The following is a 239,061-nucleotide window of genomic DNA, read 5'->3' as shown; positions in this document are numbered from 1 at the left end:
TTTATAAAAAAAAAAGAGGTTGTCTGTAAAGTCGGTTTACTGACGATAGTTTAACGTGATAACGTCATAAGAAAATACTGATTGAATGGTTGCATTTTCAAAAGAAAATTTTAATTTTATTTGTTTGATAGATATTTTGTGTGGATATAGAGAATGAGTTAACATTAACATAACATAATATACTTTAACATAACATAACATAACATAACACAACACAACACAACATAACATAACATAACATAACATAACATAACATAACATAACATAACATAACATAACATAACATAACATAACATAACATAACATAACATAACATAACATAACATAACATAACATAACATAACATAACATAACATAACATAACATAACATAACATAACATAACATAACATAACATAACATAACATAACATAACATAACATAACATAACATAACATAACATAACATAACATAACATAACATAACATAACATAACATAACATAACATAACATAACATAACATGACATAACATAACATAACATAACATAACATAACATAACATAACATAACATAACATAACATAACATAACATAACATAACATAACATAACATTACATTACATTACATAACATAACAAATTACCCCGTATTAAAGCACTTATCAACAGCTTTCATTTGATACCCATATTGTACATACACAACCAAAGGTTACCCGGGTCCACGTTTTGACCTATATCTCGAGACCCCAGTCACGGAGCGGCATGAAAAATACTCTGTACTAAAGCATTCACCAACAGCTTTCATTTGATACCCATATTGTACATACACGTCCGAAGGTTACCCGGGTCCACGTTTTCACCTATATCTTGAGACCCTATCTACCAATAGGTATTCAAACTATACGGAAATCATCTTCAATACCTACTTAACAATGTGTGTAAGTTTGGTTTAATTCGGTTCAAAGACACGGCGGGTCCACGTTTTGGCATATATTTCGAGACCCTAGTCATCAATAGGTATGAAAACTACCCCGTATTAAAGCACTTATCAACAGCTTTCATTTGATACCCATATTGTACATACACAACCAAAGGTTACCCGGGTCCACGTTTTGACCTATATCTCGAGACCCCAGTCACGGAGCGGCATGAAACATACTCTGGACTAAAGCATTCACCAACAGCTTCCATTTGATACCCATATTGTACATACATATCCGAAGGTTACCCGGGTCCACGTTTTGACCTATATCTCGAGCCCTATTTCCAAAGTAAAATATAATCCATGTTACTCGTGGATGATGTAGCTTTCGAATGGTGAAAGAATTTTTAAAATCGGTCCAGTAGTTTTGAGCCTATTCATTACAAACAAACAAAGTTTTCCTCTTTATAATATTAGTATAGACAACATATCTTATAAGGTATATGGTAAATATTACCATACATTTTTTCCTTCATATATAATAAAAAAATTAATAATTATAACATTAAAACAACAGGTATTATTAACAAACTTGGTTTTATTTTAAATTCTTCAAGTGAATCAAATTAATAATAATCAATAAGAAGGCATATGCAAATACAAATACGTGAATTTATATATGTACATTTGCGCATATACATACATACATATATACGCTCACTTAAGTAGGAGAGAGCAAGATATCGAACGTTGCCGTTCGTTTGCTTTGTTTGCTTTGTCGTTCGTTCCGCCCTTTCGCTTGCAGTTCATTCAATGCAATGAGCAAGGTAACGGCAATGAGCAAGGTAACACTAATATGAGCAAGGTAACACTAATGAGCAAGGTAACACTAATATGAGCAAGGTAACGGCAATGAGCAAGGTAACACTAATATGAGCAAGGTAACTACATATGAACAGTAATGAGCAAGGTAACACTAATATGAGCAAGGTAACGGCAATGAGCAAGGTAACTACATATGAACAGTAATGAGCAAGGTAACTACATATGAACAGTAATGAGCAAGGTAACGACACATTTTTTCGTGCGTGCAGCCTGTTAAATCGAATTATAAGACGTTATCACGTCAAAAAAATGAAAAAAATATCTTATATTCGGCACTGTCTCAAAATTGTTTTTCATATATTAACAAAATAGAAGATTAAATAAAAGTGCATGACTATTTTTATGTTAATATTTGGTGTGATCACCTGCAGCATCTATTACCGATTGTACCCCACTGGACATTGATGAAATTGGACAATGTAAAGGGTAGTTAAGTTCCAAGGGCCGGTGTTGATTTTGAATAAAATACAATTTTTTAAGAAATTATTGTCATTTCTCTTTATTATGATAATATTGGTATGGCTCAATTATGTATGGAACAAAATATTGGCCAAATGGCCGCCGCGGCCTCGGCGGCACACCTCCATCCGATGGTCCAAATTTTCGATGACGCTGAGGCATAATTGAGGTTTTATGCCGTTAATGTGCCGAATTATGTCATCCTTTAGCTCTTGAATTGTTGCTGGCTTATCGGCGTACACTTTTTCTTTCAAATAACCCCAAAGAAAGAAGTCGAACGGTGTCAAATCACATGATCTTGGCGGCCAATTGACATCGCCGCGACGTGAGGTTATTCGGCCATCAAATTTTTCGCCAAAAAAGCCATTGTTTCGTTAGCTGTGTGTCAAGTGGCATCATCCTGTTGAAACTACACATCGTCCACATCCATATCTTCCAATTCGGGCCATAAAAAGTTCGTTATCATCTCACGATAGCCAACACTATTCACAGTAACTGCCTGACCGGCCTCGTTTTGGAAAAAATACGGCCCAATGATGCCGCCGGCCCATAACCCGCACTAAACAGTCAGTCTTTGTGGGTGCATTGGTTTTTCGGAAATCACTCTTGGATTATCGTTCGCCCAAATGCGGCAATTCTGCTTATTGACTAATCCACTGAGGTGAAAATGTGCCTCATCACTGAAGATGATTTTCTGCACGAAGTACGCGATATGATTTTTGATTTGAACGCCCGTTTTCATAATAAGCCTGAATAACTTTAAAGCGTTGCTCGATTGTGTATCTTTCCACGGTTCAAATTGAATTAGTCTGAAATTGAAAAATGTCAACTGAAATGCAGAAAAAAGCTTGGCGTTTAGGTGTGGTTCACATTCAACATCGGCCCTTAAAATTTAACCACCCTTTATTAAGTTGTTCTTGTTTGTAGGACACCTTATTACAACTTTCTTTTTCAAATGCGACAATAGACTTTCAATTCAGATGGGCTTTGGGGAGGAGTATCTAAAAATTTTGAGCATCATCTTTTCATGATTTCAATAACAATTTATTTGGATTTTCGACATCAATGAGTCCACATTTTTGCACACTTTGTTTCAAATTGTTACGTAAAATATCTAAATAGATTTCTTTTGTCATGTTGTCTTCAATAATTTTAATTTCACCAACACCTTTCCTATAACTACAACCAACCCCATACCATTACACCTAATTTCCCAAATTTCACTATGGGAATAATGTTCTTCTTTTTTAGGGATTTGGCGGGTCTCTCTATATATCATTATTTTTGTCGCATCACAAAAAAAAACATCCTAATACTCGTATTCCACTGAGTGCGAAAAGTAAGTTAGAGCAAAATAAAGTAGTTTGACAACGTGAGCATGCGATAATAATGCTCTTTTCTTGCACTTCTTGATGAAAATTTAAGTTTTAAGAGAACTCTTCGGACTGTTTTGTGACCTTCTTTCGCACCCTGGCTGTCTTCCAAATCTGTGGCTAACATTCTAAGGCTGTGCTGTGATTTTTCGTCATATGTTGTACTATTGACCTTTCCATCCTTGGTGTGAGCTTTTTTTGCCTGCTACAGGAGTGTTTTAATTCTAAAGGATCTTCGCTTACGGTGCAATTCGTAATGTTGTAAACTGTCCTTGCATTAATAGAAAGGATTTTACCAATTTGATTTGCGGATTTACATTTACTACAATAAACCAAATGTATACTACAATAATTTCACCCGCACGATAACCCGGCATTATTGCAAAAACTTTCTTTATTGAGCTATATGAATCACTCAATCAACTACTTGACCCATCAACTCTAAGTGCAGTAGCTACCAAAAACAGTACAAAAAGAAAAAGAAAACATAGCATAGCGTTAAGCTTCTGGTGTGTTTTATGTTTCTTGGAAATGAGACAACGCAGAATGTGACGCATTTTGGCCTTCGTTGTTGTTTTTGTATATTGTACGTTCAAATAACTATTTTTCTTTACAGGATAACATAAAATAGAAGACTTTAGCAAATTGTTCTGCTACAAAAAAAAAGAAAGAAATTTGAAGTAATAATTGAATCTACTAAGAACGTAATAATACTTCACAATATTTCATTGGGAAAAGGAATATGAGACATGTCCTTTTACGGGGGGCCTCGTAACAGTGACTTCAAAAAAAGGTGTTTTTTTTCAATTTTTTTTCGAGGCGAAAAAAGCGACACACATGAATAATCTTTTGCATTTATTTGAAGGCATCATTGAAGAGTAATAAACAATTTTTTAGCATAAATAAAAAAAACAAAATGGCGGACATATGAGGGATTTCGCACAGCTTCTCGTTGGGCGCTAGTAAAACGGCGTGTAAGATTGCGGTCGTAGTTTTCACCTGAAACACAAAAGAAAAATATTGTCTTATTCAGAAGGCTTTCCCGCATATAATAGACTACTCTTGTATAAAAATATGAAAAAAATGAACACACAATTAATTATTGAAAAAGGTGCTTTTTTCGCTTTTTTTCAAAAAGGTTTTAAATAACATTAAAAAATGATTTTTTTTTGTATTTTGTTAGTTAATTAGTTTCGCATTTTAATTATCTTTATATAGATTATCGGTTTGAAATGATAACTTTCGTCGCTTTTTTTAAATCTTACACGCCATTTTCAAAAACATGATTTTGAGAAAACGTGTTTCAAAGTTTTCGGAAGTAGACAGTATACTCACACAAGGGACGAAATCACTTTGAATTCCGCTATAAAATTTTGAGGGCATATTCTCCTATAATATATCTATCGATTGCAGTAAAAAAAAACTATATTTTAAAGCTGACTGTTAAGAGGCCCCCCTTAAGGAGTTTTTTAAGAGGTCGGTCAAAGCAGTTTGAATGGCTTCAATCGGGCGATCGATATATTCAGCGTTTGTCAGCAATTATACGCATTATGCAGATAGTTATCGAATGACTAAGCATTCCCAAGACGTATAAACATTAGCCTTGGAATATCCTAATTGCAAGCGTCACATTCGCAAAACTTTTACAAAATTAGTTGTTAATGTATGAGTGTACACCTGATGCAATGCAGCAAAATAAAAAGGGAGGTAAAATTAATATCATCCACTTACATTTTACCTATAATTTGATTATTCCTTTGTCACATAATTTTTAATCTAATCTGGGCTGATTGAAAACAGGTGGCATAAATGGTACTTTTCCATAAAAATTATAAAAAAGGAAAAATTTGAAATTTCTCAACTTTCATAACAAAAATAGTCAGAGTATACATTTTAGTAATGAAATTATAAGAATGATTGCTTATCCATACTCGCCATCTATTATTTATCATCCACAATTTTTTAGTACAATTTTTTTATTTATCTTTTTAGAGCCATCCTCACTTGTTAATGCTACAGTGCGGGATAATAACACGACAAGTGATAGTTAATTTTATGAACGTGCGGAGAATAATTAAAAGATTAAAAGACGAACGTGACAAACGGAAAGAGTGAATGGCATAAATCAGAACAGAGAAGCATAAGAGGTATTTACTCCTATGCATTAACGTGCGTAGAGTCTTAATTTTTCTTAAGTGCAAAACACACACACGAAAGTGTAATTAAAACGGTATTACTACTGGCAAAAATAAAATAAAATAAAACAGACTTTTTTGAGAGCGAAAAACTGGTGCAAGTTTAAGGCTAAAATCGGCGTGTGGTTAAACATTCAAATTACACTGCAGGTAGCATAAATGTGATCAGGTCATGAGAGCATACTTTGTGGAAAAGGGTATTAGAATGTCCAGAATGTTGGAATACAATACTGCGAACCACCTCCTACGCACCTCCGAAGTCATCTCCTCCATATGACCGATGAGATCCATACATATATCAGACTATCTTTGGACCGGAAGGGCTACAGATTGGCTTTAAACGACATTCACAGAATCTTTAACCATCTGTACTCCCAAAATGTCGTTATCCGAGTCCAATGTGCATCTATATTAGACAAGAGCTTCAACTGCTTTGTGCGACCCTGGTACAGCTGCTTTCTGTATACTGTTTTAGACTAAACTCTCTCTTGTTCAGAACTGCTTCGCTTTATGCGGACTAATTTTATGCGATTTTGAAGTTGTGCGGTTTGTATTTTATTTAAAAATTTCTCGGACAATCATCGCAAAGTTTAATTACCGGTTACATTGTCAGAAAAGAAAGAGCTACACAGAACGAGAATGAAGTGTGTGAAAAGCCATCGCCTGTAACGCAAATATAAATTATAGAGAGAGTCTCTTCTGACGGTGAAGGTGATTTGGAACCACTTCGCAAAGGATGCAAGCCATTATCAGATAACGGTAATGATTAAAAAATGTAGAGCTACATTACTTTTCAATAAAATAAAACGAATGAAGTTTGAATACAAGTTTAGTTTAAGCTTTTATATGAATTTCTTTCAGACATTCAAAGTAATTTATTAAGCAGCCTGTTTCTTTTCCTTTTTGCAATCTTTTTTATGCGGTTTTATGAAATTTTAGAAAATTACTTTTTCAAGACAAGCAAAGCCTTTTTATGCGAATTTTTATATGCGCTTTTCTGTGGAACGTTTCCACCGCATAAAACAAGATTTTAAAGTATGTAGGGTTTTCCAATAACAGGTATTATTTTGAATGGGATTGCGCTATCGAGAGATTATTAAAGATTTTTATGGCCGGAATTGGATGGTATTGATCTGGACAACATTTATTTTCCATAAGATGGCGCTAAGTGCCACACAAGCAACGAAACCATTGATCTTTTACGGGAAAAGTTTCCGGACCGTGTTATCTCTCGAAGAGGCGATCACAATTGGCCACCGAGATCTTGTGCTTTAACACCTTGTGACTTTTTTCTTTGGGGCCACGTGAAAGAAAAGGTCTACGCAACAGCCCAGGGTCGATTCAAGACCTCAAAGATGGAATTCGTGAGGCTTTCGAGGACATAGGGCAGCCACTTTGCAATTCGGTTATGGAAAATTTCATAAAAAGGATTTTGTCTTGGAAGCGTGGTCGTGGTGGTCATTTGCCTGATGTTATTTTCCACTATTAACGGCATACCTTCCTCTTTATAATCAAATAAACATCCGATCAAATATATTAAAAAATAACAGTTTTCTTTGAATATCAAAATAACACCTCTTATTGGAAAATCCTTTATATTTGACGCTTACATCCTTTTTAAGTGTGCGTCTCCAATAGGGGTGTGCGTCTTGATGTTATTCCACAAATGGAGAGACCTACCATTTTAAGCTGACTCAGAACGACAAATGGTTTTTGTGAGGAGCAGAAATACCCTCGGAGGTTTGCCTGCCGATGAGCGTCCGCTATTAGAATAAAGCTTTTTTGCTACTTTTAGTTCATTTTCCTATTTATTTATGAAAAATATGTATATGTTCTTTTTGTAGTAATATACTAATATAGTTTGAATAAGTACACATTAATTAGGATATTGAAAAAGATATATTGTATGAATTTATGTAATTTATGAATTTATGTATAAGTATGAAAAATATTTGTATAAGCAAATTCCCCCACATTTTACTTTATAAAAAGCTTAACAGTAAAAATATAGAGTTCAAGTAAACCTAGACTCAAATTCCCATAATTCAGAAGCAGTCGCAAGAAAATCATTTTTATAAAACACGCCAATGAGCCGGGAAATTAATTGCGGCACGTCACGTAAAGCGGGAGTGCTTTCGTCCTTGATAATGCCGATAGCCGTAACTATTTGTGGTTTGATATCAGCGAATTTTTTATTAGCCAACAACACAGTTAACTCGTGTAAAGAGAACTCAAATTCGTCACTTGTATATGGACCAGTGGAACTGTAAACAAAATACAGGATGTGGGAATTCAATTTTAGTTAATAAATTAGCAAATTACCTCGTATGCGGAAATAAGGAATACAAGACACACGCCAAAGAACGTGCAAGTGCTTTGCGCCTGCAAAAACAATAACAACATTATTGTTTTGGTTCCAAGTTCCGCAAAAATCAAAATCAAACATACTTATTCGTCACAAAATCATTCTTCAAACCAATTGCGCCAAGCAACGTATCACCCCAACCCTCAGTTTGCGTTGACGTCAGACACATGTAGGAGGCAAACATCATTAACACCTTTCTGGCGGTGGCTGTTTCACAGAGAAGCTGACAGCCGCGCGAAATAACCGCACCCCAGACTAACGCTAAGCGTGGCTCCGTAAATGGACTTAATAGGGAAGATTGAATTTCAAGCAGTATATAAAAACAATGGTAAAATTCAAAGTTGTGGCGTACTCACTCAGTCTTCAAGCCTTCCAGCAGTTGGCATACGTCTTGCAAAAAAATGATTTTATCACCAGAGTTAGTAATCTGGTCAATTTTATAAAGGAAAAAAATATGCAGCGTGAAGAAGAATGGGCCGCGCATGATGGGCATCATATCCATTTTCACAACAGATGTTTGTAGCATCTGCCACAGTGCTTTCCAGGTTGGTGTGTGCCAATCTTTTGATTCTGCTGATGAGCGGAAATAATGCGAGATGGTTGACTCTAAAAGTGGATATACGCCAGTAACAAACGTCTTCATGTGCCCAATAGCGTTAAGAGTGCTGCAGAGCAGGAAATTGCCAGCGCCACACTGCGCCTGCCATTGAATGATTGTGTCCACAAAATTGCTAAAAATAGGAGCAGAACTTTGTTAAAATCAGCTATCCGATTAGTGGGCACCACTTGGGTATTTACTTGGAAACCTCCACGCTCTGCGTTTGCATAGGCACCATTATTTCCACCATCAGATTCAAGGCTTCGCGTTTCTGTTCGTCAATGGACTTTACGCCGCCAGTGGCGCGTATAGACTTGTCCATTGTGTTGAGCAGGTCTGTGAAGGCGCTATTAAAGGCATTTATACCCTCCTTTGTGCCCAATAGCTTGTGGTTCTTCGCCGCGGTGAGACACAACAAACGCACGTAATTGCGTGTGTAGAGTATGCGCTTCGCTGTTGCGTAATGTATGGGCTGCATAATGGCTTGCCAAGACGTGGCTTGCTCGGGCATCATGGCACAGCTGAGACGGAGTAAGCTGAAGTAAAAACAAAAACATGTTAAGCCTTAGTTTGAATTTATCTGTACAAAAATTTACTCCAAGACGGCTCTATCGGCGTAGTTCGTTTCTGTTGGTATTTGTAGTATGATTGGATAATCAACTGCGGTTACAAACCACTTGAAGAGATCTTCCAACTCAGCATAATTCACCATATACCACGGATACTTGACGGCGTCCTCCAATATTTTGCTAGTATTTATGTTTATGTGTATATTCGGTTCGAAAGACATTTTCACAAAAACCGTAAAGAGTCGCGAAATAACTGACGATTGCGTGTTGGCCGGTATTGTTGGAAAAGTCTCCTCAAACCAGCCATTCCAATTGATGCGTATGAAGATGTGTCCCAACATAGCATGAGCGCAGGGTAAGAACTAGAAATGAGCAAAGACTTCACGTGAGAAAATATATACACGCATGTATGTACATATGTATGTATGTATATATATAATAAATATAATTATATGGTATATGTAAGTACCCCATTCAGGTAAGGTAAGATTGTCCCCTGCCACCCCTTCTTTTCGCCAACGTCCTAGACGACATCATGAGCCAATTGACACTGCACAAAAGAGTTCTTTCCCTCTGAACCCAAACTGTCAAAACAGCAAGTTTTCTGGCCCTACCGTTAGATGAGCTAGACGAAGACGACCAGTAACTACATTGCACTGATAGGGTGTAGTAAACTGCTACAACAACGACAACAACGCGTTGCCATTCTATGGCAAATCAAACGCAGAAAGTGGTGATGGAGGCTTAGAAAACCACAGGAAGTATCACGGGAATGGTACTGGACTGGAACCCACAAGGAAGCAGAGGAGCAAAAAAACAAAAAAAAAAAAAACAGTCCAGAACTGTCTACGATTGTCTATGCTCCCGAGTGGAATAAACAAGAAAAAAAATTAAATAAGCGCTATATGAAACAAATTTTCTTGACTGTTGATAATGTGGACAGCAGGGAGTTTATGCTTTTGCATGGTCGAGATATTTAGAAAAATCATATATTAGCTACAAAATATCCATTTATTAAAAGCGGTATGCCATGTATTTCCATGAAGTTTTCGAGAAGTGTTTTTTGTAAAAAAAATGTCGCATAATAAATCATCGGCCGCCGTAGCCGAATGGGTTGGTGCGTTACTACCATTCGGAATTCACAGAGAGAACGTAGGTTCGAATCTCGGTGAAACACCAAAATTAAGAAAAACATTTTTCTAATAGCGGTCGCCCCTCGGCAGGCAATGGCAAGCCTCCGAGTGTATTTCTGCCATGAAAGAGCTCCTCATAAAAAATATCTGCCGTTCGGAGTCGGCTTAAAACTGTAGCTCCCTCCATTTGTGGAACAACATCAAGACGCACATCTCAAATAGGAGGAGGAGCTCGGCCTGACACCGAAAAATGATGTAAGCGCCAATTATAAATATATATAAGATCTATCGAGGCAAGCGATTTTCGTACCTCCAAAACGTACATTTTACCGAGTACGAGTAAAATTGAAGTTTAATGCTACCCGAAACTCCTATGCTATGCATGAAGCCGAATATGTGATTTGAGAGACATGAAGGGGTTATCAATTTTATATTATGGTGCGCAAAATTTAATCAAATTAAGGGAACATGAAATTTCATCTCTTTATGTGTCCTTTCTTATAGGTTCCCTTGATAGAGTTTGACACATTTTCAAAATTTTATATGCACTTATATTAGAATTAAAATATTTTATTGAACCCAATACTTATTTAGATTAGATGCTTTATGAGGCTTGCACTTCGACCTCATGGCCTTTTGTGCCCTCTACTCATCACAGCACCTCACCCAGACCTTATTTCGAAATATAAATTCAAGCTAATTCAGAAAAAAAATTGTTGGCTCCCATTGTTGTTGCTAAAAAACAGGCATTCGCCTGTAACATCTAGTAATTATGTAATTCTTAAAAATATCTTCTAAATGACTGTTACCCATACATACTTTTTGTAAATTCTCACGAAACAAATCTATTTGTGCAGGTTGCGGCTTAAATCGCTCCCAGGGTAATGCACCCATACCCTCGTGAATATTCACATAAACATGAAAATCGATGTTCGGAATAGCGAAGTAATGCACGTACCAACCGAACATGCGCGTAAGGATCACATGCGAAACTGTAAGGTATTAAAAATTAAAAATAAGTTCGGGTAACTGACTGCATCACACAATAACTCTTACTTGGCAGATTCTCCAGCACGAAACTGAAAATGTCTATTAAGGATTTGATCATAACTTTGCTTTTGGGCGCATGCTGTTCACTCCAAGGCGACAATGCTTTATCTTTTACCGTCAGTTGGCGTATCCAGTTTGCTGAGAATTTTTGTAAAGCATCTTCAGAATATGGCACTAGCCAGGGCGAATAAAGTTCAATAATTGATTCGAAAACAACATCGCTTACTGTAAAGAACAATTGATGACAATGAATTACTTTTTTATTTTATTTACTGCTGAATGCTTACTTTGATCCGCCAGCAAATCTTGAAAAGTGCAAATCGCTGTAACAATGACGACATGCCCAATACATGAAAACCACATGGCAAGTGGATTACAGTAATCCTTATGCTTCGGATATAGTCCGTGCAGGCCATGGTGCAATCTCTCTTTCTGGAAGTGACGCGCGAAGAGCAGCACAGTATCTGTCGCACCTTTTAGGTTGAAAAGGTTTTGCCGGCGTGCAAAATCAATTGAAATTTCCACTACCTCAGCGCTTTTGGTATTAGCTGACATGGTTTTACAGTTGAAGCGTGCGAGCAGCGAATTTAGCAAGTCCAGCAGCACAATTGGCATTAATTTCTGCTCTGAAATTCTATCCAAAACCATTTGCAATACTTCGCCGTAGTGTTGTGGGAAATCATAATCGAAGATGCGTACCAAATGGCGTCGAAACTGATCCTGAAGAAGGCTGGAGTCGGGCTGAGACCAACATTCCAAACCTTGCAATACCAGCTGCAACAGCTCGTTAATGTCGCTAAGTTTTGGTTGTGAGTTTTCAAGCCATGTTACCAAGTCAAACTATAGAATGCAGAAAAATATGTAGATAAATGCCGGGTTATTAAATGAAAAGTGCATACAAATAAATGCGCAATAAAAATGATTAGTATTTACTTTCGACAACAACACGAAAAGTATTTTTTTATCACAGCGTTTTAAATACGATTCAACCAGGAATTTGTACATTTTCAGGAATTTTTGCGGTGCCGTTCGGAAGGGAACAAATGCAGCTGCCAGCTGCTTTATTAAATTGGGGTGTTTCAGTGCAAGCTCCAGTATACTGATACCCTCGTTGTCTTGGTTTTCATGCATGAAAATCTGTATGTAAAAAGAAATGCATTGCAACAACAATATATGTTTACGTTCCATGCGAAAACTGCTGCTTACGTTAAGCTCATACAAGAGCTGACTATATAAGTCGTTGGTTGGTTGGAATTTGATTGTAACGTCAGTAAGATTTTCCACAACGGCATAGAAAAAATGTATGCCTGTGTTGGTGACAACAGTGGTATGCTGTACCGAATTGGATGCAATCAAGATGCTGAAAATACAAACTCGTATAGATAAATATTAAGAAGTTAAAGAAGTTCTGTGCATTACCGCATAACGCCGCTCAACTGCTCTACACAACGCGCGAATTCTTCCACATTCAGTTTAAGCATTCCATTTATAATCTTGTCGTGACGTTCTATGTACTTACTTATCTTTCCTGAGACATCGTTATCCATGCGTATTTGTTCAAGTGTTGTAATGATGCGCGCTGGACTGCTGCATTGCCGTTTGAAAAGCAGGGAATTGCAGTTTTTAAATTTCACTTCCTCATAAGGCACCATTTTGTACAAATTCAAAACCATATCTAAGTAGTTTCGGTTTAGCGAATTCAGTTCACTGGTTTCGTAATGAAATTTGCTGAAATAAATAGAAAAGGATTGAACTTGTAATGATTGAATTGACTTTTTTGATTTCAGGAAATTAAAGAAATTCAGGTACTTGGGTTTCTTTAATTGCCACATTCTTACTTTGCCATGCTGTTAAGTGTTTTTAACATCGCTTTGAGTTCTATGAACGTAGACTTTGTTATTTGACTTGGAATGCTAACGACGGGCTTCGTATATTGAGGCGCCAATACCCGCATATCGTACGAAGTTAAGAGTTGTTTGATGCGCTCGGTTGGTTCAACGTGCACCTTCGGTGGCAATGGTGTGCGGAGGTGTTTGATCGACTTGGAGCGATGACATTTTCGTGCCCACTGCTGGGATTGATACTTTTGTTGTTTTCGTATATCGGGCAAATAGAGAAATTCTGTCCAATGTGACTGCGGATAAATTATATAGATTTTGTAGTATTCAAGAATTTTTGGTGGATAAAATACATACCGTATTGCCGTTTAATATTTCCCGCAGCTTTGAGTTGTTATACTGTGGTGGAAAATTGCAATCATCTTTCGTATGGTGATTTATGGCCGTTTCATGCAGCCACAGGTCATATGATTTCATTATCCTAAATTAATAGCGTTAATATACTTTTAAGCTAATGTTTATAAATGTTGACACTTATTTTTTGTTTTGAAACTTACTTCGAGCAATCACTGTAGAATATGCTTAAACTTTCTTCAGCTGCGCGCTTAGTTGCTTCGTTAGTGTAGAAAGCATCAGCTGCCTTCAGATTGGTGCTAACTTTCTTCATTAGAGGTACGTTGAAGTCATAAAATTTGTCTGAAACGCCGTAAACGCCTCCAAAACTGTAAAGAATAAAAAAATATATATAAAATACAATTAATTAAATAAATATAAAATTAAATTAATGTAAAAAAATATAAAATTAAATTAAGTTAAAAAAATATAAAATAAAATTAGTTAAAAATAAAAACAATTAAAAATAATAAAAATAATTAAAAAAAAAATAAATAAATAAATAAAAATAATTAAAAAAAATAAATCCATTATTTTCTCAGTAAATGGCTGTAGTGATCGACATCTCGCAAAGTACCGATCAATAATTTAAAGTTTATGCTCATTTCTAAGGTGACATTTTACACTAAAATAGTTCGTTTGCTATTTTTTGTTTCTTCCATTCAGTTGCGAGTTACAGGGTACTAACAGTGGAGATCAGCAAAGAGAGTCGGTACATTTTAGTTTTTCTTTGATAAAGGCGAAAATGCCAGTCAGGTCGCTGAAGTTGTGAATGGTGGTTATGGTGCCGATACTGTAACAGCTAATTACGTGCAATCTCGGTTTCGTCGATGGCGTTCAGGCATTTTTGATGTTAAAGAAAATGTCAACGAAACAAGAAATAATCGAAGCTGACCGGAAAAATAATGGATTCCTTTTACCCCAAACTAATATAATTAGCGCTCATATCATTTTTGGGTGTTTGGACGAGCTTCTGTTCCTATTTATGGTGCGCGTATGATGTTTTTCCGCAAATGGAGGGACCTGCAGTTTTAATCCGTTTGACACCATTTTTAAAGCCTTCGGTTGGGCACCCGGGCCTGGCTTTTTTCGTCCTGTTCGAGGATCCTTTTTAAAAGGTTATATCCATAAATCGATAGAAAATTACATTTTTGGAGACCACCTGGAAGCTCAAGTCGTTAGCTATAACAGAAATATGTTAAATTCACATCCAAAGTCGAAAAAACCTGGCCAGGCCCGGGTGGCCAATGGAGGGTTAAGTCCATATGCTTTTTTATGAGAGACTTTTTTCATGGCAGAAATACATTCGGAGGTTTGTCATTGTCTGCCACGGAGCGACCACCATTAGAAAAAGTTTTTCTATCATTGGTGTTGCGTGCCCGGGGATTCCCACCTGTGCGCTTTCGAATGTGGGAGTCCCGCATCCATCCATTCAGCTACTGACGCCGCCATAAAATAATAAAAAATAAAATATTATTCACCTGTATTCATCGCACTCCAATGGCACTCTGCTTAAATAGAGTTCAAAAAACTTCTGGCATATAATTGGAAATACAGGGTGACTGATATCCATGCCTGCGATAACATTCGCGTATTTGTATATCACAAGCATTTGCGCCGGAAACGGGTTGGACATTTTCAGCAATGTTGAAGTTTTCTGTTTAAAGAGAGCAAATAAAACTTGGGTTCCAATATAAAAAAAATCACAGTTACCTTCAACGCAGTCTCTAAAGAACCTTTACCATTGATAATGGCTAATTGCCGTAAAAATTCCGGCCAAAAATGCGCTTCCTGTGTTTTGAATTCAATCTCCAGCAGCACCAGCGCTAGCCAGCCATGAAGCGGTGAGACTGTTGGCACGCGTAATTGCACGGAGCCGAAAAGTGTTTTTAGAGTCGACATCTTACTGATGCCCTTCCATTCATCACAGCCCTTTGTGAAATATCCACATCATTAAATATTACTCGCACCATGTAAATGTTGCTTACCTTGAAATAGTTGTGAAAGAAATCCACTGCTTGATAGCGTGCGTCCGAGAACTGGTAAGCAATGCGCAAAATCATGTCGAGTAGGTAGATCACGCTGGTGTTTTGCCAATTGGGCAGAGCGGTAAGCAAATTCAACCAAGCGTTTATCAAATTCATAGGTGTGGACAGACCGTAACTGCGAGGATGGTAGCAAAGAAGTTATACTGCATTTGTAATGTAAGATCTTATTGAACACTCACTCAGTGTAGCTCGTTATTTGATGGTGAATCATGTTGTCGAGCAGCCCTAGCACAGGCCCAATTGAGTTTGGGTAAATTATGTCTTTTGCCATTTTCAAATAAGTGCGATCAGCAGTCAGTAGAGAATTCAATACAGCATGAAAGCTGAAATGTTGCAAATAAATATAAAAACGTGACACGAAAGAAAAATAATTTTTTGCTCCTTTGCTTAACTCACTTTTCACAGTTTGCTAAAGTTTCTGGCGATTCCAAAAAGAGCGGAACTATTAATTCTATGCAACGTATTACTGCTGCATGACGATAATCGTTCAAAAGTGACTTCAACAGCTCTAAACCTTTCTGACAAATCAGAGGTATCGTATGCCCATGCAGGCTAACGAGAATGGCAACATATACAGCAAGTGGCCTATTCTCAGTAACACCTTGATAAATTATATCGATATGTTGCAATTCCGGCACAAACATTAGGGCCTCCATAGGATTGCGGAGCGCGCGCTTTATGGCCTCAGTGCCTTGATCCATCAGATGTAGGCGTAGCAGCGACACCATCGTCCAACACCAGGTTGTGAACTGCTCTTTTGTCGATTGTGAAAAATCAATAAGATTGGAAACTTGCCGTACACTTTCGGATATACCAGATAAGCCAATGATTTCGGGTGCATGTTTGTTCAGTGATTCAGTGATCAGGCACGCCATGCGCACATGTATGTTATGCGGCAGAAAGAGGCGCCCGTCGTAATCGAAACCCCAATTCAAGTGGCTTAAGACTATGCGCGCAAGCATATTTTCTTCCGATGTATAGTCGAAATGAAGTAGCCAATTTGACAGAATTTCAAAGCTATCCATGCCCGGTTTCCAGTTCTCCAAAGGCAGTGACTTGATCAGATATTTACTATTTTCAATTTCATTGAAACGTATTTTCAGTTGCAATAAGAGGCATGTAATTAGATCTTCATAGGAAAGAGTTAGATTGACGAGCATATCGCGCGCCGTTTTATAACAAATTTCGCGAGTGTTGGCGTTTACGAAACCAATCTAAAAATATATTTTTTAATAAATTATATAATGAAAATAAATCAGACTTACATTAAAGATGTGGATACATATGGTTTTTATCAAATCCCAATCCTTGGCTCTATCCCGTTCGTTGGCCATTTCAAAAAAGGCTTGCAGCAGATAATACAAATCTTCAGCGGATGAGTCTGCATTAGCAACACTGAATTTCTTCCAGAAATCCGGCGTGTTTATAAGCTCTCTATAGTCTACAAGTATTGCAACAATTTAACACGGATTAAAAAGCCAAGGAGGTTATGTAGACAAAACAGAATTTTTGTTCGGTAGTATAGTACCTGTTTGATTTGTCGTTAACTCCGTTGAAAAACCGACATTTAGGTAATAAAATATTTGCCAAGCAATTTCTGAATCGAGCGAGTGGAAAGGTAGCGATGAAAAATATTGCCAAGTGGCCAAATTGCGAGCTCGATAAATGTAGCTGCACGCTTTGAAGAGCAGTGTATTCAATTCCACAGAAATGCGTTCGCATGTTCTTACATCCTTTGGGATTTCGTTGTGCCTGCAAGGTTGAAAGTCCTAGCCATCAATGTGATCTTAATTATTATTGGTAGCATAAGTTTCTTACATGAATAGCTCATAATAATCGGTGCTGTATTGAAGTGTATGCCTTATGAGACGTCCCAAACGCTTTGCTAGCTGCTTGTAACGCTCCGTATTATATGTCAACATACCTTCACCGAAAATCTCCACTAGTCTGGAAAAAAATGTTATAACGCGCAGGACGTCATTGGCCAGTATGAGATCCGTGGAAACAATATAGTCATTTAGGAATTTTTCAATTTTCAATGCGGAACTAAAATATGTGTTGAAATTATCTATATTAACAAAAGCTACAAAACTGAATTCTAGGTAGAATTTATACTCACACAAACATTTTCTCAAATGGTATTTGATTTAGCAGTGCGATTAAATCACTCTCTTTTAGGCCCACGCACTCACCATTTGCATTGTGACTATCCTCACCATCTGAGTCTACGAGTATCCAGCGTTCTTCGCGCGCAGGATCCGAAATTTCCTTGTGAGACTTTAAAAATGTTATAAATTGTAATAGGCAACTTTATCTGAAGGTGAAATCTAACCTTTTCGAAGTCTTTTAGATATTCATTTCGTTTTTTTACGGGCAAAAGTAATATTTGCAATGTCGCAATACAGTGATTCATTTCTGGCGAATCGAGATCTAATGGTTTCTCCCTGTCTAGCGAGCCGGTTGCTGTGCTGGCGCCACAAGGAATTTGAAAGAACTTTGTTGCCCAATCGCCCACACCATTTGGACAGCGTAGAATGTTGAAAAGTAAAAACCAGTGATCTTCTTTAGTTGCAATGAGCAGATGTAGAGCCACCAGCTTGTGAAGCCATATTTTTAAATCGGTCGAAAATTCCTAAAGGAGTACACACAGTTTTTCGTTTTTGTTTTTTATTCATTATGCCGTTAACATTAAAACGGAATATAAAAACCTTATTTGGACTCAGTTTGCGCATGAAATTAAACAAAATCGATATAGAGCGTCTTAGGTGTGCCATATAGGGAATTACCGAGGCATCGAACACCTTTTGTAAAGTAATTTTTTCCTTTTGTGCAAGCATCACCAGACAATCGGGTGAAATGATATCGTCAATAATTTGATCAATCTGCAAAAGGGTATACTTTTTTAATGCCCAGAATGTGTAGGTCAATGCACAGCTTTTTATGCTCTCTTGTTATGTAAAATATTTAAATTTGAAACTTTTTTAACACACCTTTACTTTAGTAATTTTTGCTGCTATTAAATTTGTTGTGTATGTGTTGCAGACCAAATCGTAGAGATTATTCAACGCTGCCGAAGTGGTCTCCAAATTTTTGCCATCTACTTGAGCAACTCTGGAAAAAATTAAAATGCATATATTTAAAGTAAGCAACATTGATTTTGCGGAAGCACATGAAAATAATTTTGCAAAGCAACAAGCCTTACAAAGAATTTATTTAGAAATATCATATATCTAAATTTCCAGATTATAACAGTTGTTTATGCGAGTATAATTAACGTAACTCTTCATTTAGAGTACTTAAGTACTTTCATTTGAAACTGATTTGCTTTATAATATTTAGTAGAATTTTCAAAAATATGTAAAAACACACAAATAAAGAGATACACTTAAAACACCAAGGAAACGCGATCGTCTTATCACAAATTCTTCACAACCCAATTATTTAAAGTTTTACCCACATGCACATTTATATCTATTTTTGTGGTAAGAACTCACTTGTATGTAACAGACTCTTTCACTGTAACTTTATCGCCACATGCCGCTGAAAAAGTCTTTGTGATGGGGACCTCAATCCAAATCTGTGACTGTGACTCTGTCACACATTTTCGTGCTTTTTCTACATCATAAAAATTCATTGCGAGTTTACTTTGTAGGTTGTAGTACTCAAGAAGCGCTGCATAAAGTGGATCATTTTCGTAAGTCTCCAGTAGGGAGTTCATGAGAAAATCCAATTCAAACTGTTTAACTAAATCTAATTCAGCACAATAATAGAGTTGTTTTTGTTGTTCCGCTGTAAATGGTAACAATTGACTGTTGGTGAAGTAATATTTTGGTGATGTGGTCCTTTTGGTTTGATAAACCACTTTCGATTTAGTTTCTACCAGTTGCAATGGCATAAGATTTGGATATTGGAGGAGCGGCAGATTTTTTTCTGGCACAACAGGTGCTGTTGCTTTTGTGTTTACATCTGCTGGTGGTGCAGTCGGAGTTTGCGGCACCTCTTCTACAGGTGAAGGTACTGCTGCAGAAATTCCATGGACTGATGCGTTCACTTGGGCAAGCTCTTCCGCCAACGGCACCTCCTCTACAGGAGTAGGCACTGCCGCGGCAATCCCTTGGTCTGATGCGCTTACCTGGGCAAGCTCTTCAGCCAGCGATAGCTGTCCTGGTGACTTCTCGCCTGATATTATAGTATCTTCAGTTGGCTCGACATAATCAGATGCAATGGAGCATTCTTGACATACAATATCGTGTGTGCTTGTAGTTGCAAATTGATCAAAGTCCACATTTGACGTGTTTTCGCTTGCTGCCCTTTCCGTTACTTCCACCCATGCGATGTCGACCTCAGCTTGAGGCCCGGTGTTCGCACTTTTATGTTTTATTTTATATTTCTTTGTTCTCTGTAATTTTTTATACTTTATAGGCGTGTTTAAAATAATATTGTAGAATTTTCAAATTTACCACTTTAGTTTTTTCCAACGTAGCCATCTTAATACAAGTTTCTTTACCTACATGCAGCTTTTGTAATATTTTTCTACGCCTCAATGGAAAAGAAAAAATTCGCTAATAAAGCGAAAATCCCCTAATAATAAATAAAAATATAAAAAACACCAACTTAGATCAGCTGGTTGTCAAAATACATATTGTTACCAGGTTTTTTGAATGGAATTTGAGATAGCAGTAGGGATGTTCATTTATGGAAAGCAGTTCAACATTTGTGTTGAGGGATATTCATTAAGCTAGATATACACAAGGCAACCGTTGAAGCAACGTGTTGTAGCCACGTGTTGCCTTTGTTTAAGAAACACGTTGCGACCGTTGCTTCAATCTCAGTATTGTGTATAACTGTGGTGCAGGAAAGGTACAAGCGGAAGATACGTAAAATTAAATTTTTTAAATGATCGACGAAACACGAAAAATTACTTCTCTTATTATAATTGACGAACTTTTGTACGAAAATGAGGAAGAAGAGATGCAACAAAAGAAGAGAAAGAAAATTTCGTCCCAAAATTGGCTTTTAAAAAAAATCGAATTTTCGAACGAGAGGCTGCTGAAAGAATTGAAGGAAAATCAGCCAGCGGACTATAAAAATTACATGAGGATGGACGAAGCCCTGTTTAAAAAATTGTTGGACTTCGTAAAGACCAAAATAACGAAACAAGATACCATAATGAGAGAGGCAATATCAGCAGAAATTAGACTGGCAATAACTTTGCGGTATCTTGCAACAGGAAACTCTTTTGCGGACTTGAAATTTTCATCAATTTTATTGTATTCATTTTTTAATTGTTCGTATGCTTTTTTTCTAAAATTTTTATTTTTATATTTTTCACTACTTATATCCCACAGCTCTCTCAAATTTTTATATTCGTTAATAAAATAAACATAATTTTCATTATTTTCAATTGCCATTTTTTCCTTTTTCCCTTTATTTTACTCCGCACGAACCTTCTTCTTGTTTTCAACGAACTGAACGAGTAAAAGCAGTAAACAATGATACACACGAAGCAACGGTTGCAGCAACCTATCCCAAAAATCAAATTTATTTGATATTTCAGGCAACGGTTGCAGCAACACGAAAATCAATTGGCAACACAGCTACACACGAGGCAACGGTTGCTTCAACATGGCCGTGTTGCTGCAACGGTTGCCTGGTGTGTATTTAGCTTTAACATGGAGCTCTAGTTAATAGATTGTATAAACTGACGTGAGACCAGTGTTGCCGTTTTGATTAGGTTTAACCAAACATGGTTATTTGTTTTTCTTTATAAGCATTTCGGTGTTTATGTATCAAAAGTGGCTACTTAATGTAGATACTTCGTACAAATGCATAGTTGAAATTCTTTAATTACGTCTTGAAATTGGGCATTTTCATTTCACACTTTTGCACCATAGAAAATTCGTATCAGAAGTGAATGACAATTAATGTATAATATGTATGTATAAAATATTGCTTATGTGTTTGATCAAACTTAATTTTTGTTGTTGAAATTCGCTTCACAATATGCTTAAATAAATATTTATTTGTTGGTAACTTTTGTTCAACTAAGTTTGGTAATTTTTCTTTTGCGTTCGAGTCACCACTGCATGGAATGTTTTTACGTCAATCGACTGCTCGTCCACATAAAAATTACGCGATGCGTTTACATTGCATCATTCGGACATCTCACTTAGAATATAATGACATGAACGGGACTGAAATCAACGGAGTGTGCTTTATCTTATTTATTTGTGTAAAATGAATGGGGATGGTGTGGATGGTAAGGATTTGTTCGCTCTAATTTCATGAGATTATTACGCCACGGACAGTTGTTTGTTGACAAAAATTGGAGGCTCCAAAAGCGAAAGTAAATTTTATATTGAAGAAAAATTTAAAAAACTCACAAAAATTAGCGATTTGGTTGGGCGATTTATTTATGAGATACGCTGACATGATTTTCGGGGTGCTTAAGTCAAAATATTCTTCAAGATTTTTGAATAGAGGCAGTAGTATGGTTCTTATAAAAAACACTGAAGTTTTTGCATTTAATTAGTTGGGTGGGAGCATTAGCCTTAAGCTGTATTGCACTATAAACTTCCCATTCAAATTGTGTATAGAATGGCAGCACTGGTAAAACAGCTGAGAATTGCAGTTCAACTTGACACTTATCAACGTAAACAAAATTGAAGTTGTTTAGTTTTTGGTACCAATTTTCTTTTATTACATTAAATTATGACTATATATCATTTATACATTTTCGATAAATTCGGCACTATGCTGTACTACGCAGAATGGAACCGCACGAAAAAGTCTGGTGTTAGCAGAGAAGAGGTTGCTGCGAAAGCTTTTAAGTAAATTTCTTTTATTGAAATGTTTCTTTTGCAGGAAGCTAAACTCACTTATGGCATGCTTTTCTCAATTAAATCCTTTGTGAGTAAAATATCACCTCATGATCCTCGTGAGGGTTTTCTCTACTACAAAACTAACAGATATGCTCTTCACTATTTGGAGACGCCCTCTGGTCTAAAGTAAGTGAAAATTGATATCACTTGAATTATATACTTATGTATACATATACTATCCCTAAATTTGCTGTTCTTTTTAGATTTGTGTTGTACACCGACACAGCTGCACTGAATGTAAAGGAACTGTTGCAGCAGTTGTACAGCAAAGTGTGGGTAGAGTATGTCGTGCGCGATCCACTGTGGTCACCTGGCACTCCTGTGACATCGGAACTGTTTCAATCAAAGTTAGATGAGTTTATAAAGCAGTCATCCCTCTACGGCATTCGTAATATTTGAAAGGATTTTTCTTATATCCATATTCGTTACAAAGAGTATAGTCGAAGAGTATTTGCTAAATGTGCTGATAAGTTAGATAATTTAGACTGTTATATATTTTTTCATACATTGTTCATATTTGTATGTATAAAGCAGCTTTAATTACCGAGCGAAGAGGTTGCAAGAGATAATTTTGTTTCGATTCGAGTTCTTTCTTTCAGAATAATTACTTATTTCATGAATTAAAAAAATTAATTGATTAAAAAGACCTGTCCAAATTATCATTTAGCAATTAGTTCTTCATGTCGAAAGGCTGGATATCCAGATTTTGTGTTCCCTCAATAATATGCCACAGCCTTTTTGCGAAAAAGGCGATCCTCACATATTTACTTGATTTAAAAATACTAGAATTCATTCTTCGCTCAAATAGTTAAATAAATATTTCTGGAATACTTTGCAAGCCCATTGGAAACCTAAAATAACTTTACGGTATGTTACTTTTAATTTTATTAATGGCGTAAAATGCAGTTTCACTCGAGCATATAAGTTTTACGAATTTTAGCATTTTTCACTAATTTGAGCATTTTTATAATGCAGACTTCAGAACTAAAGCAAGTATTGTTGGGGCAGTTCACCTGCTTGACTTTTTCTTATATATAAGCAGATTACCCCCTCTATAAAGTGTGCAAATTTAGTTGCAAAATACTACCTGTATATTATTTGCTTATAAGTTAATTTGCTTGTGCTTAATGGAAATGGGTTCTTATTTCTTAGTTTAGAATACTTTGTACTGTAAATTAAAGTTAAATGAATAGATAAATGAATAGGTAGAAAAGTTTAGTAACAAACGTTTTTGTTCTCACTTAATGATTTTTTTACAAGAACGAACTAAAAATGATGTAATCCTTAGAACGCTGATGATTGAGCCATGCTTTGTACTGTAGATTTATGTAAAATAAATAAATTAATAAATACAAAAATTTTGTAATAAGTATTTCAGTTTTTATTACTGATTTTCTTTTTTATATAAAACATAACTAAAAAAATAACACTTTCCAATTGGAACGCTCACATTTCAAATCTTCTCTTTTTAATAGTTCGATGACGCCTCGCTTGCTGATGTTAAATAGAAAAATTACAATATGAAAATAAAATAGAAAATCTTACAATGAGCACAATTTCACTCAGGAATCGTCTGAAAATAATTTTTTTTTTTTTTAACTTTATTTTGTATTCTGTCTATACTTACAATTCTTAGAAGACATTTTACAAATATTTGGTTACATTTAAGAGTGGCTTTGATTTTAGTATTAAAGGAATATTTCCAGTGAAATATCCTTTCTAATAAATAATTCAATATTTTATAGATGGCTCTTGGACGAGCTGAATTGGTGTTTTTCTTTTCAACCTTAAAAAGACACATGATGGTGACATGAGGGTAGAGGCCAGTTCATTTGGGTGCGATTGAAGTCGATTTCGGTATTTACTGGTTACATTTTGTATTTCCTCTTTTATTGAAGGGATGTCTAAGTCCCGATGAATTTGGGCATTTGTCACGTACCACGGAGCGTTGACTAGGGTGCGTAGAGTCTTGGACTGGAAACGCTGCAGGATTTCCAAGTTTGAATTTGACGCAGTACCCCACAGTTGGATTCCGTAAGTCCAGACTGGTTTTATCACAGATTTGTAGAGGATAAGTTTGTTGTCCATTGAGAGGGTGGATTTGCGGTTTAGCAGCCAGTACATATTACGAAATATTAAACCTAGAGCTTTCCTTTTTGTAAAGATATGCGTTTTCCACGTAAGCCGTTTATCCAAATGAATGCCTAGATATTTAGCACTATCGCATTGCGGAATTGGAATACGGTTTAAGTTGATTTGTGGGCAAGTGGTTCTTTTTGTGGTAAAGGTTACGTGTTGAGATTTATGTTCGTTTATTTTCAACCGCCAGCTCCGGAGCCATTTGGAGATTTTATTTATGCTTATTTGGAGCATATAAGAGGCTTCTACGGGATCCACTGCTGTCGCCATAATAGCGGTGTCATCGGCAAAAGTGCCAGTTAGTACACCTTTTGTGGTTGGCAGATCGTATGTAAAAATTAAGTACAGGATTGGACCTAATATACTGCCTTGTGGAACCCAGCTTTAATTTGTTGGAAATTGGAAATTTCATTTTCATAATTTACGTAGAACATTCGTTGGTTTAGATATGATTTAAGGAGCACATAGGTATTTAGTGGTAATTTCTTTTTTATTTTAAAGAGTAGGCCTTGGTGCCACACTCGGTCGAAGGCTTGTGATATGTCCAGCAAAACTGCTGAACAGATTTGTTTTCGGTCGAGCGCTGTTTGTATTTTTTCGACAAGTCTATGGACTTGCTCAATTGTCGAATGCTCATTCCTGAAAGCAAACTGATGTTTCGGAATTATTTGTTTGCGTTCGATAAAAACCATTAAACGTTTAAGGAAGATCTTTTCAAAAACTTTTGACAGTATTGGTAGAAGACTGATAGGGCGATAGGATTTCACTTCATCGCCTGGTTTTTCGCCTGTCTTGAGCACCATTTTAATTTATGCTACTTTCCATTGAGCTGGGAAAATGTTTCTGGTTAAGCACGCATTAAACAAATGGGTAATGAAATTATAGGGTTCAGGAGGTAGTTTTTTGAGAATTTCGGCCGTGATGCGATCATATCCTGGTGCCTTGTGATCTTTTAGCTTTTTAATAGTGCTAACTATTTCACTTTTGGTGAACTTCTTCATCGGTAACTCCATTTGGTAGGATTCGTTTAAAAAGGCAGCAGCAGTGCTGTCAAAACAAAGATCACCTTCAGTATCGTTTGCTGTGAAAATATCTTTAAGATATTTAGAAAAAAGCTCAGATTTCTCGGTTGCGGTTTTCGCCCATGAACCATCTTTTTTACGAAGTGGAGGACGGTGCTCTTTTGTGGTACTTACTTTTTTGCTGACTTTCCACAGGGAATAATTGGTGATGTGTGTTGGTTCCAAACCCCATAGAAACTGCCTCATTTCTTTATCGTGTTGCTCTTTCAATAATAATTTTATTTCTTTTGATAATTTGTTAAAACGGCTTTTATATTCAGGAAATCTTGTTTGTTGCCATATTTTTCTTGCCTGGCGTTTCTCTATCAGTTTGTTTCTTAGGAAGATACCGATGCTTGAATTTCTTTGTGGACGAGTATGAGGACTCACATGAGTGGTGGATGACCACGCTGCATCCTGGATGCATTTTGTTAGATATTCGGTAGCCTCGATTATATCTTCCTCGTTTTTTAGAGCAACTTTTATGCCGAGTGTCGACGTCAAAATGGTTTTAAATTGAGTCCAATTTGTACGGCTGTTGGTAAGTTGGCAGTTTTGGGGCCTATTTTCGAGTTTACCATTTATTGTGATTATCACTGGCGAGTGGTCAGAAGAAAGATCCAGGCATGATTTACAGGTTATCTGCAGGTACGATAGACCTTTGATGACACAAAATTCAACTAGGTCGGGAATCTTTTTTGGGTCTGAAGGCCAATAAGTTGGCTCTCCCGTTGAGAAAACTTTCAAGTTCATTGATGTCGTTGCGTTGTGCAATTCGCGTCCCTTTGTTGTCGTGAGCCGAGAACCCCATAGTGTATTTTTTGCATTATAGTCACCTCCTGCTATAAAGCGTGCTCCCAGGGTTTTAAAAAACTTAACATATTATTTATTTTTAATCTATAAAAATTGGGGAATCTGGCGCTAAAGTGTGCACATTTTTTTATACCCGCGCGCATTTGTGCATAAGTTTATTATATATTTTTTTCTATATAACGGTTGTATGTAACGTGATAAAGGAATTGAGATATATCAAGATATATTTACGCATACATACATAAATATGTATACACCAAAAGACTAATAATGCCGAGCCTATTCGATTCAGCTGTCCATCCGTTTGAATTTACGATAACTGGAGAAAAAAATAAAATATATTCAAATGGAACTCATATTACTCTTGAGCAAAAATGGGCAAAATCAATCAATAACCATGCCTATCTCTCATTTTATCAGAAATAAACGAAATATCTTTGTTACTGTCCCGTTCAATTGGTTAGCGGTAATAATTTGTGTGGACGAAAATGGTTATTAAAGCACCGTAGTAATCTAACGTTTGTTGATTCGTTTCCACGACAGTCGGTTCTAGGTTACCGAAACGACCCGGATTTATATCCGGGCAAGGACTGTCACTCCAGCAGCATTCACCGTATATAAGTATGGGGAATGTTTATGCTGCTACAACAACAACAACGTTTTTTGATAATTCAAGTGAAGATTGCACTTTGCTAGAAAATAAAGATGCATCAAAATATTTCATCTAACGGTATTTCGCAGCAGTGAAACTTCCGCAGCTGTAATACCTGCTTTGCTTGATTTATTGGTTCACTTGAATGGAGGCACTAACCAAATCACAAAAAATAATTAAAAAAAAGGCAATTTTTTTTATTTAAAGCTTAATAGTTCGTGCAGCCACCTTTTTTATAAATTACTTCGTAAATACGTTGATGAATGAATTTGTAGTAATTCTCCAGATATATATATACATATATGTATATAATTGGCGCGTACACCCTTTTTGTGTGTTTGACCGAAGCTCCTCCTCCTATTTGTGGTGTGCGTCTTGATGTTGTTCCACAAATGGAGGGACCTACAGTTTCAAGCCCACTCCGAACGGCAGATATTTTTTTTATGAGGATCTTTTTCATGGCAGAGATACACTCGGAGGTTTGCCATTGCCTGCCGAGGGGCGACCGCTATTAGAAAAAACTTTTCCGAGATCCGAGATTTCACCGAGATTCGAACCAACGTTCTCTCTCTGAAATCCGAATTCTCCAGATAGCCCAATGAAATTTCCGACCAGGCAGTTTTAATGATTCGAATTAAAGCAATTTTCTGTTCAAATTATTGCCCATTCTCATAATCCTTACAAGAAAATCATCACCATAGATTTTCAATAATGTTCAGATCTGAGGAATACAGTGGCAATGCTAAGGTTTCAACGTTTTGGGACGCAATCCAAGCTTTGACCACAAGTGAAGTGTGTACAGGTGCACTATCCTGTTGAAAGATTCACTTTATAGGTCTATATGTCCGTATGAGTAAATGTGAATAAACGAATCTCGAGAAAAGCTGATTTCAACACAGCTTTATAACTGTTTTCCGCCATTTTGTAGTCTACAATTTTCAGTTTGAATACGTCAAAGTACGTAGGTAGGTGAAATGGTTGAAGTGCCGGTCTGGCACTCCTGAAGTAGCACTAAAGCGCCGTTTTAATACCATTATGAGACCTCCATCAGACAGATATCTACAGCCAGCCAGAGCTGTTGATACAATGGAGGAGATTGATTGGATTAAGGTTGGCTCACTGCCCAGGTTGTCGAAGAAAGGAACGCCCAGCGACCTTAGTCGTCTAGCTGCCAAACCCGGACATCTACAGAGAAAATGCTCTACAGTCTCTTTTTCTGAAAGGTTGTTGTTGTTGTAGCAGTAACTGTGCCCAGTCAGTGTAGTGTAATCACCGGACGTCTTCGTCTAGCTCATCTAACGGTAGGCCTAGGAAACTAACTGTATCGACAGGTTGGGTCCAGAGGGGAGGGGTGATGGATGACTGGGTTTGATGGGGCATGTGAAAAGGTGGTTAGTGTCGTGCGGGCTGCCTTCACATGCCGGACATATGTTTAGTATGTCGGGGTCGATTCTGGATAAGTAGGAGTTTAACCTGCTACAATATCCAGGACGTAATTGTGCCAATGTTACGCGGGACTCTCGGGGAAATTGGAGCTCTTCGTCTGCGATTGGTGGTGGTTGGACTCCGATAACGGTATTCGGGGGTCGGGAGCTTAAGAAGGTGGTAATGGTCTCCCGATGAATGTCGTTTATGGTCTGTCTGTACACTGTCCGATCCAGTAGCTGTTTGTCTGTTTTGTCTAGGATCTAGTCCGCATAATTGACGAAATGCCTCCTGACGGGCCTGGGAGGTGGCTCAGGCTCAAGCAGGTGTCTGCATGGGTAAGGCCTGCGGTAACACCCTAGAAGAAACTGCTTGCTGAGCAGTTTGTTATGCTCCTTCACAGGCAGCATGTGGGCCTCGTCGGTAAGGTCCCCACAGCTTCTGCAATGGGGGTTAAATGGTAAGCCTAGCTTTTCCGCGTGTGTGCCGATCGTCCAGTGACCGATAAACACAGCTATGAGCTTGGAAATTGAATGGCGAGGAGTCCGAATGACTTTCTGAAACCTTCGTATATCGTATTGGGGTCAAAGGGTTTTCGAAATAGCACATGAAGAAATGGAGCTCCATCTTTTCTGCGTTTTCCTGGGAAAAAGTATGAAAAGTATTGCTCTCCATACCATAACACCAGCTTCACGGCTTTGATATCGAGTCAAGTACCTTTCCTCCTTTCTTACGTCATTGAAAGAGTAATTGTATCCATCCGGCTCATCCAGATTGAACTTCTTTTTGTCACTAAATACTACTTTTTTCAAATTTCTTTAAAGTTGGCTCTTTTTGTTTGCTTCAGCTGTGGCGCTTTTAGAATACCCCTTCGAACGGTGGATTTGCCGGCTATAAAATTTGCCATTTCTTTAATTTTTGCTGTCGAGTGATGTAAATAATACTTCATTCGCACTACTTTCCTTATTTCTTAAATGAATTCCAATTCTTTTTATTTATTCTTCAAATCAGGCTTTGCCTTACAACTTAATTTATGTACTTGAGTATGATTTTTTTTAATACATAAGTTTCATGTACTTATATACCTATATATATGTATTTATATTAATATTTGTCTTTGCAATTCATATATGCGTAAATTTGTATGTGTGCACACGTGTACATATGTACTTAAAGTCCTTCAAAAAATGTACAAATGACTTTTGTTTAAGGATAAAAAAATAATATATATTTTATTTCCGAATTCTTATTTCTAATGCATCAATACATACTTACATCGTATATATGTATAACGGTTTATATAATATTACTAAATAACCATATTCGGATTGCATGTATGTTTGTATGTATGTCTGTATTTACATTACGGCGGGTCAATTTGTAACGAATTATTTTGTTCGACATCGTTCTAAGAAAGAAAGCCCAATAATGCATAGCTCTAAAGCCAATTTCTATCACCACAAATTCAGAGACATGCTACATTTGCGCTCACAAAACTAAGTCACTTAATCTATTTACAATTTTCGCAATAAATTTTTTTTTTTGATTTTTGATACAAATATGGTTTCTTTCAAAAAATCTTATAAATACAAGTTTCAACTTACTGCGAAATTTAGAAATTAAACAAATTTCAAGAAATTGTCATCAAAATTTGTTTTATCTCATACAAACTTTTAGAAAACTTCTTCAATTCTAATACAATAAAGTGAAAATTCAAAGCCGCATAACAATCGCATTGATATTGGATATTTTTTTATACACGATGTTGCGAATTTTCTTCCTTATAAAGCTCGACATCGTGTGCAACAAAAAAAATGTATTTTGGACATATATTTTTCCATTTAAAGAATCGCAAGATCGCGCTACAAAGTAAATTGTATTTTTATATATTTTTTAATCTTATTTTTTATCGAACCATTCTTCATTTTAAATCGACCAAAAGCCTGCATAAAATCACAAGAAAAAAAAAACTTTTAATAGTTAGCGCCATCTTGAGGTTTTTGAAATAAAAATTTTATATACAAAGTAAATTCTTCGTAACAAAAAACTCTTTTTTAATCTAATTTTTTATCGAAGCATTTTTTATTTAATTTAAATCGAACCACGCAAAAAAATCACATGAAAAAAATTTTAATAGTTAGCGGCAAAAATTTATATACAAAGTAAATTCTTCGTAACAAAAAAATCCCAAGTACAAATTTGTATTAAACAAAAAAAATAATTTTCATAGTACTAAAGTAAATATTAGTCTCCATATTAGCTTCCTATTAATTAAATATAAAAATAAAATATATAATTGGCGCTTACACCCTTTTTTGGGTGTTTGGCCGAGCTTCTCCTCCTATTTGTCGCGTGTGTGTTGGTATTGTTCCACAAATGGAGGTACTTACAGTTTTAAGCCGACTTCGAAAGGCAGATATTTTTATGAGGAGCTTTTTTTATGGCAAAATTACAAATGGAGGTGTGCCATTGCCTGCCGATGGGTGACCGCTATTCGAAATTAATTAGATTAAAGATAGCTTCCTTTAAAATTTTCAGGGTTCGAAAGTGGCTTTAGAGCTATGGTCTAGTGGTTTTTTTCTTATTCTATGCAGAATCTGAATTTGCTAGGAATGATGTTAAAAAAATTGATCCGCCCTAATGAATTTACATATGAACATATTAAATTGTTTTTACTCCGATAGTACTTATGAACGTTTAACTACATAATTAAATGTATATGTAGTGAGCATGTACATACATATATATGTATGTATGTAGTTTGAATTGCTCAGTATATGTAGGTAGTCAATTTAATTAATGATCACAGTGTCTTCATCATCGTTTCGCACACTTATCGCCATCCATTTAAAATGACTTAGCTAACTAAGTTTTTAAACATACGTTTGCATTCAAATATTTTATAGTATTTATAGTACAAATGTAGAATTACCACTAACAGTTAGTTTAGAATCTTTTAAGTTATTTGTAACTTTCAGACTTAACCATTACTAACACTAAAGATGGTATATTAGCGAAGGCCAAAATTAATTAAGGTATTAAGTAAATTTGCTTAAGTCACTATGATGTGAATATCAATGGTCACACACTCAGTGCGTTCGTTTTAGTATATCACACCGATTCCTTTTCTTTGAACTGACGGTAGGTGCCATTCTCGCCCCCACTGGGGGGTATATACAATTCGGCCGCCTTTGCCAGGTTGCCGGTGGCTATGCAACGGTCAGCAGTGTTGTCAATTTTTTGGTCACTTTGTCCGTTGGTAAACATAACCTCGATTGGGTTGTGCTTCTGTTTTTCATTGGTGGTGCCTATGATGACGTTGGCGTCATTTTGAACATCAAATCCATGATTTACGTTAGCACCTTTTCCTTTATCCACAGTTGTCAAATCGCTGGTGGCCTCACCTATTATGTACGGTTTATCACCGGGAAAACTTTCGCACCAACGCAATATGACCGGATGCAAGAGTTTGGCGTCGTAAGCATCCTTTGGATCGCGTGTGAGGTAGCTGATTATAATGCCAACACCGACAGTAATTACAGCTCCGAGCAAACTGTAGTACATGTAGCTCACGGAGTAGAAGGTCTCCAATGGGGTGCTGCAGATAATGGAAGAATTAGTAGTTGGAAAAGTATTTATTTATTTATTATAAAGTAATTTAAAACTTAAACTTAAATAAAATGTTTTATGAAAAAGGTTCCTAATATGGTTTCCTATTGAAAATAATGTAATAGAAAATAAGAAGGGAACAAAAAAATTAAGGGTAAATTAGTAACTACACATTTTCCATAATTTCCACAATGGCTTGATGAAAAAAGTTTTCCAATACAGCCTATTTGATTTTTTTCTTATTCGAAATAAGGCCACTAATGTTGGGTTTGGTTGCTGAAAATTGATTTCATCTATATTGTGATTTAAACGGGTTCTTGAAGGGTATATGGAATATATGCATCACGCAATACTTTTTCAGCTTAACACTTGGTTGTATTTATTTTGGTAGGCACACGGAAAGGACACGCTTTTTGAAAAATGGTAATTGGATTTTACTCTTATATTTATATTCAAGGAAATAGGAAACGTTTAATAACTTATTAGGAATTATCTACTTTTTAAATGCCTAACTTTGCCTTCTTGCTTTAACTGAGATGGTTCAAGCGCTTTTGCTTAAAATCGAACATTTCAAAATAAATGTAAAATGAGACTAAAAGCTAAAATTAAACCACTTTTTTCTATTACCGTTCAGGTGCTACGATGGTTTGCTGTAGAGGTGCAGTATCGTTGACAAGCGAATGCGAAAGTAGCCACGCTGCTCCGAGTTCATTAGGTTTTTTGATTGATTGTGAGAAAGTTGTGTTTGTGCAGCCCTAAATTACAGAAAACAGAAAAAATTCAATTATATTAGCATTCACATACATTTATTGTTTCAATCTGCTTTTTGAATTTTACCTCTGTGGATGTTGGCAAGAAAGGATTCTGACCACTCTTGTCGACTGTAGCGCTGCCAGTGATAATCCAAAGCACGAAAGCGCAAGACGTAATCATGCCAGCTGAAGTACCCTATGTTTACAAAGAAAAATGAGAAAAACAAAAAAAAAATATATAAAAATAAAATAAAAATAAAATTTTAATAAAATTGCTGTTACATTGCGCTTTGCACACTTATTAAAATCAATGCTAATGGACGAGTACACATTGCGCGTCAAATCGTTGCCGCCTCCACAACGCACTGGGCACTTTGATTTTTGGATAACAAATTAATTACCTTCCAATTAGCAATCGGCACCAACATAGCCAGCATGAAGCAGCCCAATAATGGACCAGATGTGGCCGAAAATGCCAACAACGATGATTCAATTACTCCCGACAGTAGGCCTACGCCAAAAGCGACGCCCATGATGATTAAGCCACAAATAACGGTTATGACTTTGAGGATGAAAAGCTGTTGCTTGTCGCTGAGCCCCTTGAATTGTGGCAGTTGTGAGATGAAATCCTCCCAGCAAACGGTGGCTAATGAATTTAAATTCGAGACCATCATGCTGTTGGACAGTAGTGCAGTCACAATCGAGCGCGAAGTTGGCCATCAATTAATTGGTGATGAAGTCGTAGTTGGTACAGGCAAATACATATAAACAAAATATAGAGGAAGTAGAGTAAGAAATTAAAGTGAGGTACAATGTGATTAAGTGCTCATAAATTGCCACTAAATGTGGAGTAATCAAAAAACAATTAATGTTAGCAGCCGCGAATCAACAGTCAAATAATAGGCGCGCAGTGAGTGTAGCACTCGAACTGGGACACTTATCTGTATACATAAATATATGGTTGTACTACTTTTGAATGAATATGAATATACGCACCACAAGGCCCCATTGAAGAGCATTGCCATGAAGATGCCCACAAAGCCCGGAATCACCGCTAGTTGATCCTCTACAAAGAAGGGTAAAATCTCATCGGGTTTACGTATATAGCCCTCAGCGTAGGGATCACAGTTAACATAGGTTGCATAGATAACCATGCCCGATATCCAGGAGAGTGAAAAGAATACAAAGACGATGGGTATATTTGTCATCATTACCCTGAGAAGACAAAAAAAATGAGTATTAGTTGTGAGTAGTGAGCAGTGAAAGGAATAGCGCCCAGCCACTGCACTGGCTACTTACCGGCGCACCTGACTCATGGACTTCAGCGAGACGTATCGTTGCATGAAGTTCTGCTGACAGCCAAATTGTGACAAAGACATGAATAATTGACCCAGCCAGGCGGAGAGCGTGTCCACACGCACAGTCATATCGCCAGAGACGCTGAAGAATTTTAAACGACCTGTTGATGGAAAAAAAGGTAATAGTTGTTATCAGATACTTGAAGGAAAACCAAAGATTTGTAGTTAAGAGTAATAAACTGCGAGTAATAAACAAGTTTTCTATAAGAATTCAAGGTTAATTAGAATAATTCTATTATTGAAGGCAACAACCATGGGCACATCGACTCCAAGATTGCTCGTAAAAAGAGCAGCGTTTATTGTTTGGCTACACCACTTAGAATGGCTAATAGAACGTCTCGGGAAAAATGAGTGCGATGTGAAGAAATGCACGCACTATTCACACAGATAGGTGCTCGAGGAGATGAAGATAAAAAAACTATCCTTAATCTACGTTCAAGATATGCCAGATGACGTTGTTCAATACCTGCCGCTCTATCAGAATTGGGAGGTACTTCTGCGAGCCGTTTGATACCAAACAAAGTTTCAGACAGGGTGACTCGCTCTGATGCGACTTCTTTAACCTGATGCTGGAAAAGATCGTGCGAGCCGCGTAACTTAATCGCAGGCACTACTTTTTATAAGAGCGTACAATTGCTGGCATCATCGGTCTTAACAAGCTTAGTTCTGACTTGTCGAAGCGAAAGTGAATGTGTCTGGTGTTGAACGACGACAAAACAAAGCCGGCGTTCTCGCTTATCGGCACCCACGTCACTGTTGACAGTTATGATTTTGAGGTTGTAAGAGACTTCGTTTATTTAGGAACTAGCATTAACATCGATAAAAATGTCAGCCTAAATAAGTGCTACTTTAGACTAAGTAATCAATTTACTAGTAAAGTCCTCTCTCGACGAACAAAAGTAACACTTTATAATACTCTCATTATGGCCGTCCTATCACAGAGAGCAGAAGCTTGTTCGATAATAATATCCAATGAGGCGTCCATTGGAGTGTTTGAGAGAAAGATGACGATGAATATCGGGGGCGATGGAACTATGAGCTGTATGAGCTTTACGACGGGCAGTGCCCAACGAATAAAGATCCAACAGCTTCGTTGGCTGAGATATGTCGTCCAAATGGATACAAACGCTCCGGCTCTGAAAGTATTCGATGCGGTACCACCTTCCTCTGCGTTGGAAAGATCAGAGGCAGAAGGGCTTGGCTTTACTTGGTCTCTTCAACTGGCGCCGGTTAGCACGAGAAAGAAAGGACTGGCGCACATTGTTAAACTCCGTCAGAATCGTTTAAGCGGTTATCGCGCCAATCAAGAAGAAGAAGAATGATTTTGCTTAACGAACAAGATTTAGGCACGAATTGTGTTCCTTAACAGGGGGTGCACTGCATCGGTATTCCAAACTATTTGGCATACATTTCTAATTATAAAATATCTTCAATGCCCCTTACGAGCCAGATTAATATTTTACGTGCCCACAGAACTCTGATTTTTGCACTAATTCCTTGTTTCATGTGATTAAATGACCTTTGTTGTGAATTTTATGCAAAATTTATTTGAAACGTTTAAAAAACTCCCACCTTCCCTCTTTGCAAACTTTGAATGAGCAGACACACTGTATATACATAGATGCTTACGTGTTTTTATTTTACTTTTGTTAATTTTATGTTCTTCTATTTTGCCTACCGAGAAGCTATGTCAGGTTGTTAGTCATTGTGTGATGGACAACCCATACGTGCTACTATTTGAGGCAAGTGTCCAGCATAAACAAATATTCCTGCCACAAGTTGATATCTATTTATTGTGGCACACACATAAAGCTGCAATCAAGCATGGCGTCTAGTTGCCCACATTTGAGTTATTTCACACGAATCGGATATGAGGCGGCATGTGTGTATGTATGTGTGTATCCCTCATTCAACAGATATTAGTTGCGTTCGATAACAAAATCAGCCATCACCAAACATAACCATCTATCGAAATTAGAACGTAAGCAAAAGTGTCTTTGCGAGAGAAGAATAAGCAAAAAAATTAACAAACGTAAAATTGCAAGAAGCTTAAATATCAGCTGAGTTTGTACACAAATTCTAGTTTTTTGTTGTTAAATTCTTAATTTTATCGTTTTTTACTAGGTTAGGTTAGGTTAGGTTCGAATGGTTGCCCATAGAGAGAACACACTTGGACGAGAATCAAAAATCCGTCCTTTGTGATACCATTGGAAAGTAGATAAGAAGGCTGGGAAGAAAGAAAAGAGGAGAGGTGAAGACTGACTACGGTGGTGTTAGTTGCTTCATACCACTGATGAAATTCGCCAGGTGTTTAATATCAATGTCTGCTATATCATCAGGCGTAGCAAAGAGATGAGAGCCAAGATACGAAGATCACAATTCCAGGAGCAGATAGCAGGTAGTCAATGTGATCCCAATCCTCTCGTTTTGCAGAGTAAATACCTGAGAGTTCCCCTGTCTAGCTCATTTGCCTCGCAGTTTTCTGCACTGCCGCTATGACCAGGTACCCAGATGAGCCTTATATCGAAAAATTCGAATGCAATCGAAAGTGAAGTCAGACATTCCTTAACCAGTTTCGAGTGCACCTCCATCGAGTTCTGGGCTCTGATTGCCGCTTGGCTGTCGGAGTAGATATTAACCCCCGTGACAGTTATTACACGAGTGAGCAACCAATCAGCTGCTCCTTTAATTGCCGCTACCGCTGCTTGGAATACTGCAGTGGTCCGGTAACCTGAACTTGAGCCTGGGAACTCCTTGCAAAATACTCCTCTGCCAACCTTTCTCCCCAGTTTTTGACTATAAGTTGCACATTTCAAACCAGGCCAGATTCTACAAAAGTAAACTTGTTTGTTCACCTAAAGTTTATTCAAATGCTTTCAGATATATGTTTTTGCGATGTGTAATTTTTTCTGGCCTTTCCTCTGCCATCGAAATGCCACTTTTTGCCTAATGGATAATTTTTTGCCTTTAACGAAAACTTACGAGCAAAAATATGGAAAAAATATTACAAATTTTTGTTTCTCGAACAGGGCGATTGGTTCAATTTGTTCCCCTCTGTCCCAAGTTTACCACAGAATAGCCCAATCTTTTCGTTCTTACGACTCATCACGTTTGCCCCGACCTGAACTCTGTTTGCTTTACGTATTTACATTCTCACTTTGCCTTTTACCCGATTTTCGTGGTTAAATTATAATAAAATAAGTGCAAAATCGGTTTTGTACATTTTAGTCTCACCGCAAACATTCACTTGTGTGTATGTTTGTTTGTATTTGTTTGCACACGAACCTTACCCATTTGTACTCGTCCGTACACATCGTCTGCCACTTGTATGTATTTAGTGTTGGCCTTTGGACGGATCTACGGTTTGAGTGTTGGATATGAGTGGCACTTTCTGAGACAGCAAAAACAACTGTATCAGCAGCTTAACGATGATAAGGTTTGAATGGATAATAAGGCATAAAATGAATGATTTGTCAGAATGTCTGAGCTTGTTGCTAGCTTTATTGTTGTTGCTGCTTTTGTAGGCCTGCAAAATTGTCTCCCATTTAAATAGTAGGCGGCTAAAAGGCACATATGTATGTACTTCATATCGGTATATATATATATATATATATAAATACATACGCATATATACGAGAATAAACGACAAACTTCGTCACGAGATAAGAAAAATGAATTGGAGTTTATTTGCATAAATAAGTAATTTAAATAAATAAGTGCGTTTTTAAAAACGTAACAAATTAATACCACTCCATAGCTTCCAATGATTTGTGTTTTATTAGGAAGAATTAACCTTTCAATTAACTATTGAATATAATTTAATTCATGACAGTCGGTTCTACGTAACCGGAACGACCAGGATTTATATCTGGCCAAGGACTGTCACTTCAGTAGTATCCCCGTATAGGAGTTATGGCTCTATCGCACGTGTGGCTCGGCCAATATTCATCTTAAAGGTTTGGTTGATTTCTGGTTTATCAATTTAACATTGATCGTTAAAAACACCCTGTCATAATAAGTCTAATCGCAGCTTCAATACCACCGTGGCATCATCCAGATGGTTGAAAACACGATTAGTTGGGTTGGGTTTTGCTAAAGCAACAGTTCGTTCATATCTTAAATTTTTTCCCACAAAAGGAAGATATTTGGAAAATTTGCTTAAGCGATCTATTCGGTACGGCGGACGTATTTAACTGACTTCCAGCCATTTTTTCAAGTGAGAAATAGTTGGTTGTTATTATTATTAATTTAATTAGGCAAAATAGATGCCCTTGTGGGTTTAAGTGTCTGTAGTAGTGTGTTAGTATGTTCTTGTTAGATTTTCGCAGAGAAATGTCTTTTAAATTAGTATAAGTTTCAAAATTTTTGATATTTTAAGTAAATATATTTTTGTTTTTATCTTGCAAAATGTCTGATGGAAGAGCAGGAAATCCTACAAATTTTATTTTTCTTGTAAGTAGTTTCACTTGCACTCTCTGCTCCAAAAACACAACTCCTTAAAAAACATATGGCATTGAGTTTATATTCCGGATGCAAATTTACGAGTTACACAAGTAATTTCAATCGGTTGAACAAACGTTTAGTATCGACGATATCGATGCCTTAGATGTCAAAGAAATCGTCTCCAAAAACTAAGAAAATGGAATTGAGGATTCCACAGAAAACTGTGTATTATATTTCGACTGAGTATTTAATTCTTCGTAAGCCAAGAGTTGTGAATGAATTTTTAAAATTAATTCCTTCACTATTCATCATATTTGTCTGATTTAGTTCCCTGCGGCTATTATCCACTCCTGACATTAATTGAAAGAAGCCGCGGCTTGAATGGCTGTGATCACTCTCCTAAACAGCATTCTTTAGAAGGCTGTAGATAGGTAGATCGTTTGATAGATAGCTCATTTTTTAACTTGGAAAAGCGTGCCGAACTGTGTATCAAAGAAGGTGGCGAATATAGTTTTTCATAAAAAATATTTAGCCCAAAACATACACGAGTTGCTTGTATTTCCTAAAAATACGGTTTTTTTTACATAGAAGTTGTATATTTAAATACATACAAAAAATATTACATACTTCGTAAAAATGCACTTATACGCCGCGTTGTCCATCAAAGCAGATTTCTATCTGCTTTCCAAGCGCAAGCATTTTAATTCTTTTATTTATTGTTCTTTTATAAGTTATTTACCAAAGAATAGGAACTCGTAGTGCCAGTACGTACGTAAGGCAATTACTTGACTCTAAATATTAAATCAAGTGTTTGAGCGTCCTAATCACAAACGACAATCGCTCTAGAGAGCATTCAGGACCGAATAATTGCTGCAAATAAAACGTACTTTGGCCATATGCATCTATTCAAATCGGAGATGCTATCTGGGCTTGCAAACTGGGTATACCTAAAACAATAGTGAGACCGCCTTGAGCTATATGGCTCGGAAGTGTGGTCTGTGACAGCATCCGAAGACGAACCTCTCAGAGTCTTTGAGAGAGTATATGACACCAGGCTAAATGAAAAATGTGATTATATAATACGAACCATTTCAGGGGTTACAGCAATTTATGTTTAGGAAATTGTCAAATTCATCAAAGCGCAAAGGCTAAGTTGGATAGGGCATGTTCAAAGAATAGAAGTCACTCGTGCTCAAAAATTAATAATGCTGCACAAACCTATGATAACGAGAAGTAAAGGTCGTCCGCTCAGGCACTCGGCAGGCAATGGCAAACCTCCGAGAGTATTTCTGCTGAAAAAGCTCCTCATAAAAAAAATATCTGCCGTTCGGAGTCGGCTTGAAACTGTTGTGGAACAACATCAAGACGCACACCACAAATAGGAGGAGGAGCTCGGCCAAACACCCAAAAAGGGAGTACGCGCCAATTATAAAAATAAAAAAAAGTCGTCCGCGTAGGCGACTAATGGATTGCTTAGAAGAGGACCTACGAACGCTCGAAGTAACCAACTGGAACTATCTAGGAAGAGACAGAGAGGCCTGGGGAAATATCGTAGAGAAGGCTAAGACCCATCCCGGGTTATAACGATAAATGGTGATGATGGAATATTAATACACACACATGAGGATGTCCCACAAACAAAATAAATGTTTCTTGATGTTACACACCCTAAATTTTTTCTATGGCCAAAAAAAGAATCACTGGAAAAAGTTCACGTTCCGTATATTTTGTGTGAAACATTTAGAGATCGATATTATTTAACTCTTTTAACTTCCCTTCACAAACGCCGATATATGATACCCTATGTCTTATTAAAGAAATAAAATAAATTTAAATGTTTGTTATGGTGATCCGGAAAATTCATCAAAATTTAAAATTAAAAAAAAATCATATTAGTCTCCTTTTTTATATAATTTTTTTTGGCATTATAATCTTGTGCAATTTCTACATACAAAATAAATATGGGAAAATGCATAGCACCAGTAAAACAAAATTATTAAAAATCAACGTAAAGTTTTCGTTACTGTTCGGTATTAATGTTATATATATATATAATTGGCGCGTACACTCTTTTTAGGTGTTTGGCCAAGCTTCTCCTCCTATTTGTTTCGTGCGTCTTGATGTTGTTCCACAAATGGAGTACAGTTTCAAGCCGACTCCGAACGGGAGATATTTTTATGAGGAGCTTTTTCATGGCAGAAATACACTCGGAGGTTTGCCATTGCCTGCCGAGGGGCGACCGCAATTAGAAAAATGTTTTTCTTAATTTTGGTGTTTCACCGAGATTCGAACCAACGTTCTCTCTGTGAATTCCGAATGGTAATCACGCACCAACCCATTCGGCTACGGCGGCCGCCAAAAAATGCATAGCACCAGCAAAAAACAAAATTATTAAACATTAACGTAAAGTTTTCGTTACTTTTTTGTATGAATGTTACTCTAACAAAAAATGGCAATCTAACAAAAAAATCAAAACTCAAATTAATTGACTTTGAGCGTCAACTGGTGGTGTTCTGGAAACTTTTTGATCAAAGTGGTACTTCAGAGTAAAGCAAGTGGCGCCGGAATCTCTAGCAATTTATCAGTTGATAGTGTAAATTTCTTGCTGCGGCTAGTTAAGCAATTGTTGGCAACACAACCTAAAAATCGAAACCTAGGATTTAATGATGGGTTAAGCCTTTGATGCGTCATACAACTGGTAGGATTCGTAAAGCTTATTATTTATGAACACACAGCGAGTCGTTCAACGCTAATATTTCTGGGTGTGGTTATCACTGCGGTGCACAATGCATTTGGGCAACGGTGGATGATTTCGAGAATTCCACGCGGGCTGGCGAGAGTTTTTTGTTTGCCAATAAATTAAGGTACCATTTTTTTATTTTTCATATTTTTATTTCACTCCGACGACATCGTGCTGCTTTATTGGCACTCACTTATTTCGATCAGTACGCAGCCACATCAGCATGCAGCATCGTGATTGATAGGGCAACGCATTCATCATAATGTATATTCACATTCAATATAAAAAATTGAGTCACTTATTCATAACGCAGTCGTTTTTAGGCCGGTGGCAAGAGGAGATTGAGGATTGAGTTGAAGGCTATGAGCAATGGAACGAAAAAATATATGTAAAAGAGATTATCAGAGCAAACAAAAATTCCATTCAAGCTCTCAATAAACAAAAGGGGCCCTGTGGAAGTTTCGTAGGCGTGAATGAGTTCGTGTGCAATTTCCGCAGAGTTTGTGTATCAACACAGGCTTCACACTCCAATAAATATCTTTTTACTATCGTTTACTGAGTAAACCATTTAATGATATGGGCTTAATGCTAACTTTCGTTTCAAATACAATAAATAGCTCAATATTATAATATAATATGTATGTATGTATATATAATACATATATTTATTATTTATGGGTTGAAGAGTGCCAACAAATAACTAGAAAAAGATAGGAGAATTGACGAGTTATTTCAATCATGAATTATAAAAAAAAGGAAGAAAACTGTAATTCGAAATTTCAGGATAAAGAGTTAAGGAAATCGGCGAAATATATGTAAAATTAAGTATTTTTAATAAATAAACAAATAGTATATTTCTAACAAAAACTAAAATATTTTTAACAGAATATCTCTAATATATTATTAAAATATTAAACACCATTTTAAAAAATTTTAATTAAATAAAATAACTAATGTATTAGATAAAAGAAATAATAAAAACATTAAATTCTTAATAAGATTTAAATTAAAGAAATACTTTTAGTAAATAAATGAAAAGCGTATTTCTAATAAATATGAATATAAAATAAAATAAATAAGAAATAAAAAAGGATATTTAAATTAAAAAAAAAATATTAAGGACATTTTTTGCTAATTGAAGAAAAAAAGCACTAGATTGTTATTAAAAATAAAAAGATTGTGAGAAAAAATATATTTTTAATAAAATAAAAATATTACGAAAAGATATATTTAAAAAAAGTTATATATTTACTAAACAAATATTATTAAAAAATACTAAAAATTTTGGATTTAAAAAATATAATATTTTTAGTAAAAATAAAAATAAAGTTAATATCAAAATACTAAAAAAAATGTTATATTTCAGTACTAATGAAAATGAAAGTAAAATATAAAAGTAATAGATTTTCGAAACAAAAATTAAAATACATATGCAACTATTCAGCTAGGAGAAAGCCCTACAGAAAGCTACCAAAAATTAAATTACCTCAATATTTCCATTGATGTTCGATTAAGTATCAATTTTAAATGGTAAAAAAAATATTTGCATTAATACATATTTTCATAATTAACTCACCATGATCTCGATTCACTTCGTAAACGTGTTGCGCGCCACCACTCGCCATGAGACCTTTCACAATAACTGCTAATGTCACCACAATCACCGTTGCTATTGGTGAAGAACGGAAAAATAGAAATAAAGTGAGAAAAAAATTGATTAGTTAAATTTTATTAGAGTTTATTCGAGTATATTTTGCCATTGCGGCAGGTAAATACTCACCCGTTTGTATGACATCAGCATTGATTGCTGCCTTTAGCCCACCCTGTTGTTATGGGGAGTGTAGAAGAATAGAAGAAAGATAAATTTAAGTGGTGAATAGGATTCTAATAGAAATCATATTTTGTTAGCACATGTATGTATAGTATGTATGCACGCTTAAATATATACAAATTTCGCATTGAATTTATTACATTATTATTTACGTTCACACGCTCGGACACCCATCCAGGAGATGGGCAGAAATGGGGAGAAATGGGCAATCAATTTCATCCTTAACAGCAATGAAAACAAATGAAAGAGCAAAAAAAAAAACAATATTCAACTTCAAATTGATCAGTAGCAAACGGGAGGTGTAAGATGGGATAGGTATTCCTATAGGGAATTTATCTGCATAAAAAGGTAGTCACAGCTGACTATTCTGCATGAAGATTCTAATTTGCTTTATTTCAAACAACATAGGTATTTCAACAAGCAAATATTTCTTAGAAAAATTATTTGAAGTAATTCTGTATTTTGTTGGCTCTTCTAGTCTCCAGACCTGACTGCATTTCATTTTTGGTTTATCGTATTGAAAAATTAGTCATCGAATTTGTTTTTTAATAACTTTTATACCAAATAAAAAAAAGAAGTAGTTTTGAGTATTGCAAATCCAAAGCTAATACTTAGGTATACAACTGCACTTTAGACTGACGGATCCCAGGTGGATTGCGGCGTCGGCGCCGGTGTATATTTGAATGACCTCCAAACTTTTAAGTCTTTTCGCCTTAGCTTTATAGTCACCTACAACCAATTCAAAACAGTCACTCAGTGCAAAGAAGAAATTAATACTTTAGCGCGCCCGACAGACATATCTCTCATCTCTGTACGATAGGAACATAGAAGAAAATGAGAAAGCTGATGAACTGGCAAGACAGGAGGCATCCTTTAATGAATCCGAAGCGGTAGAAATAAGCTGTTCCCAAGGCGTGCGCAAAAGGGAAGTCTTCTCGCTATTCCAGAAGCTGACCGTTGACATGGAGATACCAGAGAGAAGGGTAGGCCATGGGTACAGGCCTAACGCTATATCCTTACCTTTTAACGTAAATTTAATTTTTAAGGGTTCCAAAGGGTAGTTAAATGAAGGTGAAGTCCATGGGTGAATGAGGAGTAAGGGGCAAATACATCTAAATATTATTTTATACTTAGAATAAGTTTTTCAAGGCCGCCAAAGAAATGTGGTTTATTTGAAAGCAGTGGCAGTTGTTCAGGCTGCGCTTCTCCGTTTTCTGGCATTGCTTTACAAGTAAAGGTTAAAAAGCCTTCGAGCGAACATTTTCACGAAACACGAGTTCGGAAGTAACTCCTTTGCTTAACAAACCATTTCAGTATTTTCTATATGCCTGCTCTAGGGATCGATTACCCTATAACGGAAGTGGTGCAAGAACTTTCCTGGCATGGTGAAGTCCTGCAATCGCACTTGGAAGACTGGCTCGAAATACTAGGGGCCTACATTGCAGTGAATGACACCAGCTGTGAGTATTCCAAATAAAAAGAAAATCTGGGACAATAATAAAAAGTTAAAAAATGTTATTTGCTTGTAAAAAATTATTTGTACGCCCATACATTTGTAAAAAATCCGCAATATTTTTACACTAAAACTTTCCTCATATACGACTCTTTATTGCAATGAAAGCAAATTCAAATTGAATATGCCATAACTGCAATGCAATGGGTTAATTACTGCGGGTGCTGGGAGTGAAGCGCTTAATTAAAACAATTTCCGTATGGACACACCAGCGAAATAAGTGTAAATGTATGCGCACATACATACGCGTTGTTTGACAACATTTTATCAATCTATTTGTGGGTGGCGTTAGCGGTGGTCAACCGCTTGAATGCCGCAAATAAAAAAAACCTATAAAAGAAACGCATAATAAAATGTAGAAACACTTTCCAAGTGGATCAAAACGGCAGTAAAAACTGTAAATCGGTTTATTTATGCGCAAAGCGATAAAATAATGGCACACATATTCACACCAACACTCACACACGCATGCTTTTATACGAATATTTGTATTTTTTGTTTGTGGGTTTGTGGGTTTTTGGCTTTTGTTTTTATTTTAAATTTGCCCCTGTTGAACTTACCATGGTGGTGAAAAATATGCAAATCACAGCCATGCCCACAATGGATGCCCAATAGGGAATGCCAATTACGGTCGACAACGCGACGCTGGGAGTGTAAACGGTAATGCCCAGAGAGCATATTTGCCTCACAATGTAGGTAGCGGAAGCCAGGCAGCGCACCAGTCGACTCTTAAATCTAAAAGCAGAAATGAGAAAAAGAGAAAGAATTTTTTTTATTTTAATTCAAAAGTTTATGGAAATTGCAGTGATTGCAATAAATTGTTAATGGTGTTTTTTGCATATAACGCAGCCTTAATTAAATTAAATTCAATGAGTAAATGTATTTGTGGTGGAAAGTCCCAAAGGGCGAGGGTAAGAGCAATAGGTTCAGCCTTGTAAATCTGCAAATTAAAGGCTTAAATAAATTTAAGTTTTTGCATTATTATTTTTTCTTTGTTTTGGTTTTGCGCTACTGTAGCTATATATTTTTTTATTATCCTCAATTTTTTCACGACTTTAAGCTCGTGGCATACCATTGGTTGCTTGAAGTCCGGCATTTCCTCGCTTTTACTGCCGTTCTTGTGATTTTTTCTCCTGTTTTTAGGTTGTTGCACTTTTTTCAATTTATTTTAGTGCTTTCACCTATTTTTCCTGGCCCACGGAACACCTAGCGCGCTTTTTTATGACGGTACATTTTGCTTTTTTACGCACCACTTCACTGCGCTCTTGATTCTATTTATTAAACAACAACAGTTGCAACAAGAGCGACATAATTCTAGAATGGTTTTGCGCACTCAAACTATGCTAAGTGTGTAAAAGTTTTTACGAGCGTATACACGCACATACCTACACACATAATTACTTGCAAGTGTTTCACAGTTGTGAAAATATTCCATAAATGAATAAACATGAACAACTAGTGGAATTCGATATCGAACAAATTTAAATTTAATAACTGAAAAAGGAAGAAAGCGCTGCGGCAAAAGTGAATCTATACATACGGGGAACCGGAATAATATAAAATATATACAAATATTTGAGCGTAGAGCTCTTAACTCTGTTCTTGAGTTGACGAAAATGTGAATGAAGTACAGGGTCTCACAGAGTGTTGATGGAGATACCAGACGAAGTGCAAAATCAGCAGGACGTTATGGCCCACCTACAACCTCAAGCAATCGTCGAAATTGATAAACATGAAACAACGGGACGCCTGTAGACTAACGGCGGTAATAACTGGCTTCTGGTCTATCGGAGAATAATCCGCCAAAATGTGCATCCCTCACAACACATACTGTCATAGCTGTAAACAACCGGAGAAAAAAGAAACAATCTTCCATTTCCTCTGTGAATGCCTTGAACCATGGAAGGACAGAATGTTAACCCTGTTCGAGAGTCTGGAGCAACTGTCTGGCTTAGACTGGCAACCAACAGGGTCTTTCACAAGACGCGTTGTTGTTAAAAACAATTAAAAATTTAGATTCTTTCAGGTTGCACTATTGTTACCCAAAATACGGCTCTTAATAATTATATGTGAAAAATGACATAGTTTAAATGTCCACCTCGAGCGCGTCTACAGGCTGTCATACGAGAATTAAAATTCCCAAGGACTCGCTGAAATATTATCCCATTGCGTTCAGCAATCTCGGTCCGAGGGTTGTGTTTTAGCTCTGTAATTGTTGTTGGCTTATTCATTTTTTAAATTTAAAATTTACTTTACTTTTCAAAAACCCCCGATCGTTGGAGGGACTTCAACCCGCTCTTTACGATTTTAATGCAAATATTTTTTTTTTATTTTAAAAATGTATATACGCATATAATAACATACGAGTATGTGGGTCTCACAATGGTTTGCGCAAAACAAAGTCTTAAATTATTACAGATATTGCTACTTTCGTTTCTTTACAGCCCTAAATTTCCATACTACAGTCTGAAAAACATACCTTTTTTTCAAAAGTCCGTCATTTTGTTATTTTTCAATAAAATTTTCCCATTATAGCACCTGCCAGAATGACAAGCCTACAAAATAATAATCAGTTTAACTTTTTCGTTTCAGATGTCCTGAAGAGCCAAAATCCTGTTGACAAGCCACCTATATTTTATTATCGCTTATTTTGGTGCCACACTACTACAAAAAAATATGTCGAAAAAAAAATTGTGTTTGTATACTATTTGATGCCAATAATAACATAGTATAAAATCAAAACGATCGCAATTTATTTTCTTAAAAAAAATTCCTAAAAAATATCTATGAAAAATGAGTATTTGACCAGACCTTAACCTATTCGGGTGCGAATTTACCCGAAAGTAATATCGCGTGTTAAAGAATGTTTGTACGATGAACCGTAATGGTAATGAAAGGCAATCAATTAGTAATTAATTTTAGAATTATATAACAAAGTTATTTTAATAGGCTAAAAAAAAAAAAAAAATTGCTAACCAAATTTTTCCCAGAATTCAGCAAAACGTTTTTGAAAATGTATTTTTTCAATAATTATAAGAATAAAGCTGTGTACTTGAAATACTTTTGGCAAATACTAAATTACGTATTCAATAAAAAAACAAATTGATTGTTTCAAAAAAATTTTTTACAAACACATTTTTAAAGCGCCCACACGGATGGATGTGGCGTATCGGAAATACACTACAAGGCACTTTTAAAATAAATATGAAACAATTAGATAATTTTTGTACTAATATATTTATTCATTTACATAGTAAATCTAGAAATACGCGATTTCTTACAGACTACATAAAACTAACAGTTTTTGTAAAATATCCATGATTGTTGTTCCTATTTCGCAACTATTTAAAAAACTTAATGAGTGATGATTTAAAACTATATTTAGGTAGCGATAAATCTAAAGCCAAAGAACTTGTAAGCCCAGTTATTCTCTGCTTGGCAACTTTCGCTAATCTGTTAATTTTTGAGCATACGAAAGATTGATTTTAACACCCCAGTTGGTATTTTTATACTTTGGGTGGATCTACACATAAGTTGAAGCCATGTCAGCTGCCGTAGCCGAATGGATTTGTGCATGACTTCCTTAGGTCTGATCCTTCGTGCGCATGAAACACCTAATTATAAGAAAGATTTGTTTTTAATAGCGGCTGCGCATAAGAAGACGCAACCACAAATTGCAAGTGTTGAGCCTTTTTCCCCTGAATGTTGGATAGCCTTTTGTGATCGACTCATAAGAATTGGATACCAAACTTGCTAGCTTATCGCTTTACAGCTGTACAAAGTCTATGGTTCTGGAATTCAAAGCTTTGTTCATCCTCTGCATCAAGTAATCTAGATTTTTTGCTTATATCAAAAATTTATAAAAAAAAACATAAGTTGAATAGAGCAACAGCGCTTTTACGTAATCAACTCGAAGGAGAGGATGGAGAGTGGTGTGAATATTTGCGTTTTGCTTAGCCCCACCAACACATTTGTACAAACACAGATTTCTGAAAATGCCAAAATAATATTTGTTGTCATGTTAAATAGTTGCGAACCAATGCTGGGATTTATGTAGCTTGGCATAATTTAGCATTAGTGCTTGATAGTTACTCACGCATACTGCCATCGGTAACTTTGTATGCACATACATACATATGCAGAGGGATAACAGTCGCATATGCGTAGATGCAACGCAGCTTGCGATTTCGTGGAAAATTAAACGCCTGCAAAGCGCTGTGCATAGTAAAGTGGTAGCGCCCACAAAAGTACGCGATGCATGCAACCGGCCAAACCATAACCGAACTGCGTTTGTGGTACGCGGTGACAATGTAGAGCAATGGCTGCGGATACGCGCCGAACATTCGGGGTTTTTCGGTAAACTTACCGCGGCACCCATAACCGAAAACATAGCAGTGCTGCAGCATATAAACCCTTGAGTGCTTTGGCGCGCTCACGCTTCAGAAAACGCCATTAAATGTGCAAATACATGCCACTTTACAGTTTGCTCTGTGCGTTGCATTCGAATAGGGGCACTACTAGCCGCAAATACACGCAATAATCTGCTTTTATATCTTCACGTGCTCGACATTTCAGTGTAGGTGCACTAAAATTCTTACTTTTTTGTTGGCTCGATTCACTTGCGAGTAATTTATTCGCTTCTTTGACAATTAAACACTTCATGCGCTGCGTGGAAACTTGCATACCCACTGCGGGTTTGCGAATAAATTTTACTTTTCTCTGTGCAATGACTACTGGTTTACTTCTACCAAATATATATAAGTATAATAAACTCCATTAATATGCAAATGTGTGCATGTATGTGTGCAAGAGAGTAATAAACCAAATATGCACCTGCACTTATATGTATGCATGCATGTTAATATATTTTATATAAGAAATAAGCAATAAATTGTCCGGGTCTGCTTGTCTTTTGCCATTTAATCAAATATCCGTTTGCTGTCAATGCGTGAATGCACATAAAATGCAACGAAATGAAACTGCATCCTCCTCGTCGCATCTGCGTCGATGCTCTGCTGCTGGTGTGTGAGTGCCCACGTTCTTTTCTACAGCTGTGCTGGTGTAGTTTAATTTATGATATCACTTTAATATACCCACATGCTGATGCATAAGTAAGCGCACCTGTATGGGCATTAAAGTTTTTCTGAGTATTAAAATGAGTAGAAACGCTTTTGATTGGATAGACTAAAATATCACTTTCGAACACCAAAATGAATAACATTTTGTGAAGTCTTTAAATTAAGAATATTGCAATAAATCTGTTGATGCTTTTTGGGCGGCTTCAAGCTTAACGTTAAGGTAGATAGTGAAATTCAGGGAAATAAATGTTAGTAAATCTAAACCCACAAGTACGAAGTATATTCCTACCTACAAAATACTCAGAAGTGACATTATGGCCTTCAAAGTACTCTTCTACAACTGCAACGCACTTGAGCCAATGTTTCTCCCGAAACATTTCTGGAACTCTATTTTCGCTATAGCTATCAGAGCCGTTTCCGACTTTACCCTTACTTCCTTTCGGTTGTTAAAATTGGTGTAGTGTCTCGATCAAACAGAAAAAAATCGCAGAGAGCCATATCAGGTGAATTCGATGGTTGTTGGGTGGTATTCGTTCCGTTCTTGCTCCAAAAGTAACGGATCCTGATGACACTGTGTGATCGTGCGTTGTCATGGTGCAAAATCCACGAGTTGCGTCTAATAACGCCCAAATAATCATAATAATCATCATAGCATCATACTCGGGCTGAACTATGGGTTCCGTTACACTTCGCATCCGCCTCTACGTCACTCGGTAATTAGCTTTTCATTTGATATCAGATATGCCCATAGCTTCTAAGTCGCCCTCTCGCATCTCTCCATCATTTAATCGGCTGGTCTTTTCATCAGCCACCCAAATAATAATCCTTTTTATCAGTTAGACTTTCTTACAAAAATTCGTGGTGTACAATACCGTTATAATCCATAAAAAGAATGTGCCCGCTCTCGTTTTTGACCGAAAATGACGTGGTTTTTTGGTCTTTATTCTTTCGGACTTCTCCATTCACTCACCTGATGTCTGGATTACGTGTCGTACTCATAAACTCCTGTCTCGTGTCCAACAATGATGCGTTTGATGAAAGTTGGGTCGGATTCAGCGTAGGAAATCACGTATTTGGAGATATCAATACGGCCCCTCTTTTGCATGAAATTTAGTTCCTTTTGGTTTCAGGTTCAACACGGCAACCCCAAATATTTAACTATAATGTCCTGAACGGATCCATAAGCAATGTTTAAGTTCTCTGGTTCTGATTAATTTGCGGTTTTTGACCAACTATTTCTAACTGATGTGTCCATCAATTTTCGATGGCGACGGCCTGCCCTACGGTCGCCATCCTCGATGGACTCACGATCCTTTCTGAAGGGTTCATGCCACTCATAGACGGCTGTTTGCCTTAGAGTGTCATTACCGAAACAGTTTCCTAACATTTCTAAAGTTATCGCGCGTTTAAATCCATTAAAAAAAATTTAATACAAATTCCTTGTTGCAATATTAAATTCATTTTTAAAACTGTAAAAAATCGGCATAACTTGTAATGGCGATACAACTTTGGTAAGAATATTAATCACAGATGTGGCAATTTAACAAAAACAAAAAAGAACTAAAACCAGTTGACTTAGATCGTCCCCTGACGGCTGTTCCGGGAACTTTTCGATCAAGCCTGCCTTATGGATGCAGCGGCTTTCAGGCTGAATTGATAGTAGTAAGAGGACCACTAGTTGTCTAAAAATCTACAATTTACACTGACAGTAAAGTCGCCATTACATTTTTACAAAAAAACACCTATGTAGCTGGTCTAACAGCTACCTATAAAATATAGAATTTATTTACTAGAAAGGATATTTCTCAGAAAAAATACTTTTAATATTAAAACTTAAGTCAAATTTAAATATTTGTAACATATCTTCTTTGAATTATGCGTATACACAGAATACAAAATAGAGTTTAACAAAAAACAAAAAAAAAATTACTCATCGAAGATGGTTTTTGCATAAGAAAAGTCTCTGAATCAGTTCGCCATAGTGACAACCAAACTGCGCTTCAGTTGTGCACATAATGAAATATACAAAATTATTCCTCGGAATTTTTGTATCAAAATTAGTTAATTTCAATATTTTCATGCAAATAAGACCAAATCTGGAGTAACTAGATTTTGATCACAAAGCTCTAAGAAAAAACTTACATCGCTAAATCGAACTGAGTTTCTTTCCCTTCGCTCAGTAAAATAAATATAAATAAATTGGCGTATGCAATTCGGTTAAGTGCTTGGCCTAGACGTGGATTTTGATATTGTTTCACAAAATGCCAAATCCGAAGGTCAAATGGATTTTTATGAGGATCTTTTTCATGGCACAAATACACTTGGCGGTTTGCCTGCAAAGGGCTGACCGCTTTTAAAAAAACATTTTCTATTATTTGTTGTTTCATGCATGGAGATTCGAGCTTATTTACTCCCGAATGGTAGCCCCGTATCAACCCATTCGGCTACGGCGGCCACCTTCCCTTCGCTCAAAAGCCGTTATAAAAAGAGGAAGCTGTCTGCCTGTTGAATATTGCCTCTGGACCTTCGACGCCTCGCCTTAGCTTCTATGGAAATACTTCATTGCTTGACTAGCGGACCTAAAGTCGTCGTCGTTTTTTGAAATAAGATTTCGGCTAAAAGTGTGTTATCAATATCCATATCCATGTGTTTAGACAAGCTCAATAATGGTTTACTTATTTGATGATTCGCCCAATTCGGCATTTCATTTAGTGAGTGAAACGTACGCACGTTCGAGTAAATTTAATGAGCATGTCAGCCGCAATAATCAATCATTCAGAAGACACAAATTCGTCAAGTGAGTCCCAACTTATGCTGCACGAATATCTGAAAGCTAGTTATCACACAACCACACACACGCGCAGCAACCAGTCTATTAAATTATTGGTGTTCATAAATACTTGTGCGGCTGCTTGCATTTGCATGGTGTGTGGGGATGTACGTAGATGTGTGTAAAACAGCACTTATTCGTATTTTTCCACCAACCGACCGCAATTGACAAACTGTTAACGAACGCCTTCGCGCCACACCGTCCCTTTTCGGTCAGGATTTTTATAAACAAATACATCTGCATACTGGTACGTACATACAAATGTTTGCGGTGGTGAGCGTTGAGTGGCTGTCGGCGGCTTGTTTTCATTTAAATTTTTCCTTCTGCATTTCGTAATTTGTTGTTGTCATAAATGGTGTAAATGTAGGAAAGTGTGCATGTGTGCGGCTGTAAAAATGCAGTTACACTTGTTCTGCGTACTTTACGCTTTACTGGCGCTGATGGGCGTCACAACTGACAAGTGGCGGGTTTTTGGCGGATATGTTTACAGAAATACGCTGAGGAGAGTGTAAATGTATGTTAGTATGTGAACATGTAAATGAGCAAGCAAGTACTCACACACACACGCAAACACTCAAACACGCAAACATGCACAGATTTGCCTACGCAAATCGATGAGGTGATCATAAATTGCAGACATTGTCTCCGGCATTTTGCAATTCGTTGTGGTAAATTTCTTCGCTTTTTTATTACAATATTATTTTCCAATTTCGCCGCATCCATCAGATACACATTTAATATTGGCATATTTGTTGGCATGCCACTTTCGCACTCACCATCATTAATAAATGCTATCAATTTGTACACTCACGCCCCTGCGTGTTCGTATGTTTGAGGATGTTAAGAAATGTTTGGCCGCGAACGCAGCGTGTAATAATTTGTTTACGACCACAGACAGTTCACCGCAAAATGCGCAACGCAGAGCGCTTCGCACACACATGCAAGCAGCACTTCTACCAGTTGAGAGCAGACGCACTTGAGACCAGAATACTCACGCGCGCATTTAGCCATTTCGTATGTGAAAAAGCAAATAAGCATTAAACGCATAGCATCGCATATGTTGCCGTTAAATGCCGTAATGATAAATTTTAATCTACATTAAGCCACGTTTTAAATTTTAATTTCATACGCTCATGCCCAAGTGTAGCGATCAAGAGCAGGAAGTAAGTGCTGAAAAGCGCATCATTGTATTGGGCAGCGCATGTGTGTCATAGAGACGCCAATCTTTCCGGAAATTTTGGATCCTGGGGTTTCGGGATATTTTTACAGTAATTTCGAAATCCCGAGATTCGTCCAACGACTCTACTTGAAACATAATTTTTTAATATGAGTAAAACTTCAATAATTGAAAGCATTTAAAAATACCATGAAATAAAATCATTTGAAATAGAAAATAAACTGATATTAAAAACCACATTTTTATTAAGACTGTATGACCATTGATTGAGTTGACGTATTTGTAAATTTATTTATTTCTTTAATTTATTTGTAAATACTAAAGGTGCTGTTTTCAATTCAAATTACATTACAATTCATTCAAATTGCATTACAATTCAAATTACAATTCAATTTACACTAAGAATTAAAAAGCTTTTTTTTTAATTAAAGTTCGTAATAAATCAGTTTACATTTTTTCAAATCGTTACTTAATATTATTTTGATATAATTTGAAACCTTGCGATTAGTATAAATCAGCTAAGCTATATAAGATTACACGCTTACTATAATCAAAAACACCAGTATTCCGGAATTCACGTCCCTAGTATTAAGAGTCATATGGACAAGCAGAGCCACAGACATTCATGTCGATGTTCGCATTTTTTTCATAATGTTTGTGGAAGATAATTAAAGTTTTGTTGGTGGTTCGCTAAATAATTATATGCAAATATGTTAGGTACACATATGCAATTTTTTACTATTATATAATATATCGAACAACATGTCGTATGAGTTACGTTAATTGATAATATTCAGTGAGAAATGAGTTAAAGGGTCTTTCAAAAGTGGCGGTACCTTTTGTTATGCCATCTTTGACATTTGTCAAGTAGACAGATGTGCCATTTTACACGATAGAGCAACGCGTTAAAACTATTGAAACTTATAATAGTATGAAAATGGGCGATCTTTAAGAATAACATAACGGAAAATTAGCGATGTTTTGGAAAGAAATAATCGTGCGAATGAACCGAAAACTGAAAGATGGGTGAAACAATTTTAAGAAACTGGTGCTGTCGAGAATAGCAAAAGGACAGGACAATCTTTTGCGAATATTGCTGTTGTAGCGCAAAGTGTGGTTGAACAACCTTCAACTTCAATATCTCGACATTTTCAACAATTAAGCAGGCATGAATCGGATTTTACTTGCAAACTTGCACGTGGTGTAATTTTTAAGAGCATTATTTTGAATGAAAATAGTGAAACCTGAATTATCTAAATTTGTATATGTTTTATTTTAAAACGACATCTAGGAACGTCTGTTGAAGTACCCTTTGTTTCTTTATTGTCTTTATTTATTTCTTTATTTAAGGCAATAGTGACAACCTTACTGACTTACATGGTTGCATAACAAAAACTTAAGAAAATAAATTAAATAGATAGTTTATTTGACAAATAATAAAACTCAACTGGTGCCTTAAACAGAGAACTTGGCATCACAAAATCAAGATCAAGTCTTCTAGAAAGCCGATAAAACTCTTTGAGTGCTCCAGTAAGAAGGGCGAAACTAAGATTAATTAGATCTGAGAATTTCAATGAGGATTATAAGAGCGAAACTGTTTGATATAAACATTGAAGCTTATTTGGCCGAGTAGATCAGAGCAGGTTGCGGATATTATATCGCATATAAGCATTAAGATTTGAACAAATCGTCGGATCTTAGGTGATAAAAGATTGGTAAGCATATACCTAGCACTGTAGGATGGCTAGGGACTAACAAAGTGTAAAGGTTGAAGAGCAAAACGTACAAACTTGCTTTGAGGTCCTTCAATTCTATGCCTTCGGAATAATGAATGTGAAAGACGAATCAAAAATAACACCAAGATCACGAAGTTTATTTACTGAGACCACAGTTACATTTAAAACATAATAAGTTGGACAATGTCATGTGATAATACCTACTAGTATTTGTATTGTAAAGCCCAATAATTCAGAGCACTCAAGTCTTTCCGTAATAACAATGTATCCGATAGAGATTCGATTCTGCGAAAAAATTTCAATTCCTCTGCGTAGAGTAAATATGTAGAATACTTTGAGCAACGGCCAACGTCAATAATGAAAAGTATAAACAAGATGGGACCAATTGGTACTCCAGACGCAGACACAAATATATCGGATTTAGTATTCCCAATTTCAAAAAATTATATTGTATTTAATATTGAGTATCGCTGTTTGGGAAAATTTGCTGTCACTTAGTTCGGCTTTTGAGTTTAGCGGTTGATTTTCAATGGAACTCATAGAGTATTCAGGGCAGAATATAGAGCATTTTTCAAAAATAATAAAAATAATAATAATTCATTTCCAATCTAACAAAATCCTATTATTCGGTATAGATTAGGATTTTCGACAGAATTTTGTGCAGTCGCCCTCGCTTCAGATGCTTGGTTCGAGGCGGCCTACATACTCGGGGATAAAACTAAAAAAACATTTCCAGTCGTTGAGAAAATGAAGCTTTATTATCTATAAAAATATTAAACTTACTTATACATAAACAATAAATTTGGTTTTTTTTCTATTTTCTCTTCGCTATGAAGACACAGTCACTTCTTATGGAGCCATGGAAATATCTTTACGTATTTCTTTAAATAAAATGAAACTATTGGCTATGAACAATTTGCAAAAATTTGACTTACAGTCATAAAAAGCTATTCAGATCTTAAAAATTAATACATAGGAATGAAACTCAAGCAAACGAGGCAATTATCTGTATCAATGACTTCACTATGGTTTCCACGCAAATTCGTCTACAATCTACATACTTAGATATGTACACATATACAAATAAGATGAAGAAGCGCTACACAAGTACCCACTTGGCCCTTAAGAGTGTGCTTAAGAAAAGGGAAGGTGCGTAGATAACAACAGCGAGCTAAAATAAAATTAGGGGTTGATCAAAGGTCGTACCCGCAACACCCGCAACATGGAGAAAGCGTCTGTGCAAGGCATTGTGTGTGCGAATGCTACGAGGTTGAAGTTCGAGGTACTTCAGAACGCTTTTATCGCACTTGCAAGAGTTCGCCATCACCTACACAACGCACAAACACACGCCGTATATAAATGGCGCACACTTCCGTCACCAGGTGTTTGGCCGACCTGCTTCTTCATTTAGTGGTGTGCGTCTTGATGTTTCCTTGCAAAGAGGGGACTCAGAATGGCAATGACTTCAAATGGCAATGTCTCTAAATGGCAAATTAGTTCTATGAAAAGATTTTTCATTGCTAAATACGCTCGGAAACTTGCCATTGCGCAGTGGGTATCGAACCCAGTATTAACTGAATGGTTGTCCCGACGAATACAATTTGGCTGTGACAGCCACACACACACACACCCATACATACACATACAAACGGTGTATGCATGCAAGAAGACATATGTACGTTCGTATTTTAGCAAACACTTTGAAATGATAGTATTCCTAACCGTTGAGGGGAACTAACCATTGTACGTGTCTGAAACTTTATTTGCGTGTTTAAGGTGCTTTGCGGCACTGTCGCGAAAATGAATTACAGCTCTAAAAGCGCTTATTGCGAATTTAACCTCAAGGACCAATGAGCGTTTCTATGGTTATGGCTCCTTGAGGGCCGATTAAAGTGTAGTTTGTATGAAATCCCGACTCGATAAGCAGATTTCTTTCCAGTTCACGCAAAGGGAGAGTTATTTCGTGTGCATATTATCTATGTGAGTGCTGCCAATGAGTAGACCATTGCCATGCAAATGTCGTTGGAAACTATTGCACTTTGTGGTTGCTAACTGAAACCGCTTCCCAATTTACTGAGTATTTAGCTGTGTTTGTAGAAAAACTACAGAGATATCACTTAAAGTGCGTTCTGTATTTGCCCGAACGTCTTTGCATCAAATAAAGTATTCTGCAGCTTGCCTGACAATGAGGTGTTGTTTAAATGGAAATGCTTGGTTCTCGATAATTTATTAAATCAAATAATTATATCAGGAATGCATCGTTATTGTATTGTTAAATGGAATTTATTCTATTAAAGCATCTTTTATAGTACATTCTTTGATGGGACTAGTGTAAATGAGTACATGACGAAAGCAGTAATAAAAGCCGTGAAAAGAAAAGCTCATGAAAATAATAATGGAATGGGCTCGTAAACAATTCTAGGAAATTATGCATAATAATTAATTATATGAATGACTCGTTAGGTCATCCCAAAATTAAAACCTTGTGGTGTGCCGGCTTGTCTTAAATTGCCTGATAAAAGAGTAATAAAAATAATAATTTGGCTTTATTGCCCTTCAAAGCACATTCTCTTTCATGATCAATACGCGTTTTAATGAATTCAAATCATTTGGCATCATTTTTCCATTCTGACTCAAAAGTTACCGGCTTCTTCTGCCCCTGCTCGTGACAGAAATGGGGATGCTGAGGGAGGCCTGCGGCGAACACGAAATAGAACAACTTTATTCTTGGTTGCAGCAAAGTCGCTTCAATTAGCGTAAAACTTAAAGAAACTCGCTTTCGCAAGTACGGTCATGTTAGAGAAGACCACAGGACCACGCAGTGCGGCAAGTGTCGCAGGGAAAAAATGTGTAAAATTTCCAAAATCGAAGACTGGAATACAATAATATGATTGGGCATCTATGCGTACACGGTCATCTCGTATATAAAGCACAACGCCAAGGCAATACAAAAATGTGGTTTCAATAAACTTTGGCCAGACTGATTTCGGCAGTTTATGAGCTTCATTCCCATTGAACAGTCATGTGGTGGACCAAAGGGAGCTTAAAGCAGCCAGTGGGAATGTTTGCTGCACTCTCAATGAACTATGATAATAAATGAAAGCAAAATTCATGAAATTGCTGCATACCAAAACTTGATCCCTATGTATCATCATGAAAAAATGTAAGGTTAGAAGCGAGAGGTAACAGAAATGGTCGAATATTTTGAGCAATTGTATATTTTTAATATTAAGGGGGGAAGCTGGTCTAGAATTTTGAAAAAATCGAAAAATTTTTTTTTGTCTTAAAAGGTGCTTTAGGGTCTTAGAAATAATATACCAAATGAGGGATGCCAGCAAAAATGTCTAAATGCCCAAATTTTTCATTCGACGGCAGTGCCTCGCAGGTATGCCCCGAACGCTACTTACAACTTTAAACGCGTTTTTCTCGAAATCACTTTTTTTAAACTGGCCGAAGACATAACTCGAACAAATCTTTACCGATTCTTACGAAATTTTGACAATACATTCGAAATACCTTTCTCCGGAGACGTACGTAGGATTTTTTATTTATATTACATAGTTTTTTTTTTAAACAACAATTTTATGTCGTTCTTTATAGTGAAAATTGTAACTTTTTGTTCAAACGTGCACCATTTCGCGAAAAAACAAAATATCGAAAAAATCCTACGTACGTCTCTTTCTGTTGTTATATAGAAACTAAAAAAATTTTATTTTTGGATCCAGGACAAAAATTAAGGAGTTTACGTCTTCGGCAATGGACCCACTAGAAAAAAAGGCGTCTTAGGAGAACTGCTGGACAGCGGCCATTTTGAAATTAATTCAGACGAAAAATTTTGTATTTGTACCATGAAAGCTATATTATTAAACCTATTTCACAGATTTTCGATTGATTCCTTTGTTGAGTCAAAATAAATTCATAAAATATGCCCATTTTTTGCGCTCTAGACCAGCTTAGATCTTCAGTAGATCTTCATATATATCCAGGCGCACGTAACTAAGAGTCTTTGTGTAGAACGTGAAGTTTGTCATTCTATATGTATGCGAAACATAGCACACTCATTCCTTGAGTGCTGGGAGCGTTTTCTCGATATTCGTCGACGAAAATGGAAATGGAAATGGATTGGGCATACATTTTGATAGCCTCAAGGTGATATTGCAAAAGCAGCCTTAGACTGGCACCACGAAGGAAGTCGCAGGTGCGGGAGACAATCCATTACGTGGAGGCAATTAATTGAAGCAGAAACGCTACAAGCAGGCCGCCCATGGAGGTAAATACACTGTCTTGCGTTAAATAAACCTAACTTTAACCTGTTTCTTGAGGCCCTTTGTTCCTCCCAGAAATCATGAGAAGTATATATAATACACTTCACATTGTTATGAAAGGCTTTTCAAATGCCGCGCCTGGATGTTGCATTAAAATAAAAAAATTTAAATTTTTTAGATTTAGCTTTAACTATTTTTATTCAAAAAATTCTCGTACTAATTATATGCGAAGAATTACAACATTTAAATCCCAATCACGAGCGCGTCTTCAGGTATCACCCGATTCATGGATTCCTAATTGTTGAGGTCGTCGATATATCGATATTGAAGGTTCAGCAACACTTTGCGCTACAGCATTGGAAAAGTTTGCATACTTTCTACCACTAAAATATTATAAGAAAAAATTGGTCACTCAATTCACCCAGCATTGGAAACACTCAAAAAAGAGATAAAAGTCGTCATTGGCTGAGAGTGCATATATAAGTGTGTGCTATTGAGACTGGAAGCCATTTATAAGAACGGAAGCAAGTGTCAAAAATATTCAGGTTGGCTCTCGCCGCTTTTACTTTATGCTATTTTGCCGTCATAGTTTCGAGAATTTTCTATTTGCCATTAACAATTATTGTTTTACGAGCACACGGTGTCAAACCAGCTAACCTTTGCCATGTTAATGCCATGAACATTCACCCATTAGTTTTTTTTCCTTTTGTTATCAAAACTGTGAAATATGCTGAATATTTTAGTTTAGCTGACTGCTTATGCAAATGACATGACTGCTAGAGCGCGTCATAACTTTTCACAAATTCTAAAGTTCAAAAAATGTGTCAAAAAATGGAAAATGTATAAAAAGCGAAGCTTTACCTAGCCACTCAGTATTCATAATTTATTTATATGTATACGAAAGTATATCAAACGGAGCTGCCACCAAAAACTGTGACATTAATCTAAAAATTAAAATTAAAAAAAGAATATAAATGACAGAAACGATTGCGTTCAGCACGGCAATCAAAGCGAATAGTGCGCGCACCTAATGAAATTATAGGCACGCAAATTCCTTACCTTAAGTGGCGCCATGAATGGCTCGGAGAGGAAGCTTCGTTAAGCAGTTATGCGTTGTGTGAAAAAAATTTATTCGCGCAGTTAGATTTTTGCGGAAATAGCACGCACCTACGAGTCAGAAAGTCATCAGCGTGCCAGATGTACGGCTCACATATACCCACACACATAGCGAGATGAGATGCCGAGTGCGTTAATGCCACATGCCAAAGGACAATCAAAGTTGCGTGAGCTTACACACATACATACATGTATTATTCTATATATGTGCTACGTAATGGTTGTTTTTTTATGAGCATAGAACTTATTTTCAAAAACAAAAAAATGTACAAAAAACTAACGAGCAGCTTACATCGCGCCAGTGGTCTCCTTGCCTGCCACATCTGAAGCCCATCCAGTAGGTCCACTAATACTCTATCTTTCCCAAAAGAATCGGCATTATATCGCTTATACTACGCAGAATGTTTGCTTCTTAGTCCTCAGTCTAAGCAGTGGCTAGGCACATTTCCACCAATTATTCCAAAAGAGTCATACCAAATGACTTAGAAGCCCATTGAGAAACTAATTTCTTGAAATATTGTAATCACTGTAAGGCATATGACACGAAGTTGCTGGAATCGCTTAGTATTTAGACGATTGGTATGGATGTTGATTTAAATTTCAGTTCTGAAAAATTATGGGCCAATGATGTCTCCGGCATGTGAACTACACCAATTATTAAATTTTTTCGAGTAAATATCATTTATCGTTTAATTTTTAGCCTGTTTTAGCGAACGCACGTCACAAATGGGTACAGTAGTTTCAACCAAGAACTTCCCCCAAAGCCTTTAACATTGTAGACAGGTAAACGGAACTGTAGAGAATGCCATGCAATCCACAAATTTTTATCCCCGATTACGTTGACCTTTCATAAAGGGAGAAAAAGGTTCAAGATTATTATCGAAAAAGAAGGATGGCGTGAGGGCTTTAGCTCCAGACGCAGTTTACTTAACCTTGGGACGAATAGTTCTAAAATGACTAGTGGAGCCGGCGCTAGGATATGTTGGGGAGAGTTAGAACTAAACAAGCCGTATGAGCTTCCACATCGCTGCAGTGTATTGCAGGCTGAGTTTTTCGCATTTGGAAAGGCAGCAGACCTGGCTTGGGATATTACTGGGATCAACTCCAAGGCTAACTTTTACAAAGAAAACAGACAGCCATTAAAGCAACTACACCGTCCAAGATCGTTAGTCAAAGCAGGGAGGCAGTCGAAAGGTTAGCAACGAATTGTAAGCAACATTTCTATTAGGTTCGAGGCTATAAGGGCATTGAAGATGGTATAGCGAAAAATAGGGTCTCTCTATCTTCGGACTTTGCTAAGAAAACACCAAAGCCAATACGAATATTGTGCAAGGAACTAGACGAAAACATGATGAGAAAATTTAGGACAAGATGGGAGAGCGTGTCTAGTTGCAGCAATGCTAAGATCGTGTGTCAGCAATACGATCACAGTTTTACTTGATTTATACTATCACTAACACGAAGAGGTTGCAGAACTATGATAGACCTGCCGACGGGACGTAGCCGGTAGCCAGTAGCAGCGTATGCTTATAAGTTAAGAGCATCTCCTTTGCGGATGTTCGGCGCTAATCAAAATACTCTGAATATATCTGGGAGCCCTACAGTTTGATGTATTGGAAGACATCTCAACAGTGGGTTTGAAATGCTTCCTTAAATTAGCAATAGAAATAGGCACCAAGCGGGTGGATTACTTCAAAACACAAAACACATAACTAATGATCTCCACCTAGTATCGCTTTGGACCAAACGGGTATATGAGTGATTACAAGTAAACCAGTTGCATCTAATCTAACCCACCTACCTAAAATGGTAGAAGGCGCAGAAAATTGGCAACTTATCGACACATAGCAAAAAAATTGAAATGTACAGAGATGATTAACCGAGAGACTAACTTTAATCTTCTCATCTAATTAGAAGATGAGCCGATTGCACCATGCTGGCTCCAAAACTGGTGACCCTGAACGCAGCGAGAGTAGAAAATATAGTTTTTATCAGAACGTCTACTTGGATCTTCTCTGTCTTCGATGAAATGCTACTGTAGTTCCGTAGCAGAGGAAGCACTCAGGAGAAGAAGAGGAGGTATTGTTTTAGGGACCCACCACTCGACGCAGCAGACGACGGTCGCTGTAAGTGCAAAGGTATTTTAAACTCTACCTCACCGCCACAAAAAAACAAAAGAAAAAACCTAGTTTAACGTTGATCTCTTCGTTGGGTGCAGTATGAACCTGTTTTGAAGGAATATTATCCACAAGAGTACATGAATGTAAATTCATCTGCAGTGTTGCGTATGAACTACTGAGATGAACTTTTATGCGTGCATATCTGAAATTTTGAAATTGAGCAGATATTTCCAAAATACGCATTTGCTTTGACAATTGATTGCCACATACCCTTTATCAAAGTGTAAAAGAGAACACCCGTTATAAGCACATGTAATTTTGTATATCTCTCAGAAAGCTGCGCGTTCGTCACTCACAAGTACACCGTTTGGCAGTTGTTATTCAATGGGCGTGGTAATGCTCATATGGCGTGCAGCGAATCATCAGCTCATCACCTCATCAGCCCGACGAGCAAATAAGTCAACACAATTGAATTGTGAGGAACTGTGGCGCACTGTACAACTACAAGATGACAAATCTGCTGGTCAGTCATACACATGTACATATATACATATATATACACTATTGTATGTGTATGATAACAGATAAGTTGTGGTAATAAATCATAAGAAATCGTGTTGAAAATTTCTTTCATTGAAAGCTTGTAAATTGACGGAATACTAAGAAGAGTTTGCCACGAAGCATCAAAAAAAAAATAATAATAAAAATAAAAATAAAACACGAATATACTCATACATATGTAGAAATTCTATGTCATCTGGTGAAAATCTTCTCCAATTACGCTAAGTAGAATATTTCATTGCTCTGCTTTCAGCTTTGTTTTTTGTTATTGTTGACCTCACCCCTACAACGAGAATGAGTAATACCAGAAGATGTAGTAGGAGACACAATAGTTGTGCTGCTCTTCATTGTTCAAATAATTTCAGTGCCAGCATTTTAGCTTTTGAGGGATAAGATGCGTAAAGGTGATTTACTTCTGAAATTGTAGTTTACTCGAAATTGTTTTTCGTTTTGATTTTGCGCTTTTTTAATTTTATGTCTTGAGTTTTCGTATGCTGGGGTGTGATTGATATGCACGCTGGGTTTTCTGGGTATTTTCTAACTGAAGAATTACAATTGGGAAGTAAGTTGACCTTTTGGAGGTTTCCAGATTAAAAATTCATATGAATTTGTCATCAAAATTGCTTTGCGTTTTGTTAGCAATTGATATTTCAATTATTTTATTATTAAAAAAATAGTTATGGAAAATTTTTTATTTCCTAGTGAATAAAAATAACCTAGCCCCAATTACGGAAGTCCAAAAACCAAAAAGAAAAAATAAATAAATTTGAGCGGTTTTTATATTTACTAAAAATTCTCAGAAAGAAAATTTAATAAAACTCAGTTTTATCTGTATGTGCGTCTGTGCTTGTAATTTTCCACTTCGTAAATGGTTTCATCAATTTTAGTTAATTTTGTTTTTGTACCTAGCTGGACCAGCTACAAAACGAAAATATTTTATGAATCTTAGGTTAGGTTAGGTTGAAGCGGCTGTCCAGTATGGGACACACCCAGGCTCGTAGCCCATTGTGATGCCACGTGGGGCACTTGTCCTTTTCTCTTCTAAAAACAGTGTATCCTTTCCAAAAATTTTGAATATCCCTGATTTCCACAGTACTGATATCTTCCAACTCATTAAAAAATTGTTCACCCAAATGGTCTTCCTCGGCTCTTTTTCTTCCTTCTCTAGACAGCTTCTGAAGAAGTGATGTGTTTGCACGCCTATCCTCTGGGCATGTCTGCCGATGAGGCAGTGCCCATTATAACGGAAATCATTGTGCTAAGGCTGTACTTATTTTGGCTTAGCAGAGATGCTGTGCGTTTAGCATTGAGATTCGGCCAAAAGTGTCGAGCGATTCTTTTTTGCGCCATCTTTCGGTTCCACAAAATAAGTAACTCTTAAATCTGTAAAGTTGTCTGTGCTGTGTACTCATCAGTCAATTTGGTACCTGAATTTTGCTACTACACTGGCGCTACAGTTAGCTTCATTGTCGCAATGGCCAGAAACCTATGCTACCTTTAGATGAAATGACTCAGCTAACTCACTAAGAAATGTGTGTTATTTTGAAGGTACCTTGGAGGTTTTCGACTGCTTTGTGTGGAATTTTATCGCTACCTGGCTATCAGTTATAATTTAGATATCTTCATCAGGAATCGCGTCACTCTGTACTTTAATCGTGGTTCACACAGTTTTGCACTGCCTTCGAAGACGAGATGGTTTTTTTTATGAGGAGCTTGACATGGACAGAAATATACTCAGAGGTTTGCCATTGCCTGACCGAAGGGCGACAGCTATTGGAAAAGATTCGACTATCATTTGGTATTCCATGCACGGGATTTCGAACCCGTGTACTTTCGAATGGTAGTCACGCATCAACCCATTCTGCCATGGTGGCTGCAAAGTTCGGATTCTCTCATTTCGTTGCCATACAAATTTTTGTAAATATCAATGCCAAATATGTATGCGCATATATTTGTGTATGTATGTATTTGTGTATAAACTTAAGGTAAATACCTATACTATCTTACTGCTTCTATGCTTTTACTTCGTTAATTGTCAACTTATTCCACCGCCTTTGTGAACGTTCCTGCCCATGACAGCGATGAGCAAAGCCAGTCGCCTGAGAGCTTCACAAGTAAATGCCCTGCATTGCTTATTGCAAATATGTCAAATCATATGGCAAAGCACAAAGGAATACAAAACTAATATGCAAACACACACTCACACACCCACACAAACTTGTCAAACAACCAAAGCTTTACAGATTAATAATACGAAGTCGCCCGCATCCAAACGCCAACGAATAGGAATCAAAGTGACATGCCTTGATATTTGCATAGATATGTTACACATAGACACACAGAGACACACAATTTTGGCCAGATAATGAACATTTCGATATTTTCGCAAAATAAAGTAATAATAGAAAATAGTAGCGAAATGATAAGTCAACGCCAAATGGCAACATGTCAAGATTTACAAAACTGGAAAGTGGGAGACGTGTGGCGGTCGAAGGAGGCATCAATGTCTTCAAATGCATACGTGGGTGGGCTGACAGAGGAAAAAGAGCAAATCTGTTTGTATGAATGTCTGTGCGTTATTTGACAGACACGGGGTGTTTATTTGTTTTGGTCTTAATAAGGTTTGCGTACATCCATCCCTGTGCGTGTGCAGTTGAATTGCTGACATTAACAAGATGTTATAATAGAATTTCGGTTTAAGGCAGCGCCATTTATCATTACATACATTTAGCAGGGCGACTGTCTTTGCCACCCGAGATCGACTCTTCGATTTTTTTCAATTTCATTAGCAGATTATGAAAATGTACGTGGTGGATTATCTTGCTATAATAGCAAAGCTTCCTTGAGTTTTATATTTTCTTTGTTATTAAAACGAAAAAAAAACTAGAATGGATTTCTGTTGTGTGGGTTTTTAGAGCATTAGGAGAGATGTTGTGACTTGTTTATTAATGTTATTCTGTAAAAAAAAATAACATTTTATAATAATATAACATTTCTTAATAATAAATAAAGCTTCAAAACCATTCTTTCTGCTCTTTTTTAAACTTCTTATTGATTGCTTAAATTTTTAAGCCTAATATATGAACAGCAAACAAATTGCGCCAGTTTTAGTGTATATGCGCCTCATTTAAAAAATAAAAAGTTTCACTTTTTGTTTAACAACAATGAAGAAAAACATTTCCAGCACCAAAAAATAAACATTTTTCGGCTTTGAATAATACAAATTTTAGGTTTATTTGACCGTTTTCGCTGTTTTAAAAGTGACTTGTGAATTATTTTTATATTTCTCTGTATATGGAGCATATTTGAAAATGTCTGAAGAGAAACTAGGCGGATAAGATTCTGAATGTGAATGGAGTCCTACAGGAGAGAATTTTCGAAATCACTGCACTTACCACGAATGCGAGCGTCGAAGGCAAGCAGTTTATGTGGGCGGTGTCTCTTATCAGTGTATACTGAATGATTATTTTCTACCAGTAAAGAGAGAATATCCTTACATGCTTTCGGTAGGATGGCTCCACGTCCCATGCGGTCAGAGCGATGATGACGATACTAAGTAACGTAACTACGTTTTCTTAAAAAACTGGTAAGCCTTTTCCAAGATTGCATCCCACGTAACGGTCAACATTTAGGGAAATATATATAATAAAATAAAGTCCGCACTTGTCTTCTTAGTGTAGTTGTAGTTTTTAAAATAAATTTTTATTATTAATAATTATTTTTTAATTTAGTTATTAATTCCTAATTCTGCCACCGGACGCCCTAAATATAATTGACACTTACTCCCGTTTGTGGGTGAGTTTTCCCAACTTCTGGTGTGCGTCTTGATGTTGCTGCGAAAACGGAGGGATCTGCAGTTTTGTGGCGTCTCCGAAGGGCAGATGGTTTTTTATGGGGAGCAGAAATGCACTCGCAAGTTTGCCATTGCCTGACGAGGAGCGACCGCTTTTTCTATTATTTCATGCTCGAATCTTTGAACCTGTGCACTACTGAACGATAGTCACTCACATTTCCATTCGCCGCCCCACAGCGGCCATCAAAACTATGTTTAACATAAGAAAAAAACTGATTCCCAACACCATCGACCAACATTCCAATGGTAAACCGAAAGTAGCGGTACACCAACACAACATTTGAATTCTAGCATTTAGTTTACTGCCCATTTCGCTACTATAATTTCGAGGCCACTTAAAAATTAAAAAAAAAAAAACCTGTTACCTTGCATTTGTTCACCGTTGCGTATAAGCAACATTTCAGCACATGAAAATGCCTAAATAACTCATACGCCCCATGGTGGCACGCCCGAAGCGCATTGTTTTATCAATTATTTTTGCAAACCAAATCAACACAATAATAAATCTCGCAAAATTAATGTATGTTATCGTGTGCGCCATCCACCAATCTCTAGTGGGCAATAAAGTTAAAGCAGATTTGGCAATTTTTCGCTTTAGGTTTACTTTCAGCTGTGTTTGTGTTGCTGTTGTACTTATCAGCGGACACTGTGGTAGAGCCAGCAGCTTAACTGCCCCTCTCATTTGTCGGCCATTTGCGGCATTTGTTACCATCATCTTTTATCAATGGAAATACAAAACAAATTTGATTCTATGATGCCCCAAGTGTGGCAATTTTCCACAGCACATTTTTTTCACACATTTTCTTTGAAATATAATGCAGAGGGAAGATAAGTTGAAAAGCCTGCATAAGCGGGTGTAATGTATTACACCTTTTGTGCATGCAGGCAGAGAAGGGGCGAATGCTCTGGGCATTTCAGGCTAAAAGCAGCAATTTTGCTTAAGCGGCTGTTGCTGCGATTATTTACCAAGGGCTGTGAATTGATTCATACAATAGACATCTGTAATACAATAATATCTTTAGTTTTAAGGCGAGCATTATTTTGAGCCGCATACAATTTATAATATCTCCTTTGCTTTTCTATTTTCTCGGACTTTCGGCATGCTAAAGCAGCTTCTGAAGTGAAGGCGGGAACAGAGCAACTTTGTCAGAGAAGACTTTAAACATTTGAAGTATAAAGTTTCAAAGTGCTTTTTCAATCAAAATAGTACCCAATGATTACAGCGCATTTATAAATACTTTGGAGTCATAGTTACAAGTTTTGTTGGCATTTGCCCATTGAACTTTAGTGATTTGTTAATGTTTTCCTCAACTCCCTCAGGTGTTGAAACAAGACACCAAATATTTTATTTCTAAATCATCGTTTTTTCTTTCGCTGCGCCTACCGCCGCCCCTTTCTATGCAATATTATACAACCCTGGGTTGGTGTCTACATATATGAGTATGCCAACTTATGCATGTGTGTGTGTGTGTGTTTCTGCGCTCTTGCCTTTTTGCTAAAGTTTTGCAGCTTTTGTGGGAATTGACGCAATGTCTTTCCTTGTGGGAGAATGGGAATTGGTTGGATTAAAAAACTACTTGCGCTTATCCATAAAATATATACATAGACACAATTTATATACGTACAGATGTATGTTCTATATGCACTTATAAAAATTGTTTATGATCCACTTGAACGCGCCACCTGTATTTTCAGTTTGTCTCTTAAATAATTTAAAATAAATTTCCTTTCCTTCTTTGCTTGTTGCTTGATTTCTTGGATTTTTAATGCCCATACTGTACAGCAATGTTTGCTATTGCGGAAGATTTGTACCTCCTAAAAGTATGTTGCATAAACGTGAATTGCTCTCGCATCAACACGCCGGAATATCTACGCGCATCTTTTTAATTTATATTTCCACAGATTCAAATTTTCGCTTGATGATCAACAGCGAGAAGGACTTGAATGCCTTAAAAAATATTTAAATGCAAGTAATACCATTTACAATGTCTTCATAATCAAATTACAGTTTTTCCAAGGCGTTTTTCAGGGCTATCACAAAAATAAATTCATATACTAATTTTCTATTTCGAATGGGTTTAGTACAAACTGACACCAACTATTCAATAAAAGCGCAATAAGAATAATTAATTTGGGCTTACAAACTTAAATCTGATTATAGGAAAAATGCGAAGAATATTATTTACGAGGGGACTAACAAAAGTTCGGTAAGTTGATGGTATTTTTTATTTATTTTAAAAATTTAACAGTCTTACAATACTTCATTTAAAATTTCACAAAATCAATTAGAATGGAGACGAGAAAACGTTAAAATAGTTGAGCAATGCCAGTAGAAATTCCGCCGGAGACGCAGAATACTCAATACAGGTACTATGTGGCTTTAGACGTCAACTCAATCATATGGAAATTTTTAACGAGTTCAAAATTGCATATAAAACTGACACTTCATCTCTTAGGACTATTTGTAATTGATATCACAGACTCCAGACTACAAATTTTTATGAAGGGGATGAGCCTCGAGAAGGACGCCCAAAATCTCCGACTGACGAGTTAAATGTGGTCTTGGTGAAGTGAAAAATTGACGGAGACCAACGGATGACACAGGAAATGATATAGGTATAGTGAATTGGGTTTGAATGCTATGAGAGTCAAAAAGAAGTTGGAGTAAATTTTGCTTAATATTTTTAAGAAAACTTGAATATGAAGAGACTAGCAACTTTAGTATGATTGGAGCAGGTGACGAAGCGTGGCGTTTTAAGTATGGCTTGGACACCAAACAGCTATCTAAGGTATGGAGCCAGAAAGTAGCAAATCCACCTGTGAAAGTCTTCACTAGAGCAAAAAATCCGTTAGATTCTTCTTAGATAGTAATTGCCAAATGATATAGTGAAAACTGCTTACCGAAATTGTTCAACAATTTCACACTGCTGAAATAATGAGTAACTTCATTACGATTTCTGGCTTTGTAGGAATTAGCCCACCGCCATATTATCTGGTTATTTTCAAACATGAAAAAAATATTGAGAAAAAGTTTTTGATAGTAATGAAGAGATAGTAAATGCGGTTAGATTAGATTTGTGGGGGTTGGGCAAGTCCAAGAACTCAGTCAGGAAGACCATTGTACTACACCCGGATAGATTATTGTGAAAGAAATGGAGGGACAGGATAGATACAGTATGGGTGGTAAGATCACAGGCGTTGTGCCTTGTGATTAATCCCGTCAGTACTTTCTACTGCGTTTTAGGAAAAGGTCGCTAATTTCCGTTTTGGTTCTTTTACAAAGCACTTCGCTACTCTGCAGGAGTCCAATCAGGCCAAAGTCTTCTATGGGTACACCTCATGAAGTCGTCAATCCTTTTTTGAATCGATGCAGAATTGACACAAGAAAGTATTCAGGGCCTAGTGGTATGTTTACAGAGGCTTCATTGATCTCTATCTGAGTTTAAAACATCCTCCTAACGAAGCAAACATAAGGCACCCGATAGTCAGCCGGTATCGAGAACAGTGAGTACTGCTCCGACAACTGGTGGCTTATCTGACAGTGACGAGTGTTCTCTTCGTTTCCCCAGACTTCATTTAACTTGAGTCTGTACGCCGCCTTCATCACTTTCTTTCCAATTTGAAAGCGGCTGATGCTGAATTTAAGTCGCGATTTTGAAGATTGTCTCCCATCGTGGATTTACAGATTAAAGAACGCATTGAAATGAATGGTGATTAAATGGAGACGATAAAAATAATGAAAATTAAAAATTAAACACAAACAATGTATCCTTTCTTCAACCCAATTTACGGAACTTTTGTTGTACCCTCGTATATATACAAAATTCATTTACGCAATAATGCAGAGGTCTAATAATATTTAAGCTTCAAATGAATTAATTAAAATTTTCCAAAAATCTAAATATCTGGATTGAATACAAATGATGCATGCTTAATGTGTGTGTAGGGGCGGCGGATATGGAGGAAGGATTAAATATATAAATATATTTCAATAATAACTAATGCCATTATGAATATTACACTTTTATTAGAGGTATTTGCAGTCATTTTGTTGCAATAAATATGTATGTCACGCATCGAATAAAAATTGTGTTTTTTTATATTAGTGGACATACAAATGCCCGAACACTTAATCAGATATAATGTATGTATGTATGTTGGCATTTAAAGGCTTACGGCAATTAATACATACATAAGTACATACGAGAAGATAAGCGTCATCGGCATATAGAGATATATGAATATATTTGCCTTAAACAAACGAATAAACAAAAGTGCAACCAAACCGAAATCACCCCAAGCACTCGGGTACAAACGCATACCAGTGTGAGGACACCCACATAGGCTTTTGTTGTGTTTACTTGTATATGTGGGCGTGCGTATGCATTCTATGCGTCGCTCCTACTGAACGGAAAGCCATGAAGGTCTATGGAGGCCTATGGAGCGGAAGTGAAGCGCGAAACGAGTGCGGAAATTGACGCTTTAAGCCATTAATGTCAATTTAAGCGCATATAATTGAATATTTTCGCAGCTAGCAGAGAGATATTAATAATAACACAGTGAGCGTGTGAATGCGAGTTAAGTGAAGTAAATGAGTGCGGAGTGTTTAGCTGCCAAATAGCGATGATGTTGATGTGCTCCAGTTGATTGATTGCACACCCTGAGATGTGGGTGTTTCGCACACGATTTCGCCACGCGCATTGCAATACTCGTATACGGTGTGATTTTTTCTTTACTGTTTAGTCCCTTTTTGTTTATAAAAAAACACTGCAAAGTGTATATCAATACATATTTATGTATGCATGCACTAATATTGATGAGGTGCACTTAATCAGCTACAAGTATTGTGTTCGGCATGCCTCACGTGGTGCAAAAGAAACATGCCGCTCAAAGTGGTATTTAAATTAGCGTTCAGCTGTATCATTTGTGGTGTACCACGCAGCATATAATTTATTTAGATTGCTTTATGTATGTTAAATATACCAGCGTATGTATGTACGTACTAAGTCTTTGTTGCTTCTTGCGGCATACATTTAAATTTCGACGTCTCTCGCTGGAGTACTTAAGAAAGGAGAATGTTTTATGATATCCACAAAATCCATTTTTTTTTTACTTCAATCGATTCCTTATTTGAAAAAAATATAAATAAAGTTACATAGTCTGATTCTCAATGTCTCCGCGGATGAAAGTTAAAAAGAGCCAAGTAGGCTTCATTGATGCTCATTTTCTCGTTTGCTCGAATTTTCCAATTTATTTTTTCTTTGAATCTGCTAATTTTAGAATAAGTATTTCTCCAGTGCAAAAATATCTTCCATTTCGACTATATATTTTTGTTAACGATTCTTATTCAATTTAACTTGTTTTCGAGAAACTTCAGCAAACTGGATGCTGCCCTGTGGACACGATCCTTTTGTCGTTGCTTGTGAGTTATGGAAAATTGTTTCTTTACCTTAGCCGGAGTTGGTAGGCCAAGATCTTGACGACGGTCGCTATTCCTTATGTGGTATGGCGCATTTACTGTGCACCGCAGGATTACGTTTTGCAGGCGTTGGATAGAGGTGAGGCACTTTTGGCTAGCGCATCCTCAGATTTGTATATGTTTATGTATGTCAAGGGGTTAACCTACATTGTCGGACATAGCCCGCGTACGATGCTTGGAGCAAAAGTGAATGTTATACGCGGCATAGTTTGGGTTAAAACTGATTTAAAAAAATTCCGCGAGCTTTATACAATTTCGACGCAATAACTTCGAATCTATATCGTAGGTTAAGGGGTTAAGTCTAAACTGGTCTTAGTGTTTGTTTGTAAAAAAGTAATTTGTTGGGGATTGATAAGTTTGAGCGCCTACCAATGAGGTAATACAGCTTATTTAATTTCAAGTAAAGTTCTCCTTTTTTTTCCAGCGCAGTTTGGCATGAAGATGCCAAGATATATGGCATTTGGTCTTTTGACTTATTGACTCAGACATCCTCCCATCTGAGTCTAATAACTTAATAAAGTGATATTGAATGAATTGATATGCAAATATTTCTTTAAAACTACAAGGTGGTCCTTGCTATTGCCTGCCGTTTGCATATTGCAGCTGTGTAGTTTACACGTGTCAAATACGAATGATGTACAACGCCATTTGCAAAAATTATAAAACTTCTGATAGGGTGATTAATTTTGCGCCACCTTGACTAAAGAATATTGAAAATTGATCAACAAAAAAAATCACGGTTTGTAGAATTTCTTATTTAAATATTTATATTTTAGAATGTGAAACAATGATTCCAGAACTCATTTCCAATTTCATATCATTGAGATTTCCTGCGTCAACAAATGCCACCATTTGGTGCGAATTGACGTCACACGAGCACCCAATTCAACAAAACCCTTGCATTATCAACCCAGATGGAATATGGGCAAAACGAGTGCTGAGAAAGCGGACTGCTTTGCTAAACATCTCTCTCAAGTTATTGTGCCCAACTCAGACGAAGCACCACACATATTCAACTCTAAGTTTCTTCACTCTTACATGAAACTCACCAAATGGATTTGCCAATAAGGAAGTGGTCTGCCTGCCTCATAAATGGCATCAATATCCCACAATCTAAGCAAAACTCAGCAAAAATAAGTATTTAGGCATCCATATGTACTTAAAACTCAATTGAAAAACTCATATCCTCGCCAAAAGAAAAGCTTTGGGTTTTAAAGTTACTCTACTGTTTACTAATCAAGAAATCCCAATTATCGCTGCATAACAAAATTCTCTCGTATAAGGCCTTTCGCAAACTCATTTGAACATACGATATACAGCTACAGGATATTGCAGCCAACTAATATATCGAAATACTATCGAGATTTCAGTTCTCATGATGATAATAAATTGCTCGGGGTATGTTTCCAATGCCCACATCCACAGGAATATCAAAATAACGACGGTTAAAGAGGAAATAAAAAACACAGCAACCCGCTATAAAAAGAGATTATTCTTGCACCCAAATACTTTTGAATTAAGGCTAATGAAAGACGACAGTCGTTGCAAGAGCCTTAAAAGGAAAACCTCGCTCGAATTATTTTAAAAAGCTTATATTTTTGTTGGCGACCGAAGTTAGTCATAGGAAATTTAGTTGTTTGTACATATTTTTTTTTTTTTATTTTACGATTGGGTTATTATAATTTTAATTTAAATTTTCAAGTATTGTAGATGTTAATAAACAGAAGCGATAAATAATGGAGTCAATCAAAAAAAAATATCGACAGAAGGCTGCGACTTTTCATTTATGGGTAGTGAAGAATCTGAGTTAACTAGACGAATGTGAAACGCACTAACCAAATGACTCTCATACAGATCAGGAAGGAATATTTGACCTTGTATGTACGTATGAAATACATGTTGCGATCCGTAAAAACTTCAAGTTGGTTCAGAATGAAGTTTGAATAATATTTCCTTTTCGCCACATTGCGCTGAAGCTGTGAATACAGCCAATCTACTACTTTCAGCTAGTCTAGGCGATGTATCGAGAAACCGCCGACATCCGCAAACACTCTACACTGTTCACCGTTCACCGTTAACCGTTCAGCAGCAGATGTGTATAGTAAAACTGTATGAAACAGAATCCATTCGTAAAATGTGCCTTCACTTCGGAACATGGCTACCATCAATTTTATCTGGCCATTTAATTTCAATTCCAAATGGTAATGCGAACGACGAATGCGATTTGTACTGCGTCAGAGTGACGATGACGAGTAGACAATTAATTAAATGTACACTAAACACGCAAACATTTGATAACAAATTTGTTAACTAATTTTCAATGCGAAAGCAATTCAGTGACAATTTTATGTATTTCACTCTACACAAATTAACAAACTCATCCACTCAGATAAAGAACAACATGCGCCGATAGAAAGGACCTGCGCCAGTTTGCCACTGGTCGGAACTGGTGTTGGTACCGAAGACGGAGAGTGGAGAGTGCTTGTTGCCTGCTCACTTAATGATATTTAAATGTACGCACAAAATAATTTAAAATTTGTCAAATGTTTGTGTGTTTGTTTTGCTGTTTACTTGGGTTGCACAAACAGCGCTCCTCTGGTACTCCTGCGTGCACTGGCTGTTAGTGTCCGTGCTTTTCTTGCGCTTAATTAAAAGTTGTCGCCAGCACATTTGAAGGTTTTGTTAGCGCGTTGAATGCTAGTTGCTTGGAAAGAACGCAGTGTATTAACCAGAAGCTGTGCACAAAAACAAAAACACACACACACAAACACAAATAAGTAGTATAGCGTGACTGTGCCAGCCGACATTTAAAACTTGGACTATGAAAAATTTAAGAATATTTAGAAAAACCTCTACCGGTAACAAAACTCGAGTAAAACTGCAACAAGAATGGCTATGGTGTGATTGCCTATAATCATCTGGGCCACGTTTTCGATATTTTCTTAGAAATCAGAGATGTAGTCCTTTTTGAACTCAAAATAGTGGAAGAAAACCTATCGTAAGATAGATGCTGTGTTTAAGAAATTTATGCAAGGGGACATTTTTGGAATAATAATTCCTAGAGGTATATTTAAACAAAAATGGAGAAAAATTGTTGTTGTTAAATCATAAACATTTTTCTAAATTTTTTTCACAAATAGGAAGTTTTAAATCGCGAAGCTTCCATTTACAATTTTGTTATTATAGATAAGAAGTGACCTATAACGTCTCTAGAAAATTATCCTAGCTTGTGCGCCATACGATAGGACGGGCATGATGAGAGCCTTGTAGAGTGGTAGTTACCACTCAATTGCTTACTTAGTCCAAATAATAAAGGAGGATGGCTCCATGTATAGAAGTCAACGCAAGTGGGAAAGTCCCTGATTGCCCTTCACTTGGGAGTGGCTAAGACGATTCTTCTGCATTTAGTCTAAGCAGCTCACAACTTCCGGGTTCCGGCCAAGTATCCTCTGGCAAGCTCCTGAATAATCGTTTGAGAGCGCGCCAATGTGAAAAAGAAAGGTTTGGGACGCGCTACGTAAAAACCCTCCCCCATGAAAAACAGTACTTCCACTACCAAGTATATAAAACAGTATAAATAAGAAGCTGCACGCTACAGATTAAACGAACGTATTCTTCGTACAGATATTTTTAAATATATGTTCAAAAAGTGAAAATTTAAGGGGATGCAACTGAAGTGATAACCTTTGCATAAACTCCGACCGTTCCAGTACGGGATGCCTGACTTTCGAACTGTGAACAGACTTAGTTACATACTTTGGCTCACTTTTGTAGCACCCTATATCCACATAATTTGTCAATTTAGTTTGCTTGTCTCTAGTGAAGTTTGTTGAAATATTCAATTTTGCAGTAATTTGTAATTAAAGACAGGTAGAAATGCGTTTGCTTTCCTACGCCGATTGGTGCAGCTGTTGCAACGTCCACCAATTTAATTGTTTACGCTCATGATACTGTGAAAATAGTTAAGAATTAAAGAAACAAATACAACTTACCTTAAATCTATATACTGGTAGACGGACGTTATGCCCAGATTAAAATAAACTGGCACAAAAACGAAGCACACAATGGGATACGCGCTGACCATTCCGTAAATAATTTCCCACATTGCCGAGCCGCGGTAGAACAGCTCACTGGGATAACCTGCAAGCGTTGAGTGTTAGTATATAAGTTACTTAAAAAAAAACATAACAGAAAAAATGAAAAATTAAACAAAACAAAGTTTTTATTTTCTTAGTACTGCCGAAGGCCACCGTCGCTTTTGCTGCGAGTCGTACTGTATTTGTAGAATATTTAATTGATTGTGCAAATAAATAAAAATAAAGAATTAAATAAACAATAATAAATAACTTCGTAGTAGAAGAGAAATTTGTTGTAGTAGTAGGTGGTGTAAATGTAAAATAAAATTTTCAAGGTGGTAGCCAAGAGTCGAGCAGTTACTTTATTTGCATAATTCGCATGTAATCTCTTGAAGTCCGTACAAGCGTATTTTGGTTGGCTAAATTTCAACTTTTTTATCAGCAGTGGCACTTCTAACTTGGGTGGAGTGAAATGTAGTTACTCAAAAGGTACTTAGCTCAACAAGCTCAACAAATCACCGGATTAACATGAATTTGTAGTAGGTAGCGCCGACTGCCTTGAGTGCGCAAACGCCCAGAAAACTTCGTGTGTGCTAACGCAAGATTCACAAAAAAAAAAAAAAGAAAATAGTGGGGGAGGGCGCACGGATATGCAAACAGAGATCTCATATTTCCGTACGTGAATTGTCTCATAGTTGGCGTTATTCAGCAGCTAAAATTTACACGTAAGCAAACAAGTAGCGTAGACCTTTTTTTCATTAGAGTTGACATAATAAAGGGCAAAATAAAACAGTAAAGAAAATATTTTGTTTAGCTAATGATTACTATTTACATATACGATTTGTTTCTTTCTTAAAAAACGTTAAAATCAATTTCGTTATGAGTATTTGTTTTTGCTTCACTTAAAAGGGGCCCCGCATTCTTCCATTTCCCTTGTAAGATTAATGCAAGTGAGATTATTTAAGCCATTAGCCAGAAAAAGGGATTATAAAGGATTTAAGTTATTTAATACTACGCCCAGAGAATATAAAGTATGAGCATAATATGAATGCTAAGTTGTTCAATAAGTCTTGGTACAAAAAGAGTGGTCGTTGCGTTTAGTCCAAATTGTTTCTGTTGTGTTGGTAAACTCTTCGCATTAAGGTACGGGAAGTTTCATTTCAATTTTTGAATTTATTCTTTGTTTACAAGCCCTTTATTATCGACGACTTTAAAATCAAGTATCAGCAGCGATTGAATTTTTATTTGTGGAAGGTTTAAAATCAAAGGAAATTTATGAACGAATGTTGAAGGTGTATAAGGGCTTTTCGCCATCAATTAGAACAGTAAGTAGATGGGTTGCTGTATTTAGATGTGGTCCTACAAGCTTTGAAGACGATCCACGTCAAAGACGTCCAAAAACAGCAACAACAGCGGACATCATAGAAAAAACACAGGCAAATCGTCGAGTGACTGAAAGAGATTTCGTAGCAGCCCTGGGCATCTCATTGGGCAGTGTAAGCAATATTTTATCTGAAGCATTGGCTTTCAGGAAGCAGCGGGCGCAATGAACGCCGCATTCGCTAACAATGGAACAAAAACACATTCGAATGCGACTTTCCCAGCAGCATCTAGTACGTTTTCCAAGTATAAAGTGGATTTTGTGTGCCGATTCAGCACTACGGATGGGCGTTTTTGGGATGCGAAAGAAATTTTGATTGTGGATTACTTGCAAACTTGTAAAACAGTTAATTCTGATTGTAACATTTTAGATCAGCTGTAGGAAAAACTCGTGAAAAAAGACCCAGTTTGCAAAAGATACAATTCTTTTCCATCAGGGAAATGCACCGAGTCACAAGAGTATTTTGCCAATAGCTAAAACACGTGAACTGAAGTGTGAATTGCTGTATCATCCACCGTGGGTATTCACCTAGAGCTAAAAAAATTCAAGCGTGGAAAGCGTTTCATTAAATAATGAGGTCATAACAGCTGCGGAAGCGTATTTGGCAGTCCTTAAAGATGCTCACTTCAGGGACGGGAAGTTAATCCTTTGCAAGATACTTAGTTGTTAAAAGACATAAAGGGGGTAAAATATATTAATTTTCGACAGCCTAATTTTGGGTAGATTCTAATTTTCAAAGAACAAACCCTTTTTAAGATATCTCAGCATCAAAAATACAATTAGAATACTCCTTCTTGGCCAAGATAGAGGCTTGATGATAACCTAAGCCAAAGAAATATAATATTGGCCGTACACCAAAGCTGCCGAAGTACTTTTGCTTTAAAGCATCATGAGTTAAATTCCTTAAATCCATATTGATGGACAATGCCCAGATGCCTCCATCTCAAAATATAAAACGCACACCTCGAAAACTGTATTTTGTTATTTTGCTATTAACTGTAGTATAAAACTTACCCAGAACCGTGCGAACGCCCAGTGTGCCACGTGCAATTGATAACATAATTGCCACAATGGATATGCCACCTGTGGCAAAAACATAATCAGCCTTGCTGCGTTCTTTTTTCTTGCCAAAAATCCGTTTCCAAAGTGGACCAAAGACGGTAATTAGAATGAATAATACAAACATAAAGTAGTCCCAACCAAGTGTATGTAGCTCTTTAGCCATTTTTGTTGTTGTTGTTGATTTCGGTTTGTTGCTTTAAAAATTATAGGAACTGTAAGAGAAAAAAAGAGAAATTAATGCTAGGATGGGGGATAATAAGAAAACAAAGCAAATGTATTTGTTATAAAATTAAAGTTGTTGTTACACCTACAATGTGCGTATGTATGTATGAGTAATTGGAACGGCCAAAATTAGGATCTGCAGCTAAAGTGGATGTTTTGGAGCCTATCAAAAATTATGGGTTTAAGTAATTCATAAATAATAAAAAACAAGAAGAAATAAGAAGAAGAAGATTTCTTAAATTGATCGGATTTATGTCTGAGTTGAAACGGCATTCCAAAATTTTTGAAAAATTCTAATTAGTTCCTGATGAACTGAGGTCCAAAGAAGGTAATGTTAATGCCGATAGCCACCCAGCAGATACGATTGCAAACATCCATTGGCATTGCTTTAAGTCGTATGGATGATTAATTCATGAGTTTCTCTCAGCAAGGAGGCTAAGAGTAGATCCCTTTGGTTGCCTGTTATACTTTTGAATAGATGGGACCTAGTTCCGCTGAGCCTACACTTTGATATGTGACGTAAAAGTTAGTTGCCCTTCCTTCGCGAGGTTAAGATTCAACAATTTGCTTCTACTTTATTAAAACGTCAAAAGAGCTATGAGAGGTGGATATTAGTCGCATGTGGAGCTATGTGTTATACTTATGGCGAAGCCATCCCTAACCTATTCATCAGCACGAATTAGCATTTCATTTACAACCATTATCGCCCATATATTCCAATACATACATATTTTCATCCTACGAAATTTAAAAGCTTGAGTATTTCGAATTTTTCCTACGAACTAATAAATGTTAGTAAATTTTTTAGTTAGTGTAGACGGGCCTTTATCGTTACCGCATTTAAATTCTCATATTTCCTTACTATTACTTCCATTTGTAGCTATATTCATGCCTGTAACTACTTAATCCCTTTTGTGCGCTCAAAATTTGTGACCTTACGGGCACAATATGAGTTTTTTGCTGGCTGCTCTATCAGCATCGGATACAACCATTAAGTAAACCAACTAAACGAAGCAAAATGAACTAAGCTTTTAATGCTATAAAAACCTGCATATTGCAGGATAAAATGGACATATTTGTAAAAATTAAACTCACAGTATAAGAGAGGAGTTGGAGCTGAAATGGTTGGGGCCAATTGTTAAGTAAAATTTAAAAGCCAAAGCGTGTTTATAAAGCCAGCTAACATATAAACGCGTGAGGTGAATTTGAAGTAATTTTTTGCTGCATATAAAATCAATTAAGTAGTGTTTATTATGGGAGTGTTTGATGTTAGCATTCATGCACACATGTGAGTACAGTGCGTATGAGTAACATTATGGATTACTAATGCGAGGCTATGTGGAGTTGTAAGACTAGGCGTATGAGTGACTAAGACTTAGTTATCACTCGTTTTCTAGTTCGAATGCAATCTTTTTACCAAAAATAATTGCAAAAATATACAGTCAATGCGTTTAAGCTGTGATCCATTAAACACGAGATCACAAACACGAACAAGACGTGTTATTGCATGTGTAAGTAAGCAGCAATCATCAAAATAAAATAAATAAATAATTGGCGGGTACACTTCTGTTAGGTGTTTGGCGAAGTTCCTCCTCCTATTTGTAGCGCGCGCCTTGATGGCTAAATGACAACAACCTAAAATTTGAATCTGACTCCGAACAGCAAATGGTTTTTATGAGAAGCTTTTTCATAGTGGGGGTTTTCCATAGCGGGGGTTTTCCATTGCCAGCCGAGGGGCGACCGTTATTCGAAAAGCCTTTTTCTGTCGTTTTGGTGTTTTATGTTTCCAACATACGCTCTCCCGAATTATTGCCACGCACCAACCTAACAAGCTTCATTTTTAGAATTCTGTGCTCAAACCAGTCTGGACTTATGGAATCCAACTGTGGGCACAGCATCAAATTCAAACGTGGAAATTTCAACTTTTTCAGTTCAAGACTCTACGCACCCTGTTATAGATATTAATAGAAAAAATAAATGTCAAAAAATTCTCGGTGTTTTAAACTCAGCCGAAAAATCTACATCTCACAATTTGTCTATGGTCTATTATTTACAAACATCGGCTATTTCAGTGCCGACTTTCCTGTTTATGCTATAAGTCTGATCTTTCCGTGCAAGGAGAGGGCTGCTTAATCTAATTGGCCTTTTAAAAAATCAACTTCCACCGCTTGTCCAGTTTGTAGCTTGGATGTCCCAGAGAATATCCAGCACGTTATTAGTACCTGTCCTGTATGTCTCACTGACAACTTTTGTGATAGTCGTACGTTCTGTTATTTATTATTATTTCATTGTAATTGTTTGAATTTAATACGAATTAAGAGTTAAATCAGTACCACTTTTCAACTGAATTCAAATATTTGTAAAAATACTTTTTTTAATTATAAACATAGACAGAAAACAAAAAAAATTTGAATAAAAACAAAAAAATTATAAAACTGAACATAGGTATGTATGTAGGAAATGACGGACACGACGAACAGACGCAATAGGAGACAGAGCGCACCGTGTGCGACCGGACTAATACGGACAACAAGGGAACGAAACAAAAGGACCGAAATGACCGTACCGTGAACATACCCAACGAAGACGTTGACGATACGAACGAAAGGACAGAATATTATTGTAAGCTGAACCGCCATCAAGCGAAGTAACGCGCGCATAAATTTGTAAACTGTTTGTGTAATAAGTAAATTATAAGTTTGTGAACCGTTGTATATTGAAGAAATAATAAGTTTGTGAACCGTTATATATTAAAGAAATAATAAGTTTGTAAACCGTTTGTATAATAAATAAACGATAAGTTGTGAACTGTGGAATTAAAGAGACCGATAAGTTGCGAAATAAATAACTGTTGACTCGGAATCCTACAAGTGGTGCCAGAAGTGAGATTTCGGCCACAGTGAGTGTAACAAGTGCGTTAACGGGATCAATTGCAGTAGCAGCGAGACCAGAGTAGCAGCGGTAACGGATCGGAGCAGCAGAGAGCGACTGCGTAAGTGACCGACGTTGGCAGTAGCAGCGAGACCAGAGTAGCAGCGGTAACGGATTGGAGCAGCAGAGAGCGACTGCGCAAGTGACCGACGTTGGCAGAGCAGCGGCGAGACCAGAGCAGTGTAGGAGATAACGGCAGGGAAGGGTACCGCTAATATTGAACGTTATTTTATATTATTGAACTTTATTTTTTGGAATTGGTAAGCGCTAAGCGAATTAATTTTAAAATAATTTTGATTTAATTTTGAAAATTGTGTGTTGCAAACTTATGCGAACATTTTTTTTTAATAACCGAATTTCCCTATTTACATTTTATTACAACAAATTGTTCATTATTATTATTACTAAATAATTAAATAAACTCTGTAAGACATGGACCGAGACCAAATCTTAGCATTGACGGTAGACGGGTTGAGGGAACAGTTGGAAGGGTTGGGGTTGGACACAAGCGGACGTAAAGCGACATTACGAGACAGACTACTCGTACATTTCGGCCTGAATGCTAGCGACGGCGAAGAATCGGACTATGATGATGTAGCAAATAGGCGTGATACGCGTAGACCAACGGCTGAACGTCCAACATTTACCCTTCGTGATATTGAAGATTCACTGACGAAGTTTAACGGATCAGGACAGCCTACATTTGAACAATGGATAGAAGAATTCGAAGATAACGCAATAGCAGTACAGTGGGGTGATCTACAACGATTTATATACGGCAAACAATTGTTAAAGGGTGCAGCGAAGCTTTTCGTTCGAAGTCAGAGCGGCATAAGCAGTTGGGATTCACTAAAATCAGCACTGCGTAGAGAATTTGGCACAAACATTTCATCGATCGAGATACATCGTGCTCTTCGTAATCGTCGCCAGCGACAAGGGGAAGATCTTCGCGAATACCTGTACGCTATGATGGAGATTGGTAAACCGCTTAATTTAGATGACTCCAGCTTAATCGAATATTTCATCGAAGGGATCAATGACACCAAAATCAACAAATCGAATTTATATCAGGCGACATGTGTGCAAGATCTAAAGGAGCAAATAAAGGTCTATGAGAAGGTGAGATCAAATAGGCCTTCGTCTTCAAACGCGAAACAGGCACAACTCACATCCATGGGGAAAGTTTCAACGAGTTCTGGCGCAATAAGTAAGCGTTGTTTTAATTGCGGTGATAGTTCGCATTTTGCTCGGGACTGTCCGCGCAAGCGTTTCATATGTTTTAAATGCGGAAATGAAGGTCATCGTGCTAGCGAATGCAAATACATAAAACAAGATTCGAAGCTCGAAAAGAATTCGGTAAACATGATGGGTGTAACAAAAAGCGGCCTTATTTTTAAAGACATACGTTTTAGCACATCTAATCAAACGGTTTCGGCATTAATTGACACCGGATCAGATTTATGTCTAATGCGTTACGACACACTGATGATGCTAAATTTAGATGTACAGCTGAACAAGGAGAGGCGGAAATTGGTAGGCATTGGTAATAGCACGCTAACAACAATCGGCAGCTTTACCATGCCTATGCAAATAGACGGCGTTTCATTAGAGATAGTGTTCCACGTGACGAGAGAACGCGATTTAAGCTACTCACTGGTAATAGGCAATGATGTCCTCAAACATGTTGACCTAATTATAAGGGAAGAAGGTGCTCTATTTCGAGAAAAGTTAGACGAATACAGTGAAAGGAAACGTGCAGGCGGCCGACAGGTGATGGGAAGAGGGCGAGTCGAAAAAAGTCCAGATGACGGTGCAGCGGTGCGCAAGGCAGTGGCTGGTAATTGCGCAAGTGCAAGTAGTGGTGATTCGATCGCTGAAGATTTCGATGCGTTTTACGCAGGTATGAAGGATGCGGCTAGGAAGCTGAGAGAGGGCCCTAACACGCAACCATTGGTGGATGAGCGTCCACGTAGGCATGCAGAGATGCGAGGTGAAGGTGATCACAATCAGAGCGGCGCTGGGAGCGTCAAGTATGTGCACCCGCAGAACAGGGTGGTACATGAGTGTAATGCGGTAGTAGAGGAGCCTGTCGAACGAGAGCCAGCAAGCAACATTGTAGAGTTGAGAGAAGAGTTCGGAAATCTTTGTTTAATAGAGAAAATGGAGGAAGACGTACATCACGGGATGGATCTCTCGCATCTGGGTAAAGCAGAAGCAGAAACAGTGGAGAATTTAATAATGGCCTACAAGCCTGTGAAGGAAAGGATTTCACCGGTGGAGATGAAAATTTTGCTCACCGACGACAATCCAGTATACGAGCGACCAAGACGTATGTCTTATACAGACCGGAAGATAGTGGATGATCAAGTAGCGGATTGGCTAGCGGAAGGCATTATTCAGGTCAGTAATTCAAACTACGCGTCGCCAGTTGTGCTTGTCGGCAAGAAAGATGGCAGCAAACGTCTTTGCTGTGACTATCGTCGATTAAACGATAAAATTGTGCGTGACAACTTCCCAATGCCGATGATTGACGATGTTATCGAACAATTGTTAGGAGCTAATGTTTTTTCAACACTGGACCTTGCGAACGGATTTTTCCATGTCCCAGTAGAAGCAAGTTCAAGGAAGTATACCTCTTTCGTCACTCATAATGGTCAATACGAGTTCCGATACGTGCCGTTTGGAATATCTAATTCCCCCGCAGTTTTCTCAAGGTTCGTCTTTGCGGTATTGAAAGATCTGATTCAAAATGGAACGGTGATAGCTTATATGGATGACCTGATAATTCCCTCGAAGGATGAACTAGAAGGGATCAAGAAGCTGAGGTTGGTGTTGAAAAGGTCAGAAGCAAGTGGCCTGCAAGTCAAGTGGAACAAGTGTCAGTTCCTGAAAAGAAGGGTAGAGTTTCTCGGGTATATCATCGCTAACAGTACAATTCAACCTTCGGATGCAAAGACAAACGCAATTAAAAATTTTCCTTTGCCCAACGATAAAAAATCCCTACAACGTTTTCTCGGACTAACATCGTACTTCAGGAGGTTTGTTGAGAATTATGCCGTGATCGCTAAACCACTTTCCGATCTGCTTAGAAGAGATAGTAAGTTCGTCCTTCAAGACGACCAGATAGCAGCGTTCAAGCAACTTCAATTAGCTTTGACAAGTGCACCAGTCTTAAAACTATACAATCCGAAGCAGTTACGGAAGTACACACTGATGCCAGTAGTTTGGGTTACGGGGCGGTTCTACTGCAGAAAGACTACGATGACCAGGAGTTCCACCCGATTCAATACATGAGCCGTAAGACAAAGCCGAGCGAGGAGAAATACCATTCGTACGAGTTGGAGGTACTGGCAGTCATCGAGGCACTCAAGAAATGGAGAGTCTACTTGCTGGGTATAAGATTCAAGATAGTCACTGACTGTAACGCTTTCACCATGACTATGAAGAAAAGAGACGTTCCACTTAGAGTTTCACGTTGGGCGATGTTTCTACAGGATTTCAACTACGAAATTGAGCACCGTAGCGGCACGAAGATGCGACATGTTGACGCTCTGAGCAGGATCTCATGCTTAATTTTAGAAGATTCATCGCGGCACCGGTTAAAGCAGGCACAACAACAGGATGGCTGGATACGGGCTGTTCGTAGGGTACTGGAAAGGGACGACTACGAAGATTTCTATTTAAAACACGACGTTTTGTATAAAGACCCACTGAAGGAGCTCATAGTCGTACCGTCGGCAATGGAAGAAGAGATCATCAAAGTGGCGCATAGGCAAGGTCATTTCTCAGTTAAGAGGACGCAAGATGCGGTGGAGAGGTCATACTATATACCACAACTCAATAGTAAGGTTGCCCAAGTAGTAAAAGGTTGTGTAGAATGTTTAGTGACCAATTCCAAGACTGGGAAAAAGGAGGGCTACTTGAATCCGATAAATAAAGAAGACAAGCCGCTAGGAACATTCCATATCGACCATGTGGGTCCGATGGAACCTACTAAAAAGGCATATAATTATATTTTAGTAGTAATAGACGCTTTCTCGAAGTTTGTTTGGCTCTATCCAACAAGGAACACAGACGCAGAGGCCGTCGTCGACCGATTGCAGAGGCAGTCCGCAGTTTTCGGGAACCCGAAGCGAATAATCACGGATAGAGGTTCCGCTTTTACTTCGAATCATTTTAAGAGCTACTGCGAGAGCGAGCAAATCGAACATCTGCTGATAGCAACCGGAGTGCCACGCGGAAATGGACAGGTCGAGCGAATACATCGAGTGGTGGTGCCAATGATAGCAAAGCTGTGTCTGGAGAATCCTGGAAAATGGTATATGCAGGTAAATCGCGTTCAGCGATTCCTTAACAGCACCCCAGCGCGCAGCACTAAATCATCGCCGTTTAAGATATTGACAGGTCTAGAGATGCGAGTCGTGGGCATTCCGCAATTGCAAGAATTACTGGAGAACGAGGCTATCGACGAGATGGATGCAGAGAGAGAAGAAGCGCGTCGTCAAGCCCGGGAGAACATTGTCATTATTCAAGAAGAAAATCGACGGACTTACAACGCGAACCGAACAACAGAACCCGAATATGCCATCGACGAGCTAGTAGCCATTAAGCGAACGCAGTATGGAGTGGGACTAAAGTTGAAGCCGAAATATCTGGGTCCATACAAAATCGTGAAGAAGATGAGACGTGGGCGATACACTGTGGAAAAGATTGGCGATCACGAAGGCCCAGGTCGAACCACGACAGTGGCTGAATTCATGAAAAGATGGGATCCCTCATTCGGGCCGAATGAGCGCGCAGGATGGCCGAATGTAGGAAATGACGGACACGACGAACAGACGCAATAGGAGACAGAGCGCACCGTGTGCGACCGGACTAATACGGACAACAAGGGAACGAAACAAAAGGACCGAAATGACCGTACCGTGAACATACCCAACGAAGACGTTGACGATACGAACGAAAGGACAGAATATTATTGTAAGCTGAACCGCCATCAAGCGAAGTAACGCGCGCATAAATTTGTAAACTGTTTGTGTAATAAGTAAATTATAAGTTTGTGAACCGTTGTATATTGAAGAAATAATAAGTTTGTGAACCGTTATATATTAAAGAAATAATAAGTTTGTAAACCGTTTGTATAATAAATAAACGATAAGTTGTGAACTGTGGAATTAAAGAGACCGATAAGTTGCGAAATAAATAACTGTTGACTCGGAATCCTACATGTATGAGTAATATTGTGATTTAAAAGTGTCAAAAGAAATGAAGACGTGAATTAAATATTTAAGAAAATAAGACCTTAATCTTTCTGTTGTGATATTCATCTCCCAATATGTTTTGACGCAGTATCAGCATCGTCAGAGGGAAGTTTGTTTCTTTCAATAAGGTTAGGTTAGCTGTATCTGGGTGATCTGAACCAATGTTGTTGGAGTCGTGTCAAACATAGTTCGTGATACATGTCTTGGCGAGTTTTAATAAATAGTTTAAACTTTTGTCAGCAATATCCTTCAGAGTTGAAAAGTATACCGATCCCAGGCAGTTGAACAAGTTCTGCTAAGAGTAGCGTGATATGGAGGGAGACAATGTCCTGTCTGTACTCCAACTAATATTTTGCATTCCTTTCTTGGTAGTGATTCGTAGCATTATTTTGGCAATCGTTTGTGAGGTCCAGGTTTCCCGTACATACTATGTTTCCAGACTTAGTTTCTTGTCTAGTTCCGTATTCAAAACAACGAGTGAGGGACGTACGCATCCTAGGCAAGTGGGTGCCTGCCTTAGCAAGCTCGTCAACTCCCTCATTTCGCTCTATTTCCTTGTACACTTATTTCAACTAAGTATTTTATTTATTTTTTTCTCTATTGTTTTATATACTTATGTATGTATGTATGCTCATCAATATGACTGTTTTCACTACAAATACAGGTACAAATGCTTAATAATTGAACACTTTTACAAATAAGGTAAACTCAATTAGTGAATTCAAAACTTGTATTTCTAAAAAGCACTAAAAGTTCTACTAGGTTTTGCGCCAATTTGCATTCATTCCGAGAACTGCAGCTGGCATAAAGTTTATATTTTTTAAGTTTAGTTCCTTTTAAATCGTGTTGCTGATTCTTTGGCTTCCCATATCTTCGCTTTGTATTAGCTACAGGAAAACTTTCATTTAAGCCCTTATACGTGTGCTCAAAAAATAACAAAAAAACAGTCAGTTATATAAATTGGCGTATACAAATACTACTACAAGGTTTTGTTGACACATGGCTCATGCAGGAACATTTTGTATAAAAGGTATCCAGGGGTAGGTATAGATTGAATTGGCAAACGCTTGTTTTGAAGCTTAGTAGTACGACGTCAGAAGTCGCTGAAGGCTCACCCTCTGTCTCTATTTCAGCATGCCTTTCAGAGTGGAAAATCCTGCGAGTCGGCACTGCAAAACCTTGCTGCTAGGGTAGAGCTGACCATCGACAGGAGGGACTACGCTATGGGCATCTTTTTAGACATAGAGGGGGCGTTTGATAATGCCACTTTTGATAGTATGTGTAACTCTGCTAGTAGGCACGGGGTAGACCGGGTGCTAGTAAATTGGATTCGTTCGATGCTGGCCCAAAGAATCGTTTCGGTGCGAGCAGAGGAAGATCTGTTGGTGTCATCTGGGGTTAATAGAGGCTGCCCCTGAGGCGATGTGCTGTCTCCATTGCTCTGGTGCATGGTAATCGATCCTCTACTCACCACCTTAAACGATTCGGGAGTCTACGCACAAGCATATGCCGACGATGTTGCTTGTTTGGTAACAGGCCCTTCGCTTATGAACATCTGCAGGAAAGTGCAGAAAACTCTGGATCGTATTGACACTTGGTGCTGTGCGAATGGGCTATCGGCAAATCCCGTCAAGACTGGTATTGTCCTCTTTACCAGAAGTAGGAAGCTTGACGGACTCGTTCTGCCAAGGCTAAAAGGAGTCACAATCCAGCTATCCAAGGAAATTAAATATCTTGGAGTAATCCTCGATAGTAAGCTCTTATGGAAATCACACGTTGTAACAAAGGCATCCAAAGCGCTGGCAGCTTTCTGGCAGTGCAAAGGCGTCTTTGGGAAAACGTGGGGTGTTTCTCCTAGCAAGGTCCTATGGATCTACACGGCTATGATAAGACCCATTATCACCTATGCATCAGTGGTCTGGATGAGCAGACTTTCCCTAGTGGGAGTCAGGAGGACCTTATCGAGACTACAACGCACTGTGGCCATCTGTTGCACCGGAGCTTTTCCGACTACTTCAGGCCCGGCACTAGATGCTCTGATTAGTTTACCACCACTTGATGCTTTCATCCAAGGAGAGGTCTTGAAGGCCATCTACAGACTGAAACACAGTGGGAACTGGTACGGCCCTTGTCCGGTATTGGAACACAGAGAAGGCATGGACATCGATCCAACGATTCTCTCTATGCCCCTTGACTCCATGCCATCAAGGGTCGTACTTGAAAAGAGATACAGTGTAGTGCTACCAGACGCTCAGTTGTGGGGAGACTCAGAAAATGAGCCCGGCAAACACTGTTTTCGCATTTTTACGGATGGCTCCAGGACCGAGCATGGCTCCAGCTCTGGGGTCTACGTGGAATCCAGCGGGACAAAACTGCACTTTGCTCCGGGAATGCATGCATCTGTGTTTCAAGCGGAGGTGTATGCAGTTCAAGAAGCGATGAACTTTGTTGTGGAAAAACGATGGGGAGGCAGATCCATATGTGTCTGCAGCGACAGCCAAGCTGCGCTTATGGCCTTAGACAGCCCTCAAACCAAGTCCTGTAAATCCAGGCTGAACTATGTCGGCAGACATAATAGCCTGATGCTAACATAGGTCCCGGGACACGTGGGTATCGCGGGTAACGAGACCTCTGACTCCTTAGCTAAGATGGGCTCTGAGGCCAACTTCTTTGGCCCAGAGCCCGCTTTGCCACTCCCCTCTGCGGCCATCACGGCCACGGTTAGCAAATGGGTAACTACCACCCACAAGCGAGCTTGGCAGGCTGAGAGAGGCTGCAGATGGACAAAACTGATGTTACCTGTCATGTCCGATCGACTGTCGCAAACCCTTCTGTCATTAGGCAGAGGGGAGTGTAGACGGCTGGTTGGACTGATGACGGGCCACTTTCTGTGGGCAAAGCACATGGAAAGGTTGGGCATTTCAGACAGTGTACTCTGCCCAGCTTGTGAAGAGGAGGATGAGACGGCGGACCACTTCCTGTGTGTCTGCCCCGCCTTCGCTCGAATCAGGTTTGAGGTCTTTGGCACTGATGTATTAAGAAGCGACCATCTTGGCTCCTTGGCACCACAAGATCTACTCAGATTTCTTCGGAGATCGGGTAGATTTAAAGAAAATTAAAAGGGAATCCAAGTGTAGTACAATGGACTCAATTAATGTCTGAGTGCTGCACTTGCTAGTTGTCCCGACAAAAAAAAAAAAAAAAAGTACGACAAGCGACGAATTTGCCTTTTACTGTATTGATATTTATATATATGCATATATACTTGTATATTTATTCCGCTCCATAGTAAAGCATATGACCACATCAAAACTCTTAAATATTTCCCTGATCAATGACATCCTTTTTATTTAGTTCCAGTTAAATTACCATAATTTTATTTCCTTCTCTAGCTGTGGGTTCGATGGCTTGCTTTGTAATATCTTCAGCTGGTTTTCTAAGCGTGGGACCAATCAAATTCCGTTTTATTTTCAGAACATTTGTTTTAATGAGTCATAGTCAATTCCCACAGCCTGTCGCTGGATATATCGTCCCCTTTCTGTGTTAACCTCGTAATTTCATTTTTTTCGAAATTGAGATTTTTAGTAAAAAACACTCATTAACACTCCTGTTATGTAAAACAAAACATGCAATGTGCATAATGATTATAGAATTTTTTTCAGAGCGTTTCGATTTTTCGTATCTACATGTTCGAATTCAAAAACCTCATATCTATCATCTATATCGTATCAAATAAGTTATAACTTTTCATAGAAGTTAAGTAAATCTAAACATTTTTATAGATTTACTGAGAATTATGATTTTGTAGATACGAGATTAACACAGAAAGGGAACGATATGTAGTTTTTGGACACCTTATCGTTAGTATACGCCTAACGATTTGTAAAAGATTGCACACTGTTTTAGAGACATTGGGCCGATTCGAGTTTTCGTACCATGTCGTCATAGTTGTACGCAAAGAGACAAATATCATCGGCCTAATCGAGGTAATTTACAATTTTTACGATTTCGGCGTAGTCAGGGGCTATGTCTACCTAGCATCCAGCATTAACACAGACAAAAACGTCAGTCAAGAGATACAGTGAAGAATACCTCTTGCCAACAGGAGCTTCTACGGGTAGGGTAGGCAATTGAAAAGCAGAGCCCTCTCTCGACGCATAAAAAAACACGCTCTATAAATCACTCATCCTCCCGATCTTACCGTTTGGCGCTGAGTCGTGGATATTGACGAACACCGATGGGCAGTTATTAAAAGCTTTCGAGAGAAAAATTCTTCGCAAGATCCATGGCCCGATTTACGCGAATGATGCCTACCGAATAATGTGAATAAGCTTTATCTGATATGATACTTTTCTATGCTTATTAAAGCTATAATACAACTTCTATAACTATAATAAAACTTTGAGGATATCAGTTCAAGTCCACTTGCGATGGAGGTGGATTTGATTAGTCGTGGGCATACTCGTACGTGTTTGGCCTTTACTTTCGTATCAGCTTATGCAAAATTATTGTAGTGCAAATTGGAGAAACGTTTGTTTATCTACACAATTGCAATACTTTTAGCACAGAATGTAAGTGAAAATTAAACATTTGCAATGTTTCCGTAGTCACCGCAAGCTAGAATGGTAAGCCGGATAATACGAGAAATCCTTCGTTTTTAGTTTTCCCTTAACATATTTCTAGTAGACTCTGGCCAATTTTGCTTCGTAAGCAATCAGCCAGGCTAAGTTTTTATTTATTAGTTTCTTCCCTTTATCTAAACTCTATTTTGTTTGTGGTTAGCAGAAATTCGTGTCGGTGAAAATGTGTACCGGTAATTGCTACGCATGTGTGTATGTCCGTTTGAGCATCTGACATAGAGGGACAAAATTTAAAGTGGTGCGACACAAATAAATATACTCATTTGTCACGGTCAACTTTTGTAGGTACAAGGGATGTACATTTTGGGGATTTTACTGATTTCGGGATTTTAGCGAGCGTATTTTGTAATTTCAGCTGTTTTAGAAAAAAGTTTCGGAAAACGTTTTCCATGCGGAATTGTTGTCTGTCTCCCATCGGTGGCGGATTGGGGAAGGCTCGACATTGTGCAGGGTAAGTGAGAAATAAAATACCACTCGGGAATCAATACAGACAAACATCTGTTTAGAGGAGCGATACTCTAACCGAGTTAGAGTACCTAAAACTCAATAATGCCAACAAATCGTCAAGCAACTTGCCTCGGATAACAAAATCAAGACATTAAGAGATAACGACAATATAGCAAATAGGATGAATGCGAGGCTTCAGAAAGTCGACCGTGAATTGATGCGATATGGTATCGGAATTATTTGCTTAGTGAAGCGCGATGAACCGGCTCTGGTGAATTTCTATCTGCTGCCATACCGTCCTACTATACTCTTGCAAGATCTCCGGTAGTAGACACAAATTGGAAGTTGGCGTTCTGTTTAACAATGAAGCTAGACTGGGCCTAATATCATGGACACCAGTGCCAGGCAGGATTATATGGGCGCTTTTTAAGTCTCCATCTGAGTGACCGATTTTTTTTTATACGATTTGTGTTTCTTCCTCGAAAATGGTAAGTAGCTTTGCGTGATGATATTTGGAAATGATATACTCGTAAACTAAGCCTCCCTTGAATTGCGATTCCTCAGGCTACAAAATATTCGACCGATCTTCCTCCGTATAATGTTGGTATCGAAGAGCCTGTTCTGAACACTTTTTCCGATTTATTTCTGAAATCCACGGCTTCGTTCTTTGCAAACTAGCCCCAGAACTCTTCTTCTAGCTGTTCAAGCACTAACGGATTTTCTAATTTTTTCCTACAGAGTAGCTGCAAGGGTTGAAGAGGATTGTTTACGACCCTTGGGAGAGTCGCTTATAAGTTTCGGGCTTCCTGTGCATTAGTGAGGCGTTTTTTACTTTTCACTTTCCACTTCTTCATCCGCTTTTTGATTTATTATGGAGGGATTTTGTGTCCGCCAATCGCTTAATAGCATATTCGACTAAGTACCGCATACTGGTTATTTGGACGTGCTCCTCCTCCTACTTGTGGCGTGCATTTTGCTGTTTTCCCACAAATGGAAGGACCTACAGTTTTATGCCGACTCCGAATTGCAGATAGCTTTTTTGAAGGAGCTTTTCCATGGCAGAAATACGCTCGGAGGTTTCCATTGCCTGCCGAGAGGCGACCGCTATAAGAAAAAACTATTTCTATCATTTGGTGTTTCACGCACGCAGATTCGAGCCTACGCGCTTCCGAATGGTGGCCATGTACCAATCCATTTGGCGCCGGTGGCCGAACTCTCGTATATATCTTCTGCTCAAATATGAACGAGACTTTATCAATAAAACGATCCGCGGATGACATATGGCAAAAATAAATTTTTTGTTGGATGGTAGGACTGTTATAAGCTATAAAAGCCTTAAAACTCAATAAATTTTGCAAAAAGTGTTTTTTCTCCCAAAAAGGGAGATTTTTGTCACGATATTTTATACTCCATAATTCGGGTTGATGTCCCTCGTAGGTGCATATGTAAATACTTATGTAATGCCTATGCATGGATTCGTTAGATATCGCAAACGTCCTGTGCTGCTTGAATACTCTGCTGTTATAAAATAGTTGTGAGTTATTGCAACCACCTGCAGACATTTGTGTTCACTTTCTGTTGCACCAATCAAAGTTTTTCTGCCCGCTTTATCAATGCAATTTGTATTGTTTTTACCGAAAATAAAGTACAAGCGAAAGTTATATTTGTTTACAAACAATGTTCGCTCAAGTTTTGGTGCATTTTTTTCTGTTTGTAAAAATAAGTCAAGTTCAGTTTCATGATGCAAAATTTTGTACCAACTACATTTTAACTTCTACAGCATCTTTTGATGTTTGTTTTCCAAATTTGTGTTAATATTTAGTAGGCGAGAACTTTGCATGCGATTATTAAAGTTTGCAATGCGTGCATTTCAACTTGGCATTCTGGCATTCTATTAAATCGATTATTTCCATTTATTAGTAGATAGCTGAGTCTTAAGTTCTTATATAAAAAATTAAAAAAAAAAACTTGAGCAAAAAAAAAAATAAAATATTATACGCCTTGCAGTATGCTAAGGTAAAGTAGTGTCAAATAACTTAAAGCAGGCTGTGGTTATTTAAACTCAAACAAAAGAAAAACAAACAGTTTGAATAAGTGGCCACAGCATAAAGCTATCACTTCCTGACAGCGCTAATAAAAATATCCAAACCACAACTACTTGTACTAAAAATAAATTTCCCAATTTTCCGAGAACATGCAAAGTGCAAGCCAATGCAAGCCAACTAGTCGGCCAACTTGTAGAGAAACCTAAAAGAGACCACAAACAGCGATGCAGAAATCTACTAGTAAATCACACGAATCGCCGCGGCCCGTGATTTGGCCTGCAGTGATAACCGACAAATTGAATATGGCGCTCTTGGCAGGCACACGAGCTGAGTCGGCTGGACTGACGGCAACTTAGAAGCAAGCACTTTTTGTTGCTGTTTGAAGCAGTTGTTTGTTTTGCCTGTCGGTTGGCTGGCTGGTTGACTGTATGGTTGGATGCCGTCCAACAGTGGCATCAAGGTGCCAGCCTAGAACGTGAAGCATCTGCATTTAGCACACTTTGCTATGGCTGCTTGCTGCCACATCAAAATTTTCTGGGCCAAAACTCGACTACCTATCCACTCATCTATTTCAACTTTTGAACCATAGCCGACCACCTTGAATGCTTGCCACATGCTGTGCGGCATGCTATTGTTCTAATGTACATATTTATGTTTGGGCGTGCGCCTGCCAAGCGGCAGCATTTGCGTTTCTCATTCAACGTTTACTTCTATTCTTTCTACGAATATTCTATTGTATTCAGATTTTTGCCAGAAAAAAATTCAAAGCATAAGTCCTCAACAAGACTTGTGTAATTGAATTACTTTTTTGCTGCACTTCACTCCTCGATCACCACCACTTTCCTTTCACTGCTCTTCATTTTTTTAAGTTCTGTTTAGGTTGTAATCGATTTGCTTTGCCATTGCAATAAGGAGAACAATACAAGAATTAAAGAAAAAAACCTGAAGAGTACTGCATTCCCAAATCCTGGGCAAACGAGCTGCCAAAGAGTTTATAGTGCTTTTCCCATTGTGGTCAACTCTTTAGTTTGTGTTAGATTGCAGCAATTCATGCACGTGTAGCTGTGAAGGGGAAGAGGGGCAATCGTTGAATGTTTACTAGATAATGGCACGGCTCGGCTGCCTGCTAACTGCTTCCTATTGCTGCTGCTGTAGGTCATTTCACAATTTTTCCACACTCATACGCTTGCAAACATAAACCTTTTCATGTATTTGCACACATACGCAAATGCGGGTTTCCAATGGCTCGCAGTTTTCAACAAAAAATGTACGCAAAGCAAGGAGTCCTGTCCGACAAATGAAATGCCACTTGACATTGGTGTTGCAGGGAAAAGTTTTGACATTTGTTTCAAATGTATTTGATTAATAGAAATAAGCCAAATTAATGGTGAACGAGTATTTGGTACGCGAATGTGGTTGAAAAGTGAAAAGCAAAGCTATTGGAGTTAACTATTTTGTTTTCGTGCCATATAATACACTAAATTAGCTTATTTTACCACTTAAAGTTAGTACTACGTAGGCTTAAGTATGAACTGGGCTCTTTGATGCTCGACCAAAAATTTGCGATGAAAGTATAGAATTTTATTTCTGAAGTGCACTTCAAAGTATGAAAAGAAATACTTCAAGGTAGATAACGATAGATGGCGTTCCGAGCGTATCTCTAAAATTGACAATTATACTCGACACCTTGTTAAACGCTCAGGACTACGAACTACAGGCGCTCGACTTCCATTGAAGACGTGAAGAGGTTCTCCTGCTTTTGAAATTTTTGTTGCAGTAGTCTGGTAGTCAAACGAATAGTTTCACTCATAATTCCTTCGAAAATACTCCATAGCCAACCCCCTTCTCCATGGCCTTGTTGTCTGCCACTCCCTTCTTGACGGTATACTTGTCTTGAAGAGCCTTTCGAAGGGGAGCTTAAGGATAGAATAGTCTATTTCTTGTTTGTGACTATTCAGATACTGCAAAATAGAAGCGTAGCCAAACCACCGGTCTTTCCATAGCGCCATACTTTTACCATACAGATCAGATTTCCCATTGAATTCGTAGCCCATTACTGTATAAAAAATCTGACCAAAATTTGCAAGAATATTTTTAATTTTTAATTTTTTTTGTTGTATAGCGTATAAGAAGGCTTAAAATATCTAAAACATCATCAGAGCTGGCGTCGCTGCAATGGAATGTCTGCAGACTAAAAAACTTCCCCTCGTTTGGAACAGTCGTCCACCCATTACTTCAGAGTGGCGTTTTAGCTTCCTCATTTACAAGAATTTGTCTCCTCTATTTATCGATATCAAAGAAAATTCTCTAGCTTTTTCAACTTTTGCGTGAGGAAGAAGGATGTGTTTCCCTATGAAGAGAAATGAAAATATCTCCCCATGTAACATAAATTCTTGGCCCCATTTCCAATTTGAACAAAGTGGTCTGATAATACTGCAGATAAATTTTTAAGATTTTAGAGATCACTGCATACCGCCCGAACATGTATGTACAGTTTATTTGGAGCTCTCGATGACGCACCCTCTTCAGAAAAGCAGTATAATGTAAGAATTTTAAGTTTTTTTATATTTATAAGGGATAACTTAGGGCTCTAAAAGTAAATTTCAATTTTTCATTGCTTATAACTGAAAATCTTAATATTATCATTTTTTTTTTTGGAATAAAAAAATTTCTAAATATTCAGCCAATAAGCTTTGACGTCCTGGCCTCGCTGCAATGTAATGGAAGAAATTTTCGTTGTAATGAGCAAAAATAAAAAGAAACATAAGCAAAAACAAAAACATACGCATGGAAATTTGTTTTCCAGTGCGCTTGTATTTGAGGGCATTTTAGTGAAATCTGCACCAAAAACATTAAGCGGTCAACTGCAAAAGGTGAAGTGCTTTATATCTACCCGAGCTTTACTTCTGCTTCAATTTTTTGCTTCCAGAAAACAATTAATAATTAAACAGCTGCCATTAGGGAATACCAAAGTGCTTAGCCAAGTTATCAGCCAATGAACAGCATAACCTATGCTGAGGTGGCCAGCTAAATTGCCATGAACAGCTCATCCTGTATGCAAGGTGGCAAGTGGTAAATTGCCACAGAAGGGTGCAACAAATTACAGCTGTAACATACCGGTAAGCATTTGAATAAAACATACAGAGAGTGAAATTATTGGAAAATTGCAATACAGCAAAATAAGGAAAAATATTTGAAAGCATTTCCAAAAGTGCTGTTAAGTATTTGCAACGTCCACTGGCACTTTTCGGGACATTATTATGCCGCTACTTATAGTTTTTGTTGCATGGTGAGAAAAACACATAAGCTAGTAGATAAATACATATATAAGAAGAAGTAGAAGAAGTATTTATAACTAATTAGCATGCGGATGGATGGTTGGCTGGTTTTTAAAAAGCAGCTCAAATTACAATAAAGCCGCTAAGTTCAATTAGCTCAGGTAGGGAACTACGCAAGCAGAGGAATTCTGGTGCATTGACATTTGGTTATAAATGCTTCACAGAAATATTGAACTAAAGAAACTGAACTATTGAAAGAGTATTTAAGTATTTTGAAATACTTTTTTCTTCCTACCAATTTCCCCTCTCTCTCTCTCTGGCGCTCTATGTATAGATATGTATCGAAATTTACAAATACATACTAAAGCGAACTAATTACTTGCTTGGTAAGTAGTATTAGCCAACTTTAAAACTTCCTCTAGTTTGGCTACTTATATACAGACGCACATACATACATACTTACAATACAACACTTTAAACTTTTATGCCAAAAAAATAAACTGAGTTTATTTTCACTTTACCCTAACACCAGTTGTTTGGTTTTTGTTGCTCTTTAAGTTTCAATTGGTTTCATTTATTTTCAAGCGCATAAAGTTTTCTTTCCGCTCGCCATTCACTATCCGCGTTGGCCATATTCCTTGCCAATGTTCGGAGCGCTTTTATTGCCACATTATTGCCTTGCATGGCGTGTCGCAAGTTTGTGACGCAGCTATTACCAGAGCCAATGCGGCAACTGCAACAGCGGCTGCTGCCTTGTTCTTTAACGCTACACTTCGGGGGAGTGGCAGTGGGTAGCGTGTCCTTGCACACCACGTAGCCAACTATGTGTTGCTATATTTCTTGTAACTACCACCACCGCCATGACCACTGCAAAATATAGTAAAGCCATTCTTTTGTGCGAAATTCTGGTAATTTATTTTGCGTTTTGGCTTAAAGAGTAAAGTGAGAAATTGCTAATGTTGCACAAGTTTTGTTTAGTTAAAATTAATTTCTAGCGTACGCGTTCTACAACTAAGAACATTAGGCAGCCGGAAAGGGGTTTTGTGAGCGTGGCGGAGGTCAGTACCACCCGTGCCGGCTCCCTTGTCGAATGAGCGATGTGCGCGGAAATTGCAGAATGCATACGGAATTAAGCAATGGTTAGCGTAGCGGAGACATGCCATAAGCGTTTTGCGATAGTGTAATGGGCTTAGGAAGCATGAAAAATGCTAGTATTTTTTGTGTGTGTTGGTGTTTTGCTTTGTGTAATTTAAAATTGTGGTTCATGAGAAATGTTAACTGCCAGTAAAATTTGTATTTATGAGCTTGAAATGGTTGTGGCAAGACACCCGGTTCAAAAGTTGCTTAGCTATTTGTGCAGCAATAAGAAACCATAAATATATTAGTTTTGGGGAAAATAAACTCTTTATTTTTGCATACAATTATTGTGCAAATGGTTTAAAGCTATTTTATGGTTGATCTTCAGCTCCTAGGGATCCTACGACCGGTCAACTTCGATTATTTCTGTGATGTCATTGACATTTTCGACATTTTCGTTAATATCACAAATATCTCAACGAAATGTACGAAACCAAAATTACACGTAATTAGCTGTTACATTATCGGCGTCACAGTTTTAGCGGCCTGGCTTGCATTTTCGCCTTCATCAAAGAAAAACTGTAAAATATACGGAATTTTTTCTCTGTTGACTTCCATTGCTAACACCCTGTAACTCACAACTGAATGGAACAAACAAAAAAACTGTTTCATCGAGATACGGATCAATACAGCCATCTACCGAGAAAATAATGGATTTCTTTTTCCCCTAACTATATTAATATTTGTTATATCAGTTATATATATATCGTATATAGGGTGCATAATATGAAGATTGTTGTAAATCATGATGTAACTCTAAACTACAGATGACGAAAACGAAGAAGAGTTTCCCTTAAAAAATTGTTTTGCATTCCCATGCCTCTTCACCCGTGAGTCTGGGAAAGGCCACATCGCTCAAAAAGAAATGAACAGAAAATTAAAAGGACTTGCGTTTGAACTGTAACCCAATTTTCAACACGACCGCAACGGAGCCACAGCAAGTTCCAGCACTGAGTGACTGCAAATTTGAGTAGGAAAGCGTAAAAACAATTGGGTTTTCGAAATGTAGGCAGTGCCAATGTTGTGGCGCACATATACCCACATACCTATTAACTAGCATGCTTATTAACTATAAACGTTGAAATGACAAATTAAATGATTTCATCAAGTCAACACGTACTGTCAGTCAGGCAAGTGAATAATTTCGCAAGTATTTATTTATACCCCACAGAAAAAATGGTTCATTCCCGTTTGCGTGTGCACTTTCATGTATTTTTCAACGAGTTGGTCAGATATATGAAGATAAATCTACGTTGTTCTAAAACAGCCGAAAAATTTCCGTTTTGTGGTATTGAGGTGCAATTTTCCATGAGAGCTTAGTTTTGAATAAAGGCATTCCGTATGGGGTATATAGTTAGTCCTAATGAATTACGAGACTATAATAAATTTAATACTTTTCTTCTATATTCATTTATTTACGCTTTTTGAACTCAAATATTTTGCCCTTTACAGTTTTGTTATAAAAAAATAGTAGAACTACAAATCAACGACCTCTTGCATTTTTTATTTCAATAAAAAGTGGAAATCTGCTTTTTCGGATGTTCGGCCCCTTTTACTGTCCAAGTTGCAATGATAACTTCCAAATACTCCATCTTTATATAGAAACTATTTATATTTACAGTAGAATAGGATTCAATAATTGTTCGTTTTGTTTATGCAGCGACTGCAGTTAGTCTACTGTAATTATTCCATGTATGCTGGGATATACAGAATGACCAATTTGCATTTAAATCCTCATACGTGTTAACAATTTTGAAGAGGCAATACCACCAAATAATACTCTCGGTGTATATCCAAGCAACAAAGTATGACCTGCTCGTTTTGTTCTGCATTCATATGCCTGTGCAAACAACATTACCAACTACTAACTTCATTCATGTGCATCAGTGCACTTCCTCTGGCTTCAATTTACCAATACTGCCCCAGGCCCTCAGCCGCAGCCTACTGCTGACAACGTCATCAATAATTATTACAAGTAGCCCTCGAAATTGTATAGATTATATATTTGTATGTACTTTTCACGTGGTTCCATGAATAAATATTATTCAGGCACACTAATTGGTTCAGTTTTGTTACTTTTCGTAAGTGTATGCCATTTGTTATGATATGATATATCCCAAACCAATTCTTCCAACAAACTACAAATCGAAGCAAATTTTGAAACCTTCCTCCTTCTGCATATATTATAAATAGATCGATATACATTTTTTTATATTTTATCCGCTAGCACCATTACTTCCAACCATAGCTCAACGAAGCTATTAGAACAAACGATTTGATATTTTCTACTTTTTATTAATATTATATATTTATTAGGCCGGGCCGATTTGTGGGGAGGCAAAAAAATCGCCCATTGCTCTGTGAAAATCATATTCTAGGGATCAAAATAAGAAACTTTGCCGAAGGAACCATACCTCTAAAACGAATTCTGATGTCCCCCAATTTGGGTCGAACTTTTTAGTTTCTTTTCTCATGTAAAGGCCAAAAATGGTGATATTTTGAAATGATTGTATGGGGAACCCCCCAGGGGAGTTCCAGGGGGTGTGCCACTGGCATGGGTGGATCGGCCGTCCAAAGTTAGTGGGGGTCGGTCATACATTTGGACTCGATTGGAGCACTCTAAATGGGTCAAAGTGGGATTTTTCGTTCGACCCAAATTGGGGGACATCAGAATTCGTTTTAGAGGTATGGTTCCTTCGGCAAAGTTTCTTATTTTGATCCCTAGAATACGATTTTCACAAAGCAATGAGCGATTTTTAAATCGACCCGCCCTAATATTTATATTATATTGGTTTGTAAAAAACGAAATTCGATATTTTCTAGGTAGATGGCTGAAATGGTCGATATCTCGCAAAGCATCGATTTAACAGTTTAAGGCTTACCCTCCTCGTTAAGGTGGAATTTTACTAGCTATTTGTTGTTTGTTCCATTCAACAATCAACAAAGAGAAAATTCCGTACATTTTACAGTTTTTCTTTGATAAAGGCGAAAATGCATGCTAGGCCGCTGATATTGTGAATGGTGTTTCTGGTGCTGATGCTGTAACAGATTCAATTTTGGTTTCGTCGATTCCGTTCAGGCATTTTTGATGTTAAAGAAAATGTCGATCAAATCATAGAAATAATCGAAGAAGATCGACCATAAAACAGTTTTAAGCAATTTCTGCCAAAATAATGAATTTCTGTTTCCCCAAACAATATTTATTTAGCAACAATAAAAATGCAAAAATAAAAATTTTTGCTATGTGCAAGTGAGTGAAAGAGCAGAATTGAAGTGCTAAATGTAAGTACTTTTTGTTGAAACAAATATTTTTATGAAGTCGATATTCTCATTTTTCTTTTCAACTGATTTCTATAATTTACATTTAGTTTTATTTATGCTTCCGTAAAAGAAACCAGAATATACAACTCTTTCATTATTTTTCATTTAATATGCCTTAATTAAATGAGGCTATTTCCAGCATCAAACAATTTTTGTTCAACGCTTTATTAATTCATGCAGTAAAGTGTTAAGCTTGATATAAAGTGCATAAAAAGCAAAAAATAAAAAAAAGTTATTATAAAGCAGCTCCCCATTTTCATACAACTGTTGCAGGTGTGCCCTTATGACCTGCATGGTGCATGGCCAGCTCCATCAGCTTCACCTCATCTTTTGTCACCTTATTCAATAAAAAGCAGCGTCTTCTATATTTCCATGCCATTTTTTTCTGCCATTATTTGGAAAAAAACATATTTTTTCTGTTGTTCTTTGGCACATTGCCTCTTCTTAAAGCAAATATCGAGTTAAATTGTTGCCTTTGGCTGTGCAACACTAACACCAGCAAACCCATCATCGTCGTGTATTTTTGCGTTCACGTTTTCACCTAAATGCTGTGCTGTCCATCCTTCAGATCCACGCCGCGGCGTAATTGCGTCAGTTACTCTGGCGTCTGGAGTGTTGCCAGCCAGAATGCGTCATGGTGCGCCAGGACACCAGCGCCGCCACTAGAGCACTGTAGTGCGCACAGCACTTTTATACATACAAATGTACGCACATATATGCGTACACGTATACGAAATATGAAATACAAACACACGGGTAGTTCGTTGGCAAATTGTTGGCCGACCTTGCCAATGCAGAAATTAGAATTTATTGTCTGGATTAAAATGAAATTAATGTAGTGCAAGGATATCCGCTGCCAGTCGCTTGAGTACAAGTTGAATGCTGTTGCAATGTTAAGTGAATATTTGTTACTATTCGAGCAAGGCAATGAGTGGCAAAGATTGATTTATCGATATACTTATTTCTTGTATTTGCATTAAGAAATGTACAGATACGCGCATACTTAAATGAACGGAGTAAACATTTTAAAGCTTTCCGGCTGTGTAGTTTTAAGTCAGGTTCTTAAAGGATTGAAATATTTAAGCTGCCATAAGAAGAGGAAGAATTAGAGACAATAAATGGCAAAATGAAAGTGCAAACCGAAGTTGGAATTGAATTCGGTGAAAAGTGGGATGAATAAATAATTTATTTTCAAACAAACAGAAACACACAGAATATCTCGCGATATTATGAACTGATGTCCATAAGAATTTGAATTGTAAAAAATTAGCTTAAGTTGACCCTGTCTTTCTACATCTTTTTAATGGCGTAAGTTTATAAAATAGGCGCGTACACCCTTTGCTGGATGTTTAGTGGGTCCAATAATTAAATAAATTTATTCATAAAGGGAGTGACTTTTAGTTTTATGCGAAGATTTATGAGAAGATTTTTTATGGCAGAAATACACTTGGTGGCTTGCCATTGACTGCCGAGGAGTGACCACTATTAATAAATAAAAAAGACCTTCAGTGACATTTAATTTCTCCTGCCAATAGAGAGCTTTGAATCTGAGGCAATCAAATGGCAGATACACACAAATTCAACCGGCTACAATGATCGATGGGCTTTCGGTTAATGCGGTAAAAATATACCTTTCTTTTAGAATTTTTTTCAGCGATATATATAAAATTATTTCACTAAATCAATTTTTATATTGTAATGCTTTGTTTAAGGAATATTTTTCTAAATTCTCATTGAAAAATATTGCAAATTGTGTGAGTGACAGTAAATCTTAGGATGCAGTTTCGCCAGTTTTGCTCCGATCGATTTGAAATTTTATCATAATATTTCTAAAAACTCATGGTCTATAAGAAAAAAGTAAAAAAAGGGGCAAATACAGCTTAAATAACTTACTCCTCCTGGGACGTCAGCCAGTGCTTCCTATAAATCTTATATTTAGACTATTAAGTAAAGTTTAAAATCTGGCCTGAGTCTCTAGGAAGGTATGCCTTTAGAGCTTATCTTAGAACGCCAGGCAGCTACCCCCCGTAAATCTTAAATTTAGACTAACAACTAAAATTTAGAATTAGGACCGAGTCTCTAGGAAGACATGCCTTCAGAGCTTATCCTGGGACGTCATCCAGCAACTTTCCGTAGATCTGAAGTTTAGACTATCAATTAAAATTTATAATCGGGACCTAATATCTAAGAAGGCATGCCTTCAGAAGTATCTGGTTAGAACGTTAAACTTGCGTTGAACTATAGGCAAACACTACTGAAGAAGGCTAACCAGAATAGACCACAATTCACTTAGCGTCCAGGCTAAAGAGGTACATAGGATAACTGCGTGATAGGTGAACTTGAAAAACAAGCTGTGGCCAATTAGCTTCATACTAAAAAACGCCTGAAGACACCTTGCAAACAATCTGATGAAAGCTGGAGGCAAAGTATTGCTCCATCGGATTCGAAGGCATCGCAAGTCATTACTGAGTGTGCATCTCTGAAAGATGAGTAGATAACTACCATTATTGAAGCTGTTATAAGGCATTGCGTGCTGGAAAGACATGCAAGAAGGCTAGTATTGGTTTCTAGGACCACCTTTTCGAGCCTATCCTAATCAAATTTAAATGCTTGATGAAATTGAAACTAAATGCTTCAACAAGGGATACAAATAAATAAGTAAACTAATCTGAACTGTCTAACAAGATGAGACTCAATTCTTGGCCTAAGTTGCCTGCTAAAAAATTAAAAAATAAAACACAGTTAATAAATTATTGTAATTAATTTATCTTAAATTTTGCTTAATGCTCGGGCGCTGCAGTTATTATGAGTAAATATTATATAAACCTATTGAATATTCTAGCGACTTTTACTTGAATCATTTTAAAGAAGCTCTTTGAAAGTATTTTGTTTGCCTCATCTTTTCACAGCGACATCGCCAGTAGCATTCAACGTTTTATATTTTAAGGAGTGTCAGCAAATTTAGCGAAATTTGTCGTTGCTACAAAATTTGCTAATGAGTTGCAGTGATGCCATTAAAACTGTCAGTTGGCGCACGACGATTGTGCGAGTGCACCAACACGAATGTTACAAGCAAATACAACGAAAACTTGTAGTTGCTTACAAGCAAGTGGTTTTATATCAAAACTACAACAACAATAACAAACAACGGTAGCAACAATGAGGTAAGCAACTTCAGCGTAAAAAGTAAAACTAAAACTAAAACAACAGGCGCCCGCTTGTCTGTTCAAATTTCACACTTCACAACAATACAAGTTGTGGCAGTAGCAGCCAAAGCAATTGCAACCGACTGTATAAATGTACGTAACATTTTGTGTAAGTATTCGTATTTATTTAAATTGCACGAAATATTCTGAAGACCAAGTTGTTACGATCATTAGATTATGTGGCAACACTTGCTGCTGGTGCTGCTTCTGCTGTCGGATGTGAGTAGGGAAAACTCAGTAACACTGACAGTGGTGCACAACACCTCATACACACTAATACACATAAAGTATAAGAGCGAACCACACTAATAACATAATTGCGACAGCTTGCTGCAAGAGTGGCTACTACAGTCAAATTGCCAGCAGCATTAACAGCATCATCAGCAGCAGTTAGAGAATGGGAATGGGTATAACAAAAGTTCTCGCTGCTGACAATGTCAACAGGCAGTAACAAGCAGATAACTTATTATTCTTGTTGCATTCCCCTTACAATAGCCTTGGCTTATGAGCTACGAGTGTGTACGATGTACTTTGCTTGATATTAGTGTCACTTACAAGCTTTTTGCCATCATCATTCCGATCTGCAAATGACTATGTCAAAATTTTTGTTAGCTGCTTGTAAGAGTATGATTGGCCCTCCTCTCTGACCTCCGAACAAAATTCATTATAATTTGTTTCCCATTAGTTGAACAAACTATTTTCTAATTATTTGTTATATGTAGGTGCGTATGAGAAATTGCGATGACACATGCAGTTGTATGGAGTTGTTAATGCAGCTTTACTGTTGCCACATTTCATCATTTCCTCTACATAAATTCTGTTCGGTCTCTTGCTTTCCATTGTAGTTTATTAGCATTTCCGTGCGTGTAAAGGAGAAAATACATACATGTAATAATTTCACATATGATCATTAGGGTGGCCCAAAAATTTTGTTTCTTAATGCTTCACGTACTACTGTCGCCGAAAAAATGAGTCACTCAATTTTTTTTAATATTTATCCATGTCGGCAATGCTTTAAAAATTACCACACAATGAAATTTTCGTAAATTTGGTATAAAATCTTTACGTATTGATGTTTTTAATCTCTTCTTTTAATTTTTATTTACAAAACTCTGTTTTAATTAAAAAAAAAAAAAACTTAAACTAGTTTTTAAAGTGACCTTGTAAAACCCCCCAAATTTAAAATATGTTTAGATGGCCCTTAAAGATTTTGTTTCTTGTTCTACGTTACTTTAATCCTTAAATTTAACTGTAACATTAAAAATTACCACTGAATTCCCAAAGGAAAAATTAACTTTGCCGTAATTTTTGTATAAAACTTTTACAATGCAATACTTAATCTCCTCTTTTAATTTCCCTTCACAAATGGCCAATAAGTTACACCCTATGCTTTAATTAGAAAACATAGCTTGAAAACACCCTGAAACTTAAAAAATGTTAAAAATTAAAAATATTTTTAGTGCGCATCATTTCGGTAAATTACAAATAACACATCGGCCAATAAGTCCCGGGCCTGGCCTCTAGATGGCGTCACTAATACCATATCGATTTTGTTATTTAATAGTGCTAACCTCTAAAGGTGTACTGTCAAAATTTCAAGACATTCGGTTTATTATTTACCAAGTTACAGTGCTTTAAGTGACGCTACTTTTGCTATTTTTAAAAACAATGAATTCAAAGCAATTTCGTGTGCTGATTTATCATTGTTTTCTTATGAAAAAAATACCGTTGAAGCATAGCAATGGCTCGATAAACGTTATCCAGACTCTGGTCCATCAGAAACAACCATCAAACGTTGGTGTGCCGTGCAGACAAATGAGGCAGTAACTCCAGAAAATATTGAAAAAACCCTCAAAATCATCATGGGCAATGGCAAAGTGAAGTTGCAAGAAATAGCTGACATCCTGAAAATATCAAAAGGCAGTGCATTCAATGTTTCGCACGAACATTTGGGTATGAAAAAACTGTTGTCGAAAGGTGCCGCGATTGCTCACGCCGGAACAAAAACCACAACGAATAGACGATTCAAATCGCTGTTTGGACATTATTAAGCGGGATAAGTCTGAGTTTTTTCGTCGATGTGTAACAATGGATGAAACATGGATCCACTACTTATTAATTATTCCTGATTATTACTGTGAGTTATTGGAACAATTGAATCGCAGGAATACGGCCCCATATGAAGAAGAAAAAAATCCTCTTTCACCAAGACAATGCATCGTGTCGCAAATCGATGAAAACGATGGTCAAATCGAATGAATTGCGTTTCGAATTGCTTCCCCTTTCACTGTATAGTCCAGATCTGGCCCCCAGCGACTACTGGCTGTTTTCAGACCTCAAAAAAATGCTCCAGGGTTGAAATGTCAATCAAATAAGGAAGTTATCGCTAAAACTGAAGCGTATTTTGAGGCCAAAGATAGATGTTCCACAAAACAGGCATAGAAAAGCTACAAACTCGTTGGAATGATTGGGGACTACATTGATGAATAAAGAAGAATTTTTGAAAATAAATGTAATTTTCTTATCCAGACCCGGGACTTATTGACCGATGTGTTAAAACAAAAAAAAAGTCCCGCGTTTTTCGACATAGAACCAATTCAGGGTTTTGATGTGTATGAAAAACAAAATTTGGTTTTGAGCCTAATGCGCATAAATATAAGTACTGCAGCTCGAGCAGTGAATACAAACGTAAGGGACTGAGTTCGAACTCTGGGTAAAATTTGGCTGATGCCATCATTTTCTAGCGTTATTCCCTGTCACCCATTTACTTAGAAGCAACGAATAGCCGTTCTCAGAGTGCTCCGAGAGACTCCAATTATTTCTGAAAGAGTTTGCAAGTTTCCAGTCTCCACGGAACTCTTCGCACATTTACCTGTACTGTCCGCATACAGCAAGTGCTCAAAAATAGAAAGAGTTATTAGATACCATTGAAATTTGGCATACAATGTTGTTTTAGGGTGTGGATCGTTTAACTTAAAAGTTCTCTGAATTAGCAATTATTTACTAAAGGATTCAAGTGGCGAAAATTTCTAAATACTTCTATGATATTTTCAAGCTTCTCTTTTAACACGTCTGCTTGATCATCAAGTTTGCGTCAACTTGCAAGAGTAAGGGGGAAACGACTATTCCTACTAAATAAGAAAATAAATCATTGGCGCTTCTCCTATTGGTGGTGTCCGGACGGCAAATGGTTTTTATGAGGAGTTTTTTCATGGCAGAAATACACTCGGCGCTTTGCCATTGTCTGTCGAGAGTCAACCGCTATTAGGAAAAACTTTTTCCATCATTTTGCTGTTTCATGCTCGGAGAATTGGACCCACGCACTCCCGAATGGAAGTCACACATCAACCCATTCGGTTACGGCGGCCGCTAAATTGTTTGAGGTTTCCCCCAAGACTAAAGAAATTTTTATAAGGAGAATTTGAAATATTGTAATAAATACAAAATGTTGAATTTTTTATTTGTCTTTTCATTCTACTTGTATTTTAGAAGTTTATTTAATGTGTGCATAACTGTTCTTTAAGCTGGAAAAGTTCAAAAGCGAACCACAAAAAAAATATTTCTGAGATAACTCATATGAATTTCTTGAGTTTGGTTTCCAAATTTTGTAGTTGCCATTTTAGTAAATTAACGTACGTAAATGAAAATTACTATAATTCAGCAATTTCAAAGAAGTGTGTTTTATGTACATAATAAAAAAAAAGTAATAATAAAGCATTAAAAATTAAACTGCCTTTTTAAGTTATAGTTTTTTTAATTCTTTTGCTGACATAATTAAATTTTACTTTTCTTAATTTTGTTATTATGGTATCTAGTCCGAAAAACAGAATTTGTCCAGAAGAAATTGCTTTAAGTTTTTAAATCAAACTTTATATTTATGTTTGTTGAAAGTTGTGCGTACAATTCTGACGAGTTGTTCATCCGTCACCATTAATTCTGAGAAAGCTGGAATTGGTCTGTCCAAAAAGATTTAAAACACAGAATTTGGTTTCCGAAAGCAAATAGGCGTACGTAAAATTTTGATTTTTCTCCTCAATTTTCTTACATCTAAAATTCAGTTAAGCCCTGTTTTGGAATAATGCTAAAATCAATACCATTTAAAAAATTATAGGAAATGGAATGCTGTGAAAAATGTTATTAAAAGTGACAATGAAACTGACTTGTTTTCTATACCATAGTTCCGACTACAAAAGGCTTTGATACAACTATGCATGTTTTGCAATTCTTGTGTATCAACATTCTATGTACATTAATTATTAACTATATCTTCATCTATTCTCATCTACATCTGCGTCTTTGTCTTCATCTGAGTCTTCTTTTCATCACCATTTTCCACTGCTATTTTACTTTATATCCATTGTATCGAGGTAAAACTTTTTTCCTTGCGCCACAATACCGCAACGCTCTTAAACTCCTACTAACTATCCCCCCTACTTCTTCTCTTTAGCAGCCTCATTCTGCACTTAAACTCTTTTTATTTACTAATTCAATTAAAGTTTTAATTTTGCATCGATGATGCGTCCCAATATCGTTTAATATGTTGACCGAAGCATCAACTCTTTTTTATTATTCCTACCTCATTTAGTGGCGTACCAAACTTGCCAGGGTATCGCGTTGAAATGTTGAGCGCTCAGGCCCATCATTGCGGATGAGTAACCAGTAGTTTTCCTTTGCTCGACTTTAATTTTCCTAGTAGCAAAAAACTTTGTAAGAAATTGTTGCTGTGGCAAAGACTAGCAACAAAACCAGCAACATAACAATTGGCGGTATCGTCATAAACTTAAGCATCATTCATTTACTTCAAGTTGCTCGGTTGTTGGATGGCTGTCGGTGGGTCGTTTGTTTGCTTGCTTGGCTGTTCAAGTTAATTGAAAGTGGCCGCTTCTGTGTTCAGGTAAATTACGGTTGGCTGACAGGCTGCCAATTGCGGGTGGAAGAGAGGAATATTTACACTCTCTTTGACAAAAGAATGCATGAAATGACACAAAATATGTCAACAATGTTGCAACAATTAACACAATTCTCAACTCTTTACGCATAAACTTTAAAATTTTCAAGGACTCGAAATCACATCATTAAATTCGAGCAATCAAATTAAGATTCTAACTTAGCTATGTTGCAGCGCTCTCTCTATATAACATATATATATATGTATGTATGTACCAGCCCATACAAATATAGCTTGCATCTGAATGAGTATGTATGCAATTTTCATGCCACCCATTTTGTGTATCCGTAAATTAAAAATTTTCTTAATTGAATTAAAAGCAGCTCAATGACTGGGCACGAATGCAAAATGTTGCAGCTCGTTCAACGTGTTGTTACTTGTTGCCAACTGGCTGTGTATGTGTGTAGGTGCGTGTGTGTGACTGCAATAGCTATATAGATGCTTAGCACCGAGAAAGCTTTCAAGGTTGAGCTTCGTTTCAGAGATGAGGAAGGGGTTGTACGTCTATCTGGTACTGAGTGGTGAAAATTAAAAATATTCCCCCACAGAATGTCCTTATCGAAAAGGTTGGGGAGTGAAGGAAGTTTCACATTGGAACGCTATAAATAAGAATTGATTTCTTTAGGGTAGCATAGACAATTGAATTGCTCGGCGCTCAAAGAATACAATGAATTGAAGTAAAATGGCAATCAAAAAGTGATTCCTGTGTAAAAGGAAACATTTATTTGGAATTATTTAGTAAAGTAGGTATTAGTAGTAGTATTCAAAGGATTATTCCAAAGCAAGAGCAATAAAATCTATTTGCATTTTTGCATTTATAGAAAAAATAGAATTTCTTTCGTCTATTGGAAAGTTTTGACGACATTTGCGTTAATATCAATGCCACAAATTTAATTTAAGGCAATTTGTTTTTTTATCTTTTTGTTCTCATACAAAACTCGCACTTGTTTCAAATACAACTCACTAATCGGGCTATTAATATTTTAGTTGTAGTTTTTTTTTAATCCCCTAGGAATAGTTACTGAAAAGTGTCTTTAAAAATTTTGGTTTCAAACCATCTGATCGAGCCAATTGTAAAATGTAAAAATAGTGGTTTTAGTATTTAAGTTAATTATAATGAAATTAAACCACAAAATAATTATGGAAATTGTGAAAAAGCGCACACACACACAACACCAACACGAAACACATAAAATACTGGACACGTACGTGCGGTGCAAATAAATGGTTTTGCGATTAAAAGCAAATATTATTTTTAGCAAAACAATATCGCGTGAATTTGTATTATTCAATTTACAGAAATAGGAGAGAAGAGGGGCACAAAGAATGAAAAACAAAAAATAATTAACAAATAATTTAATTATGCATTAGCAGAAATGTGTTGGGAATATTTATGCTTTTGTGGCATTACAACTGTGGCCTTCACTTTTTGTATAAAAACTAGGACGGGACGATTTTACTAAGCTACAATTATGGATCTAATAGATCAAGCTGTGGTGTGCAAAATGTGAGATGACATCAAAATTCGAGATTAAATCGTAGAAAATAGAGATGAAAATAAAATAGTAGAATTTTTAAAACAAAAAACAGTTCGGTTTCCATTCATTCCTTCCGGTAGAAGCGATGCAATTTTGCGCCTCAAATTAGGTGCTGGAATATATTTTCCTTATTATACATACTTTATTATGTATACTTTGTTGTGCTTAGTAGCAATGTAACATATATATATCTGTATAAATCTAATAAAAGTTCGTTTAGAGAAAATTGTCTGAACACATTTTAAAATATTGCTATACGAAATTTCATACCATAAATATCATAAAAGTCACATCAAAACTCTTGTTTTATATTACTGGATCTTTCTGGATCTCTATTATTAGGAAACGTCTAGAGTTTTTCATTAGAATCGTTTGCGTGGCCATTCCCAATTGTTTTTTCGAAATTTTTGGATTAACAATTTTTTTATTCTGATGCTGAATTCAGTTTGTGGTTCTTGGAAACACATTTGATTAAATAATAATAATAATATTATGCAAGTAGACGGGTGACATTGGCTGCTCCATCATTAAGGCAAAGTATGTACAAGAGAGTAGTGGACAACACAATAACAAATCAGCAGATAAGGAAATCCATGGAGAAAAAAATTCAGAAGTTGTGGCAAAGATCAGAGTGTTAACCGGCTCTGAAGTCACTAAAACTAAGATTGTGTTGGCGATATGCGAAAAAAATCAACACAGTTTCCGTCCATGTTGCTTCGTTGCCGCCTGAACAAGATTGGTGGCGTATGCAAATGAGCAGCAGAATTCGGTTGCCGAGTGCCCGGTGATGTGGCAACCGAAATTGTTCGCACAATTTTGTTTTACAAAATAGCCGATTGACCAATGATGATTGGCCCATGGTGAAAAGATTTTAAAGGAGAGTTCTTTAACGTCCTCTGAGCGAATTGGACAGAATCAGCTGATGAGCTGTCGTCACTTGGGGTATGTTAACAAAAAAAAATGAGATTGTGTTGGTAATATACGAAAAAAAAATGAATCAATGTCACACTTGACCAGTGTGTGAATATGGGTAAATTGATTGTGCAAATTTCGGCTGGATAGTGTTAGTGTTAGTGATATACGAAAAAAAAAAATCATTACAGTCTTCGCTTATGTTGCTTCATTGCTATCTGAATAAGGACTAATTGGACATTCGGCTGCCGAATCCCGAAGTGACGTGACAGCCAAAGTTTCCCTCTAAATTTTCTTTTTTGCTATAGCTGAAGAGCAAACTATGAAATCGTATCATTCTTGGGCTAAGTCTGGTAATATATCAGGTGCTCTCCTTAATAGAAATCAGTGAGTAAATTGTGCATATTTGCGTTGCCTGATTATTCCCCCTTAGTGGAGTTTGGTAAAAAAAGAGAACAACACACAAGCAAGAATTTTTTGATAAAAATACTTCTTTTATCTTCGAATAGGAAATAATTGGTATATTTGATCAATGCACAGAGGTAGCAAATATTTCTAAGTGTTATAGTAAAAAAAAACAGCATTCCAATGATTGAGTCAGTTTTGTTTTGTTATAGTTTCAAATTATTTTTGTGATTTTTTCACATATTTTGGTTTATAGACATGCCTTTTCTGTAAGTTTAAGCTGTTTATGCTTAGCAAAACTTTTCAAGCGGAACCAGCTTTAAAATAAAAAAATCTTGTACTAATCGGATTATTCTGTGCATTGTTATTTGCGTACATACATACTTTGCGGCTTTATTTTATGAGGCATGGAGACATGGATAGAGTTTGTTTTTGTTTTATGTATTAATCTTTTAAATAAAAATTATTTTAAACTCTTTTAAGTAAGCAATTTCGGTTTTTATTTTATTTTACTCTTAGATGTTCATGAGTAATGAATTCTCCACTTTAAGAAGAATACTAATTTGCCGATCTTGAGAGCCTCCTACGCTTTTTAGAAAACGGGTAGATTTGCTTTCTTATTCATGCGACTGTTAAATCTACAGAAGAAACGTTTGTGCTTAAGAGCGTCGCAATGCATTTTCATCAAGGGATCTTTTATTTCGGAGTCAGAAGTGACACGATTAGATTTGCTTATCTGATGCTTAGCGATAAAATAGCCACGGTATTGGCATGTTAATGAATCGCCTTGGGCAATAAAAGAGTCACCTTGCTGTAAGTAGCTCATTGATTTTATGAGAGAGTAAGACAAATTATACATGAAATTCCTTTAAGATACTATTCCAGATGTTGCGCTGATTGATTAAATGGTGAGAGTAGAAAGAGTTTCATAGACATTGCAGGATCATTTCTGCCGCCGCTGACCAGAACATTTTTTATTTTGAGAACTTACAGGAGAGCAGAAAACTGTTTCAGATTTACAGTTTTCTTTAACATATTTGCTTAAATTGAAACAGGTAAATATATAAATTAACCCATCCTAATCAGTGTACAAGTTGTTAAATATTATAGTATAAATAAATAATATAAATAATATATTGTAGTAAAATAAAACAATGTAATTTTCAAAGTTTTTGTGCTATTCACATTGACTGCTAATTTAGAAGAACTGTGTTTGTATGTTGTATATTTTTTATATTTTTAGTTGCTGAAAAACTGTGGAAAACAAGGCTTTTATTTAAATATAAAATTTATGCATACTGACGTTTTTACGCAGCGCTGCAATTCAAAGTCTGACAAAATTTTTAAATTGCATCTACCACAAATCCCAAAAGCCAATGACATGAGGAATTGTATCAGCTTTTTAAACATATGTATGTATTTATACACTTGTCTATATCTGTGTGATAAGTGTGCGAGCCATTCGTGAGCAGTAGAAGGCTAAAGGTTAACATCCTAAAAAAACGTGCTGTCTCTGCACTCGCCGATAAATTTTTTGTTGATTGATTTCGCAACTGAGTGCATAAAAAGGACGAAATAAAACACGGTGTATATGAAAGCAAGCAAAAATGTGAAAAATAAGCATTTATTTTAGGAAACCGCATAAAAAGTGCTAAAGCCAATTTTCATGCAAATCGTATTAGTTGCGCTCGCTGACAACTTGGCTTAGTTGGAGAAACAGCAGTTGGCAAGAGCAAAAAATAAACAAAATCAGCCAATTCAGTGCAATGAGAAATTGCGTGCAAACAATAAAAGGTTACAAAATATTATCACTTCTGTTAAAAAGTAGAAAGTTTACAAAACAAAGTGCGCTCAGCATTGTTCTATTCGCAGAAAACAACGAGTTCTTAAGTCTAGACTTTTTCGGGCATTAAGGTATTTTTTGCATAATTTGGCAAACATTTTATACGTTCCATATTTTATTTTGAATGATAAAAAGTTTACTCACATTAAAATGTAGCATTAAAATACATAAGACATGAATGTCATTGCCTCTTAAAAGGTGCCTCCGATTGGCGCTGTTGTGGTGCGAGTAGTAGGAGGCTCAGTGCTCGTGCGGTGTAATTGCTGAAGGCGTTTCAGTGCAATATTGAAGAATGGGCTGGATAATACCTGCACAGCAAATTGCGTATGTCATTTCCTTTTATCTACATATATATTTTTTTCTTTAATTGGAGCGCACTATTTACCGTTGCGTATACAGAAATAGGAGTACAGGAATTTACTTATAGTACAGAGTTTCTTTTTAATTGAATTAAGTTTCTGTATTGCATTCTCACCGATTTAAGGTATAGCATCGCACATTAACATTCAAAGTACGAGTATCTATATGGAGATGTAATACACGAAATTTAGAATAGGAAAATAAGATAAGAAAAGAAATTATGAAAGCTCTGGTTTATAGAACAAGGATGAAGTGGAGTAGAGCTGTGAATGATAGAAAATTTCCAAAGCATTCAGGCAGTATGGGCAATTACATATATAAATATATATACATATATGTAATAGCCGGTCGCATGTTCAGCGTACTGCAGTCTGGAGAAGGAAGTAGAGAAACTGGGTATGGCGGTGAACGAGAGTAAACTAAAGCACCTGCTGTTAGCACACAAAGAACCTTCGCGTCTTAGAAAAAAAAATCACTGTTAGAAACCACGAATTTTAAACTGTGAAGGACTTTGCTTATCTAGCTACCAATGCTAGCAGCCAGAACAATGTCAGCTCAGGCTTAAACAAAGGCTAACTCTTGCCAACAGGTGTCACTTTGTTCTCAGTAGGTAATTGAATAACGAAAACAACGTCTTTGTATACGGCGCAGAAGTTTGGTCGATAACGCCAGCTGATGAGAGAACACTGGGGGCGTTCGAGAGCAAAATTCTCCTAAAAATCTTTGGCCCTTTTCTTAAGTTTCAGCTCTTAGCTTAAGTTTCAGTTTATCCAGATATTATTTTTTCTATATTTTTAATTTTTATTAATCCATAATTTATGTCAGATTCAGTTGCAATTATGCTTACAATACCAAATTAAGAGTCCATATTTCACACAGTAAGCTTTTCCTCGCTTATCTTCTATATTTCTATTACACAATAGCAACTCCTTTTGACATAGCAACTCTCTTTGAATTATAAAATTTTTCTACCGAAAATATTAATTGAACGGTTATGCTAAGGCATTTCTGTGTACTAAAAATATTATTCTCCTCCTATTCTTCCTGAAACTGTCCAATTTCAACGTGAAATAACTGACAAAACATCTGAGCCTATGAAGCGTGACTTTTGCTACGTAACTATAAAAGGATTATTCAAAAGCCATTTTAGGAAATCTTGAAAAGCAATTCAAGTCAACCTCACACTTTTTTATACAGGTTTTTCTATTTAACGCACATGGGTACATTTCACATTTCATTTTCTGCACTTTACTACAGATGCAACATTAGGCTTAGGCCGAATTATTCTTATTCAATTCGTAAAATGGAGCCAGTGGAGGTTTTGTCATTGCATGATGTGAAAAAATAGATTCTTTGCTTCCAAAGCTTGGTTACTTGACTACTACAAATTAACAATAAACACCTGATGCCTCTTTTCTACTCCTTCTCCTTTTGCATTGCTTTCTACATCACGTGTTTTGTTCATGCGTTGGCCGACGGTGGCTTCGAATTACCTCTTTAGTTAATTGGACAAATGAATTGTTTGGCCAAATGGTCTATTATGTGTTCCAATTAAACTACCTGCAGCCATTTGGGGTTGACCAATGAAGTTATTTGCTTGTCGATGGTTGACCTGGCTTTCTATTGAATGTCGATGCAAAAATTGCTTGGAGCACAGGTGCACTTCTCTGTATAATTTATATAATTCATTCAAATTTGGGCAAATATTGTATTTAAGGAATATTTAAATACTTTTTTATACCATTTATCTTTTACCTGAAAATGGTAACAAATAAGTAAAATTGCGCATTTCTTGCACGCTAGTTTTTTAGTTACTTTTTTGCAGTTTACACCTTTACTATATACCATACCTATACACGTATACACTGAATGAACTGCACATGACCATGCACATAAAATACATCATTCGAATACTCACTCAATTATCACCCTTATGCTCTGTGGACTGGCCCGATTGTGGCCGGGTCAACTACGACATTTATAGTGGGTGTTCATGACAGGGCTAAAGATGATTCAATCTGGGTAAATAACACCAAATAACACCAATAATTAGAGAATAAAGTTCAAATCAGACAAAAACGGTATTGTGCTGTCATTATTATTAACTTACACACATTTACGTGCACCCTGTAAGAAATTGAACCATACATTTTTCACTTCCATTTCAAAGATGATTGAAAGCAAAGCAGTGACAAATGAGATTTCTGTTTTCAATTAGGACCAAACAAATTTCTAAAAAGTTGACGATATAATAAATATGTATTTAATTATTTTTTTGTTGAGAAGTGCTGCAGAATTTCCGCTATTCCCTAAAAATATATTTATTTGAGGGTTTTCCAGCAGGGCTTAAATCAATTACTGAATTAGTCACTCGCTCTTAGCGCACGGCATTAACAATTCCATAGGAGCAAAGGAACAATTATTTACATACATCCAAACGATGGGTGTAATAATATTATATAATTGTGAATAATGAATACCAATGCTGGCTGAACACACACACACACACAGTTGCGAATAGCCTATACACGTCCATTGCACCAATCACAGCTACACCGCCTAAAGTGCTACATTGGCGCATTGCACAGCTAAACAAAATAATTATTTTTTCCTATGCCTAGTTTTGATAGGATTCCTGTTTTATGACTTTTCACACACCAGGTATCCAATTGAAAAGTTTGTGTATATCTAAAGAAATTCATGAGTACGAAGTACAACATCTTCAGTATTTCCGAAAATATTTAACAATTTGCGTCAACTATTAAAATTTCTTTAATCCGGCCAAGAACCTATATGCAAATAGCTACATAAAATTATATTTAATATAATACTTCACCATACAATGCATAATTATATTTATATATATTCTTATAAATAGCGCACATAACTATGACATTTGGTTGAGCTTCTCCTCCAATTCGTGGTGTGCGTATTAATATTGCCATTTAAATGAGAGAATTTAGAGTTACATGCAGCATATAGCTTTTTCGGGCGCAGTCTTGTGGATTTTCTCCATGTAACGTCTACACCACAGTTTTTTATATGGAAGAAAACACCCAACATCGTCTGCAGAAGAAATGGTAAAAAATGAACGGGATTTTTGAACCACTTGAAACTTACACTTTGTGCATAGAATTCAATGTTCTACAGAACTGAATACGCGAAATTTTCCTAAAAATTCTAAGTAAAAAGAAACTTGATTGTTAGTAATTTTTACAAATTCTATTAAAAGTTCGAAACTTTCGTTTATGTGGTTTTTGTTATAGTATGAACTACAAAATATTAAAAAAAAGAAACAAAAGTTACAAAATAAATAAATACATAAATAGTCCATATGTGGTCTACACCTTCTTTTGAAGCTGACAGTGTAAGCTGCCCCTGAACTGCAGATGTATTTTTGTGGGAAGCTTCTCTTCGAACTAAAATATACCCACAGTCAACGGCAATTTCTCTTGTCTGAGTTTTTGGCCATAATAACATCAGGCGAAACGACAGAGTAGACGATTATCTAGGGAACTTTTCTGGAGGTAAAAAATATACCCCTATTTCCTTGAACTAGCATAATAGAAATAATCGAATTGCTAAAATTATGATCAAATAATTTTAAAAAGAATCTGCTAAATACTATAGGCAAATAATAATACAATATATTTGAAATTGTAGCATTGGCTACTAGCCTGCTGCAAGAAAAGCCTGTTGCACCCTTTAGTTGGACATGAATATTCGTTTGATAATTAGGAATAGCGTACAAAGTTTTGCATTGAAGCAAATGGCGAATAAATTGATTTGCACACAATATTTGATGTCAAGTGTATGAGGTTTATGCAAAAAATAAGGCGAATTTATATTTTTCTCCAAAGATATTCATTTATTACTTAAAATATATATATTTTGCCCCCTCAAGTCAGTCCCCTCAAATATAACACACTTGTGGGAACGCTTATTCTAATTCTCGAATTACCAAAAAGCGCTTTGGTATGGCTTGAGCTCTTCCAACGAGCTCTTCTCTGTTGCTTCTTTCCTTTAGTTACTGGGGAAATTCTATAACAGCTCCCACCAACTACTCTAGCTAACCTAACCGAATTTACGAATGCTATATTTAAATTGAAGCAAATTCCTATACATTGGATAACTGCGTAGGTGATCATGTTCAACAAGCCAGGAAAGCCAGCACACGATGTATAATTATATCGGCATATATCTCTTCTACCCTACCCCTAGTTTATAAAAACTGTTAGAAAAATGACTTGGCAAATTACAAAGTTATTGATCAGTGGAACCTGATACTTGCGCATCAATATGGATTTCGCGCAAAGCATCCAACAGTTGATCAAGTCCACAGGCTAACGCAAGTTATGAAAGATGTCTTCGAAAAGAAAAAAGTGTGCTCTGCTGTCTTCCTAGATGTATCCAAGGATTTCATGTTGTATATTGGCCTTCTCAACTAAACTAAAAGAGAATTACATACGGCGGCACGTATTCTGACCTGAAAGAAATTAAACTGGTGTCCCACAGTGTAGCGTTTTGGGGCCCATCATTTACCTAAATTTTTTTTGCGAATGGTGTAGTACCTCAATCATAATTGACACTTGTGTACTAGACACTGCGGTATACAACAGATAAGCATTGGAGCGCATAAATGTCAAATAAAGATTTTCACCTTTCGAAATCATGTTCTTTTGTTTAGTATGAGAAAACAAAAATAAAAGTGGATGACTAAATTTGAGCCATCTTGTACATAAATACATCTGTTGCTGTATTCAATTTCTGCATTGTATTAAATTCGCAAAAGCATCAAATTCATGTAGAATAGTGTAATTTTCAATTGAGAAACTGTTGTGAAATGCAGTGGAAATATTTGAGGCTATTATAGTAATTGCGCGTGCCATGGAGGCGTGGGAATAGTACGTCAATGCACAAATGAGCACAGGCATACCTACAACTACAAGACATACATATTTACAATTAGATATATTCATCCGTCTAAATGCGAGTTTACATAAAATAATACAAATCCTGCTGTATGCCACAGGTATCATTTGTTGCGGTTTTACTCATTCTGGTGTAGCAGACTGCAATTATTATTATTACAATAAATACAAATGGCTGTTGTTATTGTTGCAAGCAGCATTAATGTCGAAATGTTGCATGTGGCTAGTATTTGGCGTCGGTTAGCGCTCAAATCAATTGCTAGCGTAAATGTTGCTGCCATTAATTCATTTCAGACGTATATTGAATTTTGTTCGATGGTTGCGGCCATCTCGCTAATTAGGTTTGAGTGGTGGTGGGCAGCGTGCCGATGTGCGCTTGAACGTACTAGTTTGTGTGTGGGTCTACTTATGTGTAAAACTTCATTCATGGATTCGCAAGCTAATATGCGGCGTATGGTAAATTTTGCATAAATTACAAATTTCTAATTGAAAATGAGTACGCTTAGGTATTCACACACACACAGTGACATGCACAATCAACGACATCGCAGTCATAAGGCAATCATTGTTTGTATTAGCAGGTGAGTAATGCGATCCATTTAAGTGTGTGTGTGTGTTTGGTTGTTATATTAATGTTAATAATGCTTTATAAAATTTAACTGGTTTACGCATTCCTGTAGCTGGAACGCATTTAGGCGAGGAGTCGTTATGCTTTGGTTACGCCAGTACCGTATTAATGTATCGGGTGTTTTCTTAGCTGCGTGAGAACTCTGGATATCGATAACTATGCTTTGACAGCTGAGAGTCGTACACTGTATTGACATTTCTGTTCAGTAAAGCTTGGCAAGCCATCAAGAATTGTTTAACGGCAGGAAAACGATTTCAAATTGTGGAAATATTTTTTTAAAACAAAAAGAAAAATCTTTTCCCGAAGTTCATAGGGTATAGGTCGCATCATCGGCTCTTATTTCTTTCGAAATGAGAAAGTAGCTGCCGTTAGGGTGAATGGCAATCGCTATCGTTCCATTACAACTGAATTTTTATTTCCAAAATTAATCAGATAAACCTCGACGACATTTGGTTCCAACAGGACAGCGCAACTTCCCATACACCGCGCTTAACAGTCTCTTTACTTCAAGATTCAAGCTACCACTGAGCCATACGGAACGATTTATTGGAAAAAGTGCTCAAAAATTGGACTGATCGAATAGACCATGAAACTCCTAGCGGCGGCGGGCACATGTCGGATTTCATATAAAAAAATAAATGCCGGAAATTATCTACCAAATTATGGTAAAAAAATCATTCTAACAATATTTCTGTTTTATATTTTCATCTTAAGTTCTCAAAAAAACACACAACATATTAGTGCTAAATATAAGAGTACATTTTTTTTTGTAATCTTTCAAAATTTTTGGCAAAAAAGTGAAACAAAATTTAATGTTTGTTTGAAACATCTAACTAAAATAGTTATAAGATAATTAGAAAACTCGATTTACATTTACGAGTGAGCAACTTGGTATTCATGGTATTGGAACAACAGATAATACTCGTCAAGTACCCTTCGTTTGAAACTACATAATGCAGCAACGGTTCAACTATAACCACCACCATTGCACAATCCATGGTGAAAAGATTTTTAGAGATGTGCTAACATACCGTTATTCGGCTCTGAGCGAATTTTTCAGAATCATTTTAATAGCACAAAAACGCCTTTTTCAGGGCCACAAAATACTATTAAATGAAGAGATCAAAGAGCTTGATCTGCTGTAGCTAAGTTCCACACCGTTGGTGTAAGACCCCTTGAGCATGTTTTTGAAACACTGCACTGTGACGCAAGTATAGCTGCAAAATGATGCGCAAATTTTGAGGTTTCTTTTTTCCGACCTCCTAAATTAAATTGAAAACACACAAATTTTCACAATTCGTTAACTTGTTTTCAACTAACCACACTTTAAACTTTTTGTTATGTATTTTGTTGTCATTTCATTCGCCTCTGCCAAGTGACGTGCCAGTCAAAGTTCCCCTCACCATTTCTATATTCATCATAGCTAAGAAGCAAACCTTGTAAATCTATCATCTTCATACAAAATCGGACAAACATAACTCACCATTTCCATTAAGCCAAAAACTGCTTAGAAATACCACCGATTGAAAATTTTTTAAATCAATTTCAAGTCTTCCCAAGTCATTTAAGCTTGAATCACATATCAATAACGTCCCGGCTTGCTGTGATAAAAATTGCCTTCAGCTAAATTTCAGGAAATCTTTTAAGATAGCGTTTTCTATGTAAGTCCAGTCCGTTATTTGCCACCTAATATTTAATTAAGGAATCGCGTCTTATCGTTATGAATGAAGTTTTGAAACTGCGAGTATTTTGTATTCAAAATTCCTATTTTTGAGTTATTTACATTATTAATTAAAATTATCCATAATTTCTAAGTTGGCTTTATTCCATGCTTTGAAGCAGGCTTTACTGATCCATATACGCTAAAGTTACTATTTACCGCACTTGTACGATCAAAGTTGGAAAACTGTGCCTTTATATAGAGGCCGCATCGCCTTTGTCCTATTGATAGACTTGAGCGAGTTCAAAAGAGTTTTCTTCGTTCGCTCTCAGATCGCTTAGTTTGGTTGATCCGAATTTTTCATACAACGGAAGGTGCGTATTATTAAATTTAAAATCGTAGGTAGGTAGGTGAGATGGCAAGAGTACCCCAGGTACGCTACAAGTAGCACTTACGTGCCGTTTTGATACCATAAAGTTGACCAATACCTGTGAAAGGATTAAGGGAGGAGATAAAACCGTCTACAGCCATCCAGTGCTGTTGATGTAGCGGAGGAGAGAAAAGGGATCTAGGCTGGAGAATTTCATCAAGTCATCCCCAAAGGGGACGCCGAGGAATCTCAAGCGCCTAGCCGCCAAAGCCGGACATCTGCAGAGAAAGTGTTCCCCAGTCTCTTTCTCTGTAGGATCCCCACAGCTTCTGCAATAGGGGTTGTACGGAATTCCAAGCTTCTCCGGGTGAGTGCCGATCACCCAGTGGCCAGTAATCACCGCAATGAGTTTGGAAATTGAATGGCGGGGGGTTCCCATCACCTTAAGCGTTCTGTTTATATCGTATTGAGGCCATAGTGCTTTTGAAATAGCACACGATGAGACAAACCTCCATCTGTCTTGCGCTTTTCTTAGAAAGAAATTGTGTAGTTTCCCTTTAACGACGGCCAAGGGGATACCGATGTCTGAGGAGAGGGCAGCTGGATCCGGTTCTGCCGCCCCCTTCCTGGCAAGCTCATCGGCAATTTCATTTCCCTCTATATTCCTGTGCCCAGGAACCCAGATGAGGGAAATGTTTCCTGCACGTTCGAGGCGCTTAAGTTCCCCCTTACAGGAGTTCACGAGAAGAGAGCTGCAATACGGCGACGACAGTGCCTTGATTGCAGCTTGGCTATCGGAAAAAATATTAATGTCTCCCTCCCAACAGCGATCCCAAAGGCCAAACTCCTTCAGTCTAATAGCACTCTGAGCAGCAATGAATTTAACCTGCAGATCCACAGGAATTAAGTGGAGAATAACGTTGAGCGCAGCGGTGGGGCATGTTCTGCAGGCACCAGTGATGCCCACTCATGCAGTTCTCTGCACTCTCTCTAATTTAGTGACGTTATAGCCCTTCTGAAGAGCTAACCACCAAACTAGGCAACCATATGTTAAAATTGGCAGAACCACTAAGTTGTACATCCAAAGTACGACGCGTGGCTTGAGTAAAATCGTCGTAATCATTAGAAATATTTAGTTAAGAAGACTAAATTTAATTCAGCTCAAGTTCTTGATATGGAAGCGTTGACAACATAACTACTTCTAGAAAAAGAAATCTTAAAGGATAGTATGGCGAAGAATTGTGGAAGGAATATTTAAACCTATCTTTTCTAAAAGAGAAGGGCAATCAATAGGGCCAGTTATGATGTTTGATGATGATATCAGCAGTGGTATAATATTTGGTGTACATTCCACAAACCTTGGAATGTAGTGACTTATTCTTTCTGGAGCGGGTTAAATCGGTTTATGCCTCTTATGTTCCGACACATAGAACAATGAAAGAATTTACAAAAAAAATCGATTTAGTTGGCTTATTATTTTTCGTCTTCTAATTTAATTTCAAATTATTACTAAATGAATTAAAGAGATAAGTGTGAACTATCATCGTTAATTTTTTTTGTTGTAGTCTGTAACAAATCATGTATATCTAAATTTACTAAGAATAAATAAATAAGGAAATAGTGCGATTTTAATCGCAATTATTTAATATCAAAATACCAGCTGGAAATTAAGTTTGCTTACTTGAATTTTATTACACTGCGGATAATTTCAGTGTTAGGCAATCCAAGCTAAGAAATATTCAAACAATTGCCTTCATTTAAAAGTAAATATTAACTATACAATTCATTTAATCAGTAAAGAAAAGTTATCGCTTGCGCCCACAGCTTTGCTCCTCACTGTATTTTGTGGTGTTTGTCTCCGCTAAGGGATCGCAATAGTCAACCTTAAGGGTATTGTTTGCTTACATTTAAGAAAATATTGAAACAGCTGTTTTGTTCTACAAATATTTGCACATGTTTTTCTATGTGCAATACTTGTTTATAAATTAGGGTGGTCCAGAAAAAGTTGGAATGCTGAATATTTCATGCGACACCACTTAGACCTATTTTATGTATGATGAAATGATGAGATGAAAAATGTTATGTCGTGCATTGCTTTATACTATTGTATAGCTTGAGTTAGTGTTGCAGATAAACATCGTGGGCACATTTAAAAATTGCGAACTTTTAGCGGCACAAAAACCTTTCTTCCCACATAAAATACAAAACCGCGTGGGCTTCGCGGCACCAAAACAATTCCGTGGTGTGAACGCAATAGATATTTAGTATCTCTATTCTTAGGGGATAACCTTAATGCACATCAAATATAAAAGCGCATTCTACATTTTTATACCCAAAGGGCAAATATGGAAAATATAGCAAATATAGTAAAAAGCATTCACGTGCCACTGCGTTTGATTACATCATTGCACTTGAAACCTATAGGCAACTACAAATGACTTAAGACTTTTAGAAATTTTACTCAATATGCGCCATTACGGTTTTCCTATTACATTTGGTTTATAAATGACTAAACATGAAAACCGCACTTAAATAATTAAGTAGAGAAATACATTTTCATTTTTTTTTTTAATTTTCCGAGTTTTTGAGTATACATCGAGTTGCAATTGCGTTCGTATACAGTTTACTTTTGTGTATCTTTCAAATCGGTTCAGTATTTCTGAATTCTTCAAACCTTATTTGTCAAGAAATTTATCAGTAATCTTATCAAACTGAAGCTTTACAAAAATTGAATGGTAACAAAAGCTACATAATTTTTAAAATTAAAAATATTGTTTCCATTTTTTGTATTGCATTATTGCGATCTAAGTTTCTCGGTTGATTAATTCTATTTGGAGACGTTGCTATCATCTGAATTGAACGAGTTTAAAAAGTTATTTTTAAGTGGCTCTCGCTCCCCCGAATTTCTCTGATCCTGTCCCTTCATATAAATTTCGTTTACTTCTAATTAATCTTAAACAGCTAGAAAGGGGAAGAAAGAGATAGACTGTTTGTTACACTCTTCTAGAAATTGTTAACTTTTCGGTCCCTACAAAGGCCTTACGTAATAGATATCCGCTCCGTTTGAATAGGTGCAGAACAAATTATGCCAGCAATACTCCTTTTGCTCGCTCTCTTCATAAAATAACCTGCTTTTTTACTTGTTTTATTTTAAACCAACTTCTAGATGTGTCCTTTAAAACACTCTTTGCAAACCACCAGAAATAATTCGCTTTATTTTTTATTGTTTCTTTATTGTCGAAATCTTTCATGAATGCCAAACTATTTCGAACGGTGTAGTGCGACAAAAGTTCTACTACCTGTATGTGTGCATTGCATTGAGCGAGCCAGGCACTCGACCGCTAGTCAGATGCATTTATCATACTTATAAGTCATTAATTATATTGTATTTGGAAAATGTTGTGTTAGTGCAGTATTGTTTTGACTGATTGTGACTCAAGTTGAATTAATCCTATTTAGCTGAGATGGAATGGTTGGCAGGAGTGCGGTGAGGAAGAGAGTTTGGTTTGTATTCATTCCGCAGTGCAGGTGGGGCGAGTTAGAGAATTTGTAGCTGCTTAACGGAACTGTAATTATAATATGAAGATAAAGTGAAATGCATGATTTGTTGATGTCGCAAAAAGGGCACTAAGCTCGAGATAATTTACTTAATTTACAAAATAGTAACGATGAAGTATTATACAGAAGTGCCACAGCTTTGATCTTGAGCTCTATTAAAGTCAAATACGTTTAGTGTAATCCGCTGCTATTATGAACTATTCATATTTATATGTATATGTGCATGTGTGTGCTGAGAATTTTGTTTCTGATGGACTAATTGAGAATAATAAGGAGTATTAGCTAGCGATGAATACCTTAATATTTGCCTAAGAGTCTGTATGTTTAGTGGGTTTGCACACAATAGATCATAATTTTCCAAGTTTCTATTTCATCCGGAATAATGACTTAAGGAAATTCTATTTTGTTTGTTTCCTACAATTCAAAAAAAAAAATCCAAACAATTGAGGGAATTAGTACAAGGGATTCAATGAACTTTGTCAAATCGCTAGCAACTGTTGATATCGCATATCAATGAAGACCTTGTCGATGAATTTATTTCAACAAACTGAATAAACAATTACGACTTATATTTAACTTCGGTCTAAATTGGTGCTTTTGTAGTAAATTAAAGCGCATATATAGATTTCTAAACAATCATTAGCGTGTATTATACAAAACTCAAACCTATCTGAAAATGGAAAGTGAAAAACAGGCTGAATTAGTAGTTCTTTTATTAAATAGGCTAGCGCGTGAATGGTTCAGTTTGTGTTGCTGTGTTTAAAATATTACTTAATGAATAGGGGTTTTAGACAGATTACACCCGAGACTACTGTCAAACTAAATGCATAATTTTTTCATTCAATATTCATTAACATTTCATCATGGAAAGACCTTCGTCTCAACAACTTTTACAAATCGTGCATTTGTATTACGAAAATCGACGCTCTGTGAGAAGTGTTCACCGCGCGCTCAGGCCAACTTATGGGCCGAAAATTGCTCAGCGTCGAGGTTCGTTTTTGGACCTCAATAAGTAAAATTACCATATTTGGACTGAGGAACAGCCCGAAATCATTCATGAATAGCCATTGCAACCATTGAAAACAATCATTTCGTGGTGCCTATGGGCTAGAGGTAGCATTGGTCCATATTTCTTCAAAGACGAGAAACAGTGAATGGCGAACGCTATCGCGCCGTAATAAACTCGCCATGACCTTTTGATGCCGGAAATTGAAGCACGTGATCTCCACAATTTCCGATCTCCAGCGAGTTATTCAAAATTAGTGTTTAATTGCCGAATTACGACGCAGTTGCAATCAACATTTCAAAGGGATTATCATTAAAAAATAAATGTCAGAAATGGTTCTGCACAAAAAATAATAAAGCTTGCCCAAACAATTCGAATTTTCGCGGTTTTATTTCAATTTGAATTCCGAAGCCTCTAAATGCATGACCCTTTAGTAGGTTTTAATAATATTTCTTTCCAAAAATCACTTTTTCGGTTTCGGTGGCAGGGAAATTTATTTGCGCGAACTCGACAAACTTAATATAAGTGGATTCGCGCGAATGAGGTGGTTTTAGGGCACAGCTTTTATTCGCGCATATTTAGCCTTCTATGAACTTTCAATTTGCTTGCGCCAAGTAGTAAAGAGCAATGCACTTTTTAAAATAGCCGCCTTTGGAATATTAAAAATGTCAGAAAGCGAAATAATTTGATTGGAAGTTTCGTTAAGTTAATCAATTTTAGTTCTGTTTTTATTTATTTTTTAGTGTTAGTTAGATATGTGACTATTCCTACCAAAATTTAAAAATATAAAAATAAATTAAATTTTGCGTTAAAAATGACTTCGTTAGAGCGAAATCGCAATGAGTTCCTTGCGGCATACCAGATCATGCATTGGTTATGAGTTTAGTCGCAATAGGTCCAATTTCCACGAGTAGTTTGCTACCTTTTGAGAAACTGGCGAAGAACTTAAAGATGTTCCAGCTTATACAAAAGTATTGAGCGGTTCACCTTGTCGAAGGCTTTCGAAAGGTCTGTAAAAATTGCATCTAGCTGAGAACAGTTTTTAAGCGCACTTACTTTTAAATTTGTAGCTAAAATGGGATTAGAGCAGGTCAACCCGCTGGGGAAAAATAATTGCTGGCAATGAGATATAACCTTATTTATATGATCGAGTAACTTAGGCTTGACAATAGGCCTATAGTTACATACAGACGTCGTTCCTGATTTATAGACTAGTTCAATCGAGCAAAGTTTCCATGAGCCGATAAAAGTTCCACTATTTAAAATCTTTCTGAAGATCATTAACAAAGTACGAGCTGAGAACATGGTAAGAACTCCTCACTATGTGATCTAGCGCTGGGCTTAAGTTTAGAAATTGCTTGAAGTACATCATCACTATCAGCCTGGAAGGAGGCTGGTTGTTTGCTAGGGTGAAGCTGAAGTATCGAGCGAATAAATCGCTTGAATCTTGGGCATTAACAGAAATACTTCCATCATATTCTTAACTAGCAGGAAAGCTAGTAGTTTTTTTTTTGGTGTAAATAAAATGCCTGAAGCTTTAAGGAGGGGTCTTTAGACTCGTTTCAATAGATAGCACTACTTTGTGAATAAAAAAAATGTCAAAGGAGTTGAGCTTCTTCCTCGTCTTAATACTCTTAAAACCCTTATAGTCAGCCTTTAAATAATTATGTTCCGGCACAGGAACAGCCGTTTTAGTAACAAAATTATAAAATTTAAAGTTAATAACCATAGCTTGCGGATACAAAGTATTCTTTGAGATTGGAGTGTTACACTCCGTACAAGTAGTTTCGGTAAAGCGATATAATATCTACTTATATATAAGTGGCCTGATAGGCACAAAGAACCATGAAGTCGAAGTGCAGTCCTCGAAGTAATCTAATCTAATCTACATTTTACGGCAAGCCACCAAACTATGCAGTTGAGCATTGAGCTGTGTGAGTGTCGCTGGGAACGCTTAGAATGCTACTTAAGGCCAAATATTTGATTAGCTGGCCTGAATTATTCTTTGTACCATTATTAGTTAGTGGGAAAATGAATGCTCTTCTGGAAAAAATGGATAAAGTGGAATAAAAAATATGGCTTAATTTGCATTTCGTGTACTTAAGTGATTTACTTGAATTTATTTGCATAAACTGTATTAAAATTTTTAATTGCACTACAGGCTGAGGCTGATGATACATAATGGAAACGTGATGTTGACAAATTAAGTCGGTAGTTTATGAAACGGCAAGTGAATGCACACACACACACATACGCGTGTGCATATTTTATAGTTTCATTTATTTGTCTATAGTTTAGATTATTTTTCCATATTCACGCTATGGCGTTGAGCAGGTGTGCCTTTGCATTTATGAATTCATTACATCCTATTATTATTTATTTAAATGATAACTGTACAATGTTGAAATACTGTTGCACAACAAATCTTTGCGCTAATCTCAGGCAGTTTGCCTATTCAGTAATTTCTCATGGCAAAAAGTGGAAATTTATTTTCATTTGTCTAGCCGACTTGAAGTAAAGTCAGTTTGCGTAAACAAATATTGCACGATTATAAAATTAAAATTTGAATAGATTTTAAAATTACTTCATATTTTTTGCTCAATACATGCACGATATTATAATTAATATTTGTAAAACTGAAATTAATCTAAGTCTTTGTCAATGAATATTTAAAGGGTGGGCCGCCGGCTGGTCACTTTTCGAACCTTTTCTTCTCACTAACTGCTATTTGACGCCCATACAAGGGCCGATATATCATACTTGGGGAATGTTTATGACACATGGAAAATTTATTATGGAAGTACTTTATGTGTTGCTGTAATGCGCTCGCCCACGTGTAATCCATACACTGGAATATATTTATGTTAATTTAATTCATTTCTTGATTCGCCAGTATTCAGAATGTGGAGGTGTTTACAGTCATTTCAAGCCTTAAGCTTTAAATGCCAGATTTTGTATGCGGTTTTTTTTTAGCTGTATGAGAACTATCGATATCGATAACTATGGTTTGATAGCTGAGAATGGCAAACTATGTTGACATTTATGTTCAGTATGGTTTGGGAAGTCATCATCTAAATTGTGGAAATATACTTTGAAAAAATAAATCTATTCGCGAAGTTGATAGAGCAAAGTGTTGAAGAAAGCGCCGAAGTGTTGATTCGTCGTCATATTCAACTCATTGGCCTTTATCTTTCAACTACGTTGAACATTTTACGTGAAGATCTGGGCCTACGTATTTATAAAATATGACTCGTGCTAGAATTGAGTCGAAATAGAAAACTGTACTAAAAATCGTATCTGTATCAAATAAGGTGCGAAACGAATAGAATAGAAAAGAATGGAAAGAATAGTAAGAATTTAAAAAGAAGTATTTGCCGAGGTAAACCACCAACTACGTCTAATTTCCTTCACACTGTGAGAATTTGCGAAAAATTATTCAGTTAATATACGACAGAAAAGCGTTCGTTTGGTCTGTTAAATCGAGCATATTGTTGTGGTTGTCATGAGCCCCGTGATTATCAACCCACCACAAGCCCTAGTAGTTAACAGTAGCCGCGCTTATCAGAGGCAAGTACTTCAGAAAATTCCCTGCATATTCGCTTAATTAAATATTAGAAATAAAAATAGTAATATAATAAAAAATTATTGCTCAGAAACGAATGCAGATGAAATTGGTCAATTTTGCTTTGTTATTACTTTGATATTACTTCTCCGTATGAGTTGTGACGCATTACGTAAATGACGCCAATTTTGCTCAAAAAATCATAGTTTCAAGGTAATCGCATTTTCAACTCTCTTTGAATACATTTGCAAGTAAGATGACCGTGTTTGCGCCTAGAAAAAATTTTGCGTAGTCATAGAAAAGCCAGTTCTTGTCATACAAAACTTTGAGACTAAACTTATCCACCTGCGTAGTAGCATAAATTGTTGTTACGTATACGCCCATCCAGCCCTAGCTCCCGTATGAAAAAGTCAATTCATGCTTACTACGTAGCGTTGATAAGCCTTTTCAACGGGTATAGTGAATTTCTGCGAATATAATAATTTTTATCTGAATGCATTAACTATCAATTGATTGAAATTATTTGATTCGTAGTGCCGATTGCTCTCCTAAGACCAAATTACTCGCTCTATGTTTTAAAAATAATTAATACCATTTAAAAAATCACTGAAGTATTAAATATTCGTATAGGTAAGTTAGAAAATTTCCCATAGTGTCTGAGTAGACCAATAAATTAAATTACAACAACAATTATTTAGTCGACCAACTTGATTTGTTAGACTGTTCGGTCGAGTCATTGGCTATGAAAAAATGTTATAAATTAGCATTATTTACCATGTATTTGTAAATACGAGAATTGATCTTCTGCTGACCCCTTTGACAGAATGAAAGAAGACATCGCATACAAATTAATATAAAAATAATTAGTCAAATGCTTATTTCATCCGTAAACCCTTAAACTACGTGGCTGCACTAGTCGATAGTTGTACGACCGTAAAGGTTACCCTTCAATTTCCGTATTCAATTAGTCCTCTCTTTATCTTTGCGTAAGTCTCTTTGCCATAAGGATCTTATTAATTGTGAAACTATGAGTATTTCCTCTTGCATATGGAATGCAGCAGTTGCGGATTATTATTATTTTCTAGCGCGCCGGCTGCGGACGCAAAATGCCAAAATAAATAACTTTCATTGGCACCGATTCCTGGCATTCAGTTTTATTTGCGGCCATGCCAGCGAGCCGTCAGATGTCGTGAATTTAGCGTGCAGGCTTCCGCTTCAAGATTCTACGGTCAACCTCTACGCCGCGAACCTTGTGTATTCCAGTCTGAGATCATTCTGCTGATGTGAGTCGCAAGTTTTCGCAAAGTACGACCAATACATCTCCATTTATGCTCGTGAATCTCAATTTCGACTGGTCTTGGCCTACCTCGGGTGAGGAGCTCACCATTTGACACCCAGTAATCGATTATTGAATTTTAGTATAATGAAGCGCAATTTGAAGTGCAAGTCGGCAAATACTAAAATTATTTGCTTATTTACTGCATTTTGAGATTTAACAAAAGGTGCACACTCTGCCATTATTTTAAAGGGTTTTTCAATAAGGGCGGGTAGATGTTGAAATGGAATACCTAAAATGGCGTTTGCTGTGTGGCACGTAGCGCCGTCCTGCTGGAACCACATGTCGTCTAGGTCCATATGGTTCAATATGGGCCATAAGAAATTGTAAGGGCCCCCACGTCTACCGAAAAATGGGCGCAATGCGCGCAATGTTTGCGTTAATGAACACTCATTTTGATAATAAATTATTATCATTTGAACGTGCTGTTTAATCGTGTAACTTGCCATGATGATTTGGCATAAACAACTGAATAATAAACAAAAGATTTGACAGATGTCACCAAAACAAAATGGCTGCCACAGGGCGCCAAAATCGACCCGCGCCAATGGAAAAACCCTTTATTTTATAAGAGGCGAAACAATGATTTACCTACGTCTACTTATCTGAGTAATGTGTAGTAGATTTTCAATAAGAAAAATTCAACAAATCCACCACACAATTCCTATGGTACTAAAACACATAAGTAGGTGAGTATATGGATTCATATGTGTGTAAGTTGTAAGCATAGAAATATTATTTTTTCCACTCTGACGTGCAAATTTCGTCGCTGACTCTTCTTGACTACTGATAAGACCAGCTGAGTTATCATCAGCTTTAAGTCAATTCAAACAGCTGGGTCAACACTCGTTAGCAGTAGCGTAAAGCAGAAAGCGAAAGGGTGTTTACTTTGTGACCGTGAAAAATGAAAAATTTACTTATATAAATGCCGCTGCTTTTTCTACAGCAAACGTATGCAATCATTTAAAAGCTGTCATACATCTTGTGTGCCAATTTGATTATTTTGCGACGCGTTTGTGTAAATTACATTTTTAGTGGCATGCTCTGACTTACCCTTTAACACGTAACGATATCCGTTGTAATTTGATTATGGCTGATCTGCTTACGTTCGATAGTGAAGTTGTTGTTTTTACAAACTTTTTCTGTGTCTTTGTAGTGGAAGTGTAGTTTCATGAGAGTGCATCAAAACATATACGACTATACATATAAATATTTTACGTATGTATTAAGGTGGCTTTCGTTGCTCTTCTCACACTGATTCCTCTGGCTTAATTGCTTAACTTTGTTCTTGTGTTGTAGTAAATTGTCTAATATGCCGTCGCTTAATAGTTAATTTAATCAATTTATATAATATTAATGGCATACAAATTGTGAGATTTCTTCCTTTAGCCAGTTGCGTCACTTTAATGACTTTCAATAAATAGTTTGCGTTTGTTCGTTATGGAACCTGTAATTAGAGAAATAAAAAATAGTTTGTAAGTTTAAGGCTTTTCTATTCTCAGAAATTAAGGTATGAATTTAATGAAACAGAATTTCGCGAAAAATTTTCCCCAGCAATCGTAGGCATTTAATTGATGTATGATGTAAAAGCTTTGGGGCTTCCCCATAACTATCGTAGTTGGATTAGCATTTGGACGGACTTTGAAAACTTTGAAGCTTGAACCGAATATATTATAGTACTTATGAGGTTTTAGTACTTAATGATGATTAATATCTAAATTTCTAGTTTGGTCAGCTTTCTAGTGAGCAGCTTGATTTTGTAGTCCAAATTCGAAGGTCATTTGAAAATTCATTGCAAAAATAAAAACTGCTTAATTGTTTGAGGTAAACCTTTTTTATTTTGCGACACAGCGTTCTCTTAGGCTGATACACTTCGTTCAAAGAGTTTCTTGTTTGTTGATTGCATTCAAGTAATAGCATTTGGCCAGGTCTTAAAAATAGCCAATCGCCTATGCAATCAACTTCTCGTTTGGATGAATTATTTTTCCCGCCAGCCATTTCTTCAAATTGTGAAGCAAATAATAGACCGAGGGAGCCAAATTTGGAGAATAAGAGAGATGTAAAACGAGTTGTAGCCCTATTTCCATTCATTTTGCGACCACAACTGCTGAGCCGTGAGCTGCTGCGTTGTCGTGATGGAAAAGGAAAATAACTCGATTTCTTCGTTTTAACGGAACGCTAAACACAAAGAAATACACCAATCTGGCTGAAATATGATGTGTGTTTTTCCGAGAGGTGCTATTAACTAAAAATAACCTCCATACCCTCGTATTTCGATGGCGAAATTTCATAATTTCAACGACCGCATGCTCGTGAACTTTACTGCCATAAAAATGTAAGTTGGCATAGGGTTTTGTTATTATAAGATTAATAAAGAAATGTTTGCGTGTGTTTGGGTATAATTAAAAAACTATTACATACGTATTGAAAAACCCGTTACAGATGTAAAGTATATATCAAGCTCAATTATGTTGGATTGTTACCAAAATCTTGTATTTGAAAAAAGTGGCAATGAAGGCTTAAAGTTGTAGCATTTTGTTAGCTTCTGCTCGCTTTTTAGTTCAGTATGAAAATAACGCAAAATTTTCGAAAAAATCAAACTTTCATTACTCGCCTATCTTGATGTGAAATTGAAAACAAATTCTCCAACAACCGGAAATATGTTACAAACGAAAGGCACAATGACAAATTAGAATGGAAATTCCACGAAGATAATATTATGACTGGTACAAATTGCCTGGCAAATGCAATTTAATTCTATTGGAAATAGAATTTGTTTTTCATTGAGATTATGATTAAAAAAGTAATATTATTAATGAATACAAAGTTGTATAATCGGGGGGAAAAATTGTTGAGCGATCATCAAAATAAAGTTTACAAATTTGTGAGTAGCAATAGATTGTGCAATTGTTTAGGTTTGACAGAATACATACATTCATGCACCTACACATGCACATAAATGAGTGAAAATATAATATCGGGCATGAACAATTAGTGCGAGTATGAAATAATTATATTTGATTGCGCAAATATTGTCAACAAAAAGACATTCTAATTGGACGTGTAAAGTTGAACTATCAAAATAGTAAATCAACAAATGAATATTCATGCAAAGAAAGATTGAAAGGTGCATTATTGCGGGATGTCTAAAATGCAAAATTTCAAATGATAATTACGAGCATATGTATATACAATACACACATACACACATACATATATGCAGTGTGCCTTTGTGCGACTGTTTGTCAGGTGCAGCTTCCATTGAAACGTTACGGGCAAGAATGACTGTGCAGATATTTAGTGATTCTTTACGCCCCCGGCAAAGATAGTCACTGCAACAATTATCTTAAATATGTAAATATGTGTATGTGTACCGACGTAGATATGCATGTTACTGTCATTAGTTGTTGTGTTTACAATTGTCTTGACTGTCTTTGCTCTACGTCGTCACTTGTCTGACAATATGACGTGATCATATGAGCTATGCTTCTACCGCCGCATACAAGTCTATGTATGTTGATACAACTACAACAATAATGCGTGCAAAAACATGCGCTCGTAATTTACAGTTATGAAAAGAGCACTTTCTCTACACACTTGCACACACATGGGAAAGGCTATGCTATCAGTGACAGCAGCAGCTTGACAGAAATTGAAACAGATATTTGCGCTCTACGCCGAAGTGGCCATAAATATTTGTAATTTACCCCGTAGGCATCAGTAACTCATAGCCAGTTGAGTTATTCGATTCAAGTGAAATTTCATAATTGACATTTATGTATTTCTAATTAGATCGCTTTTAGAGCACTTTGCAAATTCTTGCTTTTGTTTACGAATAGATAAATTGATAAAATACCTTATGTTCAATGGAACTGAAATATCTCGATTTGCAGCTTTCTGCCAGAAGCTGTGCCAAGTATTTATTGAAATTTAAAATTATTGGCAAATAGTTCGCATCTTACGTCGATTGAACTCAAATGGAGTATGCATAACACAACAATGCCTAAATTCCTGCAGTGAGTCAAAGGGCAAAAGCAGCTGCAGTTAGTTACAAATTAGAAATTTTCTCAAGAGAGTTTTTGAAATGCATTAAAAATGCATTCGTGGGGTTTTCTGCTTGAACAAAAAAGGTAATTAAAATTTGAAAATTTCATGATTTTTGGCTGAATATTCATTTGAAAAACTGTATAACTCTAGTTCGGTTGAAGCTAGAATCTAATTTTCTATACAATTTTGAAACTAAGAAAATGTGGTAGTAGGTCAAAATATTTTTTATAACAATTACTAAAAAATGCCCATTGCCAGAAATAAATTAAATATTTAAGTTTTCAATTCTAATTTTGAAACTAAAAAAATTAAGTAATAGGACCAAAACATCAGGTCAGTCCATAAGTTCGTGCGTATTTTACTCATAATTTCACTTTTGTACGATTTTTGCAAACAAAAATTTATCCGCGGAATATAACGGAACTATTTATATTTTCTTTGATATATTGTGCATTCTACAAGTGGTTTTAATCGCGGATAGAAGCACGTGTTGTCAAAAAATAAAATGGAATCTTCGAACGCTCTTAGGCATATTTTGTATTTTTTTATAAAAGTGGTAAAAATGCAACAATTGCTGCTGCAGAAATAAACACTGTTCACGGAGAGGATACCGTGAGTGTAAGGACTGCGCAATAGTGGTTTTCAAAATTTCGAAGTGGTAACTGCGACGTGGGAGATAACCCGCGCGCTGGTCGTCCTGAAGTCTTGAACTCCGATGCCTTGCTCGAACTCGTGGAAGCTGAGCCAAATTTGACAGTCGATATGATAGTTCAGTTGGGAAAGGTTTCAAAGCTGGGAAAATGGGTTCCGCATAGACTTTCCGTCGCCAACCTTCAGCAGAGAGTGAATGTGTGTTCTCAGCTTCTGCAACGGCTTGAAAATGAATGTTTTTTGAACCTTATCGCTGTTACTGGTGGTGAAAATGGGTCCTTTACAATAATCCTTTTCGCAAACGCCAATGGTTAGATAAAGATGAAACACCAGAACCGACTCCTAGAGATGACCTTCACCCCAAGAATATTCTCCTGTCTATTTGGTGCGATATGGCCGGTATTGTTTATTATGAACTTCTGGAACCAAACCAGATGATAACTGCTGATTATTATTCCCATCAGCTATCAACCCTGAATGAGGCACTTAAAAAAAATCGGCCATCTTTAGTGAATAGACGCAAAATTTTGTTTCACCACGACAACGCAAGGTCTCATACCGCAAGGCCAACATTAGGCCAGCTGAACGAGCTCGGATGGGAGCTAATGCCGGATCCACCATACTTTCCAGATATTGCACCTTGTGATTATCACCTTTACAAGAACTACTCCTCAAAAGAAGCTATAAAAAGGGATATCGAAGCGTATTTTGGCTTCAAGGAGAAAAAATGTTTTGAGCAGGGAATTAAAAATTTGCCTAAACGTTGAGAAGACATTGCAAGTATTGAAGGAGAATATATTATTGATTAATAAATACTTTAAACATCTTTTTTAATAATTTTAAAACCACCTTTAAAAACGCATGAACTTATGGACTGACCTGATAGTTTTTATGAAAATTAAAATTTTTTTATAAAATTGAAACAAAGAAAAATATTTAAAAATTCTTATTGCTATAAAGAAATTAAATGTTTAAGTTTTAATTTCAATTCCGTAACTAACAAAATGAGTAAGACCAAAATATTTTTTTTTTTAATTGTTAACAAATTCCTAAAACTATAAAAAAATTAATTGTTGAAGCTTTAAAAAAATGGCCCTCACCAATCGCCAACTTATCCTCCTATCAAACTCGACACTTACTCAAATAAATAAAATAAGTTATTGCGGTTAGCGATGCAATACGATCGAACAGCGCATAACATAATTTTAATTAATGAGACTTAGCAGTCACAGTTGTAGAGCTTAGTCCTACATCGACGACGACTGATAATACAATCATTTGCAGCAAAGTTGCTGCATTAACAACAAAAGCCCCTCCTTGTATAGCATTCCGGCAAACTTTGGCGAAATATCTGCACACAACATCCGATTAACATAATAACAGCAGCCAACAGAGCATTTACGGCGCTGTAAAAGTACATTCGCCAATTGGGTATTGGATTACCCAAACTGCTTGAGTAAATCGAATGTATTGAGGGAAAAATTTACTAGTTATTCAACAGTTTTTGATCAAAAAGTTCTCGGAACATCCGCTAAGTGACGCTTTAAGTCAACTGATTTGAGTTCTGTTTTTTTTCTGTTAGATTGCCACATCTGTGATTAAAATTCCTACCGAAATTTCATAGGCAGCTTTTAAGCTAGAAACACTGCGCGTGTTTTCGATTTTTCACCAAAGAAGAAAGGCCCATGAAAATGCACCGTCGCATAATGGCATCATTATCGGTGAATTTTTGCCGAAAATGAAACGAATTCACTTGGGCGATTTTTTTTCTATTTTAAATGAGTCAAAAAAGCAAAGCGGAGAACGCATTTTAACAGACAAAAGAGTATAAAAAGCGAAGACGGCTCTGATGGCTGCATTTAAAATAGAGTTCCATAACTGTTTTGGGAGCTGTATCAAACGCTGGTATAAGTGGGTTGCAGTTGATGAGGAGAACTTTTAAGGTGATAATATAACTTTTGAGGACTAAACTTGTATTTTAATTTTCTGAATATATTCCGGAACTTTTTTTATCAACCTGGTATTAGAGGAATATATGCACTGCGGTCATCGAACCTATGTATATTGCGCTCTGCTTCTAACACTATTTATTTATTTCTTTATTTATCTCAGTCCACAGAGATATATCTTCAAGTCTAGTATAATTAGTTAAATGTAATTAATATTGCTATTGATAATAGAGAAAACAAAATTTAATGGGAAGTAGATGCTTTTATTATAAATTCTTCTATTATGACTGTAGGCCTAACAGTTTCCGTCTTCCGATATATATTCTAGATACATATATTCTAGCTATATTCGATACCACTTCTCTCTGGGGTAATGTAAGGTGACTTCTTCTCATGAAACCGATCATTGTGAATGCTTTGCACCTAAACCCAATTCCCTTAAGAAATCGGAAATGATATTAGGCCGAGTTGACCATCTAAGCAGTTCTTTCAGCCACACCAGGCACAGATGTTCGTTCTGCTTCTCGAGAAGGCATCACATTCAAGAAGCATGTGTGTTGGTGACCATTGGCCCATATTTCAAACCAATTTTTGATAATGTAAGTAAATCGGCATTGGCGGCCGCCGTGGCCGAATGGTTGGTGCGTGACTACCATTCGGAATTCAGAGAGAGAACGTCGGTTCGAATCTCGGTGAAAGATCAAAAAATTAAGAAAAAGTTTTTTCTAATAGCGGTAGCCCCTCGGCAGGCAATGGCAAACCTCCGAGTGTATTTCTGCCATGTATCTGCCGTTCGGAGTCGGCTTGAAACTGTAGGTCCCTCCATTTGTGGAACAACATCAAGACGCCTACCACAAATAGGAGGAGGAGCTCGGCCAAACACCCAAAAAGGGTGTACGCGCCAATTATATACATATATATATATATATAAGTAAATCGGCATGAGCTTAGAAAACATATTTTTGTTTCGATGTCTCAACCTGCTGTGTTGTGGGTTTAAAGTAATTCTACGTGTTTCTCTCTTTGGAGTATTTGAAGACACCACTATTGAATTTAATAATTTTGTTCCATTTTTCTTATGTATAGTATGTATTGCTTATGTTGTGGGCATTTGTTGCTTATGGTGATGCGACAAATAATAAATGCATTGGAAACCAAACTGCCATGCTGGTCATGCTGATGGTGTTGGCTGAGCTACGCGTTCTGAAATCTACTAGAAGCTACAATATTTCAAAACTCTTACGACTTAAGAAAGCGATTAAATAATGTAGTTTTTATTGGGAGAAAATAAAAATAAATATTATATGTATATATATAAATCCCCGTATGAGTTCTTCATCATAAATAATTTCCATATCGACAAAGTTTCCGAAGCGAGTCGCAATTATTATCAATGAAGCTCAATTAATAAGCATTCAAATATTTCATGACGAACGCCCGAGTACTTCCATAACAATTCAAATAAATTAATTAGTCTTGTCAACAAATCTATCAGGTTGTTAGATGGTTTTTCAGAAGTCATTTTTATATTGTAATTTTAGGCGATAAATATTTTGTGTAAATAAAACTGTTGTTCGTGGTTTTTATATAAAAATAGTCCAAAACGTGTTTTCGAACAACTCCCAAAGGTTAGTATAGCATTAGCTACCGAAATAAAATGTTATTAGAAAAGTGTTAAATGAAAAAATTAACCGCATTTATGACTAAAAAGAAAAACAAATATTAAAATAAAATAAATAAAATGTCAGTTCAGACACATCTAATGATGAGTTCATCATCACATTTGTGAATTTTGTCGGTGTAAAAAGTCGAAATTTTAGGCAAAAAAAAAACGACATTTGCCAGAGACCGATGTTTATCTTGTGCAACAGGAATTACATAATCTTGTCGTTTCCAGTTGTAGGAATAAACTCTCATTGAATATTAACAAATGTTTCCATATGTCTATTTTCGGGGCTAAAGAAGGCGGCTTGTGGCTATGATCCACCAGCATGCGGTGTCAAAAATTTTGCTATAGCCATGAAGTTCACTGAAAAGTGTCCATGCGGGTTTGATGTATAACAATGATTTATTCATTAATATTTTTGTACTATGCTGATATGGATGGGAATTTTTCTTAGCGCTTGGCTGAGCACTTATAAAATTGATACAAACTCTCCAAGCCACACCTGGTCGTAAGCAATTTTTTTAGTTAAATTCCATGTATTTATATTTATATTAACATGATCGCAAAACTAAATTTAAAAAATAAGTTTTAAACTTTATTTTTTTAAGAGAATCGTAGAATGAAATAGCTTTCGTTTTATTTGTGCCTACTTAAAGACAATTTCTTAAATAGTAATAAAAAACGAATGATATTAATTCCTCTGGAAATACTCTATGAAGAAAATTGGGCGTCGTTCGATTGAAATTTAGCAGGTAAGAATAATGAATATTTTTCTATAAAAAATAGGCGTTAGACAAGTGCAGAGAGATACAGACGTCTCCAGAATTACTTTGGATACCTATACATTTTTATTCCTCCATCTGTCGGTAGGAGCTGTTGTGTTGTAAATTGTAAGTGGTTTCGTTTTGCTTAGAAAAAAAAACACGAATGGTTTATATGTTGGAAAAATAACGACTTAGATGTGGAGGGCAAGAAGACAATCGAAAAATATTCCACTAAGAACTGTGAGTATAAAAGTATTTCGACAATGAACAAGTGTACAAAGCAATCAAAAGGTTCGTTTACGAGAAGTTGGTTATTAATCTTCACCTTCTGAGTTTCTCACTTCCAATCATATTTTTTGATCTAAGCACTACTGCAATATTTAGCTCGTGGGCTTCCAATGCCTACATTTATCTACATATTGGCGTCATGATAAGCGCATACTAAATACCAAGCCACATGAATGAAATGCGGTCGAAGGTTTCCACTCCAGTACGTCTGAAATGCCGACGTGACGCCGCTGGAAGCTGCCCTGTGTAGATTTGTATTGGCAGCAAAGGTATTTAAATAAACATGAATTAAGCCTTACAGTCGTGTAAAAACTATTATATTTACAATCACATTTGCATACTCACGCCTAATTAAAACTGTTTGTGAACTAGTTTTATTTGCTTTGGAAATTACAAATTTATGACAACAAGCCAACCAGTTTTATTTACCTAAAAGTCGACTAAATGTTTGATTTCAATTATTTCCTCCAATGTTTTTTATTTCATTTTGAATTCATAATTGTGCAGAGCTTACACAAAAATGAATTGGTTCATCTATATTTAAATTAAAATTTGTTTTTTAATAAAAGGTCTACCTTTTACACACAAGCAAGTGCAATGAAAAAGCTTAAATGTAAAAATATTTACAGGAGTAAAAAAAAAAGCTTATTGATTAAAAAAAAAAAAGAAATCGGTTTTCGAAAATGCCTAAAGCATGATATTTTGTAGCTTTAAAAAAATATAATACTGAATTTACTAAATTTTAATATTTTTTCGCATTTGCTGTTGCTATAATAATTCAAAGGCAAGGAGTTTTGTGGAGTGAAAAATTCGCTCGGTTCCTTTTTAAGGAACATTATTTAGCTACTGACCCAAGATAAAGCGACTTTCCCGATTTTGCTATCTTTTCATAAATTACTCATTATGTTTAGTGTCTACTCTCCCTCTCTACATACATTTATGTGTACTGTTTCATTGCCCACCCAGAGGCGCACATCATTCAGAGGGCACACATGACGACTTCACATGCATATACATATATTCGCTTATTTTTAGCCTTAGATTACAAGACTCAAAAGTAAAAATTTGTTTGGTAGCCGGTCAAGGTAGCTCTGATAAAAATTAATGAAGCTTTAAGAAAAGATACGGATTTCAAAAGAATACGAGTATTTTCACTAAGAAAGCTCGGGTTAGATTCGATTCGACTGGTATGCTAACCAGAGCTTTAAATATACGATTTTTTATTTGTTGTAACTCTAAATTAATTTGTTTTTTTATTAGAAATATAATTATGAATAATTATGAATAATTATATTACAATACGAAAGGCCCTAGAAGCTAAGATTATCGGTCTAAAATAATACTAACGATTTTTTGCTTAATTAAAAAAAAAATTAGTATCAAACCAATAAAAAAAATTATAAAAGACAAATTAGTCCAATTTGATACATAAAGTCATAAATATTTGACATATTTTTTAGAGAAATATCTTTTAATAAATCTGTAGGTTCCCTGCCTTTAAAGATGTTGTTGCTGCCTCTAAATTTATTACAGCCCTTTATGATGAATAACAAAATATGTTTTGTGGTGGTTTCTGCCATCAGCAGACATACACTTCCTTTTATGAATTTCAGTATTTGTTGTATTTCAAACTTTTTTCCAGAGTCACTTTGTTAATGGGTATGAGTAAATACACTGCAGTGGCACATTATAAAAGTATGATATTTAGAGGAAAAAATATCGTAATTAAACTGATGAATATATTTTGACGAAGGGCTTTTTATATAAGTCAAGGAAGTTTTAAACAAAGGATTGTTTTTACGTTAGCAATCATTAAAAGCAAATTTTACAGTTATAGTTCACGCTTTTCTACTAAGAAAAAGTCGACAATTGTGACACACTATTTTATTTGAACTTTAATATCGCCGTATAACGGTGACGTACCCTCTTTGGAATACACATGCATATGTTTGCATATCAGCTGGTTTACTTACTCGAATGCGTACATAAATCAGTTGGCTTGTGATAACATTTTGCAAATAAACAACTGAAATATTTCGAAGAGGGAGGTAGGTAGGTAAAATGGCAAGAGTGCCACAGGCACACTTCAAGTAGCACTTACGTGTCGTTTTGATACCATAATGTGGACCATTACCTGTGGAAAGAAAAATTATTGGGAAGAGAAAACCTTCTACAGCCGTCCAGTGCTGTTGATGTAGTGGAGGAGAGAAAAGGGATCTAGGCTGGAGAATTTCTTCAAGTCATCCCCAAAGGGCACGCTAAGGAATCTCAAGCGCCTAGTCGCGAGAGCCGGACACTTGCAGAGAAAATGTTCAACAGTCTCTTTCTCTGCAGGATCCCCACAGCTTCTGCAATAGGGGTTGTACGGTATTCGAAGCTTCTCCGCATGAGTTCCGATCACCCAGTGACCAGTGAACACCGCAATGAGTTTGGAAATTGAAAGGCGGGGGATTCCCATCACCTTAAGCGCTCTGTTTCTATCGTATTGGAGCCATAGTGTTTTCGAAATAGCACACGATAAGACAGATCTCCATCTGTCTTGCGCTTTTCTTAGAAAGAAATTGTGTAGATTCCCTTTAACAACGGACAAAGGGACACCGATCATTTCCCTCTATATTCCTGTGCCCAGTAACCCAGATAAGGGAGATATTTCCTGCTCGATCGAGATGTTTGAGTTCCTCCATACAGGAGTTCACCAGTGCCTTGATCGCAGCTTTGCTATCAGAAAAAATATTAATACCTCCCTCCCAACAGTGATCTTGAAGCATTTTGCATGCCTGCAGGATCGCGAAGACCTCTGCTTAAAAAACGCAGCTCGTTTACGGCAGTTTAAAGGAGACCGAAATGCTGGCTTATTTAGAGAAAACCCCCGCGCCCACTCCAGATTCCATTTTGGAACCGTCTGTGAAAACAGAGGTACCTGCTCGGAAAGATAGCCCTAGCACAACCCTCAAATCACAGTTTGCGCATGGAGAGATCAGTGCGAAGAACAGAGAAGGATGGGAGATCTGCTTCAACATGCTACTATGTCCTACAGGAAATTGTCTCCAGAGGCCAACCTCCTTCAACCTGATAGCGCTCTAAGCAGCAAGGGATTTAACCTGCAGATCCACAGGAAGTAAGTGCAGAATAACGTTGAGCGCAGCAGTGGGACATGTTCTACAAACACCAGTGATGCCCACACATGCAGTTCTCTGCACTCTATCTAGTTTAGTGGTGTTGTAGTCCTTCTGAAGAGCTACCCACCAAACTAGGCAACCATATTGCAAAATTGGCAGAACCACTCAGTTGTACATCCAAAGTACGATACGTGGCTTGAGACCCCATTTTTTGCCGAACATAGATTTACAGGCGTAGAAGACAATACTGGCCTGGTCGAAGAGGGAAAGAAGAGGTAATTTTGAGATATCTTTGCACACATTTTCATACAAATTATGAACACAATATCGACTTTTGTGGGCCGTTACCGAGAACACATTTTTTTTATTGAGTTTTCATTGCGACGTTACAAAATATTTTAAATTAACGAGCAATTTGCAGTGAGTTTGTATAAAACAATTTAGTATTGGGATACTCGTTTCTTTGTTTGGTTTTTATTTTTTGAATTGACCAGCAAGGATGGAGGCCTCTGTGAACTGTCTATCTTATGTATTTTGTTTGGAATCGAGACTAAAGATTGGCCGGCACCTTTTATACAGCTTTTCGACATAACCTACCACTGTTAATAATTTCGAAATTACTTTCTATATTTTCAAGCCCGAATTTTTTTTTTGCACTTAAGTATTAAGATAAATTAAAAAAAAAATTTGCTAAATTTAGTAGTTTGTTAAATTTTATAATTTAGAGATCTCAAAATGGTATCGAAACGGCGCTTTTGTGCTACTCGTGGAGTACCAGAGTGGCACTTCAACAATTCCACCTACCTCACTTGCGAACATTTTGGTACCAGCTGTAGTCAAAAGCCAACTCTCACTTTCATAGTCGAGTTGGAGTTGATAAAGATAAAGTTCACTTTAATTGAAGTGTAGTTTTATTTACATTTAAGGGTGTTATTTATTTAGCTCCGACAGAGACTTCACTTTGACTATGCAACTATTTCCTTATTCAGCTCACACGTCTTGCTCACCTGACGCATTTTATGGACTTGCCTGGGTAGTAAAGTGCACCCAGTGGGCAATTACTTTAAAATCTCACAGATTTTCTCTATTTGGTTTGACCTACATAGCTGTGATCCTGGGCACTTTACAACCGCTTAAATTAATCTAACATATTTTCCACTTATCGGTAAATGTTCCTGAACAACTCCTTTTCAGAGCTGGAAGATAGGCTAGCACAGCTCTCGCTCCTGTTACTAACAAGTCTGCTCTTTCACTGGTTTTCATGCCATTTCATGCAGAAAAGCAGGAGAAATGCAATTTTCTTGCGTTGTTACAAAAATATTTAAAAGATTTCTCTGGAGAAAGTAATACTGTCTGTTTTTATAATAAAAAAACGTTATTTTTGAAATTGCACTCCTCCGTGATGTTTTTAAATACTTTTAAGGGCTATATATTTATAAAAAATGGATTTATAAAAAATATAAATTTGAAATACTCACATTCCGTAACTAAGTATGTATGTGTGTAATTCCTGACGTTGGAAAAAAACGTCTACTTAGTTTTCATATATAGATATGTATGTAAGCATATAAAACAAAAACACTTTAGCCACTGACGTATTCGAGTTAAATAAAAAACCAAAACAAAAAACAGAAATTATTTTGTTACGGGTATTATTTTTCTTTAAAACTTTGCACCAGAATTTGAATCACATAAATTCGCTTTTCAAATAGCACACATAGTGAGAGCGTGACCCACTGTACTGTAATTCTTAAAATATTATATTTTACGTTCGCGTCGCGTCACTCACGACCGGGCGGCAATCTTTAAATAAATGCCCAAACTAAATGCTTTATTAATTTTATATAGCGCTTGCCATACATCCGATTAGATATACTGGTACACATGCACGGATAAATACAGCAGCACTCGCACACACCCGCACTTTACACTCATGCGTCGATCCGTTGAACCGTTGGTCGGCCGATGCTAATAGGCCAGCAGCAAGTTCAGGCATTGAAATCACCTCGGAAGAAACGCTTAATTTCACGAGTATTTTTCTTCCCGCTCGCTTTTGATTTGATGCTCAGTGTTGTTTTTTGTAATTTCTTGGAATTAAATACCTAGTATTTTGAGCAGTCGCTAGTATCGGTGTTGTTGGCTTCTTCGTTTACGTGCGCTCATATGTACCTGTGTATGCATGCACTTTAAGCCGCGAGTAAATAACTCTTTTCACGCTCTTTATTTGAACTACTGAGATGATGTGCCACTCACCGAGGTGTTGATACGTCTGTCCGGTGATGTTGGGATCTGATAAAATTACGTAGGACTAAATACGAAAATTACTCTAAGCTATGTGAGTGTGTGTGTATACCACAAGTGTTGCTGAAAGGGCTGCTTGTCGCCTATTGTCGAGTTTTCGAAAAAGAAAACAAATATTTTGTTAACATTGAGACTGCAGGGGCTATAAACTGGTAGACGTATATGAGCGATACGTGCATTAGCATGAATAATATAATAGTTATATAAAATTTGTATAAATAAAGATCGTAATATCTTTTTAATTTTAATGACATAGAAAAATATGCACAGACATATCTTCCAAGGAGAGACATCGATTTCCAAAACTAGATTTACTTTGTAAATGGTGATCTGATTGGAGTCACTTTTTTCAATAGGGTTTTTTTGACAGATCACGCATGACTACTGTCGAACGAAATACATAATTTTTTTCAGTATCCATGGATATTTCATTACGGAAAGATTTACGCCTCAACAACGTTTACAAATCATACAAATGCATTACGAAATTGAAGCTGTGAGAAAAGTGTGCATCGCGCGCTCAGGCCAACTGGTGTATGGTGATGAGACCCATTTAGGCTTAATGACTGGGTCAGTAAGCAAAATTGCCACATTTGGGCTGGAGGGCAACACAAAGCCATTCAAGGCTAGAGAGATAATCGGTTGGCGCCAAAGTAACAGTGAATGGCCACCGCTATCACGCCAGGATAAACTCACCATGACTTTTTGATGCCGAACATTGAAGCCCGTGATCTCTACAAAATTTGGTTCCAACAAGATGGCGCTGCCGGCCATATAGCCTGCGAAAAAATGGATTTACTGCGTCGTCGTTTCGGTGGGAGTTATCTCTCGTCTCGGACCAGTGGTTTAGCCAGCGAGATCGTGTGATTCACACCTTTGGACTTTTATTTGTGGGGTTACGTAAAGTTTAAATGCTTTGTTGATAAACCAGCTTCGATTGAGGCATTGGAAGCCAACATCACTGAAGTTATTCTCGAAATACCGACCGAAGTCCTCCAGCGAGTCATTCAAAATTAGTGTTTATGGATGGCCGAAGTTGGCATAAATTTACTTTATTTTTTCTATATGGATTTTTAGTTGTAAAGTTTTCAGTTTAAAAAGGTAATTAAAAAGTAAAAATGTTTTGTAACTTAAAAGTAGAAGTTAAATTATAAATTATGAATTTTTGTTTTTTAAACGCGCTAAATATTTTTTTTATTTTACTATATTACAATTGCTCGAAAACTGTCGATACTGGAAATAAATATTTTTATCACCCGAACAAAAAGCTTCTTTCCAATGGAGGTGATTTTCGGACTTATATTTAAATGATAGAATTAATATTATAAACTGATAGATATAAAGTTTGTAGGGTTAGAGTGTGCCACGAAAATATGGAATTAAATTATTATAGACTAAATTTTATTATATACTTTAAAGACAATATTAGTAGTAAATGCAGTTTCGTAAGAGTTTTTTTATCATATAATTTAGATTAACTTGCTTCATTAGCCTACCTCAATGCCAGCAATTATTATGACTTATATGAAATGGGGACTCGACTAGATTTGTGTGCCTTCTAACCTTTTGGGATCATCTCTTTGGTTCATCATTGCCTTATCACCACAGCCATAAAGTGGTAGGAATTCCTATTGTTCTAGTTCTTCTAATGTAACGAACTATCTTTTATCCACATTCACTTTTGCCCTTGCTTTTCATGTCGACAATGATTCGTACAGTTTCTTTCTATTTTTAAGAGATCTCTCCTTGGGGAATCAAGTGCACTTCTATTACGAAACAACTTCTCTTTAAGGCTTCCTGCTATTCAGCAGGCGTCATATGACTGTAGAAAATTTACATACATAACAAACATACGCTTAAGAGGACGTTGAACTTTAAACAAACAGTCTATACATTTCTATTCATCCCCAAACTGTGACTTGCGAACACCTACACGGAGTTATGCCCAGTTTGGCTCTTATTCAGTACACTCTTACATATACTTGTATTTATTTGAAATGAGTTAGAGTTTGGTCTGCTATAAATAAAAGATCCTGAAAGACAATATGCTTTTTTCTAATATTTATATACATATCTACTTTCGTGTTGTTAATGCTCCTTATCGGAATTTTCCATGAGTTTGAGTGTTATGCTGATGTAAGAGAATTAATCAAGAACTGAATTTAGTTATGCCATTTTAGAGAAAACCTGATATGATCGAAAGAAAAATTATCTAGAGGAACTAATTGAAAAATGGGAAATAAGAATATACTTGAATTATGTAGGTAAACAACAAATAAGCAATTGAAGGTTAAACAACAAACAAACAAAAAGCCGAGAAAAAAATAGTTTGGATATACCAGTGTATTTGTGCTTCGGAGTAATTGCTCCGCAATTAAGTTAGGCGAGCACTACAAAACATATTTAATTGTCAATAAACTAAAAGCTACCCTATAACTGAGCAAGCGAAATAGGCGCGGCAGTTGAATGAGTGAATTACTGGTCGGAAAGTTGGTTTGAAAGCTGACTGCTTAGCTGAGACTCATTCATAAATGCATATTTGTTTATTTACTTATACATACACACGCATAGCGGGTAGTGTTTGTGTTGGTTGAAGTGGTGCTTGAGAATTTTTATTTGAAATCAATTGAGTTATATTTATGAATTCGACGCTCATAAATAAATAACTAAATAAATTGAGAAAAATGCTAACGGACTTATTAGTAAACAATAAAAAGCTTTGGAATGTTTTATGAAATTGGATTTACATAAATTCTTTTGTTATTCAATAGTTTGCCTAGGTCAAAAACATATGCAAATGCTTACTAGCAATAATTCTAATATCTCCACTTCAGATTTGTGGTTTCGTGTATATGAAATCTTAGTGAGGCAAAGATTTCGGTATCGACTTCGGGACTGGATTTACTTCAAAGTAAACAAATTTTTAAATTTTAATGGGCAAACGAAGAAATGTTCCATGCCTATACGCATTATGTATGTCAACATTTTTAATAATTTAATAAACAAGGAGAGCATTTTAGAAAGAAAATTAAATTGAATTGCATTCTTTAAGTGGTGTAATTCGAGTACGTGCGTATGTAATGTAAAAGTGAATACTTATTTTTATCAAATGTTACTGTTAATAGATATCACCATGAATTTTTTACAAAACTTAAAAGAAGTGCTGTGGCCATTACTACATATTCATCTAAAAAAAAATTGTTATGACACTTTTGAAGTAAATGAGAGATATGTGAAATAAATCGATAGAATTCATCCGCACTTCCATATAAAATGTAATGGGTCAATATTTGTTATGTCTATTATAATAATTGTTATCATTTGCTAGAGCACCGACCAGGTACGCAAAGCGCCGAAATAAATACGTTGCATTGGGGTCGATTTGTAGCTTTCAACTTTATTAGTGTCCACGTGAGCGAATCATCAACCGTCGTGATTTCATTAAATAGGCTTCACCTCTGTGTTCCTTTTGAACGTCTCCTACGACGAGAGCCTTGTGGGTTCCAGTCCAACGACATTCTGCTGATGCCAGTAGCAGGTTAATGGTTTGTTTGACCGATCCATTTCCATTTTCTTTCGCAAATCTCATATCTATGGACGATTTAAAAAATGCAATATCCAGAAAAAAGCATTTTAATTTTTTTTTGCTCCAAAATTCAAAATTTGCATATGTATTCAGACATTTTGCTCATCCTTATCTTAAGACTATGCAATTTATAGAAAAAAAAGTTTCTTACAGTGACCTAATGCCTCATTTATTCATAATTTCACTCCAAAATTTTGTCTGCAGATCTGACAGATGTTTGTAATCCTTTTCTGATATTTCGCATAATAGAAAGTGTATACTTTTTTGTAGATTAACTCTTTGCCGTGCTTTAAGGAGTCTGACTTGTGATGAAAATTTCGGTCCAAACATGAATCTGACGAGCCAGGTTCGTGTACAGATAGTCGGATCAAACATAAACATCACGAGCCTGGGTCGTGATTGAATGTTAGTTTATAGTAGTTTATATAATTCTGATCTGTTTGCCACGCATTGACGCGTAAAACTTGAGCCCGAGTTTCGTCCAGCTAAATGGCACCGCAAGCAGTTAAGGTGATTTTTTTTGCCATACAACTCTGTGCCAAATATTTATTATATCCTATTTTATGCTAAATAAAAGCTTTATCTAGAAATTTCTTCCACTTGAGACTAAAATTTTCAGTACCAGAAAAAAAGATAAAAAAAATAAATATAAAAATATGGAAATATCTTCAAACTTGTCTAATCATTTACCTTTTGCCTGGCATTTCAGCACCAATCAAAATATTTTTAAATAGAAATTTTATTAATTGGACGCCACAATAGGATGCTTAATGACTTAACCTAAGCGCATCGTTTTTGGATTCGATTTCGACTTCTTCTGACTTAGATACTGCATGCTTGAGGGTAGCCCTATTAAAATATCGGTGTTCAGTTATTTTTCAAAGTTAAAAATTTCGTTACTAAATTTATGTATAATAATTCACAAATTGCTAAAAATTATCTTATAAATACTTTGATGTACTCTGAGATTGTAAAAAATACGTGATAACCATTAAGTAGAATGTGTGTGTTAATAACGGCACATAAAACCAATGCAAGGCTGGCTTACAATAGCGAAACTTTCTCTGGCTTGCATAACTGAAGAAAATTCTATAGGAAAATGTGCAAGAGTACGAAAGCACCCAGTTGCGGAATTGCAGCAACCTCGAGAGAAATATTAAACCACTAATGCAAGCTCGCATTTGTTCTGCACTACGAGGTTATTTTTGTAGGAATTGTAAGTGTTTTTTTGCTTGCGTTTATGTCATTAACCACTCATCAACACGTGGTATAAGTTTGTAGGTTCGCTTTGTCACTCATCCCACCGCTGCTGCCATCGGCCTATTGTCAGCAATCGTTCAGCTGCTTTTTGTACTGGTGTGGGCCGCGCTCCTTGCCAGTTATAGAGCCGATACATTTCATCTGCCAAAAGGTCCAGAAGTATCTTTCTAGCTATTACGCAGATTGCACCATCAGACACCATTCCATACGCGCAAGCTACACGCAACGCTCCTTGCCTGTATGTCTGGATGACTTCCCGTAGATTAGCCTTTTTGGTCCCCGCCCAGATAGGTGCTGCATAAAGAATTATGGAGTCAGCGATTTCCCTGGGGCCCTCCTATATTAGGTAGGAGTAGCGTCAGGGCACCATTGAAAGAAGCCGCCCTGGAATTTACATTTACTAAATGCTACCTGAAACAAAGTCTTGAGTCGATCCAGACCCCAAGATATTTCATCACCTTTTTTCGAGATTATACGGTGAGTACCTATGCTCTGCTCAAAGGACTTTTGCCCTCCAGCACTTTTTGGAACTGCTTCGGTTTTGTGACCATCTAAATTTAACTTAGCCTCGTTAAGCCATCGTTACACTCTCGCTGCAGCATCGTTTAGGATGGAATTACAATTTTACAAAATATTCTATTTGAAGTTGCATGACTTTTGCTACTGTAATGCACAATATTTATATTTTTCAATATTAAAAACAATAAATTCTGAATGCAACACATATGAAACTTCCCACATTTTTCATAGTTTGCACAGATTTCTATAAAATGCCCACTAAAATATGCAACACCAGCATTTCAGCTCGGACATTTCAGATACTCATAGAAGTATGAAGAAACATTTTGACATTTTGACCTCCTCACGATGTTGACAACATCACCAGTGCGCCAGTATACCGGTAGCAAATTTTGAAAAAATAAAATGTGTTTTAAAAACATGAATTGCGTTCTTATATATAGAAAACCATGTGCTTTCCTGATATGGTAATTTATCGGCAAAACATTGTTTTATTGTCTGTACGTAACTAAAAGTTCTGTCGCAAACGTGTTTTATATTTACTTTAATCCAAAATGCGCAATATCAGGTCAGTGTTAGAAGTGTTTACACAACCTTGTTCGCAATTTATTTAACAACTCATTTTAAAATATCGGCGCGTATCTGTGTTTTCTTTTTGGGAAAACTAAAAAATGCAAAGAATTTAAAAAAATAGTTTTTTATGAGCAAATAAATTTCAAACCGAAATTCGAGCTGCTATTAATTCTCTGTTCTGTTTCATTTTCTAGATGCGAAGTACAAAATAAAAAAATATTACAAATGACTATAAATAGAATTGATACGTCTGTGATTTGGATATAAAGGCGTTTTTAGCTCAAGTGGTTATCGCCATAATCTAAGACTGCGTCTGTTTATCTGCCTGTTTACAGAAAGTATTATAGGCTGTATGAGGAATGTGAAAGGGAGCCAAGGAATAATATCCACCTAACACTAATTTTAAAATTTAGGGGCGTCGCAGTTTACTACTGAGATATGAAATACCTGCAACAGTTTTATGTGAAATGCTGCGTGACTGATTTCTCTGCAACTTACTAACTCCCTACTTCCTTCTCATTCTCGTATGAGAATGAATTGTGATTTTTAGTGAATTTATACGTCTTTAAGTATAGTAAAAAATGATTGGTTTACGAGGGTTGCCTTTTATATTTTGCGCACACTTATGAAAGTACAATTAAATAATAATGAGAATGGATTCATTGTTTTCTAAATATTCTCCTCGAAAGTCAATACAATTCTGTACTCGCTTGAATTTATTTTCAGATCACCTTTGCCACTCAGAAGTGAGCTGTTTTAAGGCTTTCACAGCTTTTTCTGGCCTTGAAAAACGTTGATCTCGAATTTGGTTATTATTATTAGGGCTGTAGAGGGGTTGACCCATTCATTTTATATTTTGGGTGCTCAAACACTCTCCTGTGTCAGCCCATACGTCAGAATTCGAATTGTCTTGTAGAGGCATGGTTCGTCTTTGGCGGTTGATTTTCCATAACTCTCGGAAAACTTCTGACAAAGAAATGTACCATTCGGAATTGAGTCTTTTAAGTTTCTTTTGTGGTAAAGTTGCGATATGATCAGATTTTCTGAAAGAACAGGCGACTATTTTCTTTGAGGTGCTTCTTCTGCGAACAACATTTGTTGGATTAAGTTCGTCTTGGAATCCTATATTGTCGCTTTCGGCTCATATGCATAGATCCAAGAGTCGTTACCTGTTACGATGTCAGATGGTAGACGTGCTTTAAACACCCACGGCTAAAGTTTTTCATCATTTCTTTACACGAGCCCTTTTTTGGACATTTGCTAAGCTATGAGGTGTCCAACGAGAACAAATCTTCTTGACGACCAAATGTTGATGCAATATTGAATTTATGCCGATCTCACTAATGCCTAAGGATGTCTCTATATCGCGATATGTCACATGACGATTTTGCGTTATTAATTGATGGAGAGCACCGATTGTTTTTGGTACAACAACCAGGTTTGGACGGTCGTTTTACTAGCGCTTTGCAGTTGTTGCATGTGGTGGTTTGACGTAAAAAATCGAAGTCAGTTGATCAATGCATTACCGTATCTCGGTAACCGACGTCGAAAATCGTAATAAATCATCGCATGAAAAGTTCACGAGTTCAGTGAGATGAATTTTGTATGCTACTTAAAAAAATAAAAAAAAAAAACAAATAAAGCTCTTAAGTGAAAATTTTGTAATTTTATGCTAAAAAATGTCAAACTTTTCGATACAAGTACCGAATTACAGTCCATAAAAGGCAACAAAAACGGCTTACCGCGCAAATAAGTTATTGTTGAGTAGAGCTTTAGCAAATCCTAATTTGTGGTGCGCCTCTTTACTACAATCTCCTCTCCTAAATACAAGCCCATGAAAATTTAACGTTTGCTGTGAATTGGTGGGGACTAGCAGTTACACATACAACGCTTAAAGTCCTGTTAAATTTGAACCTCAGTGAAAACCCTAATATAGAACATCTACAAGGACAATGATGAAGCCAGGCGAATGAGGCAAAAGCTGGAGTGCCTGAAGTTGGTTTCGATTCCGTGGAAACTTTGACTTTTTTTTCATTTATTCATTTATTAAATACTATCTGTCATAAAATAACATTCAGTATTACATTTAATTAAAATGTTCAAAAGATGACCCGAGTACGAACTCCGAATATAGTTCTTTACTTAAAGTCTACATTTTAAATCTTTGTGGCAGATCGGTAGGCCTAAAAGTTTTAAGTATGCGCGGGACGTTGTTTTGGTGTGAATGGTTTGACGCCCGAGGATTTGGGTGGTGAGCAAGCCGGTTGTTACATCTTATGCTGGTGTTGCCAATCCCTCACGTACCGATAGCAGACAAACCATGGCTCGTTGGCACACATGCGCCACTGTTTTGGTGTCAAGATTTGATTTTGAAGCGGAACACTCAGGTTTACACTCCGTACATCCACCTCGCTTTCAGTATTGCTTTATTTATGGCCAGGTAGCAATTAAAGGGAAATAAGTGTTATTTAAAGCTGCTTCCGCTTTGAAAATATTTGATCGATACCCTTTTGGGGTATCTCGCAGTTGCTAAGATGCACTGGGCACTCTTTGGCTTTTATACGTCATTTGTTAAGCCATATGCTAAGGGTTTCAAGGTTTTACAGTGCTATAGAAATTTTAGTGCTGAATCACAAAACGCCTGCATACGAGGTTGTGTTGAAATAATTGATGGATGCGAGGTGAATGCCAATGAAATATTTTAAACTTTTAACTTCAGTTGTGTTTTGTTAAATGGGCCTCGATGATATTTATGTTTGATCAGCCAATAGGAAGTTTTGCTGTGTTCGCAACTTTTTCCTCTTATTCACACAATGTGACGGCTTCCAAAACACAAACTTTTCTGCGACGTTTTCACTTTTATTAAAAGCAGGGCAAACTTAAAATTCGAGAAGCTGTTTCAAGCTATTACATATACATACAAATATATCGCTTTGCTCATAACATGAGATTTATTGCTATTCTAACTCGGCTTTGCCATAAATTTAATTAAAATAATTGCAATTCGTAGAAGAATTCTCGTCACGTTGTATTACCGGATTTCATCGAATTTCGCGTTACCAAAAAACTCTCGTCTGGCATTAAGCAAAAAAAGACACTACGAATTAATTTAATAAACGAACAAATGTTAATAATTACTTCAATGAAGAGAGAAGTCCATAAATCAGCTCAGATTTCATATGAAAAATAACAACGAAATAAAAATGTGAAACTTTTCAGTGGCTACCGCAGAGCTGCATAAATAAAAAAGCGACATTTATTTTGTTTTGCTCTCCTTAATAAATGGCAATCATGAGAAACTTCATGTACTTTCATGTATTAAGATAATTTATTGCTCTTAATCTTTGAACAATTATAGTAATAATATAAAGTTTTTTGTGGAAAATTTTACCGTTTTATTTCGTCATATATATTTTATTACTTCTAAAGAAATCGCTTCACCTGCAAACAAATTAAATTTGAGTTCAGTTATTTGTGCTGGCGTCAACCCAAAGAACAGCTCATAAAATAGTCAAAGATGCGAATGTTTGCCACAACTACGTGTTCAAGTGTTTTTGTTCAAGTGTTTCTACCTGAATTTATTTGCACTTTCTTTAAATTTCAGTCTATTTTTGGGCTATAAAGCCTGCAAACCTGAAATTTACGTCATTTATATGGAAACGTTAGTAATTTACCGGATTAGAGCAAATTATGTGAATTATTCTTGATTTATGTTTACTGAATTAGAGGCATTTCGTTGCTTTAGAGCAGCTTCGAAAGTGCAGCCAGCGTTGTTACGTCAGTAAGCTGGTGTAAACCAGAAAACAGACTTACCTGCGGTTTTAGGGCGACAAACATTTCAAGATAAGGAGTTGTTAAGTAGTTTTCCGAAAGTACAAAAAATATTACTACACCCATTCCTTAATTTCACTTACATTTGACAGAGGCGTTTTAGATATATGATAAGAGGTTTCAATGTCAAACATTTCAAGATAAGGAGTTTTTAAGTAGTTTTCCGAAAGTACAAAAAATAATACTACATCCATTCCTTAATTTCACTTACACTTGACAGAGGCGTTCTAGATATATGATAAGAGGTGGCAATGGCAGTGGCATACAAAGAAAAGATAATTAGGAAACATTTATTTATGTTTAGCTTTAAACGATTATTGATACACCAGTCACTAAAATTATCTAAATCAATTTGCATAGATTCAGAATCGAGAGAGCTAGTGACCACCGAATACATCTTAACATCATCTGCATAAAGAAGGAATATCTTTGATAATCAAAACAAAAAACAGCGTGCCTATAATACTGCCTTGTGGAACCCCAAGGCAAGCAACGAAAGGAAGAGACCTAACATATCCATATTGAGACTCCACAATCATATGGAGAAGACTTATGGCTGAACATTCTAGGCTTACAACATCATATCACACAAAATCCTGATTCCTTCACAAATACAAACAACCCAATATTTTTTAGTAATCAAATGGTGGTATTCGCCTTCTGCTTCGATACTCCTATTAAACAAGTTAACAATGCCGTTTCGAAGAGTATTTTTAGGTTAGTCACAGAAGCTTCAATCGATTCATTGCGCTTTGCTCTTGTCGCAAAATGCAGTGACGGAAATAAATAAAAGCCGCAGATAATTCAGCAAGTTTGAATCTTTATGAGTACAGTTAATTATATCTATCTCTGCACACGCACAACACGCAATTTGATTGATTTGTTGTAGTCTGTCAGTTTGTGAGGCACAAATCTTGCATTGAGCTTAGGAATATCCATAACAATTGTTCAATTTTAATTATAAGTGTTTTTTCATAAGTCAGGCATTCGATTAGAATTAGGTTAGGTTAGGTTAGCCTGGTTGGCAATAAGCCACGCATAGACCTTTTGGTGCCTAGCGATACCAGATGGAGACAGACCTCTATGAATACCTAAAGTAGACATCATGTAGGATGGCAGCGCTTTTGGCGAATCTAAGTAGAGCTGGGAGCTCCGCTTTTAAGACGTCCTCCAGACCCTCAAACAGTGGGGCTCCCAGGCATCTTAGACGCCTTTTTAACAATGCCGGACAAACGCACAGAAGGTGTTCTAAAGTTTCCTCAACATCCTCTCTGCATTTGTCCGTGCTAGCAATCCCTATCTTGTAGCATGTGCAGCCAATAGATTATTACCTGTTAGCATGCTTATGATAGTTCTGCAGTCCTTTCGCGAGAGCGTAAGTACGAACTGAGTCAGTTTTTTGTCGTTAGTTCTACACATAACTTCTGCCGTTTTGCATGTGGTCAGATTAGTCCACCTGGCTTCCACTCGCCTTTTCATGTGGTCGTCCATTTCATTGTATATTGTGTTTAGCGGTTTTGGTATATCGTTCTCTTGCTTAAAAGGTAGTCTAACTGCACTTTTTGCAATCTCATCTACTATTTCGTTCCCCATAATGTCTTTGCGACCGGGTACCCAGCAGATATTCAGCCTACTGTTTGCGGCTAGCCTTTTTATGGCCTCCCTGCTCCGTCGAACACTTTGTGACTTAATACAATATGAGCTTTTATTGCTGCGTGACTATCCACGTATATATTAATTGATGAGTTCTTTCTTGTTCTAGTGTAGGCTAGCTCCGCGGCTTTCCCCACAGCAAAAGCTTCCGCTTGGAAAATACTGCTGTGGTCTAGCAGCTTGATAGGCTGTCTTATCCCTAGTTTTGAGCAGTAAATGCCCGCTCCCACTCCGTCTAAAGTTTTAGAGCCGTCTGTATAGATGTGAAACGTTCTATGGCCAGGCTTCATGCCTTTGTGCCATCCCTCCTCTTCAATTGTAATATAATAAATGATTTTGGGAATTCTTTAAAATAATTAAATTTAACAACTACTGTAACAGATGTCAATTGAAGTATAGTTTCATATTTTTTCGCCATCCAAGAGCCGTATAACCACCATAACAATGCGCAATAGCTATTATTTCTTCAAATTTGCTGAGTATTTATTCTTTAAATTAACACGCGTAGTTTATGTGGAAACTTATCAAAGCAGTTAATTCTACGTTGAGTTGTTCTAAGCACACAAATAAAGTTGTTGGTAATGTTGATGTTGTTTTATTTATGTAAATTAAAAATATCAGCTTTGTTTACCCCTTCAGAGATAAGAAGAAAGTTAGCTGTTCAGCTAATTTTGACTCACTTTTCATATTCTGTTCAAATATTATGTAAACTTGACCGCGTTTCGGCTCACAAAATTGATGTTGAGCTCACCAATGTTATATAATATGTTATGAATGCATTGAAACTCCAAGTGTTGAGCTTTTATTAGGTTGCATATCGTAATCCGTACACTTGTGCGTTCAAGTGAGCCCCCTATACTTTGACGATTGGGGCTTTCAAATACTTGTTCAAACTCTAAAAAGAAGAAAAAAATTCATTACTCAACCAAAAAAAAAAAAAAACCTTATCCCTTCAATCCTTACTCCCGCACAAAAGTTAGCGCATTACTTTTATTGTGGCTGCTAAAACAAGCAAAAAACAAAGATAAATACACACATTGCATCAGTGGCGCCAGCAAGAGGAAGCGGGCAATCGCGGTAATAGCCCAGTCACACCAAAATGTTTTCCTTCTGACAGAAAAATGTGAAGCACAGATGGCACTCTAAACAGTTGGAAGGCGTTGTTCCTAAGCAACGACAGGTGGGTATTCCACTATTTAGATAGGCTAATCACCTACCCTGCGAGAAAGCAAAATAGAGTAACGAAACCGACGCAAGACTGAGTTTTATGGAGGCCCTATCATCCCGAGTGGAGTGAACAAGGAAAAAAAAACAAATATGGTGGTGGTGATGGAGGTGTTGGCTGAGACACACACTCTAGACCCAATTAGCACAAAAAAGTCCATTTTGATACACCACCTGTAGATACACTACTTTTTATCAGTCCAACCATCTTGCTTTGACTATGAGTCCGCCTATGTAGTTTATTTTTTTCTGCAATTTCTTTCAAGTTACCATCGAGAATTTCTCCAGGATTCTGTTTCGTAATGCACCCAGACTTGGATACTCACAAAGATAGTGAAATACTGTTTCCCTAGATTCTTCTTGATTGCAGCTTCTGCATCTATCGTTGTAAGGCCACCCCCTCTTCCCGCCATGGTCCCCAAATGTCAGTGGCCGCTTATTTCTACCGCTTCGGACTCGTTAAAGGATTGCCCCCTGGCTTGTCATTTTCTTCTATATTCCTATGGCCAGGTATCTAGATGAGGGTGATGTCTCTCCTGTGCACTAAAGTATTAAGTTCTTCTTTGCATTGTCTCACGATTTTTGAATTGGTTATAGGCAACTTTAAAGCTAAAATGGCTGCTTAACTGTCTGAAAAATGACTACTTCCGACGCAAGCATTCCTTAGCCCCAGAACATCTGCTTGTAAGATACTATTCCAATTCCACAGGCGAAAATACTTGGAAGTTTCGAGGTCTTTCCGATATGCACCGGCGCCGAGGCCGTAATCGATCTTGGATCCGTCAGTGTAAAGTGCAGTTGAATACTGAATTCGAATCCCATTGCTTTCGCGTGGGGAACTTTACCTCAAACTTTAATTTAAAGTGTAGAATAACGGAAGGAAAATCTGATGCGTTGCTTGTAAGCCTTTGGCTAGCATTCCAAAAACCATCCTAGTTCTATATAGTGGCATCGTTTATGGATACAGATGTACCTGGAGCATACGATTCTTCGTTGGCAAATGCTTATATAACAGCCAAATAAGAATGCGATTAACACAAAATGATTACTGAGTATAGCTAAATTTGCTTCAATTTGTAGGAGTGATCAACTTTACGTAAAAATCACACTAGACTGTCACCCGTTGTGTCAGAAGTGCGATTCTTTACCATTTGTCACGACTTCTAAAAACTCACAAAGAAACTATTTAAATGAACTACGCTTTTAAAACCCGAGTGAGAAAGCATGAACAAATCTCTATAAGGCCTCTGCGAACATTAAAATTATGCTTTTAGTCATATAGTAATTTGTGGTCTGAGAGTGGTGAAAAGTAAAAATTTCCACTATCACTGTTCATATTTGCACAAATTTTGTATTTTAAATTTAGCAGCAATGACACATAGATAAGTGCCTTTTTTGTATCACGTCGCTCGACACTTGAATCTCTGTCATTTCGCTCATGAGATAAATGCAATTATCTTGGCACGCTTGTATGCTTAATATATTTAAACTGCCTATATTTATTTATTCCCATGTGAATAGATAAACCTTAACAGCTCACACATTGTCTAACGAAAAATGGACAGGTGTAGGCAAATAATAATATTTACTCTAAATCATGTCATGTACGAGTATGCAAACAACATCAACAGTTTTGCTGTCGCTAAGTAATTGCATGACTCAGTTCGTTGAAGATTTTAGAAAATACCCTTAAAAGCCACAGCATCTATAAATATTTTGTATGCGTAGAGATGAACTCTTTAAGGTAATTAACACTTAGATTTTTTTAAATTGATTTATTGAAGCTGAGCCGTAAGTGCTACATAACTCCATAAAGTGCACTTAACAGCCTTTTAAATTATTCGTCGAAATTAGTAGAGGGAGTGCTGCATTTATAGTGCAGTAGTTGGTTGTGCACAGCTGAATTTTTGGCATGCAAGGGTGCCTTCAAATGTAAAATAAAACTTATGGGTTTCGTACAAATGTTTCATAAATGTTTTTTTTGCTCTATTAAATTTTTTTCATAAAGTGTTAAGTGTCATAAAATTTGATTTTTTTGAAAAGGAATGCGCATTCTTAAGTACGAATATATGTGCATGTATGTATGTATAAAGTGGCGCAAAATTAATCATCCAATTTGGTATTTGAATAACTTTACACTCGTCAATAAAATCTCCTGTAGATAATGACTTGTTGCATATCAACAGAAGAGGATAGAAAAGCGAAATGGTTGCTTAATAAAGAAATAAAAAGAAAAGAGTATGCCGCCTTCCTAGTATTTTTAGAATAATATGCAACTCTCATTAGCTCCGTTGGGGTTCAGGGCGTAGCAGCTACGGTGAAACATGACTTTTTCTTGGAGTTATCTGGAAATTTTGAAATTCATGAAATCGACATCACTACTTCCGAATGAAACAAAATTTGATAAATTCCTGTGATTAAGGGGTTGTATACAGTTAGAATTTTCAAAAAATCGATTTTTTTAATATATTTTTTTTCTTAATATAGGTTTTTATTGAATTTTCAATTTTTCATAAAATTGGTTATAATAATGCAATTTAAGTCAAATATGCGCCGTTTTGTTCGATGACGAGTTCCCAACGAGATACCAACTTCATAATGCCCCTCTTATAGAAGCTCGCTTCCCTATTGTCAAAAAACTCGGAGAGACAATTTTCACAGGACTCTCTTGTGGACAACTTCCGACTACCAAGCTCGTTCGCCATGGACAGAAATAGGTGGTAATCACTTGGTGCGAAATCCGGACTATACGGTGGATGCAAAAGAACCTCACATTCGAGCTCCCGAAGCTTCTGGCGCGCCACCAAAGATGTGTGTGGCCTGCCGTTGTCCTGATGGAAGACAATTAGGCCTCTGTTGATCAAAGATGGCCTCTTCTGCATGAGTGCTGCATTCAAGCGGTCCAGTTGTTGGCAGTACAGGTCCAAATTGAGCGTTTGGCCATAGGGGAGCAGCTCATAGTGGATGATTCCCTGCTAATCCCACCAAACACACAGAAGAACCTTCCTGGCCGTCAATCCAGGCTTGGCCACCGTCTGGGCAGCTTCACCGCTTTTCGACCACGACCGTTTGCGCTTCACGTTGCCGTAAGTGACCCACTTTTCATCGCCAGTCACCATCCGCTTCAAACACGGGTCGATTTTGTTGCGATTCAGAAGCGATTCGCATGCATCCATACGGGCAAAAATGTTTTTTTTGCGTCAAGTCGTGTGGCACCCATACATCGAGCTTCTTTTTGAATACAAGCTTCTTCAAATGGTTTATAACGGTTTGATGATTCATGCCCAGCTCTTGGCCGATGCTACGGCTGCTACTATGCCGGTCTCTTTCGATCAATTCAGCGATTTTATCGCAATTTGTGACGACAGGCCTTCCGGACCGTGCCGCATTTTCGATCACCTCTGCACCAGAACGAAAACGTTGAAACCATTGTTGTGCGGTGGAAATAGAAACTGTATCGGGTCCATAAATTGCACAAATTTTATTGGCACCATGAGATGCATTTTTGCCTTTATCGTAGTAGTACTGTAAAATATGCCGTATTTTCTCTTTATTTTGCTCCATGTTTGCGACGCTATAACTCACGAACGACTAAAAGCAAACAACAATTAATCAAACACGTGTTAGCACGTGAAAAGAGCTTTCCAAAAAGCTCTAGCATGAACCGATGCGACGAATACAACTAGAACTACGCGCTTGCAAAGACAAGCTTGCGGAAATACCGCAAGACTTTTTTGACAACCTTTATATCGTTCCGGTGAATATTTTTGAAGTTGCAGGCAAATTTGAAAAGGCGTTTCAGGGTGCTTTTTCTCAGAATGGTGTTTTCAAAGTCGGTGACCAACATTACTCGAAAACGGCCAAACCGACTAGTCACAAATTTTAACACGAGCTTCTTAAATATATTCTTTAGTAATAAATCGAAGATTATTTCTCACCGATAAATATTTTTGTTTTATAAGCAATTTAAGGCCGGAATTTCGGTCAAAAATCGATTTTTTTTTTGGAAACCGCCATTTTGTCAAAAAAATTTATTTTGCTTATTCATTCGATTGATTACTAGATTTAAGATTAGTTTGACGAAATCTGTTTGGTGTTTTTATTTCAGAGAATCCAGTTCAGAGATATAGTGGTCAGCGCAAAACATCTTTTTTGAGAGGAGCTCCCGGAGATCAGCTGTAGCTTCTTTCCAAATAAATATTTTTACTAATGCTAAGTCTTGAAATACAGCTAAAAGATAACATAATGTATGTACAAATTTTTAGATCAATAAATTTAAAAGTAGTCTCAGAAAAAATTCTGGAAAATTCACGGCGTGGCTGGGCACACTGAACATATTTTTTATATTACAAAATTAAAAATTACTTTTTCATACATCGGTTTTTGTAAAAGCCATGCCCGTTTTTTTACGAAATTCAAAATTTTGTAAAACAAAAATTTGTCGAAAAATTGCATACAAATAACTTTGTACAATACATCGAACAATCAATCCATACATGTCATGTCAATGCATGTCAGCAGAGTTCTAGAAGTAATTTTATAATCATTTTTTTTATAATTCTCATGCATCTTTTCACCACAGAATTCATTGTAGATAACTCTCGATCCCAATTGGGTAATGAAGAAATTTAATTAGACCACGTAAGCATTCTATAGGGTTTTCTAATAACAGGTGATTATTTTGAATAGCGCACTATTTCGGTAAATGCCACTTTTGAAGCTGTCATTTTTTGATATTTGACAAGTAGAAACTACGCCATTAATAAAAATTGAACGATACAGGCTTAAACAACTCATTGAAATTATTAAAATTCACTATAAAAACGGTGAAAATTTGGCAGAGACGGTTCGTAAAACTCGAACATTTTTGGGTCATCGTGAAGCGCCTTGCCGGACCGCAAGACAGAAATTGGTGGGCGTCGCTCAAGAAGAGTCGAAAATATTGCTGTTGTAGCCGAAAGTGTTGAAGAAAACCCAGGTTTGTCCACTCCTCGTCGTTCTTTGGAATTAGGCATTCCACAAAGGTAATTAACCCGTATTTTGCATAAAGATTTGGGTCTTAAGGTTTATAAAGTCCAGTTAACACAAGAATTCACGCCGGGCGACAATAAACAACGTCATGTCTTCGCTGGCGGAGTTATTGGACCTTACTTTTTCGAAAATGAAGCTGGAGCAACAGTTACGGTGAACGGATTCCGCTATCGAGAGATGATTAACGACTTTTTATGGCCGGAATTGGACGGTATTGATCTGGACAACCCTTATTTTTAACAAGACGGCGCTACGTGCCACACAAGCAACGAAACCATTGATCTTTTATCAAAGTAGCACCTCTTATTAGAAAACCCTTTATAAGTAAACCAGCATAACAATGTCGTTTATTTTTGCTTAGTCAATCTCACTACAACTTCAATTCAGAATATTTATTCAAGCTCCCAAAGGACATAATATGCACATTGACACCGTAAATTGGATAGCGAAGTTTTTTCACAAATATCTCAATAGCGTAATTAATTCTTTTTCCAGCGTTCTTCTACTGTTGCATCATTTTTCATTCCTTTTTCAGTTCGTTCCTGTTTGGTGTAGGAATACGCACGAGTGCGAGTATACAGTTACATAGATCGGTTTATCGATTACTTAATAGCAACCGCAATTGATGGCAATCTGCATTTTTCGGTTACTTTGTTGTGGATTTAATGAAGCTTTTGTTTACTTGCTGCTCTTCCCAGTTAGAAAAACATGAATTTTGCTTTTCCAGCAACAGCTCACTGCCACCCAAGCCACATATTTCTTCGCTTTCACTTTTTTCCTGCTTCTTCAATTACTCTGCTCTGCTTCACCGACGTACATCCAGCGGTGCTGCTTTCATTTTATCCTTCCTATTTCTTTTCTACAATTCCTTCTACGCTGTTGCTACTAAATAAGTAAATGTAACTACAACTACAACATAAATTGCTATGTTATTTTCAATTTTACTCAGCTCGTTCATTCTATGAATTTGTGGTAATCAATGGTTACCACCAAAAAGTGTTGTTGATTTGGATTCTTATGTACTTTGCAATTTATAGCCAAGCACTTTAAAATATGCAATACAAGTGGAATTAAGAGCAAATAGTCCAAATAGCAGAGCGAAAACAATTTCGTATTCTATTAAAGACTAACACGAATTTCCACAAGAAGTGGAGAGTTCTGTAAACTTTTCAATGTAAGACGAAATTCAATGTAAGACCAATTCCAGACGTGGATTGCTTATTACAAAAAAAAAATATCATTTAGCAAAACAGTCCCATTAAAAAAGAAACACCCTCCTTTAAAGCAAATCTATGAAGGAAATCGTATCAGAACAGGTAGAAGATTAGCTTTTAATGAATATCTATTCTGGTTTCTCGACGCTGAAAAGTTACATCGGGTATTTTTTTAAGGGATTGAGAACTTAAAATGACAATATTAAACATTGTTGGAATGATTCTTTTATGATAATCCGGTAGATAAATTCGTGGCATTTATTTTTTGAATATGATATCCGGCGTATGTCCACCGCATCTACGAATGTCGTTGATGTTTAGCTGATAAATTTTTGGAAACAAAAATTTAGTCAGCAAGGGTCAGCGGCAGCTCCTCCTTCATTTGAAAAGAAATAAGAAGCGATGATGCTGCCAGTGATCTATGAACTTCGCGAAAAGATTTTTTTTTTTTTCCAAAGTAAATTTCCACAATTTGGAAGCATTATTCTGACGTAAAACGATTCATGATGACTTGCCAAACTTTACTGAACAGAAAGCTAGGAAGCCAGATTACGCAAGACGGTGGTGCAAGTCAAGATGTTGAGAGTAGAATAAGAGAAGCAAAGCACTTTTGGCACTCTAAAGCAGATATGGTACGCATAGTTCGAAACAGATCTAACGGCGCAATTCAAAAGTGAAATCGGGTTTGCTTTATGAGAGCGAAATATGGCCATGTTAGCGGAAAACACAAGAAAGCCTCAACCATTCGTCAATCGATGTCTCAGAGTCATTCATTCGTATGTGATGACCAGATACTTGGGTGTCAAACAACGAATCGCTCAGGCACAGTAAACAACAAGCAAGTCATTTGTAAATCCGAGAGGGAAAATTGAGATGGAAACCTGCTTCCGAAATCAATAGAATGGTTCTGGATTGGCATACAAGCGGATCGCGCAGTAGACGACCCCGAGCCTCACGAAGACGCAGTCTTAATGATGAATTCAGCGCCATAAAACAAATACGACGTAGTCTCAAGTCAAGGCAAAGGCTGAAAACCGAAGCGATTTTGAAACATTTGTGACGGCACTATGTGCCCACCAGACGGCGATATAACAGCTTATTATTAATATTAGTAGTCGTTTTTTGTTCCAGTACTCATTCGATTTGCGCAGATCAACCAATTGAATCATCATCATTGTTTCCCTGAATCCCCAGCAAGACACAGGGCACCAACAACACCTACACGCCATCTCGTCCGACTACTGGCTAACGCCTTCCCCTGTTTCCAGCTAAGCCTGAGTTGAGCCGTCTCGCGATCCACAGCTCTTTTCCAGGTTTCCCTTGATTGAATATAAGGGGTACATCCCTCACTGAATCAGCCAACATTTTTTAAGTATGCCAATATTCAAAGCTAGTCTGCTCACATTTATTTATATTTCACCGACATTACACAAAACTGTGTCACGTAATTTGCTGCATATGTACGTATGCACGAATTTGTATGCAAATCCGCAGGCGACCTCCTTAAACTCCTCACCAACGTCGCTTACTGGTTTCGTTACTTTCGTACACGGAGTCAAAAGTTCAATATCCTTACTTTCAAATCAATTTCAGCATTCCACATTCAACATGCCACTCAATTGTGCCACATTATTGTTGCTGTTGTTTTCTTTACATTACGTTCTTAGGTAATCATAAAAATCGACTTAGAGTAGCATCGAAATGGCAACAGAAACCAAATTGACAGTAAATTTACCCACTCTCCCGCTCAAAGTGAAATGAAATCAAGTCAAAATCAAATTTTTGTAGTCAACTGAATGCCGAAAAAAAAAATTTAAGAGAAAAAAAAACGAAAAGCAAACGCCGCCATTCCATTCCATTTCATTCAATTGCAGTGGATTGCATGTTTGAGTGTTTGTGGAGTGAGTCGAAGGCACCCTGTAGGGAAAAATATCAGTTCAAAGCAAAGAGTTTGTATATACTCAAGTGCCTTAAAGTTAGTGTCAGTTTAGTTGAAGCCAGTGATGGTTTTTTATAAATTAGTACAAAAGTCAATCATAATTATATAAATCTTCTTCTTAATTGGCACGATAACTGCTTACGCGATTTTGGCCGAATTTAACAAAGCGCCAGTCGTTTCTTTCTGTTGCTAATCGGCGCCAGTTGGACACACCAACTGAAGCCAAGTCCTTCTCCACCTGATCTTTCCAACGCAGAGGAGGCCTTCCCCTTCCTCTACTACCACCAGCTGGTACCGCGTCGAATACTTTCAGAGCCGGAGCGCTTGTATCTATTCGGACGACATGACCCAGCCAACGTAGCTGCTGGATCTTTATTCGTTGGGCTATGTCTATGTCATCGTAAAGCTCATACAGCTCATCGTTCCATCGCCTGCGATATTCGCTGTTGATAACGTGCAAGGACCAAAAATCTTACGCAGAAACATTCCCTCAAAAACTCCAAGCGTCGCTTTATCGGATGTTGTCATCGTCCAAGCTTCTGCGCCATACGTTAGGACGGGCATGATGAGAGTCTTGTGAAGTGTTAGTTTTGTTCGTCGAGAGAGAACTTTACTGCTCAATTGCCTACTCAGTCCAAAGTAGCCCTTGTTGGCAAGTGCGATTCTGCGTTGGATTTCAAGGCTGACATTGTTTTCGGTACTAATGCTGGTTCCTAAATACAAGAAGTTTTTTACAACCTCGAAATCGTGACTGTCAACAGTGACGTGGATGCCAATGCGCGAGAGCGTCGATTGTTTTTGATGACAGGAGGTACTTCGTTTTGTCCTCCTTCACCACCAGACCCAATCGCTTTGCTTCTTTATCCAGTTTGGAAAAGGCAGAACTAACAACGCGTTTGTTAAGGCCGATGATGTCAATAACATCGACATACGCCAACAATTGTACGCTCTTATAAAATATTGTGTTTCAGCGGTAAAGCTCTGCGGCTCAAACAATCTTATCCAACATCAACTTAAAGAAGTTACACGACAGCGAGTCTCCCGTCTGAAACCTCGTTTGGTATCAAAAGACTCGGAGAGGTCCTTTCCAATTCTGACGGCATCTTGCATAGACGTATTAGTTTTGTGGTGATACCAAATTCAGACATCGCCTCATATAAGTAACTTCTTTTCGTATTGTCGAATGCAGCTCTGAAGTCCGCGAAAAGATGGTGTGTGTCGATTCTCCTTTCATGGGGTTTTTCCAAGATTTCAAGTTGGGGAACTGAAATTTCCACAAATGCATAATTTCAGGAAGAGGGTGCCTGGTAACTGAAATTTCCAAATGGCTTCTATCCGGAGCAACAAAATCTAAGATAATGAAATTGGATACAGTTATGCAAATTACGATTACCTGCCTTATGGTGAAAACGTGCCCTTTTTCAATGGGCAAAGCACCTCTCATATAAACTGAAACCTTCACATAGCTTTTCTATGGAACCGCCTATGTTAAAAGTAAACCAGAACAGAAAGTTATTTCGGAGTCATGTTCCAAATGTTCCATCTAAGAAGTGAAAGAAATGGAAGTGGGTCGAAAACAAAATATGCTTGGATTTCGTTTGCCAAACAAAAATATTTGCTCATTAGCAAAACACGATTTTATTTCGCTTGTGACACTAGACACTCTTAATACAAATACACTATTCCACCTAGAACGCAAAACAAAGTGCGTAATTTCATAGAGACAAAAACCTTTACCTGTTTTGCTAAGATCAATAAAGGAGATAATAAATGTAAACAAGTTAACCCCCTCACGGATATACAACTCCACTAAACGTCATCCAAGAGAAGACTACACCCCATTGCACTAGTAAACATGTCAATTCCACTATCCCTTGGGCACAATTCCATCAAAATCAGATAGATGCATCGTTGATATGCATAGAGTAGAGTATTTTGCTTTTATTTACAATATCAAATTTCTTATTTTAAGCAGACTGTGCAGTATTGAATTGAGGCTTCAGTTGAACTTAATGACATCGCCAAGTCGCACGTATTTTACGTTCACAAACTTTGAAAATATACTAATTTTAGTGTAGTTTTTATACATCACTGAAGCAAAAAATTGTTCACTTAAACTTGCTTTTTCTCTAAATAAAAATTGCACTGTACCAAACCAAATAAATTTCCGTAAAATAAATTTCCAAAAAGTCTATTTTTTCCTTCCTTAGCATGGTAATATTTTAATTTTAGAATTTATTAAATTTATTCACATTACTAACAAAATCCAGCATTTGTTGCTCCGATTCAGATTTTTCTCTTGTTGAGTAGTACGAAATTATTTTTTCCATATTACAGTCGCTTGAAGGATTTCAGCCAATTTGAACTTTACTTTAAATGCACTATTTCTCAACTACTCGCCGCTGACACTTCATCAACTTTATTGACAATTAGAAGTAACTAGTTTCACATGATTATGGCACCGCATGGAAATATCTATAATATTTTGTACGTTTTTTTTTGTTTTCAATGAAGCCACAGTAATAGATTTTATTTCTTGTGCCATAAACTATTTATGTTACGCGCTTAGATTTTTTAAGGTTTCCGCTATTTCGGCTAGATAATAACTTATTTTCGCTCCATACTCTCGATTAATTCATTCAACTTCTCCTTATAGCGCTGCCATTCTGTTTTGAAGGGGAGAGAGTTCAAGCTATAGCGTAATACAATTTTTAATAGCCACCAAGCGATGCAAACTGTCAGCAGTGACTGCCTTTCACAATCATAGTCACGGAGTAATAGGCCTGTCACAATGGGTTCGTTGCGGTAACGAATTTGACTGAGGGCAAAATTGACTATATTAGAGACTATATTAGTATGTTATACTATATAAGTATACTAGGTTGTTCAATGAGTTTTGCGGTTCGATAAGAAAAACATAATTTTACGGTTTGAAATACGCTTTGAAATTCACTTATTCCAATGAGATTCTACTGCAGTTGCGACCTCATCATTTGATGAAAAACGCCTTCCACGCATACATTTTTTAGGTTTGGAAACAGATGACCAGGTTCCACATTCAAAGGAAAGAATACGATGAATGCTCCAACTATTCCAACTGTAATTCATGGATTTTAGCCATTGTTAAAATGCCCCTGTGACACTGTGCATTGCCCTGATGGAAAATAGTTTTTTTCTTTTGCAAACTGGGCCATTTTACACGATCTTTTTCCGTCAGCTGCTCCAAAAAGTTACAGTAATATTCAGAATTAAATCTTGAACCACTTTGTAAGTATTAGCTGCCCTGATACTAATAAGTATGTTATTCATTAAAAAAAATCTTAAATTTCAATTTCACAAATTGCTCCGAAATATGAAAGGAATTATTATAATTTTGAGCGCGTTATTGCGACCTAGCATAGCATCCAGTCTTTCTTGGTCTTCGGTTTAAAACTTTCATTACTTTCTTTTTTTTCATTCGCAATAGATATTGACTGTCGTTATGCGGCAATGTTGCCATCGAAAATTCCCTTAATCCGCTTAAATTATGAGAGTTGAGTCTAGTTGTCAATTCGCATTGGTTGTACTTGATTCCTGTGATATTTTCGAATGAAGTCGTTAATCCCGATTAACGCCACGGTCTGTCTAGGCTATAAACAAAAATAAAAGCGCATCTTCTGTCCCTACAAGGTGTCTTCTGTATACATTTGCGCGCTCTTTTACTGGCCGAATATAAAAAATGTACATATAACGGAATGTGCTTAAAAAGTCGACGAGGTACAAGCGGCAGCTATCTTAAATTCTATCGGAATCGAGTTGATGGCTGCGCAATAAATTACCAACCTTATTGGCAAAAATTCACTTGTAAAAGTGCTCTTCCCACCATCTACATAGATGAGTTCACGAGTTCATAGTTTATTTGTTGTCGCAGCGCATGTAAGTACGTGGAAGGTATTGCAACTACCCTACAGAGAAAACCTGAGTTAATTGTAGGAATTTCTGGTTCGGAATTAGTGCCATCAGTACCTTTGCTGGTCAGCGATGCAAGTAACGATAACCGGCTTCAGAGTGTCACGGCATCAGAGTTGATGTAAATATACGAAAACGCGAGTGAGGTGACAATTTTTTTACTAGGCATAGTTTGCCAAATTTAACACCAAACTACCAAAAAGTTTTAGTAGTGCCTACAAGATTATATATATATATAATTGGCGCGTACACCCTTTTTGGATGTTTGGTCGAGCTCCTCCTCCTATTTGTGGTGTGCGCGTCTTGATGTTGTTCCACAAATGGAGGGACCTACAGTTTTAAGCCGACTCCGAACGGCAGATATTTTTATGAGGAGATGGCAGAAATACACATTCGGAGGTTTGCCATTGCTTGCCGAGGGGCGACCGCTATTAAAAAAATGTTTTTCTTAATTTTGGTGTTTCACCGAGATTCGAATATACGTTCTCTCTGTATATTGCGAATGGTAGTCGCGCACCGACCCATTCGGCTACGGCGGCAAGATTACATCTATTAAATCTAGCATTGGTATTCAATTAAGAAAAAGGGCTCCAACGGCTCGTAGGACAGCACCGTGTAAAGGACACCATTTTCTTATATGGAAAAGGAACGGATTACGAGTTCATTATCGATATAAAGTAACTAGAAACACACCAGTTTGGTATTAGTGGATTTTCCTGCCGTATATGTATATATCCACATATGCCTGAGTGCGTATGTGCACTTGTGTGTAAAATATTGTCTGATTTGCCAGCCATTTAAGTATGTCACAGTTTAATGGAATTTGCACAGTAAGTTCGCGTGTTTTTCTCGTGACGTTACAGAATTTTATTGTACATTCGCGTTAGCACAAAGTATTACGCGATAACAGTTTTTATTGGTTGGTATGGGGAAGAAGGTACAATTAGCTGGTTACTAGGTTTCACTCGAAAAGTATAGCCGTTTCAGCGCTCAGACTTAAAAGTAGGGCGTTATGGAAGACCCGGCGGTTCGGCCGCGCTTCTATACTACATACTATGAATAGTTATAATCAAGAAATCGACTACTCCTTCCATAAACCCACTTCCAAAAGGCTCTTCAAGTCTTACATCTCGTCAAGAAGAGAGTGGCAAGCTCAAAGAGCATGGAGAAGAGGGGAAATAAATTTGTACACGGATGGATCCAAGATGGAAAACAATGGAGACTGTCGAGTTTTTTTCTAAAGAATCCGAACTACTGTAGCGTCTACGTAACTGTTTACCTTAACACACACGCCGTAACAAAAAGTACGATACGGGGTACTAATCTTCCCATTCTCAAAAGCAGAGACAATATTGGGATTCTTATGGCGGGATAAAAAAATAATATTCTCTACGAGGCCAATAGAGAGAGGTCATGGAGAGAATAAAATACGTGTGTTAGAATTAGGCTAATTTGCTCGCAAATAGATAAGAAAAGATTAGGAGAATTGATCAACCTCTGAAGAGAGAACATCTCTAAGGTAGTGGCTTGTGCTACCGGTCATTGGCTTTAGATAGGCACTGTTTAAGGCTGGGAGTATTTTCTTATGAATACTGCTGAAGGTGTAGAGACGAGGAGGAGGGAGAAACAGTAAAACACTTCCTCTATAACTCCCAGCCTTAACTAGGCGCAGAGCAATGTTATTAGGAAAACATTCTCTGGACTCTCTTGCGAAACTATCCGGTTTTTGGATAAAACCCACCTACGCTTTATAAGAGCCTGCGCAAGAGCTTCTTACATCAATGTTTGTATTTAGGCCTCCAGATAATAATAGCATTGCCGATATTTGATGGAGGTGATGACGTTTTTTTAAACTGCGTACGCAATATTTTGCTAAGTACTACAAATCGACTTCTAAATCCACAAATGCGGCCACAAAAGAGTGATTTCACTGTCGTGTTGCTTCAAGCGCCTCAAGGCTGGCCCTCTGGCAACTCGAACATTGACTTCTTATTTATTCGCGTCAAATCTTTGCGGCTGCGAGCTTTGCTATTTTTGCGTTTTTATTTACTCAGCTTTTTTTATTCGCTTATTCGCTTATCCCATTAACTCACTTTCACTCAGCGCTATTTCTATGTTGTTGCTTCCTGCGCTTGTTGAATTTCCATAAAATTATTATTTAATACCAACAATAATAACCAAATGAATATCTTTCAATTATCATCCATAATCGTTTTATTTATGGGCTACTTTTTTTTGTCAATTTCATTGCTGAGCTAGAAAATTGATGTAAAAAACTGGGCAAATACGCAGTTATCTTTAGACTTCAAGCCAGGCTTTGCTCGCTATTTTTATCACAGCAAGCGTGCGTGCATGCCGCGTGATTGGAAGCTCTTCCCTATTAAAAATGTGGGCGCGTATGTACATATTTATATGTATATGCCAATGTGCGAAATAATAAAAGTTTCTCTTTGCGAACATATTTTAGCGATGTTGTGGATTTCTATGCTTTTGCCGGTCGTTAAATTATCGCTGACCGCACGCAAAGAATGCAGAAATATCAGTAAAATATTATATTATATTTAGACATACATACAAACGTACATAAAAAATAAGAAATATGTAAATTAATCGCTCAGAACGCCCCTAAAATCGACTGTATTCCTTCACTTAAAAGTGTTAATAAAAATTAAAAATAAAAAAATAACTACGATAGACTAGAGAACAGATTAACAGAAATAATCTCCCGATTTGCTTGACTTTGATGGTTTGGAGCGAAATAAACTAATTAGCTTAGAATTCTTATTCATGCAAATCGTGCTATTGCGGTATTTTATTACTTACTTATTTGCATTTCAGAACATTTGCTTTTGGTGTCATGTGATTGTGATTTGCATATCAAATTTTTAGCGCCATGGATGTTTTTGGAGAAAATTAAAAAATTTGGTTAATTTGGTCTTTTCGGGACTATTTGATGTCGAATTTAATAAAATATTAATAGAAACAAGTAAACAACTTTCTTAGTTATTGTCGAATTTTATAGCACTTTTTTATTTGGTAGGTAGGTGCAATGGTTGAAGTGCACCTGGCAATTTTCAAGTAGCACTGTTTTGATAGCATTATAATACCTCCAACAGGCAGATATCTACAGCCAACCAGAGCTGTTGATATAATGGAAAAGATTGATTGGGTTTAGGTTGGCGCACTGCCCCAGGCTGTCGAAGAAAGGAGCTCCCAGTGACCTTAGTCTTCTAGCTGCCAAGCCCGGACATTTACAGAGAAACTGCTCAACAGTCTCCGTCTCTGAAAGGTCCCCACAGCTTCTGCAATAGGGGTTAAATGGTAACCCTAGCTTTTCCGCGTGTGTGCCGATCATCCAGTGACCGGTAAACATGTGATACTACGAGTTTGGAAATTGAATGGCGAGAAGTCCAAAGAACTTTCTGAGTCCTTCGTATTTCGTATTGGGGCCAAAGGGTTTTCGAATTAGCATGTGAAGAAATATAGCCCCATCTTTTCTGCACTTTCCTGAGAAATAATTTGTGCAGTTCCCCTTTAACAACTGTCAGGGGAATGCCGATGACGGCTAGAAGGTCTCCGAGGCCAATTCTGTCCTTTCCTGGCAAGCTCATCAGCAATTTCATTTCCCTCTATGTTCCTATGGAACCCAGTTTAGAGAAATGTTATCTGCGCGCCCAAGAGATTTGATCTCCTTCTTACAGGAGTTTACTAAGTTCGTTCTGCACCATGGCACCGTCAGAGCCTTGATCGCGGCTTGAATATCGGAGAAAATGTTAATATCTCCCTCACTCCCGCGTTCCTTAAGCATTTTGCATGCCTGCAGGATCCCAAAGACTTCTGCTTGAAAAACACTAGCAATGTTCGGCAGTTTAACGGAGATAGATAAATTGGCTGGTTTAGAGAAAATCCCTACTCCCAGTCCCGATTCCATCTTGGATCCGTCAGTGAAGACAGAGGTGCAAGCTTTGGTGCAGATTTTCCCTTCGTTCCAATCCTGCCTATTTGAAAAGATTGCTCTAGCACGGTCCTCAAATTCTGTCTCCAGAGGCCAATCTCCTTTAACCTGATTGCACTTTGCGCTGCGATGGAAATGACGGAAAAGTCGATGGGAAGTAAGTGCAAAAGGACATTCACGGCAGCACTGGGGCAAGTTTTACATGCTCCGGTGATGCCAATGCATGCAGTCCTTTGCACCCTTCACAGTTTAGTGCTTTAAATGAAGGTAAGTGGGGCAGAATACGAAAATACTTTTTTTCTAATTTTGATCACTGCTATTGCTAGTATTTAGTACTAAAAATGGCTTTATCACCGTTAAAAAACATTTATTTATTTATTTGAAATTGGAGTTTCCAATTTGAAACCATTACTGTCCGACTTGATGTCTTAATTAGACTAATGACAGGGCAAACGACACGCGAATTTATTAATTTATTTGTTTCAAAAATTCAATAAACTACAAAGATTCGTACTGGCTAAAAAGATAACTTAGAAGTAAGTACTAAGTACAGAACACACACAATAATTTAGAAAACACATTTTTGGGCAAAGAAAAATCAAGTAAAGTGGAATTCAAAATCTCGTTAGTTCTCGAAGTGATCGCACTAATGGAGCATTTCTTGCATAATTCGTAATTCGTAAATGGAAAATTAAAACGAAGTGTTCTCGCAGGAATAAGAAATTCAATAGGTAGCATTAATGTGGATCAATCGATTGCACGACTTCCCAAGCCATGCAGAAAAGACAAGGAAAGCATAGTCCTTCTGCTTTCGGGGAACTTAAGGTTAATCAAAAGAAGGCGATAATTGTACGCAGGGCTGAGATTCGAGAAATTTTGGGAATAAAGGGTATTCCAGAATTCACAGAGAGGTCGTTGGTTCGAATCTCGGTGAAAGCAAAAATTAATAAAAACATTTTTCTAATAGCGGTCGCCCCTCGGCAGGCAATGGCAAACCTCCGAGCGTATTTCTGCCATGAAAAAGCTCCTCATAAAAATATCTGCCGTTCGGAGTCGGCTTGAAATTGTAGGTCCCTCCATTTGTGGAACAACATCAAGACGCACACCACAAATAGGAAGAGGAGCTCGGCCAAACACCTAACAGAAGTGTACGCGTTAATTATTTATTTTTTTTAAAGGGTATATTTAAGGAACACCTTTTAAATACGCCCAATTCTTTCGATAGCAAATTTATGATGAGGCCTCCAGATGAATGCAGCATATTCAAGCTTGGACGAGCCATTTCAGAGTGTAGGTCTGTCAAATTGAAGCTATTTCGACGAACAAAACGCAAAATAGCATAAGATAAAATTTTTGTGGTTACTGAATAAATTAATAAAAAAAGGAACATCGAAAACTACACCAAGGTCTTTGATCTCGTCAACAGACTGAAGGGGACTACCACAGATACCACAGATACGACGATCGTACTACGCTACCTAGTTTGCAGAACATAGCGTGATAAGACTTGTTGATATTGAGAAGTAGATGAGACCCACAACGCCATAAGTACAACCTATTCTTCTCTAATTGAACCCTAAAAGCATTTTCAAAGCTTTTTATCGAAGAAAAAACTTGTATGCCGTCCGCTTAAAGTAAAGAACTAGAAAACGAAAAACAGCTGCTTAAAAAGAGGAAAGAGTAAAAGTCCTGGATACTTACCTGAGGTAAGCCAGATGATGCAATTAAAGGAATAGAAGAAATTCCCTCGGTTGAAATAATATTAGAATTTAATGGGAAACTTTGTCGAATGCTTAGGAAAAATCAGTGTAAATACAATCAAAACGGCGCTTTAGTGCTACTTGAGGAGTGCCGGCACAATCAACTTGGAGCCTTCGCTAAAGACCGTCCAGCGACAAAGCTATGCTTGAACAACTTGGAGGTTGGCCTATAGTAAGTAGCATCATTCTTTTTGCCAGTGTTGAAAATTGTGAATTGATGACTTGAAGAAAAAGTGTAGAGCGTTTCAAAGTTGTAATGCCCCGAATTATGCCATCAAAGGTAAGCCATAAGGAGTCAAAGTTTAGTGATGAAGGCACATTGGATTTTCTTAGCTGACCACAGAGATGAGTTGTTAAAATAAAAATGTGTATAAAACGAAAAGAGCAAATTTTTTGTCTGTTTTCTGTGTTTACTTTGCTATAAAATTTCCGAGTTTCTTTTGTTCCAAATTCTCACAAGTATAATAGTTGGTGGGTTAATTTCTAAGTCTTCCCTTTTCTTCTTCTAACAGATTTTTGTTGTAATTTTTCACTCTCAATATATATTTCTTCGGCTATACGTGTTTTTGTATTTATCCAGTTCTTTCTAGCTTCATTTTTCATTTCTTTGGCTCGTTCGCATTCTTCATCGAACCAATCCGACTTCTTCCTTTTTATTGTTTTTCCAATTGTTAGTGATGCAGCAGATGTGATTGAGTCCTTTAGAATCCGCCACACTTCTTCTGTGTTGTTGAATATCTTATTTTTGTTTATTATTTTGTCGATTTCCTCTTGGACCACTAGCTTGATATTGATACCCTTTAGATTAACGGTATTCCATTTCTTCCTTTTCGAACTTTTTGTTTTGGCTACTTTTGAGAGTTTTTGACGAAAGTTAGCTTTTACTAAGACAGCGTCGCAGCTTGGTCCTCTGAGGCTTTTCACGTTAGTTATATTACTTTTTCTTCTGGTGAGGATGTAGACGGAATCACTTTGATTTGCATTATTGGTTCCTGGTGTTCCTTTATGAATTTTCTCATGAGGAAACACGATGAGATAGAGTTTGCACTTGCGCAATTACATAACCGTTTGCCATTTTCGGTTGTTTCCTCATACAACGATTATCTGCCAGCTACGCGTGACGTAAAGCTTTCTGCACCTATCTTAGAGTTTACGTCCCCTAATACGACAATAGGGTCGTATTTGCTTCATTTAGTAATAATGTCTTGCAAAGCAGGATAAGTGTCTTTGTCATCTACGTTTGCGTCCTGTGTCGGTGCGTACGCCGATATAAGCGTTACGTTGCTGAATGCTCCTTTTATTCTTAGTTTGCATAACCTATCATTAAGTGGCTCGAGTCCCAGAAATTTGTCTTTCATTCGTATACTCATCCAAAAACTAAGGAGGTTCCTTCCAGCTTTGTTTTCTGTGCCGCTGTAAAATAGTAATCCCTGTTTAACAAACAGTTAGCGAACGTTCTCGGCTTTACATTTCCGTGTATTGTAGAATATAACCGAACCAGTTGGCCGGTTGTTAAAACAATTAGTTTAAAAAAATCTCAAAAATCACGGGTTCATGAATGACAGAAATGTAAAAAGAAGCATGGAAGTAAAGATCTAAAGCAACGAATGTTGTCGAAATCAATTCTGCCCGTATGACCGCAAATGAAACGTCAAAATAAATAGAATTTTCAGTGACTCCCTTCCAGATATTTCTTTGTGTCAATCGGGACTAACTGACAGACATTTCAATGACGATTTATTCTACAATTACACTTTTGAATAAAGTCAAAACCTTTGAAATATGTTGAGTGGCGTTTTGATAGGATTTTTAAAAGCGCCCCAGCCGATGGCCTACCCTTTATAGTTTCATGCAATCAAACGTACTCTTTATATACGTCAATGAGAGATTAATTCAATTGTAATGGCTGTGTAGGCGAAACAAAAGCAAAAGTAAATTATATAGTTGTTGTTATTGACATTGGCTGTTTTGATTTATCTGAAACAAATGTGGTGCTTGTTGCACACGAACATCAATTAAGTTGATAAAAATTTGCTGAAGTCTTGATTGATAATGAGATGTGGCAGAACTTTTACATCACAAAGAATCATTTATGCATTTAAATTATTGTATCGAGGCGCTTTTGTGTCGATATCCGAAATTTCAATTGAGCGGCGCTTCTGGGAAAGCCGATGGCTGGTAAATTTATTGCAAGGTAAATGTAAACTTTGATTTTATAGAAATATTTAAATCAGCCCAAAAAAGAAATTGATAATTGAAATAAAGGGATAACTAATTAAGTGAATTTAGTAAAATTTATTTAGAGCCCATTTATGTTGATATCTGTTTATTTTATTCGATTGATAAGGGCCACTCAAGCATGCAAATGTGCGGGCATTTACAAGAAGCGTGTGTATGTATGAATGTATGTAAGTATGTATGCGTGTATTTATGCATGTATGTATGTATGTATTTATGTATGCATGTATGCCTACGTTCACATCCTCTAACTCTTGCGGCTATCTTCAGGCAAAAGTGTCTGCTTGTTTTCTATAAAACATATAATTTGATAAGCTCAGCTTTGTCACGTGCTCAACTCTGTATGTACCCGCATTTCATGACTGACAATGGGTTGTTATGGTTGTATTTATACCCAATAGCGCTTTTGATTTCATGTGGTTTGCTGCTTTGCGGCTGTTGCATTTCATGTCTACTCCTCCTAATGGTGGACAGAGAGCCATCGGTTGGTTGGCCGCGTGCTTGAGGTCATTATTGAGCTTGCAAATACACACACACATACATATATATGCTTGTATATGTAAATGTGTGATTGATGGGAATACTCCATAATTATGGGGGGCTAACTGGGCAAGACCTTTCAAAAGCGTACGAAAGAGAAGAAATTTTACTTATTGCAATGGAGATAAAAGCGTGAATTGACTTTGGTGCACAAATATAATGCAATTTGAAATTAACTGAAATCATTTGAATATCATTTTGGAAATTTATCCTACTATACATATTCATGCGTATGCACAAATGTCTAAACATACGTATAAGCGTACGAATGAGTAAATAAAAACCTATAGATTCGCATGGCATTAATAAATGTCTGTCCACAGTTGTTTCAATAAAACATTGTGTTCTTAAAGTAAACAAGTAAGTATGCCCAACTTTTTGTTTACACGGTAGATGACGTTCCTTAGAAAAGCGTGCAAAAAATAATTGTGCCAAAAAATACATTTGTGGATATATTCGCCAATAAAATAATATAATATTTTACTTTTATTTAGGGATTTACAAAACAGAAACAATTAGTTTTTATTAAGAAAACAAAAAAATAAGAGTAATGCGCAGTGGAAATACAATTCATAAAACACAAAACATTTAAAAATTGTTAGGAAAAAAAGGAACGGACTGGATCAAAAATGCCATCATCAGTAGATACCATATGTCAGATATGTCCAGCGATTATTTATGGTTTTTTCGTTCTTACAAAATCTTGGTTGGTTCTAAAAATCTTGGTTGGTTCTATGAATGTATGAGTTTTCATTGAAGAGTGGAAATTTACTTACATTACGTCTATCCTTAAAAGCGGCAATAAAAATAATTTTGAAAATTATAGGCTAATTTCCAAACTATCTACAGTTTCGAAATTATTTGAATATATAATATATATGAACGTAGTAGTATAAACCTATAAATGACATATTCGTGACAATTATTCCTATCTAAAATGGTGTTAGACCATTTTCATTGGAGTAATAGGGTTTGACCATTTCAAAGGGGGTTGAAACCATTTCGTTTAATATATAAATCTGTTTTTCAATTTCGGAGCCAAATGGATTCTTGAGAACGGTGTACGTAATAGTTTCGAGTTTTTCAGTTAGGGTATCGAACCAATCGTTTTCTTGTTGTATAAAATCGGCACAACTGCATACGAGGTGTGTTCAAAAAGTATCGCGAATTTTGAATTTATGTTTATTGGAATTTCGATTTTTTTGTGAAGTTATGTTGGTACTCATGTCTCTCACTCATGCCGACGAGTTCGGAATATTCAGTTAATTTTTGGTAGCTGCTATGCTTGCAAGTGTTTCGGCTCGTCTTCGATTTTTACCTATTCAAAAAGATGGATCAAAGAACCTGTATCGAATTTTGTGTGAAATAGGAAATTAAGTGCGCGGATGCATTCCGAATGTTAACTGCATCATACGGAGAAGCTACTTTGCACCAAAGCAACGTTTATTGATGGTACAAAATGTTTGATGACGAATCACCATTGGAGAAGTTGCTGAGGACCTAGACATATCGATTGGCTCGCCGCAAAATTCGTATCAAAACTGCTCAAAAGCCAAAAGCAGCATTGCATGAACATTGCTAATGAGATGTTGGACTCTGTCCGCGACGACCCAAATTCGCTCCAGAGGGTCATAACTGGTGACGAATCGTGGCTTAATGGTTATGACGTAGAAACCAAAGCTCAATCATTTCAATGGAGATGGTCTGCCGCACGAGCCAAGACCGAAAAAAGCGCGCCAAGTTCGGTCGAATGTAAAAGTTTTGCTTACCGGTTTCTTCGATTGCAGGGGCGTTGTGCAGAAACCACCGGATTTTTGGAAGAACAAAAATAGGCTCTTGCATCACGATAACGCTCCTGCTCACACATCGTTGCCTAATGATGCCACAGCCACTGTATTCCCCAGATCTGGCCCCTGTGACTTTTTCTTCTTCCCGAAACTGAAGAGGCCCATGAAAGGACGGCGCTACGCCACGATTGACGAGATAAAGACGGCATCGAAGGAGGAGCTGAACAAGATAAAAAAAATGATTTTGTGAAGTGCTTCGAAGATTGCAAAAACGTTGGAACAAGTGCATAATATTTCATGGGGATTACTTTGAAGGGGACAAAATAGATATTAACGAATCAATAAAATATATTTGGAAAAAAACACAAAGTTCGCGATACCTTTTGAACACACCTCGTACGTCGTGCAAACTATGAGTAGTGCCATAACTGTGTCTTTGTGCTTCCAATTTAACTTTTTGGTGGCTTACATTCGGAACGGTCAAAGGTTTTTCCGATAGTTTAAACTCAATCGTTAAGCCTTTAAGGGCTTTTGAGCGGCTTTTGTTTTTTAATTTTATTTTTTTCTATTGCTTGAAATGTTTCTTCTCCAAACTTCCACAACTAAAGAATAATTAGTATGTATACAGTATGATTCATATAATCGCCAACGAATAAATGTTTTAAATTCTCAGTTTCAAATAATAAATGGCTATGGCACAAAGTTGCCAGATAATTTTCTGCAGCTAAATAATAATAATTTAGTATCTGTAATATCTGCCTAATGGTCGACACTTCAACCTAAAGGATCTTTTGTCTCCTGCTACATATTTTAGAAGTAGTTGATACTAGTCCTATTGACTGGCACGACTATTATTAACTGTACCACATCTGTAATGCGATTCACTAACACGTTTTAATGATGTTCGCATTCCTTAATCACAATTTTAACGACTTTGCTATTTGATAATCCAACGAACATCGATAAGACAAAATCAGCGGTTTGGTTAACACTATCGACTATAAACGGCAACAATTTTTTTTGTAGTTAAATTAAACGAGCAACCAAGAATTAGTAGTTTGAATTAAAACTCCGAAATTATATTAACGAAAACTTATTAAAACAACGCGAATTTGTCTTTCGCGTATTTGGCTTATGACTTATCGCGTCGAGAGGCCTCAAACAGGGAATAGATGTTTGCTCCGGGGTGTGGGCAATTCTTTCGATTTGGTTGCAGGGAAATTCCAATAACTATTCCTTTTAACTCCAGACTTTACAGAGGACCTAATTTCTCTGCTTAATAGTCATCGTTGAGGTTCCAGAATAACAGTGATTTTGACTGAATAACCTTGAAGCTAATTGTAAATTCTGGCTTTATATTACTAGGTTCTAGCTGCACTGCCCGTAGGTGAGCAATGGGGACTATCCATGAGACAGTCGTCCGTTAGCCGTAGCATCGCGTAACAGATGCAATCAACTGCTCCATGTTTCGCGCAAAGGTGAAGTTTCCTATGACCTAAGTGGAGCGGCAAGCTCCAGAGAAAATTAAGATTGGGTGGTTTGGCTGTGGCGCGGCTTCTTTTAAGAGTCGTCGATGGTATCCTAAGGCAATACACGTTTAAAAAGTATTATTTCATTCATATCAAATAAACAAATATTTGATATTTGATATTTAATTTGACGACGATGCCAATCTCTATCAGTTTGAATAAATAGAAGAAGGCAGTTGTTTACTGTTAGTTAACATAATTTTGTGAAAAGCACAATCGTTAGTGCAAACGCCAAAAATAGGCAAAATAAGAATTGTCGGATCGTTGAAAGTTAGTGAATTGCACTACTGGTTCTATTTAACCTAGATGTTCTCTACCTCAGGCTGGGAATTGGGTGAATGCCAAATTCTTTCAGTAAATTAACCACCTTGTGGACAAATGTCAGAATATCTGCAACATAAGCATTCTTGACTTTATCCGGATCCATTTGACTCGACTCGTGTGCGTTCTTGTCTTGTTCTTGCAGTTAGTGATGAATAACGTTATCTTTTTCAACAATGCACTTAACGAATTTTGTCGCTAAGGGTGTTTGTGAGATTAGCATATTCATTACTGTAAGCCACAAACGACGCTCTTCAACAATAAAGATTCTCGACCGCCAGTAATTTGAGAATCGACCTATAGAAATCTCTAAGTTAAGTTAAGAAAAGAACAACCAGCAGAGCGTTTGTCTGTCTGAAAGTTAACTTTAACAAATGTACATAGGTATGGACTATGTATATGTGTATTTAATATATAAGTTTGAGCACGCTCTTGTACATCACACTAAGTAGGTCCAAATTTATATCGGAATTCTATATTTATTTATTAAGCCTTAAATTCGTTTGTCTAACATATTAGCAAAATTTATCAGCACGCTCAAAGATAATATTTTATTTATTCGCATACAAATACCTATAAGTAGGCATGACTTAAGAGTAAACAGTCAAACAGAGAAAAGTGTTGACCCTGTGTTCATAGCAAGTGAAATATATTTATAGTTTTTCAATTTTAACTGTAAATTTATTTACATTTACACTCGCACACAAATCAGTTATGTACACACACACACACACAACGACACTAAAGCTTTGATTCTCATACTTAACGATTAGCTACAAAAAGCACGTCACAAATGAACGTCAGCAGCTCGCGTTTAAGTCAACTCATTTGAAATTTCCTAATGGGAAAATAATTGCAAGTCATTAAACGTATGCAAACACACACACACATACATATGTACATACCACAAAATCTGTAGGCCATAAAAATTTTGCGACGCACTCATGCAACATGCCCCATGCCACACATACGTTATGTGCAACGTATGGACGACGCCACTCAGCACTGGAAATGCATAAAATTTATTAAAATGCCATTGCGTTTGCTGTCAGTCGAAGTGGTCACGTGATCAGCAATGACAGCGGAGGCTGCCGAACGACTGGTTGGCTGTCTAGTCATCCTCTCAGTTCTGTATGTTTATCTTGCATGTGCGTAAGTGTGCATTTGCCACTTAAGGTATGTGTGTGTGTAGGTATGTATGTAGGATCACAAACGCAAGGTGCAGATTGGTGTGGATTACGTCGCGGCTTTGCAGGAAGTTGATACTCTGTTACTTATTGGTAGTTAGATGTGGTTGTGTTCAAGGGGGATAAGGGGTCTGATGTACTCGTATGTGTAATATATAAACAGTTCTTGTTTATTTCGGTCGCAATGAAATTTGCATGAACTCGCATTCAACATTGACGCACATGAATGGATACGAAGCATAGGAAGACAACAGTTTCGGCCAGTGAGACAAATTTTGTTGGGATGGCATACAAATAGATAGTGGGCAGTGGGATCACCATTCGAGATTCTTTCAGGATTGCGCGTTTTACGACTCAGCTCTCTAACGCTTTCTACTCCGTGCTCGAGGAAGCACCAATCGAATGTGCTTTACGAGCTAATTGACGATCAGTATTTTTTCAGCCCATATATTCATGGATTGCTTAGCCTTACAAGGGAAAAAACACTAACATTTTCTTGATGCCATAAAACTGGCTTTAATAGAGAGTTGTGAAAATGGGCTGACTATTTTTTTTTGTCTTTATTTTTTTTTTACCAATAGTCGGCTGGTTCTACGTTACGAGAGTCACCTGGATATTAATATGGCCAAGGCCTGTCACTTCAGCTGCATATCTGTCCCCCACAGTTTTATGCTGTTACAACAACAATAACTACAACATCACTTCTTCAATCGCAGAATTATGATTCTATTGACTTTTTTTGTAATCCAAATCGGATAGTTCAATATATTAAATCTTTTTAAGTTAACACTAAGCGACACTGTTTTTGGAGTTTTAGAAATTCCTTTGCAGGACGATGGTGTCGGGCAGTCATATCAGAACTTCCAACCTTGAACCGTGGAGCTGAATCTTCCTTTTGATTGAAATATTAAATTTTCATTTCTTTCTGTCCAATCTACATAGTTTCGAAAATTGGGAATTACCCTTCAAATACCAGACTGGGTGATGTAAATTTCAGTGGTAATTTTCGCGTAAAATATCTTGACCCATTATTGTCTCTCCAAGCCTTTGAAATTTAACTTACGCTGCAGAGGCGCAAGTCCTACACTACGGTTTTCAATGCTTTATGCAACCCCTACAACAACAAAAAAAGAAGATATGTATGGTATATTCCAGTCGCCCATTTCCTGCTGGGACGTATACCAATTTCTTTCCAGCAAATACTTACTTAAGGCAACTTTGTGTGCCATAAGGATATTTTGCATGCTCGTAAGTTTATTTACTTACATACATACAGACATATGTGCGTGAACATTCTGCACCACTGCGCTAAGTACTTGGAATGTGCCACAAGTGCTGACACGAAGTTAAGTCGCTCTTACCAAGCAAATATGCAGGCAAGTAAACACCCAATTCACAATCAAACTAATCGCATACGTGGCGTAAGCATCTAACCGATCAGCCTACACCCCCCTCCTTAGTCAATCCGCAATGCGACGATACTTAAAATCAAAATTTATGCTCGACTGAGTTGCAACTGTCGAATGCCAAGCAAATGCGGCAGGTAGATGATAATATGCAATGAGAAGAAGACTGGCTAATGCCCAAAGAGCAACTTGTAAGGTACAACATCAAACCCATTGCATGCGGCTGTTGCCGGTGTCACCAATGCAAGCGGTACCACCGCACTGTATGGTTGAGTGATTTTGGATGCGAGTTCCATAGTCGGTAACGACAAAAGTGGTATTTGCCTAACGCAAATGGGAAAGAGCATTGAAGAGGTTGGCTGAGTCGAAGCAGTGGCAGATGGAGAGGAGCTGAGTGGGAAGCCAAGCAAAATGTGCTCGTCGATGCAGTGAAAAAATTAACTGACTCCGTTTGGTTTGCGCCCCAATGAGGCACAATGGCTGAAGATGCTGCCTGCACTGGGTAGCAGCTTGTTGGCTGCATGCTTCGATTGCGGGTGTTGTGGACGAATTGGGCTGTGGCTGGTTGTCAGATGAATTTAGTTGCGGCATGGAAAGATTGCCGAGAATTGATGCTGCAATAAATGCGGCGGATTCTCAATCAAGTAGATGGGAAATATGCAATTTCCTATTGATACTGCCGCAATCAATGCCCGACCGCCCATTCGACTGTGCGCTGCTGGTAAGCTGTGAGAATTGTTAGGCTTATTGTTGCAAGTGTTGGCTATGCAGTGGCTGTTGTTGCAATTGCGTGTGTCGTTAAAGCAACAAATCGGATTTAAAGCTACAAACTAGCAAACGCAAGCGAATACGCACATATGCACGCATGCACGTATATGTGTATGTATGTGTGTAGTTATGCTCATATGCGCAGTTTATTTCATTCGGGCGCATTCGTATGTATGTATGCATGCATGCCTGCGTTCACGTGAGCAGACGCGCGCCCATAAATACACAGCATATGACTTATTTATGTTCGCAATCGCATGTATGTGTGCACGTATGTGTGGATGTATGCTGTATGCTGATACCAACAGTGGAACCGGTTCACCACGGTCATTATTTGTCGATTGTTTACAACTTTTTTTTTTGTTCTTTTTTTTTTTTGTAATACATTTTGAGCTTCACGCATTGTCTGCTCTTCCATTTTCTCCTTTTCATTTTTTGTTGCTGTACGGCTGTTGCTGCTGCATTTTTATGCGTTTGTGGCTTACGCTATTTTTAGCCTCGATCAACAACAGTTCACTATTTAAGTGTTGCAAGGCGCCTCTCTGCCTTCGTCAACTCCCCGCAACTTTCTTTTCGCTGCCCCTGCCCAAACTGCATGCGCCGACTGTGGCTGGTTGCTCTTCGCACACTTTGTACAATTTGCAAGTTGCAGATTGCCGGTGGTCACTACATCGTCGGCACACAAGCACATTCGTCCTTGAGAAACGTGCACAATTTCTGCGGCCGTAAACCAAAACAAGTCTGTAGAGGCGTGGTAAAAATGATAACAAAAATTTTAGCTAAAAATAACGACCACTAGAACTAAGACGGCTGTCGACTGTTGCTGTTGCTGTTATTGTTTCTACAACTGTTGTTGTTGATGTTGCTGCTGGTGCCGATGAGCCGGTACAAATTATTCGCTCGCGCCGCTCACTAACGCTCACTACTTCCTCCCTTTGGCCACTCTCAGCGGCTGATGGATTTATTTTTATGCCATTTCATGCGATAACTCGAATGTGCGAGTGTTGTATGTGCATGTACATATGTATGTGTATGTGGGATTGGATGTGTGCATGCTTGTGCGCTTAAACTATTCTTGTTGACCATCAAAGTGTGTTGTGGTTATTTTTAAACTTTCGCACAACACGCCACAGCCTATCATTATGTACCTACTCGTACGCTATGTATGCATCATTCTTTTTGACACACAAACAAAATTCGCATGCAATTGGCGTGTTCATCATCTTTTCGGCTTAGCTGCATCTATATAAGTACTTAATTACATACATACATACGCACATATACACCCATGCCTGCACACATGTGAAGATGATTGTCTCATTTTATGTTAATACTTAAGGTTGCTGTTGAACCTTGTGTGCCTTTTATATGTACGTATGCATGTATATACATATGTTAGTGGGATACTCAATTATAATAATATGTGCGTGTGTGTGTATTATGGAATGCATTTCATTAAAATTACAAATAAGATTTTTTACTCAATAGTACCTGTAGACTTCTTCACGCCGGCAAAGTACAAAGAAAAATAAAAAATTAACTCTGGCAGGTGAGTAGAAAATTCTTTACAGAGAGTTTAATTACCGGCATCTCAAAACAGCTAATATTTTGTCTTTTGGATGTAAGGGGGAAAAATGAGGTAGAAATTGAGATCCGTATTATGTATTTGCCTCTATGGAAGGGTTTATTAAAACATTATTTATTTATGTTATTTATTACCAGAGTTCACTCCAATTTAAAAGTTAGTAAAATATGAGTAGTAGTTAGAACTTCAGAATCAGTTCGTCTATGGCATTTTCTAAACACAACAGGAACCAAAACTCGATAATGCTAATGAATTGGGAATCTTTGGCTTATGTCCTAGTGGGGGTATTTAAGTAACTATAGCTGCATCAAAACTATTCGTTAGCAACGGCGAACACTTTTTCTTGCCACGTAGTTCCGTAGCATTGAAGAGGAAAAGGGCACTTTTTTAAGCTTTTATTTGTCTGGATGGAAAGTAGCGAACTCTGCTCTTGAGATGGACATTTTATTTGCCCAGTTGACTCTTATGCTTTTCCCTAATCTGCTCAGTTTTCATCCCTAAATTTGGGTAAATGGCTTCTCACTACTGAAACCATCTTTTCATCCCAGACTGATGTGGGCGGCCTTTCGGTAGTTCTCTTTAAGAAGTGTTTCATCATTGCAACTCCACTAAAAATTATATTTAATAACTCACTTGCCGGCGGAATGTTCGCTGATGAATGTAAAGTAACAACAGTTCTTCAAATCTTTAAAAGTGGCAATAAGAATGATGTGCTTACCTATAGACCAAAATGAAAGCTGTCCACTACTTCCAAACTAATCGAAACTATTATTAAAGAAATATTTTACTTTGCTACCAAATGTCTAACTTCTTTCACCAGCATTGTTTTTAAAGGCAGGCCCACTGTTTCTACCCTGGCAGTCAGTGAATATTGCATTGAAACATTTTCGTGTGGATTACATCTAAACTGATTTCTCCAAAGCCTTTGACGCGGTGACACATAGAGTTCTTTGTATAATGGGTTCTCTTGGCTTTCACTCGGTTTTCCTTTTAAGGCTAAAATCTTATCTAATTAGAAGGAATTGTCTCGTTGTAATTGAGGGTGAATCTTCTGCCCCTTTCATTGCCACTTCTGGAGAGCCTCATCTTATTTATAAATGATATTTGCAGATGCTTTTCATTTACTAGTCATCTATTATATACAGACCAATTAAAGATGTTTGCCTCGCTGCACGTATTCATGTTCCTCTTTAGATTTTAAAAAATATTTTCAAGTCCTTTACTCTAAATTTCGTGATATTCTACAATCATCTTATATCTCTAATAATGTCCTACAACCGGTAAATGAGCCCAAAGGTCTTAGAGTAACTTTTGACTCTAATTTTTCTTTCTCAAGGCATATCAATCTTGTGCTTTGTTAGATGTAATAATTCGAGCTACTCAGACCCTTACCCGGTAAAAATTACAGTTTACCACGATTGTTTGATCCAGTTGGAATGCTTCATTTATTTGGAGACTTTACCACAATTTGTTATCACTAGAATTCAAGGCGTGCAAAATATGCTTCTCAAAATTTTTTTTTTAATTTCTGTCACATTTCCTTCCTATACATCCCGCTTGGATTAATAATGCCCTGGAGTGCAGAAAGTTGTTGTTGTTGTTGTAGCAGCATAAACACTCTCCGTGCATATGCGAGGAATGCTGCTGAACTGACACTTTTTGGCCGGATATAAATCCGGATCGTTCCGGTTGCCACTGTCGTGGCAACGCTTGGATTAATTATGCCCTTAAGTGCAGAAATACGATTCTGTCGCTTTTTATTTTGTGTTTAATTTAATTCAAGGAGAAATCGATTGTGCATTTCTTTTAGAACGCATTAACTTTCTTATTCCGGCGAGAACTTTACGAAGCTTTTCCCTTTTTTATCCGAAAATATTGAAAACAATTTCGAGTCCAATGTATCTATTGCTCGGACCCCTCGCGAAAAGGCCTTGAACTCCATAGCGTTAGATTTTACAATTATTAAAAATCAATTGCCTTCTTTGTTGCATCATTTAATTTGCTAATATAATTGTTATTGTTGTGATTAAGTTGTATTTTAGTTGTAGCTCGTTTTATTTGCAATTTTATTAAGAAATATTATATTCGCACTAAATCAATAGTCAGCTAGAACTTTTGTTTTTTTATACTAAACTAAATATATTCTATCAAAAAGGTACCGAGAATTGTTCAATAACACGCAAAACAATTTTTTAATCAACAAAATTTATTTTGTCGCCTTCAAAATAGGCTCAATTGGCAGCAATACAGATATGCCAGCGATTAGTCCACTCATCAAAGAACCTTTTAGACACGTTTGAAGAGATCTTCTTCAGCTCCTTCAGCGAATTCTCCTTAATGGTCTCTATCGACTCAAAGCGGCGTCGCGGAGTGACAATTTAAGTTTTGGGAAAAGGAAAAAGTCACAGGAGGCTAAATCCGGTGTATACAGTGTTTGTTTGATGATATTATATTTATTTGTCGAGTTTTTGGTCAAAAAAGTGTTCACAATATGAGCCTTGTGAGACGCTGCGTTATCATGGTGCAAGATATATGAGTTTTCTTTCCACGAATCGGGCCGTTTCCCACCCACATTCTCTCTCAAATGTCGCATAACTTCCAAATAATATTCTTTATTAGGAACGCGTTCCGACTGCACAACATCATGATAATCAAAGAAAACGAGTAGCATGACTTTCACTTCTGACCGACCTTGACGTGGTTTTTTAGGTTTCGACTCATGTGTTTGCATGTAAAACTCATATATGTATATACCCACGTCTCAACACCTGTTACGATGCGCTGGATTAACGTTGCAAAAGCCTTATACCACTCGTAGGCCCATGTTTCTCATAGTGAAAATCGCAGACACACCTGCGGCTGACTGATATAATTAAATGCCAAAAACAAGATAATTGACAGACCAGGCTCAAATTCTGCCACACTATAGAGGACAGTTGCACCAAAATTCCAGCAAAAAAAGATTTAGACCTACAGTATGCAAAGTTCGTATTAGTACACCCTCTTACAAATAAAAATACCACGTATATTTTCAAATTTACTTTAAAGCAATTGATTTCAATCGTAGTGCGGTATTGTATAATTCATAAAAAAATAGAATAATAACAAAAACTCCGAAACATTTGTATAGAATTGAAAAAAATAGCTTTAGTAGCAGTGTAGCTATTTCTACTGCAGGCAAAATTCGTATTAGTACACTTAGTATGCGTTGAATTTGTAAACAATTTGTTGGTATTTACCGTTGTTTTCGAAAGGATTGTGTTAAACATTCAATGTTTAACATTGGGCAGTTGCGTTTTAGTAGCCATTTGTTGAAGTTCCCGGAGTTAGTTTCTAATGTCGCCTAAAGTAAGTGAATTATCAAACGAAACTAGGAGATTAATAATAAATATGAACAAAAACGGAAAGTCTTTACGCGAAATTTCGAGAACATTGCAGAAAAGTGTGTCTACAATACGAAACGTAGTCAAAATTTATAGAGACAGTGGAAGGATTGACAAAAAGCTTCGAAATGTGAACAGGGCAAAGCTTGGACAGAAGCACAAGACTTATTTGAAACGCCTTATCAGGAAAGATCCCATTGCCAGTGGAGTTTCACTAGCTGCAGAACTAGAAAAATACTTTTCTATCAAAGTTACACCTCAAACAGTGCGCAATTATGTAAAAAAATTGATATTTAGAAGCAAAACTGCGGTTAGAAAACCGTATGTAAGCTCAGTCAATAGAAGAAAGCGTGTTATATTCGCCAGGCAATATTTAAACAAAAATATGCGATTTTGGAAAAGGGAAATTTTTTCAGACGAGTGTAAATTTAATATAAAAATGTCCGATGAACGCATAAAAATTTGAGGAAGTGTAATACTAGCCTTCAAAAACGAAATCTGCAGCCTTCTTTCAAGCACGGTGGTGGTTCTCTTATGGTATGGGGATGTTTCGGGGCAAACGGAGTAGGAAAGTTGCATTTTATTGATGGAATTATGACTGCGAGGCAATATATTGATATTTTAAAAAAGAATCTACGCAAATCTATGACTACGGTGGAATCTATGACGAAGAGATTGTCTGCTGTTCTAAGGCAACGAGGGTATCCTACAAAATATGAACTATCTTTTATTTACTCTTTACATCATTAAAAATACATGTGTACTAATACGAATTTTGCTTCTGTGAAAAGTGTTAATTTTTTTCTTTCTTATTTTTTTTTGCAATTCAATACACTTTGTGAGCGGTTTTGTTATTTGGCCTTATTTTAGTTAATTATCTATAATATAAAACGGTTTCAAGCATTTGTTTTAAAATTAATTTGAAAATATACGTGGTTTTTTTATTTATAAGGGGGTGTACTAATACGAATTTTGCATACTGTATGTGTAACGCGCGCTTTTTAAATGAACAATTCCAGTTATTTTTTTGACAGAATGTATACAACATAAGCACATTTCTCCTAAAGGCTTCTGATTAGAAACGAAGATGATGAAATCGATTGATCTGCCCTAAATGAGTTGGATAATGAATCATTGCAATAAGTGGAGGAGTGACTGCATTTCCTTTAAATTTAGCTGTTGTTGGTAAAAACAAGACAATTTACTTTTTTTTTCCTTTATATGAGCACTTACACATTGCAAATGCTTAAACAGTCGTCATCCAGTTTTATTTATTGTCGAATTTTAAATTGATCAACGCGAGTCGATAATCTTAAATACGACATTAACTGTAAATTGTTTATAAAAAATATGCATTATTCAATTATGTGATATTTCATATATTAAGTAACTGGTTCATTTTATTCACACGCATTAATTGCCATATGGGGTAAATACTTAACAGTTTCATGACTGAATGAGGCAAAAGGAGCACAGCTTCGAATTCATGATTACTCTTCCCCTTACATTTTGGATTATGGCGCAGTATTTTAAGCCGATATGAATAAAGATTTTTTATTTCGAGATGAGTGAAAATGTTAAATATAAAATAAAGTTATATAAAACCTTCCTAATGAAAGTTAATCGCTTATGGTAATGAGTAAAAACTAAGAAAATATTATTCTATACCAAATTACGGCACTAATTGTTGTAAAAAATAGCAATTAAATTACAAAATCAGTGGCGTAACTAATTGAGATCTAAAAGGTCAAACATTTTATTAATCGCTGTTCATGTGTGCCATACTCGTGCAATTACTTATAGTTACATATTTTTTATGCAGTTGCGAACAGTAAAACCCTGATGGGCAAAAAGTTAGGTAATTATTGTAGGTTCAGGCGATGATTTAGCTAAACTCCACCATTTGCTTTGTGCGATAATAGGAGCTATCGGTATTTGCCCAACTAATGCTTTTGGCTGTCTTATAGCTGCATAATAAACGTAAATTAAGGAGAGTTGATTCTCAGGGTCTTATGCTGGTCTTCAAACCATTCCTGAGTGATACAGTTATCGATTGCCTCAATATCGAAATATCCAAGTTTTGTCTTAAGACACCTACAATGTCAAAATTCTTTAAAGGAATCGATTGTAAATTTTCATTCATTTAAGAAAGTGCATGTAGATAAATATTTGCTGGAAAAAATCTCAAAGGAAGATAGCCGGTAGCTAAATTTTAGAATGGAGTTATAACGGATGAAAGGACATCTCTCATGAACTGATACATTATTTGTGGCGTGCGTCTTGATGTTGTTCCACAAATGGAGGGGCATATAGCTAAGCCGACTTCGAACGGCAGATATTTTTTATGAAGAGCTTTTTAATGGCAGAAATACTCTCGGAGGTTTGCCATTGCCTGCCGAGGGCCGATCGCTATTAGAAAAAACTTTTTCTCAAGTTTGGTGTTTTACCGAGACTCGAACCTATGTTCTCTCTTGATGCCGAATGATAGTCACGCACCAACCCATTCGGCTACGGCGGCCGCGGAATATAAATCCGGGCCGTTCCGTTTACGTAGAACCGACTGTCGTGGGAACGGTAGGTGTTGCTGCCGAAGTGTTTTGTTGAAATAGTTCTAATAAGCGACTAGCGCCATTTTACCACCACTGTTCTCAATTGATGTTGTGTTTTGTTTACTTGAATCAAATCCATTTCAAGGGATCCAAGTATATCAGCATTCTTTTTACCTTTGTGTCTAAGATTTCATTGATTTGCTGTAGACAGGCTTACCGAAAGAGCGAAGACTTGCAGTGGCTAGACCTAGAAATTCGCATAAGTGCTAACTTTCTTTTCCTCAACCTGACAGCTTCGGCAGATGGGATTGAAAGAGTTGACCTGTAAGGGTTGCAGTGATACGTGAAATGCATGGGCGAGAGCTTCTTAACAGATAATTCGCCCTCTGCATGCTGTACGACGGTTCTGTTGTTTTTTTTGTTGTAGTGTACATAGTTACCTCCTTCACACTTTCTTAGGAGTGTGAAGCAATGGATGTTTTTAACACACTTTTATTAGGACGGGTTGTATGTATGTATGTATGTAAGTATGTATGTATGTAACGGAATCTTTGAGCTTAATTTTCACTGGCTTCTAAACATCTGATCGACTTGAAATTTTGCACACCTATCAAGTACCGATGACAATGCAATAATTTGATAAAAATTTTCCATTATCCTTATTGGGATTGCCAGGATTAATATCTTCTTTTTTTACCTGTGGGCAAAAAGTAAGGTGAATTTGGTTGTAAAATGAAAAATCGTCATTTATTCTTGTAAATCAATTTCATCCCCTTCAAAATAATGCCCTCTCGATGAAATATACTTATGCCAACGAGTTTTCCAATCCCCGAAACATGCCAAATAGTCCATTTCCGGTAGTAGTCTCTTGAGTTTTGGGAATAGCCAGAAGTCACACGGAGCCAAATCAGGCGAATACGGTGGTTGCGGAACGATATGCGTGGAATTTTTGGCGAAATAGTCACTAAGAACGAGTGCAGTGTGAGACATGTGAGATAAATTTTCCATTATCCTTATTAGGATTGCCAGGATTAATATTTTATTTTTTTAACACACTTTTATTAGCTCGGGTTGTATGTATGAATGACTGTAACGGAATCTTTGAGCTTAATTTTCACTGGCTTCTAAAAATCTGATCGACTCGGAACACACAACATAGATGACTAGATGGGAAACTCTTTTTCTCGTGAGAGCGCTGAGAAATGTGCATTCTTTATAACATTTGCCAATATTGCCATACCGGTAGAAACATGAATTGGGTATTTTTTTAAACAAAAATTGGGAATTTTTAGTTTCCACACCACCATTGAGGTTAGTATTTAGTGTGCGGTTGTGTAATAGTAACTCTTTTAACTCTAATTTGAATTACTCTATTTGTATCTTAATTTTTGTTATAATTCTGTTCTGAGGTAGTTGACTATGACTGATCCTTCGATTTTCTATTACTTCATTATAGGTCCCTTTGTCATTAAAATTTATTTTCTACTTTTTAGTTCGATTAGCAATAAAAGCGTGTTTTTTAGTTTTTTTAAGCTATATTTTATTATTGTGTTGAATGGGGTAGCAAAACTGCCCCGGCGTCTGTTGTGGCTAGTGCCGAACGTTTTCTTGTTAGCTCATCTGTTATCTGCAATCTACTATCTTCTATATTCCTATGACCGGAAACCCATATCTGAGTAGTTTGAAGCCAATGACCAAGCAATTCTAGTACCTCTCTACACTATAAAACTATAAGCTGACTGCTTAACTGCCTGAATGATATAATAGTTATTCTTGCACTAATTTTTTTGTAATATTATAGTGATTTGTATGCTTCTCTGATTGCTAATATTAGTGCCTAGATCACGCTAGCATAGATAGCAAGTCGAATGGATTTGGATAATTTGAGCGACTCCGAATAGAGGCCAGCTCTCAGACCACAGTTCATCTTAGAACCGTCAGTGTAAACCTCAATGTCAAATCTACCAATCTTCTTCCCTACCCTCCATTCGGCTCTCCGTGGAAAACGAACTGTAAAGTCTTTCTTCAAGTTAAGGTGGGGGATTGTGAAGTTTGATTTGTTTTTGAGCAGCTAGGGTCTCTGTAGGAGGATCTTGCTGTGACCGTATGATCTTGTTGTCCAGCTTCCTATGACTGTGAGTATCTCGCGCTGCATGTAGCGATTGTGTTTATGGATGGGCATGTGTACTTTTCATTTTACATCATTTTCATTTATCATTAAACATCACCGAAACCGGGATACTCGAACTCGACTTTTCTGTTTCAAAACGACTTCGGATTAGCTCTGATGTTCCCCTCAGTGCTAAGAATATAGTTTTTGAAAATCAGTTTATCTAAGCAACTTAATTTCTTTTGGACCAAAATTCCAGAAAAGTCTGCTAAGTCTGACAGCCTACAGTAACCTCACTTATGTATGTAAAACGACATAGAGGGTCGTGGGTGGCTGAAAAGCTCTTCTGAACCAATTGGGTGCTCACAACAAGATATCACTGTTATTTGTTTTGGGGAGTTGTAAGAGCAGTCTGAAAATACTAAAAATGCAAACTGGCTGGAAAGTGTACTTCCCCTGGTTCCTACCAGGTCTAGAGCTGACTGTTTATTTTTAGAGTAGGGGTGATAAAGTTCGCTATTTAATTAATTTAAAATACTTCAAATACTATCATGATTAGCTAATTAAAACGGTAAATTAAATTCTATAAAATATTCTGGGAATTAATTGCCTGCAACAGGCTTATCACTTACCTGTTGTGGTTTTTTTTTTTTTTCAAATTATCAGTTCAAATGGGCAACGAAGCGGACAGGCTATCGATAAAATGTTGACGGCTCTGAGAGGCACAGCGTGAATGCAAATCAAAACGTTTTTACTTTACACTACTGTGTGAATTCTTAACACTTCTTTGAATTTCAAAATGTTGTTAAATTCATTTAATTCGCAGTTTTTATTTTATTACTCTCGACACTTTTTCTTCACGCTGTTCGTCATAGCATTTCGTGTTTTATATTTTGGATATTATTTTTTTTAGCGTTCTTCAAACGTGCGATATATTTCAAGATCTCACAAATTGCTGCTGGAAAAAAAATATCTCGATTAATGAAATTCTCAACGAAGTTGCTGCTTTTGCTGATACAAATATGTGAATAATTATCGTGGCAATATTTAATGAAACCCAGCATATCGTCAGTAAAAAAGTAGCCATTATTCCTAGATTGAATGCGAATGTCTTGAAAGTGTGTCGCATGTGGCTGGAAGCGGTGACAATAGCAGAGAATGCCAGAATTGAGGTGTGAAAACGAAATACACACTTATTTATGTTTATAAAAGCGCGTGAGCGCTATAAAATGAAGCAAACACAATAATTTTGTATTGGCTAAAATAATTTACAGGTCTGAAATGGCATCATAGTGACTTTTCACCTTGTCACTTAAGGTGATTTTTTCTGATATTATAATTTCATTTAACTCATTTATTTATTTATTTCATTCTGCTGAAGTGTTTTTTTGAAGTCTTCGTAGAATAATTAACACTAAAACTACAAACAGTTCATTTCTACGCAACCGTTAATTTTCTCCGGTGCGATATTTAGTGGGCAAAATAAAAAATTATTAAAGAAAAGTTTTAAATAAAATTAAATGTATTTCATTGTTATATTGCAATGCACATAAGATATACATCTATTTATTTATTTTTTATTTCTTCTTCTTCTTGATTGACGCGATAGCCGCTTACGAGATTTTGGCCGAATTTAACGAAGTGCGTTGGACACACCAATGAAGCTAAGCCCTTCTCCATCTTATCTTTCCAACGCAGAGAAGGGTTTCTTTTCCACAAGCTTGTACCACATCGAGTACTTTCAGAACCAGATCGTTTGTTCCCATTCGGAAGACATAATTCAGCCAACAGGTCTCTGAATCTTTATTCGCTGTGCTATGTCTATGTCGTCGTAAAGCTCATACAGCTCATCGTTCCATTGCCTGCGATATTCGTCGTCGCCAACCTGCAAAGGCCCAAACATCTTCCGCATAATTTTTTTCTCAAATACTCCAAGGGACGCCTCATCGAATCTCGTTTTCGTCCAAGCTTCGGCGCAATAAAATAGGATTAGATTTGTTAGATTTGTTCGTCGAGTGAGGACTGTACTACTCAAGAGTCTACTTAGTGGGATTTGGAGTACGTCAAAAACCGCTAAGAAAGTAGTGTCTAAATTTTGATTGAAAATATTTATATATGTCGACCTGTGTAATCTTTGCTGCATGAAACTTTAAATTAACAAATAAAAAAAAAATAAATTTTTAACAAATAAAAAAACTTTCATTTTAAAATAAATTTTAACAAAATTTTGAGTAACAAAAATTTAGTGCCTTCTGATGCTTCCAAACTCATCGCATCTTCTCCAATCAATGTTCGTTTCATTTCCAATTTTTGTTTCTCCAGTCTTAAGTTTGGTCCATATTTTGTTATCAAAACCAGTAAAACCTTTAATTAACAATGATTTCCTGTGTGGGGTGTAATGGAAAGAATTTCGATTATCTTTCAGCAAAAAAATGGGAACAGTCTCTTAAGAGTTAATTTGGTACAGTCCATTTCGTGACTGGTCTCAAACTAGTGCTCAAATTGCCGCAGAGTGTCACAATTAGTGTTCGCTTTTGCACTGGCAGTGTTGCCATCTAAACTGCTTATGTGTGATTGTTACAAAATAATTCTCCTCACACATGATGACAGTAGTCTCGCTAGCATTGGGGCACTGGGCATATAGCGAGAGCCAGTGCCGGGCTCTGAACAATGAGTTCGGCACTAAATTTGCTACATTACATAGTTCGTTTTACTGCAGGGATATGCTTGCTTACTTAGTGGTGTTGATATTTTCCGCATGCTTACATAGGTGTATGAGTGAATCACGTTCTCAGTGACTTTTGCTCTTTTTTTTGTTAATTTATAATGCAAGTTTTTTATTCGAACTGAGTTTTTGTTTTCCATAAACTTTCTATGTAGAACAAGCTGAGTAAACAGGGGAAGTACTCAAAGGTGGATTAGAAAAAATGTTTGCTTTTCGCGGGTTTTCAATTGCAGAAAATGTTATGCCGATTACTGTACAATTAAAAGCCTTTTTTAAAATAGAATAAGGTAAATATACTATAAATACAAGCTTTGAAACAGTTTTAAAGAAATTCTTATTCATTAAATAAAGAACTGCACTGCTGGGGAACAAAACAGAAGCTTAAACAAAAGAGATTGACATCCATTCTTGGGTATTTATTTGAAATTAGGTGGTTTTATATTTAATAAATATGAAAACTCAGTATGTCACAATTAAAAATATTTATGTATATTTACTTATATTTAGATTTTTTTTGAAGTTTAGGTACACCAAATATTATATTGCCTTGGTATGGAAGATACAACTGAATTCACGAACTCACGAAATGTAATACAAGGTGAAGTCCAAAATAAACAAAACTGGCGCATTCATCTTTTTAATGACTTAGTGCATTGGAAGTCACATCCCTAGCTTACTTCCAGTCAAAGCTTGGTGGCATTCAGTTCAGTGGAAGCGAAGTTATTGCGTCTAAAGTGTCAGTATGTTTGTGTCATCGGTACAAAAATGAGTTTCGAACAAAGAGCTAATATCAAATTTTGTTTAAAAATCAGTAAACGTTTACCGAAACATTTGAATTGATGAAAAAAGTTTATGGCGATGATTGTCTATCTCGAGCCAGAGTTCATGATTGGTTTGCACGTTTCAGAGACGGTTATGAGGACATAAATGACAATGAACATACGGGCCGCCCAAAATCAGTAATCACCGAAAACTCCATTGAGCCACCACCCAGAAAATCGTGTTTGGAGAAGTGAATTCCGGGGGAATTGCTCACAACGAGTTCGTGTCAATAGGCAAAATCGTCAATGCAATATTCTACCTTGGCGTTTTGAAGCGTTTGTTGCATCCTATTCGTGTCGAATTCGCTCTGAACACCGCGAAGGAGGAAGCTGGTGGTTATTGCATGATAATGCACCATTTCATCGATCCACTCTTATGTTTGACTCTTATGTTTGACTAGAAATCACATTTTAACCAACAGATATGGCTCCCTGTGTCTTCTACCTATTCTGAGAATTGCATTTGGCCATGAAAATTGCGCTGGCCTATACCAATCAAATAGTCGCTGCCACCGCTAGCCAAAAGAGAAAGTGTGGTACTGTAAGCACCGCTTCGGCGTCTGATTGCGTTAAATGTATTTCCTGTAAAACCATTTTAAAGGTCTCTTTGGTCTCTCATTTATATATTTACGCTGCGTTTGAGAGTGCCAAAGGATTGCTCTTTTCTCTTAGTAGCCTCCGCACTGTTTTTCATCTCCATCACTTTCACAAGAATTCATCTCTATTCATTCTATTCAAAAACGAAATCGGATCCGTGGTTATATTTTATTTGTATTTATTAAATTTTACAACAGTTTTACAATTCGGCTTCGGTTTGACCTAAAAGACTATCCAAAGCATTGTGGAACTTGAAAACTATTGAGAATTGAAAATAAGTTGCGAACCGTTTGCATTCGTTGGTTTGAGTGCGATTCAGCTTATGCGATTGGCGTACGTAATTTTCTTTCGGAACATTTAACGCTGCAAAAACTAGTAGAAATTATTGAAACAAAATGCGACTACTTCAGGAAGTAGTTTCCTATTATTTGTAAGTTTCACCTTTTTATGTTTAGAATTCACCAATAAGACCGTTTTATTTCATTGGTATTCGTAAACTATCATAATCATCAATTTTTAGAGTTGGAGCGTAGAGTGTTATGTAATATCAGGTGATTACTTTCGTCTTTAAAAATTTTCCAATTCCTTTTCATGTGCACGATATCTTCCCACAATAGTTTTTTTCTGTTTTTGAGCAAATGCTTTGTATATATATGTATATAAAAAAACTCTGAATATTTTTTTGCATTTTTTTTTAATATTAGATTGTTGCTGTTTGCTTAAAACTTCTTTTGGCCGCCAAAACTTTATGCCAAATTTAGTTAATTTATTTTGCTATTATAATTGTGCACTAAATTTAAGAATCACACCAGGCTTTCAACAAACCCGATTATCTTGACAAACCTATCCCCATATTGCAGAAACTAAAGCAAAATTACTTATTTTTAGTCTCTGATTTGGCTTTTTTTGGCGAAGTTTATCAAAAAACTGTCATGAGCTCGTCTCTTGATTTAAGATTTTAATATGAAGCTTCCAAGGCCTTTATTTTCTATGTGCTCGAGCATACAAAATCGCTACAAAATCTCGCATTTGTGACTTAGTAATTAACCTTTCATCTATTTTCACATCTTCCGCGCTTCTGTTTTTTTACATTTTGCTACCTTATAAATCACATTGTTATCAATAAGGACATATTTGAAAATTTCATTTCAATTTTCTTCATTATTAACATTTTTTATTTCACATTCGCTTTCAGTAAAAAAAATATAAATACGGTTGCAATGGAAAAGCGCAGCGTATGCTGTTTGCTTGCCAATTTCGCCATGTTTAATAAAATTTTGTAATAACTAAAAGCTAACTGAAAATACTCGTACAAATTTGGTAGAAAATAAAATAAATTTGGTAGAAAATAAAATGTAATTATTTTTGATTTTGAGTATTTAGTTATTCGGAAGACGAGCAGGTATACCGAAAAATGTTTATAATCAGGGTAAGAAATGCCAACTTCCTGCGATGATTTAATAAGAACTAAAGTATAGTCCCCAAATAGATTAGACAGGTTAGCTTAACCCTTTATTGCTTGAATTAATAAAGCGCTGTTTTACGATGGAAAAACCATTTTTAAGTTTGCAATAAGATATATTAAAAGATAAATAATGAAAACGTTAGATATTTTGGTTCCTTTTTTACGGAACCTCAAATAAGAATTAATTGTAAAGTACAGAAAACAGGGGAAAAGCGGAAAAAGGACCATCCGTCGAGTAAAATGAGTAAATCGACTGACTGAATGAGAAAAAATTTTTTTTGCCAGAAGGTACTTACATTTTACTCTGTTATCGTTTTTTGAAAATGCTACCCTCGCACTTCAATTCTGCTTTTTCTCCCACTTCCACAAAAGTGAGGTCATTTCGAAATGTCATAAAATCAATTTGTTTATTATGTTTATTGTTTATGCATTGAATGGACTAAAATAATTTGAATTATTTTATAATACTTAATTTGGAAACGAAATTGAATTAAAAGTGCCGTACCATATATGGGCCCATATGCGGTAAAGGGTTAAGGCTTGTAAAATTTCTTCAATGTTTTTTGGTTTGAGTGACCCTCAAATGCCTGGCATAAACTACACGTGGCATGTGGTGTAAATGTATTTGAATATTTAAAGAGTCTTCCACGTGGCAATGCTATTCAAATACAAGATTTTGGTCAAAAGAAAAAAACAAAAATTCCTTAATAATGGAAAACTTTGTCTGACGAACTGCGTCAGACGTTTTACACGACCTATTAGTGCACGTTCCCAGTTTTCTCCTCAAGTGTTAGGGGTAAAATATGTGTTGACAATTGTCACATCTCTATTAATTTGCACACTTTACATTTGCTTTGTAAATACTACATTTTCTTTCTTTCCTTTGCGCCAGCTTTGTCGGAAGCAATGAAATATGCAATTTAATCATCATGAATTGGCGACAAAGTGCAATGTGCGGCGCCATTAAAGGAACGCCAAAAGAGTAAAAACATAAATAGCTAAAGTAAAAGCAAAACAAAAAAGCAAATAAAACGGAAAATGCAAATGAAAAGTCAACAAAGAATAAGGAAAAGGTGCAAGCGACAATTAACATCTTCAGCGACAGCTTGAGAGACTTGTTTTATGAAATAAATAACTAAGTAGCGTGCGTGTGTGTGTAGGTGTGTGAGTGCGTGTGTGAGCTGGGTCAGCTGTTTGTGTTTACGGGGTAATAAAGAAAAACGTTGCCTTTCGCTGATATTATTGTGCGATTTTTTTCATATTTTTTGTATAGCATTAAAAAAATTTTTTTTTTTCGTATTCTTAGCTATAATTTAAAGTGAGCGCACGAGACGACAAAGATCTGCTGGCAGACAGCCAGCTACTATTTGTAAGCACATACATGCGTACATGTCTATGTATATGTAAGTATGTGTGAGCATCCCGTGCCTACACGCTGAACAGCCACGTGAATTTTCACACAAAGCAAGTGAGACAATTTTTAGTATTTTCATTTTTTTCAGATGAGTTTGCGTTTCATTGAAAGTGAATTTTGAGATGCTAGTAGTTCGGGTGTATTAAATTTTCAAATGTTAAATAATTACAATAATAAAATTCTGACTTTTTTTTAAAGAAAATTCCTTTCCATAAATCTTCAAAGCAGTATTTCTCGCTGGGTATTGAAATATTTTCGAATTCAGAGCCTATAAAAGTCTTTATACCTGTCTAATTTTGACACCCTCTTTCGGTGCGTATTAAGGTGAATGTTTATGTCGCGCACAACTTATGGCGAGTAAGTAACGGGTGTTTTGTTTTAGACATATGAGATTTACAGTAGAATGCTTTTGGCATTTCTTTTCAGTATTATTCAGAATATTACCATGCAAACTGAAGGACGCTTACAATTCGCGAAAATAAATGGAAAATTGAAAATTGCAGCTTCTTGAGCTAAATTTAAGTATCGACTCTATGGTATAAGTAATTTATCTCCATTGGGGAGAGGTTTATTTTTCATAGGAACTGAAAGAAGAAACAAAATTTCATTAACTGCCCAAAAAGACGCGGGAGTTGATTTTATGCCACTGGTGTCATTGGATCCTACTTTTTCGAAACAGCATTTTTTTGTTTGGTTGGAGCCCAAGTTACGGTTACTGGTCAATGGTAGCAGATATAGACAAAATATGCGCGAGTTTTTGACTACTTACAATAACGTCAACCTTCCAAATGCTAACTGATTCTATCACAGGCTATGCAGTTTGGCATATTGGAATTACTTTTTGTGTGAGTATGTCAAGCCATTGGCTAAGGCTGGAGGCTGATGGGCAGATAACCCAGCTAAGTCTGCTGGATGCCAAGTCACTATTAGGCACGTTAGTGGCAAGACACGACCGGAGTGGTTAAAAAAAAACGATGCAGTCGATGTAACAAATATTTAGAAAATATTCAATTGCAATAAATTTGCCAGCCATGTCCCCATTCCACCAACTCTTTTGTGTCTAATTTAAAAAAGTCCAATGCTTCTAAAAAAGCCCTCCTTATATTTACCCAATAAATCGTATGTTTGTTTCTGTAATTTTGCCAAAAATCGCCACGGCCAAGGCGCTTAATGATGATGATGCTTATGTTTTTAATTTTGTCTGTGATTCAAGAGTAGGTCTGGCATAGAAATACGTCGCAATTCTTTTGCTAAGGTTTGAATGGGGTCGTTGCTTGGCGGTAAGCGTGTACAGTTGGCTTTGTAAACGAACGAAAAATGATGTGGTGATGTAAGAATTTTTTCAATTTTACTTCGCATTTTTCTTTTCCTGTAATACCTACAAATTTTCTTAATTTAGAATTTAGAATTTTGCCCACAGTGCTCTCTTTCTCTCTCTCACTCTTTGTCTCCCTCTCTCTCTTGGCTCCCTCTCTTGCTTTTTGCTGGTATATGCTTTTGCGCAATTTTTTTCAATTCGATTATTCGGTACAGACTGTTAAGCGCGCCACTAATCAGCGATTAATTTTAAATTTAAAAACAACTTTTTTCATGTGCATTAATAGTAGAAATAAAAGTGTCACATGACTTTGTTATTCGCAATGTTAATATATTGCTGGAAATCAATTGAGTTTTTTGCTTATTTTGGCCACTTGAAAAAAAGTATTTCGCAATAATTACTTTTATAATATTGGCTGATTTAATCAAATGCAGTTGCTCATTAGATTTTATGAAATTAACTAATTTTGTTTTTGCGTTACTTAATATTTCAATTACAGAAATGCCTCTTCGGCGTTTAGTTGTGTTAAATTTTTACACATTTTTCTGCGAGTCAGCATGCGAAATTCCAATTATTTTTAATAGGTGCGCATTTTGTCACTTTCGTTCGTACCCCATCTGCATTTGTAGTCACAGCTGAAGTGTGAATGAATCACATTTTTGCAGTTGTGTAAGTAATTAGTGTTTCATGTTAGCAATACATTACTTCAGTTGAAAGAAAAGCGTTTGAAGAAAAAAAGTTCAACAATGGCATTCATGTAAGTTGTTTATCTTTTTTGTGAAAAGTAACTGTTGCCTGTTGCACTGTCACTCAATTTACAATAATTAATATTCAGATAGTTTTATTGCGCATCCCTTAGAATATTTGATCATCCAATGATTTAGTAACAAAATTGGAAATGGAACAAAAGTCTCGTGGCTAACAAAGAAAAACCGTTATTTTGGTTGAAATTAGCATTATTCATCAACGTAATTTCCATCAAGAACAACGCAATCATTCCAACATTTCAGAACCACTTCGTAGAACGATTTACCTTTTGTCTTAAAAGAGACCTCAGTTTCAGAGATAATCTCTTCATTCGAGCGAATAGCCAATAGTCACCATTGTTTTGATGGACTTGTGACACGGTTCATTGTCTTGATGAAACAAAACAGTGAGCAATCGCGGTACCCACTTTGAACAGACCTTTCTAAAATGCTCATGAAATATAAAGCCAACACGAGTAAGAAGTTTTTTGATATCTTTACAATCCCAGTTAACTGACGCAACTTTACATTTCGATCATTCAAAACGATTTTTTTGGTGTTTTCTGGTGTTGCTGCTTCATTAGGACGTCTACTGCGTTGTGTATCATTTATTGTTGTTTCTGATGGCGCGGATTCTGCAAAACACTGTTCAAACCTTTGAAAAACGCTTTCCACTCATGCATTTTTTTAGGTCTGGAAGGAGATCGAAGTCGCTAGGGACGAATATGGTGAATACGGTGGACGCTCCAACAATTCGAACTTTAATTCATAGATTTTAGCCATTGTCAAAATGCTTTTATGACACGGCTGAGAGATTAACAAAAAGATTTTTTCTTTTGCAAAGTGGGCCTTTTTCACGAATTTTTTCCTTCAGCGGGTCTAAAAGATTACAATAATATTCACATTTTTTGTTTTGTTTTACCAGTTTGCAAGTAATCCACAAAAAAAGTCTTTTTGCATCCCAAAAAAGTGATGCTAACACCTTCTTAGCTGATTTTTGGGCACGAACTCTTTTCGGTGTCGAAGAACCAGGTTTATACCACTCTTTAGCCTCTTCTTTTGATTTAGTATCATGGTGATAGACCCAAGTCTCATCCATAGTGATAATTAGACGCACAAAATTCACTTTATCCTTTCAAAAACGCTCTAAATGTTGCTACTGTGTTACACACGGCTTTCTGAAACCCAATACTTCAGTCAAAATATTGCTTACACTGCCCAATCTAGGCACCTCATCTCTACTTCTACTAAACCTCTTTCAATCACTTGATGATTTTCCGATACGATACTCTGCATTTTTTCTACGATTTCTGGTGTTGTTCAAACATAGAAGAACGTCCTTGACGTGGAACGTCTTCAAGACTTGTACGACCACTTTTAAATTAAGCAACCCATCTTTCTACTGTACTAATTGATGGCGAAAAGTCCTTATAGACTTTGAACATTCATTCATAAATTGTCTTTGCTTTTAAACCTTCCAAAATTACAAATTCAATCACTGCGCTATACTTGATTTTTTCCATTGTAGCAAATACTGGAAACATAACGGCCTGTAAACAAAGAACCAATTGGGATACGTCCACATGAAGAGTGTACCAACAAAACAAAAAAATGTAGGCTAGTAGCAACGCCTTGCCTTATCGAACCGCACAACTTATTGAACAACCTAGTACCACATTTTGCACATCCAATACAGAACATAACTCTAGCAGCAGCTCTCTTTGGCTGTGATGAACCACATTTATCACTTCCCACGTAACAATACAGAATGAAAACCATTTTTTTTTGCTTTCCACTTACACAGATTTTCAATTTTCAGTCAATTGTATCAAATATTTAGTACCACTTTAAGGGGCAGGGGTGAGTTTGTAGCGTTGAAAAAGGAATGTTTTAAGAATTGTTTTTGCGACACAGGCAGTGTTAGATTATTCAGTCAATAGTGAAAATTGAGCGAAAGCCAGTGAATCTCCAGGGACATTTATTACTCTCGAAGTATTCCTGTGAGGATTTGCTACTTGATTTTTAAACTTCTCATACCACTTGGAAGCCCAGAAATTTTAAGATTAATAATTATTGCAGCAAATGAAAGAGCTTCTGTGGACCGTTGCTTAATCATATCTAGAAATAATATGTATAATTTCAAAACAATTGGGTGAGTAGACTTTGAAATTGTAAATTTCAAAACACGCTTTAGTGTCCAGCAGGCATAGAATCGTATGACTTCGTAAACTTTGCTCGGATCAACTTGAAATTTTTGCAAAATATTCTTGAGACAAAAGAATGTTTAATTATCTTATCCCTCCGCTTAACGAATTTCCACTTAGGTCCATCTGGTGTCGTAGTTGAGTAACAGCCCTTCAAAATACATCAGCCTCCAATTTACATAACTACAATCAATACTAGCAATGGCATCTTTTACAAATGAGAAATTTAACAGCCAATAAAGAATCTAAATTCAATAGTATTTCAATAATATTTTTACAGCTGAAAGCTCTAAGGCCACCAGTATGGCAATAAAAGCGAATAAGTGGCAGATCTTGAGATGCCGCGAACAAAGATGAACTAAGTAAAAAAGAATGTTGCAATTTATTGAGAAATTAAGAAAAATTATTGTTAGAATAAAAAAGAGATAATAAAATTTACATTTGAACTCGATTGAATATTTCATATTGAATAATGCAAAGCAAAAGATTTCTAGCCAGGCTTAAAAAAAATTGTAGAACTTACATTGTGTGGCAATAGGAGTAATAAAAAAGCAAGAATCCATATTTACAATAGTTATTACACTTACATGCATGTAATTACATAGCAAAAGCATAACAAAAATATTGAAAAGATTTCTCATAAAACTAAGTAGGTTTCCATTTTAGTAGTTTCAATAAAATTTTAGCATAAAACAATCAGAGTTTTTTTATGAACTGGGCGTTTTCTGAGTTTAAGAAGCTACGAATGCAAATGAGCTTAAGAAAAACTGATATAATACATTTTGTTTTTACTGATTTTAAACAGATGTAAATATTTTTAAATAAATAAAACAAAAAAAAAATAATAATAATAATAATGAGAAAACTCGCTAGAAATACCGAGTGGCTCATCTAGCCCATGGGTCGGCAACCTGCGGCTCTTTGGTTGTGAAGGTGCGTCTATTTAGTTCCAAACGCAAATATTATTTATTTTATAAAAAATAAAATAAAATAAAATGTAAAAAAAGATTTAAATTTTTTACTTAAGTAATAATATATATGTATTACATAACTTATTGTAAAAAACTTTGTTTGTATATGAATAAATAGATTTGTTTTCTTATGAATAAATATATAACTTTTTTTTTTTTTAGACTTCCATTTATTTCATACAATCTGTCATAATAATAACAATAAGTACTATTTTTACCTACAATTTAAAGAAGAATAACTTAGAGTAAGAACTCCCAGGGGAATTCGTTAATTAATAATGAACATCACATAACATAAACATTATACAATTTTCTAACTTTCGCATTTACGTATATTACGTTTCAAATTTTTGCATTAAATCGTTAGGCTGACATTTTTTTTAATCTTGAGGAGTAGTTTATCTTGAAAAGGTTATTTGCTCGGTTATTCGGATGAGTGGCAAGTCGGTTGTTGTATCCCTGGCTGAAGTTGTTTATTTCTTCGAAAATTGTCGTAACTTTTAGGTCACGGTGCAATATCTCGTTTTGTGCAAACCATGGCGCGTTGGCACACATGCGGAGCACCTTTGACGGAAATCTTTGCATAATTTCTAAATTTGATTTTGCAGCTGAGTCTCATAATTGAACACCATACGTCCATATCGGTTTCAGAAAAGATTTGTAGATAAGCACCTTATTGTCTAATATAAGTGCTGAATTGTAGCCGATTAACCAGTGTACTGATCGCAATTTCAGTCCAAGTTGCTTTCGCTTTAAAATATATGCGATCGCCAAGGAAGATGCCGGTCTAATAGAATACCTAAATATTTGGCATTATCTATTTGAGGTATTGGAACGCTGAGCCGTTTTGAAGTGTGAATGTTATCTGCGCCGATTTGCTTTCGTTAGCTTTTATGCGCCATTTTTTCATCCAGTCGCTAACACTGTTAAGGTTTTCTTGTAGGTGATCAGAAGCAATTGAAGGAAGGGTACTCCAGACAATGACGACAGTATCATCTGCATAAGTGGCTGTATATGTGTTCTTTGATAGTGGCAGGTCTGCCGTGAACAAAGTGTACAAGACGGTGCCTAGAACACATCCTTGTGGTGCACCTGCTCTACTTGCGTGAAGGTTAGTGGTTTCATTGATTACTTTGAAAAGAAAATGTCTATTTTGCAAGTATGATTTTAAGAGCATATAGTAGTTGTGCGGTAAACCCTGCTTAAGCTTGTATGGCAGGCCTTCATGCCAGGCTTTATCGAAAGCTTGCGTTATATCTAAAAACGCCGCTGTACAGTATTGCTCTTTTCTGAAGTGCTTGTCTAGCGAAATCATACACACAATTAACTTTCTCTATGGTGGAGTGATACTTACGAAAACCAAATTGGTGGGCTGGAATAAGATTCCTTTGTGCAATTATTGGATTTATCCTTTTTAAAAGCAGTTTAGCAGAAGAGTTTAGAGGCAACAGGCAATAAACGTATTGGCCTGTAATTGGAGACCGCGTTCCTGGTCTTCCCTGGCTTTTATATAAGGATGATTTCAGCAACTTTCCACTGAGTTGGGAAATACTCTTGTCTGATCATCGCGTTAAATATAATGGTGAGGAATTTGTATCCACATAAGGGCAGTTCTTTTAAAACCTTACTAGTTATTAGATCGTAACCTGGCGTCTTTTTGGTTTTAAGAGTTTTGATTGCTGCGTATTTAGCTTCTTTCTAGGTAAATCGTACAGTTGGAAAGTCCATTTGAAACGGAGCTGAGAGAAATTCGTTAACTTCCATGAAAATCTCAACGGCCGTATCCAGATCAGAGTTGGATTTTAGTGGAATATTTAGGCACCAATTCTTTAAAGTATTCCCAATTTGTCATTTTATTGTGCAGCTTTGGTGGAGTTTCTTTTTTTGAAAACAAGAGTTTATTGTTAATAGCAAAGGCGAGTGGTCTGATGAGAGATCTAGACATATGTCTATGGAGACCTGATTTTTAGATACACCTTTGCATTTGCAAAACTCTATAAGATCCGGTGTTTTATTTGAGTCACTAGGCCAGTAAGTGGGTTGTCCTGCCGAGACGTGGAATAATTTATTGGCCTGTATTGCTCTGAGAACTTCGCGCCCTCTTGGAGTTACTAAGCGTGAGCCCAATTGCGGATGTTTCGCTACCTGCTATAAATCTAGGTCCGAACGATTATGCGATTACTATTTATTGATGACAAAAAAAATTGTATGTACTGTAAAACTTTGAAATTTTGTAATTTTTGACTCTTCCGACTCAAAAGGTTGCCGACACCTAACCCAGCCTATTGCATTTAATCTAATTCCAAAATAAATAAAAACTGCATGAATATTTTTATCCTTAACGTTGCCCAAATGGGGCCAAATCGCACTTTCAAGGCGCCTAACTACTTCAGTGTAGTATTCGATTACCATTTTTCGATACTTTCAAAACAAAAAGCTATCCATGCTGTAAATGTCTAAACGTAAACAAAATTTCCGTCTCATCAGTAACGCTTTTTTAGCTGTTAAAGAAAAAAAATCGCTACTTAAAATTCGAAAAATTAGTTGAATGTATGCGTGTATGTAGGTATATCTTTCTGCTTGCTGCCATACTTTTTTGGTCCAAAAAAATTCAGAGAATTCATCTTCTACATTTCAAGAGACTGTGCGGTGGAAAAAATTGATTTTTATACAAAAACTTTTTATTACCACTCAAAACATAAGTAAACTTTACTAAATATATACATACGAGTATAATTAATTCATTGGTTTAGCGGCACTATTTATTATGCCAACACTCGCTCAGCCGGGCAGAAAACACAACTTGACTTGAGCAATTGCGTAGTCAAGTCGCTCTTTTATTCAATGCACTAATTAACAGCACACAGCTACGCAGTCAGCTGGCTTTCTGCCTTCGGTACTTAAACGTGGCGCTGAGCTGGCGCTAAGCAAGCGGTTGGCGGCTGGCTTGAGTACGAACGTTAGGCACTCGTGAGAAAAATAGGCAGGCAAAAGTTTGCAGCAATCAACAAATAAAAACAGATTAATATTCAAAATCAAGCGATAATATATTCAATTGCTTAAGCTTAACAAAAACTAATGGAAAAATCTGAATATTCACATAATACTACGGTGTGTTGTTTCCCTTAGTTTCTCACTCTGGCTTGGGTGCTAACAACAACTTCGGAGAACACGACACTCGTAGTGTTCGAGAGAAAGATTCTTTGCATTCGCATGTTGGCGACAGAGAATGCCGTGGATGGGGAAACGGAGCGCTGAATAAATTTTATGTAGTCGTCGATATAGGTGAACTTTTATAAAGGGCATTTCTATAGAAGCGCCTAGATGTTGTTTTTAAACATGTAAAATATAGATTTTCTAAGGTTTCACTATTTTTATTAAAAATACTGCTCTTAACAATTATATGTGAAAAAATGGCATGTTTTATAAGTCCACCATTCGCACGTCTGTAGGTGAAATCCACCAAACAGTCGATTCATGAATGCCCAATTGTTGAGAACGTCGAGATATTGAAGTTGAAGGTTGTTCAGCAACACTGTTCGCTACAGCAGCAATATTCTCAACAGAACGTCCAGTTTTTAGTCTACCAATCCTTTTTCTATCCTCGACAGAACCAGTTGCTTTAAATTTTTTCACCAACCTTTGAATTGCCCGTACGAAGAGTTATTTCCAGCAAGAAATCACAAATTGTGCGCGATGTTGTTCTTAAAGATCGACCACTTTCATAATAAGTCTCAATAATTTTAACGAGTTGTTCTGCGGTGCACACAACTGCACATCTGCACATCTGTCTTGCACATCTTCCTACATACATGACAAATGTCAAGGATGACATAAAAAAGATATCGTCTAGGAATTATTCACTACTAACATCCAGGGGTCATTTTTGTAATACCCTTTAGCCATTTCTTCGCTACCTAGTAACAATTTCGTCGCTGCTTTGGTCAAAAGGTGACATATCAGGATCGAGTAAATAATAATTCGGGTTTATTTGTTCTTTCGTGTCAGCTCAAAAACAATATTTCAATAGCAGATAAATTCTTTTGATTTGTCACTTATCAGGCACGTGACATTGCTGCGTCGCATGTTTAGGCCACATTAATGGAATCAGTGAATTGAAAGAGAGAAAACAGCGAAAAGGCAGCTCTAAAAAATATATACTAAGCTTATCGACAACTGAAATAAATTCTAGCATGGAATAAATACTAATAATATTATAAACAACAACAATAGCGACAAACTTGACGGTAGAAAATTGATGCTGCCGCGGTCTTATCACTAATCTGGCGTTAGAGTGCCGCGTGATCGAGTTCGCTTTTTATGCCGCCGCCGATTGTTCGATATTCATACTTACATATATGAATTTTTCCATTCACATATACTTATACACATGAAGTTATGCCGTCTAGTTAAGTCAGTGTTCATTCAAGAAAATATTAACGCTTAGAAAAGAGTTAGGTTAGGTAAAGTTGACTGCCCCGACAAAAAGGAGGGAGACACAAGTAAACAGCTGATAATGAAACTACCCATTGCGATACAGTTTGGAAGCAAGAAAGGGAAGAAGGGAATAAAAGGATAATTAACACTAAAAAATATCGAAAATACATAAATACATATGGTATAAATTGAAGGATGTTCTGTATGCTGCTGCAGACATCCAAGCCTGATTGCTTCTAAAATTTAGTTACTTCATTGAAGTTTAGTTTGGCTAGTTCAAAGTATTCATATCGCTTTGGCTGACTTTTCATTTTCGAAATTCAAAACTTTGTTTTTTTTTCACATAATGAAAATATGAGACAACTGCAAAGTTATAGTAGATGACCGAAAACACGACGGGACTGCACGTTTTTAAGATTAGTTTATTTTATTTTTTTTCCTTTTTTTTTAAGTTTTCATTGCGATTAGTTATAAAATATTTAAAACTAAGGAGCAATTTGTAACGAGTTTTGTCTAAAAGAAATTAGTATTGGGATGCTCCACTTAAATATTATGGAAATAAATAAACGAGTTTTTTGTTTTGTTTTAATTGAACAGGTCTTGTGGCTTTTTCTTAAACCTTCTTCTTCATTTATTTGTGTCAGCAACGTTGGGGTCTCTGTGTGTATGAATTTATTCAGTCTCTCTTTATGAGAATTGTGTCTAGAACTGAATCAAGAGCGAGCTCACGTTCAAGATCGGAGCTACGTACATACCAAGGAGATAACGGCACATTTTAACACTTTATTCTGAAACCTTTGGTTTAGTTGGACATTGCTTTGGCTGGAACAACCCCATATCTAACCGCCGTAAGTAATTTTTTTCGAGGGCATGGATGATTAAAGAAATTTATTCATTCACTTTTACTAATGGCATTCTGAACTAATTTCAGCGGCTCTTTCCTTTCTCCTTTTTTTCCTATTTTCATCGAAAAAATTACGATTTTAAGAAGATGAAAAAGGGATTATTTCCGCACCTATCGAGGAACACAATTTTACCAGCAAATATTTATATTAATATATTTGATTTTATCTTGCTTTAAACAATTCTACGAGGGGTGCCTTTTATATGTCGGGATTAGAGAACAAAAGCAAATTTTAGTCATCGAAAATCACTTTATTGTTTTTCAAAATATTCTCCATGAAGATCTATACACTTTTGTATGCGTTTGAACCAATTGTCGAAGCACTTTTGCCACTCTGAATGAGGTACCTCCAAAACATGCATTCTGAATGCCGCAACCGCTTCTTCAGGTGTCGAAAAACGTTGACATCTCAGTTTGTTTTTTACGTACGGGAATAAAAAGAAGTCATTCGGTGCCAAGTCAGGACTATACGGCGAATGACCCATTAATTCGATGTTTTGGGTGCTCAAAAATGCAGTTGTTTGAGCCGATGTGTGAGAGCTCGCATTGTCCTGGTGAAGAGTGATCCGTCTTTGGCGATTGGTTTTCCTAATTTCTTGGAAGACAACTGGCAAACAAATGGTTGTGTACCACTCAGAATTTACTGTTCTGCGTTGTTCTAGTGGTACGGTTGCGACATGTCCAGTTTTTCCGAAAAAACAGGCGACCATTTGCTTGGAAGTGCTTCGTGCGCGAACAACTTTTATTGGATTTGGCTCATCTTGAAACACCCATACAGTCGACTGCTGTTTACTTTCGGGCTCATACGCGTGAATCCATGATTCATCACCTATCACGATGTCATAGACGTGTTTCGAAGCCCCGCGATCGTATTTTTTGAGCATTTCCTTCGACCAATCGACTCGGGTCTTTTTTTGAGCGATTGACAAATTGTGTGGGATCCAACGCGAACAAATTTTTTTCACAGTCAAATGTTTATGCAATATTGAATGTATGCTGGTCCCACTAATGCCTAAGATTGTCTCAATCTCACGATAGGTCACATGACGATCTTGCAATATCAGTTCGCGCACAGCATCAATGGTTTTCGGAACAACAACTGATTTTGGACGACCTTCACGAAATTCGTCTTGGAGTGAACTACGACCACGATTGAATTCACCATACCATCGATAAACACTGGTCCTTGATGGAGCTTCATCGCCAAAAAATGAATTAAGTTCATCCATGCAATGTTGCTGAGTTAATCCACGTCGAAAGTTGTAAAAAATAATCGCACGAAAATGTTCACGATTTAATTCCATTTTTGGACCGAGATGAATCTTTAAGTTACTGTAAACAACACAAATAGCGCTGGTATTTCAAAACGTTCTGAGTACGTAGAAGCCAAAAAATGTCCAACTTTGCGATACAGCTGTCAGTTGCCAGATTGCAACACCAGGGTTGCCAAATCCCGACATATAAAAGGCACCCCTCGTATGTATTATGAATTCGGAAATAGAGGCCCAAACACCAAAACTTCGGCTGGACCCCAGTATATGGCTGCCACTCCGGAGGCAATGGCAATACTTGGAATGTATTTGACTATTAAACCGATTTACTCTCCGTAAGTGTGACGAAACTTTCATTTCTTTGAACCACATGGAATTCATATCAGCCATTATAGGCGAAGAAACTGAGTATAATTCGATTTGGCATTGCTTAATAGGCCTGGATTTTTTATTAAAATCTGAAGCTATTACCTTCGTTGGATATCAGAATATGCTCTTCATTTATTTTTACTAGAAATGCTATTCCTCAACACTTTACGGCTTCACATAGTAATCGCGCTTGGAAGATATTTTAGTGGTTTACCACGCAGATGATGGAGCGATATCGGCCTTCTTGGTCCAGACTCCCACACTTGCTTCGGCACCACATGCTATCTTGGACCCGACAATGCGGTGAGAGATGACTTTTATATTGGATATTTTACTTTTCTTCCCCGCTCTTTAGCTTTTAGGGATGTGAAATATACGTGAAAATTCTTAACAGAGTTAAGATGGGCTTCTTTATTGCATAGTGATATTTTTACGTCTGAAGATCTCGAAAGTCAGCAGATCTTAAATTTAAATTTTAAATAATATTTAGTATATTTCTATTGCTTCGAAGTTTTTTCTTGGCAGCATTGAAAATAGCCTGTCTCTTGGCTTGCTGCTATTTCACATATAGATGAATGTTCAGTTTTTATGTTGCCTCCGAACAGCAAATACGTTCTTTACGTGGATCTTTCTCTTTTTGGTTTGGAAATAATCTTTTCTACCTCTTGGCTGCCCACTATACTATACACACATAAATATGTAAAAAATATTATATCAGTTTTCGCTGTCAGTACTGGGCTCACATGACCTCGCTACTGAATGGATTATAAATGAAGGCTGATTTGCTGGATGACGCTTCAGTGGAAATATTTAGAAAAAACGTATTAATGGTGCGATTTGGCAGCAGATTTAGGCAGCTCTATTTCAGCGCTGCCAAGATATGTTTATTTATATCAGTTGCTCCATCTATTCGCCACGTGCTAACGCTTGGCGAAGAGAAGAGGCCTGTAATCTTTAAATTTCCACTATTGATGGAGAAATAACAAACATTACTTTAATATTTTGTAAGTTCAAGATTTTTGCTTTCAAATTGCTTTTAATATTTTGCGTTTGAAACATTTTGTTGGTTTTGTAAAACGAGTAGACGGAATCGCGGGTTTCGCAGATGCTTCTGCTGTTATTTACTTCTACTAGTCTAAGAGTACAAATACTAGAGAGCCTCTACTTTTTGTTTATTTTTTTTTATTTATTTATTGAACATAAAATTATGAATAATTATATCACATTACCAAAGGCACTACTAGCTAAAGTAGGCTACATACGACGAACATTGATTTTCGGCGACCGGCTCGCGCACATGTTTGTCGTTTGTGGTGTGATGCGCGAGCCTTATATTGAAAACAAAAACAACTACATGTCGCATTTTGCGTTGATGCTTGAAAAGTGCACATCGGCGGAAAAATACGAGTTTGAGCCAAAAATTAATAGTGCAGTTATGTAAAGGAGTGCCTAAAAAACGAGCTAGAATTATGACAAATATAAAAAAGTATGAGAAAACAGAGCGTGGGAGGATTTAGTGCAGAAACAATTTCTGAACATGAGCTGGGGGGAATTATTATTGAAGAATTTTAAGTCCTCGCCGCCTTGATAACAAATACAACAAAAGCAGGCGTTACCAATTCGAGAATGTAGATGTACATATGTAAGTCTGAACGTCCATATGCAAAATATTATTATAATTTCTAGGATTCGACAATACAAGACGATGTAATAGATATTTCTCCTTCTTTTATTAGCCAATCATGTACCCATATTTTTCTGAGTTCGGTCTCTTTCCTTTTTTATTTTTAAACAGGCATAAATAACAAACATTGCAACCGCATCATCCGGTTATGGCTATCCATCTGTACGCTATCAGACAAAATCACATATGAGCCGCTCGCCGTATGTGACAAAGTAAAACGAACACGTTCGTCGTCTATAACCTACTCAAGACTATCGCCCATACAATTGCTTACATATCCATACTCCTGCCAAAAAAAAAAAAAACTACGAGCTAACTACTTCAACTTCTGACGAAAAGAATAGTCAAGGTATTACAAGCTTACACGGTATTTCTGCAAAAGTCTTCTCTAAAACTGGCCAATCTGACACGTAAGGGAACGTTTTATAATCCGATCTTGAATCCGTTGAATTTCAAAAGAAAAAAACCAATGAGATATCATACGTTTTGCTATTCTGCAGGCACAGATGAAAAGTGAGCAAAAGTATGAAAAAATCGATCACTTCTGGTTTCCATAGCTCACAAACAGCGACCAAGAAATTATGTGAACGATGCAGTGTCCAGCATGCTTCGGCTGCATTCTTCTCGAAGACGTTTAAAACGCATGACGGGCCAGACGATTATATTGTAAAATGCGTTTAAAAAAAATTAAATTATCAAAAGAAAATTGTTTGTTAGTATCTTTTTATGTACAATTGTCCCACGCTTCCAATAAATGTATAAGAATCGTTAATAAAGAATAATTCTGTCTCCCGAAGTGCTTATATATCTGCAACGTATAGTATGTAAACAAAGTTTTGGCTGAACCAAAATTGCGGCAAAATCAGTTTCTTCTACTTTTCCTTATCCTAACGATACTCATTAAAAAATTATGGATATTCATAACAGATGAGTCATGATGAAAGACATACAGAAAGTACAAGTGCTTGTCATTAAGTGCCTTCGCCAAATCATGAAAATCTTTTGGCCCAATAAAATAACAAAAAACAGCCTGTGGCATTTGACACTACAGCAACCGACCAATACAGAAATTATAAAACGTAAGTGGAATTGGATCGGCCATACGCTACGCAAGCCACCCGACGAAATCGCTAGCCGAGCCATTACATGAAACCCATAAGGCAGCAGACGTAGAGGAAAACCAGCTTTTACCTAGAGAAGGCTGCTGGAAATCGAAATGGAGAGTCTTCAGCCAAGTTGGAACGAGATGCAAACGCATGCAGGCGACAGAACAGCTTTGAAAAATTTTGTTACGGCCCCTTGCTCCTTAACGGAACGATAGGAACTTGTATAAGTATTTATAACAGATGTGAAATTACCAATAACAAAAAAAGACACTCGCTTAATTTGAGAAATTATCGTCAAAAAAGTTATGTTTAAGAAAGTAAGTCACTTTTTTAAATTAAAGGCTGATTTCGGGAAGTACTTTACGTGACTTTACAATTAAACAAATGAATAAATAATTGGCGCATACACTTCTGTAAGGAGTTTGTGCTGTGCGTGTTGATGTTCTTTCACAAATCGAGTGACCTACAGTTTTAAGCCGGCTCCGAACGGCACATGGTTTTTATGAGGAGCGGCCGCCGCAGCCGAATGGATTGGTGAGTGAGTATCATTCGGGGGTGCAGGCAATGGCAAACCTCCGAGTGTATTTCTGCCTTGAAAAATCTCCCTATAATTACTTTCTTTTTTAATCTGCAGTTTGAATGGCTTGCTAAAAGCACTTTTTTGCCAAGTCCGACAACTTTTAAATATTGTTTTATTTTCGAAACAAAGTTAAATTTGACTTGCAGTGCAAAAAACTGTTCTGTCCAAAGTATACTCGTAAGTATGAATGCAACTGAAAGGGCACAATTTTATTTATATTGGAAACGCTTTGTATGCAAACACATTTTATTATTAACCTTTAGTGGTATTTATGTTTTAGTGTCAAATTAACATCAGAGTAAGAAAAAAAATTGTAAAAAAATCCAGCGCAACAAAAACGAAAGGGAAGCTCGAGAGCAAGGTGTCTTAATCATTAATTGTAATTAAAATATTAATTAATCATACTAATTTCGAATGTGTGAAAAAAGCCGGCTATTTCAGCACTCACAGTTTGGGTTACACCTTGGATCAAAACAGAAGAAACGGAAGAATCGACAATCATGAACTTTGGAGGACGGTATTGCCATATCAAGGCTGCTCAAGCTGTGAACTTATATGAATGGCTATTATTCACATATTTGGATTGGTTCTGGTAGTTTTTTTCACACATTTTCCACTTCATACGAGTATATTAGAAAACAGTTAATTGCTATTACTTTTATTTCATACATACATACATAACTTGGATTATTCAATATTTAGCTCCAATGCACCAATATTTGTACTAATGTTTTGACATTTAAGTTTTATAACGGAAAAGTACTTTTTACACGCACACACATGCACATAATATTAAAAACAAGTTCACCACTTTTAAAGCAAGCTTTTCAATTATTTTCACACATTTTTGAGTTTTCCCAGCAATTTTGTAAGCTACATACATACATATGTACATATACAGTAGCTCGAAGTGTTACGATTGTAGCGCGTCTCGCAGCGTTTCACAAACTAACCGCACAATGTTGGCACAATTCGCGATTTGACCGAAGCGTGCAAACTACGCCGCGCTTCAAGCGTTGTGTCGAGATTTGGCTTGTACTTAGTGAAGTGAACAATAGCCAGCACCAATAGCACTGAATAACCAACTTGCGGCAGCGCCAAAGGTTCAAATTTGACTACATATGTAGCTGATCGTATCGTTTTAGCTGAGATCTGACCACAGCGGAGAGCGAATTGCTATCATTGGTACTTGATTGTTTGTCTACATACATATGTACATACAAACATACAAACATGCCTGTTGTTGCTGATGTTGTGCATGTCTTCTTGTAGTGCTCCCGCTGTGCATGTCGTTCGCCTGTTCATTTTTGAATTCCTCCTTCGGCTATGACGAGCTTTTATGGATGGATGTCCGCACAACGGGAAGGTTCGTCCGATCTTTTGGGTAGGTTATGCATGGCTTCGTTCGTTTATTTGAGTTTGTTTTCGCTGATGTTTGCTCATCTATTTTTCTTCTGCATACTCGTAGTTGTTTGCTTGCTTGTTGACTGCTGTTGGTACTTTGTTGCTATATATGTTTGTATGTATATATGTACATATATATGCTACAATATTTACATACATATGTTGCAATCCGTTTTTGCTCTCTGGTCTTTTCTCTCGCATTCGTTGATGATGATTATTTCTTTCGCTCATCGGGCGCCAACTCTCTAACTCACTCAATCGGAACTCATTGGTTATGTGTTTTGTATTGTTTTTATTTCGCTCGTTTGTAGTTTTTTTGCCGATCGTTCTTGCACTTGACCACTTTCTTGGCGAAGCGCGATGCCACTGCTGCCGCAGGCAGAGCTGCAATAATTTGAATGACTGAGACTACTGACCGGTAGGAATTTTTATGCGTATTGGAAAGCTTGGTAGTATTTTACCAAAATATGCGTTGATATGAGTATTGTTACCGTTTGGAAAATGTGGTCAATTATAACAAAACAAACAGATTTTTGCATAGTGTACATAAAATGTGGTTTATTCGCGGAATAAAATTATATTTTTATAATAAATTTACACAAATAACAAGCAATTTTTAGTTGATTAAAATAAAAAAAAATTGCTATCTTTCCTTCCATCCTTGTCAAGCTATTGAAACAAAAACTATGTTAGTTTCCTTTAGTGATTAAATTTCTATAAATACGAAAAAAAATTATGGAAAAAATTTCGTATGTAAAAATACTGAGTTATAATTTTGAAAACATCACTCAAGCCCATGATGGAAAGAATAATGAGATGGCGCCTATCGGGGTACCGTTACTTTGCTCTCAGCAAATTTGACAATGAGTGACGTCGTATTAGCACCAGTATGGCCAGATTATCATTTTCGTAACTTGGTTTGGCATTTTTTTTATAATTTAGTCCCGAAGTTTTAGTTCTTTCTTCATGACATTTTTCTGACCTGTTCTAATTAAAATATAATAGTGATAATTTTGGAAAATGTACATTTTCTAAAAAAAAAAATAGTTCAATAATTCCTTCAGTGTTATTTCGTTTTACTTTTTTTAACATCTGGTCGCATAACCCGCGATATCTGTTATTGTTGGTGTTCTTCTCCTTTCAGCAGTCAAATCTCTCTCTCGCTAGTGCAGTGTTGTCTAGCTTTGGATATAAAAATGCACTAAAATGCCCATTTAAAGAAAATAAAGTACCAAATTTTTATTGATTTACTTAAAGAACTTTGTATGTGCGAAAAATTGTGTTTAAACTGTGCGTTTTGCTAAGTAAATGTGTTATAGTGTTACAATTTAATTTAAGAGTTTTTTGTTAAGAGAGACTCGTTTGTTAAGAGAACGACTTTTTTGCTATATTTGAGGTTAGGTAACATGATCTGGTACTCTTTTTGTAAAAATGTCGCCATGGCTTCTTCAGTATTTTCTGGTATTCTGTTGCTTATTTTTACTATGAATACACCTCTTAATGCCCTATGTCCCACTAAGGATTGATGACCGGAAGAAATGAGTACACCTCTATGGTTTTAATTCGCATTCAATAAATTCAAACGCATTTTAAAATGTGTAAAAAGATTTTCAATGTTAAGAATAGTTGAGAGAAAAAGGTTTAATATTCTAACATAACCTTAAAAGGAGCAAAAAATTAAACTTTCAGTTTCAAAATATCAAATATTATAAGAACCAACAAATTTTCATTAACCCTAAAATCTTCTCAGAGTGAAACTTAAAAATTTTCGCATTTTGGGTATAAAAAAGCAGTAAATTTATTGCGAAGAGCAAATGGTTGGCAACACTGCATAACTCAGCTAATGCGACGTCACACACTCTCTGATGGGCGCAATCTTGTTTCTATCATTATTGAGTCAAACCGACTAGCCACGGTTGACATAATGCAATTGATTGTGGATATCGCGGTCCGCCTACCAGCTCTCGGGAGTTTGTCAGAGTCCGCTATTTAGCTGTCGGAAGCGTAGAATTTTACTTTACAAGACCCATCTACTTCATTATCGTTGCTCAATAAGGGCTTTGTAGGAGGGTTGCCTCTTATCTTTTGCGCTCAGTAACAAAAATACTGTAAAATATTAATGAAAATGGCTTTATCTTGTTTAAAATATTTTTCTTGGAAGTCAATACAATTCTGCTCTCGCCTGAATACATTTTGGAAACACTTTTACCACTCAGAAGTGGATATCTCCAACGCGAGCTGTTTAAAATATTATATGTAGTTTAATGCTAAAAATACCAAATTTTTCGAAAAAAGTATCGAAATATGCAAGGGCGAAAAATATAAAAAGCAGCCCTCGCATAAAAAAATATTCTAAGACGCTAAAAACCGACAGCAACTGTCAAGAAGGTCTTGGAAAATTGAGAAAGCGTGAGTATGGTTCCAGACTGGCCAGGCTGACGAGTTCCATAAATAATGCGAATGTATGACATTTCTATTAATTTGTTTAATAAAAATATCGAATTACACGCCCATCACACGTAGGATTGCAAAGGAGAAAAATATAAAATGCAACTTTTGCAGCAACATAAATTGCTGGCCGAATTAGGGTCTAAAACTATTTCTTGGGACTAGGGGATTTTCATAGCCAATTGACAACGTTTTTGCTTCTGCCAAATTAATTGAGAGCGGATTGGCGGTTTGCTGACGTGGCCTTCTTTTGTATTATCTCCACCGAGCAAAGTTGTCGCATCTATAGATCAGGAAAGACGATGAATCTTCAGATAACGACAGTTAGGCATATTTTTTGGAGTGTTGGCACCACTGACCCACTTCTTTATTTGTTGGTTGAAATTGAAGATATAGATTTGCGCTTTTTGTACTTTCAGTACGATGAACCCTTATACCCATCAAATATTTAGCATTTAAGGCACTAATAGACTCCAATATCTGATTTGTCTTCCGTATTCTTTGTAGGGTGTCATTAAAGATCCATGTAACCAAGTGATTCAGGAGCGCCTATACAGAGAACGCAGAAAACATCCATACCTTTCGATTCAAAAGCGACAGGTAGGCGCTGCGATACCACCTTATGAATGAAATCGTATTTGTCTAATAATGCAAAGTTTTTTTATTTCTATTTGTAATAAAAACAAACCATTATACACCATAAGTAACTTATTTTTGTCTATTTTTTTTAGTTTCTCTAAATCCACTTGCATTTTACCGTAATTGTACCGGAATCAGACAATTATAGCACTTTTCCCTTCCGGTTGTTGTTCCAGAGAAATTCAAGTAGTTTAATAAAATAGTTATGAAAAAAGTGTTCAAACAGTTCATTATGTAATTTGAGCAAGTTTTTTATTTAAAAAAACCTGCGCGTGGGAGACAATTAGGGAAATGAGCTGTAATTTTGTGGGCACCCAATCGTAACAAAGTTTTTTTCGTATAAAAATGTATACATATTTTTTTGCTGTATTTAATATCAGTTATTTTATGTAAACATAAGTACATACATATAAAATTACATAAATATATATACATATATATATATTTTTTTCCTACCTTAATCATACATCTGTCATACTGACATCAAGTACATTTTTAACAATTAGTTAGGAAAATTATTAAATATATTTCATCATGGCCAGTGCCAAGACGAATACAGGGATTACATTTTAGGACAGCAATTACATTTTACAGGGCTTGATTGAAAAGTAATGAGCCTTCCCGCGCGGAGCGTCTGTCAAGCGATCAACCGAATCGGCTGGTGGAAGAAAATGATCGTTGGACCTTCCCCTTCCACTAGAAACCGGTTCGCTGCTCGGTGCAGTCAACATCGCTCCGCGCGTGAAAGCTGTTTTAAAAGTGTGTTAGGATTTTGCAGTGGCAAAAATGCAGCGATCGTTGGAGCAACGTCAAAACCATGCTGATCATCTTTTTCGACTCTCGAGGCATCGTCCACAGGAGTTTGTACCTGCAGGAAGCACTGTAAACGCGGCATTTTACAAAGAAGTGCTCCTACGACTGAAAAACCGCGTCGCCCGGGTTCGGCCCGACCTCGTGAACAATTGGACCCTTTATCACGACAATGCGCCGGCGCACACCGCCTTCCTCTGAACCTCTGCATTGGCCAAGATGGGGGTTCCGGTGCTTCCCCACCCTCCCTACAGCCCAGACCTGTCCCCTCCGGACGTCTTCTTGTTCCCGCGCCCTGAAAAGAAAGCTGAAGGGGAGGCGTTTCGACTCCATCGAGGCGATCCAAAAAACTGTGACAGCCGAATTGAACGCGATTTCGGCGGATGAGTTTAAAAAATGTTTCCAGCCGTAAAAGGTCCGCTACCAGCGGTGTATTGACGCTCAAGGGTCCTATTTTCATGAATATTAGTTGTATAAGCCAAACGGTTTAATAAAACTGCTTAAAAAAAATAAGGCTCATTGCTTTTCAATCAAACCCTGTTTACAGAACAGTTATTTTAGCATACGAGAATTCATATTATATTTAATTTAATAGGTCCGTTGGTCGGTTTCTCTTCAGACGTCGTGAAGTTCTTCTTTCAAGTTTTGAGAGTGTATTGACTTCTTTGTTTTTGTGCTGGTTTATTTCATTAAAATATGTTGTTGATATCGCTTTTATTTCTTCGTTGATTAGGGGTATCTTGAACGTTGTATGGATGGCATCTTTTTTTATGTACCTGTCGAACATTGTTATTATACTTAAGATTTTTGATTGCTACTTTGTTTATGTGAGTTCTTTTTGCAGTTCCCCACATTTGAAGTCCGTACGTCAAGATTGGATTAATGACCGCCTTGTATACTAAAAGTTTGTTGGAAATACTGAGCTTAGAATTTCTACCTACTAGCCAATGCAATTCTCGAAATTTTTTCTTTATTTGTTTTATTTTCTTTTTGATGTGATCTTTCCAAGCTAATTTTGCGTCCAGATTGATTCCAAGATATTTTGCAGATGTTTCAATTAGTATATTTTTATCATTGGGTAGCTTAATAGGCATAGCAGCAACCGCTGTTCTTGTCGTAAATATTACTTGTACAGATTTGTCCCCATTCACTTTTAAACTCCATTTCTCAAACCCCTTCTTTACATTGTTGGTATACATCTGTAATTTTGTTGTTGCGGTAGAGAGGTTTTTGTCAGATGACAATAAAATTGTGTCGTCTGCAAATGTTGCTATAGTTGAATTAGCTTCGTCTGGGAGTGGTATGTCAGAGGTAAATAAGACATATAGCAGTGGTCCTAGAACGCTGCATTGAGGAAGTCCTGCCGTTATTGGATGAATATGTGAGTATTTGTCATTGAATTTAATGTAGAAGCACCGATCAGTAAGGTAGCTCTTGATACATACAACTAGTGCTACAGCAACTAGTGCGTTGTTTTCCATGTCTGAAATTTTTTTTTGTGTAACTCCATGTATTTGTTGGATAGTTGTGTTTTTTTTGGAAAACCGAATTGATGATCTGGAATGATGATTTTCGTGTCAAGTATTGGCGTAATTCTGTCATGTAAAAGTTTTTCTGCAGTTTTAGATATAGTCGGAAGTGGGCTTATAGGTCGATATGAAGTTAAAGCGGTTGGGTTTTTACCCGGTTTTGGTAGCGCAATGATTTCTGCGACTTTCCATACTTTTGGGAAGTATTACAAGCGAATCATTGCATTAAACACGTTTCTAAGGAATACCTATGTAAGCCTCAATTGGTAGCTCCGTAAGTGCTTTGCCTGTCAGCATATCATATCCGGGTGCTTTTTTATGTTTAATTTGAGTTTTGATGCATAATATCACTTCTTGAGTGCTTTTTTTCTTATTTTTGTGATGGTATCAGTAGTAACATTACTAATCGTGTCAATTTGTTTATGTTCATCGTTGGATAGGACATTTTCAAAATAATTTCCCAATGTCGCTGCTTTTTCATCATTTGTAAATATATGTTTATATAATATATATATGTATATATGTACATACATATACGAGGTAGCATTGACTCTGATATGTTTTTAGGTATTGTTATGCTTGTATCGCGCAGTCCTTAAGATGCGAATTTAAACTTCAACATTGTGTAAAATCGCGTAACATTCATTTAGAAATCAACTTCAACAGAGCTGTGCGTTCTGTTTGCGCACTCTGATGGTAGAGTGTGGGCCCCACATTGTGCTGTTACTCCCGTTTATGTTGATACCTGTATGCTACGGATTGTTTATTGCTGTAGCAAATTTGAGGCGCTATGCTTTTCAGATATTTTCTCATTATCCCTCGTCACGATTTTTATTTTATGCACTCCATGTGGAGTGCTTTTTACTTCCGTGTGGAGTGCTTTTTACTTCCCAATGTATTTAAGCACTGCTGATAATTTTAAATATACATTTTTTATGAAACGAAGGTCCAAATAACACATTTCCATATTCAGTTATATGTATATTTAAATATGTACGAGTACGTACTTAGCATGAATAGTTCCGCATTATTTCCTAAATGATTGCCGAGCAGCTCTAAGAGTTCGTTTATTGAAAATGAGTTTTACAGCAGGTTTTAGAGCAAAATATGTGAATGTCGAGAAGCTCAAGCCTCGAAGATGCTTTTCAGGGCTGAAGCTAATGGCGAGCAGTAGGCCCCGCGCCAAGGTGCTCCATTTATCAAATATTCGATCTCTTGTGTACAAGTTTGGTACTCGAGATATATGTAAGTCAACTTGGCAATATCAAATGACCGCTTAAGACCTGAGATTTTAACCAAGAGCGACAGAATCAAAATTTGGCAGCTTTAAGGGGTAAGGGGTAGCCAGAGGTCCGAAAAAATGATGATTTTCAATAATTTTTTCTTGCTAGTATATTGCTTTATTTTACAAAAATAAAAACATAGCATTAATACATCATGTTTCGACTTGACCTAAGTAAAATTTCAAAAAAAGAAAATAAGAAGTCTACAGAAGTCCCTTGCGGTGATCATCACAAGACGTTGAAGACTCATCTAAAATCAATCGGACGAAAGAAATTAGTTTTATTAATAGGTAATCTTGTGTTTAATTACTCATAACTTAGTCAAAAATAAGCCGATTTGAATGATTCTGGGTTAAAAATAATTGTAATTACTAACACGAGCGACTTTATGCAGAAACAATTGCAAAAAAGTAGTTGAAAATTTTTTATTTTGCAAAAAACAAAAAGTGCAAAACAGGTTTTTTACTCAAAAATTCATTACTCAATAACAAGTCATTTTAGCTACTGGGCATTCAGCTTAATTGAAGTTTGAGGTGTCCTCTTGATTTGGAAAAAGTTATAAAAAAAAAATACACTTTTTGAAATATTGAATTTCGAAAAAATTTCAATTTTTTTTCTTTTTTGCTAAATAAAAAATTTTCAACTACTTTTTTGCAATTGTTTCTACATGAAGCCGCTCGTGTAAGTAATTACGATCATTTTGAACCCAAAACTATTAAAATCGGTTCATATTTGACTAAGTTATGGGCGTTTAAAAAAATTTTTTTCTTATATATACAATTAAAAAAAATCGAGTTTGAGCCGAACAACAAAATTGCCGATAACTCTTGAAAAAATTTTTTTTCGGGCGAACAAAAAAATACGTGTCTCATTATTTTGACCAGAGAGCAACATATTTAAGTTTCATCGAAATCGAAGAACATGACCCGAATAGCCCGGTTGAATTGAAATGGAAAGCATCTGTACTAAAATAGAAGCTTTGGTTGGACACTGATTGGAAGCCAATAAAGCAGTGTCGTCAGCTTATGTAGCAATTAATACGTTTATGGTTTCAGACATATACGATGTAAAAATTGTATATAGGACAGGGCCCAGGACACTTCCTTGCGGTACTACAGCTTTGATGTATGCTATATTAGAAGTATCATCATTTACCTTAACGTAAAATGATCTATCGGTAAGAGTTAGGTAAATCGGTGCGGGGAAAATATTTTCAATTTGTATAACAAACCATCATGCCAAATTTTATCAAATGCTTGTTGTATATCCAAAAAAATAGCTGAACAATATTGAGGAAAATGATCGTACAAATCGTGAAGTGTGCATCTGCAACTGGATGCTAAGCTCCTTTTTCCCAAACTTAGGTTCTTTTCCATATGTGCTGACGACCAGTAGAACGATTAATAGTATGAACCACAAAACCTGCAGTCCAGAACTCAGGTAACTTCAATAATATTTCTTCTTCCGTCGATTTATTTGAGCCTTTTTTTTTTTTTTGAATGCAGTCGCCGATTCAAAATGTTGTATTTGTTGCAGCCGTATCAACAAAATGGTAAAAAGTCGCATCATTCGGTTTCGAGTTTTAGCTTCATAAGACCAGCCATTAAGCCCACTTCTCTGATATTATTTCCTTTTATGAGTAGAAAATAGGTTTCAACAATTTACTTATCAGCTGTCATTGTCCTCTGGTAACGTGAAAAAATGACGTGAGACATGCACTACATTTTTAAATGGTCAATGATTTTGCGTTTACATAAATACACTTGTGCTCACATAATTGAGTCAATTTGTCTTTTTACCATTTTCGTAGTATTTGTCAAGCAAAATTGTCATCGTTAATTTTTTATAAAAAGGATTTATTTAATTTATTTATTTAATTCAATTAATAGTCTAAAAATAAAGTATTTCTTACAGACTATGAAAACAGATTAATACTAAATTAATTAATCAAAGTAAAACTAAACTTGTAATTAACTAGCTTCAATAGTAATGAGTAAAAGAAAAAGATAAAATTTCTTATAACTTACAAAGAGGATTAATTCATTTTAGTAAGTCAAGAAATACAAAGTTTCTTAATAACTACATAGAACTAAGAGTATTTATATAGAAGTAGTTGACAAAATTAAAGCTTATTAAACTAAATTAACAGAATATATTAGGTAATTATTTAGAATTCTTACAAAGGAAGAAATTTTTTAATTGGGTATTAAATACCTGTTTCGCTCTGGAAAAGTCTAGGTCCAAAAGGGAGGCGAGATAGTTAATGTCAGACAGCGTTCTAACAAGAGGTGCTTTGGAACTATATAATGTCCTATTGTATAACAAATACCTAAAATAAATGAAGATTCCAAACTTTACAAAAAATTTTCCACTCCTCAGTCAGCATTTTAGAAAACTTCTTGGTATGTAGGTTTATAGCCCGTTAAATTTCGGTATAACAAAGTAAAGGGTTTTCCAATAACAGGTGTTATCTATCGCTATCGAGAGATGATTAACGTTTTTTTATGGCCGGAATTGGATGGTATTGATCTGGAGAACGTTTATTTTCAACAAGATGGCGCTACGTGCCACACAAGCAACGAAACCATTGATCTTTTACGGGAAAAGAGGTGATCACAATTGGCCACCGAGATCTTGTGATTTAACACCTTCGGACTTTTTTCTTTGGGGCCACGGAAAGAGAAGGTCTCCGCCAACAGCCCAGGGTCGCTTCAAGACCTCAAAGATGGAATTCGTGAGTTTATCGAGTACATAGGGCAGCCCCTTTGCATTTCGGTTATGGAAAATTTCATGGAAATCATATTGTCTGTCCAAGCGTGGTTGTGGTGGTCATTTGCCTGATGCTATTTTCCACTGTTAACGGCATACCTTCCTCTTTATAATGAAATAAACATCCGATCATTTACATTAAAAAATAGCATTTTTCTTTGAATATCAAAATAACACCTCTGATTAAAAGACCCTTTATAACAAAGTACACGTTTGAAGTCGCTTGATTTTTAATCATTTTTCTTGCATGCGTTGTTGAGAATTTTCATCTATATAGAAAACTGCCGAATATAGGCTTCCGTATCTCTCCTGTGAGTGAAATAAATACCCAAATTGGTGCAATATCCAGTTACCTAGCAACTTTATCAGCTTTGTTGCCTTAGTTACTCAGCATTAGTTTGTTCCGTAATCGGGAAATTAACCAAAAAATATGGGTAGTAGCCGGAGTCCCGAACACCGCATTGTACCGAGTTTGTCCTGCATACCTCCATTGATTAACGTAAATGCGAATATATGAATATATAAGTCAATTTAGATATAATATTTGCAGAAGCAGGGAACTTTTCCTTATCAAATAACTCTTTTTTTGCTGGCTCTCGGGCTGGATTCTGTTAAATGCGTAATGTATGTATGTTTGTGTTTGACATACCCGGTGTCGCACGTAATACGGGAAACTTGTCGCACCACTTAATAAAACATTCAACTCACCAACGAATCAACGACGGAGACGTGCAGCTGCCACAACCATTTTGGTGCACTTTGAAAGGGTGCTTCATGCGCCCTGCCGTGGTGCAGTTAAATTTTCCACTCAATGTTTCTGTAAATGCACTAAATGGCAGCAGGCAGCAGGCGGCAGGTGGCAGGAATGCGCTGACGGTACTTGTTGGCTGCTGTAAGGTATTGCCGTAGCACGCACATTTAACCCCGGCACACTCCCACACACACACACAACTACATATGCACATACAAAGTCTCACCCTTGTAAATGCGATAAAAACCTCTCACCTCTTAGATGCTTTGTTGCGCTACTTGAACCGAATTGTTTTTACTTTTGTGCATAATTTGAAAAAGTGGTGGCGTAATTGCGATTTAATTACCGCAGCAAAGGTAAATCATCTCATTTAAGTCTCGTCAAGTATTTGTGTGGCTGCGTGTGTGTGAGTGTGGGTATTTGTGTGCGTTTATGCCAAGCGATTACCACAATTACACAATTTCGAGTAATGCACAAAAAATGAACAACTGCAACAACAAGAATAACAACAAAGTACAGATTAACACTCAACAGCTTACCACAGCCGCAGTAAGCAATGGAAAATGCAGTTTCATTCATACAATAAATTCGTTTTAGTTGGATTTTTTTTTATTTTTTATAGAATTTCCTCTGCGTTGCTCACTTCCGGCAATAATTTCCACAGCGAAGTGGCAAAAGTTTTGCATTAAATGCAAACATATTGTAAAACATTTCATAACATTGTGGGCCGTGCGGGTGCGTGGCAGCGAGAGGGCGTAGGTTCTTGTTGAGCTGATCTTAGCAGTGTTGATAGTGGCAGCTGCGGTTTGGCCAACAAACGGGATTGTGAAAGTATTCTGTTTATCCGTTTTGTTGTTGTTGCTGGCATTTACATTTGCTTATATGCAGTGGATGAGCGGATTGTCGGCAATGGCGGCAATAACTGTCGTGGTTTTGCCAGACTGCAATTTCTTCTCATACAACTATACAGTTACCGTTATCAACACCAGCATCATCCGAGAGTACTTTAAGCGCCGTTGGCTGTTTGCATGTAAGTATGTATGCATGTACATAGCCTGAATACATGCAGACATTTTTGATTTGGTCGATAGGAAATTTTGAAACGCAAACATAAATTTAAGTTTTAGAAAAAACTGCCTTCATTGCATTTTTGCAATCTCTCCAGCAGTGTTTTTACAGGCTTATAATTTCCTTTATTTAAAATACGTAAATGTAAATAAGGTTACTTAGAATACTATCCTTTATTTTTGTCTAAAACTATGCCACGAGTGTTTTGACGTCTATTTCATCTCGTGAGAAAACCCACTTGAAATAGGAATTTTTCGCTGGAGCCAATTTTACAACATCTAGCTTAGGGAGAATCGGTACTGTAGAATGTACTTCCAAAAAAATCTTTAACTGCAAAGCATTCCAAAAACGTTTTTTACATTTTCGATAATTGCAGGATATAGCCGTTGTACTTTGGCATTAGTAAGCATTTTTAAGGAGGGCCGCAGTGGACTTCTTTAATTTAGCTCAGCCACAAAAGTTCTAAATAACTGTACGCCAGAAAATACGCAACTAGAGTTTGAAAAATTGACCATGTATGTGAAGGAAGTAATGTTTATCTGCAGGTGATATACAGTATTGCATATTTTTAGGCTCACCATATTTTTTTTTTTTGAAAAATGGTAAGTATTCTATTTTAAATATTTGAAGTTCAAAATTTTTAGCAAGCAACTTTAATTCGCAATTAATATTTGTGATGCTTTACATGTTGGGTGTTCTTATAAGAGCTGGAGAATTTAAAATGGTAAAGAAAGCAGAAATATTGTCGGAATTATTTATTTTTATTATAATCTGGTAGATAATTTCATGGAATTTACTTTTTATTTCAATATCACATCCGACCGCGACTACGAGTTACGTGGTCCAAATTTGAATAATAAATCTAAATGAGCCCAATCAGGAAACTGCGACGCAAACGAATGCACGAGCTTTATTTTATAGGCACGTCAGCCAGAATTTTATGTCAGATTTTCCACATAGTCGAAGGATAATAAGTTGAGAACGACGACAAATCTAGAAATTACTTCGCTCTATGAAATTGAAATTTGAAATTTGAGTAGGTCGATCTAAGGAGCACCAGGAGATTTGGTGGCTCCTAAAACACTCAGGCTAAAAAGCGTATTGTATTTTGAGCTCTGGAAAGAGGGTAGATAGTCAAGGAGGGAAGGAGAAAAGTATCAGAGAAAGAAATAGGAAATAATAGAGACAGAGATAAAGGTAGTTAGTCCTGTGAGAATTTTCAAGATTCTCTGGCAAATCTGTAAATATCCTCCAGTTTTAGAGAACGAATATTACTAATTCTCAAGATATCGGAACCCAAAACTCGTAGCCTTGCTCTAGCAAAGGCAGAACGCGCACAGAGAGAGTGCTCAGTGCTATCCGCCTCCTCCAAGCTCGACAGGCACATTGGTTCCTCAATGAACACAATGGTGGTCATATGCTGACCCCATGGGTTGTGTCCTGTAATAATGCCAACCACCAACCGAACCTGTTTTCTTCCAAGTTTTCGAAGAAGGTTCGACAGTTTTCTGTTCGGGCTTGTTACAAAACACTTTCCAGTTCTGCAGCGTTCTAGACTGGACAATCGCTCTTTATGTGGATGCATGCATAATCGTTGATAAATTTTGTGAACAGATTTATTTATTTTTCCAATGTAAATTTTTATAATTTGGAAGCGCTATTCTGCTATTGAGCGATTCATGATCACTTGCCAAACATTAGGTTAGATTGAAAGGCTCAGAAACTCACCGGACACCGCTGCGTTCTGGAATATCTACACCGTTCCCATCTGGCTGACTGCCCTTTTTGCCCCAGTGGCTCGAATACAGTTGAGAGCGCAGAACATGTGGCCTTCCACTGCAAACGTTTCAGTGAAGAACGGGCAGTTTTGGAGAAGGCCTTCAAACATTCGTCATCTTACACAAGATTTGTCCGGGACATGTGCTCGACCATCGCTAAATGGGATGCCGTAAAAACGTTTGCGACTGCAGTCGTGATGAGGATTTACCACAATGGCTGGAAGAGGAAAACCTAGAAACGACAGCAGCAGTTGTAACTGCAGTAGCAATAAGCAGAAAGATGGATTAAGCACCTGAGTCGAGCACTCACTACAAAATGAAACAGAAGACAAGAGTAGTGTGTGAGTATCGGACTAATGCATATTCTCCGATGCTTCATTTGAACGCAGTGGGAGTTGATACTATCGATGGCATAAAGTCTGCATTTGCTTACAGGAATGGAACCTGGACGCAGAAACCTGGAACCAGGAACGCGGCTCAGCCTTGAAAAAATACTAACGTGGTTCCGGGATAGAAATCAGCCAAGGAGGAGGAATGCTATAGTGTTAGTGGGAGCATACCCCACATACCATTGGTGGAAATTGGACTGAATCTTAGATAATGTTTTTAACATTTTGATTTCAACCTCCTTACCAGAAAAAAAACAAAAAACAGAAACAAAAAGGTTGATAAACTTAGGCCTGAATAGTTCCATTGTGATACCATAAGGCTGCCCTTTACATTTCTGAGTCGTCTTTGAACCAACTTGTGGATTTAATGAATTTTGTTAATTTCGGCAACCCTCTTTGTGAGACCTCTTCAATGCTGTCAAGGAAGTCGAGTCCGAGCTTGGAAACCATTTTCTGTATAGAGCAATGCATACGCAGAAGGTGCCCCACGGTTTCCCTTTTTCAATATCTTGAGAGCTCAAATGACTTCGACAAAAGTCATTATGTTGTTCCTCCAGTTTATTTGCATGCCTTCCAAAACATTAAATTTGTAAACAAAGCCACAGATAGCGTCGGCAGTAAGAAATAACGTTTAGCACAGAATTCATTTTTAACAATTCTCACAATTTTTTGTACGCAAAAAAGTTAGAAACAACTTGCAAAAATCCAATAATTTATCCAGCTCGTTCAAACTGCGAATAATTTTTAATTTCGCCAACTAATTTACATTTCCTGCAAACGATTCCGGCACACACTCCTACCTGTAAGTAACTTGCCTAAATCCTTATCTCTTCTGGAAATCATAACCGCATGTTGCTTGTTGCAAATTCGTGCAAACTTTAGCGGATCAAAAACACAGAATCAGTAATTGGGGAATACCAACAAAAACGTTTGCTATACCATAAAGTAGTAAACTATGAGGGAAACAAATATCTAAAGCAAGTAAGAACAACAACTTTGCAACAGTAGCATAACGGCAGAACTATGAGAAAGAGAGGCAAATGAGAGTAACGGACGAAGATGCGTATAAGCATGTACGAGGTGTGTTCAAAAAGTATCGCGAATTTTGTGTTTTTTCAAAAATTATTTATTTATGCATTAATATCTATTTTGCCCCCTTCAAAGTAGTCCCCATGAGATATAATATTATGCACTTGTTCCAACGTTTTTTCCTTTTTTTTCTTGTTCAGCTCCTCCTTCGATGCCGTCTTTATCTCGTCAATCGTAGCGTAGCGTCATCCTTTCATGGGCCTCTTCAGTTTCGGGAACAAGAAAAAGTCACAGGGGGCCAGATCTGGGTAATACGGTGCCTGTGGCATCATTGGTGTGTTGTTTTTGACCAAAAAGTCGCGCACAAGCAACGATGTGCGAGCAGGGGCGTTATCGTGATGCAAGAGCCAAATTTTGTTCTTCCACAAAACCGGACGTTTCTGGCGGGTTGCCTCGCGCAAATTGCGCATAACTTGCAGGTAATATTCTTTATTGGCCGTTTTACCCTGTGGCAAGAACTCATGATTCACAACGTCCCTGTAATCGAAGAAAACCGTGAGCAAAACTTTTACATTCGACCGAACTTTGCGCGCTTTTTTCGGTCTTGGTTCGTGCGGCAGCTTCCATTGAGATGATTGAGCTTTGGTTTCCACGTCATAACCATTAAGCCACGATTCGTCACCAGTTATGACCCTCTGGAGCGAATTTGGGTCGTCGCGGACAGAGTCCAACATCTCATTAGCAATTTTCATGCAATGCTGCTTTTGGCTTTTGAGCAGTTTTGATACGAATTTTGCGGCGAGCCAATCGATATGTCTAGGTCCTCAGCAACTTCTCCAATGGTGATTCGTCGATTGGCCTATACCATTTTCTTCACTTCATCAATTTTTCCGTCTGTTGTTGAAGTGCTCGGGCGTCCGACACGCTCTTCGTCGTTCACATCTTCTCGGCCTTCTGAGAAAATTTTGTACCACCGATAAACGTTGCTTTGGTCCAAAGTAGCTTTTCCGTATGACACAGTCAACATTCGGAATGCATCCGCGCACTTAATTTCGTTTTTCGCACACAATTTGATACAGGTTTTTGATCCATCTTTTTGAATAGGTAAAAATCGAAGACGAGCCGAAACACGTGCAAGCAAAGCAGATGTCAACAATTAACTGAACATTCAAAATGGCCGAACTCGTCGGCATGAGTGAGAGACATGAGTACCAACATATCGCCACAAAAAAATCGGAATTCGAATATACGTAACCAGCGAAAATTCAAAATTTGCAATACTTTTTGAACACACCTCGTATGTACGTAGGGTTTGTGGCTTCGATAACACTCGCACTTACAATATTTGTTGATTTTAAGTTTAGCAAATTTTATGCGAAATGTTCCATAATTAGTTGTATCCACAGGATAAACTTATAACGAGCGGAGAATACATACAAATACAAACATAAATGCGATTCAACGTGCGATCAACGGTGCGCAGATGTGGGGGCACTTTGCTGGCTTTTGTGAGCAGAAAGGAAATATTCGTCGCAGTTGAGTAAATTCAGAGACAGGTGATTTCCTTTGATTGAGTACCGTAACGCAAGTAAAATAGATGCAGTGGGAAAAGATAAGTATTTGTGGACATGGTTGATAGCCTGCAAACCATCAAGGCGAATATTGCATATTTTCCTTTCGGAGAACGAAAATAAGTTAACTTCGGTTCTAGCGGCGAATCGGACTATCTGAAGACTGTACTGGAACACCTTTAGTTTGTACCCCTCCAATACTCAGCAAACATTCCCGAATGAAGAGGAAGGGATGTGGACTTAAATGTGAAATTATTTTTGCTTTTCGCTAAAAACTCCTTCAAGCTTAACTCGTCGTCTGTTGTGTGGGACGAAAAAAACGCTTAAGTTTCAAAAAAAATTAATATTGAATCGAATTAACTTACAGCCTATAGCTTCACCTGATGGTAAGCTAACATATTCCTTGTGGTTTTGCTCAGTTATTGTGCCGTTACTATAAAAGACAGGCGCTTTAAATTTCATAGAGTGTTTTTTCGCCTTCGTTCCTACGTTACCTGCAACTGTTTTGTTTACAAGAAGCTGGCATTTTGCGGTGATTAGAAGAGAAAAACGAAGACGAATTTATTTATGGGACCTATGGTGACAATTGTATGAAGAATAGTTAACAATTGAAAACATTTCATAATTTTTTCCGTAGAAAGTGGCAGTGAAAGTTCCCAAGCTGGCACTCTCAACTTTGGATAACAACATCGCCGCATTAAAATCTTCCACAAATTATTGAATTTTACAATCTTACAAAGGTGGTAAATCTAACTATATAAGTCTAAGCAGCAGCCCAGTTGGCTACTTCGTTAATTTTGTTTTTCAATGCCTGATATTGATTGTACAAATGTGTTCATTGAAGACGTATTACGGAAAAAGATAGACCTCGACAGAATACCACAAAGGAAAGCCTCACTGACAGAGGTATAAGAAGATGGGCCTATAGCATGAAACTGGCCACAAATATGGTGAACACAGACGTGGGTAAATAGTACTGGGCCCTCCCGAAGTAAGGCA

At 36.7% G+C, this 239,061-nt stretch overlaps 3 protein-coding genes across 6 annotated transcripts; 1 reads left to right on the top strand and 2 right to left on the bottom strand.

Moving 5' to 3' along the window:
- Positions 1–7,691: 7,691 nt before the first annotated feature.
- LOC129242852 (ectopic P granules protein 5 homolog) lies at positions 7,692–20,398 on the bottom strand. 2 transcript variants are annotated; one of them, XM_054879738.1, is made up of 29 exons: positions 20,266–20,398; positions 19,300–20,204; positions 18,796–18,916; positions 18,514–18,687; positions 18,138–18,437; positions 17,925–18,082; positions 17,624–17,851; positions 17,334–17,557; positions 17,071–17,246; positions 16,202–17,019; positions 15,985–16,128; positions 15,746–15,920; positions 15,471–15,689; positions 15,239–15,414; positions 13,922–14,086; positions 13,722–13,845; positions 13,365–13,660; positions 12,946–13,254; positions 12,733–12,886; positions 12,460–12,663; positions 11,814–12,366; positions 11,533–11,751; positions 11,296–11,468; positions 9,371–9,705; positions 8,975–9,310; positions 8,533–8,907; positions 8,260–8,460; positions 8,134–8,193; positions 7,692–8,075 (listed from the first exon to the last, which is right to left on the bottom strand). In XM_054879738.1, the coding sequence occupies exons 1-29, from the start codon at positions 20,290–20,292 to the stop codon at positions 7,826–7,828; spliced, it is 7,599 nt and encodes a 2,532-aa protein (XP_054735713.1). In that variant the 5' UTR covers positions 20,293–20,398; the 3' UTR covers positions 7,692–7,825. The 2 variants fall into 2 exon arrangements, with proteins under 2 accessions (XP_054735713.1, XP_054735722.1); XM_054879747.1 differs by having other exon boundaries at positions 17,925–18,073.
- Positions 20,399–22,447: 2,049 nt separating this feature from the next.
- LOC129242848 (trafficking protein particle complex subunit 1) lies at positions 22,448–24,253 on the top strand. The gene is made up of 3 exons (XM_054879726.1): positions 22,448–22,615; positions 22,670–22,812; positions 22,890–24,253. Exons 1-3 carry the CDS (start codon positions 22,517–22,519, stop codon positions 23,083–23,085), a joined length of 438 nt encoding a protein of 145 aa, XP_054735701.1. The 5' UTR covers positions 22,448–22,516; the 3' UTR covers positions 23,086–24,253.
- A 5,478-nt stretch (positions 24,254–29,731) lies between these two features.
- Positions 29,732–221,715, bottom strand: LOC129242832 (sodium-coupled monocarboxylate transporter 1). 3 transcript variants are annotated; one of them, XM_054879696.1, is made up of 14 exons: positions 221,268–221,715; positions 198,615–198,940; positions 134,355–134,748; positions 79,709–79,968; positions 77,230–77,377; positions 45,583–45,757; positions 43,459–43,501; positions 43,255–43,347; positions 34,437–34,596; positions 34,134–34,352; positions 33,539–33,812; positions 33,223–33,333; positions 33,013–33,140; positions 29,732–32,374 (listed from the first exon to the last, which is right to left on the bottom strand). In XM_054879696.1, the coding sequence occupies exons 4-14, from the start codon at positions 79,917–79,919 to the stop codon at positions 31,888–31,890; spliced, it is 2,049 nt and encodes a 682-aa protein (XP_054735671.1). In that variant the 5' UTR covers positions 79,920–79,968; positions 134,355–134,748; positions 198,615–198,940; positions 221,268–221,715; the 3' UTR covers positions 29,732–31,887. The 3 variants fall into 3 exon arrangements, with proteins under 3 accessions (XP_054735671.1, XP_054735687.1, XP_054735678.1); XM_054879712.1 differs by lacking the exon at positions 198,615–198,940 and having other exon boundaries at positions 221,272–221,715; XM_054879703.1 differs by lacking the exons at positions 198,615–198,940; positions 221,268–221,715 and adding an exon at positions 147,264–147,594.
- Between the last annotated feature and the right edge of the window lie 17,346 nt (positions 221,716–239,061).

Source organism: Anastrepha obliqua, chromosome 1, assembly GCF_027943255.1.
Source record: "Anastrepha obliqua isolate idAnaObli1 chromosome 1, idAnaObli1_1.0, whole genome shotgun sequence".
NCBI classification, from domain to species: Eukaryota; Metazoa; Arthropoda; class Insecta; order Diptera; family Tephritidae; genus Anastrepha; species Anastrepha obliqua.
The sequence above is the reverse complement of the archived record's forward strand: the minus strand, read 5'-3'. Positions and strand labels throughout refer to the sequence as shown.

What these genes read in the sequence shown, in the direction of transcription:
- LOC129242852 (XM_054879738.1), bottom strand. Translation starts at nt 20,292, where the DNA reads ATGGCTACGTTGGAAAAAACTAAAGTG. An exon ending in AAATATTAAACGGCAATACG is followed by an intron (nt 13,661 to 13,721) that starts GTATGTATTTTA and finishes ATTTATCCGCAG; the next exon opens with TCACATTGGACAGAATTTCT. An exon ending in CAGTTGAGCGGCGTTATGCG is followed by an intron (nt 12,887 to 12,945) that starts GTAATGCACAGA and finishes TTGTATTTTCAG; the next exon opens with CATCTTGATTGCATCCAATT.
- LOC129242848 (XM_054879726.1), top strand. Translation starts at nt 22,517, where the DNA reads ATGACTATATATCATTTATACATTTTCGATAAATTCGGCACTATGCTG. An exon ending in CTGGTGTTAGCAGAGAAGAG is followed by an intron (nt 22,616 to 22,669) that starts GTTGCTGCGAAA and finishes TTTCTTTTGCAG; the next exon opens with GAAGCTAAACTCACTTATGG. An exon ending in GAGACGCCCTCTGGTCTAAA is followed by an intron (nt 22,813 to 22,889) that starts GTAAGTGAAAAT and finishes TGTTCTTTTTAG; the next exon opens with ATTTGTGTTGTACACCGACA.
- LOC129242832 (XM_054879696.1), bottom strand. Translation starts at nt 79,919, where the DNA reads ATGGCTAAAGAGCTACATACACTTGGTTGGGACTACTTTATGTTTGTA. An exon ending in GGGCGTTCGCACGGTTCTGG is followed by an intron (nt 77,378 to 79,708) that starts GTAAGTTTTATA and finishes CAACGCTTGCAG; the next exon opens with GTTATCCCAGTGAGCTGTTC. An exon ending in TCCATGAGTCAGGTGCGCCG is followed by an intron (nt 34,353 to 34,436) that starts GTAAGTAGCCAG and finishes TTGTCTTCTCAG; the next exon opens with GGTAATGATGACAAATATAC.